This window comes from Symphalangus syndactylus, chromosome 13 (genome assembly GCF_028878055.3).
Source record: "Symphalangus syndactylus isolate Jambi chromosome 13, NHGRI_mSymSyn1-v2.1_pri, whole genome shotgun sequence".
In the NCBI taxonomy this organism is placed as follows: Eukaryota; Metazoa; Chordata; class Mammalia; order Primates; family Hylobatidae; genus Symphalangus; species Symphalangus syndactylus.
In genome coordinates this window covers 67,025,514-67,240,643 of record NC_072435.2, presented here as the reverse complement: position 1 = coordinate 67,240,643, position 215,130 = coordinate 67,025,514, and the positions used below count along the sequence as shown (strand labels likewise).

The following is a 215,130-nucleotide window of genomic DNA, read 5'->3' as shown; positions in this document are numbered from 1 at the left end:
ACATTATCTGTCTTGTGTTAGGTTTTGAATAAATGATACAAATGTTAAAACACATAATCTATTAATCTTCAACTATTTTTCTTGTTTCTGTAGTCACAGTCACATTTTTCATAGGACTGATTAAAAAACTGGTTAAGTAAAACATGATCTGAATGTTTTCATAATTCTAGTCATAATGATGAATCAGGAAATTGGAGCCTTTGCCCACGGAATTAGAGGGTAGTAACCTTCATGTGATGTCATTTTTATATATCATTTATCTACCAAAAGGAAGCTCTGTAATTCAGCACATATGTTCTTTGAAGAATTATATCCTTTCATTGCCTTCTGTACCTTGCCCAGATCCTAGGCATAATATTCTAGCACCATGATCTAGCTTGATAAACCCGTCTTGATGTGACTCATTGGGATAATCTCTAAGATAATATAACATGATTATGAAGCCTCAAAATGTTAAAACCTCTTTACCTATATTTTTGGCTATTTTAAGAAGAGGAAAAGACTTGCCATGGCTTTTGAAAGATTATCCTCAGTTTTATGCAGAGCAACATGTTCCTCTATTTTCACTGCTACATCTTATGAACTCCGAATATGAAGAAGAACAAGGCTCTTTTAGGTACAGTGTTTCATTTACTTGGGGTTTCCTCTTATTTACTAATAATATCCTTGAATGTGCCCTAAACATTAAAATTAATTAAGCAGGACATATTTTTCAGACTGTCCAAATTAATAGTATGAATGTCCTATTTCCAGAAAAGTTCTACTAAATAGCCATTGCAACAGAACATGAGCAGCAGTGGACCCAGGAAAACTCTGGAGTGGTTAGATTCAGAACAAATCAAAGATTCCAGACTAATTCAGATATAGAATATTAAGGGTTATGATTTCTGAGGCCTATTTCGACCCTGAGAGATCTTGATTAGTAAAATTTAAAAGTGGTAAGTCCAGAAGATCTGGTTTCTCAGATACAGAAACCTTGAATTTGCCATGCTCTCTCCCAACCCAGACTTTGTTTCACTTTTGTCAAATTCATCAATAACTTCCATATTGCCAAATTAAGTGGCCAATTCTCAATCCTCATGTTACTCAACCTATCAATAACATTTGATTCAATTGATTATTGCTTTCTCCTTGAAACACTGTCTTCTTTTGGCTTCCCAGAGCACCCCACTCTCCCATTTTTCTTCCCACCCAACTACGCATTCCTTTAGTATCTTCACCAGATGCATTCCTTTTCCCAATGTCCAAATGCTGGAGTTTCACAGTGAATCTCTAGTGCTCTTTTCTAACTACATTCCTTTCTAAGGGAATCTCATCTAGTCCTATGACTTGACTATCTGTACATTCTGAAATTTCCTAAGTGTACTGCATCTTATCAAATGTAAGAAGTCATTAGTCGTTAAATCTCACCATTACTTTACTTAAAACTAGGAAAGGAAAAAATGCTACCAATTAATAACTTAATGCCTTAATGATAATTCTGCATGATGAGTAAATCAGTTACACCACCCTTGTGTTTTGACATTTCCCTCATCTGCTCCAGGCAATTTGTTAATTTCTCCCACCTTCAGTTGTATGACTTGGCATGTGAAAGGCAATTGGGCACGTATCTCAGTGCACATATTTCAGTGCATAGCTTCATCCACTTGTGGGTATCTTGATCTCTGAGATCACTGTAAAGTCCCTAGTTGTTGCTTTGTGGAAAAATATGGAATTATGATTGATCCTCTAAGAGCAAATATCTATTCAATGATATTGATTTTTTGCTTAATTGATTTGTTTGAGCCTTTCTAAACAGCAAATGAATTTTAGTTTCACTGATAAATCATAGTGTACTTTTAAAAATCTACTTAGTGGCAATTAAAATCAACATGTGTAATACCAATAATATACACAATTCAGTTGAAATGATGACAAGATAGCAACTATGACCAATTTATAAATAGTCAGTGAAATTACATTACTATCTCAATGATGGTGATTTATAATCAGAAGATGCCTCCTAACTTCTAAGATCATATGTATGTCTTCGAACTGATGAAATAAGGTTTATTTCCAGAGCTAACATTCACTCACTCCATTGCTCAGGCCAAAAACCTTGTAGTCATCCTACATTTCTGTTTCTCTCATGTCCTAATCCTAATCCTTTAATCAGAAAATCTCATCTCTACTACCAAATATATTCGGAATCACCACTTCTATCACCACCATCCTAATCCAAGGCACCATAATCTCTCACCTGTACTACAGCTGTTGCTGCTTTGTTTTCAGGTTTGCCTACCTAAAGTCTATTTTCCACATATGGCCAGAGTGGTCCTTTTAAGATGTTTGACAAATATTGTAACGCCTTTGCTCAAAAATCTCCAAAGACTTCCCATTCTACTTAAATAAAGCCCTAAATTCTTACTATGGCCTTAAATGATCTCTCTCTCCAAATTCATCTCCTATCACTCTTCCTCTTATTTTCTGGTTGAAAACCACATTGTTCCTCAAATATGTCAAGTATGGTCCCAACTCTTGCCTTGAAACTTGCTGTTCCTTCTGCCTACAAGCCTCTTCCCTCAGATAGAATAGCTAATTCTCTTACTGTATTCAGGGGAAACTTTACCACTTGGAATTGCCTTTAATCTGGTTGATTTTTCTTCATACCGTTTATCTGACATGTTGTATTTCTATTTGCTCACAGTTTGTCACTTCATTGAGATTAAAGACTGCATATGGGCAGAGATCTTGTCTGTTCGTTTGTTTTCTGTAATTGCTGTGTCCCCAGCATCTAAATCGGTGCCTAGCAGACAGTAGTAAGCACAATAGATGATTTGAATGAATAGATATACAATTGAAATACACAAAACCAATGAGTCTGTATAACAGACTCTCACTAATTAAAAAGATAAACAATTTAACAGAAAAAAGTGGGAAAAATATAAATAGGCAATTCACAGGAGATCCAAATGGCCAATAAATGTATGAAAATACGTTCACACTCATTAGTAACTAGGCAAAAAAAACTTAAACCCAAAATTAGATGCCATTTGCATCCATCAAATAGGCAAAATTTTTAAATCTGACTAAAGCAAGGATGTAGAGAAGTGAATTATACTTCCGACTGAAGTGTTAGCAGTGGAAGGGAGCCAAGAGACCTCCAGTCACTGGTGCCATATACCTACCGGTCCATAGCAACTTCAGTCCTTGCCTCCTCAGAAGAAAGAATTCAACTGAAGGACATAAAACAGAAAAAGAGACCCAGGCAAGTTTCAGAGCAGGAGTGGAAGTTTACTTTAAAAGGCTTTAGAACAGGAAAGAAAGGAAAATTCTCTTAGGAGAGACCCACACGGGCACCTGAAGAGAAGGGCACACCTCTCCAAGAGAGAGGAGAAGACAGCAGGAAAGAAAGGGCCTGTAACTTTGATCCTAGGACTTTCTAGGCTTGTCCCTTCCCCAAAATTCTTCCCCTAGGGTGGGCTTCCCGCATGCTGTCGTTTCCTTACCCTTTGGAATTGAGCATGCCACAATGTATTTAGGGAGCTATACGCATGCCCATCTGAGGCTTTTTTCCTTTTTCAGGTGGTAGGTGCCCCTGGAACATCATACTTTACCATTTTGTCTCTTGACTTGCATGCCCAATAAGCTATTTCTTCCTGGGACCTGCATTCAATTAACAATTTTAACGTTAGCAGGTGTGGACCCTCAGAGGATTGTCTCTCCCTGGCTGTCAAATTATTATTTTTAGAGAGGCAATATGGTAATTGCCAAACCATCACCCAGCATTTCTAGTGGGTGGGGGGAAAGCCCTCTCCTGCCCTGCTCATGTCTATCTATCTACCTATAACAGAAGTATAAGTTGGTATAACAATTTTGAGGAACAAATTGGCAACATCAAGTAAAACAGAGGATGTGTATACTCTACAACCCAGAATTATCACTTCTACGTATATTCCCTAGTGAGTGTTCTATATCCATAAGGGTAATGTACAAGAATATCCACTGAAGCATTATTTGTAATAATAAATTCTTAAAAACAATCAGAATGACCATCAAGGAAAGAATGGAAATAAATAAGCTGCAGACTATTATATGGCCGTCAGATGAATGAACAAGAGCAATTTGTATGAGTATGAACAGATTTCAAAAATAAAGTTAACTTTAAAAATATTTTTGTAATATTTTGTTTCAAAATGTTTTCCGAAAATCCATGGCTTATGTTTATGCATTGCTAGAAAATTGAAATCTTTTTGTGTCTTTTTCATTTTTAAATGAATTCTCTTTACTGTCTTATCATCACCTTCTCTTTTCATTTGTTAAGAAATAATTCTATTGCTGTTGTAATAGGAAGAAAGAACAATACTTGTTTCCTGGCTTGTTACAAGATTATATTTCCATTCACAAATTCGTCATGGTATATTAAAACACAGATGAGGTAGCTATAATCAACGGCAGTGGAACTCTAAAATACAATTACAGTGTTTCACAATTTGACTGGAAATGACAGATTGTAATTTGGATTACGGCGTATTATAATTAATGCTAAATTGCCAGCAGCAAATACATTTAACCCTCCTTCACACTTGTAATCAGTCAAGCATGAGATAAAGCATATCAGGGAACATAAATCATTACAACATAAAACGTACAGGCACTTGCAAAAGAAATAATGCAACATCCATTTCTGTCAAAGTCAACTTGTGTTTAATGCTTTTGTTTTGGAATTTAAAAGGCAATTCTTGTGTAAACCATTTCATCAAATTTACTCACAAAAACCAGTTAATTTGAAGGAAAAAAAAATACTTCCAATCCCATGAAAATAGCCTTACTCTTTACAAAGAATTGGATTATAACATGTCCTTTTTATATGGAGAGTTTTTGCAATTGAAATGTATTCTTCATAAAGAGAATATTAACAAAACAAGGTGCCTGTGACCAAAATTATATAACCTTTGATTAACCACACTTATCTTCAAATGGGTCAAATGTGGCTAAGTTGTTAGCATGCCTGAGGTAGTGCCAGTAAAATATATTTATCCTGAGGCTATATTGAATCACAGAATATTGGAAATTTCCTTTAGGAATAATAATACTATACCATGAAACTCATATACTCTCTTTCCAAGATATTAAGTTTCACTTTATGAATTTTAAATTGCATTCCAAGAACAAATTTTTCTTTGCATTGAATTGTGCCTGTTATAAATGTTATCATTCTACATGCAATTATCCAGAATTACCCAATATCCAAGCTCAGAATAAGGATTAAGTTAGGCTCTTTGTGGTGAAAAACGAACAACAGGATACCTTTTAATAAGAAGAATTAATCTACAGTGGTACCACAATCTCCTAACAGAATTCATGCCCCTCTTCCTAATTTACTCTCAGAAAGTAATTTAAGGGTTGAAAGAACTGGTTGATAATTAACCTTTTAGAAAGCTTCAAGGAAGAATTTTTTTTTACTTTTTTAGTTGTTTTAGTGTCCCATAAACTAACCATTAAGTACTTGGTCTCGCTCTTATGTCCCCTCAAGTGTCTGGATCCAATTAGTGGTCACAACTACAAAATAACAATAACAGGGACTGTTTATGGTCCCGTATTACTAAAGAGGACCTTAAGCAATTGTTGGGGACAGTCTGCCTCTCTCACTGCATTTGCTTTCATTTTCCCTTGTGGCCTGCCCTATTCCTCAAGAATTACCTATTCCAGTGGTTCTCAACCCTGGTTGCACATTAGAATCATCCAAAGAGTTAAAAAATATATATATGTCTATGCTCAGCCCCTAGCCCTAAATAATATCGGGGGAGTGCAGTCCTGATATCAGTATAGAAACTCGCCTAAATGATTCTAATATGCACTCAGTATTGAGAACTATGCCTTCTGTTCTTTCTTTGTACTTCCTTCCTTCCCCTCTCTTTAATTTAAACCCATAATTTCAAACTTACTTTAGCATAGAATTAATTCAAAGAAATGTCAATAAATAACAGAATTTAAAGGGATAAACAGTTTTTTTAGGCAACTTAAATCACCATTGCTTGCAAAATCCTAATATCACCTCTTTGGAGATCTCAAAAGTAGAGTCGAATTTAAAAACTACTTTTTCAGGTCTTTGAGTATCATCCAGAAGCATTTACAAAAATGCTGGTACCAAGTGAAGTAACTCAGGAGTGAAAAGCCAAATACCATAGGTTCTCATTTGTAAGTGGGAGCTAAACTATGAGGATGCAAACACATGCAGAGTGATATGATGGACTTTGGGGACTCGAGGTGGGAGGTTGGAAGAGGGGTGAGGGATAAAAGACTACATACTGAGTACAGTGTACACTGCTCAGGTGACAGGTGCACTAAAATCTCAGAATTCACCACTAAAGAACTTATCCCTGCACCCAGAAATCACCTGTACCCCAAACACTATTGCAATAAAAAAAATACTTGTACCATAATGACTCCCCATGCACTCGTCACTGTCACATTCACCTGCAGCCAGGCACTGAGCCAACAGGACTAATAAAGAGATAAGAACAGCAGTTCCAGTCTTCAAAGAAGTTCCCACTCTAATTTAGAAGAAAACAGATCATCACAATTCAATATTTATTCAGCAAATATTTTGTGACAGTCTAGGATGTGCCAGGTATTATTCTAGATGCTAAGGATACGGCAGTGAACAACGTGGACAAAATCACTGTCCTGAAACAGGAGAGTTCCCTGACCCTCTTCGCAGGATGTGCACAGGGATGTGGCTTGTCCTGCTCAAACCCCTTGCAAGAAGGGGGAGAAGGTAGATGGGCAGGTGCAGGAGCCGATGAGAGTGCTTTTGGCTCGGGCCCCATGGTAGCATCTAGGGGTGAGTGCCTGCAATTCCCGAAGCCCCAGTGGGCGTGTTATGGTGCTCTTTTAGCTGTGCTCTCCACAGACAGCTTAAGTGTTAACCAGCTCAGTGCCCTCTTGATACCTGGGTTCTTGTCCAGCATCCAGGAAGAATCAGGTCATAGAGACAAATTGAAGGATGGTAAATGTACGGGACTTTATTGCCAGATAGAGGTAGCTCTCAGCAGGATAACTGGGGAGCTGGAAAGGGAATGGAGTGGCAAGATGACCTTTCCCTAGAGTTTGGCCATCCCGTCACCAATCTCTCCGACCGTCCCCAGCCGAACTCCTCTCAATGTTCAGACACTCCTCATCTCTCCTTTGCTGCACTGCTCTTCTGACTACTCTGTTCTTCTGCTCATGGAGCCCAGGCTTTAGGGTTTATTTGGGTACAGGAGAGGGGGGTGTGGCAGACCGAAAGACAACATTTGGGCCTGAAAACAGAAATGCATGTTCCCATTTAGGGCCATGGGTTTCCAGACTTCAGGGTGGGGTCTTTGCCAAGGAACCGCCCCCTTCTACCCAGTAGCTCCCTGCCTCCTGTACATATCACTTCCTGATTTTATCTTCCAACCAGGGAAAACAGACATAAAAGAATGACTAAAAAGTACACTATGTTAGAGGGAATAGGAAGTGTTGAAGAAATTATAATTTTAAGAAGGGTGAACAGGAAGTTATGGGGTTCAGTGGGATGACACAAGAGATCATGAAGAACGTTGTAATCGACCTAGGTAAAAGCAATTTAGTGGAGTTATGGGATCAAGTCAAAAATTGTGCTAGGTTGAGAAGAGAACAGGAGAACATGGAAACAACAGTGTGAACTTTCATAGGAAAGAAGAGAGGTTCACAAAGATGAATTTTGTGGAAGGAACTGATCATGTTTATAATTCTAGAGAAAGGGCCAGTAAAGAGACTGTTTGTTCAATATACTGTGGGGAAAATGGGATAATCTATAAAAAGACCACCAGGTAGAAAGCGGTGGGATACAGGTAGTGGAGAGTGTCAGCCCTGGAGGGAAAGAATGATATAAGCAAGATCATCTGCTAATAGCAACAGTTGCTAATATTTATTTGAAATTTACCATGTGTCAGAGTATTCTAAGCACTTTATATGTAATAACTAATTTATTATGAGAAACCTTATGAGGTACATTATTATCCCCATTTTATAAGTGAAGAAACTGAGACACAGAAAGTTAATTGTCCACATCACACAGAAAAATGTAAGTAATATTTCAAACCCAGGCATCTGGCCTTTAAGTCCATAGTCTCAATCCCTACTGTATATTGATAAGAGAGAAAGGTGAGGAAGAGGGAGTTCAAAGAGTTTAAGGACTGCCTTGAATTTTACATAGATGAAGGTAAGAATAGACAAAGGGTTAGGGATTTTCAGAGAATGTCAGACTGAATATATAGCCAGAATTTTGGAACAAAAAGGAACATCAAGTTTGCTCATTTTCCTGAGGCCCAGAAATGCCCACTAGACTAAAAGCTCTATTAAGACAGGGATCAGGTCCATTTGGTTTACCACTGTGAACACATGCAGCACCCAACACTCGACCTGATGATTAACAAGCACTTATTAAATATCTGTTGGCCAAATTAAGAAAGTTGAAGGTAAATATGTGCCTGAGGTATTGGGTTGAACCATATGAAATTGCCATTTAGGTTAATCTTGATTCTCCTGCAAAGCACCCGCTCATCTTTCCTTTTTATTTCCCTTACCAAGCCCAGTGACCCAGCTAAATTAATTTGCTAGTTAAAATTTGCTGTTTCCCATTTCTATGTCTTTGCATATATTCATCTCTTAAAATGTTACTCCTCTTAAAATGTTACCCTTGATCCATGTTTCTCTTCTTTCAAAGTCCATTGCAAATACCAAGTATTCTTAAATGATTAAATTTATCTTTGTTAATTCATTACTTTGTCATTTCCCTTATCCCATGTTTCTTGTTTTCTTTGCAAAAATACTGTTTTTTAGTATACACTGTTTACACCTAATCTTTGTTTAAGTTTTATTTTTATTTATTTATTTATATATGTATTTTATTTATTTATTTTTGTGGAATAGACAATATATTGCATGGCTTCTACTTAAAAAAAAAAATACAAACAGGGCCAGGCACAGTGGCTCATGCCTGTAATCCCAGCACTTTGGGAGGCCAAGATGGGCAGATCACGAGGTCAGGAGTTCGAGACCAGCCTGACCAACATGGTGAAACCCCATCTCTACTAAAAATACAAAAATTAGCCAGGCATGGTGGCAGGTGCCTGTAATCCCAGCTACTCAGGAGACTGAGGCAAGAGTATTGTTTGAATCTGAGAATTCAAGTGAGTTGCAGTGAACCGAGATTGCACCACTGCATTCCAGCCTGGGCGACAGAGTTAGACTCCATCCCTCCCCCCGCAAAAAAATACAAACAGGTATCCAGTTATTAATAGAAGTTTGCTTCCCACCCTTTCCCCTATCACACTCAATTTCTCACCACCATGGCTCAGATATGAGCCACCATGCCTGGCTTTTTTATTATTTTATAAAAATTAGCAAGCTGATTCTAAAATTCATATGAAAATGCAAAGAACCTACAATAATAATAAAAAACAGTTTGGAAAAGAACAAAGGTGGAGGGTTAGCACAATTTGATATTAAGACTATAAAGCTACAGTAATCAGCACAGTGTGGTGGTATTGGCATCAAAATAGACAAATCAGTGGAACAGAATAGTGTTCAAAATATAACCACTCAGAGACAAACAACTCATTTTTTTTAAAAGTGTAAAAGCAGGCTTGGCACAGTCATTCACACCCATAATGCCACTACTTTGGGAGGTTGAGGCAGGTGAATCACTTGAGCCCAGGAGTTTGGGACCAGCCTGGGCAACATAGAGAGACCTTATCTTTATAAAAAATAAAAAAATTAGCCAGGCATGGTGGTGCATGCTTGTAGTCCCAGCTACTTAGGAGGCTGAGGAGGGAGGATCACTTGAACCCAGGAGGCAGATGGAGGCTGCAGTGAGCCAAGATTGCACCACTGCATTCCAACCTGGGCGATAGAGCAAGACTCTGTCGCAAAAAAAAAAAAAAAAAAAAAAAAAAAAAAAAAAAAAAAGTGCAAAGCATTGCAATGGAGAAAGGATAGTCTTTTCAACAACTAGTGCTGGAACAGAAAAAATGGAGTGCAATTCTTACCTGGTACCATATGCAAAAAGTAATTCCAAATGAATCATAAACCTAAATGTAAAACCTAAAACGATAAAACTATTAGAATACATAGGAGAAAATCTTTGTGACCATGAGCTAAGCAGAAATTTCTTAGAAACACCACCAAAACACAATTCAGAAAGAAAAAGATTTAGTTGGACTTCAACTGAATTAAAAACTTTTGTTCTTCAAAAGACACTGGAAAGCCAGTTGCTGTGGCTCACGCCTGTAATCCCAACACTTCAGGAGGCCAAGGCGGGCGGATCATTTGAGCCCAGGAGTTCGAGACCAGCCTGGCCAATATGGTGAAACCCCATCTCTAGTAAAAATACATAAATTAGCCAGGTGTAGTGGCAGGTGCCTGTAATCTCAGCTACTCAGGAGGCTGAGGCAGGAGAATCGCTTGAACCCGGGAGGCGGAAATTCCAGTGAGCAGAGATAGTGGCCACTGCACTCCATGGGCAAAACTCTGTCTTACAAAAAGAAAGAAAGAAAGACACTGAGAGAATAAAAAGACAAACCAGACAAGAAAGAAATATTTGCAAATCATATATGTGATAAAGGATTTATACCTAAAATATATAAAGAACTCTCAAAATTAAATTTTAAAAAGCCTAATAAATGCACAAATATTTGAACAGACATGTCACTGAGAAGATATACAGAAGTCAAAGAAGCACATTTAAAAAAATGCTTAACGTAATATATCATTAGGAAAATGCCAATTAAAACCACAATGATAAATGCAACTATTAGAATGATTGTAATTGAAAAGACTGATCATATTAAGTGTTGACGAGAACGTGGAGGAACTGAAACACTCATATACTGCTGGTGGAAATGTAAAATGGTACAACTACTTTGGAAAACAGTCTGGCTGTTTGTCAAAAATTTAAACATATACCTACCAAATAATCCAGCCATTCACCTGATTAATAAAGAGAAGTAAAAGCATCTGTCTTTATAAAGATGTGGGCATGTAAAAGTTTACAGTAGCTTTATTTGTAATAGCCCCAAATGGGAAATAATACAAATGTCTATCAACAAGTGAATAAATACACAAAATGTAGTTAATCTATACAAAGGAATATTACTTGGCAATGAAAAGGAATGAACTATCGATACAAACAACAACATGGGTGAACCTTAATATAGTCATGCAGAATGAAAGAAGGCAGACTCAAAAGTATACCTGTTATATGATTTTATTTATATAAAATTATAGAAAATTCAAACTAATCTATAGTTTAAAGAAAGTAGGAATGGGAGGGAGAAGGGATTACAAGAAAGTGTAAGGAAATTTTGTGCAATGATGGATGTGTTAATTATCTTCACTGTGATGGTGGTTTCACAGATCGAACTTGTACACTTTATGTGCAATTAATTTTTTTTTTTTTGAGATGGAGTCTCACTCTGTTGCTGAGGCCGGAGTACAGCAGCATGATCTTGGCTCACTGCAACCTCCGCCTCCCGGGTTCAAGCAATTCTCCTGCCTCAGCCTCCCAAGTAGTTAGGATTATAGCTGCTTGCCACCACACCCAGCTAATTTTTATATTTTTAGTAGAGATGGGATTTCACTATATTTGTCAGGCTGGTCCTGAACTCCTGACCTCAAATGATCCGCCCATCTTGGCCTCCCAAAGTGCTGGGATTACAGGTGTGAACCACTGTGCCTGGCCTGTGCAATTAATTTTATCTTTACTATACGTCAATTAATTTTGTCTACTATACTTATTCAATTTTAAAATATACAGTATGCAGACTGTTCTGCCCTGGCTTTTTTAAAAAACTTAATATTCCTGTTGGTGGTTTCTTTTAAATATACAAAGCTTTCTCATTCTCTTTTTTATAGCTACCTAAAATTCTATTACATACGTGCATAATAATTGATTTTACTATTCCCCTACTGATGTCAATTTACAAACAATACTGCATTGAAAAATGTTGTACAAACTCATTTCCTTCATACATAAGCATATTCACAGGGTATTCCAAGAAGTGAAACTGCTAGGTCAAAAGAAAAGACGATTTTGATTGCTGTTGCCAAATTGCCCTCCAGATCAGTCAGTTTTCAATGCAGGAAACAGAAGCCATTATAGATATTTTAAACAGGAAGGCACTTTTTAAATGGAATTTGGTGCTTATAAAGTTACTGGAAGGGTTGAAGAAGCAGGGTTTAGGAATCTAGGTTGAGCCTGTGGGAATGAATCCCACAGTGACACAAACATGATTCACTGGGGGAACCACAACCTCTGGTCACCATGGAGCCCTGCTGGGAGCCAGATGCCAGCCACTACAACCTCTCACTCCTGGGAAGCTGGAGAAAGAAGATGTAACACCACAATCTAGGAGTTGGAATGTCAGATTAAGAAGCTGCTGCCACCACCACAGCCTCTCCATATTCAGGAAGCTGAACGATCGACACTTGATCACTACTGCATGGAAACGTTCTTCACTACCTTGTAACATTCAAGAACTTCAAAAACTTGGCCTTGGCCTCTGCCTCACTTTTGCCTTTCAAATCATGAGGAGAGAGCATATGGTTGAGAAAACTTAATTAACATTCAGACTGCCCCCCATCTGCATAAAAAGTTCTGGGTAATAGTTTAATAATTTCTCAGCCTCTACAACTTGAAGAGTATATTGGGTGAATAAATCCAGAATTCACTGTCATCCTTAGTGGTTGTTCCAGTTTACCCCTCTATCAGCAAAAATACTTGTTCCCTCCATTCTTACCAATAATATCTATATTACATATTACAATGTTTTATAAAACTAAAAAATCTTTCTTGATTAATAGGTTAAAAAACTGGTATCTCAGTATAGTTTTATCTTATACTTCTCTTAATAGTAAAGTTGAACTTTTTTTCCGTCTTGAATCATTTTATTCTTTCCTGTGAAAACTGTTTACAATTTTGCACCTTTTTCTTTTTGGATCGTTAGACTTTTTCATTTCTTGGTGTTCTTTATAAATTAAGCAATGCCTGATATGATTTGAAAATATTTTTTCCGAATTTGTCATTTTTCTTTAGACTATGCTTATGGTGGTTTTTTGCTGTGAGGAATTTATTTTATATGGTGATCTAATTTATTGTTATATGTTGGGCATGGTGCCTCACACCTATAATCCCAGCACTTTGGCAGGCCGAGGTGGGCAGATCACTTGAGGTCAGGAGTTTGAGACCAGCCTGGCCAACATTGTGAAACCCTGTCTCTACTAAAAATACAAAAATTAGCCAGGTGTGGTGCTGCACACCTGTAGTCCCAGCTACTTGGGAGGCTAAGGTAGGAATAATTGCTTGAACCCGGGAGGCAGAGGTTGCAGTGAGCCAAGATCGTGCCACTGCCCTCTAGCCTGGGCAATAGAGTGAGACTCCATCTCAAAAATGATAATAATAATAATAATTTATTGTTACAAATTTATAGTGAAAACATTATCGTCTCTTATTGTAAATTTTATTCCAAATTTTATATCAAATTCAGGAAAGCCTTTACCACACTAAAATCTTTAAAAATTCTCTGACAACCTCTCTGGGTACTTTAAATGTTTCAGTTTTCATATTTAAACTGGAATTCATTTTGGTATATGAGGTATGAATCCAGCTTTGCTCTCTATAGCTACCCAGGTGTCCTACTACCTTTAATTAATAAACCATATTTTCCCCACTGAGTTGAAATGTCAACTTTCTCCTCCACCAAATTCCCATATCTGGGTTCATTTTCCTTCTGTTTGAATGATCTGTCTCGTCATATGCCAGTTCCAAACTGTTTTAATTGTGGGGGCTCTCTTGTTTAAATATTTCATAAGGCCAGTATTTCCTCATTGTTTTTTCAGTTTTCCTGGCTAGTCTTGCTTTTTTTTTTTTTTTTTTTTTTTCAAAGAAACTTTGGAATCAGAGATCTAGTTTTTTTTTTTTTTTAATCCTTATATTTTTATTGGGATTGCATTCAATTTAGAGAACTGGAATGTGTATGTTGTCTTCTTATCCAAGAATATGATATGCATCTCCATGTGTTTGAATTTATTTTCAGGTGAAATACAAAGTTTTGGTTTTGTGGTCACGCATATAACTTGTTTATTCCTAGGTATCTTCTCTCCTCTGTCTTACTTTAAATGGGGCCTTTTCTTCTATTACATATTCTAACTGGCTGTTGTTTTTATAAATGAAAGCTCTTTATTTCTGGGATGAACTTTATACCCAGTGACTGTATTAGTTTTAAGAGACTTCCAGTTGGCTCTTTTAAGCTTTGCATTATCATCTACAAATACTAACTTTACCTTTTCCTCCATTTTTAATGGATCTAAATTCTCTCACCTCTGTTAAATAAATCTTCCCTAGGTTTTTAAGTTCCTTGAGGACATTAATTATAGCAGTACATTTTGTATACCTTTCAGAGCCCTTGTAAAATGCTCCACATAGAGTGGTTTATGACTAACCCCCATTATGAAAATGGAAACACGAAGTGTCTATCAAATTCTGAATCTGCTCAATTTATTTATTTCTACCACTTTTGTCAATACCACCTACAAATGAAACCAAAACTAATTTACTTCTAAAAAGAGATTAATCCATTCCATCCCATCTAATGCTTTTTTCCTCTCACAAATCTTTAAAATGTTATGTACTTTTTTTCCGAACAAAACAGGCCTTTTAGCTTACGAGTCTTTTTTCTTGGATTTACATATGAAATTGTAAGCCAAACTAAAGTTCTTAGTCAACAGGTTTGATTAAATGTTCTTGATGATACTCAACATTGTTTCTAGCAGTTTCCTTGAAATTATGTATGATTTCATTTAAAAACTACACACATATTAGGTATAATGTAAGGGGGACAAATGACAAGTAAAGCTTAAAATTAAATAGACCCAAACCAACCACTGAAATAGAAGATTAAATGCTACAAACTATACAAGATAATAAGTCTTACTTTATAGTCAGGGATCTTATGTTAACATATTTCCAAACGATACCAGTTTCCTAGATAGAAAGGATAAGCCAGTCACATGTCCATCTTAATATTACAGAAAATCAGAAGTTCCACTTTGATAAAGCATGTGTTTATTCCTCAGGCTATTTGCAAATGTAAGCATTCTAACCTCTAAGTTAATCTTTCATAAGATGAAGTAAAAGCTAGAAATAATATGAAAATTAAGGAAAGCACAGACAAAAAGTAGCTCTTAAAACTGCCCAGCAAAATGGATAAAATTTGTAGAGTTCCCTCACAGGGCCATGAGACACTATCCCAAGAGTGACTCTAAAGCTATTCCCAAATCTCATGATGAGGTTCTTTCTCTACTTCAATAACCAATTCTTCCTTGGACCTTATATTTCTTGGATTTTATATTGTCTGTGTGTATACCACACAGACTATTCTATACTTTGCCTCTTTTCCTGTCCATTTCCTGTTTAATTCTCAGAGTGCCCTATCAGGCATTTGCAGAGAGGCTCCTTGTAGCATTTCTTGGCGAGTATGTACATTACAATGTCATAAAATTTCATTTGAGGTTATATGGTAGTTTTAATGGTTTGCTTTGAATCTCCCATTAGATGTATTAAATTAAGTAACCGGCACATGCAATTTCTAGTTGCAAATAAATAAAAAGCAAAAACAGCAAAATTACCTTGAAAAACTGAGGAAGTGAAAAACTTCACATATACTTTAAAAAATTCCATCACAGGCCGGGCGCGGTGGCTCACGCTTGTAATCCCAGCACTTTGGGAGGCCGAGGCAGGCGGATCACGAGGTCAGGAGATCGAGACCACAGTGAAACCCCCTCTCTATTAAAAATACAAAAAATTAGCCAGCCGTAGTGGCGGGCGCCTGTAGTCCCAGCTACTTGGAGCGGCTGAGGCAGGAGAATGGCGTGAACCCGGGAGGGCGGAGCTTGCAGTGAGCCGAGATTGCGCCACTGCACTCCAGCCTGGGCGATAGAGCGAGACTCCATCTCAAAAAAAAAAAAAAAAAAAAAAAAAATCCCGTCACAGACTAAGGATTTTTGGACACGAAATTCTACTCAGTTTTCAACAGTGTAGCAAAAAATGGGGGTGAACACCTCCAGTTCTCTAGTTCCAGTGTTTCCAAGAGATGACAGGCATCATCCTCATGAGCTTCAAAAAACCAGAGCAGAGATGTCAGTGAATTCAAGGACAGCATTACTAAAAATTATGGCATATACAAAATTTAAAATTCTTCATGCAAATACCAGGTAGCTGGAAGCTTCTGTGTAATTTATAATTTACTGATCACAAATAAAACCTTTTTTTTTTTCTTTTGGCCAACTCTGAAAGAGGTATTAGTTAACCTTAAATTAGTTAAATTTGTGACTAGAGGTCATAGAAACAGTCTTAGTCTTCCCTAATGATGTTTAAGCTGACTTTAAATAATGTCAGTAGAAGGCATTATTATGCTAGGGACATTCCCAAATTTCTCCATTTTATTAAATATAAGGTTTTGTTCTGTTTTGGTTTGTTTTCAAGCAGTGCTTGGCTTAGAACAGCTGCTGCTGCTGCTTTTTTAAGCACCACTACAAATACCATGATGCTTTGACAATATTTTTTAAGGGGATATTTATGGATTCTTAACTTTTAATATTCTGAATCATAAATCTTGCCCATTTTTATTTCTCTAATGAAATCCATCCATATTCTTAGAATTTATTATCAATAGAAAAGGACAAATAAAAGTCACTTGCCAGATTAGTGGTCTCAATCAACATCGAACTCTTAAGCTTTAGCTCTTAGTTCCATATTTAAGAAAATTCCCCCCAATTTTTAATAATCTTATCCCTGTCAAACATTCCACAGATGAGAATTGCTTACACATGGTGATTACTATGCAAATAATTCGACATCCAGTTAACAACTTTTAACTTTTTTTTTGAGACAGAGTCTCACTCTGTCACTGAGGCTGGAGTCCAGTGGCACTACGTCCGCTCACTGCAACCTCCATCTCCTGGGTTCAAGCAATTCTCCTGCCTCAGCCTCCCAAGTAGCTGGTATTACAGGTGCTCACCACCATGCCTGGGTAATTTTATATATATATATAAATATATATATAAAATATATAAATATATATAAAAATATATATATATGTTTTGTTTTGTTTTTAGTAGAGATGGGGTTTCACTATGTTGGCCAGGCTGGTCTCGAACTCCTGACCTCAGGTGGTCCACCTGCCTCAGCCTCCCAAAGTGCTGGGATTACAGGCGTGAGCTGCCGTGCCTGGCCACAACTTTTAACTTTTTTTTTTTCTTTTTTTTTTTTTTTTGAGACAGGGCTTCACTGTCTTCCAGGCTGGAGTGCAGTGGTGCGACCTCAGCTCATTGCATCCTCTGACTCCCAGGCTCAAGCAATCCTCCCATCTCAGCCTCCTGAGTAGCTGAGACTACAGGCACACACCACCACACCTGGCTAATTTTTGTATATTTTTGGATAGAGATGGGGTTTCGCCATGTTGTCCACGCTGGTCTTGAATTCCTGGGTTTAAGGGATCCATCCACCCACCTCAGCCTCCCAAAGTGCTGGGATTACAGGCATGAGCCATGGCTCCTGGCCAGCTTTTAACATTTTTGACTGGAAAGGGCCAACTTTAGTCTTAGCAGAGCAGCAAATGTCAGCCTCAAGGCAACATACCAAAGATAAGTAGTAAATTATTAGCCTAGAACCTAGAACCCCAAATCTACCATCTCCTTCCTTTAACAATGCCCTGACCATCTTCAAGAAAGTTCACCCAAAATTATGTCTTTCACATAAATTAATTTCTTATGCCACTACTATTGGCTAAAATCTTTTGATGGGGAATTACTCCTCTCACGTCCTCTAGCTTTTCCTTTACAGGAGTTTTATGTTTTGAAGAACTCATTAAATCACTAAATTTACTCACCTTTTGTGAACTAGTAAGAATGCAAGTAAAGTTACTTGTTTATAACCAACTAATGGGATAGTTTTTTTGTGTGTGTGTGTGTGTGCATGTGTGTTTTTTCAACAGATGATTTCGCTCTATTTTCTGCCCAGAAGGGCCAGGAGGACTAGATGATTTATTATATTGTAATATCAAAAATATCCTTAAAAGACACTGAAAAGATGTTTAGAAAATTCATATTCATTAAACTATCTTTCTGACCTATATCTCCAATTTCAGATAGGAAAAAAGGGACCCACACTCTCAAACTGGACAGTGCATTTAGAATTACACAAACTATCCTACTATGACTCAGGAATGGATTGTGTTCTGGCTTACTGTGTGGTGACAAGGCCACATCTGTCAAAGGCAAAGAAAACAATATGATTGCTTTTTAAATTGTATTTTCTCTAGGTTAAAAAAAAAATCACCGCAAAACAAAACCAAATCAAACAAAAATGGCAGCTGTCTAAATAAGCAGAAGGCATCAGTTTATTCACTGCTACCACAAAATTTGGAAAAGCAATTTGGGTTACAGGATCACTTAATTACTCCCTTGAAGCTAGAAAGTAAGTTATTCAATTTTAATCTGGCTTGAAAATGTATTATTTGCAAAATTCAAAAACATTCTTTCCAGCTTTACCTCAAATTCACTGTCAGCTTCGACTACTGTCCTTCTAATTACCTCACTCCAAAAGTTTGGCAAGTACATACCTGATCAAATACAGGATGTGAACATGTGTGCACGGGTGACCTTATATCCCCAGATAAATTACTTATATCTTGGACTATGGGCAACAGGTATCAACTCCTCATCTCTAGGTTCCAACGATAAAGGAAGGCACTTTGGCTATCTGGTTCTCCCACGTACGTACACTGGGCACACAGCAGTTTGTGCACTGGGCATACAGAAGGCACTCAACAAATGAGTGAAACTAACCAAAGTCATAAAAAGCTGAATGTTTTAAAATTTTTTAAAAGACAACATAGAAACAATTATTAAACTCACATACATGCTTAACCTGCTTTCCGAATTTTCATTTAAAGTCAAACATGAATAAATGCGTTTGTTCTGGGGCACACGTTTAACCTTGTGTCATAGCACCCATATGCTAAGCTATAGTCCAGACAGTGCAGAGAAGCTCCAATAAATTGTTGGACACTGTAATGCTCCCCAAGGAGGAAAACACACCAAGAGGATGAGCCCAACCCAGAGTTACATGTGTATTAAGGAACTTGGATTTGTACATTGCTCTTTCCCAACACTATTTCCACAGAGGATAGCATTCAAGAGTTTGACTTGGCTTTCCCAGAATGCTACAAGTTTTTAAGCTTGATATATGATAAACTTACATCTTAAAAGTCCAGTAAGTAGTTAACTTTTAGTTCCAGAACTATTACTGCTGATTTAACTTGCTTTACAAAAGTATGATTCTAGGGTGGGCATGGTGGCTCATGACTGTTATCCTAGCACTTTGAGAGGCCAAGGCAGTAGGATCGTTTTGAAACTAGTTCAAAAGTCAGCCTGGGCAACAAAGCGAGAGCATCTCCACAAAAAACAAAACAATTAGCCAGGCGTGGGTGGTGGTGTTATGCACCTGTAATACCAGCTACTTCGAAGTCTGAGGTGGGAGGATTGCTTAAGCCCGGGAGTTTGAGGCTGCAGTGAGCTATGATCATGCTACTGCATTCTAGTCTGTGTGGCAAAGCAAGACCCTATCTCAAAAAAAATTCCAGAAAAAGAAGTATGATTCTAGTTTGCCTTGGTAAATTGGTCAGTTGACGGTGGAATTTGATATAGGGTAGAAGTTCCATTCAGGGAATGGAAAATTTACAAAGGCCAAATATAAATATAAAACTGCATAATAAAGACACAAACCAAACTGTTAACAATGGTTACCTCTAAAAAGGGATGTGGGATGATGAGAGAAGGGAGATCTAAAAAGGAACTTTTGTTTTTACTCTATATTGAAGGCACAGATCAAACACAAGTTTGAATTTTTGGTAGCACCATGTCTTGTGTTATGGGATTTGCTGTCAGAGTTGTATAAAGACTTGTTTTAGTTTACTTGTACTTTTCCCCATCAGTTATACCTTTCCTCTTTTTCCTTCTTCCCTCCAATAAAAACGTATTCTGAGAAAAGAATCTGCTAAACTACTAGATTTTATATACTAAGCAGTCAACCGTCAGCCAAAAGTAATGAACTTCAAATAAATTATAAGAGGCCTTCTAGTTTCCTGATTCACATGCTTAAAGCAGACCCTGATTCTAAGCATTGGCTTGCATTTAAATTCTATGATACTGACTGCGCATAGTGGCTCACATCTGTAATCTCAGTACTTTGGGAGGCTGAAGTGGGAGGACTGGTTGAGGCCAGGAGTTCAAGACCAGCCTGGGCAACACAGCAAGACCTCCCATCTCTACTAAAAATGAAAAATACAAAAATTAACCAGGCATGGTGGCTTACACATGTAGTCCCAGCTACTCAAAAAGCTGAGACAAGAGGATTGCCTGAGTCCATGATTTCAAGGATGCAGTGAACTATCATTGAGCCACTACACTCCAGCCTGGGTGACAGAGCGAGACTGTCTCAAAAAAATGAAATAAACAGATAAATCTGGATACTAATGAAATCCACCTAACAGACCAGATTCCTTTTCAGGTTTCATGGAGTCAGAGGCTATTTTAAAAAAAAAGAAAGAAAAGAAAAAGGCAAGACACATCCATAGAAATGTGGGAGGAAATAAGATGAAAAAGTCTGTATTTACCAAAGAGCTCCTAGACATGTTGGCAAGATTAAAGGCAAATGGCAAAACACATGGATAAGACACAATTTATGTGAAAATTTAAAATCTACAACACTATGTATTTCTATATGTAAACATATAGATATATTAATACATAGCAAAAAGATACTTGAGGAGTATATACTAGAGACCAATAGTTACTACCATTTGGGAGCACTACCAAAGGGCACTTTGACAGTATGTATTTTTTATTCTTTTCCTAGAACACTTTCTTACATAATTAAATACAAAATGAGGAACTTTTATATTTCTAGAAGTACTACATGATGATTTCCTTAAAATAGCTTGCTACTAAAGCTAGAGTTTAGCAGATACTTCTACTTTTCAACATTATACTTTATCCTTGCTATCCCTCACCTTTCTCTCATTGATCTACACATGTTCAATTGTAAAGAAATCACCTTAGCTTTTTCTTAAATATTTGATAGTGAAGAGATGATACAGTTGCCAGGAAGTATCAAAATCAAGAGTGAGAACTGGTATAGTGGGAATAAAGGCCATTGAAGTAGGCAACTCCACCTCCTCTTGACTTGTGGCTTTAATATGATGCATTTGAAAATATGTGCAGACTTCTAAAGAGAGTAAGATGCTTCAAGAATAAGAGTCCTAACTGGGTATGCTGTGTAACATTAACTCATCATGTTTACTCATATATCTACTGAAGAGAAAATGTTGCAGTAGAAAGGTTAACACGCCAAAGCAGTTTTCCAGAAAAGCAAAAATGTGTAAATCCTAGATAGCACAAGAACTGCTAAAGGTCTATCAATTAAGTGGTATTTATTTAGAAGAGAAGCATTTCTGCTTGAAATTGGAAACTCTCTTAGGAGTATTTCTAAATTTTTTCCATTACATGACACTATTAAAATATTACAACTAGGAAAATTTTGCTCAAAATTGCAACTGTTTTCTTGAAAAGGTAAAGGCCATCAAAGTCAGACATATGTATAGCACGAATTTTGGTCCAGAACACCAAATATATTACTCTGTTATAGTTGATTACAGATAACAGAACAGCAACATACTAAAATCAACGCATATTATGAAATCAAGTAGATGCAGTTCAATGAATCCCAGCTTTTAACTATTAAAGCCTAGGTAATGCATTTTATAATTTAGAGAAGAGTACTTAGGGATCTACTCAGTCTTTATATCTTTAGACATTATTGTGAGGCTCCTGCTGGTCACTACTACTATCTATATCCTTTTCCAGAAAACATCAGGATCTTAAATGGTCACAAATTATGTATTCCCTCTTTGCCACACTGAATCTACAGAGAAAACTGAAAACTCTACAATGGCAAACAAGTCAAAAGGTAGATTCTAAAAGTTAAAGGCACAGATCAAACTACTTTTAGAGATAACGTAACGGGTAATTATAAGAGCAAACATATTATCTGAATATGTAAGATCAACTATCTAGAATCCTGGTAGCACTTATAATACAGAAAATTGAAAACTATATAAGTAAAGAAATAAACAGTATCACAATCCATTTTTAAAATGTTCTTAATATTTGGCATAACGCATAGTTTGCCTTAATTAGAAACTCTTTGATAAAAGTAATGTACTTTTCAAAGTGACTTAAAAAACTGTTAGGTTGTAGTTTTTTATTTACTTGACTTCCATTCTACTCCTCCCTACACTCTTTCCCTATTTTTCCAATTTTATCTTTCATTACTAAAAATCTAAAAGTGAAGTACTACTCTTCTTCTTTACTCTAATGTCAAATATAAAGTACTCCACTAATAACATATGGCTACTATTAAAAAAAAAAGATTTCAATGCAGTAACAGCCATAGCTTTAGGGTATTCTTAGGCAACACCCCAAACAAAACAAATCTGAACACTTATATTTCATACAATAACATAATGCTTTTTTCTTTTCATATTACGGCTTTACCCCAAAAGCATGGCAATATACATTTTTAAAAACAATCTTCCCCTGTAATTACAATAAAACACAAGAAGCAGAATACCCATCATCATTACAGAAACAATGATTGTAACTTTTAACATAATATTCAGGTATTTTTAATCACTATCTTAAAACAATTTTTAATTATATAAGTTAGCTGTATATGCTTACTACTTGAAAAAATACTGGCTCAACCTACCTACTGCTTTTAATACACAACGTGGTAACTTGTGTCTTCCACCTAATAGCACAATTATCAGAAAAAGAATGCAAAAGATATATTAGAGAAATGAAGAAAGTATCAGAAAAATTTCCTCAGCCTTGGTTTATCATCTCTTTGTCTTTCCTTTGTATATATACTGAAGTTGACTGGTCCTCTTTCATTACTCTATTCCTACCCAAAGACCTTTTGGGTTTTAAAGTGACAGCAGCCATATCATGTTGTCTATTGTTGCTATTGAATTAGCCTGAATTACAGGCCCCCACTAAAAAGGATAAAGAAATACATGAGGTTAAGAAAGATAACACAGAAACCAAAGGAGAGAAAAGAAAAAAATATATGGAGAATAGTTATGACCCACCAATAATTATCTGGCAATTCTGGAGCAGAGGTTCCTATCTGGCTGTTTCATTAAAGCAGGATGAAAAGCTGAAGTATAGCTCTCCAATTATCAGGCTTTAGAATGTTTTTTAAAATAAAGCTCAATCTCATCTCTAAATAGTTTTTGTGTCTTTTAGAGATGGAGGTCTGTGTTACCTAGGCTGGATTTGAAATCCTGGCCTCAAGTGATCTCCTGTCTCACTCTCCCAAGTAGCTGGCCCTACAAATGCATGCCTCTGCGCCCAGCTCCTCTAGTTTTTAAAACATATTTCACTGCAATGAGAAAAGCTTATTTCCTATCTACTTCTACAACAGTAAGAATGGAAAAGCTTTCTTCACTCTGTCTGAAAGAGCCAGGAGGGCAAAAACAAAGTACCCTGTGATACCCATGATTCTTGCTGCCTTCCCCGACCCCCACATAAATACTAACTTCAAAGGAAACCAAGAGACTACAGAGTACAATTACCCCATAAAAGAAGACAATTTTGGCTTATCTCCCTGACGCTTCCCACCCCAACTTCCTCAAAAACACATACAGAAAGGTCTGTGTTGAGTTTAGCAAGGACAATAATTAAAGAAGGTAAAGTGAAGGCTCACAGAATGCCTCCTAGTTTAAGTTAAAATTCCAACATCGTAATATCAGGGTGTCAATTCATTCAACTTTTAACCCATTTGAGAAGGTTTAAGTTATTAACTTAAAAATATGGCAGTATTTCTTTTGTAACTACAATCTCTTTACAGCCTCTTAATTGCTCATGCTAACAGCTTTATTACATACTACTGCTTCTTATAAGAAGTAAATCCAGGGGCCATTCCATTTTATCTTAGACATAGTATTTACTAGTTTTCCAAGCATGACAGAAATGAAAAAATATATATATTAGAACAAGAACAATTTATGTTAATTTCTACAATCTGCGTTCCTTCTGTGAGCAGTGCCTGATTCTACTAAAATTAACATATTTAAGTTCAGTCATATGCTTAAGAAAAAAAAATCTAATGAGGGACTAATTTATAAAGTATACACAAATATAATTCTTTAATAAATCTTTCCAGTGTTCACTATATCTGCATTACATGTAATGTTTCCATCCACAGAAACTCAGGATAGTTCTTATAAAATGAAACGAACATTCTGTGTTCATCTCTGGCAAGCAATGAACAAATAGAACTTGCTCACAAAGGATCTAAAAGTGCTGCCTCAGGAACATAAACTACGTGCTATATGAATGAGTCTTGGTAACTGGCTACTATCTGGGATCTCTTCCTCTGCTCATACCACTGAATCCATCTCTTACAAAGCCTATGAGAAAACTAAAGCTATTGCAGAAGTGAAATTCAACATGAGCCACCCAAATTCTTCTAAGGTAACCATTCTAAAGCAAAATCAGCAGAAGTCATCTCTTCTATAACAACAAACAAAAAACCCAAAAGGCAAATGCTACTGCTCAGTCATGAGATGAACTCACAGAGGCAAAAATATGTGACAACGCAATAATTCAAGTAAAGTATGTATGAAAATTTAAACACGCCATGTTCAAGTTAAGACAGAAGTGAAGGGGAGCTATGATCTTTATATTAGTCAAAAAAGCTTAGGCATAATCACCAAATGTTAATTCACTTTACAGTCATCAATGAGACTATTGTATATATTTTTGCACCTTGCGCTTGTAAAAGCAGATAAAATATTTAATATGTAATTTACAATGCATTTTACCAGCTCAGCATACAGGATGTATACAGATTATATCAAAGTAGTAGACAGTTACGGGCCTGTGCAAACCCTGCAAAAATAGTACTTCAGATATCTGCTAATTAAAAACAAAAACAGAAACAAAAACAGTTTGCTGTTTAGAAGTGATACAATTCAAACTACCACAAAATACAAAGGGCTGCAAAAATGTAACCATTCCAACAACATATATAAGTTATTAAATAAAGATTTGATTTGAAAGAATATAAATGAAGCCTTTAAGTAGGTCTTTTCTACATGCATATTATTCCTCATTAAAGAAAAAAATATGTAAAAAGGCCATTGGTAATTGCTTTGTTAACATTTGTAGAAAATGCCAATTCTCTGGTCACAAACTCCACTAAGTTTAGCACTTAAGGTCTCTGCAGTGTTATAAACGTAATTTAAAATACTGTTAATTCTATAATTCCATTGGTAAAATAATGTGACTTGGAGTATGGCAGTCTTCATGTTGAGGGCAATGATCCACAGTTTTGTTCTGTCTTTTAATTTCTTAGGCGTGAACAGTTATCCAGAAGAACAGCACCCTCCACCACTGGTCTGGGCTTGAGGTTCATCATCAATAATCTGTACACCTCGCCTTGCAGTTCCCGGCTGACTAGAGCCATTGCCTTTTGCTCTCTCATCCACTTGTGCTGTTTCTATCATCCCTAAGACAGAGAGAAAGCAAACATTATTAGGACCACAATCTTTGCGTTTTCTCTTTCTAAAATTTCAGTGTAAATTTTAGCTATCACTATGATAGCTATTTCTGACTTTCGACCAACAAAGAAACTAAATATAATGAACATTGTGTCAGCTCGCTAAAACAGCTTCACCTGCATGTTTTAAAAAACTAGTATCAAGTAGTAAGCTTATTTATCCAGTGGTATAATGGCCACAGTGACACCAATAAAGAAAAAAATTTTTTTGCTCTGAACAATTGTCTGTGTACAGGGATAATCCTTAAGATTTTCCAAACACACTCAGAAATATGTCAAAGTTCAAACTATTCCAAGTAATATTTAGGGGGCAGGATTTATTCTTCAACTAGAAATGTAATACTTTTAAGTAAATGATTCTTTTTATTTTTAGTTTTGAGAGACAGGGTCTCGCTTTGATACCCAGGCTGGATGTGCAGTGGTGTGATCATCACTCACTCACTGCAGCCCTTAACTCCTGGGCTCAATTGATCCTCCTGCCTCAGTCTCCTGAGTAGCTATTACAGGTATGCAACACCATGCCTGGCTGATTTTTTTTTTTTTGTTAGAGATGGGGGTCTCACTATGTTGCCCAGGCTGGTCTCAAACTCCTGGGCTCAAGTGATCCTACGGCCTTGGCCTCATAAAGCACTGGAGTTATAGGTGTGAGCCACTGTCCCTGACCACAGCGATATTTGAAGAATAATGGAGTTTAAGATGAGGGAACTTCGAAGAACACAGCGGAAAGACTCACACTACCTGACTGCAAGAACTAGTATAAAGCTACACTAATCAAAACAGTGAGACGATGATAGGAGAAATAGATCAGTGGAACAAAAAAAACAGTCCAGAAATAGACCCCGTAGATATGATCTCTTGATTTTTGACATAGTTGCCAAGGTTATTCAATGAAGAAAGAACAATATTTTCAAGAAACAGTCCTATTAATAGAACTGGACATCTATTGTAAAAAAAAAAAAAAAATCAGCCTTAACCCATACCTTAACATCTTATGCAAAAAACAATGAAAAATGAATTATACACTTAAATGTAAAACATGAAACAAAATTTCCAGAAGAAAACACAGGAGAAAAATCTTCATAGGAGAAAATTTTTGTGACTTTGGCTTACACAAAGAGTTCTCATGTAAGACATAAAACATCAATCATAAAAGAAAAATAGATAAACTGGACCTCACTGAAACTTAAAACTGCACTTTAAGAGACACAGATAAGAAAAATGAGAATACACAACACAGACTGGGAGAAAGTATTTACAAAACACGTATTTGACAAGATGAAGGAAGAAAAGTGGGTGTCCTTAAAATAGAAAAGGGCTCTTAAACTAGAGACTGCTCTTGATTAATGGTTTACAAGTTGAGGTATGTGTGACAATCCAACAAGATGAAATAAGAAAACATTATAAATTCTATATCTACTTATTTTTAACTTTTCAAAATTTCTATTTTTTGGGTATGTTTTAAAATGTACATATTAGTACTTGTACATGTTATATAATTTCTAAATAAACATGTGGAGCATGCAAAAATTGTTTTGAAGATGTGATATTTATAACATTTGTAAGCCACTGACTTAGTGCATTGTTATTTAAAAGCATTATCACAAGGAAGGAAGGGAAGGAGGGAGGGAGGGAAGGAGGGAGGCAAGGAAGGAGGACATCCTGAGGGCTAGCATCACCACCACCTGGGTGCTTGTAGAAATGAGGACCTCAATCTATCCCACACCTATTAAATCAAAATTTGCATTTAATAAGATCCCCAAGTTGTTATGTACAGCATTGGCTCTTATATTTTAGTGTGCATTGGAATCATATGAAGCGTTTGTTAAAACACAGATTCTGGGCACCATCCCTAGAAATTCTGATTCGGCAGGCTTGGAGAGCCCAAGAATTTGCATTTCTGACATATTCTCAAGTGATATTGATGCTGCTGATCAGGGAACATCACTTACATAATCACTATTCTAGAAGAATTATGAATGACTTGAGGGTTTTATAGAACTAATTTATTCCAAAATGTGTGTGTGTGTGTGTGTGTGTACACACACACACACACACACACATATACATATCAATATTCTTTTCTAGAGAGAGAAACCATGATTTCATCAAATTCTCAAACAAGTCTAAAGTCCCTAAACTCAGATATGCATTTTATTGGTAATATAAGAAATGACTTTCAGAGTATATATAAATTTATTTTCCTTTTTCTTTAAAACTATAAACTTTTTAATATGGAAAATTTCAAACATAAAGTAGAAAATACAGCATAATGAAAATCCATCACCCAATTTCATCTATAACCCTAAGCATCCCTACCATTATTTTGAGTCAAATCTCAGACCCATAATTTTATTCCTAAATTATTTTAATGTCTTTAAAAGATAAGAACTCCTTTTATAAAGCATAAACACAATACCATAATCACACCTAAAAAATTAATAGTATCTTAATATCATCAAATATCTTGTTTCACAAACACTCTTTTTCACTAGTTTGACAAATTGGTGTCCAAATAAGGTCCATTCATTGCAGCAGGTTGTTACAGGTCTTAAATCTGTTTTAATATGTAAATTCCCCTTCCACTTTTAATACTTATGCATATATTATAATATACATTTAGCCCATACCATACTTATGATTTCATAACCATTAATTACTGCTTGAAACAGGGTTAAAGTAGGTATTTATGCGTTAAAAAAAATAGTTACAGCACTTCAGAAATATTACCAATAGTCAATAGTTTAAAAAGAACCAATTCTTTGAAAAGTAACACTGGTGTAAACTACATACTATTTTTTAAGAAATAAAAACCAAAAACCATTTCTAAACAAACTAAATCTGAATATACCTACTTTTACAAAGGTCAAGAAAGAGTTCCTCAATTCCTTTGTTCTGTTTGGCTGAAGTATGATAATGTTTTGCTCCCACAGATTCTGCATACCTTAAAAAAAAGTAACATCGGTGATTGATGTAAAATATTATTCATGATTTTGTCTTAACTGCTTTTTTATAGTAACAGTTTTAGTGACATATTAATTTACTCAAGTTTAGTGAAATTAAGTTTATATAGCTATTTAACTTCTCTATACATTAAATCAAATTTTAAATAACACAAATATAACAAGCCTCGAAATTTTTATAGATTAATTTGGGACTCAAATACTTCAAAAGTTTTTGTGGCTTACTGCCTATTTGATCATGATAGTTTTGTATCACTCATATTTTTTACTGAAGTCAAAAAGGGAAGTAAGGGCTTTATTGCCATAAGCCCAGAAATTACCGTGTAAACATGCTTCACTGAATCCAACACCTCAATTCACGTTAAGAGATTTGAGTGATATCTAAGTGGTAAAGCAAAATGTATAAAGAGGAAGATTTCTACTAGGGAGTGATGGGGAATGGGAGGGTCACAGTACTTACGACTCTGCTTCTTGAATGGAAACATGTCTCTCCTTTTCTAAGTCTATTTTATTACCTATTTTGAAAAAAGTAAATATCTTTATACTGATTTATTTTCATAACAAAATTAAGCCAATTCTAAATATAAAATTGCCATTTTAATTACCAGCAAAAATAATGCAAATCCCCACCAGACTTCTAAATGTCTTGAAATTATAAAGTTAAGCCTTGTGATCTGAGGGTTGTTCATGCCTCCTCCTCCTTCAAATGACTCAATTCATACCTTTCCTGAATCTACAGCCTCTGACAAAGAAAACAACTTTTCCAAAGAGACAGGCACTCTTTTTTGATTTTGGGGGATACCAGAGACCTAGAGATAAACCTATGATTCTTAGGCAAGTGTAAATGATCAAAAGTAAGAGCAAAATTTTCTACAGTTCCCATTAACTTAGAGCCGGTCAATAATCAAGTATGGCTACCTTAGTGTTTACTAAAATACATTAAGATAGCCTCTTGGATCCTATGAGTATTTTGGTTTCCTGGATGATATAAGCTCGTTAAAGTAAAAATTAAAGTGTACAGATTTTTAAGTACTCCACAGTCATAAGAGGAAAAACTGTATTCTTCTTTTTTTTTTTTTTTTTGAGATGGAGTCTCGCTCTGTCACCCAGGCTGGAGTGCAGTGGCGCTATCTCGGCTCACTGCAAGCTCCGCCTCCCGGGTTCACGCCATTCTCCTGCTTCAGCCTCCTGAGTAGCTGGGACTACAGGCATCCGCCACCACGCCTGGCTAATTTTTTGTATTTTTAGTAGAGACGGGGTTTCACCGTGTTAGCCAGGATGGTCTCGATCTCCTGACCTCGTGATCCGCCTGCCTCGGCCTCCCAAAGTGCTGAGATTACAGGCTTGAGCCACCGTGCCCGGCTGGAAAAACTGTATTCTTTGTTTAAAAAACAATTTTAGTGAGTTATTAAAACTTAATATATGTATATCATGCAGATTTAAATTATAAGGTTAGCTCTCCTTAAATAAAGGAACCCAGCTGAGATTATACTTTTAAAAAAAGCCACCAGAACAAAAATGAAGAAACTGCAAAATACTGATTCCTTGAACTTAAGATGAGTTGGTTGGACACACAGAGTGCTAAAGGTAATAAAAACAGTAGATAACGATAAGGAAAAATACCCTACGGAAGGACACTTAAACAAATATTTTTATTCTTCTATTATGGCTTTCAGGGAGAAAAAAGAGAAATCTTATAAATAAGGTTACTTTTTTTCTTGGAACCATATAGATTCTAGTAGACAATTTCAGATAAATTTCAGATAAGGCACTGAAATAAGCACCCAATAAAAGATAAAATGTTTAGCACTGAGGTGGACAAGTCCAAAGGTTCTATATATTGAGGACCTCGAACAATCTGAGAACCTAGTTCCTGGCAACTACAAGAAACTATCTGCCACCATAGCCTAAGAATCAGAGAGAGGGAAGTAGACAATACTAAAGCTCAGTGGATACCAACAAATTCAGTAACAAACTCTTCCTTCTTTGAACAGCTATCTACCACAGCAAGAAGTTTCATACTAGTTCTAACTTCCTACATTATATTTGTCATTGGAAATTTTAATTAGCTAAATATGACAATGTCTGACGGTAACCAGAGGAAAAACCATCGTGTTATTCTGTAAAGAATGCAAAAAGCACCACCTGGTGGCCAGTGGCTGCAACAAACAGGAACAAGATTCTGCCTCATAAAGGTAAAATAAGATAGTCTCCTACTAAAAGTAGCAATATTAATTTTGCTTCAATTACCTAAAACCCTATGGAATTTTTTTTCTAGGTATTTAATGGCTCATTTTCTAAATTCCATCAATATCATCAATACCTATAAAAAGAGTGAAGAGAGGAAAAGTAGGCAATCACCTTACTGCCTCAAATGAACATTTAGGAGAAATTATTCAGACACTGCTTTATTATTTAATAATATTTTAAATGACTAATTTTAATAAATCAGGCCATTAATAAATAGCTATCTATCTTAATAACCTATTATTTTAAACTTAAAACATTTTAAATCTAAATAACTATTATTTCTTTGAATAATCAGTGTTCACAATGGATTGACAGCACAGAATACATTGCAGAAACCTGACTGGCTAGTGACCGACCTCTTTACAAAGCTCAAAAACCCTTTTAGTTTCTATGTTTTTTCAAAAGCGAGACAGCTAAGGAGTAAGGCTTTGAGACTCATATCTGCTTCAATACTACTGTGCAGCTACATAGGGAACTTTCTGATAGGCTTAAAACACCTGAAAACAAGGACAATAACCAAAGTAAGCACCTACTTAAAAGTATAGTACTATAAAGAATTAAAAACATAAACAAATAGGCTGAGACTATTGGAAAGGGAGAGAAAAAGCTACCCTCTAAGTTAAGCAGATCTTCCTTAAAAATACGTATTTGAATTAAGAACATAGAAGGGGCATGTCCACTGCTAAGGGCAAACGGCCTAATAATGACACAGAACTAGAATCATATTATGCTTAGACTGGATGGTTGTGGGGCACAGTGGAAAGAAGCTTTCAAAAAGCTTTTAAATGTGATAAAACTTGTTTTTAAGTCCTTGCTTACTCCATAACTGTAATTTTTTTTGTTTTGCATTTTTTTGAGACAGGGTCTTGCTCTGTCACTCAGGTTGGAATGCAGTGGCGTGAACACGGCTCTCTGCAGCCTCCACCTCCCGGGCTCAAGCGATTCTCCTGCCTCAGCCCCCTGAGTCGCTGGGACTACAGGCACACGCCACCGCATCTGGCTAATTTTTGTATTTTTTTGTAGAGATGGGGTTTTGCCATGTTGCCCAGGCTGGTCTCAAACTCCTGGACTCAAGCAGTCTGCCCACCTTGGTCTCCCAAAATGCTCAGATTAAAGGCAAGAGTCACCACGCCTGGCCATAACTGTAATATTTTGGACAAATTAGTTAACATCTGTTAAGTCTCACTGTGTGCATGTGTCGCTAACAAACCTCGCAGGGTTGATGTGAAAATAAGATATATGTAAAAGGCCTAGCATATATTATATGCTCAATAAGAACAGTTATTAATATTAATGACATTCATCACAGTGAATGATCAAATGGAAAGTCAATATTGTTATAAGAGAATTAAAGTCCATGATAGGTAACACAAACTTACTCCCGACCTCAAATGATCCACCTGCCTCAGCCTCCCAAAGTGCTGGGATTACAGGGGTGAGCCACCGCACCTTGCAGGTAACACACTCTACCACCATCCTACTGGCTTCATCTAGCTAACTGAGTTTATCTAACACTTGGTCTAGGAAATTTTCCCTTATCTCCCCCTTGCACCCCAAATCTAGTTTGCTTGCTTTTGCGCTCTCAAAGCACTCCGTTCTGCATTTCCCTTCCATAGCATTTATTATAACATATAATAGTAGCTTGTTTTCCTCTTTTTTTTCCACACAAGAAACTCTGGGAGGACAAGAACCACATCTATTTTGTTTACTTATTCACTACATTATTCCCAAAGCCTGGCACATAGTAAGCAATGAAGTGTTCATTAAGGATATGGGCTTGAAGTGGCAGGCAGATCTGAGTTAAAATCTCAGGTCTACTTCTAACAAGCTATGTGACTTTGGGAAGTTGCAAGGTCTCTAAGCACATTTTTTCATCTGTAAAATGAAATGGTCTTCCCCTCAGCATTGTCAGGAGGCTTAAATGAAATAAAAAATGTGTAGTTCTTAAAACAGTGCCTGGCACTCAATAAATGGTGACTACGATTAATAATAAATATTTTTTCAAGAAACATACAAATATTAAGGATAGACTAGATGCAGAATACTATCAACCACAGCCAAGGGTGCCTATCAATGGATTAATGACAACCTACAGGAAAAACTCTCTGCTATTGAAACAGGTGGTTCTCTATTACTGGTTAGCACATGGATATCAGAGACTTAGATAAGGACCTAGGAGGTTAAGTATTCAATTTACACATGAAAATGCTACTAGACTGTATATCAAACATAAAGATTCAAACATGACAAACTGAAATTTCTACTTAGCTTAAATAGTTACATGAGAACAAGCTGGGAAACACCTGACTGAATAGCAATACTTATAAAAAAGGACTTGAGATTTTGGATAACTATAACCTACGTAAAAGAGACTAGCTGATATGTCTGCTAAAAATTTAAGCAGTCTCAGGCAATCCTGATAGAAGGCCAATGTGAGGAGAGAGACAGGGTCTGTAAGAACACACTAGCTCAACAACGTTTGGATTCTATGGTTTATTTCCAAGTATGGGAGACATACTGACACAATAAAATAAACCTAGGAGAGAAAATGATCAGGATGATCAGAATGTCTGGAAGGTAAGCTACATAAAAAAACAGCTGATCTAGAGAATTTAAGACTTAAAGTGAGCTGTTTAAGTAGTATTCAAAAGCTTGAAAGGTTATCTTATGTAAACAGAAAAGAATAAATTCTTGTCAAATGTTTACCTCTATGCCAAGTGTTTTTCAAATCATTATGTAATCTTCATCATAACCCTGAGAAGTAGTATTATTATTTCAAAGTTACTAATAAAACAGAAGAGAGAATAAACACTGAACTACAACAACAGAGAATAAAAATCAAGAAGTGGGAAAAACAATGCAAATGTCCCTCAATAGCAAAACGGATAAACTATGGGGTATTCATAGATTAAAGTATTAGACAGCAATCAGAATAAAATGAACTACAACTATATACAACACAGAGGAATCGTAGGCACATAATGTAAAGTCAAAAAAGCCAGACACAAAAAGAGTTAATATTATATGATTCCATTTATATAAAATTCAAAACAAAACTAATTCATGCAGTAAAAAGGATAGTGATGGGGGTGGGGAATGGTGAGGGGAAAACTGTAAGTGCTGGGATGAAAAAGCAACACAACTCAGGGTCCTTAGGTACTGCTTACACCGTGGGATTTTCATATCGTGAAAATTATGTTATTGAAGATTTGTACACTTTTCTGTACATACAATGAAAAACACACTTTAAAAATCAGTTAAGGATACAGGGAGTATGATTTCAGCTAAATGTGAAGAAAAATTCGTTTATTGCACTATGTCAGAAAAAATAAGTTGTTCTCCAACACCAGCGTGTATGTACACTAAATCAGAATTAACAGCACACAGTGCCTGGTACAAAGAAGCCACTCAAAAATACTTGTAGAAGGAAGAAAGGTGGGGTGAAAAGAGGGAATTAATTCTTAGTCCCATCCATAGAGATTTTGATTTAGTGTATCTGTAACGAGGCCCAAAAAACTTTTTTTTTAATCCTTTAAGTTACCCTAATAAGTTTGGGAAAAGTGGTAAATAAGCTCACAGAAGTTTTTTTTTTTTTTTTTTTAAACGGCAGACTGGAGTTTTATTATTACTCAAATCAGTCCCTGAGTTCTCAGAATTCTCCCAACTCTGAATTCCAAGTAAAATTCCATGTCACACTTGTCAAGAGAAGAAAGTGAGAGCTTTCTATACTTCACACTAATAATTAATAAACATAATAATATTAAATGGAGTATTTGACCCTACCTGAGGCAGTAGGCTACCAGATCCAATATTTCTAAAACTTCTTGTAATATGAACATTAAAAATATACACTTTATATATAAATATTTTTAAAGAAACCAATTCACTATCTGGCAACCACTCTCTCTGATGCTCCAGTGAAAGTATCTTCCCTGAGGTTCAATTTAATGCTATGCCTTCAACTTTTAGAGAGGGGCATCATAAAAGGTACTTCATTAAACATTAAAAAAACAAACAAACACACTTTAAACTATTCATGAGCTTATTTAACTTAGATGATTTTTTAAATGTTACTTTGTGACCTTGGTCAAGTAACAAGCTCTTGGGGTTTCCTTGACTTTATGTATATGTTAGTAATTTCTATCTTCAGAAAGATGATCAGAATCCCAAAATATTAAATCTTCAGTCATTCATCTACTATGGCCACTTCCACTCCTAGTAAGTCCATATACCACACAAAGTTACACAAAACTCAGTAATGATTAGCTGTAGCTTTGGTTCCAAACCTCCAAGTAGCCTACTACTTCAGTGTTCCAGTCTGAAACATTCCTGCCTAACCTAACATCTAGCATCTAGACCAAAACGCAGGGGAAATCATCTTGCTTTTTTCCCCCAAGACTTGCCCCTGATCTGAGACTATAAAGCTACCAGTGTAACGGTGGCAAGAGATAAGAAATATAAACTCAAGTTAAAAAAAATTCTTGGTCGGGTACAGTGGCTCACGCCTGTAATCCTAGCACTTTGGGAGGCTGAGGCGGGTGGATCATGAGGTCAGGAGTTTGAGAACAGCCTGGCCATATGGTGAAACCCTGTCTCTACTAAAAATACAAAAATTAGCTGGGCGTGGTGGTGCGTGCCTGTAGTCTCAGCTGCTCGGGAGGCTGAGGGAGGAGAATCCCTTGAACCCAGGAGGCAGAGGTTGCAGTGAGCTGAGATCATGCCACTGCATTCCAGCCTGGGTGACAAAGTGAGACTCCGTCTCAAGAAAAAAAAAATTCTTAAAGCTAAAAGCAGAATTTCCCCAAACTGACCATTCCATTCTTTCATTTCCCCAGATATTACCTTTGTCTTCCACTGAAATGATCCTACCCTGGCTTCTCCTGTATTGCTTTTAATATTATCAGGTATGTAGAAAGAAAGCGAGAAAACAGCATGAGGCTATACATTGTAAGGATTAGTAACGTAAGAGTCAGAATGACTTCATTTCAAATCCGATCTCTGAAAGCTACCTGACACTGGGCAAGTTATTATCTCCAGGACTCACCTTCCTCTATAAAACCCTCATAGGATTATGAGAACTACATGAGATAACATCTGTGAGTACACAGCACAGTGTCTAGTATACTTCTATTGCTCAATACTTGTGATATCATAGAAATAATAATCTAGAGAAAAAGGGAACCAAAGAAAAATTCTAGGAGTCCAAAAGTGAGTTGCAGAGTTCCTTTATACCCATTAGGAATATTCCTCCACCCTGGGATCATGATCTACTGGTATCCTTATGGTCAAATCTGACCATTACTCAAACATGTGTAGTTAAATATACAGAATAAGAACACAGGCCTAAGTCATTTCCTTAATTTTATTTTAAAGTAGTTATTAAACTTTTTTTCTAGGCAAAATCATACAGTGAAAAAGAAAGGTCAAATTGAAGCAAGGCTGGGAAACTTGAAGCCCCAACTGTTTAGTTTCCAATTTGCTCCCCAAGGCATTCCTCAGAGTTTGAATCTCCTGGAAAATCACTTCTAAATCCTAAATTATTCTTTTTTTTTTTTTTTAAGACAGGGTCTTGCTCTGTTGCCCAAGCTGGAGTGCAATGGTGCGATCTTGGCTCACTGCAACCTCCACCTCCTGGGTTCAAGCGATTCTCCTGCCTCTGCCTCCCAAGTAGCTGGGATTATAGGTACCCGCCACCACGCCCAGCTATTTTTGTATTTTTAGTAGAGCGGGGTTTCACCATGTTGGCCAGGCTGGTTTCAAACTCCTGACCTCAGATGATCTGCCTGCCTCAGCATCCCAAAGTGTTGGGATCACAGGCGTGAGCCACTGTGCCCAGCCTATTCTTTTTTTATTTTTTTGAGATGGAATCTCACTGTATCACCCAGGCTGGAGTGCAATGGTGTGACCTTGGCTCACTGCACCCTCTGCCTCCCGGATTCAAGCGATTCTCTCACTTCAGCTTCCCAAGTAGCTGGGACTACAGGCAAACGCCACCATGCCTGGCTTTTTTTTTTTTTTTTTTTTTTTGTATTTTTATAGAGACAGGGTTTTACCATGTTGACCAGGCTGGTCTTGAACTCCTGACCTCAGGTGATCCACCCACTTTGGCCTCCCAAGGCGCTGGAATTATAGGCGTGAGCCACCGCACCAGGCTAAATCCTAAATTATTCTAAAATATTTATATTAATATGCCATTCTTCCTTTCTCATATAACTTTAAAACAAAAATTACTTTTTATAACGTCTTCAATAACACATTAAGGAAACAGAGGACTTTTTTTTAAAAAAAAGTAATGATGCTTACCAACTATACATAAACAGATTTCATTTCCCAACATTTTCCGTAATTCTTTGACCCAGTTTTTTACCTGTATACACAAAACAGCACATATTAAAACGAATCCTGTTGGAATTACTACTATCACAACACCCAAAAAACTCAACACTGTCAAAATACCTCAGAATTTTAAGAGTCTATATTATTTAGTTATTACTAGAAATGATTCACTGAAGAATCATTTATTGCCAGGTTGTATTGCAAACTATATACATGTAAACATACAATGGAAAAATATACAGAAGCAACTCTAATTATAAATTTGCATCAGTCTTCTACAGATCCAAGCAAAGCTATTCACTAGAGCAAAAGCATATCAACGCCAGCTTCTGATAACAGGTGCTTTAACAATATAGATAACAGTATCACTTTGGACTTAGGAACACATGGGTTTAAAACAGTCTTTTATACCCTAATTGATTCCTAAATAGAGGGCAAAGGAGCTTTAGTGTCACACACTTAAAGACAAAAAAAAAAATGTATATAAGCACCAAAAAAAATTAGAGTGCTAAAATAATTCCATCATTTAGTGTATGACAGGGTTTTGCAACCTTGGCAATACTGACATTTTAGTACAGATAATTCTTTGTTGTGAGGCACTGTTCTGTGCAATGTATGATGTTTATTTTAGTAACATCACTGACTTCCTACCCACTAGATGCCAAGAGCATCCGCCAGTTGTGACAACCAAAGATGTCTCCAGGCATTGTCATCCCCGGTAGAGAACCAATGATATACAGTAACTCCAGTTATGAACTGATTCTCCAGTATGAATGAAGCATAGTAGTAGACACAGTTGGCAGTAAACTGGAATTAAGTAGATTAATCTTTTGAACTCATGATTTTAAATGTTGATTATAATAACAGAATAAAAGGCAAACTTGGACACCTGCCTTCATTCTTTGCAATGAAATTTAATCTGGATGTAATCAAATCACGCTGAACTTATATACCCTCCTGAAAAAATACACATCTATCTGTAAATTCCAAAAATTACATTAGCTATGTGACAACCACTTACTGTGCATCTGGTCTTATGGTGTACAAATGTAACACTTCCACATTCCTATTCTCTACAGAATGCAGAGAAACTATCTGTGGCAACCCAAAATCCTTACAAAAGCAAAGGTAGTTATCATCACCACATTATCTTTAAAACAGCACTGAATGACAGTTTTCTCAGTATAGCCCCGTCTTTTTGTTTCATTCACATATATGTATAAAGTTTTCAAAGCATTTAACTTCCACTTTATTGATTTCACATAAGAAAAATCTGACTTAAAATTTTATGCCAATACAATTGGCATAAAATATACATCTTCATCACCTCAAAAGAAACACAGCAGAATCCAATTATGTATTCCTCTCTTCCATGTGCATATAGTATCACAACCTACTAATCTCATCAATTTTTTTAAAAAAAGCTTGTTAGTCATTCCAAATTAGATACCCCTCCACAAGCACTCTATCTATTCTTTACAAACCCTATACATTTTTGGTGAGTTAGAGATGGTCACAAATTCTTTGCCAATCTTCCCATTAAGTGGTAGAGTCAGATTCCCCACCCTCTGAATTTGGGCTGCCCTTGTAACCTGCTTTGACAAGAGAATGTGGCAGAAGTAATGCTGTGCCAATCCCAGACTTAAGAAGGCCTGGTAGCTTCTACTCTTAACTCTTGGGATCCAGTTGTCATATACAAAGCTTAAGGTAGAATACAGAATAATGACAGAGCACATAGAGAGAGTACTGGACGATAAGACACCAGATATAGTGAGAGGCCAGATGGAGAACTAGGCCTTCTTGGATATTCCAGCCTCAGCCAAACTCCTAGTTCTGTGCAGCTCTATGAGTGACTTCAGTGACATCACAAAGAACAGTGGACCTGCCTGGTCAATCCACAGAATCATGACAAACAATAAATTATTGTTTTAAGTCAGAAATTTGGGGGGTTTTGTTACATAGCAGTAGAGAACTGGTCACTTTTCAACCTAAATGACTCGATCTTCTTTTTTTTTTTTGAGATGGAGTCTCGCTCTGTCACCCAGGCTGGAGTCCAGTGGCACGATGTAGGCTCACTGCAACCTCCGCTTCCCCAGTTTAAGCAATTCTCCTGCCTCAGCTTCCCAAGTAGCTAAGATTATAGGCATATGACACCACACCCAGCTAATTTTTTTGTACTTTTAGTAGAGATGGGATTTCACCATGTTGGCTGGGCTGGTTTCTAACTCCTGACCTCAAGTGACCCGCTGTCCTCAACCTCCCAAAGTGCTGAGATTACAGGCGTGAGCCACTGTGCCTGGCCTCAATCTTCTCTTAATAAAATACTTAAACTATGTCCTTTCATGCAAAAAGCCAGAGGGAGATAACAAACAGCAGCACCAAAATAACTTTTAAAAATCATTAAATCTACAAGGTACCTATCGTTTCATTTTCTACTTCTTGGATTAAGTTTTTCCATATATCATTAATAACCCAAGGGCTAACTTGTATATCTGCTCTATCAGATTTAACTGGGAAAAAAAAATTAAGAGAAAAAACAAAACAAACAAGGTAAGTAATTTTACCAAGAACAAGCCTGTAACTCAAGGCAAGAAAAGCTTCTTCCTTGGCATTACTACCTGTAGTTACATATTGTTGAAATATTCTAAGAACAGCTTTAGGAGGAAAGGTCAAATAAGTAACCCATCTGATTGTGATGAAAATTCAGAGGTAATTAAATGGTAACTCATTTTTGGTCCCAAACAACTTTAAGAGTCATTCATATGTGGTGTGTATTTGAAGGGAAAACTAATGAGATAACTTTAAGAATGTCCTTTTAAAACTTTTATTATATTTGGCAAGGAGAAAGCTTAAATGTGATTTTGTTCCTCCTTTTTTCTATTCACAATAAAGGAACCTGTCCAGCCACACCAAGTTTAAGAGCCCAATGCATATGGAATTAAGGAAATTTATGTGATTTTTTCCTTAAGAGGGAAAAACAAAAGCCCCCATATTTTTCTGAAGCTCAACTTCAAATATTTCCCTTCTCTAATATTTGAGAAAGCCATGTAATAAGCCATTAATTATTCTAATGTAAATTAATTCATATGAATTAAATATTTCATTAAACATATGAGTATACCTCCATGTTGTAGGTAAAAAGAAAAATAAAATGTAAGTGGTCACCAGTTATGCACAAATTATATACTTTATTTTTAAAAACAAAACTAATCACATTAGTGAACAAAGGTATATTAATGGAAATTTGAAAAATTACTATTGTTCTTCTAAGACATCTACCCATGAATAGAATACCTTCTGAAAAGAATCTTCATCTGTTATGTCATAAACTAAAATAGCTCCATTTGAATCTCTGTAGTAAATTGGACCCAATGCATGGAATCTCTCTTGACCTGCCGTATCCTAAAGAAAGCAACAAATGCTTATTAGATCAGAAGAAAAATACAAATCCGCGATTGCAACTACGGTGAACTTTTCGATTAATTGGAAAATATGGCATAAAGTCACAGACAACCACAAAACCCTACTAACAGAAACAAAACAGCAAAACAGGCCACACACAAAATTTTTAAGTTATGACCAATATGTAATATTTTAGTGATATACAAAAGTTACTTTTTCCCTCCCAACCTTCCTCCTCCTCAGCAACTTCCCCACCCCCATTAAAATACCAGTTTCAGTTGCCAGAGGGTCAAAACAGCCAACACAGTATTATAAGCCAGGAATACGCTCTGCCCTAAGTTTAAGTTCCCACACTGGGAGAGACAGAGAAACGGCACATGCATCAAGATCACCAGTCAACAAGTATCCGCTGCATTATCCTCACCCTACTCTCCACCAGCCATTCCCTTAGAAGGCTGGAATATGGAGACACAGGGTGGGGAAAAAAAGGCCAGGGAAGCTGTCCACCCACCCTGTCCTCTCTCTGAAGTGGAACCCTTCTGAGTTGACCCTTCTCCAGTTGAAAAGTTATGACAGCAATATTCAAATATACAATTATATTCCAGATATAATTCTCAACCAGATTTCAAGATTCTTTTTAATTAAAAAAAAAAAAAAGTGTTGGCTAAGCTCCAATTAACTTTAAAAAAAAGAAAAAAGGAAGAAGCCTCCATGCATAAGAGTTGAAAAAGTTCACTTACCCATATGGCAAGGTTTACTCTTTTCCCACCAATATTTAACTTCTTTGTTAAGAATGATGCCTAAAAAGACAAATGTACATTAAACAATGTTTCATATAAAATAAGGTTCTTTATCCTAGCAACTATAGATGAATGAATCATCTCAATGAAAAAGTTATCTGGGAGAAAAAGTAATCACCAAGTTTTAAATTAATGATCGAAATTGTTTCATTAAAGATAAGACATTATTTACAGTTTTATCTAAAAAAAATCTTGTTTTCTGAAAATAGGTTATACAAAACACACAGAAAATAAGTATTTTTTTCTTAATATTTTTCCTTATCTATATGGAACAAAATTTTCCCTAGAGCATTTAATTTGATGCTACCTTATCTACTCACAGAAAGAAAGAGTCTAAGAGGTTTCTAAGATAAAATAAATGTTTACTGGTGGTTTACTTAACGTACAAATATCAGTATTATTCAAAATGGTTCCACAATTACTTCATAACTCAATTGTTTAACATATATTCAATAATTATCCTAAGTATTAATGTCAGAGAAATGAAAGGACATGATTCTACCCTTTATACTCTATTAGAGAAATAGAAATAAAGAAAATTACGATTCCATGTGATCACTGCTAAAATGGAGGGTCTTGCCAAATACACTGTAAAGATAGTACTGAGAAAGGAAGTATAACAGTTGTCTGAATGAATCAAAGGCGGCTTCAGACAGAAGGTAATGATCTCCCCTTTAGGAGCAGTATGGATTGTTCCTGATAGATGAGTGAAGCCACTGAAGCCTCAAACACATGACCCCATCCCACAGGGAACTCCAAGTGGGTATGGTCAATACCAGAGATGAGAGTACATAGATGGACTTTACCTTGTGGGTCTCAATAAAACCTGTTCTAAGACACCAGACATGTATTTAGACACACACACACGTCAGGTATACTTTGGAAATGCTACTTATTGATTTTTATACACCAACAATGCACATTAACACATTAAGATGCTGCCAAAAGGAAGGCTAGCTGACTGTATTTATACAAGCATTTCCCAAACTCATTTGAACTCTTTTTCCCTGATTTTCTTCTGTATAGCACTGAATCTGTTTTTCCTGGAAAAATACCAACTTCATCCTAAAGAACAACTGTTTGAAGAAACAGGACTACTGACAAGGGAGAATCACTGAATGGTTTCAAGCAATGGGGAAACAGATCTATATTTTAAGAGAATGATCCTGGGATAGGAAGGGAGGTTGGACTAGAAAAGATAGGTAGAAAGAACACTATTACAAAATTGGAGAAAAATATAAAAAAGGAGATCTGAACTAAGACCATGAAGATAGGAAAGAAAGAAGAGAATCAAGAGTTACTGAAGACGAAATATATCCAGAATCCAGAGTCAGCTGACATGTTTAAAAAAAAGGAATAGAGAGCTGAGTTCAGACCTGTATAGAGATAGTCATATTTAGGTGTATTTAGATAGAGAAAGTACAAAGAAGGTGAAACAGATAAAAGGTCAGGATGGTGAATTACTGAAGGAAAGAAACAATTGAGGTTTCTTTTACCTCAATTTCAGGAAGGTCTTTTTGCTATGGGCACACCACAGAAAATTAGAACTAAGAAAAGGCCACTGGATGTAGTGATTAAGGAGTCTACAGATAAATATAAATGGCAGAGCTGGGTTCAAACCCATGTATGTCTGCCTTCAAGGCCCAAGCTATTCTCAAGATATTTTTGTAAATAAAATAAAAATTATACAGAAAAGAAGAAAAATAAATTAAATGTCAAAACAGCAAAGTAACCTGAAAAATGAGAAGACCAAATATATGTTATGACAATAAATGACTTCTCCCATTCATGCTAGCATAGGAGCTAAGAATATGAACTTTGGAGCAGAACCTGTGGATCTGAATCTCAGCTTTGCCACATACTAGCTGTGTAATTTACTTGAACTCAATCAGTTTCATGGTTTCAATATCAATGCCACATGGAAAAAAAAACAAAATCTGAATCCTATCTGAATATTTAATGGGTAGGTCAATTTAAGTCCCTCTTTTTCAAACACATGTAAGAAAGACTGAACCAATCTTCTCCTCAAAATTGGATTTTCGTTCTGATTTTTATCACATTCGCCTTCTCATTGAAGTTTAGTTTAGTATTTTGACCACATTCGCCTTCTCATTGAAGCTTAGAAACTTAGAAATATCTTCTTAAGCCCTTGTCAGTCTATATGCCTCCAAAATCTACCAAGCCTTGTCTTCACATTTCCTCTAGGGTCTATGACCACCAGTCTCTTATTATGTCATAACATAAATACCTCCGGTTCACCTCACACCCCGCTCTGCATGCCATATTATCTTCCCAAAGCTTCCCTGGTTAAAACAAAAACAAAAACAAGACAAACAAAAAAAAAACCACAATAACTACTTACAACTCATCGAAGGGTTCCCTAACAGGTTATCATTTTTAATAAGTATGCTTGAACATCCCTGCTGACAGCTAATATCATAACCTTTTGGTCATGAGTGTTGTGGAGATTTCTCAGAAGAAGGGAGTGCATCAGAGTTGGTAAAGCTGCCTCATTTCTTTTCTACCAACCCCTCTGAAATTTCCCACCGCTCTCCCATGGCAAATTTAAAGGACAGTATTAAGTCTCCCTTAAAGAACTACGGATACACAGAAACACTTGTACGGAAAGGGTACACATGACAACACTGATTATACAGAAAAACAAAAACAATGAAATTATCTGTGTTCAATAGGTAAGTAGTTAAAAATTCATAAAAATAGCCCATCCATGCAGTAAAAACACTACACAGTCATTTCTACTACTGCTGCTAATACTAGCTAACATTTATTAAATGTTTATTTTCTGTCAAGTACTGTACTACGCGCTTTTCACAAAATCATTCATAAGCTGCTTCTTTATAAAAGTTGGGGAGCCCACATATACAATTAAAAGTCTCAAAGCCTTATCTTTATATCCAAAGACTTCCACAATGTGTCCACATCTATCTTCTTAGGATAGCTTCCAATATTTCTTTACTTATTCTCCAACTTATATGGCTTTTTTGCATCCTCTTCAATACTTCTGTCCATAAAATTCCCCTCTAATTTGGGCCTATTCTCTGTTCTCTATCTGAATTCCACCTATCCAAACATGGCTCTTTTTCCTTGAAATTTCATGTTCTCTTATACTCATGCATGCAATGCACACTAAATTTTTCTATCCTGAAGAAGTTTAGGGAATTGACTCTGCATTTACTGCAGCTTATACTGTCATATACTATAAATTATCTTTTCATGGGTATAAGTATTCTGTTAACTAGACTACATATTTTTATTTAATGTTTCTACAGCACTTACAATGAAATGGGCAGTGTTCTAAGAGCTTCTCAAATAGTAATTCACTTAATTCTCAGGTGCCAATAACACCTTGTGAGTCAGAGATAATTGTTATCCATGTATTACAGATGTGGAAAATGAGGCATAAGGAGGGTAAATATCTTGCCCAAGGTCACACAGTAAGTGACACAGTGTCATCTGAAATCCCAGGCAGTTTGGCTCCAGATATTAATTATAACTACTATGCTACGATACTTCCCAGACTGAGATCTGAGCTAACACTTCCTGCCTTGTGGAAGAAGTGGGGGGAAGTCATAGTATCCTGTCCATAATTGACAATCAAATACTGTTATTATAGATATGCACATCTACAATATGCCCAGGTAAATCATTGCAGGTATAACTCAATTTAGTAGGAGATATGCTCCTAAGTTTCCTTCTTAATCAAATTATTTTAACTCATATATATGATCCACTAGTAAAGCATATTATCAAAGGATCCCTAGTAAATATTTTTTTCCTTCATAATGAAAAACTTAAGCCCCGCTCTATGGAAAGATTCTGTTTCATAAATCATCTCATTTGATATAAATCCTAAGTTTTTAACATTTTATAGACATTTTCTTCAAGGCAGAACTCTTTTTAAAAAACTTTAGAAAACTGTTTTTAAAAAATAAAATTATGAATATATTTAAGAAGAAAGCTGAAACATCAAGATAGCAGCAAACAGGTATAAAAATAGGCACGTAGACCAATGGAATAATAGAGAACCCAGAAATAAAGCCAAATACACCCACCTGATCCTCGACAGAGCATATAAAAACAGAAATTTGGGAAAAGACAGCCTATTTAACAAAAGGTGCTGGGAAAACTGGCAAGCCACATGTAGAAGAATGAAATTGGATCCTCATCTCTCACCTTATACAAAAATCAACTCAAGACGGATCAAAGACTTAAATCTAAGACCTGAAACCATAAAAATTCTAGAGAATAACACTGGAAAAACTCTTCTAGACATTGGCTTAGACAAAGAATTCATGACTAACACCCCAAAAGCAAATGCAACAAAAACAAAAATGAATAAATGGGACCTAAGTAAACTGAAACGCTTCTGCACAGCAAAATAAATAATCAGCAGAGTAAGCAGACAACCCAGAGTGGGAGAAAATGTCTGTAAACTAAGCATCCAAGAAAAGACTAATATCCAGAATCTACAAGGAACTCAAACATATCAGCAAGAAAAAAACAAATAATCCCATCAAAAAGTGGGCAAAGGACATGAAAAGACAATTCTCAAAAGAAGATATACAAACAGCCAACAAACGTTGAAAAAATGCTCAACATGACTAATTATCAGGGAAATGCAAATTAAAATCACAATAAGCTACCCCTTACTCCTGCAAGAATGACCGTAATTAGTCAAAATAACAATAGATGTTGGTGTGGATGTGATGAAAGGGGAACACTTTTACACTGCTGGTGGGAACGTAAACTAGAACAACCACTATAGAAAACAGTATGGAGATTACTTAAAGAACTAAAAGCATTATAGAACTATCATTTGATCCAGCAATCCCACTACTGAGTATCTACCCAAAGGAAAAGAAGTCGTCATATGAGAAAGACACATGCACACACGTTTACTGCAGCACAATTCACAACTGCAAAGATATGGAACCAACCTGAGTGTCCATCAACCAACAAGTGAATAAAGAAAATGTGGTATATATACACCATAGAATACTACTCAGCCATAAAAAGGAACGAAATAATGTCTTTTACAGAAACTTGGATGGAGCTGAAGGCCATTATTCTAAGTGAAGTAGCTCAAGAATGGAAAACCAAATTTGTATGTTCTCATTTATAAGTGAGAGCTAAGCTATGAGGATGCAAAGGTGTAAGAATGATATAATGCACTTAGGGCACTCAAGGAGGAAGGTTTGGAGGAGGGTATGGGATAAAAGACTACATACTGAATATGGTGTACACAGCTCAGGTGCACCAAAATCTCAGAAATCACCACTAAAGAACTTATGCATGTAACAAAAAAACACCTATACCCCAAAAACTATTGAAATAAAAATAAAAATTTATTTAAAAAGATAGCAGCAAACAATCAAAAGGCTGAAATTTGTCTTTTCTTTTTTAACCACCTCTACTATGCACACTTAATTTGGCCAGACTACTGAGATACCACTGTAGTTATAATAATTACTCTGGAGCAGTGGTTCTTAATTCTTACATGGTAGTGAGGGTGGGAGAAGTAATTACAAACTTCTTTAAGAATATGAAGAAAGCCATGAACCTACTCACTCCCCAAAACACCACTCATACGCACATACTAAAAACAATTCCCACGTACTTCCAATAGATTTATAAATGCCTGGCAACATCTCAGTAAAGAACTCCCAGTCTACAAACGGAAGGAGGGAGAGTGACATTAAACAGTAGCCAATTCAAAAGGTTCTAGGACTATAGGAAGAGGAGAAAATTCATACTATGTGCCAAGCACTGTGCTTGGGCTTTTTCATTTAATTTTCAACAACTCTGTGAAGTAGATATTTATTCTTACTTTACAGCTGTGAACTTGATATTTAAAAAAAAAAAATACAGTGACTCACAGAAGGTCCAGACAACTCAGCTGGGTGCTGCAGTGGGTGGAAGCCTGTCTGACTCCACAATGGTTTTTCCATTGCACAAAGCTAACTGTTCTAGAACATACACACATTTCTTAACCTGGCATTCCTCCACTTGGACAGTAAGTGTTCTTGGACCCTAACCTCCCCAAATATTCTCAGGGTAGGCACAAAGTATTACTAGCAAGGATCCACGTAAGTAATGGCACATTCTCCACCCTACCTCCTTCAAATCCTGAGTTATTACACCAGCCCATCTTCTAATCTCAATTATTTCATCTTCTATGCTTTAGTGATATTACAAAATTAACAATCTTATTAGCTCATGTTGTCATCCGTAACTTGTATTAATACCTGATTCTTGTTTACCCAACAGCTTACTGGAAATCATAGTGGAAGACAAAAAAGAAAATGCTATTTAAAAAAAAATTGACAGGTAATCACAGGGAGGAGGAAAAAAATTAAAAATTTTAAAACTTAAAAAAAGGATTATAAGAGAGAAATAATAGAGAAAAAATATATCTGCCAAATTAAAGTCTTTTCATAACTTGTTTAATCAATTTCTTGGTTCTCTGTTAACTGGACCATTTGCTGTGCTTGCTAACTACCGTTCTGTCAAAGCAAACCACCTAAAGTAGTATTTGTTAGTTATAGGGTATCTGTTGAAAGCAATATAGTAACTACATTGTGAACAAATACTTTCCTGGCTTTATCTAGTATCAACTAAATTCAACAGATTTCATTAATTGGGGGCCTGCCATTGGGGAGTGTATGAGTAAGATTGTGTGTGTGTGTGTATGTGTGCGTGTGTGCACGCGCGCAAAATAAATATTCTTGCTAGTTGCTAACACTGATGCAGACTTAAGTATTTAAAGAATATTGTACAATTATTTAATTTTTTAAATAAAATAAAAAAATAAATGAATAAAGCATTACCACTTCCAGACTTAAGAGATGACAGAATTCAGGCAGGTTAATTTACAAAATTAGCCCTCTCTAGCAAGGCAATAAAAATTAGCTACCAAAAAACTAAGCTAGGCTGGGCGCGGTGGCTCACGCCTGTAATCCCAACACTTTGGGAGGCTGAGGTGGGTGGATCACCTGAGGTCAGGAGTTCGAGACCAGCCTGACCAACAAGGTGAAACCCCATCTCTACTAAAAATACAAAATTAGCCAGGCGTGATGGTGGGCGCCTGTAATCTCAGCTACTCAGGAGGCTGAGGCAGGAGAATTGCTTGAACCCAGGGGGCAGAGGTTGCAGTGAACGGAGATCATGCCATTCCTCTCCAGCTTGGGCGAAAGGGCGATACTCCATCTCAGGAAAAAAAACAAAAACAAAAACAAAAAACCTAAACTAGGTGCTTGTATATTTCCACATTTCTTCTTAGTTTCTAAAAACAAGGACTATAATTAGTTTAGGAGTCCAAATAAAGACTTTCAAAAGGAAAGTCAAAGAATCATGTTTAAAGAGTAACTCAAAGCACAAAGCAGAAAATGGCAGTCAGATACAGAAATTTGTGGCCACATTCACAAAAACTCATTTCTTAAGTAAAATCACCCAAACTTCTATAAACTACTAAGCAGAAAAAGATTTTAAAAAGAACTTCAATTATTATACTGTATGAAGACATTATAATAAATCACTTAAATCAACAAGTAATTGGCTTTCAAGCATACTCAGAAGATACTTTGAACACTCAAAATATTCTTTATGCAAACAAAGAAACCAAGATTCCTAGACTAAGACTATGATGCAAAATGTAAAACCACTGCTACAACCTGAATGCCAAGTGTTGCTCAGGTTAAGGTGTGTTTAAAAAATAAATAAAAGCCGAGTGTCTCAAAAATCAAATAAAATAAATTTACTTTTAAGAAGTAGTAGACTAGGCCAAAAAAGGCACACCATTTCTATTTTTTAAATTTATTTATTTTTTATTTTTTTGAGATGGAGTCTTGCTCCATCACCCGGGCTGGAGCGCAATGGTGCAATTTTGGCTCACTGCAACCTCTGCCTCCCAGGTTCAAGTAATTCTCCTTCCTTAGCCTCCTGAGTAGCTGGGATTACAGGTACCCACCATCATGCCTGGCTCATTTTTGTTTTTGTTTTTGCTTTTTTGAGACGGAGTCTCGCTCTTTCGCCCAGGCCTGACTGCAGTGGCGCTATCTAGGCTCACTGCAAGCTCCGCCTCCCAGGTTCACGCCATTCTCCTGCCTCAGTCTCCCGAGTAGCTGGGACTACAGGCGCCCGCCACTGCACCCGGCTAATTTTTTGTATTTTTAGTAGAGACAGGGTTTCACCGTGTTAGCCAGGATGGTCTCAATCTCCTGACCTTGTGATCTGCCTGCCTCGGCCTCCCAAAGTGCTGGGATTACAGGAGTGAGCCACCGCATCCGGCCCCCATTTTTGTAGAGACAAGGTTTCACCATGTTGGCCAGGCTGGTCTTGAACTCCTGACCTCAGGTGATCCACCCACCTCAGCCTCCCAAAGTGCTAGGCTTCCAGATGTGAGACACCATGCCCGGCCCTTTTATTTTTATTTTTTAAAAACAGGGCCTCACTATGTTGCCCAGGTTGGTCTTAAACTCCTGGGCTCAAGCTATCCTCCTGCCTGCACTTCTCAAAGTGCTGGGATTACTGAGCCACTATGCCCAGCTGGCACACCATTTCTATTTGTGGGACCTTGGAAATTTAATTAAAGTCTTTTTTATTTTTTAAGAGACAGGGTCTCACTCTGTCACCCAGCTGAGTGCAGTGGCACAATCATAGCTCACTGCGGCCTCAATCTCTTAGGCTCAAGGGATCCACCAGCCTCAGCCTCCTGAGTACCCAGGAATATGAGTGTGCACCACCATGCCCAGCTATTTTTTTTTTTTAAACTAGAGATGGAGTCTTGCTACATTACCCATGCTGGTCTTGAACTTGTGTCCTCAAGCAATCCTCCCACCTCATCCTCCCAAAGCATAGGATTATAGGTGTGAGCCACTGCACCCAGCCGAATCCAAGTCTTAGTTTCCTCATTTGCCAAACTGTTAGGATACTACTGCCTAGCCAACCTTACAGCACTACTCTGTTAATCACCCAGGCACCTATCCTAGACTTCAGGAGGCAGGCAGAATTCTAAAGTTGGGACTCTAAAAAGAAAGGGGACTGCTGATCTTGATTAATCTTCAATAAGCACCTTCAATAAGAGAAAAAAAGGGGTACATAACCCAAGAGCACAGACATAAAGAGGGCACACCGAATTGAAGAAGTGGTTAAAACCAAAATGGCACAATCCTTTAAGAATAAAGTCAAGAAAAGTAACTGATAGTTAAAGTACCTTGCTCATCTTTATATTCCCCAGCTAATACAATGTTTGACATATACCAAGTATAAAATAAATGTTTCTTGAATTTAACTGCATAGATTCAACAGTATTGCCTTTGTAAATTCCAGAGAAACAGTAGTAACTCCCTCACTCCAATTGTCTTTCTTATTTTTGCCAAGTTTATCAAAGCCTCAAATCAGCGAGGAAATCACACGAGAGCTTGGGGACTCTACATAAGAGAGCTTACCTACAGGATTACTCCGTAACTATCAGTACTCTTTGGAGCAGCTCTGGAAAAAGAGAGCCACACTAAAACACCAAAGTATGGCAAATGTCACAATTAAAAAAAAAAAAAAAAAAAAAGAAAGTGAATTCCGGAAACCGGAAATGTAGATCTCAGTGAAAACACTAGAATGGATTTGCTTTATTTTAAAAATATTTAACCTATAAGCAATTTTAAAATGTAATGAACCCTCAGAGACAGCATGAGTTCTCAAAATAATTCACGTGAAAATAATCCCATTACCTTTTTTGGCTGAATTACCATGAAAGAAAAACATAAATCCAGCATCATTTATTCATTTAACAGCAAACAGCAAACATTTATTAAACATGTGCCAGGCTCTGTGCTAGTAGCTTTACATATGACGGCTGTCTATGTAATCCACATAAAGTCCTATGAGTAAGGTACTCCCATTTTACAGAAAAGGAGCTTGCTTACAGGAATTAGAATATCCTGTCAGGATCATGATGGCTATGAAGCGGGAGTAAGAATTCAAACCCCAGTATAACTTCAAAGTCCTTTCTCTTTTCACCACATTATATGGCCTCCTAATAGATGAGTACTGCAGAAACATAGCATATCTTGTCTTCTGCAAGAATTTGACAAAGCATCTCATGATAACCTTGTGGGCAAGACAGATGTGGCTTGGGCACAAAGGAGAACTGTAATGCTGGAGTAATTGTTTACATTTTATTAACGGATTTGTGTCCACTAGGTAGTAGCCCATAGCAGTCAGTCTTCCATTATCATTAATATGTACAGCACTCCATTAACAACTGTTTCTTACTCAAGGGAAGGAGGAGGGGATGGCCTGTGGCCCATGCATGGCCCGAAAAAGCCCCTAAGATTCTATGTCTACAGAAAATTGCACTTCTGGTCATGCATCACTGGACTACAGTAAAACTTGCTGCAGAGCTTTGTACTTGGCCCTCTCTCTCTGCTTTCTTTCAAAGTCTTTAGTAATGAACTGCTGAGAACATTAAAGGCATTCTTACCTAACTTTCAGATGACAAAGTTAAAAAGTAGCTAATCCAGACAGTAGATTCCATCTTATTCTTTGAATGTCCAGGACCCAACCTAGTGCCTGGCCCACAGGAGCCCAGTGAGTGTTTCGTGAATTACAGAATCCAAATTAAAGAGGACATTCACAGGCTTAACTACTGGAGCAAATCTACCAAAGCCAACCTTAATGTGTCAAGTATATTAGAAACAAAAGAAAACGCTTAATTACAATACCAAAGAAAAGAGAATTTGAGAGATACAAATAATGCCCTTTTTTTGAAGCAATTAAGACTAGGATGTTTCAGTTGACAGCAAATTCAATATTTATCAAAAAGAAATTCTGAGAGCTTCCCTAAAAGCTCAGAGAATCTTTTCTACTTCAGTGTTGGAAAAGGATTCTCAACAGGAGAGGTGATAGCCTGCACTTCTCTGTTCAGTTCAAACCACCACAACTGGAATTATTTCTATAGCTCAAGGCATCACACTTTAAGGAAAGAAGGACAATGATTAAATAGTGTCTAGAAGAGATATCAAAATAGTGAAAGGGCCAGGCACAGTGGCTCATACCTGTAATTTCAGCATTTCAGGAGGCCAAAGCAGGAGGATTGCTTCAGCTCAGAGTTCTAGAACAGCCTGGGCAACATAGCAAAACCTCAACTCTACCAAAAAAAAAAAAAAAATTTAGCCGGGCATGGTGGTGCACGCCTGTGGTCCCAGCTACTTGGAGGCTGAAGTGGAAGGATTACTTGAGCCCAGGAGTTGGAGACTGCAGGCAGCTATGATATCACCACTAGAGCAAGACTCTGCCTCCCCCCAAAAAAAAAAAAAAAAAAAAAAGTGAAAGGATTTAAAACGATGTCACTGTCACTGAAGATCCAGTTAAGGGAACTAGAGTTGTTTACCCAAGAGAAGACAAGACAGCTATCTTCAACTATCAGAAGGTATGTCATATGAGACACCAAGATTCAGAGGGGAGAATTAGGACTGAAGACTACAGGGAAACAGATTTTGGCTTTCTATACAGAAAAACTTATTAGAAATTAGACCTGTCTAAAAATAAAATGGGACCGGAAATGGTGGCTCACACCTATAATCCCAGCACTTTGGGAGGCCGAGGCAGGTGGATCACCTGAGGTCAGGAGTTCGAGACCAGCCTGGCCAACATGGCAAAACCCCATCTCTACTAAACATACAAAAATTAGCCGGGCATGGTGGCACGCGCCTGTAGTCCCAGCTACTCGGGAGGCTGAGGCAGGAGAACCACTTGAATCCAGGAGGCAGAGGTTGCAATGAGCCGAGATCGCACCCCTCCACTCCAGCCTGGGTGATAGAGTGAGACTACGTCTCAAAAAGAAAAAATTTAAAAATGAAATGGGACACCTTAGGACATAGTGAGCTTTCCACTTTCCATAATACCAGTTCATTTCACCTCCAAGATGTTAAAAAAAAAAGGGGGGGGGGGGGGACAATCACTTGACTAAACATTAGAAGACCAAAACAGTGACCCATACATAAACTGTCTTAAATTCCTGTCAATCCTGCAATTCTTTGAAATGTATGAGAATGTACTTTACAAAATACAAAATAGTTTACAGAGATAGGTACTCTGTTGACAAGAAAAAAGGTGAACTCTTCCTCTCATATCTTCTGACACGATTTCCTCTCCATTTGGAAATTAAAAGAATACAAAGTTGTGTCTTACAAGTCACATCAATCAAATTCCTCTGAAAAATTGTTAAGAAAGATGAGGTGAACTGATATCTCTGAAAGAGATTAGACACAGTGCTGTTTACATACATTGGTGTACAACAAAATCCTAAATTCTATAATATAATTCAGATATAATACTGGATATCTACTATAACTTTGTCCTCCCCTCTGTAGGAGTACAGTGGCTTTTCATATATTTAAAAACCTTTACTCTGCTTTTAGTTTCAAGAATGTTTTAGAAATTTAAAATGGAAGTGTAATTTTTAAGTTGAAAGGGTATGGCCAGGTGCAGTGGCTCACCCCTGTAATCCCAGCACTTTGGGAGGCCAAGACGGGCAAATCACCTGAGGTCAGGAGTTCAAGACCTGCCTAGCCAACAAGGTGAAACCCCGTTTCTACTAAAAATACAAAAAAATTAGCCAGGTGTGGTGGCGCATGCCTGTAATCCCAGCTACTTGGGAGGTTGATGCAGGAGAATCATTTGACCCAAGAGGTGAAGGTTGCAGTGAGTGGAAATTGCTGCACTTCAGCCTGGGCGACAGGGCAAGACTCAAGTTATCTTTTGAAAAAAATGTGAAGACCTCAATTACAATAGTTTTCTTTTATCTTAGATCTTTGCATAAAGGAAAACACTAGATGGGTTATTTACCAATATCCCGAGGTAATGTGATTTAATTGCTCAAAATCTGAAGTCAGACAGGGGTTCAAATTTGAGCTTGGACACTCCTGCACCACTGACTTGTGGTAATATTACTGCCAGCAAAATTACTCAACTAAACCTTTTTCCTCAGCTGTAGGGCTATCCACTAAACTATCCACTTCATAGAGTGTTATAAGAATTAAATGACAGAAAGCAAGCAAAATAATCAGCACAGTAAGAACTCACTAAATGTTAGCTATTGTTACTACTTTACCTAAGTAAATCTCTAAACTTCCAAACGATCCTAGGTATTTGTCCAGTGAATTTTCTTAATCTAAAACACGAGGCTCTCACTAATGACACTGAACAGTAACAATTCATTATTAAAATTTTGTCAGTGTTCTGGTACAAGGATTTTTTAAAAATGCAGTTTCCTGGCACCCACTTTTCCAGATATGCTTTACATACGAGTAAAATCAGAGGAGTAAAAATAGAACATGGAATCAGAGCCAGAGCGTCTTGTAAATTCTAGACTCAGTAGTTTAATAATAGCATCAAACATCCAATGTCACAACAATTAGGAGATTACGCATTCTATTAAGTAGTGTCGATGTTCTCACATGCTACACATTTACTAATTAAGACCTATTGTGCAAGATGGGGCAGTAATTAAAGACAGACAACTTACACTGGACCAGGTCATCAATGCTTTTTCTGTATATTTATCCTGACAACCCTATGAGCTAGATACTACTATTATGACCATTTTAACAGAAGAAACAGGCACAGACAGGTTAAGTAACTTACCCAGTATGACACAGCTAGTTAAATGGATGGAGGTGAGACATGAACCTGGACAATCAGGCTCCAAAGTCCACTAGACTTTACTGCCTTTGACCAAATTGGTAAGTCAAATTAGTAGGATAAATTTCTTCTAATACATCAAAACTGATTTCTCTGGGAGAGTTGGGGTGAGTACAACTCCCTCAAAGGCCTGGCTTCACTCTCAATCAATGATAACATTTTAACACCTTTCCAGTGTACCTGTAGAAGAAAGCCGGCCTTTTATTACAGGCAAAAGAAACTGAGTAACAGCAGCGGCTTTTAGTCTGGGGACCAATTGTTGGCCAGTATTCACTTGATGTTTCAACGTGGGTCAATCGACCTCGCAGACTATGAGTGACCCACAAGTCAGACCCAAGCTGGCTGCAATGAAACTGCGTAACACGCCTGGTCAAGCGGTCATTTCAAAAAACCTCCAGAGATGGCTCTTTTGCCATTCCTGTTACTCAGGACAAAATGGAACTTGCATAAACACTTAGTCATCGGTAAGTGCTGAAGTTACAAATCACCTAATTCGCAAAATCAAATGCGCAGCTAAGTTCCTAATTCTGAAAGAAAGAAAAGGAGCTAACATTTGGAGACTGCAACGTTGAAGACACCTGGGACCCAGGAAGTGCAGTAAATGGGAAAAAACGGCCCACGGACGGGGACCACAACGTGCGCAGCCACCACGGGGGACACTGGGGACTTTTCAGGGCCCTTCCACTTCCCTCCCAACAGCCTGTCCTCCCGTCTACAGGCTGCCCCGATCTGGTGATTCCCCAGAGCGAATTCGGAAAGGTAAACCGAAGGCAGAGATGACATGCCTGAGATTTGCCAGCCTAGAGGACCGGGGCGGCAAAGTTTCCCCAGCCCCGGAGTGGAAGGGGCCCTGAGGCGCCCCCTCCCGCTCCCCGAGGTCCGCACCTGCAGAGTGGTGATGTGCTTGTCGTTAAACTTGTTCTCGCAGTAGCGCAGCACCAGCGACGTCTTCCCCACGCAGCCTTCCCCCAGCAGCACCACCTTGAACGAGTAGGCTCGGCCCGCCGCCGCCGCCGCCCCGCCGCCGCCGCCGGCCGCAGCCATCCCGTCGCTTCCCGGCCGCCCGAGCCCGAGTGTCGCGCCGCCCTCCCGACAGCCGCGGCAGTGCCTTCACAGCCACAGCCGGCTCAGCCCCCACCACCCCGGCCCCGCCGACCCGGGCGCTGTCCCCACTCCCTCCTCGGGCGAGGCCTGGAAGGGCTGAGGGAAAGTCCAAGAATGAAGGGCCCCAGCCCACCACGTCAGGCACCGGAGGAAAGGCGAAGAACGATCCCTCTCTGCCTCCCTCTAATGGCGTCTCCTTCCTCCTACGTCACACCTCGGGTCACGTGAGCGCCGGGGCCTGGGCGGCCCCTGCGACTAGCCCCAGAAGAACGTGCCTGGACGTGGGCGGGGCTTCTGGGGCATCTCCCGGAGTGGAGCTGGATGTGAGTCGAGCGCCTACTGGCAATCTAGGGCAGAGCCCCGCCGCTTGCGAGCCACCTCTGCTCTTCAGTTGGTGGGAGCCTGCGGGAATAAGGAACCAGGAATTTGAGGCCAGCCCAGCTCTGGGGAAATGAAGTGCAGAACTTCATCGTTTTTGCCGAGGGGATGTTCACAAGGCTAATGATCTCTCACACCATAGGTCACTGTAAACCAAATCTGCCAAGGTGCCCTTCAATCTCTCTCTGTGGGATCCCGAATCATAGCGCCTCCCAGTTCCTCTGACCGCCTGGTCAACTACTCCATCGTCTTTCAAGTCTCAGCTTAAACCGCGTCCCTGACCACCCATTCCTTCCCCCATCCTTGCATTCCCCCACCCCGCAAAATTAGGTGTTTCTTAACACCAGTATACCTCCTTTACCAGGGCTGTACACACTCCATGGATATTATTAATACTTTGCTAAGTGTTTATTGACTCTCATCAGGCTATAGGTTCGTTGAGGGCAAGGTCTGTATAAGACCTGCCCACCTTTGAATTCCTAACCCCAAGTGCTCTTCAGTTTTTCTGTCTTTCATGAAGCCTCTGACATTCCATGGTACTCCACCTTGAGGTGGCTTGTTTGATGATTGGTTGTTTTTTCTCATCTGCATCCCCATTTTTGTTTGTTTGTTTTTATTGTTAGTTTTGAGATGGAGTCTCGCTGTGTCGCCCAGACTGGAGTGCAGTGGCGTGATCTCGGCTCACTGCAGTCTCTGCCTCCTGGTTCAGGTGATTCTCCTGCCTCAGCCTCCCGAGAAGCTGGGACCATAGGGGCCCACCACCGCGCCCTGCTACTTTTTGTATTTTTAGTGGAGACGGGGGTTTCACCATGTTGGCCAGGCTGGTTTTCAACTCTGACCTCAAGTGATCCACCTGCCTCGGCCTCCCAAAGTGCTGGGATTACAGGTGTGAGCCACCACGCCCGGCCTGCCTCCAAGAAACCATACTCCTCCAAGAAATCATACTAATATTTCTGAAAATTTGTTAGAAACCTGGTGTCAGGTAAACATTTTTTAAAAAATCAATCGTCTTTCATACTTCAAACCAGGTTAAAAAAAAAAAAAAAAGAGGCCGGGCACGGTGGCTCACGCCTGTAATCCCAGCACTTTGGGAGGCCGAGGCGGGCAGATCACAAGGTCAGGAGATTGAGACCATCCTGGCCAACATAGTGAAACCCCATCTCTACTAAAATACAAAAAATTAGCTGGGCATGGTGGCGCAAGCCTGTAATCCCAGCTACTCGGGAGGCTGAGGCGGGGGAAGCACTTGAACCCGGGAGGCAGAGGTGGCGGTGAGCCGAGATCGCGCCACTGTACTCTAGCCTGGCGACAGAGCAAGACTCTGTCTCAAAGAAAAAAAGAAAAAGAGTCGGTTAATTCATTCAACAAATATTTAAATGTGCCCACCATATGCCAGGCACTGTGCTTAACAAGATAAAATGTCTCTGTCCTCACAGAGCTTACATTTTATCAGGGAAGACAGACGTAGTCAATTATACAATAAATGCTTTCATCTTGATGAAACAGTTCAGAGTATCTTGCAAGCATATATGGGAACCCAACTGATTTAGCATGCTAGAGAAGCTTTCCCTGAAGAAAGTTATCTTTGGGTAAGAGTAACCTAGTCAGGAAGGACAGGAGAGCTTTGCAAACAGAGATAACAGCATGTTCAATGGCTTCAGATAGGAAGGAGCATCTAAAATTGAGCAACTGTAAATGTGACTAGAATTTAGGGAGAAAAAAAAACTCCAGAAGAGACCATGAGGAAGTTGGGGATCAATACTGAAAGGGTCTTTAAGCAAATGAAGGATTTTCATAAGATGACTGACATAATCAGATTTGACCACTCTGGCTATAATTTGAAAAGTGAATTGGAGAAGGATAATATTTTAGATTTGTTTAGAACCAACCATTAAAGAGACTCTATGTTTTATAAAATATCCTCATGATTGTATCTAAAGATATATTTTCTACCTCTCTCCTCCACATTCCTCCCCTTAGGGTCTTTGCACATTTATAGACACTTCCAGAACTAGGAAAGAACTTCATTTTGAGAGAGCACCTTCCATTGTTCTTTCTGAGCACTTCCTCATATTGGATTGAAATCTGCCTCTCTTCACCTGCAATTAATACTGTTTCTATTTATACATTATATATCGAATCCCTATTCCCTATAAACATATGAAGAAAGCTGTGTGTTCTTCCTTTAAGCCTTCTCCTTTCTTCTTCTTGATACAGCCAATCCTTTCAACCACTTTTCAAATTGTGTGCATTTGATCATTTAACAGCTTGGTCATCTTAGAAACTAAATGCATTACTTTGCATTTATCACTAAATCAAAGCAATTAAAATTTTTTATAGTAAAACAAAATAATTTTTTTGTGAGACAGGATCTCACTCTGCTGCGCAGGCTGGAGTGCAGTGCCACAATCACAGCTCACTGCAACCTCAACCTCCTGGGCTCCAGCAATCCTCCCACCTCAGCCTCCCAAGTAGCTGGGACTACAGGTGTGTGCCACCACACCTGGTTAATTTTTTAATTTTTTTTTATAGAGACGGTATCTTACGTGTCTTGCTATGTTGCCCAGGCTGGTCTTGAACTCCTGGGCTCAAGCAATCCTCCAGCCTCAGCTTCCCGAAGTGCTGGGATTACAGGTATAAGCCACGACACTCAACCAAAATAATTTTTGAAGTTAAAATAAGTTTTTACATTTAGCTTACGTTGACATTTAAGAAGGTAGTGCAAGTTTTCATGGGTTACAATAAGTAGGCTGGCATACTTTTGAGCACAGAGTGGGTAAATATAGATGTGAATTGTGATAGGCTGATAACGGCCCCTAAAGATATCAGCTCCTAGATTCTGGAGCCTGTAGATGTTACCTTATTTGGGAAACAGGTCTTTTTTATATAAGTTAAGGATCTTGAGATGGGGAGATTATCTGGGTGGGCCCTAACTGCAATCACAAGTATCCTTATAAGAGAGAGGCAGAAAGAGATGCTTCACACCCAGAAGAGGAGAAGGCAGTGTGACCACAGAGGCAGATTAAGGAGCAATGTAGCCATAAGCCAAGGAATGCTTACAGACACCAGAGCTGGAAAAGACAAGGAGCCCCTAGAGCCTCTGGAGGGGGTTCAGCCCTGCAGATATGCTAATTTTAGCCTAGTGAAACTAACTTTGATTCCTGACCTCCAGAACTAAAAGAGAATAAATGTGTGCTGTATTAAGCTACCAAGTTTGTGATCATTTGTTATAGCAGCCATGGGAAACATACTTAAGTATGTTGTGAGAAAACAAGTACAGTCGAAGCATTGAAAGAGATTCAGGCCAATTCTGGGATAGATTCTACGCTCTTAAGAATTTAGGCCAGGCCGGGCGGTGGCTCAAGCCTGTAATCCCAGCACGTTGGGAGGCCGAGGCGGGCGGATCACGAGGTCAGGAGATCGAGACCATTCTGGCTAACACGGTGAAACCCCGTCTCTACTAAAAATACAAAAAATTAGCCGGGCGAGGTGGCGGGCGCCTGTAGTCCCAGCTGCTCGAGAGGCTGAGGCAGGAGAACGGCGTGAACCCCGGGGGGTGGAGCCTGCAGTGAGCCGAGATCGCGCCACTGCACTCCAGCCTGGGTGAAAGAGCGAGACACCGTCTCAAAAAAAAAAAAAAAAAAAGAATTTAGGTCAGTCTTAGAGTCAACTATGATTGGTCTGTATAAACTTAACAGGGACTGCCACACAAAAAAACTAGAATTCCAGTTCCCCCTTAGAGAAGAGCTGCAAAAATGTGAGGACACTTCAGTGAGTGCATAACTCAAAACATATTCCTGAATGGTGAGGACTGAGGCATGATAGGGTGCAAATTCATGTAGCTCCTCTTCCCCCAATAAAAAACAGGAATAATTATACAGGTGAAATCAAGTTAACAATGAACATGTAGCACAATATCAAATGGGGAAAAATTGTTGCACAGAGGTAAAATGCAGCTTTATTTCTGTAGGAGGGAAAGAACAACCTCACCAGTTTTGTGGTGTTTATAAAGTTGAGTTTATGGACTATTTATAATGTATACGAGATCTAGTTTTTGGAATGACTCTTCCTTTCTCCCCCTGTTCTTGCACTACTTTTGTGAATTAAGACCAATGTCCTGGGCTGGGCATGGTGGCTCATGCCTGTAATCTCAGCACTTTGGGAGGCTGAGGCAAGAGGATCACTTGAAGCCAGGAGTTCGAGACCATCCTGGGCAACATAGCAAGATCCCGTCTCTACAATATTTTTTGTTTTGAGACAGAGTCTCACTCTGTTGCCGAGGCTGGAGTGCAGTGGCACAATCTTGGCTCACTGCAGCCTCGACCTCCAGTGCTTAAGTGATCCTCCCACCTCATCCTCCTGAGTAGCTAGTACTACAGGTACACACCAACATGCCTGGCTAATTTGTTTGTATTTGTAGAGATGGGGTTTCACTATGTTGCCCAGACAGGTCTTGAACTCCTGGGCTCAAGTGATCCGCCTGCCTCAGTCTCCCTAAATGCTGGAATTACAGGAGTGAGCCACTGTGCCTGGCCCTGCAATAAATTTTAGAAAATAAATTAAGTAGGCATAGTGACATGCACCTATAGTCCCAGCTATGTGGGAGGATTACTTGAGCCTAGAAATTCAAAACTACAGTGAGCTATGTTCATGTCACTGTACTCCAGCCTGGATGATAAAGCAAGACTCCATCTGCAAGGAAAAAAAAAAAAGACCAATATCATGAATCCCAATATGATCATATAACCATGTAGAGACCTCAATTGTTGAATTTTGATGAAATAGCTAGAGTCAAGGAGTCAGATAATTCTTATTTTTCATTTGGGATGGAGGATTGTCAATGGCCTTTGTATATCTCTGGTTCATTCATCCTTCACTCATTCATTTACAATTGAAAAAATGTATATTCAGGTACTACTATATGCCAGACACTGTACTACAAATGTAATTCAGTCAGACATGGCTTCTGTCTTCATGGAGCTTACAATCTAATGAGAGCCACGGGTAATTAAAACAGTTACAATAAAGTATGGTGGGTGATACTATAGAACATGCACATAGAACTATGGAACCACATAGCAGTAGCAACTAACCCAGCCATTCCAGGAGAAGATAAGTCAGATCAAGACATACTTCTTTGTCTTCATTTTCTTAACATTTCAGCAGATTTGACTCAGCCTGACCACTCTCTCTTTCATGGCACATGCTCCTCTATTTGCTTCCAGCTCATTGCTGTCTTCTTCTTTTCTCCTCCTTCATTGGGTAATTCTTTTCCATTTCTTTTCTGGGTCCTTTACCCATTCTTAACTTTTTTTTTTTTTTTTTTTTTGAGACGGAGTCTCGCTCTGTCACCCAGGCTGGAGTGCAGTGGCGCGATCTCGGCTCACTGCAAGCTCCGCCTCCCGGGTTCACGCCATTCTCCTGCCTCAGCCTCTCCGAGTAGCTGGGACTACAGGCGCCCGCCACCACGCCCGGCTAATTTTTTGTATTTTTAGTAGAGACGGGGTTTCACCGTGGTCTCGATCTCCTGACCTCGTGATCCGCCCGCCTCGGCCTCCCAAAGTGCTGGGATTACAAGCGTGAGCCACCGCGCCCGGCTACCCATTCTTAACTTTTAAATGTTAGTTTAAAAGATGCCAGACTTAGGTCTCTCCAGTAAAATTATCTCCCTGGGTGATCTCATCCAGTCCCATAACTTGAAATATCCTCTGTATATTAACAACTTTTAAATTTATTATCTTTCACCTCTAATCTGTCTCCTGAGTACCACATGTGTATAAGCAATTGCTCACTTACCATTTTCACTTAGGTGTCAAGTAGACATCTCAAATACAATATGCTTAAAATGGATCCTTCAAATTTCCTCCAAAAGCTGCTTCTCCCCTGGTTTTTCCCATCTAAGTAAACAGTCATGTCATTCATCTATTTGCTGAAGTTAAGACCCAGTCAACATCTTTTTATTTTCTCTTATTCCTTACATCTGATCCTATTACCATGTCCCCACATCCAGTCAATTCTACTTTCAAAATAGACCTTGAATCCATCAACTCTCCATTTCCACCACCACTCTAGTCCAAGCCACTGTCAGGATTTTCCTGGGCTACTGCAATAGCCTTCCAACTTATCTCCCTGCCTCCAATTTGTCCCACCACCTACTGCAATCTATTCTCCAAATAGTAGCCAGAGAAATTAGAAAAAACAAGTGAAAACAAAACTCAAATTATTTACCATGACCTAGGAATTCCCCACATAATCAAGATGTTGCCTGCTTTCCTGCTTCATTTCATACCACTCTTCCCTTTCGTCACTATGCTCCAGGCTTACATGCCTCCATTCTATTCCTCTTATGTGCCTCCTCTCATGTGGCTAGCTCAATCTCAATATTCTTCAGATATTACCTTGAATATCACTTCCTCAAGGAGATTGCCCTCAGCATACTTTCTAAAGTGATCTAGATTTCTTCATACTTTTTATCATACTCCTAATATTTATTTGTTTCCATGTTTATGAGCTCTATTAGATGCTTTGATGTCTTGTATGCTATTGTATCTTCAGGGCCTAGCACTGTGCCCAACATACAGTGGTCACTCAATAAACATTTGTTGTTGGCCAGGCATTGTGGCTTACACATGTAATCACAGTACTTTGGGAGGCTGAGGCAGGAGGATTGCTTGAGCCCAGGAGTTTGAGACCAGCCTGGGCAACACAGTGAAAACTTGTCCCTGCAAAACATTTTTAAAAACTTTGTTGCATGAATTGTGGTGGGACAATATTTTGATATTTTAACCTGTGAGTATTTGCCCCTAATATTTCTATGTACCATGAGGCATCCTATGTATCAAGGGAGATTGTGGCCAGGCATGGTGGCTCAAATCTGTAATCCTAGTGATTCAGGAGGCTGGGGTAGGAGGATTGCTTGAGCCCAGGAGTTTGAGGTTACAGTGAGCCATGATTGCACCAACTACACTCCAGCCTGGGCAACAGAATGAGACCCTGTCTCTAAATAAAAAGGAGAGGGGAAGATTCTGATAGGATATTAGCTGTTAGTTTTTGGATTTTGATTTTTCCAAAGCCCAAACCACCTGTTTTTTGTTTTTTTTTTAACAAAAAAACATAAAACATAAATACATAAGCCATCAGAGTCATCACTTGACTGACAAGTATTAGTGAAAGAGAATTATAGGAAAAGCAATAGAGTTAGACATCACTAATGTTCTTGTGGGAGGTACTGTATGTTGCTCAAACATTCCAAACTCTTCTGCCTTACCTTTCTCTACTATAGAAATAAAAAAAGAAATACTTGTGTTCATAACCTTGGAATTACAGCAGTTGTATTGCAACTATGAAATAAAAATCACACGCTAAGGACAGCAGAGCAGAAAGATAGTCTTGGGTTGACTTCTTAATCCTGCATTGCCTGTCTCTAGATTTTGTATTGGAGAAAACAAACCCGTAACTTATATAATAATTTACTATAGCAGGGTAGTCTATTATTTGCAGCCCAATATATTCATAATGATAGCATCTCAAGCAGTTTTGAGGAATCCAAGACCAAAGGAAACATATTTCTCCCTTCCTCAATGAAACCCAAGAAGGTAACAAGCTTTGTGAAGCTCACTTATGTCTAATATGGACCAGGAGGCATAGAGTAGAGAGGGCTTCATGGAATATCTAGACAGAAAGCCTGAAATAAGCTTACACAGTTTCCTCAATGCCAGCAGTACACAGAGTCTTCACATGTTTTTGAAAAGCTGAACATGACTTTCCTGATTTAAACATTGAATTTCCTGCATCCTGGGAAACCCTTCATTCATAGACAAACGAGGATGGTTGGTCACCCTATGTTAAAGGACTTCGCTGGTGGAACAAAAAGGATGCAGCAACACTTGAAGGCCAAGTGAGTAAGAGACTACGGATAGATGGTGGATGCCAGCATATTTGGATGGTGATAACTGAGATCCCACTGCCTAGCATCTTGAAACTTCATAGGTCATCTCAAACATAGATAAAACCTGGGCAAGATGTGGGGGAGATGGAATTTATTAAGATTACTCACATTGAGATGTGGTTTATATTACCCAGTAGAATAGTAACCAAACAATTAAGTTTAATTTTAGAAAAGTAAATTTTTTTTCTTAAAAAACCTCATCTGCCTGAATTTCTAGACTATTAGAATTAAAAAATGACCTAAACATTGAAGGAAGAGGAGGAATCAGACAAGCAAAGTGATAGGTTTTCAAATTTCAGGGCAGACAAGTACCAGGGGTGAGATGAGAGAACTAAAAGTAAGTGAGTCTGGAATATAGATTGCAAGTCAGAGGAGTGGTGAGAGATGAATGTAAAGAGGTAAATAAGATTCTATACAACCTTGAAAGTCATGCTTGGGCTTTACTATAGGAACAATGAGAAGTCTTTTAGGACAGTGTGACATAAAATGCAATCTTCAGGGCAACAGCAGCAGTTAGAAGCTTGTTAGAAATACAATTCTGCCATCCCCCACCCCCATTAAATCAGAATTTCTGAAACTGAATCCAAGAAGAACCTTTTCTTTCACAAGCCCTCCTTGTGATTCTTATTCATGGTAAAGTTTGTAAAGCACTGACTTGGAAGGTAGAGTTAACAAGACTTGGGGAACGATGGTTACGAAAAGAGAAAGAGACAGGGAGGAATCAAAAATGAATCCTGCAGTTTTGGTTTAGTCAACTGGTAAATCGTGATGACTTTCACTGGAATAGAAAATACAGGAGGAAAAAAACATGTTTTGATTGTACTTTCTTGGTTTTGTACATTTTGATTTTGAAGTGCCTGAGGTATTCTCAAGTATAAATATCTAGTAGGCAATTGGTTTTATGAACCAACAGCTTAGGAGAGAGATCTGGGCTTGAGAAAAGGACAAAGACATCATCAATGCACAGAGAGAAATAGCTTCCATAGGGGCAGAGGAGATCACCCAGGGAAAGTATATAAAGTGAGAGGGTCAGAGGGCCTAGGACAGAGCACTTGAGAACAATGACTTTTAAGAGATGGGTAGAGGAACAGGAGCTGCAAAGAAATACACAAAGAAATTAGAGGAAAACTGGGGAAGTTAATGTCAAGGAGAGAAGAGAACATTTTAAGAAAAAGGGAATCATGAAATGTTTTGGAGAGGTGAAGTTAAGTATGGACTGGCCTTTATGTGTCTTAAGTATCTACTGGTTTAGCTACAAGAGAGCAATTGGAAATTTTGATTTGAACGGTTTCAACTGAGTGGTAGGAGTTGAAATAAACTTGCTCAGGAACTTAACTAAAGATGGTTGATTTAGTCTACTAGTTCTTAACCAGGGGTAATTATGCTCCTCAGGGAACATTTGGTAATATCTGGTGATATTTTGCCTATGGCATTTAGTGGGAAGAGGCTAGAGATGCATTTAAACATTTGACAATGCACAAGACAGTGCCCCACAAGTGCCCCAGTCCAAAATGTCAATGTTGCCAAGGTCAAGAAACCCTACTTTAGCCTAATGAAGTGTGTATATTTTTACAGCCCATCATAATTATAAATCCACTGGTTATATTAAGTTATGGAGGCAAACAGAGAGTAGGGCTGAACAAGTAGTAAAAGAATAAGAAACTCAAAAGCTCAAAGAAACTGTTCCCAACTTTGCCAGTGTTATCTATGCATGTCTTTCACATAGTCATTTAAGTATTTTCTCAGCTTCATTTCTCCACATAGAATTATCTTGTATCCCCGAGGCATTTTTAATCCTCCATTGAACATTGGTTCCTTTTAGCAACTGTTACAGAAAATACATTCTTATTCTAATTAGATTTTTCCTCAGAGACAAAAGGAGAATTCAAAAACACTTTTATAACTACTTAGAGAAATTCTAGTACTTACAGATGCACTGTTTCTATATCACTTTTCTACAAGTACAAGAAATTTCAAGGAATTTGGGTTAATATACTATAATATGCATCATTTCAAAAAAGAGTAAGTTGAGTATTAGGAGCTAAAGTGTAGAAAAACAGGAGTACAACAGGAGAGATAAAGGAACCTGAAGAAAAACAAAACAAAACAGGATTCCTGCAGCTGCCAGAGTGGAGGGAGCTGAAATTGGGGGTTTGCCAGCAAGGCAGGGATTTTGTCTGATATGGGCTAGAACCGTGTCACATTTTCGTATCTCCAGTTCCTGGAATGTAGTGCTCAGTTAATATGTGTTAACTGAAACAAAGGGATGAATGGAGCTAAGCCTATAAAATACTGTGTATCGAAAATGAGGTTTGAGAAATATTCCTGGGCATATGGAGCATTGTTAAATAAAATTTACTCAAAGCAGCTAGGTGTGGTGGCTCATGTCTGTAATCCTAGCACTTTGGGAGGCCCAGGCAAGTGGATCACATGACGTCAGAAGTTTGAGACCAGCCTGGGCAACATGGTGAAACCCCATCTGTACTAAAAATACAAAAAATAGACAGGCGTGGTTGTGCGTGTCTGTAATCCCAGCTACTCGGAAGGCTGAGGCAGGAGAATCGCTTGAACCGGGAGGTAGAGGTTGCAGTGAGCCGAGGTCGCACTACTGCACTCCAGCTTGGGCGACAGAGCAAGACTCCATCTCAAAAAAAAAAAATTTTACTCAAAGCATTTTCCATTTTAAGCCTCTAATAAATAGCAGCTATCAACTAATGTGTAATTTCTATGAATGAATCCCATTTATTCCTTTATTGCTCAATCATTCAACAACGTTTGTTGTTGAGTGCCTGGCAAGATGTCTCTGCCGTCATGGATCTCATAGTCTAGTGTGGGAGGCAACACAGAAACAATTACAATAGTGTAGTGATCATATTCTAGTGTGGGAGGCAACACAGAAACAATACACAACAATATGTGTGGTGATCATGTTCTAGTGTGGGAGGCAACACAGCAACAATTACAATATGTGTAGTGATCATGTTTGATATCTACCCAGCATGCACACCCCTTTGTCCTTTCAATCAGAATCCAGTCCCTGCTTAGCTATCTACCCTCCCCAGTGTAGCCCAGGTCCCCACAGCTTTGGGTCAGTTCTAATCTCATTCCCCTAGGTTCTGTGCAGCTTTTTTTTTTTTTCTTATAAGAGATGGAGGTTTCACTGTGTTGTCCAGGCTGGTCTAGAACTCCTGGTCTCAAGTGATCCTCCTGCTTTGGCTTCCTGAGTAGCTGGAATTACAGGTGGATGCCACCATGCCTGGCCTCTGCAGCTTCCAAAGCCACTATTTGTACATCTGAAGCAATCTTTCAAATGCTTCTCACTGGCAATAAACTGAGCTGTAATTGTAGTCACTGGCCACAGAGAGGCACTAGCAGCTCAATAAAATTTACCAGGTTGGCCAGCATACATTTAAAGCTGCCAGCATAATTCAAAATTTAGGTGTCCTTCAACATTAAAAAGAAGGAAACCATGGGGAGATTTTCCTCTGAGTTGTAGAAAACAAGAATATTCCAAAATCCTATGGCTCTTGGGTGGAAAAAGGGAGAAGATACAGTTCATAAGCCATATTTCCCTAAGCTGTTAACTAAGTGTCCCAAGAAACTTTACATATGCTTGTCAAAGAAGGAATTTAAGTCCAACGTTCAGATTCTCAGATCTTTCCGCCAGTTTCTACTAAAAATATACAATCTCAAGAGTTAAAAAGGGAAGGCAAGTAAAGAAACCGAAAATGTTGTTTAGTCATAAATATGTAAAGTTGTTCCTCAGTATTCGTGGGGGATTTGTTCCAGGGTTCCTCATGGATACCAAAATCCATGAATGCTCAAGTCTGTTATATAAAATGGTGTAGTATTTGCATATAACCTATGCACATCCAAGTTTCACTCTTGTTGCCCAGGCTGGAGTGCAGTGGCGTGATCTCACCTCACTGTAACCTCCGCCTCCTGGGTTCGAGTGATTCTTCTGCCTCAGCCTCCCGAGTAGCTGGGATTACAGGCGCTCACCACCATGCCTGGCTAATTTTTGTATTTTTAGTAGAGATGGGGTTTCACCACATTGGCCAGGCTGGTATCAAACTCCTGACTTCAGGTGATCTACTCACCTCAGCCTTCCAACCTCCTGTATACTTTAAATCATCTGTAGATTACTTATAATACCTAATACATTGTAAATGCTATGTAAATAGTTGTTATACTACATCGTTTAGGGAATAATGACAAGGAAAAAAGTCTGTACATGTGGAGTACAGACATTTTCTTTCTTGAATATTTTCTATCCTCAGTTGGTTGAATCCACAGGTGCAGAACCCACAAATGGTGGGCCAATTGTATTTTATTTTGCCTTTAGAAATTGTATTTTGAAATATCCATGGCATGAAGCTTACCTAATTATATCAGATGGAAGTGTATGTTTGAGATGATTGGTAATAGGATGTATAACAGCAATTTTTTTTTTTTTTGAGATAGATTTTCACTCTTGTTGCCTGGGCTGGAGTACAATGGTGCAATCTCGGCTCACCGCAACCTCTGCCTCCCAAGTTCAAGCGATTCTCCTGCCTTAGCCTCCCAAGTAGCTGGGATTACAGGCATGTACCACCAAGCCTGGCTAACTTTGTATTTTTAGTAGAGATGGGATTTCTCCATGTTGGTCAGGCTGGTCTCGAACCCCCAACCTCAGGTGATCCGCCCACCTCGGCCTCCCAAAGTGAACAGCAATTTTTTAATTACTAAAAAGTTTCAGTTCAGAATGGTAACAGTCTCAATGAGTCAGTCTGCAGTATGTCGATTTTTAAAAACTAGATGCCACTAGTCATATGAAACTGGAAATTCTAGAGATATTTGTCTGTTGGAGATGGGCCTGAATGACTATACTTTCGCATCTTCTTCAGAAATCGGTCAGTGTAGAGAATTTTAAAAGCCTCTTTAATAAAGAAATTGCTTTGCCCTGGTGAAATAATTTGGCTGAGGATTCTTACAGATTTGTGATGTTGAGATTGGAGAGCTTTGGGATAGCTGTAGTCGGATGGGAAGTTTGTAAGTATCAATACTAGTGTATACTGAGAATTATAGCATTCAGTACTTATTTGAGTGTTTTCTCCTATTGGTTACTCATTCCTACTTGGAAAAGATTTTAATTAAAATCCAGCTGTTGTTAGGCCAGGCGCAGTAGCTTGCACTGTAATCCCAGCACTTTGGGAGGCCAAGGCAAGAGGATCACTTGAAGGCAGGAGTTTAAGACCAGCCTGGGCAACATAGTGAGACCCCTCCATCTCTACCAAAAATTAAAAAAAAAATAAAATCAGCTAGGCATGGTGGCGCGCATCTGTAGTCCCAACTAGCTGCAAGGCTTAGGTGGAAGGATCACTTGAGCTTAGGAGTTTGAGGCCACAGTGAGCTACGATCATGCCATTGCATTCCAGCCTGGGTGACAGAGCAAGACCTTATCTCTAAAACAAAACAAAACCTTATCATTCTCCTATACCCCTTTCTAAGTACTTCCTAGCATGTATTATTGAGTATTATAATTACTTATTTATCAGTACTAAAGCTGTAAGTTCCTGAACTAGTCGAGATCTGCCTGTTTTGCTTACCATTATATCCCATGTATAGAATAATGACTGAAACATAGTAGGTGCAAAATAAATGGCTAAAGGTATTATTCTTATGACTTCATTTTCACTTTCTTTTTTTTTTTTTTTTTTTGCTTTTGTACAAACTTCCATTTCCTTGAACTTCCAAGCGCAGCCTCCCTCCCCAGCTCATCCACCAGTCCTCTCTTGGTCTCTCTCCCTCTCCCTGACTTCTAGCTGCCTCATACTCCCATGCTGATCACAACCAGGTTCAGACTCCGCATTGAGTATCCAAACTCTTATCAGCACATTTCATTTTCATATATCCTTATATTTCCACTGCATCATCACAAAACACCAACCTTAAAGTGAAATTCTGGAACAATTTTCTAAGCCATCTGAATTTTGTGCATCAATACAAATTCATAGTTACTAACTTCATTCTCAGGGCTAACTATCGGTCCCTATATTCCTCTGGCTTCAGCTTCCCCTCTTATTCTCCTTTACCACTATTACAAACTTTCCTCAGTCTATTTCTGGTCCTAATTAGAGTTGTTCATAGCATATCCTTATTATCCTTTAGTGTCTGTGGGTCTGTAGAGATCTTCCCTCTTTTATTCTTGATATTGGTTATTAAGTATTCTCAGTTTCTTGGTCAGTCAAGTTAGAGATTTATCAATTTTAATTATTTTTCTAAGAGTCCACTTTGGTTTCATTGATTTTCTCCACTATTTTTCAATTCTCAATTCCATGGATTTCTGCTGTTTATTATTTCCTACTTCCTGCTTGCTTTGGGTTTAATTTGCTCTTCTTTCTCCAGTTTCTTAACATGGAAAATTAGATGACTGACTTGAGATCTTTATTCTTTCCTATTATAAGTACTTAATGCTATATATTTCTAAGCACTGTTTTAGGTGCATCCATAAATTTCAACACGGCATATTTTCATTTTCATTCAGTTAAAAATATATATATTTAGTCAGGTGTGGTGGCTCACGCCTGTAATCCCAGCACTTTGGGAGGCCGAGGTGGGCAGATCACCTGAGTTCTGGAGTTCAAGACCAGCCTAGCCAACATGGTCAAACCCCGTCTCTACTAAAAATACAAAAATTAGCCAGGCATAGTGGCACAGGCCTGTAGCCCCACATACTCAGGAGGCTGAGGCAGGAGAATTGCTTGAACCCAGGAAACAGAGGTTGCAGTGAGCTAAGAGTGTGTCACTGAACTCCAGCCTGGGTGACAAAATATATATATAATTTAATATATACATACATATATAATATATATAATTTAATATATACATACATATATTAAATTATATAGAAATATAAATATATGTTTATATATTATAAATATAATTCAACATTTAAAGACATATTTATTAATATATTTGTTAATGAATATATTTATTAATAAAATATTTACTAATAGATATAGTGATATATTTATTACTAGATATCTGTTGATATATTAATAGATGTATTTATTGATATAATATTTATTAATAGATATTTATTGATATAACATTTATTAATAGATGTATTTGTTGATATAATATTTATTAATAAATATATAATTTAATATATCAAACATACTATATATAATTTAATTTCCCTTGAGACTTTCACTCTGATGGTTGGGTTATTGTAGAAAGCAGAATAATGCCCTCCCCCTGCCCTGGCCACAAGATGTCTACATCCCAATTCCTGGAATCTGTGAATATGTTAAGTTATGTGGCAAAGCGGGGAATTAAGGTTGCAGATAGAATTAAAGTTGCTCATCATCTGACCCTAAAATAGTAAGAGTACCTTGGATTACCCAGGTGTTTCCAGTAATTACACGATTCTTTAAAGTGGAAGTGAGAGTTAGAGATGTGATTACAAAAGCAAAATCAGAGTGATGGGATCCACCATTGTGAGCTTTGAAGCTGTAGGAAAAGAACCTATGAACTAAGGAATGTGGGTGGCCTCTGGGAGCTGAAAAAGGCAAAGAAAATGACTCTTCCCCTATATCCTCCAGACAGGAATGCAGCCCTTCCTATACTTTAATTTAATTTTATTTCATTTATTTATTTTGATACAGTATCTCACTCCGTCGCCCAGGCTGGAGTGCAGTGGCGCGATCTCGGCTCACGGCAACCTCCATCTCTGGGGTTCAAGCAATTCTCATGCCTCAGCTTCCCAAGTAGCTAGGATTACAGGTGTGTGCCAACATGCCCCACTAATTTTTGTATTTTTAGTAGAGACAGGGTTTTTCCATGTTGGCCAGGCTGGTCTCAAACTCCTAATCTTAAGTGATTTGCCCGCTTCAGCCTCCCAAAGTGCTAGGATTACAGGGGTGAGCCACCGTGCCTAGCCCCTGTACCTTCATTTTAACCTAGTGAGACCCATGTTAGACTTCTTACCTACAGAACTGTAAGATAATAAATTTGTGTTTTTTTAAGCCACCAAAATCATGATAATTCCATTACAGCAGCAATAGAAAGCGATACAGTGATGTTAAAATGCGTCATTTAATTTCCAAATATTTGGAGATTTGCCATAACATCTTTTTCTGTTATTGATTTATAATTTTATTGTTATGGCTTGAGAACATACTTCATATGATTTTTATTCTTTGATTTGCAGTCTGACCTCTGTATCCACTGGTTCCATATTTGAGGATTCAACCAACCACAGACAAAAAATATTTTAAGAAATAAAAAGGTCAGGTATGGTGGCTCATGCCTGTTATCCCAGGACTTTAGCAGGCCAAGGCAGGAGGATTACTTGAGCCCAGGAGTTCAAGACCAGCCTGGGCAATGTAGTGAGACCTCATCTCTAAAAAAAGAAACAATAACAACAACAACCAGAAAAACAACTAGCCAAGGATGGTGGCATGCACCTGTAATCCCAGCTACTCAGGAGGCTGGGGTGGGAGGATTGGTTGAGCCTGGGAGGTTGAGGCTGCAATGAGCCGAGACTGTGCCCCTGTACTCTAGCCTGGGCAACAGAGCAATACATTGTCTCAAAAAAATTAAAATTACAAATTACAATACAACAATAAAAAGTAATACAAATAAAAACCAACACAGTATAACAATTATTTACATAGCATTCACATTGTAGTAGGTATTATGAACTCTCATTTGAAGTATATGGGAGGATGGGCATAGGTTAGACACAAACACTACTCAGATTTTGGTTTCCTCTCAGGTTCCTGGAACCAATCTCCTTTGTATACTGACAGATGACTGTAGTTTAAGTGTCTCATTGCCAAGACTTTGATCTATCTTGGTGAACGTTTTATGTGTATTTGAAAGGAATGTGCATTATGCTGTTGTTGAGTGAAGTTTTTTATAAATGTCACCTTGGTCAAGTTGATAAAGTTGTTCAGATCTTTTCTATTTTTATTGATTTTCTGTCTCCTCAAGTCTCCAACTTCAATTGTGGATTTGTCTATTTCTCCTTCCAGTTCTATTAGGTTTGTTTTTGTTTGTTTTGTTTATCTGTTTGTTTGTTTCTTTGAAGACAGGATCTGGCTCTGTCACCCAGACTAGAGTGCAGTGGTAGGATCTCAGCTCCCTGCAACAACCACTGCCTCCCAAGCTCAAGCTATCCTCCCACCTCAGCCTCCCAAGTAGCTGAGACCATAGGTATGCACCACCATGCCCAGCTAATTTTTGTATTTTTTATAGAGATGGGGGTCTCACTTTGTTGCCCAGACTGGTCTTGAACTCCTAAGCTCAAGTGATCCGCCTGCCTTGGCTTCCCAAACTGCTGGTATTTCAGGTGTGAGCCACCATGCCTGGCCAACAGTTCTGTTAGTTTTTGTTTCACGTATTTGAAACTCTATTTTTAGGTGCATCCATGTTTTGGATTTCTGTCTTCTTGGAAAATTAATCCCTCTATTATTATGTAATGTACCTATTTATTCTTGATATTATTCCTTGTTTCAAAGTCTACTGTGTTTGATATTAATATAGATATTATAGCATTCTTTTCATTGTTGTTTGCGGGGTATATTTTTTTCTATCCTTCTACTTCTGTTCATTTCTTTGTTTGAGATGGAGCCTCGCTCTGTCACCGGGCTGGAGTGCAACTGCACAATCTTGGCTCACTGCAACCTCCACCTCCCAGGTTCAAGGGATTCTCCTGCCTCAGCCTCCCGAGTAGCTGGGATTACAGCACGCGCCACCACACCCAGCTAATTTTTGTATTTTTAGTAGAGACAGGGTTTCACCATGTTGGCCAGGATGATCTCAATCTCTTGACCTCGTGATCTGCCCGCCTCAGCCTCCCAAAGTGCTGGGATTACAGGAGTGAGCCACCATGCCTAGCTATCCTTCTACTTTTAATCTATGTCTATGGATTTCTTATAAAAGCATATAGTTGAGCCTTGCTTTTTAATCTGGTCTGACAATCTCTGTCTTTTAATTGGTATTCCCAGTCCAAATTAAGCCCATTAACAGGTACTGTCAGTAGATGACTTTGCCTTCTTGATTACTAAAAACTAGATTGATAGATATGTTCTCCCTCAACTTTCAATTCTCCTATTTAATAACAATGGCAATGGTTGTAATTATTCAGAATTTTCTATGTACTAGACTTCTTTTTACATGTATTAACTAATTTAATCCTAATAACAATTTTATGAGCATTATTAGTATCATCCCAATTTACAGATTAAGAAAACCAAGTGACAGTTGGGTGCAGTGGCTCACGCCTATAATCCCAGCACTTTGGGAGGCGGAGGCAGGTGGATCAATGAGGTCAAGAGATCGAGACCATCCTGGCCAACATAGTGAAACCATCTCTACTAAAAATACAAAAATTAGCTGGGCATGGTGGTGCACACCTGTAGTCCCAGCTACTCAGAGGGAGGCTGAGGCAGGAGAGTCGCTTGAACCCGGGATGTGGAGGTCGCAGTGAGCTGAGATCACGCCACTGCACTCCAGTCTGGCAACAGACTGAGACTCCATCTAAAAAGAAAAATAAAAGAAAACCAAGTGACAGAGAGGTTTAAGTAACTGGATCAAGATCACACTAAGAAACATTAGAGCGGTTTCCAAATGCAAGCACTAGGGCTTCAGATATTAATGCTACACTATATTTCTTCACCACCTTTAAAGGGGTTTCTTCCATTTCTTCTTCTTCTTTTTTTTTTCTTTTTTTTTTAGATGGAGTCTCCGTTGCCTAGGCTGGAGTGCAGTGCAGTGGCACAATCTCAGCTCACTGCAACCTCTGCCTCCTAGGTTCAAGCGATTCTCCTGCCTCGGCCTCTGAGTAGCTGGGATAACAGGCACGCATCACCATGCCTGGCTAATTTTTATATTTTTAGTAGAGACGAGATTCACCATGTTGGCCAGGCTGGTCTCGAACTCCTGACCTCAAGTGATCTGCCTGCCTCAGCCTCCCGAAGTGCTACGATTACAGGCGTGAGCCACTGCGCCCGAACTCTTCTTCCATTTCTAATCCACATTTCAAGAAGGATGTCTTCCTGCATTGTCTCTACTTTTTTCACTTCTTAACCATGCCATCTGCTCCCCTAGTACTATTCTGATATAATTAACAATAATCTTCATATTGTCAAATCCAATAGACATTTCTTAGTTATTCCTCTGGCATTTTCTGCTGTATTTGACTTTACAAATTTCTCTCCTCTAAACTGCATAAGATATTTCTTCTCTGTGTTCCCATAATGCCCTATATACATTCTTATTTTTACAGTTATATAATGTATCATAATGAAATGTTCAGAAGTATTATGGTCTAAATGGGCCCCTTAAAATTCTTATGTTGAAAATTAATCACCAATGTGATACTAAAAGATGGAGTCCTGTAAGAAGTGATTAAGTCATGAAGGCAGAACCCTAATGGATGGGATAGGGCCTTTAGAAGAAGACTTGAGAAACTGGATTCACTCTTCTCACTTTTTCCACCATGTGAAAGGACATAGTGTTCATCCCCCTTTTGCCCTTCCATCCTTTCTGACATGTGATGACACCTAGATGATGCCATCTATGAGGAAAATGCCCTCACCAGACACAGAACCTTGATCTTGGACTTCCCAGCCACCAGAACTGTGGGAAATAATTTCAGCTCTTTATAAATTACCCAGTCTGTGTTATACTGTGATAGCAGCACAGGTGGACTAAGACAAGGAGCTGGACTGTTCACTGTGTCATAAGCTCCCTGACATCAGATGCTGTTTCTTATTTATATTTGTATGTCCAGTGCCTACTATAGTGCCTGGCACATTGTAGGCATTAAAAAATAGTTTGTTAAATCAATAAATAATTGAAAACCATTTATTAATAACGGGTATATTATTTGTTGTCACTTTTACAGCAGCAAACAAGAAAACCTCTCCAGGCACAGATTTTATGAGCTATATTATTATTATTATTATTATTATTTGAGACGGAGTCTCGTTCTGCTTCTCCAGCTGGAGTGCAGTGGCACAATCTCGGGTCACTAAAACCTCCACCTCCTGGGTTCAAGCAATTCTCCTGCTTCAGCCTCTCAAGTAGCTGAGATTACAGGCCCCCGCCATCACACCTGGGTAATTTTTGTATTTTTAGTAGAAACAGCGTTTCACCGTGTGGGCCAGGCTGGTCTCAAACTCCTGACCTCAAGTGATCCACCCGCTTTGGCCTCCCAAAGTGCTGGGATTATAGGCGTGATCTACTGCGCCAGGCCAGCTATATTGTTTTTTATGATTCAATAAGGAGATAAAGCTTGGCTGAAACTCAATGATTCTTCTCTTCCCCAATAGGACCCCTTATGATGCTCCGTGGAAAAAGGGAAATTAAATATGTTAATTTGTCAATTAACAAATAAATAAATAAATTGATATTATGGCCTTATAATAATATCCCCTAGCATGATTTTCATTAGAAAGACTATTGCCATGAACTATGGGCTTGACAGCATTAATATAGCATCTTACTGCCTCCATCTTCATGAGCTTTCTTTAATGTTCAAAAGCAAAGGAAATTTCTTTTTTTTTTTTTTTTGAGACAGAGCCTTGCTCTGTCACTCAGGCTGGAGTGCAGTGGCGCAATCTTGGCTCACTGCAAGCTCCGCCTCCCGGGTTCACGCCATTCTCCTGCCTCAGCCTCCCAAGTAGCTGGGACTACAGGCGTCCCCACCGCGCCCGGCTAATTTTTTGTATTTTTAGTAGAGACGGGGTTTCACCATGTTAGCCAGGATGGTCTCGATCTCCTGACCTCATGATCCGCCCGCCTCGGCCTCCCAAAGTGCTGGGATTACAGGCGTGAGCCACCGTGCCCAGCCTAAGCAAAAGAACTTTCATCAACCATTTTCAATCACTGATTCTGTAAGTTCAAGAATTTCAGGGACTGCTACAAAGAATCGGTTTGATTATTAAGTCAAAGCTAGAATTTGCTTTCATGCTTAAAGAAGTAACTACTCTGGGACTCCCCTCCCTCCTACTGTAGACAACAAGAAACAGGGTGGAGAGGGTGGAATTAAACAAATGGACAACAGGCAGCACAGGACTGTGATCTTTGAGTGAAGGGAAATAATCTAGGTGAGCATGGTAACTGCACTGGCTTTCTGTCTGGGGACAATTTCTAACCACAGTGTAGGAAGGTCTCATTAAGATGGGATGATAGTAATTGAAGTTCAGGGGTTCCAAAGCAGCTAAAATTTGTGGGACAGTAAATAGGAGAGAAAGGAGCTAGAAAAAGAACTCCAGAAATTTGCATAGGGTTTCCTCCCTTGAGTCTTTGAGACTAAATTCAAATCTGTGTGCCCGAAGGGTGAAACTCCATGAGGCTGGGCAAAGAACAAATGCTATGGAATGAACATTTACAGAGGTGCTGTAATGTAGAAAATTTCTAGAACTCCCAAAATCCTGGGGATCATTTTAGTGCCCATCAGAGAGAGTAGAGAGACCTCATTGAATAAATGGGCCATTGAGTAGAGATCCCAGAGGGTTTCAGCTTAATAGTGGAGCTAAACTAGTTCTATATTAAAGACTACCTCTACTTACCTTAAAACACGTAAAATCAAACCTTGAAAAGATGAAGTTGATCCAAAAGTCACTTAATTATCTGTCAGAATGAAGTTCAATACTCCATAGGAATACTACAATAACTTTAAAGGAATATTACAAAAAACTCGTGAAGACAGAAATCACAGTTCAGGGAGATTAGGCTGCTAGAATTGTGAGACAGAGAACTAGAGGGTAGGGCATTGAGTAGACAGAGACTTCTGGAGAACTGTACAGGGGCTTCATAAAATATTTGACTAAGTACTGATTTGCACATGACTGAAAGGAAATTTGGAAATAGACACTGGAAAGGAATGAGCAAAATAATTACCGGCATTCATACAGAGAATAATTTGTGTTCCCACCAGCTGGAATGGAGAGGCCTCATCATAGACAGGGCATTGGGTATAGCCCTCAGAAGAGTCAGGTCTTAGGAGTGTGGACAAACAGCCAAGTAAAGTCTTCTCTGGACCCACCATAACAAGCTTAATACAAAGCCTCAAATGGTTCAAACTGACGCTCAGGTGTATTAAAGTGAACATCAGAACAAAAATCAAAACTCTTTAAAAGGATACAAAAATTCAATACTTCACAATGTAAAGTTCACAATGTACAGCATCTAACAAAAAATGGCTCAGCCTGCAAAGAAGCAGAAAATATGATCCATAACTAGGACAAAAATTAGCCAATAGAAATGGGACAAGAAATGACAGTGTGATGAAATTGGCAAGCAAAAACATTAAAACAGCTACTATAAATTTAAAAAATACACTAATGAATTAAATGAAAATGTGAACATGAGGAGAGAAATGGACGACATAAAAAATGTTAATAAAATTTTTAGAGATAAAACTGTAATTTATTAAATGAAAAATACACCGGATGGGATTAAGAGCCCATTAAACATTGCAGAGGAAACAATCAGTGAACTTGGGTAAGAACAACAGAAACTATACAAAATGAAGTATACAGAAAAAAGATCAAATATAAGTGAATTGAGCCAAGGGGCAATATCAAGTGGTCTAATGTATATGTAAATGAAATCCTAGCAAAAGATAGGTGAGCAAAAATATTTGAAAGATGGTCAAGTACTTTCTAAATTTGATTAAAAACTGTCAGTCCAGAGTTCCAAAAAAGTCAACAGACCCAAAGTAGAAGCAGTATATAGAAAGCTCCATAAAAGGAAATCAGTTTCAAATTGTTGAAAACCAGTGAAAGAGAAAAGCAGCCAAAGGAACAAAGATTTTTAAAAAGTAACAATTTTCTCATGAGAAGTTATGCAGACCAGAAAACAATCAAATAGTATCTTTAAAGTGCTAAAAGAAAAAATATTGAACCAGTAACCATCTACCAGTGAAAATGTCTTTCAAAAATGAAGTCATGTCCAATCCTGGAAGCTAAGCATGGTTGGACCTAGTTAGTACTTGGATGAGAGTCTGTTGAGTGATGTAGGTTTATTAAAAAATAAATTTAAAAATTTAAAAATGAAGTTAAAGTAACTTTTCAGATCAATGAAAGCTGACAAAATTCATTGCAAGTAAATGTGCACTATAAGAAAACTCTCTAGGCAGAAGAAAAATTATGAAATGTGGATCTGTGCAAAGGAATGAAGAGTACCTGGAATGAGAAATCTTTGAGAAAGAAACATTAAATTTATTCCTCGTGTTTTAATCTCTTTAAAAGATAATTATTTGTAGCAAAGCAGACAAGTAGAGAAAACTCACAATGCTAAAAGTTCCCTCTTTGAAAATATTAAAACAACTGATAAGCCTGGCAAGAATAAGAAAGAAAACTCAAATTATTAATATGAGAAATAAAAGAGGGGCTATCATGACAGATTTTATGGATATAAAATCCATGAAAGAAAATCTCATGTGAATTAATGCCTGCATGAAATGGAAAAATTCCTTTAACTGACTCAAAAAATAGAAAATTTGAATAGCACTATAGCTATTAAATAAAATGAATTTATGATTCATAAATTTTAGGCAAAGAAAGTTTCAGAGCCAGATGACTTCACAGGTGAATTCTACCAAATATTTAATGGAAGAAATAATACCAATTCTACACATAGTTTTTCAGAGGATTAAGGACAAGGGAACATTTTCAATTCATTTTGTGTTATGTATTTTTATTTTTTATGTTTTTGAGTCGGAGTCTCACTCTGTCACCCAGGCTGCAGTGCAGTAGCATGATCGCATCTCACTGTAGTCTTGACCTCCTGGGCTCGTTTTCCTCTCACTTCAGCCTCCCAAGTAGCTGGGACTACAGGCATTTGCCACCACACCCAGCAAATTTTCTCTATTTTTTTGTTGAGATGGGATCTCCCTATCTTGCCCAGGCTGGTCTCAAACACTTGGGCTCCAGGGTTCCTCCCACCCTGGCCTCCCAAAGTGCTGGGGTTACAGGTGTGAGCCACCATGCCTGGCTGCAACTCATTTTATGATGCCAGCATTACCCTAAAAGCAAAATTAGGCAGAAATTACAAGAAAAAAAAAAACCCTGCTGGTCAATATCCCTCATAACTCTAGACAAAAGAATGATTTTTTAAACTGGCAAATTAAGTCCAGTAATATATAAAAGGATGATACACTGTGATTAAGTGGAGTTTATCCCAGTAATCCAGAATAGATTTAACAACAACAATAACAAAAATCAAAGAATGCAACTCACTATACTAACAGAATAAAGGAGGAAAACAATATGATTATTTCAATAGATTCAGAAAAAAACAAAATTCAACACACACTCATGATTAAAACTCTCAGCAAGCTATGAATAGAAGGGACTTTTTCAATCTGTTAAAGAACATCTGTGAAAAACTACAGCTAATATGATAATGGTCAAAGAGTGAACATTTTCCCTTTAAGATCAGGAACAAAGCAAGGCTGTCTGCTCTCACTGCTTCTATTCAACATTATACTGAAGGTCCTAGACATTTTAATACACCAATAAGAAGAAATAAAAGACAAAAAGATTGGAAAGAAGTAAAATTCTCTTTACTCATAGAAGATACGATAGTTAATGTAGGAAATCCTAAGGAATCTATAAAAAAGCTATTAGAACCACAAACTGAAGTTAGCAAGTCATGAAATATAAGTTTTGTTTTGTTTTGTTTTTTGAAACAGAGTCTGGTTCTCTTGCCCAGGCTGGATTGCAGTGGTGCGATCTCGGCTCACTGCAAGCTCCGCCTCCCAGGTTCATGCCATTCTTCTGCCTCAGCCTCCCGAGTAGCTGGGATAAAATATAAGATTTTTAATGTCAAAAAATAAGTTGTAGGCAGGGCATGGTGGCCCACGCCTGTAATCCTAGCACGTTGGGAGGCTGAGGCAGGCAGATTGCCTGAGCTCAGGAGTTCGAAACCAGCCTGGGCAACACGGTGAAACCCCAACTCTACTAAAAATATTTTTTAAAAAATTAGCCGGGCATGGCAACTTGCACCTGTAGTCCCAGTTACTTGGGAGGCTGAGGCAGAAGAATCGCTTGAACCTGGGAGGCAGAGGTTGTGGTGAGCTGAGATCGCGCCACTGCACTCCAGCCTGGGCGACAGAGCGAGATTCCGTCTCCAAAAAACAAAACGAAACAAAACAAAATCAGTTGTATTTCTTTATAATAGCAAAATTTGGAAATCAAAATTAGAAAACTCTGTCTCTCTCTTTTTTTTTTTTTTTGAAACAGGTCTCGCCCTGTCACCCAGGCTGGAGTGCAGTGACACGATCTCGGCTCACTGTAATCTCTGCCTCCCAGGCTCAAGTGATCCTCCTGCCTCAGCCCCCGAGTAGCTAGGGCTCCAGGTTCTCGCCAACATGCCAGACTAATTTTTGTACTTTTAGTAGAGACAGGGTTTCACCATGTTGTCCCGGCTGCTCTCGAACTCCTGGGCTCAAGTGATTCTCCCACCTCGGCCTCCCAAAGTGCTGAGATTATAGGCAAGAACCACTGCACCCAGGCTCTTTTTTGTTTTTTATTTTCTTTTTTTTTTGAGATAGGATCTCACTATGTTGCCCAGGCTGGAGTGCAGTGGCACAGTCATAACTCACTGCAGCCTCAACCTCCCAAACTCAAGTGACCTTCCCACCTCAGCCTCCCAAGTAGTTGGGACCACAAGTGCATCCCACCATGCCCAGCTAATTTATTTTTTGTAGCGGTGGAGTTTCCCTATGTTGTCCAGGCTGGTCTATGTTGTTCTGGGCTCAACTGATTCTCCCACTTTGGCCTCCCAAAGTTCTGAAATTACAGGTGTGAGCTGCTGGCACAGGCCTCTCTCTCTTTCTCTCTCTCCATCTTTTTTTTTTTTGGAGAGATGGGGTCTGTCTTGTTGCCCAGGCTGGTCTCAAATTCCTGGCCTCAAGCGATCCTCCTGCCTCATCCTCCCAAAGTGCTGGGATTACAGGTGTGAGCTAGTGTGTCTGCCCACAATCTCATTTATAATAGCATCCAAAAAAAATAAAATACGTAAGACACATTTAACAAAATATGAGCAAGATCTTTGTGGAGGCCAAAGCAACTCCATCTTGGATGCTAATCCACCATGTTGACTTCTGATTAACTCTTATTCTGGGAAGAGCTCTACGATTTCGAGTTTATCTATTGTTCCTTGTGTAAGAGCATGTACTTACTGTAAACCTTGCCCTTGGGTCAAAACAACCCTGATGTTGGAACGGAAAGGTTCCTTTGTCCACCCTCACAGGGTGTGCAATGGGGGTTTGGCTCACTTCTTCAGTGCCCCGCTGTTCAGACCTCTAGGGGAGCATACAGACGGGAAGGCTATGGGGTTCCAACCCCAAGGCAGTGTCTACCGGTGAATGTTCACAGCCAGAGCCCCTGTGGGCGTGTTTTACAGGGTGCTCTTTTAGTTTGCCATCTACAGGCAGCTTGTGTTAACCAGCTCAGTTATACCCTCTACTTTGTCGCAAAGACAGAGGGCTTTCCGTATCCTGGGTTCTTGCCTTGGTGCAGTGGAATAACAGGATCACACGTGAGCTTGGAGAATGAGTGCAAAGTTTTATTGAGTGGAAGTAGCTCTCCACCGATGGGGGAGCAAGAAGGGGGATGGTTTTCCCCTGGAGTTGGGCCGCTGAGTGGTCTGGCTCTTTGCCGAGTGCCTGGGCCAAACTCCACCTCGTCTCGTGGGTCAATGGCCTGCCGGCATGCCAGCCCTCATCCAGCTGCTTGTGTCTTCTTCCACAGATCTGCTCCTCTCCACCTCCAGCAGCTTGTGGGTGTGCCTGCTAGGGTCTCGGGTTTTTATAGCCACAGGATTGGAGGCATGGTGGGCCAAGATGGACTTGGGAAATGCAACATTTGGGCTCTAAGGCAGGGCTCCAAGCCCTGTCCTTAGCTAGGTCCATGGGGGTGGAGCCCTAGTCAGGGACCTTGCCCTACTCTACCCAGAACTTTCCTTCCTCCCTTCCTGCCTTCATCATTTAAAGTACCATGCTCTTCCCTTCCCAGCAATTCCATAACAATGTTATCATACTTCAGTTGTCCCACACATCCTTCTGAGTCATGCTTTTCCTATGGTATGTAAGTCCTGGGTCTTGAGAGTAATGGTGCCAGACACTGTTGTCTCCCTACCGCCCAAGACATGGACATGGCTTCTGTTCATAAGTCTTTATTAAATGTTTCTTTCTGAAAAACCGGATACATCAGCCTCTTTCTTTGGCCTCTTAGCTTCCTCTTGTTAGATATAAGTTCTAAATTTCTTTTCAAAGAATCAATATGTCAGTATGTTCAATTCTCTGCCTTCTACTTTTAAACGTAACTTCCTGATAAAGCAATATTTTTCAATTACCTGCTCCACCCTGACTCATTCCGATCACCTGCTCCACCCTGACTCATTCTGTCATAACCATTTTTCCCACCAAACCACTCACCCCGTCACTCTCTTTAAATTAGCCAATTGGAATTAGTTTAACCTGTGCGGTCTAACCCTAGCCAATAGGGGAACAACATAGCCGCAGGGGCCACGTGCGTCAGGGATAAGGAACCCTTCCCCTCCCTTGTCCAAGTGTGTGCTCACCATTCCTCCATCTGTAAGGGCGCACCCTGCTATAGAAGTACCTTGCCTTGCTGTGAATTACAAAGAAAATTTTACATTCGAGTGCGATTTCTTTTGTGGCACTGAAACTTTATTTATAACACTCTGACTTTGGGGATAGGTTTGCATAGACCTGTTCCACTTGGAACAACCTGTTCACTGAAAACTACTAGGTATTTCTGAGAGACAACAAAAACTTAAACAGTGAGACATACAATGTTTATGATTAAAAGACGAAATATTGTTAAGATGTCAATTATTTGAAAATTGCTACATAGATAAAACACAAAGTCAAAATTCCAGTAGATTTTGCCAACTGTATGTAGCATATTGTAGAAATTGGCCGATTTGGAATTTTGACTATTAAGGGGATTTTTTTGTTTTTTGTTTTTATTTTTGTCATCTATCATCTATCTATCTATAATCTGTCTGTCTGTCTATCTATCTATCTATCTATCTATCTATCTATCTATCTATCTATCTCTTTATTTGAGACAGAGTGTCACTCTGTCATCCAGGCTGGAGTGCATTGATGTGATCGCAGCTCACCAGTTTCAACCTCCTGAGCAAAAGCAATCTTCCCATGTCAGCCTCCCTAGTAGCTGGGACTACAGGCTGTGCCAGCATGCTCGGCTAATTTCTTATATATTTTTTTAGAGACTGAGTCTGTTGCCCAGGCTGGCCTCCCAAGGTGCTAGAATTACATGTGTGAGCCACCATCCCTGGCCTATTTTTGTTTCTTTAAATTCAAATATGTTTACCATTTCTTGCATGGTTTCAGAGTTTTCATTTGTAGTTAAGAAAGTCTCTCCCCTCCTAAATTGTAAATATGGTACTCTATTTTCTTGAAATATCTAGAAAAAAAAGTTCAGTCATATTCTATCTACAATTTATATTTGAATATGGTAAATAGCTGGTTTAAATTTATTTTCTTCCTGATGGGCAACCAGTTGTGCCATGCCATTTAAAAAATAATCCACCCTCTCTCCAGTTAAACTATCATCTTTTTAATATATTTTTATCATTTTTTTTGAGACAGAGTTTCGCTCTGTCACCCATGCTGGAGTTCAGTGGTGCCATCTCAGCTCACTGCAACCTCCGCCTCCCAGGTTCAAGTGATTCTTCCGCCTCAGGCTCCTGAGTAGCTGGGATTACAGGCGCATACCACCACACCTGGCTAATTTTTTTATTTTTAGTAGAGACAGCGTTTTGCCATGTTGGCCAGGCTGGTCTCGAACTCCTGACCTCAAGTGATCTGCCCACCTCAGGCTCCCAAAGTGCTGGGATTACAGGCGTGAGACACTGTGCCCAATCTTTTTTATATATTAAATTCATATATAGAGAGGGGGACATTCTCTGTATAGGTTATTGACTTTTCTTGTGTTTTCCTACTGTAATATCATATTGATTTGATATAGTATTTGTTTCAAATGTTTAAAATATAATAAGGCAAATTCCACTTAATTTTTTTTTTTTTTTGAGATGGAGTCTCACTCTGTTGCCCAGGCTGGAGTGCAGTGGCGCGATCTTAGCTCACTGCAACCTCCGCCTCCCAGGTTCAAACAATTTTCCTGCCTCAGCCTCCTGAGTAGCTGGGGCTGCAGGCACCTGCCACCACGCTGGCTAATTTTTTTGTATTTTTAGTAAAGACGGGGTTTCACCATGTTAGCCAGGATGGTCTGAGTCTCCTGACCTCATGATCTGCCCACCTCGGCCTCCCAAAGTGCTGGGATTACAGGCATGAGCCACTGTGCCCGGCCCTCATTGTTCTTATTTCTCATATTTTTTGGCTATTCTGTAGCATTTCACCTTTCATATAAATGTTACAGTTATTTTTATCCTTTTCTAAAATAAACATAACTGGATGACAACTATTAATATATTACTTTTGAAAAGACTGCCATTTTTGTTACGTTTTCTCATCGAAACATATAATTTATCATCCCCTTTCTCAGGTCTAATGTTCTTAAATTGTGGCTGTCAATAAAATTTTCTTTTTCTTTTCATAGTTTTTTTAAAAATTTATTCCGAAGCACTTTATATAGTTTTTCCATTATTATGAATGGAATATTTTTTCTCTAGAATATTTTATTTCTAGGTGCTTATTGCCAGAAAATTGAAAAACCTATTGAATTTAGTATATTGCTTTGATATGTAGCCACCTTACCAATTTATCTTGTTAACTCTACAAGTATTTTACTGGCTGTCTCAGGTTTTCTAGGTATATAATATCATCAGCAGAAGGAAATCATTTAAACTGTTTTTTTTAAATTTTTATGCCAGTTCTTTCATTTTCTCATCTTATTGTATTCATGAAAACTTCTAAGACGGTGTTAAATAAAGACGGTGCCAACATGATTCTATGCCTAGTTTCTAATTTGAACGTAAATTGTTTACTTGGCCTTCCATTCAAAAAACTATTTGCCACTGTAGTTTGCTAAATGGTCTTTGTTATATTTAGGTAGTTTCCTCCTATTTTTATTCACTTAGAATTTTTGTTAGAATGGTGATCTAGTTTGAATATATGTCCCCACCAAATCTCACGCTGAATTATAATCCCCCATGTTGGAGGTGGGGCCTGGGGGGAAATGTTTGGGTCATTGGGGGTGGTTATAATCCCCCATGTTGGAGGTGGGGCCTTGGGGGGAAATGTTTGGGTCACGGGGGCAGATCCCTCATGGCTTGGTGCTATCCTCGGGGATCGTGAGTTCTTGGGAGATCTGGTTGTTTGAGTGTGTGACACCTCCCCACCCACTCCCTCTCTTGCGCCTGTTTTCACCATGTGACATGCAAGCTCCTGCTTTGCCTTCTGCCATGAGTCAAAGCTTCCTGAAGCCTCCCCAGAAGCAAATGCCCGCACTATGTGTCCTGTACAGTCTTCAGAACTGTGAGCCAATTAAACCTGTTTTTTTTATAGATTTCCCAGTCTCAGGATTTCTTTATAGCAATGCAAGAATGGCTTAATACAGATAGCTAGTAATTTAGTCAAATAAATATTTTGGCATTTGTTGATCTCACCATATATTTTTCTCTCTTTTAATTGTTATAGTAACGGATTATGTTGGTAGATTTCCTGTTGTTCAAACACTATTGCATTCCTGAAACAAATCTTGCTTGAATGTTTTTTTTTTAATACCAGACTACAGTTTTTACTTTTATTTAGAAAATGGATTTTCAATTTATTCTGACATCCTAAAATAAATTGGGAAGTGTTACAATCTAAGTAATACCTTAAAAAAAAAATTATCTGTTCTTTAAAAGTTGTCAAAGGCTCTGGTACCAGATCCTTTTTCAAGTGGTAGATTTTTTTTTATCATCTTCACACTGGGCATGGTGGCTCATGCCTATAATCCCAGTACTTTGGAAGGCCAAGGTGGGAGGATTGCTTGAGCCCAGGAGTTCAAGACCATTATGTGCAATATAGGGAGACCATGTCTCTACAAAACAATTAAAAGTTATCTAGGGGTGGTGGTGTGCACCTCTAGTCCCAGCTACTCAGGAGGCTGAGGTGGGAGGATGGCTTGAGCCTGGGAGGTCAAGGCTGCAGTAAGCTGTGACCATGTCACTGCACTCCAGCCTGGGTGACAGTGAGACTCTATCTCCAAAATAATAATTTAGCCAGGCATGGTGGCATGTACCTGTAGTCCCAGCTACCTGGCAGGCTGAGGTGGCAGGATCACCTGAGCCCTGGCTTATAGATGGCCACCTTTTCACTGTGTCCTCACATAGTAGAGACAGACAGCTCTGGTGTCTCTTCTTTTAATAAGTCACAAGCCCTATTGGATTAGGTCTCTGCCCTTATTACCTCATTTAACCTTAATTACCTCCTTTTAGGCCCTGTCTCCAAATATAGTCACGTTAGGGGTTAGGGCTTCAACATACGGATTTTGGGGAAACAAATCAGTTCATAGCATTCCACCTCTAACCCCCAACATTCATTCTCTTGTTACATGCAGAATATGTTCAGTCCATTCCAACAGCTGCAAAGGTCTTAACTCACTCCAGCATGATTTCTAAAGTCTTAAAGTTCAGTCTCATCTAAACGTCATCTAAATCAGATATAGGTGAGATTTGAGGTATGATTCATTCTGAGGCAAAATTCCTTTCCCACTGTAAACTTGTGAAACCAGACAAGTTTCCAAAATGCAATGATAGGCCAGGCACAGGATAGACATTCCCATTCCAAAAGACAGAAATTGGAAAGTAAGAATGGTAATAGGTCTCAAACAAGTCCAAAACCTAGCAAGGCAAATTCCATTAGACCTTAAGGCTAAAGAATTATACTCTAAATAAAATGTGGTACATATATACCATGGAAAACTGTGGAACCATGCAACCATAAAAAAGAACGAAATTATGTCCTTTGCAGCAACATGGATACAGCTAGAGGTCATTTTTCTGAGCTAATTAATGCAGAAACAGAAAAACAAATGTTGCATGCTATCACTTATAAATGGAAACTAAATATTGAGTACTCATGGACATAAAGATGGCAACAATACACATGGAAAACTAGACAAAGGAGGGTAGGAGGGGACAAGGGTTGAAAAACTAACTGTTGGTTACTATGCTTACTACCTCAGTGATGGAAATAATCATATCCCCAAACTAAGCATCACACAATAAACCCATGTAACCTGCACATGTACCCCCCGAATCTAAAATAAAAGTTGAAATAATAAAAAAAAAGAATAATCCTCTTTTGTTTGATGCTCCATCTTCCAGATCCACTGAAGTGATGGTCCCATCTTCTGGACCCATGGGGTGACAGTGTCACCCCCATGGCTCTGTGGGGTGGTCATATCCCTTGGGGTCTCCCAGGGCCCTGCCCCTATGGCTTTCTGCCAGGGCCCCTTCCACGTGGCTCTCTGTAAGTACCCCACTTTCTGAAACCCAGTAGGAAACATCCTTCCCTCCTGGACCTGTGGTGGGAGTGGCAGCCCTGGTGATCACTGAAATCACCTTTGGGTTATTCTCCCATTTTCTTGAAGAAGAGCAAGCATTTGCAGCCAAATGGCGCTATGATCTTGTCCTGTAGAATTCCAAAAATTTGGCAGCCTTTATTTTATCCCATCTCCATTCCCTTCAGTTCCAATTGGCAATGTTTCTGCTAATAGAATCCCATAAACTCTTTATCAAGCCACATCTTTGATGTTCCCTTTAGAACAAAGTTTGATTTTTTTTTCAATATGGATGGTTGAGAATTTTTCAAATCTTTTTGTTTCTTTTGTTTAAAAATTCCCTTTGTAATTCATCTCTTTCCTCTCGCATTTTACTATAGTACTCAGGAGGAAACAAGCCACATCTTCAAGACTTTACTTAGAAATCTCCTCAGCTAAAGATTCCAGTTTCATTGCTGGCAAGTTTTTCTTCCACAAAACAGTAGAACATAGTTTGGCCAAGTTCTTTGGCACTTCATAACAAGAATCACCTTTCCCCAGTTTCCAATAACATGTTCCTCATTTTCATCTGAGATCTCAACCAGAATGGCCTTTAACACCATATTTCTGCCAATATTCTGCTCATGATTATTTATATTTTATCTGAGAAGATGGAAGCCTTCTCTCCAGCTCTCCTCTTTTCTTCTCTGGAAGAGAATCTCCTTTGATGTTCATATTTCTATTGTGAAGCAGGTTCACTAATAACCAATCCCAAAGGGGGACTCCCACTGCAGAAAGGACAACAAAGATCATCACTATGCCAGCCACTAAGAATAGGATTCTAAACACTTCACCCCACTGCATCCCAGGCTGCAGTGTTACCAATTACCTTAGGCCAATGAGACAGAACACACTAACATGCAACAAGTTACATGAAGCAGATTTATTACTTACGGATAGGCAGAGGAAGACAAAAGAAGCCTAGAATCCATTGTGTTAGGATTGCCAGCATAGTTGACCACTAGCAGGACAAGGGAGTCACTCCGGTCAGTGACAGAGTAAGGTCCAGGATGGCAAATCCAACACTATGTCATAGTGTCCCCAGCTTGGGAAAACCTCACAAAGGTCCCATGCTTCTAGGCCTCTGCTTCCATGATCCTATAGAAGGAACAAATTGACAGGTTAGTTCCCCTCTCTCCTTTCCTCAGCCTCAGATGTTCTCTGCCTATCAGACAGGGGTTGCACTGAGTTGGTGTAATGACTCAGTCTGTCTGTCCCTGTCCTGAGCCCACTACGTCTGCAGGCATCCATTGATTGACCTTGTTGTTTGACCCAGATCTTTCGGCCTCAGCCATCTAGTCCAGGAAAGTAAGTCACATTCTGTATAAACTTGACATTCTGATGTCACCCACCCCTGTGGGATCCCATAGAAGGGAGGATCCCAGGGAAAGCATTACTTCCCGATAAGAGTTAGAAAACTCTGTCTGGAGTACTATTGTGTGAACCATAAACCACCCCCAAGATGTGCACTTTAAAGGAAAAAAGAAAAATGAATGATCAGGAACACTAAGATTGGAATTTCACAGGTGCAGCCTAATTGGGCTGCTACCTGGTCCACCTCCACCCCAAACAGACTCAGTGTTTGCCAACATATGCTGCATTGCTGTGTTTCTCTTGTGATGGAGTGCAGTGTTTAGTGTCCATACTGCCCTAGTCAAATGGAAGTACCAACCCACTACAAGAGCTCCTTAATGCTCTTTCTTCAGTTGCTTTGTGAGTCAGCTGTTTCATTGTTGAACGGCTCCATTCATTTGCAGATGATGGGGTGCATGTAAAGTCCATCATATCCCACCAGAGTATATTCATTGTCATATTGCTGGGGGAATGAAGGATGTTCTTTGATCAGAAAGAAGTCCCGTAGGGTATCCAAAAACATGACATAGTTTCTTTTCACGAGCAGCTATCGTAGTCCCAGTATCTACACGAGTGACATACCTAACTAATGATGTTTTGAATTATGATTTTTCAACTTTACAATGGTGCAAAATAATACATATTCAGTAGAAACTATACTTTCAGTACTCATACAACCATTTTGTTTTTCACTTTCAGTAGAGTATTCAATAAATTTCACAAAATATTCAACATCTTATTATAACATGGTGAAACCCCGTCTCTACTAAAAATACAAAAAATTAGCTGGGCATGGTAGTGGGCATCTGTATTCCCAGCTACTCAGGAGTCCGAGGCAGGAGAATGGTCTGAACCCGGGAGGCAGAGCTCGCAGTGAGCCAAGATCGCGCCATTGCACTCCAGCCTGGGCGACAGAGTGAGACTCCGTCTCAAAATAAGAAATTAAATTAAATTTAAAATAAAATAAAATAAGCTTTATGTTAGATGATTTTGCCCAACTGCAGGCTAATGTAAGTGCTCTGAGCAGGCCAGGCTAAACTATGATATTCCATATGTTAGGGTGTGTTAAATGCATTTTCAACTTACAATGGGTTTATTGGGCCATAACCACATTGTAAGTGGAGGAGCATCTGTATATTTGTCCCTTCCAGGTAGAAGGCTGTTGCCATAGTTCTTGTCCCCTGACAGTGGGTTCTTTAATATCCAGTCATTCAATTGCCATTCTCCTGACCAGATGGCTAGGCTGTTAGCAACAGCCCATGAATCAGTGAAAATGTAGCAAGATATGATTGTAGGAGTGGCTTGCATGGCCATCACCACTGCACCTAGTGCAGACCATTGGCAGAATGTTCATGTTTAGTCTCAGTGAAAAGATGGCCATACATTGGCCAGATGGTAGCCTCGGCCCAGTGGACCCAATCTGCTTGTTGTTTTGCAGAGTCATCAGTAAACCATGTCATACTGTCAGTAGACATCCTCTGAGTCTTGGGCTTCAAGTGGCCACAGGAATAGTCAAAGAACACCTTAAACATTCCTTGGTCCTTTCTGGTAAGCTAGCCATTTGTTCATAGAGCCTACTGGTCCCTTGGGGTTCCAGTTGGTCTCAATCTTGACTGTACCATTTCCATTTGATAATGGAGCTTTGTTGAGCTGATCCAATTTTATTTTGGTGGTTTGTGAGCACCCTAGTAAGAATGGGAAGTTCAGGTTGGATTGTCACATGTGGCACCCCTGCCGTAAGTTGCTCAGTCTCCACCAGTGTCCAATAACAAGCAAGACATTGCCTTTCAAAAGATGTATATCTGGTGTCAGTCTCAGGTAACTTACATATCCAAAATCTCACAGGCTGGTACACCTCAGTGGCAGTTTTCTGTTGCCACAGACTCTAATCAACTTGCATGGAGGTTGCAAACATTTGTAATTTAATCAGGTTAGCAGGCTGTAAAGGTTTTCAAGGTAGTGCCTGAGCCATGGCTTGTTAAATGACTTCCAAGGTCTTCTGCTGCAAAGGACCCCATTCAGATTTAAGTTTGCTAGTCACTTTGACTAATGGAACCCAAAAAACACCCAAGTAGGGTACATGCTGTGTCTAGTGGTCAAAGTGGCCTACCAGCCATTGGGCTTCCTTTTTATGAGTGGGTACTGCCAATGTTAAACATTTTTCCCTGACCATATCTGGGATACTCTTTTTTTTTTTTTTTGTCTTCCTGTCCAAGTGGCCTTGGCATTCAGCATATGACAGTCCATTGTTAATCTTCATACCTGGAAGATATTTTTGACCAGCCAAATTGGGCTGTTACATTGTAACAGGATGGGTTGTAACATTTTTGTCTATAGTAAATTTTGAATTAACTCAATAATATCCTGTTCTCTACTTAGTATGCAGCACTACTTTTGTTGAATAACCCACTGGAACTTAAGTCACTTGAGTGGCAGGCAGGAGTGGATATGCCCCGCTGCCAAGGCTTGAATTCTTAGCTGTCAGGAGGCATAACTCCTTAGGTGGTGGTGATGCTGTGTGTCACAAGCAGCCAAAATGTCAATGCCTATAATGTACTCAGCGGTTGTAACCATGGTCACTAGCACTGGAAATGGCCCAAAGTACCCCACCTGTAAGGAGATAAACTCTACCAGCAGATAAGCACCATGGATTACCACATTCGCCCAAAACTTCTTGATATAATGGGTTTATTTTTTCTGCTTTTATCTTGACAGAAGTATAGGGCGACTGGCCTCCAATGGGCATGTGGAGACCTGGCTCCCATCCCTACTTGTGCCATTTTTTTCAGGAGAGCAAAATGTTCTGTTCTCCTTGAACAATTATCTAAGATAGCCAAGATAATATGTCCTTTCTTGTTTTTTTTCCCCATATCTGTCCCTTAGATCATAAGTTTCCCTTCCTGTGAAGGCACACGTTGCACTTGTTTGTTCCCTCTTAGATGCCTCAGGGACCATCTGAGGACTTCATTCTTGTTCCCTGTGTCTCAGGGTCCATCTGAGTACCCAATTCCTGAGCTCTCCAGCTCCAGGAATGAGTGATTACATAAATGCCCAACAGCCAGGGGACTGAGCACATGCTTCCCTGTTTCCACATTTCTTCCTGTTGCTTCAGTCCGTACAGCCAGCTCCCTCACATCTGTGAGGCAAGGGGCAGGAGTTATGTAATCTACATTCCACCTGTTATTCTTTCTTCCTCGTAAATCATCCAGTTGCATGCTTAGGCCCTATATCCCTAGGCTGACGTCTCTATCCAGGGCTGAGTACTAAGGCTTATCACTCTTCCTGTTTCTCCAATAAAGTCATGGTTCTGTCAGACTGGACCCTGCTCACTGCACCAATTTTGTCAAGCAGTCTTACTAATAACCAGTCTCAAGGGAGGACTCCCACTATGTGGAGGACAGCAAAGATCCTCCATTATACCAACCAACAGGAATAGGAGTCTGAATACTTCCACCCACTGCATGCTGGGCTGCAGGATTACCTGAGTCCATAAGACAAAACACACTAACATGCAACAGGTTATATGAAACAGATTTACTACTTACAGATAGGCAGCAAGGGGCAAAAGAAGCCTAGGATCCATCATGAGCTTTCCCCCAAGGCTCAAAAAAATCTGCCTGGGATGGATGGAGTCTCAACGACATGTGCCTCACTTGCACCACAGCTGAAGGACACAGAAAGGTGGCCAACACTGGGTCATATACTTTCAGAGAAAAATATATCACTGGGCAAAGCTTTAAAGGACACCCTGATTCCAGAGGAGAAGGGAATAAAGCTCGGGCTCTCCTGGTCAGTCTCTCCCTAATTCAAGATGTTATATTTACTCAGAGAGATAGAAACAAGGCGTGGGCTGTTTGGGGAAGGTCCTCCCTATCTTAGGATACTGCATTCCCATCACATTCTATCATTATTCTGAGAACTCCAGGTAACAAGAAAAAAAGGGAGAAACTGGGTTGGCCATGGCTATCTAGGAACCATTGAGCATCTACCAACAGTCTCTTCATGGCAATCCAGGCCTTTTCTATCATGCACCTCAAAGTTTCTCTAGCTTCTATCCATTACCCAGTTTCAAAGCCACTTCCACATTTTTAGATATTTGTACATCAGCACCCCACTTCTGCAACCAAAATCTGTCTTAGTCTGATTGGGCTATCATAACAAAATACTGCAGACTGGGTGGCTTGAACAACAAAAAGGTATTTCTCAGAGTTCTGGAGACTGGAAAGTACTAGATCAAAGTGCCAGTTGGTTCAATTCCTGGTGAGGACTCTTATGTAGATGACTGTCTTCTCACTGCGTCCTCACATGGCAGAAAGCAAGAGAGAGAGCTCTGGTGACTCTTCCTTTTCTTTTTTACCTTTGTCCTTTTTTTTTTTTTGAGATGGAGTCTCACTCTGTTGCCAGGCTGGAGTGCAGTGGTGCGATCTTGGCTCACTGCAACCTCTGCCTCCCGGGTTCAAGTGATTCTTCTGCCTCAGCCTCCCGAGTAGCTGGGATTACAGGGGTGCACCACTACGCCCAGCTAATTTTTGTAGTTTTAGTAGAGATAGGGTTTCACCATATTAGGCAGGATGGTCTGGATCTCTTGACCTTGTGATCCACCTGCCTCGGCCTCCTAAAGTGTTGGGATTACAGGCGTGAGCCACCGAGTCAAGCCCCCTTTTCTTATAAGGCATCAACCCTATCATATTAGGGTCCCACTCTTAATTCCCTTCTTATAGGCCCTATTTCCAAATATTGGGGATTAGGGCTTCAATATATGAATTTTCAGGGGACACAATTTAATCCATAGCACTATCTCTTTTACAAAGATTGCAATTTTTTATAGAGTACCAATTTTTGGTAACATAGTTTACTAAAAAATTATTCATTTGCTTAAGGCTTTCAAATTTGTTGCTGTAAAATTGCTGGTAGTAAGACTTCAAAAGATTCATAAAAAATGCATATTACAAAAAAAAAACTATGCACAAATTCCAAAATTTGTTTGCACCAAAGCAAACTTGTACTAACTTGTTATAACATGTCTGAACAGGATCTAATTTGAGGCACTAAGAAAGATACAACATCAGGTTGAAAAGAGCCCCAATCAAAGCAACATGAATTCTGCTAAAATTGAAGCAAGAACAAACATCAAATTTATGGAGAAGCTTGAGTGGAAGAATGGTGAAATCATTGATGCTTTCCAAAAAGTATATGAGGATAATGCCCCAAAGAAATCAGCAGTTTACAAATGGATAGCTTCTTTTAAGATGGGAAGAAATGATATTGAAGATGAAGTCTGCGGTGGAAGATCATCCAATTTTTGAGGAAAATACTAATCATGTTTGTGCCCTAACTGAACAGTACTGATGAATAACAGCACAAACAATAGCCATTACCATAGACATCTCAATTGGTTCAGTTTACGCAATTCTGACTGAAAAGTTGAGCAAACTTCCCATTTCATGGGTGCCAAAACTGTCGCACCAGGTCAGTTGCAAAAAAGAGCAGAGATGCAAAAAAGAGCAGAGGTGCAAAAAAGAGCAGAGCTTTCAATGAAAATTTTAAACAAGTGGGATCAAGATTCTGACCCATAAGGTAATGTGCACAACTCTTAATTGTATAGCTTGATGTATCTTCAGGAAGCTAACACATTCATTGAGACAGCCATTTAGCAAATCAAATTATAGAGTATTTCAAAGATCGCAAAAGCCTGCCTTGTAGGCCCTACCAATTTTCACTGTACCCAACCACTCTGTGGTAACGACTCTTCTCACTTCTGTTACCATAAAATAACTAAATCTGTTTTTGAAATTTTTATAGATGTAATAGCGCACTATGTTTTATGTCTAATTTCGTTTGCAGAATATTCTATTTATAAGATTTAGTACCATTGTTCCATGTAGTAGCCATTTGATCATTTTCATTTTATGTACTCTCACATTGCGTGACCACCACTAATGGTTTTATGACCACATCTAATTTACCCATTCCAAATTTGATGGAAATGTGAGATATTTTTGTTCATTAATAATTATTTTGCTTTGACTGTTTAATGGGTGAAGAGTTTTCTTTCGTGGTAATGAAATGCTTTTGAAGTAGATGGAAATGGTGATTATACAACATTAAGTATGTGTTGGATATCACTGAATTGCACCCTTTAATAAAAATAGTCAATTATATGCCATGTGATTTTGTCCTGAATAAAAACTATTGTGTTGCTTTGAAAAAAAAAATAGAATTTTTAAAACTAAAAACAGGAATGCAAAAGAGGTAATGAATTTTTTAAAATTTGAGTTTAAAAATGGAAAATTATACGGGATTAAGGTTTAGAAACAGAATTAAGGACTTGAAAAGTGAATAATAGTAAAACAATAAAAAAGGGAATGGAAGATTATTTTGAAACAATGAAAATAATATGTTAGAAAATTAGAAAAATGTGAAATAAAAAAGAAATTATACAAAATTAACATAAAAATAACATATTTGAAATGCTGTTAATAATAACCAACGTTTCTTGAGTGCTTTCTGTGGATGAATTAATGTTTCTATTTCTTCTTGTATATACTATAATTTCTACTCTCTGAATGTTGTTCTTAAGTAACCTTTGGCTTATTACCTTTATTGCTTCCTCACTTATAGAACAGGGATAATAATGGTATCTCCTCATATGGCTCTTGTAAGACTCGAATGAGTTAATTCCTATACAGAGCTTAGAACACTGAGCAGCCCAGATTCAAGAGGAGGGAAAATAGATTCTATCTCTTAATGGGGGAAGTGGCAAAGTCACATTGCAAAAGAGCAGGTGGGATGGCCATATTTGGAAACACAATCTGCCACAGCAAGAACATATAAGAAATGTATAGCAGTGGTTACCAGCAGGAGTGGGTGAACAGAGTGTGAGATGGGAAAGAGGAAGATAGAGGAAGAAATATGTAACTTTTTTTATACTTAAAAACATTTTTTTGAGCTAACCTAAAAAACCTGTTTTAAATAAGCCATTTTTTAAAAGTACAACAAATGCTGATTAAATGGGCACGTTTTTCCTTGAAAAAAAAAAAAAAGATTCCTTCTTCAAGGAATTGTAACTAGAGATGAAACATGGCTCTACCAGTACACTCCTGAAGACAAAGCACAATCAAAGCAATGGCTACCAAGAAGTGGAAGTGGTCCAGTCAATGCAAAAGTGGACTAGTCAAGAGCAGAGGTCATGGCATCAGTTTTTTGAAATACTCATGGAATTTTGCTTGTTGGCTTTCCGGAGTGCCAAAGAACAATAACATCTGCTTATAACGATAGTGTTTTGAGAAAGTTAGCTAAAGTTTTGGCAGAAAAAAACATCTGGAAAAGCTTTACCGAAGTCCTTCTCCACCACAATAATGCTCCTGCTCATTCCTTTCATCAAACAAGGGCAATTTTTGTGAAAGTTTTGATGGGAAATCATTAGGCATCCACCTTACAGTCCTGATGTGGCTCCTTCTTACTTATTTTTGTATCTTTATCTTAAAAAGTCTGTAAAGGACACTCATTTTCCTTAAGTAAATAATGTAAAAAAGACTGCATCAACATGGTTAAATTCCCAGGACCCTCAGAGTTCTTTAGGGATGGACTAAATAGCTGGTATTATTGCTTACAAAACTGTCTTGGACCTGATGGAACTCATGTTGAGAAATAAAGTTTGTAATTTTTATTTTTATCTTTCTTCTTTTTGTAGAGACAAGGTTTCTCTTTGTTGCCCAAGCTGATCTCAAACTCCTGGCCTCAAGTGAGCCTCCTGCTTATTTTTATCTTTTAATCCATTTTTTTCCATAAACTTTTTGAAGTCCCCTTGTAGCCTCATAATTATTTTCCTCTTTGCTGAATATGTAGTATGTCTTCTTTTTCATGCCTAATTGTGTCTATTTTTGCTGTATCCATTTTACTTTATCAGACTCGAGTTTATTTTGTTTTCAAAGAACCAGCTTATTTAATTATGCACACTTTCTATTCTTTTTGTTTGTTCTCTGTTTCACTGATCTTGGCTACTAGATTATTTTTTAAAATCCTCATGTCTCAGTATACTTTGTTAATTTTTAATTTTTAAGATAAAAAATTAGTTCCTTTTTGTTTTTCTTATTTAATAATAAATTTATTTAATGGCAAACATTTCATTCTGGATTCAGCTTTCAAATGTCCTATAAGTTTTGGTATGCAGTCTTCTTTTCACTGCTTCCAAAATAGCTTATAACTTATCTTTGGTTTTCCCCTAATTTTTATTGTGTTATTATCTGAGAAGGTAGTCACTAGTATCTCTGCTTTTTAAAATTTGTTATTTTTTTAAAAAATATTCTTCATGAGAAAATACATGGTATATGTAAATGTTCTAAGCACATACAAAAAAAAGAGAATATTGTCTGTTAGAGTAATATAAGATTCTAAATGTAGCTATTAAAGCAAGGTAATTGTGTAGTTCCCCTAGAATTGATCAATTCCAAGAGAAATATATTTATGTCTTCCACTAAATACTTCTCTATATTATGCATTTCTAATGTTTTTGCTTTACATAATTTACCAGCATGATGTTTGGTGTATAGAATTTAAAAATTCTACCTTTTTCAGGCCAGGTATGGTGGCTTATGTCTGTAATGCCAACACTTCAGGAGGCCAAGACAGGAGGATTGATTGAGGCCAGGAGTTCAAGACCAACCTGGTCAACATAGCAAGCTTCTGTCTCTACAAAGAAAAAAAAAAAATTAAAAATTAGCTGGGCATGGTGTCACATGCCTGTAGTCTTAGCTACTTGGGAGGCTGGGTCAGGAGGATCACGGGTTTAAGAGTTCAAGGTTGCAAGAGCTATGATGATGCCAGTGCACACCAGCATGGGTGACAGAGTGAGTCTCTAAAAAAATAAATAAATAAAATAAAATAAATAAAATAAGTACAATAAAATGATATCTTTTTCATAAATTGTACCTTTTATTTTTTATTTTATTTATTTATTTTTGAGACAGAGTCTCCCTCTGTCATCCAGGCTGGAGTGCATTGGTGCAATCTCGGCTCACTGTAACCTCTACCTCCTGGGTTCAAGCAATTCTCCTGCCTCAAGATCCTGAGTAGTTGGGATTAAAAGCACATGCCACAATGCCTGGCTAATTTTTGGATTTTTAGTAGAGACGGGATTTCACCATGTTGGCCAGGCTGGTCTTGAACTCCCAACCTCAAGTGATCTGCCTGCGTTGGCCTCCCAAAGTGCTGGGATTACAGGCATGAGCCACCGCGCCTGGCCATATTGTGCCTTTTAAAAAGTACATAATGTCAATCTTAATCCTGTTTAGTGCTTTTGATCTTAAATTCCACTTACTCTTATATTATTGGTGTCATTTCTGCTTTCTTGTTTGCATTTGCTTATTTTGCCTATTATCTTGTTAACTTTATCATTTTAATCTTTTGAACAGCTTTTATACTTACTTTTTTTTTTTTTTTTGAGACAGAATCTCGCCTTGTCACCCAGACCAGAGTGCAATGGCACCATCTCGGCTCACTGCAACCTCTGCCTCCTGGATTCAAGCGATTCTCCTGCCTCCCAAGTAGCTGGGATTATAGGTGCCCGTCACCACGCCTGGCTAATTTTTTTTGTATTTTTTAGTAAAGACAGGATTTCGGCAAGTTGGCCAGGCTAGTTTTGAACTCCTGACCTCAGGTGATCTGCCTGCCTTGGCCTCCCAAAGTGCAAGGATTACAGGTGTGAGCCACTGAGTCCGGCCTCAGGTAGTTCTTTATAGCAGTGTGAGAGTAGACTAACACACCCAGTATATTCTTATTCATTTACATATAACTATGCACATACATGGCAGGGTGTATTTTTGCTCATTGTTTTTTCTCTCTTCTCATATTTTGAGGTGCTTGTACACCTCAAAATAAATTGTTGTCTTTTCCTTAATATCTTTCTCAGATGAGTCATGTGAGTGACCCTCTGAATTATTGCACATTCTCAAAGACCTTTTTTTCCTTTGACAGATTAATTACATCTGTCAACATAAAAACCATGAGATCTATAAATCTGGAAAGGAGAACTTTATTTCTTGAGTAAGGCTGCAACCTGTAGGCTGGGAAGCAGAGCCTCCAGCTAAGACCAAAAGCAGACATTTTGAGGGAGGTAGGGTGGGACAGGAGTTTTATGCCAAATGGGTTGGCTAAACACATATTTAACAGGCTAAAGGAGAAACTGCAAATATTCATGAAGGGGGGTTGCGGTCATGCATGGTAAGCAAACATACATGTTACATATGTTTCATGTTCACTTTGGGGTGGAGACAGTGTTAAAATGCAGTAAAATTAGGCTCTATACATCAAAATGTGAAACTTAGGACACAGAGGTGCTGTGTGGATAGCCTCTGTAAACCGGCCAGAAACAGCCCATGGTCAGTGGTTATTTATCAGGAAGGAACACTTCGTGAAACTGGTAAGCTGCCATGTCTCAACTGCAAAAGGGAGGGGAGTCTGGCCATAGTGTCAGGTGGTGGTTGAAGCTGAAGTCAGTGGAAGGGTTTTCCATTCTTTGTTTGCCAAGGCTGCTTTCTGTTTAACTCTTAAGAAAAGATCCAGGGCCGGGCGTGGTGGCTTACGCCTATAATCCCAGCACTTTGGAACGCCAAGATGGGTGGATCATGAGGTCAAGAGATCAAGACCATCCTGGCCAACATGGTGAAACCCCATCTTTACTAAAAATACAAAAAAAAAAAAAAAAATTAGCTGGGCATGGTGGCGCACGTCTGTAGTCCCAGCTACCCAGCTACTTGGGAGGCTGAGGCAGGAGAATCACTTGAACCCGGGAGGCGGAGGTTGCAGTGAGCTGAGATCGCACCACTGTACTCCAGCATGGCGACAAAGTGAGACTCCATCTCAAAAAAAAAAAAAAAAAAGGAAGAAAGAAAAGATCTGGTAACAGTTAATGAACAAAGGGGTATACTGAGGTGTGACTGACTTCCTGTCTTGTCATGGCCTAGAAATTTAATTTTTAGTTTTTCTGGGTTCTCCTTGGTCAAGAGGGGTCCATTCAGTCAGTCAGGGGGCTTAGGATTTACTTCACATAGCATAGCTAGGTAGAGAATCTTGCCTTTTCTCTAAAGATGATATTCCACTGCTTTCAAGTTTCCAACAGAGTACAATGCAAGTCTGATTCTTTTTCTTTTTTGACAACTTTTTCTTTCTAAATGGTAGCAAATAATATTTGCTTTTCAAAGTTCAGGAATGTTACCTGATTTTATATGTATCATTTTTCATCAGTTTAGTCTACCTTGGATTTCTGGGAGCTCTTTTAATTTATAAAATTAGGTATTTAGCCCTCCTGCAATGTTTCTTTTGTGTATCTAGAATGCTATATTTTATATATTAGACCTCTCGACTTTTTCTTCCAGTTGCTTATCTTTTCTCTCCTTATTTCCATATCATTTTTTTTTGCTGTATGCCTTGGGAGAGTTCTTCTACTTTACCTTCTAGGCCACTACAGTGACCTACTTCTTTTTCAATTTACCTACAAATATATTTAATTGGGGATTAATATTTTTTACATTTCTAGTAATTTTTCTTTATAACACTTGAATTTCATTATGTGGTTTAAAAATATATAAATATAAAATTTCTTCCCTTTTGGTGGAGATTATTATTTTACGACTTTTTCCCGTTGGGCTTGGGTCTGGTTTTTGGAGGACCTGAATTACAAGAAGCAGTTCTCTTTCTCTGTGCTGGCAATGTAGAAAGCAGGCAGGTTGTCATCTTCATTTTGACTCCATAAATAGAGGTTTGGGAACAGTAGATGAAAAAGAGGACTTAGGAGCCATACTTCCTGCGTTCAAATGCCAGCTCTTCTGTTTATTAGTGATGAAGCCTTGGGCAAATTATTCAAATTCTGTATCTCAGTTTCCTTATCTATCCAATGGGGGAGAATAAGATTTAAAAAATTTAATTGTATGTAAGAAAATTCTTGAGGGGTTGTCATGACAATTTAAAAAGTCTACCTTTTTGAAGCACTATTTGCCAGCACTGTGTAAAATAGATCTCCAGTCATTGTCAAGCTTCCAGCCTGGCCAAAATGTTAACTGCATCCTCATGAGGGACTTCAAGCCAGAACCACCCAACAAAGCTGCTCCTGAATTCATGACCTACAGAAACTATGTTCATGAGAGATATGGGTCTGCAGTTTTTCTTTCTTACAATTAGGCAATTAACATATTGCCTATTGTTAAAACTTGTTTCTGAAAATGAATGCATACATGGTAGAATACAAATTATTAAAACTGTGAGCATTCTAGCTTCGCTGCTAATGGTTCTCAACCATGGCTCCACATATGAATCACTGAGAAGCATTTAGAAATCCTCCTACCTTATCTTAGACAAGTTAGATCAAGTCTCTAAAATTGGGGTTTCAAGGAAGTAGGAATTTTCAAAACTCCCCAGGTGATTCCACTTTGAGGCCAACATTGAGAACAACTGCTTTAATACCTGTGCCAAAAAAAAAAAAAAGAAATCAATGTTTGCCTGTTGATCTACTCGCATATTAGTCATTGCAGAATTTCCCCAGACAGATTTTTTGGCTTTGCAGAATGCAGATCTTAAAGAGAATGAGGACTTCAGAATGTGGCTACATCTCAGATTCAAGGAGATTTGTAAAAGCTGTCAGTGATTTCCCATTGCCGTAAGATAGAGTCCTAAATTTTGACAAGGCAATGCTCATTGGTCTAGTCTCTTTCTGCCTGATGCTCCCACCTCCTTGTCTCACTCCCACTGTGGCTCACCAGGGTCCAGACAAAAGAGTCACTTTTCCCTTACTTTAACATGCCAAGCTCTTTCCTGCCTCAGGGCTTTTCTGCTGGTTGTGTCCTGTTCCACCCTTGACCTGGCCGTTGCCCATTATTACATAGACACAATCTACTAAAACTCACACAAAAAGAGATAGTCTGAACAGGGCTTTCTATTTTAAAAATTGAATCAATAATTAATAACCTTCCAAACAGAAATTACTAGGCCTAGATGGTTTCATTGGTGAAGTCTACCAAAGATTTAAGGAACAAAAGATACCAGTTCTTTACAAACTGTTACAGAAAACAGAAGCAGAGGGAACACTTTCTAACTCACTACTTTATAAGGTCAGCATTTCCCTAATGCCTAATTGTAAGAAAGAAAAACTGCAGACCCATATCTCTCATGAACGTAGTTTCTGTAGGTCATGAATTCAGGAGCAGCTTTGTTGGGTGGTTCTGGCTTGAAGTCCCTCATGAGGATGCAGTTAACATTTTGGCCAGGCTGGAAGCTTGACAATGACTGGAGATCTATTTTACACAGTGCTGGTTGTTGGCAAGGGACCTCAGTTTCTCCCCATCTGGTCCTCTCTGCTGATTGCTTTAGTGTCCTCATGACATGGTGATTGGCCTTCCCCAAAATGAGCGATCCCAGGGAAAGCAGGTGGAAGCAGCAATGTCTTTTACGGCCTAGCCTCAGAGGTCACACACCGTCATTTCATCTATGTCCTATTGGTAACACAGACCAATATTTAGTCCCCTATTCATTATGGGAGGGGACTAAAAAGGAGGCATCCTGGAGGTTGTGGATGACATCATACAGTAGAATATGTTTCAGCAATGGGGAGCCATAAATTACTTATACATGCCACCATGCACAGAAAGCTTTGATATTATAGTGATAAAAGCCAGACACAACAGAGTACATCCTACATAATTCCATTTGTGTGTTGTTCTAGAACAGGCAAAACTATGGTCTTGCCTCTGAAAAGAGGAGGGATTGATAGGAAATGACACAACGGAATTTCTGGGATGATGGAAATGTTCTATATCTTGACAAGGGAGTGCTTCACATAGGCATATTATTTGTCAAAGTTGTACAGTTAAAAATATGTGTATATTTCAATGTAGAAACATTCACCTCAGAAAAATAGGGCCATAAAAAAAATCTAGCTGGGACTGGGAATGAGTGGTGGTCTAGATAAACAAGAACGGCAGCATGTCCATAATGGTTGAAGTTGGGTCATGGAATATATCAAGGTACATTATATTAATCTGTTTGTATGTGTTTAAACATTCCAAATGAAAAGTAAAAAAAACCCAAAACAAAACCTAAACTGTTTTGTGTAATAAGCTTCTTATTCTTTTGTGTAAGAGTGTATCTTCCCTTTTGTTTTACCATGCTAATTAAAAGAGCATTTATACCTTGTGAAGGTTGCATTATTAATTACACACCAACAGGGTCAAGTCACCTTAACAATCTTAATTATAATTGAGAAGCCAAAAGTGGCTTCTCAACCCACTTCTGATAGGTGGGTAGTGAAAAAACCCTCCAAAAGCCCAACCCTCCAAAATGTCATATTACTTATGTAAAAACTGGTGAAATCCATTCAGCTCTTAGGGAAAATGGGACAGCAATCATGGCACAAAGATGGCTCAGAGACCATGTGTCCTCTCAAGTCAGTTGACTTTTCCCCCTTTCTACCAGAGGGAAGCTGAGCAGGAAACACAGTGATCTAGACATTCAGAGAGGATGTCCTACTTTTTTGTAATACCTCCTGTTTCTTCCCTTAAGCGCTCTAGGGGCATTTGGAGGTCAGGGTGGAGGTGAAAATTAAATGAGAGGAAAGGAATTTGTAAATAATTGGCTCACAGGTTAGTTTACCATTCCTGAATCACTCCAGGATCTAATTCTAAATGCAGAAGTACATATACATTCTCACAGATGCCAGTGAACTTTCTGCCAGTACAGAACCAAGAGCCCTCTAAAAGGAATGTGCAGAACATTGTGGTGATATTAGAAAGCACAGAGTATATCCTGGAACTGGTAATAGTCCAGATGGCCTGAATACATGAGGCACGTTAGGAGAATAAACATTGAAAAGGCTAAAGAAGCATAGTGGGCCTTGTGCCTATTAGTATGCCTAATCTCATTAGCAGAAAAATGACCCCAAAAGTTTAAGAATGAGGTTTGGTTAATAAAGCTTGGTGTAAAAAAATTATCCTTCTTACTTTTTGCAAAATGAATTACACAAACACTTTATGCATATCAGATTGGGACTCATCTTTTTTCACAGAATAGTAACAACAATAAATATAAACGGAACAGAAGCACCTTGCAGTTGTATGACACTTTAGTCATGTTGAATAGTATAGTAATGGTAAAACATATTGGCTACTTAATGTCTACTAGAAACTGTACTAGGTACCTCAGGTGACTTAACTCCCTTGACCCTCCCAACTACTTTCATGAAGTACTATTAATAACCCCAATTATCATGGTCTCACGCCGGTAATCCCAGCACTTTGGGAGGCCAAGGTGGGTGGATCACCTGAGGTCAGGAATTCAAGACCAGCCTGACCAACACGGTGAAACCCTGTCTCTGCTAAAAATACAAAAATTAGCTGGGCATGCTGGCGGGCTCCTATAATCCCAGCTACTCGGGAGGCTGAGGCAGGAGAATTGCTTGAACCTGGGAGGCAGAGGTTGCAGTGAGCCGAGATTCAGCCACTGTACTCCAGCCTGGATGACAGAGTGAGACTCCGTCTCATAAAACAACAACAACAAAAAAAAACAGGCCGAACGCGGTGGCTCATGCCTGTAATCCCAGCACTTTGGGAGGCCAAGGTGGGCGGATCACAAGGTCAAGAGATCGAGAGCATCCTGGCCAACACGGTGAAACCCCATCTCTTCTAAAAATACAAAAATTAGCTGGGTGTGGTGGCTTGCACCTGTAATCCCAGCTACTCAGGAGGCTGAGGCAGGAGAATGGCTTGAATCCATGAGGCGGAGATTGCAGTGAGCCGAGATGGCACCACTGCACTCCAGCCTGGCGACAGAGTGAGACTCCATCACCGCCCCGCCCCCACTGAAAAAAAAAACAAAACAATTTATGGATGAGGAAACTGAGACACAGAGAGGTTAAGTAAACAGGTTCACAAAGCTAGAGAGTGGCAGAGCTAGCATTTGAACCCAAGCAGTTGAGCTCCAGAGCCTGTGCTTCATTACTCTGCCACTCAAAGCTGACATGGTGTATTAGTTTTCTGTGGCTGCTGTAACAAATTATCACAAATTTAGTGGCTGAAAACAACACAATTTTATTATCTTAGTGTTGTAGGTCAGAATTCCTAAAATCAAGGTGTTAGCAGCACTGTGATCCTTTCTGGAAGCTATAAGGAAGAACACATTTCTTGGCCTTTTCCAGCTTCAAGAGCCCACCCATGTACCTTGGTTCATAACCTCCTGCCTCAGTCTTCAAAACCAGCAACTCTCTGACTCCTCTGTTGTTGCATCACTTTCTTTGATCATAGTTAGGAAGAGTTCTCTTTTGTATTTACCTATTTTATTTGAATTGTGGTAAAAAACATAAAATTTACAATCTGAACCATTTTTAATTGTACAGTTCAATAGTGTTAAGTATATTCACATTCCTGTGAAATGGATCTCTAGAACTTTTTCACCCCTCAATCTGAAACTTTGTACCCATTAAACACCTGTTTTCCCCTTCCCCTTAATCTCCTGGTAACCACCATTGTACTTTCTGTTTCTATGAATTTTAGATACCTCATATAAGCAGAATCATATAGCATTTATCTTTTTGTGACTGGCTTATTTCATTAAGCATAATGTCCTCAATGAAGCTTCATCCGTGTTGTAGAATGTGACAGAATTTCCTTCCTTTTTAAGGCTGAATAATATTTCACTATATGCATATAACACATTTTACTTATTCATTCATCCATGGAGGGACATTTGGGTTGCTTCCATCTCTTGAGGGTAGTGAATAGCAATACCATGAGCATGGGATTGAGACCCTGCTATCTCTTTGGGACCCTGCTTTCAATTCTTTTGGATATATATCCAGAAGTGGAATCACTAGATCATATAGTAGTTCTATTTTTAATTTTTTGAGGAACCTCTAAACTGTTTTCTATAGTGGTCACACTGTTCCACATCCCAACACAGTGCACAGATTTCATTTCTCCACATACTTGACCACACTTGTTATTTTGTTTTTTGTTTTTTTTTGAGTTGTCATCCTAATGGGTGTGGGTGACATCTTTCTGTGGTTTTGATTTGCATTTCTCTAATAATTAGTGATGTTGAGTGTCTTTTCATATGCTTATTTGTATATCATCTTTGGAGAAACATCTATTCAAGTTCTGTGCCTGTATTTTAATTGGATTTTTTAATTTTTCAGTTGTTGAGTTGTAGTTCTTTATATTCTAAATATTAGCTCCTTATCAGAGATATGATTTGCAATTATTTTCCCCTTTCTATAGGGTGTCTTTCACTCTGATTGTATTCTTTGATGCACAACAATTTTTAAATTTAATGTAGTCTCATTTGTCTATTTTTGCTTTTCTTGCCTGTGCTTTTGTTGTCATATCCAAAACATCACTGCAAAGTCAAATGTCATGAAGCTTTCTCCTGTGTTTTCTTCTAGGAGTTTTAAAGTTTTAGATCTTATGTTAATGGGTTTTTTCTTTTTTTTTTTCAGATGGGGTCTTGCTGTGTCACCCAGGCTGGAGTGCAGCCGGTGGCACAATCTTGGCTCACTGCAACCTCTGTTCCCAGACTCAAGAGATCCTTCCACCTCAGTCTCCTGAGGAGCTGGGACCACAGGTGCACGCCATCATGTCCAGCTAATTTTTTGTACTTTTTGTAAAGACAGGGTTTTGTAATGTTTCCCAGGCTGGTCTCAAACTCCTGGACTCAAGCAATCCACCCTTCTTGGCCTCCCAAAGTGCTGGGATTACAGGAGTGAGCCACTGCACCCAGCCAAGATCTTATGTTAATGTCTTTAACCCACTTTGAGTTAATTTTTGTATATAGCGTAAGGTAAGGATTCAATTTCATTCTTTTACATGCAGATACCCAGTATTCCAGTATCATTTGTTGAAGAAACTAGCCTTTGGCATTGTCTATTATTGGTAACTTTGTTGAATGTCATTTGCCCATATATAAGATAATTTATTTCTGGGCTCTCTGTTCTATTCCACTGGTCTTTTTGTCTCTTTATGACAGAACACATCAGTTTGATTACTGTCTCATTGTAATAATTTTTGAAATAAGAAAATGTGAGTCATCCAATTTTGTTACTCTTTTTCAAAATTGTTTTAGCCATTTAGGGTCCCTTGAGATTCCATATGAATTTTAGGATGAATTTTTCTATTTTGCAACAAATGTCATTGGAATTTTTTTCCTTTTTTTGAGATAGGATCTTGATGTGTTGCCCCAGCTTGAGTGTAGTGGTGGAATCATGGCTCACTGCAGCCTCAACCTCCCAGGCTCAATAGATCCTCCCAGCTTAGTCTCTTGAATAGCTGGGGCTACAGGAGCATGCCACCACACCCAGCTAATTTTTGTATTTTTTTGTAGAAATGAGTTTCGCCATGTTGCCCATGTTGGTCTCAAACTCCCGGGCTCAAGTGATCTGCCCACTTTGGCCTTCCAAAGAGCTGGGGTTACAGGCATGAGGCACTGTTTCCGGCCCCCACTGGAATTCTGATAGGGAGTGTATTGAATCTGCAGATTGCTTTGGGCAGTATGAACATCTTAACAATATTGTCTTCCAATCCATGAACACAAGATGTCTTTTAATTTATTTGTGTCTTCTCTCATTTCTTTCAGCAATGTTTTATAATTTTCAGCATACAAGTGTTTTACCTCCTTGGTTAGGTTTATTCCTAAGTATTTTATTCTTTTTGATGCTATTGTAAATTGCATTTTTCTTAATTTCCTTTTCAGATTGTTTATTGATAGTGTACAGAAATGCAACTAATTTTTGTGTTGATTTTGTATCTTGCAACTTGGTGACTTCATTTATTAATTCTAATAGTTTTTTTTTGTGAAATCTTTATAGTTTTCTACATATAAGATCAAGTTAACTGCCAACAGAGGTAGTTTTACTTCTTTCTTTCCAATCTGGATACTTTTATTTATTTTTCTTGTCTAATGGCTCTGGCTAGAAATTCTAATACTATGTTGAATAGAAGTGGCCAGAGTGGGCATCTTGGCTTTCTTCCTGATTTCAGAGGAAAAGCTTTCAGTCTTTCACCATTGAGTATGATGTTAGCAGTAGACTTTGCATAAATTGCCTTTAATATGTTGAAGTAGTTTACTTCTATACCTGGTTTGTTGAGTGTTTTATTATAAAAGGGTGTTGAATCTTGTCAAATGTGTTTTCTACATCCATTGAAACGATCCTGTGGCTTTTGCTCTTCATTTTGTAAATGTGGCATACTACACTGACTGATTTTCACCAGCTGAACCATCCTTGCAGTCCAGGAATATATCTTATTTGGTCGTGCTGTATAATCTGTTTCATGTGCTATTGAATTCTGTTTGCTAGTATTTTGTGGAAGATTTTTGCATTACTATTCATCAGGGATATTGGTGTGTAGTTTTCTTTTCTTGTAGTGTCTTTCACTGTGGTATCAGGGTAATGACAGCCTCATAGATTAAGCTTAGAAGTGTTTCCTCCTCTTCAATTTTTTAGAAGAGTTTGAGGAAAATAAATGTTAATTAGTCTTTAAATGTTTGGTAGAATTCTCCAGTGAAGTCATCTGGTCCTGGACTTTTCTTTGTTGGGAGGTTTTTGATTATTGCCTCAATCTTCTTATTTGTTATTGGTCTGCTCAGATTTTCTATTTCTTCATGATTCAATTTTGGTGGGTTGTATATTTCTAGGAATTCATCCATTCCTTCTAGATTATCCAATTTGTTGCTGTACAATTGTTCATAGTATTCACTTATACTATTCTCTTTTTATCTCTTTGGCATTAATTGTACTGTCTCTTCTTTATGAATTTAGTTATTTCAGTCTTCTCTCTTTTTTTAAGTTAATCTAGCTAAAGGTTATCAATTTTATTGATCCTTTCAAAAAGCTACTCTTAGTTTTGTTGATTTTTTTCTACTGTTTTTCTGTTCTCTATTTAGTTTCTCTCTGCTTTAATATTTATTATTTTCTTCTGCTAGCTTTGGATTTACTTTGTTCATCTTTTTCTAGTTTCTTAAGATGTAAAGTTAGGTTGTTGATTTGAGATCTTTTTTAATGTACACATTTATAGCTATAAACTTCTCTTAGTACTGCTTTTGTTGCATCTCATAAGTTTTGAAATATTGTTTCCCTTCTAATTTGTCTCAAGGTATTTTCCAATTTTCTTTGTGACTTCTTTGACTTCTTCTTTGGTCAAGAGTAGTATGTTGTTTAATTTCTACATATTTATAGATTTTTCAGTATTCTTTGTGCTATTGCTTTCCAGTTTAATCCGTTGTGATGTCAATTTTCTTGAATTTGTTAAGACTTGTTTTGTGGTCTAACACGTGGTTTATCTGGAGAATGTTTTATGCACCCTAGAAAAAAATGTATATTCTACTGTTGTTAGGGTGGGGTGCTTTGTATATATCTTTTAGGTCCAACTGATCTATCGTGTTAATTTCTTTATTTCCTTATTGATCTTCTGCTGGTTGTTTTCTCCATTTTTTTTTAAAGTGAGGTATTGAAGTCTCCTACTATTACGTGGCTAATTCCATCTCCAATTCTGTCAAAGTTTACTTCTTATATTTACATGCTCTGAGGCTTGGTGCATAAATATTAATAATTGTTATATTTTCTTACAGCATTGACTTTTCCATCACTATATAATGTCCTTCTTTTCCTATCCCTTTTGCTGGTACTCCCTTTTTGGTTTTTGTTTTGTTTTGTTTTGAGATGGAGTCTCGCCCTGTTGCCTAGGCTGGGGTGCAGTGGCACGATCTTGGCTCACTGCAACCTCTGCCTCCCGGGTTCAAGCAATTCTCATGCCTCAGCCTCCCAAGTAGCTGGGACTACAGGTACCTGCCACCATGCTTGGCTAATTTTTTTGTATTTTTAGTAAAGACTGGGTTTTGCCATGTTGGCCAGGCTGGTCTCGAATTCCTGACTTCAGGTGATCCGCCCACCTTGTTCTCCCAATGTGCTGGGGTTATAGGCGTGAGACACTGCACCCAGCCTCCTTCTTAGTTTTACAGTAACTTTGGTGCTGTAGCTTCTCAACTGACTTTTAGCATCCCCACAGAGGTATTCTGGTCGGTATACTGCTATTAACTTGGTGACTCTGTGGGAGAAGGAGGGCCTGTAGCTTCTTAGTCCACTATCTTGCTGACTGGTCCTCTGCTTTGAAGGACTCATGATTAGGTTCGGTCCACTTGGATAATCCAGGTTAATCTCCCCACTCAAAAGTTCTTAACCTTAATCATGTCTGCAAGTCCTCTTTGCCACGGAAGGCAAATATTTACCATTTCTGAAGATTGGAACATGGACATTTTTGGGGGACACTTACTGTCTACTATACATGGTTTCTCCAAAGGATTTTCACATATATTAATTCATTTAATATCAACAATGTGGTGGAACAGAAATTACAGTACTTTTCCATACAGGAAGACTAATAGATTTGTTTTTTGCCCCAGGGTTATACTAGTATTAGGGCCTTTACAAATGGATCTCATCATACCTCTCTAGCTTCATTTCACACAACTCCCTCCACCTAATTTCTAGTCACAGTCACCCCTCACACGTCATGCCCCTTCACAATTCAGTCACCAAGCAGTCAGAGAGGTCTCACTGAACTTTGTCATATCCTCTATTATCATACATATACACTAGTGTATAGTGTTTTGTTACACATTAGCCACACATCATATGTGTACACTGCTAACAAATGGGGTTTCAGGATAGAAATGACTCTAATTGCCTAGTTTTGCTTGAGAAGTGGTATAATAGACAACAGGAAACTGAACTGAGGGTGAGATATACATCTCTCTATGTAGAACTTATAAAAAGAATGGTTTAGACACAAGTCTACAAGATGTTGCAGACTTACAGACTTACAGACTCCTTAGCCAGGTAAAGATCATAAAATGGAATCTGAGAGGAAAAAGCTTTTGTAAGAGTAGGGAGGAGTTTCTTTAGAGGGAGTGGTAGTCAGGCTGTAAATCTCCAACCTGGGGAGGAGTGGGAGATTGCCGTCTTCCAACATCAGGCCTAGTGAGGGGGCATTAAGCGTACCTTTGAAGAGTGTTTCCTTTAGTTGGAGAGAGAGATGACTGGTGCCTGACTCATGCCTGAGAAAATTAAACGGACTTTTTCCCTGGGGGCTGACTCATGGCCAGAGATTCCAGAAAACACAAAAATGCCTGCCTGTCTGATGGTGAACCAGAAAGGTGCTGCTACACTGAGATTGACTAGCACTCTCAGGGACTGTCAAAGCAAGGGATTTTTCCCATGGAGCATGTGGATGACCTGGTGAAACCCTATCATGAGATTGTCTTAAATCTTGGCCAAGATCACTGCTGGAGAGGTGAGACTGCCTAGCAGAAAGAGGGTAGATACCCAGGGGCTGAGAAAGCAACAACGTGATATAGTGTTAGAATAACAACCCCCAATGCATCACACCTCTCTGCCACATTTCCCCTCTGCATCTAATTTTGCTACTGCTTCCATCAAGAGATGGAATATATTTTCTTACACCTTGAGTCTTACTGGCCTTGTGGCTTTTATGATCAATAACTGCAGCAAAAATGACATTGTGAAAACTGAGGAAGAGAACTGGTATGGGTATTTCTTTTGAGAATATGCCCTCGGCATGAGATCAGTGGGTCAAAGTGTATGTGTTCAACTTTAGCAGATACTGCTAAACACTTTTACAAAGTGGTTGTACTAAACATATTCCTTGTAGCAGTACAAGAGTTCTATTTGAACTGCATCTCCTCCAACAATTTAGTATTTTCTATTGTTTTTCACCTTAGCTATTCTGGTAGGTGGGTATCCAGTGTGGTTTTAATTTGCATTTCCCTGATGACTAAAGATGTTAAGCACCTTTTCAGATGTTTATTGGCCATTTGGACATCCTCTTTTACGGAATGACTGTTTAAGTGTTTTGCTCATTTTTCTATTGAGTTGATGGGTCTTTTCTTACTAATTTGCAGGTGTTTGTTTTATACTCTGCATATGAATCCCTTGTTGGACATATATGCTGCAGATATCTTCTACTACTCTGGAAGTAACTTTTTCACTCTTAATAGAGCCTTGCTTTAGAAAAACAAAACTGGCTGGGCATAGTGGCTCACGCTTGTAATCCCAGCACTCTGGGAGGCCCAGGCAGGCGGATCACGAGGTCAGGAGATCGAGACCACGGTGAAACCCCATCTCTACTAAAAATATAAAAAATTAGCCAGGCGTGGTGGCGGGTGCCTGTAATCCCAGCTACTCGGAGAGCCTGAGGCAGGAGAATGGCGTGAACTCGGGAGGCGGAGCTTGCAGTGAGCTGAGATCGCGCCACTGCACTCCAGCACTCCAGCCTGGGTGACAGAGCAAGACTCCGTCTCAAAAAAAAAAAAAAAAAAAAAGAAAAAACAAAAACTGGCCGGGCGCGGTGGCTCACGCTTGTAATCCCAGCACTTTGGGAGGCCGAGGCAGGTGGATCACGAGGTCAGGAGATCGAGACCACGGTGAAACCCCATCTCTACTAAAAATACAAAAAATTAGCCGGGCGTGGTGGCGGGCGCCTGTAGTCTCAGCTACACGGAGAGGCTGAGGCAGGAGAATGGCGTGAACCCGGGAGGCGGAGCTTGCAGTGAGCCGAGATTGTGCCACTGCACTCCAGCCTGGGCGACAGAGCGAGACTCCGTCTCAAAAAAAAAAAAAAAAAAAAAAAAGGAAAAACAAAAACTTCAGTCAGAAGGCAATTAGAGGGGTTGCTGAATGGGAATAGTTCAATTATCTCAATTCTCTCAATTCTCCTGTTCCATTAGCACAATTACCTACTGGATTTTTTTTCTTCTTTTGTAAAACTCAGTGCTGGTTGAACAAGCTATAGCTTTGCTATTACAACACAAATAATAATTCCCTAACTGCTCAGTATTTTCTTCTATCTTTAGTTAATCTGAGTGTCTATCACCCATGCTTTCTTACTTAACCTTTTTGAGCTCAGTTTTGTTATTGGTACAAAAATGAATAATGTACCTACCTCATATGGTTGTTGTGAGAGAGAATTAAGTAAGTTAATGTACGAAAAGTGTTTAAAACAGTACCCGGCACAGAGTAAACTACTACTATTATTATTCCAAAATGCTTTTCCTTTGGAAGACTACATAGACTGTGTAGTTTTCTACGTCCTCCTTCAAGATTCATTGCTTATAAATTAAAAACAGGACACCATTTTTTAATCTAAATGGCAAAGATTAAGGAAGCAATAATATTCAGTGCTGCTGAAGCTGCAGTATGCTCATACACTGAGTTATTAGAAACTGCTGAAATCTTTCCAAAGAGCAATTAAGTAATGCTTAACAATAGCCTTTGATGCAGTAATTCCACAAGGTAGTCCAAGACTTTTCCATAAACCAGTCATCACTATGCTATTTATTATAACACATATAGAATAAAAAACTAAATGCCTTCAAATAACGAAAGTATGGTGATCTCTAAGCTGGATTGCCCAGCCATTAGAAATATGTTCAAATAATTTTTAATGGAAAGAGAAAATTCTTATACTCTGAGAAAGCTTCTCAGAGGATGTGTTATTGAGCTGGTTTTTGAAGGATCAATAAGGGAGTAGAAAAGAATTCCAGCCATAATGGATGGGTATATAAAGGACAGGAAGCATTCAAGAGTTGGATAAGATTATACTCACCCATATGAGACAGTATATGTATTTTTTAGCTTCAAGTCTGGGCAATGAGGTAAAAAGGTTCCTTAAGGTTCTTTATTCTAGAATTCTATGACAATGTGTTGAGAATCTTGTCATGCAATAAGGTGTTTGCCAAGTATTATTCCAAATGCAAATAGCTAAGCAAGATCAGAAGAATTTGAAAAATCTGCCAAAACCCCAGTCTCATACCAGATTCGCTACATGGGCAAGAAGATATGTGATACTTACATTAATTTCTACAAGAATCTGAAAGTGAAGGTGATACAAACAGGAAGCAGGGAAATACTAGGTAGAAAAGGGTGTGGTCCCTGGTGAGGGCTCCAACCTCAAGCCTGGACCCACGGCCCTAAATGAAAACTGCACATCCCCGTTTTCCCACCCAAATGTTGACTTTTCCAAAACCACCCTGGCCCGCCCCACCCCCTACCCTGTACCCATAAAACCCCCAAGCTCCACCGGCAGGAGAGCAGAGCGGAGCAGCAGAGGAGGAGAGAAGAGAAGAAGCAGTTGGAGAAAAGCAGCTTGACTTCAGAGGGATGGCTTGATGGCAGGACTTCAGAGAAGAGTTTGGCCAGGTATGGCCAAACTCCAGGGGAAGATTATCTGCTCACTCCATCCCTCTCCAGCTCCCCTTCCCACTGAAAGCCACTTCCATCGCTCAATAAAATTATCCGCATACAACACCCTTCAACTGGTTCGTGTGACCTGATTCTTCCTGGATGCCAGACAAGAACTTGAGTACTAAGAGGGAAGAGTATAAAAGGCTGTGACCCTCACCCTCCACTGAGGTGGTGAACACTTGGCCATCTGCGGACAGCAAACGTTAAAAGAGCACTGATTGTAACACATGCCCTCTGGGGCTCTGGGGGGTCACAGACACCCCCTCCCGGAAGGCAGAGCTAAAAGAGCATTGTAACACGCTTGGATGCTGCCGCGGGACCTGCTCAAAGCTTGATCCTACCAGAGAGGAGTGACGAGATGGTTCCAGCATTTGTTCGCCCCAGATCCTGCACCTGCTCACCTGTGTGCTCCCCCTTCTTGAGGGGTTGAGCTTTGGGCTGAGTAAACGAGCTACCCCTTCACAAGTCCTGTGAAGAGGTCAAGGGAAATATCCCATCTTAAAGGTATCAAAAAATTCCCTTGAGTATCCACTGTTACTTTTATGTTACACTAAAATTCTATTTTACTCTTTCAGTTCACTGTTAATAAAGTAGTTTATAAAGAGAAGAAATACTATTTGAAATAATGAGGAGGGGGTGGAAGGGAAAGAAGGGTAATTCCCAGAGATTATTTTGTTTACTTTGAGCACGTTTTTGATTCATAGAAAAAAAATTTGATTATAGACTTTATAAAAAAGTACTTAAAATTAGTTTTGTATGTGTATTTTTAATAGCATTAAATACATCTGTAATTATCTCAGATAACAAGAATATTTTGGTGTACATCCTTCTAATCTTTCTTCCTAGATTTTTATTTTATTTCTGAGACAGAGTCTCTCTGTTGCCCAGACTGGAGTATAGTGGTGCAATCTCAACTCACTGCAAACTTTGCCTCCTGGGTTCAAGTGATTCTCGTGCCTCAGCCACCTGAGTAGCTGGGACTACAGGCATGTACCACTACACTCGGCTACTTTTTGTATTTTTTAGTAGAGAAGGAGTTTCACCATGTTGGCCAGGCTGGTCTCGAACTCTTGACCTCAAGTGATCTGCCCGCCCTGGCCTTCCAAAGTGCTAGGATTACAGGCATGAACCACCATGCCCGGCCTTCTTCCTAGATTTTTCTAGGATGTAAGCACCTGACTTGAAGCAGCAAGAAGACAATACTAATTATAACAATTTCATTGAGTTTAAAATGTGTTAAAACACACTTAAACAAATTATGTACAAAATATTGCAAATTTATTTATTTTTATTTTTTAAAGATAGGGTCTCACTCTGCTGCCCAGATTGGAGTGCAGGGGTACAGTCATAGCTCACTGCTGCCTTGAACTCCTGGGCTTAAGCAATCCTCTTGCCTTAGCCTCCCGGCTAGCTGGGACTACAGGCGCACACCACTACACCTGGCTAATTTTTAAATTTTTTTGTAGCGATGGGGGTCTTACTATGTTGACCAGGCTGGTCTCAAACTACTGGCCTCATGCAATCCTCCTGCTTCAACCACCTAAAGTGCCGGAATTACAGGCATGAGCCACTGTGCCTGGCCCATATCCCAAATTTATATCAGTAATTCGCTTGGGGAAGATAGGAGGAGCTCAGAGTTGCTGAGGGGATAGTGGGGGCAAAAGAATACTGGGCGTGGTGGTGTGCGCCTGTAGTCCCAGCTACTCAGGAGGCTGAGGCAGGGGAATCACTTGAATCCAGGAGGCAGAGGTTGCGGTGAGCCGAAGTTGTACCACTGCACCCCAGCCAGGCCACAGAGCGAGATTCCTTCTAAAAAAAAAAAATTTTTAGCTTTATGTCTAATGTTGTAATTTTTATTTATTTTTATTATTACTTTTTAAACTGAGAGAGTTTCTGTCACCCAGGTTGGAGTGCAGTGGCACAATTATGGCTCCCTGTAGCCTCCAACTCCCATGCTCAAACAATCCTCCCACCTTAGCTTCCTGAGTGGCTGGGACTACAGGTGTACACCACCATATTTGGCGAATTTTTTATTTTTTGTAGAGACGGGGTCTTGCTATGTTGCCCAGGCTGGTCTCAAACTCCTGGCCTTAGGTGATTCTCCCACCTTGGCTTCCCAAAGTGCTGGGATCATAGGCATGAGCTACCACATCTGGCCTAATGTTGTAATTTTTAAAAAGGAATAGTCAGTGTATTATTTAATATTAATAAAAATTAAAAAATCCAAACTTAAAAAAAGAGTTGCCATATTTATAAAATAAATTTTTGGCTGGGTGTGGTGGCTTGCACCTGTAATCCCACACTTTGGGAGGCTGACGTGAGAAGACCACTTGAGCTCAGGAGTTCAAACCCATTATGGACAACATAGGACATAGTCTGGATTCATCTCTGCAAAAAATTAAACAACAACAACAAAAAGTAGCCGGGTATAGTAGTGCAAGTCTGTAGTTCCAGCTATTTGGTGGCTGAGGCGGGAGGATGACTTGAGCTGAGGAAGTTGAAGCTGCAGTGAGCTATGATCGTGCCACTGCACTCCAGCCTGGGCAATAGGGTAAGACCCTGTCTCAAAAAAATAAAAAATAAATAAAAATAAATCTTTTCTGGATTCACGATTAGATCTACAAAAAAAAAAATTTTTTTTTGAAGAGGGTAGTTATGATAAATGGAGAGTTAAGTCTTGTCAGGGAAAATAATTTCAAGCCTCGCCCTGCCACTCCTTCACTTCTTCAATAACTTCCTGACTCATTAGTTTCAAAACCATTAATATTGTTTTGCATGATTGAAAAATGCTGGAAACATTCCAGTTCTCAGAAATTCAGGTAGCCAAACTGATTTTTCATTTTGTATTTTCCTCCAGGAATATGGTGCTGATTATCACCTTCCAGTCTTTAGTTATACTTAGTGGGGATGTTCATAAATCACCACAAAAATAGGAGTATATTTGATAATGAGCTGCCATCCCAGACTTTTTTTTAGTAGTTTTGAGTGAAATATTTTATACAGATCCTATTAGTTCTTGAATATCTCAAAAATTTTGACTGCAAAACACAACTAGATCTAAGTTTTCAAATAAAGGATTGCAAAGCAGTATTTCCCCAAACTGTTAATGATACAGTGATTCTACTAAATTCAAAGATAGTCCCAATACATATTTTTGTCCCCTCGTATGTCATGAGGATAAATCTCCAGGGAAAAAAAAGGGCATGTCAGAACGATGTGCAGGCTGTGTGAAAACTGACACATGATTTTATAAGTGATGTAGCTGTAAGACACTGTGTCATTACCAGAAGTTATTCATCCATAAAAATAACATAGTGTGGTTGCTAATAGCTATCTCCCTAAAACTGAAAAGTCCCATTCTTTTCAAGTGCTTAGATGCAGTGCTTTAGGATATTCTTACTATGTAGTTCTAGTGCTTAGAATATTCTTTTTTTTTTTTTTTTTTTGAGATGGAGTCTCACTCTGTTGCTCAGGCTGGAGTACAGTGGTGTAATCTTGGCTCACTGCAACCTCCACCCCCCAGGTTCCAGCGATTCTCCCGCCTCAGCCTCCTGAGTGGCTGGGAATACAGGCATGCACCACCATGCCTGACTAATCTTTTGTATTTTTAGTAGAGATGGTGTTTCACCATGTTGGCCAGGCTGGTCTCGAACTCCTGACCTCAAGTGATCCGCCCGCCTCGGCCTTCCAAAGTGCTGGGATTACAGGCATGAGCCACTGCGCCCGGCCCAGGATATTCTTATTCAGTGCTTCTCAACTTGGTTAATTATTAGAATCTCCCAGAGAGCTTTCTAAAAATACCCATGCATAGGCCTCATTGTCCAACATTCTGACTGACTTGGTCTAGAAAGGGGCCCTGGCAACAATGTTTTAAAAACTCCTTACATGATGATTCAATGTACAGTCAGAGCTTTAAAAAGTCTCAATATCCAGGCTGTACCTTAGATCAGATAAATCAGAATTTTGCAGTGTGAAACCCAGACATCAGTACTTTTTTAAAAACATGCCCTGGTGGCTGGGCACAGTGGCTCACAACTGTAATAGCTCTTTGGGAGGCTGAGGTGGGCAGATCACTTGAGGTCAGAAGTTCGAGACCAGCCTGGCCAATGTGACGAAACCCTGTCTCTACTAAAAATACAAAAATTAGCCGGGTGTGATGGTGCATGCCTGTGATCCCAGCTACTTGGGAGGCTGAGGCATGAGAATCACGTGAACCCGGGAGGTGGAGCCAACATCATGCCACTGTGCTGGAGTCCAGCCTGGGCCACAGTGTGAGACTCTGTCTCAAAAAACAAACACATAAACAAAAAAAGCAACCATGCCCTGGTGCTTCCAATGCATACCCAAAGTTTAACCCAGTTGTTGCAACCCCCTGATCTGACTGGCTTAAAGATTAAGGGTGTGATTGTTTTTTCTTCTGTCCTGAAGTAAGTCAGTTCTAGAACATCACCATAGTAGGGCCACCAATAAAGAATTCTAAGCATTATCCACTCTGGTGGTGGTGTATTCATAAATCCTTCCCCAATTTCTTTAAAAAAGCAAAAGGGGCAGGAGGAAGAAGGTACAGAAATCACATGAGAAACATTTAAAAATACTTTAGGCCGGGCGCGGTGGCTCACGCTTGTAATCCCAGCACTTTGGGAGGCCGAGGCGGGCGGATCACAAGGTCAGGAGATCGAGACCACGGTGAAATCCCGTCTCTACTAACACAAAAAATTAGCCGGGCGTGGTGGCGGGCGCCTGTAGTCCCAGCTACTCAGAGAGGCTGAGGCAGGAGAATGGCGTGAACTCGGGAGGCGGAGCTTGCAGCGAGCCAAGATCGCGCCACTGCACTCCAGCCTGGGTGAGAGAGCGAGACTCCGTCTCAAAAAACAAAACAAAACAAAACATACTTTTAGTAAAATACTCTGTACCATGTCAAAACTCCTTTGGCACACAGTAAATCATAGTGAAGAACAAACATAGCAGAATTTGCCTTAGTTGAGGCTACAGTGTAAGAGAGAATACAACTTAGAAGGTAATAATAGAAAATCATAGCATTTTCCAGCAATTGACAGGATAGTAAATTTATAAAGAAATACAATAATTTCCCAGTGACTCTTAACTGTTCAGGATGCCAATGCTAAACTAGGTTGCCATACATAATTCAAAGAAAGCTAGAAAACACATTCCACATATTAAATTGAAGATAATTTTTGTTCAGAGAGCAACTGAAACATATAGTAAGGTATACATTTTTTAGATATAAGACAAAGTTCTTTTGCTTTTAGTTAAAATGATTTTTTTCATACATTCTAATGGACATATGAAAAAGATATTTACTTTTTTTCATCACTAACCCTGAGGAAGGAAGAACAAATGTGGAGTAGGCCACAAAACTCACTAGGAAGCAATCTCCTCACTTTTCCCAATTGTGAATAGCAATTAATGGGAGAAGTTCAGGATACTACACTTAGTTAGGCTCCCATACACATCAGCTTAAACTATTTAAAATAGACACAACATTTGGGCAACTAGCACAGTGGCATTTCTCTGCTTCAGCTGAGAACTATTTTAAATATCATCACTTTCATTTCCCACACTGGTTTAAACAAACAAAACAAAATAAGACAAAACATGACATTGATTATGTAAGAACTTTCAGTTCAATATATAGTAATATGTAGAGACAATATAGCTTCATTGCTCAAGACTTCCATTCAGCAGGAAAAAAAATGCATAAGTTCTAGGAATTCTTCTCTTTCACTAGAAAGATGCTAGCTGTTACAAGGTAGTTGATGAGAGGAAAATGTGAAATCCCATTACAATGGAATATAGGAGGAACTGGCATTTCTGCTTTGCCATTACAGTTATTATTCTTAGGATGAAAGTTGGAATTGCAAATTTAGCTGGACTCACCAGTTTCAACCTGTGGAAATGAAATAAAGTTCACCCCCTGGGCCAAAAACCCCAAGCAGCAGTTGGGAGCAAGAGGGCAATAAGAACAGAAGAAAACAGATTCACTGCGTTGTTATCAAGAATGGGTTTCCCTGCTATGTGCTTTGCCTCATTTGTTGGGCTGTTGACCACCATGCCAGTGCTTTCATCCAACCCTGGAATGGAAAAAGCAGCAAGTGAGATAGAAAACCCAAATGACTTGATTTTTTTTCTTTTCATTTTTTTTTTTTTTTAATTATACTTTAAGTTCTAGGGTACATGTACTTGATTTAAAAAAAAGAATAAAATAGGCTTTTTCCTCCAAAGGAGACAATCTTTGAAAGGTTCTAAGTGACTTGCTAAATGACTTTAATGGATCATTTATATGATGAGAGACATGGGACCCTTGATTACAAATGGCCTCTTTGAATAAATGGGTTCTCAGTAATTTTCTGTCAATACCTCTGGAATTGCTTCAGAAGCGGAAGAGAGAACATGAAAAGCAGAGAGGGCATGAAACTGGCAGGTTGGGCCTGCCTTCCTAGTGGTTCCCCTCCAAGACTGATCTATGAGGTCCTTAGGAGTAGGCATCATGTTTGTGGCCACAGTATTGTAAATGCAGGGTTGAGCATGGGGCTGGCACAAATGAGGCAAACGAAGATTTACAAAATCTCCCCTACTGCATGCATTTCTTTTCAACCCACTCAATGCAATCAGAAACTTCCCCAGTTAGAACCCAATTTAGAATAAAACCTACACTCTTTAAAAAACATGTTTACTGTCTGTGTGTGTGTAGAGTTATTGACCCTTTAGTGAGAATTAAGATCGGATAGCTTCGTCCTTAAAATCTAAATGAGACTAACAAAATGGAGAACAAATATTCTGACTGATGGGGAGAGGGGAGGAAGGGCACATAGATTTTCTGAGGCATGAAGAGTGCTGGGAGGACTGTACTGAGAGAACCCTTCTCTAGCCTTCCAACCTCTTCCTGATGTCAGTCAAAGGAGAAACATGGTTGATGAGAGTGTGGAGCAAATACACACCTAACGGAATATGTGAGTACACTGATAGGATGGGAGAGTCCTAGAAACAAAGCACAGAAAATTTTGAGAAAAATATACTCTACCACTCTATCATATATCTTTTTTTTTTTTTTTTTTGACATGGAGTCTTGCTCTGTTGCCCAGGCTATAGTGCAGTGGCATGATCTCAGCTCACTGCAATCTCCGCCTCCCAGGTTCATGCAATTCTCCTGCCTCAGCCTCCCAAGTAGCTGGGATTACAGGCAGGTGCCACTACACCAGACAATTTTTTTATTTTTAGTAGAGATGGGGTTTCACCATGTTGGCCAGGCTAGTCTCGAACTCCTGACCTCAAGTGATCCGCCCCCCTTGGCCTCCCAAAGTGCTGGGATTATAGATACGAGCCACCATGCCCAGACATCTACCATATATCTTGAGTGAAGCAAAAAACTCAGGGGCAAGAATAGCAAGCATGATACCACAGTAAGAAAGTAGGTCGCGTGCATAGTCAGATTAGTACAATTACTCCTTAAATGGAATAGGAAAATGAATGGAAGGAATTGTATTAAAATTATCTGATCCCAAATGTCTTGCTTTTCTGGGATTAGGTAATGGCCCACACAAATCGTCTGTTCTCTGCACTACTGTATCTTCCCCACACAGCTTCTAATCATTGCTGTGCGGGACTAATTCTCTTTCAATTAATTTAATACAAAAGAATAAGAAAACCAAAATTGTGAAAGAGACTTTGCCCTATCATTTCTAGTCCCTCAACACCCTGTGTCTTTGGATTTGTTTTCATTGTTGACATTTTTTCTTTCTTTTCCCTATTTCTTTAACACACCAATAAGTTGCAAGAATGAAGGAATGTTCTTACCAGTATACTGCATTGTAGCCCCTAAGTATGAGTCCACAATTGATCCTAGTAATCCAGCTAAACCACCAAATGCAATAATTGGCCACTGGGGGGCAGAAATGTCTAAATCATTCACAAAAATCAGCTGTGTGAGGAAGTATGCAATGCCCACAAAGCTACCACCAAGGAGACTGGAGACAAGGCCCACCACTGTAACTCCTCCATTGGTACCTGAAGAAGAAACATGCAGAAAATCATCTGGTTAATAATCAGCAAATACATAAAGGCAAGGACAGCAAGGTATCTGTCTAATCGAGACTAATTTAAAGAAAGTATTCTCTTTAATGCAATCTAAAGACTGTAGCTATTTAGAAAATAGTATTTTCTCCTCAGTAACTCTTGACATTTTAAGCAATGAAGCAGAATGGTTCAATGAAGCCAGACTGCCTGGTTTCAGCTTGGTTCTCCTTCTCTCTCTCTCTCTCTCTCTTTTCAGAGACAAGGTTTTGCTCTATCAACCAGGCTAGAGTACAATGGTGTGATCACAGCCTACTGCAGCCTCCAACTCCAGGCTCAAGTGATCTTCCCACCTCAGCCTCTCTAGTAGCTGGGATGACAGGCGTGAGCCACCTTGCCAGGCCCAATTCTGCTACTCTTAAGCCATGTGACTGTAGTTAATTTATCTAACTTCTTTGTGCTTTAGTTTCTTTATAAGATAGAAATAATAAAAGAACCAATTTATATGATTATTAGGAGTACTAAGTGGCAATCTGTGTAAAGCAGTTAGAATAGTGCTCTGTAGTAGTATCTAACATATGCTAGCTGTTATAATGATGATGAAGAAGAGGGGAAAAAAAAGGAGGAGAAGGTGATGATGGCGGATAGGATGGGGTAGAAAGAAAAGAAGTAGACAAAGAGGAAGAGAAGCATCAGAGGGCAAAAAGAAGAAGCAGTATAGGTTGAGTATTCTCTTTACCTGAATTGCTTGGGACCAGAAGTGTTTTGGATTTCAAATTTTTTCAGAGTTTGGAATATTTGCATTATATAGCCTTAACAGTTGAACATCCCAAATCTGAAAATCGTAAATCCGAAATGTTCCAATGAACATTTCCTGTGAGCATCATGTCAGTGTTCAAAAAATTTAAGATTTTGGAGCATTTTGGATTTTGGATTTTCAGATTTGAGATGCTCAACCTATGTAGTTGTTGATAATGTTGATAATGGAGAATTGAGATATATGTTAAAGCATGATATCATAACAGGCCCTCAATAAATATTCTATTGTACCCTTTCTTTTCCTTCCCTACTGATATGTTTGCAAATCAATCTTTATGTTCCTGTATTGCTTATCTAGGTCTTGCTAACATTTCCTGCAAATATTATTTATTATTACCAATTTAATAGTTGATAGAAATTTTCCAATTATTATTTAAAGAGACTAAATAAAGTTCTTAAAAGGCTCTAAAATACATTAAATCAAGAGGTTTTTTGGTTTTTTTAAAGACTCTCAAATCAAGACTCACCAACTGTGTCTACCAATAGGTCAAAAAGAAGAAAAAACTCACCAACTGGAACTTTCTCCCAGGTTGTTATCAGTCTCGGAGGACTTTTACTCAGAACTGGGCCAACTTCTGAAGCCCATGTGTCTCCAGCAGAGCAGGCCAGTGCAGCCAAGAGAGACAAACACATCCAGGAAGCGGAGTACTGCTTGGAAAAATCGACTGGGATTTCCCCGGGGCCATTTTCTATCATGTATAGCAGGGCCAGTTCTGTGGGTACAGCTCCATTACAGAACACCTGAACCCAATTCCTTTGCCCACCTGGAAACAAACAGATGAAAAGGACAAACAAATGCTTCCTCCTTAGAAGAAAAACCATGCAGTTATAGGTGTTTATGTTTTAAAGTTTAAGAAAAGAAAAACGACGAAAAAATATTTAAAAACAGTAAAAGTGTTATGGTACATTTGCCCAGATTCTATACCATTATTAACAAATCTGGAAAAATTATGATAGACTGTAGTGCTTCTAAAATTCTGCTGTTATTTCCTATTGTTGTGAAATAAATTATAAACTCAATTTGGCTACTAAAGGAATTCTCATATAAAATTGATGTGTTTTGACAGTCTAAACAAATTCTGATTAAAAGCTTACGTTGGCCGGGCGCAGTGGCTCATGCTTGTAATCCCAGCACTTTGGAAGGCTGAGGTGGGCGGATCACGAGGTCAGGAGATCGAGACTATCCTGGCTAATACGATGAAACCCCGTCTCTACTAAAAATACAAAAAAATTAGCCAGGCATGGTTGCAGGCGCCTGTAGTCCCAGCTACTCGGGAGGCTGAGCCGGGAGAATGGCGTGAACCCGGGAGGCGGAGCTTGCAGTGAGCCGAGATTGCGCCACTGCACTCCAGCCTGGGCGACAGAGCGAGACTGCGTCTCAAAAAAAAAAAAAAAAAAAGCTTATGTTGGGATTAAATGAAGTTTACTATTTGGAATAATATCAAACATAATTTTACCTTCCTTATATTCTGAATCTAGACGCTTCTTGATTTCTCCCTTCCATTTAGTGAGTTTCGAAGAAGACAAGAAAAACATCAGCAAAGAGGTAAAAAAGCTGAAATTTGCAATGGTTAGGATAAATCCAACCACTAGCCCTGAAAGAAACATATATAAACACAGAATTATATTCAATTCATACATCAATGCTGTGAAAAAAGAATGGATTTTTTCCATTATTTTTATATTATAACCTGAAATGTACATTTCTAACAATTTGCATTTTACCAATTAAGTTCTTAGCAAGCAGTAAACTGAATGCCATTTTGAGTACACATTTTTTACCATATTTTAATCTCCTTTCAAACAATGCCATATGAATGTAAGATAATATTTTAGATAATATTTTAAAAATTATCTTAATTTAAAAAAATTAGAAATAGAGATGGGGTCTCACTATATTGCCCAGGCTGGTCTCAAACTCCTGGGCTCAAGCAATCTGCCCAGCATTGGCCTCCTAAAGTTCTGGAATTGCAGGAGTGAGCCACAGCACCTGGCCTTCTTCTTCTATAATAACCCTTTCCATTGCTTAGCTCAAAGTTCAGATATCATAACCAATGAGATAGTTACTCATTGACTCTTCCAGAGATACTCAATTACTGGTATTTAACTTTGGTACCTTTTAATCGAGAGTACAAGAAACAGGGTAACTTGATATAAAGTATTAATAATAATAAAGTGCTTCAGCTCTGGAGTTGAACAGTCTAGAGTTCAAACTTTGGCTCCTTCACTTACCTCTTCAAGATTAGGATAAGTTACCTAACCTCCTTAAGTCTCAATTTTGCATTTGTGAAATGACAATAATCAGAATTCTGACTTCATCGGCTTGCTGTAAAAAGTCAGGGATAATTTTTGTAATATGCTTATTATATTATCCAGGATGTAAGAGGTCCTTAATAAGTGTTACCTAATGTCATGGATACTAATAACAGCAACAGTTACAGTGGCTAAAGCTCAACAATAATAATGATAAATATTTTAATATTGGTATCCAACCTTTAAGTTTTTTCAACTGATTTTTAAAACATTACAAAAGTTGTATGCAACTACTGAAGGGGTAAGTCAAAACACATGGAAGTATACAAACTGAAAGTCAAAGTGTCTCCCCTCCTCCTCTTCATGAATATTCACTGTTAACAATTTGTTCCACCGTCTCTAAACAAACCCAAAGTAGAACAGCCCTACACAACCTACACTGAGATGTTATAAATGGCATCTATATCCTTTTTACTTCAACCACCTTAAAATACCACATGAAGCAATCATGTTCATGTTGGTGACAGCTTCAGATTGAGGAAATGAACAAGACAAGCTTTGAGGGAATGGTTTCTTTCATGTAGTCTAAAGATAGCTTGGAACTTCTGGCAACTCCCACCTATGTCTACATTTTAGATTAGTAACTGCTATCTCCTGTTCATATCTCTTCCACCTCTCCATCCTGCAGATCTCTAAATATCATTGATAAGGGGTTCATATATATGACAATAGGGTACTCCCAAATAATTTGAAGACTTGAGGACTGTGGTTGCCTTCTGAGCCTAAAACAGGTAAATTCTGTACCTAACAGATAGCATCGGGGGAGTACAATGACACTGTCTACAAATTTCTGACAATGGGAGTAGAGTTATACCCCAAATTCCAACCAGGGTGACCTGGGTAATCTCCAGGAGGCATAAAAGAGAAAGGCAGGACTGGAATTTCACAGTAATTTAATAAACTCAAAGCTCACCTATTGCTTCATACATATTCTATAATAATTTACTTGGCTAGTCCAGAATGTAGAAAGTGAAGGCCAAAAGAACCAGAGGTTGGCGGACTTCTTGAACCATGTCCAAGGGAGGGGAACCTTTGATTTGTGGATTTGCATAACTGTTTCTCAGACTTTGTACTCACCAAAGCAGCCTTCTCATTATAATCTGACTTCTCAAGTGGCCTGACTACAAGAATAGGGCATGCCTGAACAGTGATGTTTGTGTTCTTCTGCCTGGTAGTTCTTCTATCTGATTAATAAAGTGGCATTCTGGCTCATATAGCAATCCTTTATAACAATGAGCAACATTCAACCAGTTTTCTAGGCTCTAATCAACTCTGGGTACATGACAGAGTGAGGTTTCTACTTCAGAAAGACTGAAACCAGACCCAAAGTATAGTGACCAAAAAGAGGTCAGGCCACCCTTGTGAAACCACACAGAGCACCACCAGTGGCCTTTCCTGACAACACCCCCTCTTGCTGTGCCCTTCCACAAACACTTTGCCACAAATCCCCCTCATGTGACCCTCTCCTTATTCTGGCAATGCTCACTCTCTCTCCAAAAGACCAGAGCCCTCCACTTCAGTGTGCAGCTTAGAGACTGAGTGTGACTGAACTCCTGCCCAATCCTCTCAACACTGAGGTATATGTTTCTGTCATGAATGGTTCTAAATACCCAGATCCTGAGGAAGTTCTGTAACTCTTACTTCTAAATCCTAGACACACTAAAGTCATGATGTAGCGAAGTAAAATTTCTTATAACTGTGTGTATTAGTCTGTTGTCACACTGCTAATAAAGACAAACCTGAAACTGGGTAATTTATAAAGAAAAGAGGTTCAACTGACTCACAGTTCCACATGGCTGGGGAGGCCTCACAATCATGGCCGAAGGCAAATGAGGAGCAAAGTCACATCTTACATAGCGGCAGGCAAGGGGTCTTGTGTAGAGGAACTCCCCTTTACAAAATCATCAGCTCTCATGAGACTTATTCACTATCATGAGAACAGCATGGGAAAGACCTGTCCCATGATTCAATTACCTCCTACCAGGTCCCTCCCTTGACATGTGGGAATTATGGGAGCTACAATTCAAGATGAGATTTGGGTAGAGGCATGGTCAAACTATATCACTGTGAATAGCAGTAGTGGAAGGAAAACAGTAATAATAACTAACATCTATAAAATATTTGTATGCCAAGTACTGTGCTAAGCATTTTACACGGATAACACTTCATGATAATTCATTGCTATCGATACCATTATTCCTTCACATTTTATAGACAGGACAAGTACAACACAGAGTTTAAGTGACTTGCAGTCATACTCTAGGATAATATTCCCAACTACTATGATATACTTTAAATCAGCATTAGATTTTTTTTATCCTTAAGGAAACAAAAAGTTCCAAACAGTAAGAAAAGCTGGGTGTGGCAGTGTGTGCCTGTAGTTGCTATTACCCAGGAGGCTGAGGCAGGCAGACTGCTTGAGCCCAGGAATTCAAGGCTGCACTAAGCTACAGTAGCATCACTGCACTACAGCCGGGGTGATAGAGCAAGACCCTGCCTCTAAAAAAAATTTTTTTTGGGGACAAGGTCTCACTCTGTCACCCAGGCTTGAGTGCAGCAGCATGATCTCAGCTCACTGCAGTCTCTGCCTCCTGGGTTCAAGCGATTCTCCTGCTTCAGCCTCCCAAGTACCTGGGATTACAGGCACCTGCCACCATGCCTGGCTAATTTTTGTATTTTTAGTAGAGACGAGGTTTCACCATGTTGCCTAGGCTGGTCTCAAACTCCTGGGCTCAAGTGATCTTCCTGCCTTGGACTCCCTAAGTGCTGCGATTACAGGTGTGAGCCACCATACCTGGCCATAATTTTTTTTTTTTAACTAAAAAAAAAGAAAAGATTAACATTTCATAGAATGAAATAATTAGGAAAAAAGCAAAGGTTTTTAAAAATCAGACTACATCTATTCCTAATCATCTATTATGTATCTAGCACTATTCAAAGAAACATGGGACACAGAAGCATAAGATACTCTTTGTCCTCAAGGAGTTTATAATCTAGCAGATTTCCTTTATGCTCAAGCAGATGAAGTGGCATGTTATAGCACTGGGATAATTTTTAGAAACATGCATATTATATTTTTGCTACCTGACTTTAGAACTATCAGTTACTACTGAAAGTAAGTTAACGACATGCTTCCATCTACTACTACATTTGATCATTTCCAACTCTAAGGGCTGGCAGCAAATGACTTTATTAGATTTGAATCCTATTCAATAAGAATACTTCACTAAGCACTAAGAAGCCTAGAACCAGAAATTTTCTAAGTGGGAATACTTCATTTAATTTTACTCTGCAAGTGTTAAGTTTCAGTTTTCTGCAGTTTTCATTGTTTTCTGCCCAGAACTGTCTCTTCATCCTTCAAACCTCTCTATATACTTCTCTATTAATGCAGATGATAATAATAATCAGCATATATAATGAGGTAGGAGAGAGGTCAGAGGGGGAGAAGTAACGTGAGCAGAGGTATGGAGAAAGAAAGAAATGTTTGTGGCAATGCCAATTTAATAGTCATTCACGTATAAAAATATGGTTGAAAGCACATAATCACTAACAATGAACATTTTTGTATAGTTTACAAAGATGTGTTGCCTCACCATGATACCCTGTTTGAGCTTTACCAATAAGCCCGTAAGATATTACTATTGGAGGTATTTCATAAGAGATTAAGAAAGTGAGTCTCCTAGGAGTTACGCAGCGTGCCCAAGTTTGCACTGATAACAGGTGGCAGTGTTAGGTTTCATATCTTTCAATTCTAATCAACATAGGAGAGGAGTAGATGCCCAAGGGCTACAAGGCAGCCCTTCTAGCAGCAGGAAGGAAACAACAGTAGAGATCATAAAAGTCAGAGAAGCAGGACAATATACAGCACAGAAGCCCAAGGAAGACAGAATTTCAAGAACGACTTGACCTTTTTTTCTATAAAAATAATAAATTCCAAGGCAAGAATGTCTGAGAGTTTTTTTTTTTTCTTTTTGACACAGGGTCTCACTGTGTTGCCCACGCTGACTGAAGTGGCACGATCAGCCTCCTGTGTAGTTGGGACTACAAGTGTGCACCACCACGCCAGGCTAATTTTTTGATTTTTTTTTTTTTTTGTAGAGGTGAAGTCTCATTATATTGTCCAGGCTGGTCTCAAACTCCTGGACTCAAGTGATCCTTCCGCCTTGGCTTCCCAAAGTGCTGGGATTACAGGTGTGAGCCACCGCGACCAGCCCAGAAAGAACTTTTTTTTAGCAAAGCATAACTCCATGTTATTATATTTAAGCAGGGATTGTTCAAATTATGTTATAAATGAGTTAATACTACCAAAGTGCTAACAGCAGTGCCTGGTACATAGAAAGTGTAACATAAGCATTTGTTAAACAGATAAAACATAACCATTCCTAATACTTATTGATTATATGATAAAATAAAATTCATATAAAAATATCAGTATGTCTAGTTAACTTTCTCAATTACCCCACAAAAGGAAAAGAAATCTCACAATATAACTTAAACAATATTTCTTAATTATGGAGAGAATTGGCATGATTTTGAAGAACTCTGCCTAATAATAATAGTTATAAGCACTGAATAAATGTTGGCTATGTGTCCAGGCAATGAGGTAAGGACTTTAAATTATCGCATTTAATTCTCTCTATGCCCTAAAAATGAAATAAGGGGGAGATCCAGGCCTTGTGGAGCCCAAAGCTTATATAATTTGGGGTTCCCTCTTTAAGAAAACGAGTACAAAAGTTTTGACCTTTGCAAAATTGACAAAACCATAGGACCATGACAGCCCATTGCTAGAGTTTATTTATTCAATTTTATGTCTCACTTCTTTTCCTATCGTTACTATTTTCTAGTCAAATGAACCTTATTATTCTTACTCTCAAATAAGCCTCTAAAATATCTGGACTTTTGCACTTGTTATTCTGTCAGCCTGGAACATGATTCTGTCAGATCTCATTGCTGGCTTCTTCAGATACCAGTGCAAAATGACCTCCTTAGAGAAAAGCACCTGACACCATTTACAGAAGAATGCACCACATCTTCCAACATACACACTTAACACTTAATTATCTTTTCATTTTTCTCATAAACTTCATCATTACCTGAACAGTTTTATATATTTTATTATCTATCTGCCCTGAAGAATGTAAGTTCCATGAGAACTGACACCATGTTCTTTTTGTTTACAAATATATCCCAAGTTTTTAGAACAGTAGTACATACTAGTAAGTGTTCAATAAAAATTTGCTAAAAGAGGGGTCGGGTATGGTGGCTCACACCTGTAATCCCAGCACTCTGGGAGGCCCAGGCAGGTGATCACTTGAGGCCAGGAGCTTGAGACCAGCCTGGTCAACATGGCGAAACCCTGTATCTAATAAAAATACCAGAAAAAATTAGCCGGGCATGGTGGCACACGTCTGTAGTCTCAACTACTCAGAGGCTGAGGCACAAGAATTGCTTGAATCCAGGAGGAGGAGGTTGCAGTGAGCCCATCATGCCACTGCACTCCAGCCTGGGCAACAGAGCAAGACTGTCTCGGGAAAAAAAAAAAAAAATTGCTAAAGAATGAATACATAGCCTGTTCTCAACTCAGTTTTGGAAAATTAATCCAGAACACTAAGTTTGGACTGTTCTGTTTGAGATTACTAACAGCAATTTCCAAAAGTTATTCTCTCCAAATGTTCTATTTTACATCTAGGAGGAGTGCTCCAGTGTTTCTGCTGGTAGAAGACTAATTAATCAAACTAAAGGAGCAGAATAGTCAAGGTTCATCTATCCTATTAATCTACTTTGTATCAATCACAGAGTTTAATTTGTATGTTACACTAAAAGTGTACATCAGTTTCTGAAATTTTGACAATAGGAATGCTGAGCAAGATGTAACTTTATCATTGTCTAAAATATATAACTATGATTTGTAGTCAGTCTCGTATTCAGAATTTAGAAAACATAAATTTAAATTATATAAGCAAGCACTTATTAGTTACTGTAAACATTCAAAATAAAAACATACCTCCTAGAGCCCCACTGTGATCTAGGCTTTTCTTTTTAAGGCCATTAGAGACAATCAGAACAGGAACAACAACAGAAAACAGCCAACGCCACGGAGAAATAGGCCGTAAGTTACCTGAAAAATTATAAAGGTGGAGCACAAATTGTGTGAAGTCTGCACAGGTTAGTTTTGGCAGTAAACTTCCGTTACTGCTTTTGGACTAAAATACTGTCATAAGTACAAACACCAAGATGAAGTCACCAAAGAAATATATAGTCATGCATCACTTAAAGATAGGGATATGTTCTGAGAAATGCATCCTTAGGTGATTTCACAGTTATGCAAACGTCAGACTGTACTTACATACACCTAGATGGTAGAGCCTACTACACACTTAAGCTATATGCTATAGCCTATTGGTCCTAGGCTACAAACCTGTACAGCATGTTACTGTACTGAATACTACAGGCAATTATAACAATGTATTTGTGTATCTAAACATAGAAAAAGTAGAGTAAAAATATGGTATTATAATCTTATGGGAACACATTGTATGTGTGGTCTGTCATTGACCAAAACAATGTTAGGTGGAGCACAACTGTATTTATGTTGAGACATGCATGCGTATTTTCAGAGAAGCAGTCTTACTGGAGAATGGCCAAATAGGTTATGTCCAAGTTTTGAAAACCTTTTACTGCTATTTATGATAATAATGGATATCTAGATATTTAAAATGAATCTCTGGTACATTTTTTTTAAGGGGGGCACATATTAAATTTCAAGGACTACCTAGAACGAACTCTTTTTGTAACAGGATCTTACTCCTCTCTGCCTTTCAGGGGACACCTCATTCAATGGTTAGAAATTGATTATTCCAGAGGCTGCATCCAGCTCACAGATGTTTGGCTAGCAGAATGTTTTCAAGTAATTTTAGTCAATATTTAAAGATTAGGAGATATCATATAAAAATCCAGATTCTTGGCTTCTGTTTTAAAATTGGGAAGTTCTGGCCAACATGGCAGAATTGACTGAAGGTAAAGAGAGGTGCTCTCCTTTAAATAGGCCATAGCTTTCCCCTTTAAAGTTCCCAGCACTCCTGATAGGCTCCCAAACGCCAAGGAGAAGTGATTTCCTTATGGTAAAGAAAACTGTGAACCACTGCTTGTATCTATGTTTCTATCAAAAATGAGAAAATGGGCCAGGCGCGGTGGCTCATGCCTGTAATCCCAGCACTTTGGGAGGCCAAGGCAGGAGGATCCCGAGGTCAGGAGTTCGAGACCAGCCTGGCCAACATGAGGAAACCCTGTCTCTACTACAAATACAAAAATTAGCCAGGCATGGTGGCAGGCACCTGTAATCCCAGCTACTTGGGAGGCTGAGGCAGGAGAAACCAGAAGGCAGAGGTTGCAGTGAGCTGAGATCGTGCCACAGTACTCTAGCCTGGGCAAAAAGAGCGAAACTCCGTCTCAGAAAAATAAAGGGGAAATGAAAGACAAAGAGGCCCCAAGCATTGAACAAAAGATGAGAAATATCCTATTTCTGGAAGTGAAAACTATTACCACAGGTCTAATACACAAAAACTTACACAGATTCATTTGCATTAGGTGACTGGCCCCAGAGGGATATTTCAGTTTACAAATCCTGATTTATTCTATTTAGTTCAAGTCATAGTAAATACTGTCACTAACAAGAATCTTCTCTTATACCCCTCCCCTAAAACTATGATGCCCCACTGTGAATCATTATGAATGAACAGCACTGAGAGCTTCTGTACCCTGGAGAACCCTTTCCAACTATTCACATGTCTTTGCAAAAAGCCTACAGTCTGAAATGGCAGTCCCTTACGATATAACCATTCTCATTCTCCTTTTCATTTTTTCCCTTGTTATAAACTGACTAGTACTTTGTTTTCATAGGAGAAGGAAGTTTGTGTAAATGGAGGCTTATGCTCTAAAGCACCTTTAAAACTCTAAAGATCTGAGTCTAGAGTACCTTATATTTAAGCAATGTAGCTTTAGGCTTTAAAACGAGTCTATTCTTTTGAAGCAACCAAATGGCAGATAAGTCCTTCAGCTCTCCAAATGTAAATAGTATGCCGTCTTTAATTCTTATTATTTTTACAGAACATGTGAAACTGATAAACTACATTACTTTTTTTTTTGAGACGGATTCTCGCTCTGTGGCCCAGGCTGGAATGCAGTGGCTCGATCTTGGTTCACTGCAACCTCTGCCTCCAGGGTTCAAGTGATTCTCCTGCCTCAATCTCCTGAGTAGCTGGGATTAAAGCTTTTTTCTAGTTTTAGTAGAGCTGGGGTTTCACCATGTTGGCCAGGCTGGTCTTGAACTCCCAACCTCAGGTAATTTGCCCGCCTCAGCCTCCCAAAGTGCTGGGATAACAGGCATGAGCCACCGTGCCTGGCCCATTACTAATATTCTTATTCAAAATTGAAAGCATCACTGTAATTGCTTCACAAAGCTATATTCACCTCACTTATCTTTCACCAAGACAGACAGAATAGTTACATAAAATATAAAGACATTTTGAAATAGGTATAACTAGGCCAGAAGTGGTGGCCTGTATTGTCAGCACTTTGGGAGACACAGGTGGGAGGGTCACTTGAGCCTAGGGGTTTGAGACCAGCCTAGCAACACAGAGTGACCCCTATCTTATAAAAAATAAAAATTAAAAAAAAAAAAGAAATAGGTATAACTCGAATTATCACAACAAGCATTTATTAAAGGCACTGTTTATACTATCATGTTAGTAAGTTAAATCAGGCTATGGAAGTTAAGTAAACACAACCATTCATAACCATTCAGAGGATATGAGTTTTGGATTTCACAATGGTATGGTTTTAAATTCCACTGACTAGATTACAGAGAAACAACTTAGAACACTCAGACTTACCATAATAGGTGCTTGCAGTCATTGACATAATCCAGAAAGCTAACGAAATGCAAATGATCAGGCTCAATATAACTATATTAGTTATCATCTTTATATATCTTTTGCATATACTGTCGTTAAGATCTATCATGGAAAATAAGGATATGAGCTCCTGCGGGAGAGAATATTTAGCGTTTCGGAGAGAAAGTCATTTACGATGTGAGCAAAACACTTGTTCAGAGGCAGACATAAATCCCAACATATTCCACCGACCAAACAAGCAAAAAAATCACAAAAATTCAAACTCCTTCCGGAAATTCCTGCTGGCGGAGAGCTCCAATTCACATGGGCGTGGTCAACGCCTCACCGCAAAAGCAAAGCGCAACCCGGCCGACGGTGTGGGCGGCCTCCCGGCTGCCGGCAGCTTCAGCGCCTCACGCCGGAGCTCACGGGGAAAAGAGGAAGCCGAGGCAGCCAATCCGCGGTCCCGGCGCTGGCGAGCTCCACTCACCTCCCGTCGCAACCTTCTCGCGCGCGGGCGGGGTAGGCCAGCGGTTGCAAAGGGGCAGCTAGGGCACCCGAACTTGGGCAAGTCTGGGAAGCACGCCCGACGCGGCTGAACGTAGTCACGTCCCGACAGCTGCGCAAGCCGCCCTAGGGTCAGGTCCAGCTGGCCAACGCCGAGAACCCAGGAGCAAAGCCCCGCGCCTCACGGCGCCCGCCCGCGCCTCTAACGCCTCCCCTGCTGTGGGCATGCGCCGCAGCCGCTTAAGAGGACGTCGCCTAGCTCACGTGGGCAGGCACTGCTGGCATCGTGGCCGGCTGTGTTTGCGCTGCTTCTCGGAAACCACATTATAGGTACTAAACAATGTTGTTTAGTACCTATAATGTGCTAGACTCCTGGCTGCTAGCGAGGTAAAGTTAAACATAGTTTCTATTACTGAGCTCTCGTAATTATTGTCATAACAGCACTTAGATTGTGGAAATATCTGTCCTCACACTCCTTATATTTAAAGTGTGTGCATTTATAAAGCCTTGTTAGCATTAAAAATCTGAATCGTGGCGGATTTCTTTTCTTTTTTTTTTTTTTTTTTTGTGGCAGTGCCTCTCTCTGTTGCCTAGGCTGGAGTGCAGTGGCACGATCTCTGCTCACTGCAACCACCGCCTCCCAGGTTCTAAGCGATTCTCCTGCTCCAGCCTCCGGAGTAGCTGGGATTACAGGCGCCACAACCACGCCCGGCTAATTTTTATATTTTTAGTAGAGACGGGGTTTTGCCATGTTGGCCCGGCTGGTCTCGAACTCCTGACCTCAGGGGATCCACCCACCTCGGCCTCCCAAAGTGCTGGGTTTAATGGCGTGAGCTACCGCGCCCGGCCTGATTTCATGTTTTATGTGAAATTAACTTGTTTGCCTGGGTTAACAGTAATTAACTGATAATTACATAATATTTATCAATTTTTTCAGTTAATTACTGACAGTGTAAGAAGAGGAGCCAAATCCATTTCAGACACCGTATGCAATTGTGTTTTAAGCCCCAAGAGTAGTTACTTAAAAAAAGCTCACATTATTTTAAATTTCAAAATACATGCCAAGACAGCTTGTAATTTTCTTTGGTAAGGCATCTAATTAAGTAGTTAACTAAGAATCAAATCTGTGAAGTAGGACTAAATAGTAGTGGGCTTCCTGTACTAGATAATATACATATATGGTCTTTATGCTGAAATTTATTATGTGCCTACTTTATTTTTGTCTTAGTCTGTTCTGCATAGGTAAATGTTTGGATTATCTTACCAACCTGACTGGCCAATATCAATGTTACCAGACTACTGGGTAAAATTATTAATAATAAAAGCTAATGTTTTGTGGTTTGCACAGTCGCATTGTTTTTGTCTCTGCTTAGACAAAATTATAAACTGGTCTTTTTTTTTTTTTTGCCTTGCTTCACCACAGTCACAGAGTGACCCTGTCTGATTAGTTGGTGTTAGGAAAATCATAGCCTAGTTGTGAATGTCAAGCTATCTCCCAACACTGGGGTGTAGCTGTGTCAGGTCAGTCCCTGGATGTCAGGGATGATTTTCTCATGACTATTAAATCTGGCTAAAAATGCATATTAAATAGTAGTGTCAGTGAACTGACCCTTCAGATGAATATTTTCCCTTCTATTTTTTTCAGTGACCAATTATTGATATTTTTCTCCATAAAAGTTATTCTAGCTTAAGACCAAAATAATTTAGAGGAGTTAATATAATTAAAATACAGTAGTTCTTTCTTATATGCAATAGGCAGTTTCAGTTACCAAGGGTTAAACATGATCTTGAGGCAGGAGAATAGGGTCTGGAGGCAGGGAACCTAAGGCCGATTCATGCTGGCTTCCTAGAGCTAAATCAAAAGGAAAACCCCAACTTCCCACACCTAAGTAACAAAAGGACCCGAAGCTACTCCCTTGGCAAACCCCTCTTTTTTTTCTGCGTGGCAGATAGAAAATTGAAAGTATCTCTGCTTGGTAGCTTTCTGCAACCAATCAGATATTTGTGTAGGAGTGTAACTTTGTAACTTCGCTTCAGCCTCTAATTGGGTGTTTTTCACAACCAATCAGACTGATTGTGGGCTAGTACTTCATTTACATAAGGTATACACCAAGTAACCAATGGGAAACCTCTAGAGGGTATTTAAACCCTAGAAAATCCTGTAAGGAGGCTCTTGAGCCCCTATGCTAAGGTGGTTCCCACCCTGTGGCATGTACTTTTGTTTTCAGTAAATCTCTGCTTTTGTTGCTTCATTCTTTCCTTGCTTTGTTTGTGTGTTTTGTCCAGTTCTTTGTTCAAAACACCAAGAACCTGGATACCTTCCACTGGTAACAATCTGAAAATATTAAAAAGAAAATTCCAGAAATATTCATAAGTTTTAAATTGCATGCCAAAGTAGCATGATGAAATCTCATGCCATCCAGCTCCATCCCACCTGGGATGTGACTCCTCCATTTATCTAGCATATCCATGCAATAGACATTACTCTCTTGTTAGTCACTTAGGAGCCATCACAGTTGTCAGATGGACTGTTGCAGTATCACAGTGCCCTTATTTTAGTTCTATTACAATATATTGTTATAATTGTTCTATTTTATTATTAGGTATTCCTCCTAATCTCTTACTGTGCCTAATTTATAACTTAAGCTTTATCATAGGTATATAGGAATTGGAAAATAATAGTATATATAGGATTTGGTATTTTCCAGGGTTTCAAGCATCCACTGAGGGTGTTGGAATGTATCTCCAAGGATAAAGGGAGTGGGGGGGGCTCTTGTATACTTTTAAAAAATCACGATTTTACTGTTAACAATTTTTATAGACTATCAATCTTAAAAATTTCAACAAAGTCTTTGTTTTTCTATTTACTTTAGAAGCCATTTTCTGGCAATGGAAAATTTCTGGTTAGGCATTTCCTAAACTATATTTTTTAACTTAATAGTAGTTATTCTTTGTTATTAGTAGGCATCTCTGCCACTCAAAAGATACCTGTGATCAAATTTAAGGTTGAGAAATGTTGTCTCTACATGGGATAGTTAGAGTGCATTATTAATGACTCTAAGAAGTTAAGAAAAAAACACATTTGTTTAAATGGTTCCAACAGTTAATTGTCTTCATCAGATTTATTTCCTGTAGAAAACATGCAATTTGAGACTTACTATAGCAATCATAGAATAAACTGAAAGTTCATTGTTGCGCTGATCTTTAAATTTCACAATATAAATACCCATTTATGGTTAAGTGCTCTTTGATATAAAGTTTGGATTTTTCTGTGATAGACATTTATATTCAATACCAATCACAAAAATTATCCTAATGTCAAAAAGCACTTACTGTGTGATAGGAAATTATCAGATTTTATTTACAATCCCTTTGAATTAGATTCAAAGGGATTGGTTTAGATTTTCTGAAATGTGTGAGTATTTCAGTGATTTGAGTGCCAACACACATACACCACATATGTATGTGTGGTGAAGGAGCATAACAGATGAAAATGGACATGTAGACAATTACATTATAAAAAGATGATGACTTTATCCAAGTCATATATAAACAGGACTCAAGGAGAAAAGCACTTATGTCACTTTGGTATGTTTAGGGATGGTGTCACACAAGAGAGGGGAGCATCCAAGGTAAGAATTGAAAGATGACAGTTTGCTCAGTGACTAAGCTAAACAAGGGCAATTTGTAAAGGTTTGTTTGGTGGTTAAAAAGAACATGAAAACGGGAAGTTCAAGAGAATGGAGAAGAGTTAGAAATAACACATTTTGGAGTGTTTGCTAAATAATTTATTAAACTGAAAATTCATCTGAGAAATAGACACCTCTTTTAAAAATTTTTTAATGTAAAAATAGAGGTGAGATCTCACTGTGTTGTCCAGACTGGTCCCAAACTCCTGGCTATAAGTGATCCTCTTGCCTTGACCTCCCAAAGTGTTGGGATTACAGGTGTGAGCCACTGCATCCAACCAATATGTGCCTTCTTGACATTAAACCCGAATATTTTGTTTTTTAAATGTAGTATAGATTTTAAAAGACTAGGGAGCAATTTGAAGATAGATGTGTTGTATTAGATTGAGCTCATTCTAAAAGGGCCTTAGGGAGAGAGTGGGGAGCAATGAGGGCAGGAATAAACAAATGGAATATTGTTTTCCAGTAACCTTGAGGACGGACACCATGTCTGTCTGGCACATCCTAGTTTGATCAGTGTCTCTTAGTGAGTGTTAAGATAGTATTTTTGGGGCCGGGTACGGTGGCTCACACTTGTAATCCCAGCACTTTGGGAGGGCAAGGCAGGCAGATCACCCGAGGTTGGGAGTTCCAGACCAGCCTGACCAACATGGAGAAACCATGTCTCTACTAAAAATACAAAATTAGCTGGGCATGGTAGCACATGCCTGTGATCCCAGCTACTCGGGAGGCTGAGGCAGGAGAATCACTTGAACCCAGGAGGTGGAGGTTATGGTGAGCCGAGATTGCACCATTGCACCCCAGCCTGGGCAACCAGAGTGAAAATCTATCTCAAAAAAAAAAAAAAAAAAAGATAGCATTTTTTGAATTACAGTATTCGAAACAATTTTTTTTTGTTGTTTTTTTAGACAGTCTCACACTATTGCCTGGGCTGGAGTGCAATGGCACAATCTTGGCTCACTGCAACCTCTGCCTCCCTGGTTCAAGCGATTCTCCTGCCTCAGCCTCCCGAGTAGTTGGGATTACAGGCACCCGCCACCACGCCTGGCTTATTTATTTATTTTTTTTTTAGCAGAGACGGAGTTTCACTATGTTGGCCAGGCTGGTCTGGAACTCTTGACCTTGTGATCTGCCCACCTCGACCTCCCAAAGTGCTGGGATTACAGGTGTGAGCCACCGCGCCCGGCCCAAAACAATATTTTAATCAGAAAAAATTAATAAAATATCACAATCTTTCCCTTTTGTTAGTAAGATAGTGCTTTGATAATGTCTGCTTTTTTTTTTTTTTTTTTTTTTTTTTTTTTTTAAAGAGACAAGGTTGCACTCTGTTGCCCAGGATGAAGTGCAGTGGTGCGATCATAGTTCACTGCAGCCTTGAACTCCTGGGCTCAAGCAGTCTTTCTGCCTCAGCCTCCTCAGTAGCTAGGGGACTACAGTTACATGCCTCTGTGCCTGGCTAATTTTTATTTCATTATTTTTGTAGAGATGGGTGGCTCGCTAAGTTGCCGAGGCTGGTCTTAAACTCCTGGCCTTAAGTGATCCACCCACCTTAGCCCCACAACATGCTGGGATTACAGGCATGAACCCCTGTACCTAGCCTGCAAATAAATTTTTGTGTGAGCCTCAAATTATGGTCAGGATAGAGATAGACTGTTACCATTTTCATGGCCCTTCATATATCTTGTCTAGATTGCCTATTATCTGAAACAGTGCAAATAAACTATAATGTATATTTAGATATAACGTGAGCAACAAAAATGAAAATAATTTCTCTTCAAGGCTTTACATTATCTTTGTTCTACCATTTGCTTCAGTTTAGGGAGAAGGACTTCACAGAAGTCTTTCAGGGGGTCAATGTAAAAGAACTTTCACAGAAATATTTATGTACATTTTTTAGAAATAACAGGCATGACAGTAATTTCCTTGGGGAAAAATGTTTAATATCACCATACTCAGAATACACTTTTTTGAATATGCAATTATTTAGTATACACTACAAAATCCTCAGTTTTAGAAAGTTTCCAACTGTCTAAATATCAGAAGAATCCAATATTTTGGTACAAAGATGAACCATTTCCTATATTATAGCAAAATTAAAATCTACCCGTATTCTAACATTGAGAAATGAGATAAAACACAATATTATGAAGTCTACTTAGAAAAGATCAAGTGACCCCAAAGACTTTACTATTTTCATATTTTAAGACACATGATTTATCCTATTTTAGCAACCTGGTTCATATGTTAAACAAAGGATAATGTGAACAGCAGAGAGGATTTGTTGGCAGAAGATGTATGTTCAATCTAGAACTATCTAGATCACAGACATTTCTATTCCTTGTGCAGGTTGGCACATAGTAAATGCCCAAATGAATAAATAAATTGCATTAACAAAGATGTCTTCATGTGTAAATCAGACATAATACCACCTACCACACAGAATGTAAGGGAAAAGAGAACAAATAAGTACCAAAGTGCTTTATACGATTCTGAGTTAAAAATCTGTGTTAATAGGTTTGTTATTTTACACAAAATATCAAATTTCAAATGAACTCCAGTACTGGATTTCAATGTAGTATTTTATTTATAGCTATGTTTTCCTTTTAACAAAGATACCATTAACAACACATTTGTTCAGTGTTCATTTTAAAGGGTAAAAATGTTGTCTTATAGCTCATTCAATAAAACACCATAATTCAGGTCAAATGCCAATGCCCTTGTACCTCCTTTGCTAAGTCAGTATAAGGAGGAATCTGTTTTGTTTCAAAACAAAAGCATTTGATTATAAAAAGGTCTACAGTTTATAGTTCTTACTGAATTCCAATTCAACAGCATTTACCAAAGGACTTTACAGCTATTTCTTTTGTAGCATTTATCATATTATATTATAAATATTACTTGTTTCTCTCAGGAGATAGAGCAACTTGAGGGCAAAAAATAATCATATTCCTTTTTATATCAAGTACCTAGCCTTTGGCTGGTTCTTTGTAGAGGTTGGTGCCCAGTAGACAGAGAACAAATGAACAGAAGATCTGTGTTGGACCAGGAGAGGAAAAAAAAAAACTATTATAATTTCAGTTAGTTTTATGGTCAGAGTGATAAAAAAAAAAACCTATCAAACTGAACGCAGCATTTTAATAGACTCCTTTTAGGTTTTTCTCTGTGAATAAAGCTAGTTTTAAGGTAGACAAATGTATGTTAATAAAACAATTTGATGCAAAGAGTTTGGAGCATGTTGTCAGGACAGTAAAATGAAAATGACAGAGAAAACACAGAAAAGTTTACTCTAAAATTATTGAGTAGTAGTTTAATACTGTCAAGTAATAATGAATGAAGATGAAGTAACCTTGTCAAAAAGTTGTTGTATTTTACAATATTTTATTTTTATGATTTTTAAAATTTATTAAGGTTTCAAGGTATTATTGTAGATGGGAACTGGGCTGCATAAATAAGTGTTTTGTATCTGGGGTGAAGGGTGAACCACATGAGAGTGGTTATATTTGGAAAAAATAGTTTTTATTAAAATGACTATTTGTCCAACTTATTTTGAGTTATAAAGTAGATATGGTCAGTGAATGTTTGATGATGATGATATGTTGGCGAAAAGTTATTTGAAACCATACTAGAAAAAAATAAATATGTAATGACAATTCCAAGGAACTACATCTAATACTTAAGATAAAGATAAAATAACTAGCAAGATTTATAACATTCACAAAAAGATTTTCATAAATACCTGTTTTAAATACCTCATGGGCATTCCAAGAGACTTTTCCTACCTTTGCATTTCCTTGGGAGGCATTCTTTAGTAAAGAGAGTGCTAATACTGTAAAAGAATTGTTACTGGGAGCCAAGCAAATGCAATCCTAAATAGCTAGCAAAAAAATGGAATTTTTTAAAAAATCATAAAGTAGCTATTACTTTACAGGAAAGATTTACAGCAATTTATGATTTGGTTTATGCTACCTTTGTATGTTAGTATCACAAGCTTGAATTAAATAAGTTGAGTTAAATAACTTGATTCTCTTAACAAATTTTTACATGATTTCAACAAAGCTGTTTGAAGCAAAGGGTTCCTATCAAACATTAGTGAAATAAAGCAAACCCTTTAATTGTTCACGTGGCAATGATAAGAATAGTTCTGAACTTTTATTTTGTAAAATAATTAGCATTTGCATACCACTATCACACACATACACATATTTCTTTTTTTTTTTTTTTTGAGACGGAGTCTCGCTCTGTCGCCCAGGCTGGAGTGCAGTGGCGCAATCTCGGCTCACTGCAAGCTCCGCCTCCCGGGTTCATGCCATTCTCCTGCCTCAGCCTCTCCGAGTAGCTGGGACTACAGGCGCCCGCCACCACGCCCGGCTAATTTTTTTTTTGTATTTTTTAGTAGAGACGGGGTTTCACCGTGGTCTCGATCTCCTGACCTTGTGATCCGCCCGCCTCGGCCTCCCAAAGTGCTGGGATTACAAGCGTGAGCCACCGCGCCCGGCCTACATACACATATTTCTATAGGGAACATTTAATTCCCCTTATGCACTATGGTTGCTTTATTTGTTCTTGTTGTTGCTGTTTTAGAGACAGGAGTCTCACTCCATCGCCCAGGCTGGAGTGCAGTGGTGCAATCACAGCTCACTGTAGCCTCAACCTCCTAAGTTCAATTGATCTTCCCACCTTAGCCTCCCAAGTAGCTGGGAACACAGGCATGCTGGTTGCTCTATTTCACTCACTAAAAAAGGAGATGAAAAGCAAGCTGATGTCTAAGATAAACTGATGCCATTTTAAGTTATTAATACAAAGTGTGAAGATACAAGTAGTTTCCTGTGATTAAATTTTACTGTGGGTTTATGAAGAGGAAAAAAAAAAGCCCACTATATTGATATACTATTTCTGAGGTATAGCATGCATTTGGAAAGTAGTTAAAAAGAAAACAAAAAACCTTAGGAGTTTTGGTTATCAACAAATATGGAAGCACCAATTTTGAAGTTGGAAATGTAAGATTTTTATTATGAGAAAAAGAGTAGTATACATTTATCTAAGCTAGGTCCTGAACTCTGAATTATTTTGCAACACTTACTTAGGTGAATATTATCAGCTACTAGATTTTACTAGTTTAAAGTACTTGAGGCCTTACCTAGTTTGGATGACTCAATGGTACTTCACATTCAAATATTTTCAAAATATTTTACAACCTATTTTAAAATCTAATATTCTTATGAGAGAGGCCATGATAAGCTCACTTTTACTGGTAAAACAAAATATAGAAAGTTTTAATTTAAAAACTCGCCCTGTACCTTTTTTTCTATAAATTTTTCAAATCACAGTGCCAATTATAATCTAATTAATACAAAACCCAGCAGTTTTAAGGTCATGTTAAATGTTGGTTAACTCTTATTTAGCATCTTATTTAGAATGCAATATGCCAACTTTGGTACAGGAAAAAATTCTTCTCTAATGTAAGTTAAACATATTACTTATCATAAGCTGTTCTTTTAACAGTAGTTTAAAAAGACAAAAACAAAAAACACCTTTCAAACATACAATTTATTAGCAAAATTTTTAAGTTCATAATTCTAATGTAAGGCACTTCCTCATTTTCAAATAAAATTTCCATAGAAAGTTTTTTATTCTTTTGTAATCAAGTCTTCACAAATTATGCAGTAATGTTACTTCAAGTAAAACTTTATTAAATAATGAATTTTGGCATAAGTGCCATAATTATCTTTACTTCTGAAAAGAATGAAGGATAGGCATCAAGCTCTGCGCAAGCTAAATTTAAATGAAGGTACTGTTGGTCTGTTTTAGATTTAGACTTGGCATTGTTTTATCTTGTTGATCTTGTTCAAGGATCTTAAAATCTTCCAAAGGAAGACTGCTTAAGGCAGTTGGTAACATGTGTTCTGATGTACCTTTAGGTAACACACTATTCGCTTCTAAATTCTTTACCAAACACGTGGCTTTGATCCATCTTCGAGTTGCTCTGCGTTCCTTTTGTAGGCAAGTTTTCATTTTTCTTCTTAAGCTTGCTATTTCTTTTTCCAGTTTAATGATCCTCTTTTTTGCCTCCATAGGATTCCTAAAGGCATAGCTGTGTTCAAGTAGTACTTGCTGACTACTAATGTTTGATTTTAAATTAGATGGTCCAGCTGGGGAACAACTGTTGTTTTTCTTCAAAAGATTCCTTGACTTGAGTTTCTGAGCCAAATAAAATTAGAGGGTTGAACATAAATTATGAAATATCACAAATAAGCACATGGTGTCCAGTTTTGGATAACAGAGTATTTAAACTGCTCTTTTAAAAGTCAATTTTAAAACTTTAATAGGAAACAGCAGCAGCCATCTCATGTAATCCAAGATTAAGTTTTTTAACTGGTTGAATTAACTCTAGTCACCTATTTCTTTTTGTCCCATACCCAGAGAGATTCAAACACTGATTTGGAAATAGACAATGGATGTCCAAGGTTTCTTCCAAATTATTGACTATCATTCTATAGAGACTTTAAAGATCCTTTGCAATTTACTAAGGTCAATTTAGAATATGTGTAGATATTATTTATGATATTAATTTGATCCCCTTTTAATTAAATACCCTTTTCTCAATTTGATGAATATTTTAGACCCAGGGTCCTACTAAATGAAAACTGAAGGATCTGTAGAAATATATTCTTAAGTCCCAAGCTTCTAAACAGATTTACGTATTAATTTTTGATGGTTACATCTTCAAGGATTTAAAATCTGGCTAGGAACATTTGTCAAAATCAGGAGACTTTTTTTGCTTTTATCTCTTTCATTCAAGTCCTATTAATTCTACCCACTAAATATTCCTACCATGAATCCTCTCCTCTCCATCATTTCTTTTTTTTTCCTTTCTCTGTTCCACAATAAGGCTGAACACTGTCATTCTTAATGTCACTACTTACACTGGGCCCGTATCATATCTGTTCTGACTATATTATTCTTTATTGATCTCTCCACTTCATTTTGATCCTCATTAATCCACATTCTGCCATGAGAATAATTTTTCTAGAATATTTGACTTTTCTATTCTGGCCAAATTCTTTGCCTATCTATTATCTAAAGGAAAAATAAATCTTTACATGGCATACTATACAATTTAGGATCTCATCCCATTCTGCAGTTTACCACCTTGATTTATACTCCAGCGATACTAGGCCACTGAGAATTTCCAGATTATACAATATCCTCGTAAGTCTGTGTCCTTAATTCATTAAACATTTATTGAAACACATACTGTGCATTCCTGGGGACACAACACTGAACAAATAAGACAATATGGTTCCTATCCTCACGAAACCTACAGTTAGTCCCTCTGCCTAGGGAATTGACAGGCACTCTTTTTTGATCTTTATATCTCTAGCACTGAGCTTAGATTCTGGCATAATGGAAAGTTTGGTTGTATTTATTAAATAAATAAATAAATAATCAAAATGTCAAAAATAAGTTACATTTCAAATTCTGTAACTATTTGAGTATATACTATGTCCCAGGCACTGTTTGAGGTGCTGAGGATTCACCTGTGAAAAAGACTAAGTTCTTGTCCTCCTGGAGCTTTCCTAACATCAGTGGTAATTAGCTTACCACGACCTTGTCTCCCATTCAGATAATAACTCATATACATTTAAAAGGTTAACTGTTACAAACAAGGGAAAACAGTTTTTCCTCAGAGGAAAACGTTTGTCCTCCCTTTCAAAGCTAAACTATTTGTGTTCATTTTGCCCTTTCTTACTCTTGGTGACCCTGTCTTTCCCAGCTAGGTTTTCCTCTCTGGTCAGATCTTCCCTAACTAGATAAAACATTGCTTTAAATCATTCATGTTATACCTTAATTCTTTCGTTTTTTTTTATTTTACTTTTTTTGCTTCATTTTTTCTTCATTCTTTCCTTTTAAATATCACTTGCTAACATTTCCTACTCACCCCTCAACCCACTTGTTTTTGTTCTCATTATGCAACTGTAATTATTCTGTGCAAAGCCAAGATCCCTTTCCTCTATTTTAAACTCCCAAGGCTTCAAAAGCCCACCCTGAATGCCCAAGCTCTCTGAAGATTTCTGTCATGCCTGCCTCCCTCTGAACTTACATTCTTGGGTGTAATTCTGGCTGTGTGCTCTTAAAGTACTTTGCACATGTTATTTGTATGTCATTTTAAAATCAGAGCACAGTGATGCTGGAGGTTTCATTACTCATATGATTTTTCAGTTTTACTAATGGTGCAATTATTAATAATAATTGGTAATAATGTAAAATTCCAATATAGTAAAACAGTTTGGATTGGGGAAAGAATATTGGAGTCAGGAGACCCAAACTCTGATTCTAGCGTGTACCTTTACTGTACAAGAGAAAGGTATGCAACTTTTTTGAGGCATATCACTATAAATGAATTTCAGTTAATAACTGCATAAACAAAAAGGAATGGGTTCTAAAAATGGTTTTAACAAAAGGAGAGTAACATTACCTACCACAGACTTTATATGGGTACAAAAATCAAAAATGGTTGGAACAGCATCCATTTTAAGTCGTCGAGTTTGTCCTGTTAGGTCAAAACAGGAGGCTTCAAAGTGCTTTGAACAAAGAAAAGTGTGTTTTCCTGGCACAAAATTTTTGCGCCTAACCAGGCGAACCCATTCTTTTCTTCTTTTAGGATCCAAAGGAAACCTTAAAAAAAAAAAAATGCAACTCAAATTCCAACTATCATAATTCTGGCTGCACCTAAATGATTAAAAGAAATTTCAAAGATGATTAAAAGTGTGTCCCATTTACATAAAAAATTTTAAACTCACAATATCCAGACACTGGAACAGAAACCAATTCATGGTAATGTTTTATAAGTTTGTAAAACTTAGTAAAAAACTGACTTGAGTCGTCTTATTTTTCAGGGCTTTTAGAAAGAGACATTTCTTCCCAATTAGCCCTTAATCTGGGCATAAATAAAACATGACTAAACTGATTTAGATCAAGTTTAAGTAGAAGCATTATAAGCGGGAGTAATTTCACCACGCTTTTAATCTGCTGCTGATATATGTAGTCAAGAAAAATCAGATATCTAAAGATTAAATTTTGTCAAGGAAAGCCTAGGCAGATTCTGGTACTCCTTCCTCTATGTCCCATCATTATGACACTTACCACATTGTTTTGTAATTTTTCCATTTTAATTTCCAGTGACATAAAGGTTATAAATTTCTTGAGGACAGGGATCATTATATCTTGTCATGTATTTATCTTTGACACTTAGCACAATGCTTTGCAAACAGTAGAGATTCAACAAAATTTGCTAAATTAATACAAATACAGAGTAATAATATACTGTATGTAGTTAAACAGCAAATATTTTTAAAAAGTCAACTCTTTAATTAGTGCAGCAGAAAGTAAACTTACAAAAAGGTAAAATGCTTTGTAGCAATGTTTTTCCTTTCATATTTCAAATATAAAATACAGTTGACTCTTTAACAACATAGGTTTGAACTACACAGGTCCAATTATATGTGTATTTTTTTCAATAAATATATTTGAATTTGAAACAATTGGAAAAAACTTGCAGACAAACCATGTAGCCTGGAAACATTGAAAAAATTAAGAAAAAGGTATGTCATTAATACATAAAATATATGTAGGTACCAGTCTATTTTATCATTTACTACCATGAAATATACACATACTAGTCTATTTTGTCATTTACTACTGTGAAATTTACACAGATTTTTAAAAGTTAAAATTATCAAAATTTACAGAGACTGTACATGGCATCATTCAGTCCAGAAAAATGTAAACAAATGCAAAGATGCAGTATAAAATAATAACTGCATAAAACCAACTATAGTACATACTGTACTACTGTAATGATTTCATAGCCATCTTCTATTGTGGTGAGCTCAGTAAGTGCTGTGAGTACCCACCTACAGTGCTATGTGATGCTAATTATCTCTGTCTAAGCAATTTGTCTCTCCAGTAAGTTGTGTATCATGGCAGAAAGTGATCTCTCGCAGTTCTTGCATATTTTTCATTGTATTTAGTGCAATACCATAAACCTTAAATAATACCATGATACCCATATGAAGTGCCATTAGTGATGATGGATGTGCTCTAAGAAGCAGTCATGACAATACAAGAAAAAGTTGAATTGTTTGAGATATATATATATGCCCCATAGAGTTAGGTCTGCAGCTTTTTGCCTGCCATTTCAAAATAAATAAATCCAGGACCATTGTAAAAAAAACAAAAAAAAATCATCAAGCTGTTGCTACAGCTGTGCCAGCAGGTACAAAAACCTTGCACTTTTTGTGAAATATCTTTCTATTCTGTATTGGAAATGCAGCTTTTATGTGAGTACACAATTGCTGTAAGAAAGCCATACCTATATTCCAGGACTAGAGGTAGTTTTTTTTTAAAAAGAAAATTTTTTTAGAAAAATCATATTAGAGTTTATATAAAACTCTGGAGAAAAAGTGAGGTTGTTATATGATAAAACAAAAGGAAGGTGAATGATCTGAAGCTGCAAATTTAATGCCATCAGAGGATGTTTGATAATTTTAGAAAGAGGTTTGGCTTAAAAAATATCAAGATAACAGAGAAAAAGCTTCTGCTGACCAAGAGGCTGCAGATGTTCCCAGATGCCATTAAGATCATTCAAGAGAAAGGCTATCTGTCTGAACAGGTTTTTGATGCAGGCAAAAGTGCCCTTTCTTGAAAAGAATGCCACAAAGGATATGTATTAGTAAGGAAGAGAAGCAAACATCAGGACTTAAGGCAAGAAGGGATAGGCTAACACTGTTTTGTACAAATGCAGTTGGGTTTCTATCAGTTCTGCCCTTATCTACAAACCTGCTAAACCCTGAACATTGAAAAGGAAAGATAAACACCAGCTGCCAGTCTTTTTGTTGTAAAATGAGAAGGCTGGGACAATGAGAACCCTTTTTCTGGATTGGTTCCGTTGAATTTAGGAAGTATGCTGCCAGTAAGGTACTGCCTTTCAAAGTTCTTTCCATTTTGGACAATGCCCCTGGCCACCTAGATCCAGTCCAACACAGAAGGTGTCAAAGTGGTCTATTTGTCCTCAATGTCTTTAATTCAACTTCTAGATCAGAGGGTCACAAGTTTTAAGGATCATTACACATGGTACTCTATAGAAAGGATTGCCAATGCTATGGAAGAAAACCCCAACAAAGATAGAAAACATCATGAAAGTATACAAGGACTGCACCATTGAAAATTGTTACAGAAAAAGTGGTGAAAGACACCAAGCCCAGGCCGGGCGCGGTGGCTCAAGCCTGTAATCCCAGCACTTTGGGAGGCCGAGGCGGGCGGATCACGAGGTCAGGAGATCGAGACCATCCTGGCTAACACGGTGAAACCCCGTCTCTACTAAAAATACAAAAAATTAGTCGGGTGTGTTGGCAGGCGCCTGTAGTCCCAGCTACTCGGGAGGCTGAGGCAGGAGAATGGCGTGAACCCGGGAGCCGGAGCTTGCAGTGAGCCGAGATCGCGCCACTGCACTCCAGCCTGGGCAACAGAGCGAGACTCCGTCTCAAAAAAAAAAAAAAAAAAAAAAAAAAGAAAGACACCAAGCCCAAAACAATAAATTCCTTCTAAAGAAAAGTGTGTGTGTATGTTGTCCTTGACCTCACAGTCTTTATGACAGAGCTGATAAGGGAAATCATGAAAGAGATTGTTGATATGGCAAAAAAAGGTGGGCAGTGACAGGTTTCAAGATACGGATCTTAAAGAAATTCAAGAGCTGATTTAAGACACCACACCAGAGGAATTAACAGAAGACAGCTTGATGGAGTTGAGTGCTTCTGAACCACTGCCAGATGATGAGGAAGAAGTTGTAGAAGCAGCAATGCCAGAAAAATTGACATTAGAAAATCTGGCAGAAGGGTTCTGATTATTCAAGACTGCTTTTGACTTCTTTTATGACATGGACCCTTCTATAGTAGGGTCACTGAAACTAAAGCAAACAGGGAGGAAGGATTGGTACAATATAGAGCCATTTTTAGAGAAATGAAAAAGGGTAAGACAGAAATTATGATGTATTTCCATAAAGTTAGACCGAACGTGCCTGCCTTTCCTGCCTCCCCTTCCACCTCTTTCACCTTTGCCATGCCTGAGGCAGCAAAACCAACCCCCTTCTTCCTCCTCCTCAGCCTACTCAATGTGAAGATGACAAGGATGAAGACTTTTATAGTGATCCACTTCCACTTAATCAATAGTAAATATATTTTCTCTTAATTTTTTTTTTTTTTTTGAGACAGTTTTGCTCTTGTTGCCCAGGCTGGAGTGAATGGTGCCATCTCGGCTCCCTGCAACCTCCACCTCCCAGGTTCAAGTGATTCTCCTGCCTCGGCCTCTTGAGTAGCTGGGATTACAGGCGCCTGCCACCATGTCCGCTTAATTTTTGTATTTTTAATAGAGATGGGGTTTCACCATGTTGGCCAGGCTGGTCTTGAACTCCTGACCTCAGGTGACTCACCTGCTTCGGCCTCCCAAAATGTTGGGATTACAGGGATGAGCCACCATGCCCGGCAGGATTTTCTTAATAACATTTTATTTTCTCTGGCTTACTTTATTGTAAGAATACTGTATAGAACACATACAACATAAAAAATATGTGTTGATTGTTTATGTTATTGGTTAAGGCTATTAGTTCAATTTTTGGGGAATCAAAAGTCATACACCGATTTTCGACTGTGTGGTGAGGGAGCTTCTGCACCCCTAAACCCTGCCTTGTTCAAGGGTCAACTGTATACTGATATGCATCCAGTGTGTACCTATTAAGGAAAAGACAAATATAAGGAGCTGTCTCTAAAAATTCTACTGGTAACTTGGAAATATAAGAATCAACATTCACATGTAGTAAGTTTGTGTAAAACTCTTTGACTACATTATCCTTTAAATATTAATTATGAAATGACTAGTGTTTAAAAAGAACCACGAAATCCAAGTTAGAAGATCATGTGGTTCAGAAGCCCCAAATGCAGCCTCATTAGGTAACAGCTTTGGGTATGTCACATATACTAGGTTTGCTAACACTACCAGCAATGAGGGGCACAAAGAAATGAATGTCTGGATTTACAGTCAACACTCTCCCATGTTTTGTCTGTCCCCATCCCCCTCAACCCTATACGTACCCTGATCTGAAGATACTAACATCTGTATATCACTCCACAATTCACATATGCATTTTTTCTATTTTACAAGAAAATAGAGTTTTGTGGGTTTTTTTGTTTGTTTTTGTTTTTTGAGATGGAGTTTTGCTCTTGTTGCTGAGGCTGGAGTGCAGTGGCAGGATCTCGGCTCACTGCGACCTCTGCCTCCCAGGTTCAAGCGATTCTCCTGCCTCAGCCTCCCAAGTAGCTAGGATTACAGGCACCCGCCACACCTAATTTTTTTTCTGTTATTTTTAGTAGAGATGGTGTTTCCCATGTTGGCCAGGCTGGTCTCGAACTCTTGACCTCAGGTGATCCACCTGCCTCGGCCTCCCGAAGTGCTAGGATTACAGGCATGAGCCACTGCACCTGGCTGAATAATTTTCTGATAACTTATTTACTCTGCCTAGCCTCACCTCTTAATGACAATCTAGTCTCATTTCAAAGATCTCTGTCCCAGTATTTGACGGTTTGGAAATATTTACTAAAGGCTAAGCTAACAATCAGGCTTTAAACACATTTCTTCTTGTCAGGGCCTCGATAAAGACTCAGAATAAATAAGTACTATCATTGTATTATTATTTGTATAAGACTCTTCCACTATAAGACTGTCTTTCAGATATTATTTTTCAGTTCCTTAATTCTCTTTTAAAGCTCTTTTTAAAACTAGCTCTTTAATTAGGAAATCAATGTCTTGAATCAAATCTTAAGTTGACCAAATTCTACTTAAGACTGTTTAGGAATCCTATCTTATTAAGGAAGTTTTCCATGATCAGAGGACTGGGTTAGATGTTGCTATAGCACTGATATCACAGTTTTTTGTTTACTTTTCTATCTTTCCCACTGGACTGTAAGTTTCTGTAGGGTGGGAGCTATATTTTTCACTGCTTTGTCCCCGGGTCTGGCATAGTATCTAGCATAGTACCTGTTAAGCACTCAATGAACTTTTCTGAATCAATGAATGAATGAACTAATGGGGTTAATTTGGCACTACTAGTCTTTAGATTTTCTGTGCTGAAACAATATGAATAATCAATGATTTTATATTTAATTTTGGTGTAATGTTTTTGTACAGCACTAACCTTGATCATATTTTGGATGTGTTGTTTGGATTTTTCTCAGCACAAAGGGTGGGAGATATAGCCCATAAGCTAAATTTAAGTTCACCTTAATTTAATAATAAATCTTCACATAAATACAATAAAATTAATACGATGGTAACAGGATATATTCTTATCTAGACAGTAATAGAACCAGGCTCTTATAAATATTTGATGTTTTGGAAAATCACTCAGTAGTTTAAACAGTGCTATTCTGTGTGCATCTTCAATAATTAGTTGAATGCCTCATACATTCCAAGCACTGTCCTAGGCACTGAAGACACAGTAGGAAACAAAATAGACATAGGACTTTCCTCCATGAGTGTATACTATAATGGGGAATGTAGGGAATCAAATAGCTGGATGCAATAGAATAGAGTGGCCACTGTCTCTGGACTCAAACCAGGGCACCAATCCTGGCTCCTTTGCATAATATCTGGGTGACTTTAGGCAAGTTAACCTTTTTAGGTCTCCTTTTTATCATATATAAAGTGGGGATAAGAATGGCACCTAGTGTGGTCATAAGGATTAAATGAAAAAATGTCAGTAAATGCTTAGCCCAGTGCACAGTACATGCTAAATACTAAATAAATGGTATTTATTATTATAATAAAAGTAACTATAAGTGTCGATGAATCTTATAAAAGGGTAAGTATAGGGTTGTATGGAATCATAAAACAGGAAGAGCTAGTCTAGTCAGGAGGCCTTAAAAATTACAGGAATCAGCTAGAGAAGTTAGGGTGGGACAGTAGATTGTTAAGAATATCTTGGGGACAGAGAATAGTGCTATGAAACAATGCTGGAGGGCCTTCTAAGTCAAAGAGTAATTTTGAACCTTATCCACCTTATCCAAAATGGCAATGGTAAGCCATTAAAAGGCTGAATTGTGAGAGCTGATTGTTAACAGAAAATCTGTGAGCTAGTAGTTAAACACAGCCATTATTAAAATTAAATTAATATAAAGTTGCAATAAATTAAAATGAAAGGTAATAAATACCAAAACCCCCAAATTTCCTGGTGATTTTACTGTTACCTTTACTTTTAAGGTTGTCTGTTGTATCTGTTTGGTGGAAATACTATAGAATAGTGTGAGACTGCACATCTCTTCCCACCTCCATGATCAGTGATGTCATATTGATAGCTTGAAACTAGACTTGGTAGTATTATTTACACCATAGAAGATGGGGAAACACTACAAATCAGGGCTTTTCCCCCTCCCTAGAGAACATTTATTAAATATTTAGCAACATACTATTGATTATAGAAGAGTGGCTAGGAGTGCATGGATGGAAGCAGTGAGCCAGTTAAGAACCTACTGTAATAATCTAATCAAAGGGTAATAGTGAGAAGTCAAGGGAGGAAGACTTCCAAGTTTCCAGATGGGTAGTATCTTCATTTACTGAGAAACAGAGTACAAGAAGTGGGGGTAAGTTTGGGGAAGGGCAGTTTGTCAATATAGATAATGAATCTGGGTAACTAAAAGGAGACCAGAGAAATACTGAGTAGACACTTGGCCTATAGGTCTGGAACTCATTAGACAGAGATGGACTGGAGATACTGATTTGGGAGGCATCAACAAGTAGATGCTGAGACCACAGAACAGCTGAAATTATTCTGATATGAATGTGAAGACCTGGCTTAAGGAGTAGAGAGAAGAGTAGCAACAGATTGAAGACAGGCCAAAAAAGTCAGAAGATAATCATAAAATTAGTGTCAATTAATTCAAAAGTAGTATTTCAAGGAGGAAATGATCACACACCATGAAAAATGAATGTAGACGGACATAAAGGTCATGTTAGCAAGAGCAATTTCAGAAGATTACTGGGGAGACTTAAGACTAGAGTTGGCTAAGAGGTAAGAAAGAGACAGTAAATTTAGGCAAAATAACTTGCACACAGAGATACAGAAATCTACTAATGGCCAGGCGCTGTGGCTTATGCCTGTAATCCCAACACTTTGGGAGGCCGACGCAGGTGGATCACAAGGTTAGGAGTTCGAGACCAGCCTGGCCAATATGGTGAAACCCCATCTCTTCTAAAAAATATAAAAATTAGCCAGGCATGTGGGCATGCCTGTATTCCCAGCTATTGGGAGGCTGAGGCAGGAGAATTGCTGGAACCCGTGAGGTGGAGGTTGCAGTGAGCCAAGATCGCACCATTGCACTCCAGCCTGGGTGACAGAATGAGAATCTGTCTCAAAAAGAAAAAGAAAAAGAAAAAAAAAGTCTACTAATGTCCCAGTAGAAAAGGAGTGAATCAATTAAACCTGGCTTAATTGATTTGTACTTACAAACCTGGTTTGTATTTACAAAATAGGAATGTATTTTTATTATAATGAATACTATTTTAAGACCTAAATTTCTGAGGTTACACATGAAAATGTTAAATTCACAGTAGGCAAATTTTATGCATGTTATTGTACCACCATCTATCTCTTTTGTTTTGTTTTGTTTTTTCTTGAGACAGGGTCTCACTGTATTGCCCAGGCTGGAGTACAGTGGCATGATCACGGCTCAGTGCAGCCTTAACTTCCCCAGTTCAGGTAGTCCTCCCACCTCAGCCTCCGGAGTAGCTGGGACTACAGGCATGCATCACCACGGCCAGCTAATTTTTTGTATTTTTTTGTAGAGACGAGGTTTCACCATGTTGCCTAGGCTGGTCTCAAACTCCTGGGCTCAAGTGATCAGCCTGCCCTGGCCTCTTGAAGTGCTGGGATTACAGGTGTGAGCCACCACACTGGGTTAAACATTGTTATTGGTGTCTGGACTCCCCTCTCTCATCTATCCAATCAAATTACTAAATTCAGTAGTTTCTCCTTGAACATTTCTCAAATCTGTCCCCTCCTCTCATTTCTACTCTAATATCACCCTAGTCTAGAAAATTGGGTGGACTTTCCTTGTTTTATTTACTACAGCTAACTAGTTTTTCTCTGTCAGCTCACACATTTCCCTAATCCAGTGCTGATTGTGCCAGCAACTGAGTAAAGGGTTTAGTTTAGTTGACATTGTAGCAAGATTTCCCTGTGAAGGAAAAAAATAGGTAAATTAATATTCTGTAATAAGTTCCTTTCTCATCAAGTTCATTCCCGATGATGCTTGACCAGCACTTTCAGTAACACTACGATTCTCTACACTGCAGCCAGAGGACTTTTTAATATGCAAATCTAATCGTGCCATTCTTTTTTAAACCCTCCATGGCTTCTCAAGTACTCTTAGGATAAAATAGAAAATACTTAAGTAGCATACAGGACCCAATCTGTCATCCTTTGGTCTCATTTGAAATGTCACATCCTTTGAAAAAGTGTTCTTTGACTTTCCAAGACTAAGTTAGGTCTCTGAATGTTTCTTCTGTGGCACTTAATTATTTATGTCTTTCTCCACCATTAAATTCTAAACTCCAGGAGGGTTAGAACTTTCTGGATCCTTAGCGCAATGTTAGGTAATTAGGAACTCCGTATATATTTGATGGATGAATGAACAAAGCACTACATATGCATGAACTAGTTTAAAAACAGAAACATCACAAGATTTTTTTAAAGTGGCAGCTTTTAATAAAAGTACAGTTCATAATAGTGAGGTAGGGAGAAAGGTCAAGGATATAATTTCTACATACTAACATCACATACGTTGTTAGGTATGTAAAATATATAAAATCAGGACTGGTGTCACTTAACTTTTTAATGTGTCTTTTCTTCGGGCACGTGGCAGGCACTTGCAGAGAAGGTAAACATTTACAGAGTACCTGTTATTTTCCAGGCATTGTTCAAAGTGCTTTCAAGAGTTCTGGTTTGACAGAACTAAAGAATTTTGATTTTTCTTCCAGCAAACAAAAGAAAACCTAGGTTCTTTTTATTACTCTATTCTAGTAAGAACAGAAAGGTTATCTTTTGCACTTTAATTAACATTGCTTAATTCCATGGCTATCAAAGATGACTCAATTCCTCCGCAGAATTACTATGTGACTATTAGAAATCTAAATGCCTCCCATGTCAATTCATCTAGTGAGAATTTCCTAATTTTAACGGGAACACAGCAGGCTTTTACGGTGATTGCTGATTGAATGGGAAGATCTCTTTCTCCCTTACGGCGTCATTCATGTCAAGACCCGGTCTAACAGAGGAATAAAACAGTAGAAAATTAAGATATCCTCCTGTTACTTTTTTTACTAAAGGGTAATGACCAAACAGTACTTGGATTTCTTTTAGAAAATGAGTAAAGCTTCCCCGAAAGCAGGGTAAAATTGGGCAGATTTGAGAAACACAATGGACATATGATGCTTCCCTGCTACCAGCTGGGAAAGTTATTAGAATTAGCAGAATCCTCCTGTTCCTTCCACACAAGCGATAGCCAGAATAGGAACTCCAGTTTCCGTCATCCCCACTCCCTGCCCAGGTTACCTGTGGAAGCTGATGTTAATGTGCTTGTTGTAGGTAGTGGCACAGCCCGCCGCGGCGCAATTGGTCGGCATTTCCCTTTCCCACTCATTCAGCGCCCTTAGGTCTCTACTGAGGCGCTGGCTGCTAAGCTTTCTTCTGGCAGAGGCTGGACAATCGAGGCAGGCGTGCCTTAATCGTGAGAGCTTAGTCGTGAGAGCGGAGTGGGAAGAAGGGGTGTGTATGTGGGGGCGGAGGCGAGGGACGGTCAGCCTTCCCTTTCTCTTTATTAATATGGCCGACTAGAGCCCACAGAACTGGCCCTCCTGGAGCTCTAGTCGCCTTCGCTTGACTTCACCAACATGGCGGACACAACCCGTTCTTTCTCCCCGCCCCCAAGAGGGAGCGGATCTACTGCGTTTCTTTGGCAGGAGTCCTCAGAGCAATTAAAAGGAAGAGGTGTTTTCCCTCCGATTACTGTAAATTACAAGAGTTTTACAATAAAACTCTCTCAAGGCTGCAACTAACAGCAGCTCCGCCTACTTCTGCATGCACCCAGCTGTGCCAAGCCAGATCCTGCGGTGGGTGTGACGCTAGGCCGGAAGAGTAAACCCGAAGAAAGACGAAAGACTACAAATCCTAGTGAGTATCGAGTTGGTCTTATTATCGCGTGAACTAGGAGCCTTTGTTTCCTGCGTGTCGCAGGAAGTGACGTCTCGGGTACAGCCGCTACCAGAGTCCCTTTCTCGCGAGGCGGAAGAACCCCGATCGCTGAGGAGCAAGGGGGCGCTAGGAAAGGGAACTGGGTTGCGACGGTCCGGCGAGAGAGAGCTGGGGTGCGGGGAAGTTGGGGAGCAGAGGCCGCTAGGTGTCCGAGTAGGGTAAGACCGCACCGACCCGGTCCGTTAGGAAAGAAGGGAAACGAGGCAATTGTCGGGCGGATCCCCGGACGGAGGGCTAAGGTTGTGTGGAAGGCGCTGCTCCCCGGATGGCGACCGCAGATACTCCGGCCCCGGCCTCCAGTGGCCTCTCGCCGAAGGAAGAAGGGGAGCTTGAAGATGGGGAAATCAGTGACGACGATAACAACAGCCAGATACGGAGCCGGAGCAGCAGCAGCAGTAGCGGCGGCGGGCTGTTACCCTATCCGCGGCGACGGCCTCCTCACTCGGCCCGGGGCGGTGGATCTGGCGGAGGCGGTGGCTCTTCCTCGTCATCTTCCTCTTCACAGCAGCAGCTGAGGAATTTCTCACGCTCGCGGCACGCGTCTGAAAGGGGCCACCTCAGGGGACCCAGCAGCTACCGACCCAAAGAACCGTTCCGGTCTCATCCGCCCTCTGTACGGATGCCTTCGAGCTCACTGTCAGAAAGCAGTCCCCGGCCGTCTTTCTGGGAGCGGAGCCACCTCGCCTTGGACCGTTTCCGCTTTCGGGGCAGGCCTTACCGGGGTGGGAGTCGCTGGAGTCGGGGGCGAGGAGTGGGTGAGCGAGGAGGCAAGCCGGGGTGCAGACCTCCTCTGGGAGGAGGAGCAGGATCCGGGTTCAGCAGCAGTCAGAGCTGGCGAGAGCCCTCTCCACCTCGGAAGAGCTGTATCCTTAACGTGGCGGTCGGCGCTGGGTGTGTCACTAAAGTTCCATTTAGCGTCATTACTAGGTTTGTGAGACGAGTGTAACTTTGAACCATCAGAACCGCTTATTTCTTCCTGTGTCAGTATACTTAAAGTAAGTTGTTCTTTAGTAATTCCCCATGTGTCACACTATAGCGTTATTCTTAAGACTGCTTTATTGGGTATATTAACGTGCTATGGATTGGGTTAAACTTATGAAATCTAAGACAGTTAAGTCTGATTTGTAATAATACCTTAGAAGCCCAAGTTTCATTAGCATTTGTATTTTTGCTGGTACAGAAACTTTGTATTTTATGTGAAGTTGATTTAGATTGTTAGATAGAGAAAAAATATTCATAAACAGTTTAGGTAATACTGTTGCTTTATCATATTGCAGTTTGACATTGAAATTGTAAAGTTTCAGTCTGCACAGTCCTGCACTATTTTTGTGATTCTGTTTTTATCTTGATTTATTCCGGTTGCTGCCTTTTAAAGTGGGGGGGGGGGTGGTAAAAAAAAAACTCTGGTGTCTTTACCAAGTCTGTTTCAGAGCTTTTTGATTCATTTGATCTTTTTGGAACACTTTATCTCTTTTACGTTTCTGTGTTCACTTTTGCACATTGTGTAACTTCGTGCTGACTAAATGAGGGCCAGAGAGAGAAAGATAAACTTATCAGCATTTTTATTTTAATACGTTAGAGTGGAGGAATGTGTATGCGAGGGTGGAGATTACGGATAAATTGAGAAAGGAAATAGTAACATTCCAGATTTTTGCTACTTCTAACCTTATTCTCAGTTTTAAACATTACTGAGTTTACTCAGCATTTATACAGAGGAATCAATCATCCGAAGGTTTCCTGTTTTATAATGGGTTTGTAAAACACTATCTTGACTTATTCTGTGATCATTGCAAAAATTGTTTGAAGACTTTCATTACTGGTTGTAATTCCCATAGTGTGATGATTTTTAATTTCGTCATTATATATGAAACTTAAAAGTAATGACAGTTATTTGGAAGACAATTACTTTTATAGAACACTTAGGTCTAGAATAGGTCTTTCTCAAACGTCATGATGTAAAAGGGGCAAGGAATGTATATGTAGGTGAGAAACAGCAGCTTCTGATGCTAATCCCCTGAAAAAACTTACTTCTGCAACCAAAAGTTGGGTTAGGAGCATTTCAGGATTGTTTCGGAGAAAATCATGTAGGCGCTTGGCGTGGTGGCTCACGCCTGTAATCCCAACACTTTGAGAGGCCGAGGCGGCGGATCACTTGAGATCAGGAGTTCCAGACCAGCCTGGCCAACATGGTGAAACCTTTGTCTCTACTAAAAATAAAAAAGTTAGCCAGGCGTGGTGTTGGGTGCCTGTATTTCCAGCTACCCGGGAGGCTGAGGCAGGAGAATCGCTTGAGCTCGGGAGGCAGAGTTGTAGTGAGCAGAGATTGCACCACTGCACTCCATCCTGGGCGGTAAAGCGAGACTCCATTTCAAAAAAAAAAAAAAAAGGAAAATTATATAGATATTTAACTTTTTAAAAGCCAGCAAATGGTTCTTCCAAGAAGGTTAGAAAACCTCTGCCCACGGTGTTTCTTAATCCATGGATTTGTGGTCTATTTTGAATCCAAAAGCCAGAAAGGCTATTTAAGCATACATATATGTATGGTTTGTATTTATTTATTTATTTATTTATTTTTGAGACGGAGTCTCACTCTGTCGCCCAGGCTGGAGTGCAGTGGTGTGATCTCGGCTCACTGCAAGCTCTGCCTCTTGGGTTGATCTCGGCTCACTGCAAGCTCCGCCTCCTGGGTTCACGCCATTCTCCTGCCTCAGCCTCCTGAGTAGCTGGGACTACAGGCGCCCGCCACCATGCCCGGCTAATTTTTTGTATTTTTAGTAGAGACAAGGTTTCATCATGTTAGCCAGAATGGTCTGGATCTCCTGACTCCGTGATCCGCCCGCCTCGGCCTCCCAAAGTGCTGGGATTACAGGCATGAGTCACCGTGCCTGGCCAATGTGGATGGTTTTTAAATTTTTTTAATTAAATAAAATTTTTATTAAATTTATTTAAAAATTTTTTTTTCTGGAGAGACAAGGTCTTGCTATGTTGCCCAGGCTGATCTTGAACTTGTAGCTTCAAGAGATCCTCCTTCCTTAGACTCCCAAAGTGCTGGGATTTATAGACGAGAGCCACCAGTTTATATGTGTTTTTTAAAGGTACAAAGATGAAACCTGTAGTTTGTATTAGGGAAACAAATGAAAATAAGTAGTTGCAGTTTAGTATAAAAAGTTGAAACTGAAGTATGTATATAAAAAAGTACTATGGGAGCTCAAAGGTTTTTCTTAAAAACTTTGTATTAGAAAACCTTTGTATTCTGTATTAGAAAAGGGGGAGGTGAGTGGGCTTTCTGCTTTTGTCCTCTTTCTGCGTGTTTATTCAATACTCTTTTGGGCCTCTACCATAGACCTTTATTAATTGGTAAGCTTGTATGTTTTTATTAGTAAACTGGCATATGATGTTGCAAAAAAAAAAAGTACCAGAAAATATCCAGTCTGCTTGTGTGACTTTGATTTCCGTAGTAACTTGTCATAAATAAGTTATCTTGCTGTTTTTCTTTTTACAGATGCTGCACTTAAAAGGATGCTTGTTTTGATCCTCTGCTCATTGTTTTCCTCATGAAGTATCAGTAATCCATCCTAGAGGTGGTGTTCTTTTTAAGAATTTGAGAAGGAAAACGTAGTTCCCAGCTACTTTTATATAATGTGAGCAAACAAAATATTTGTTACAACACTTCATTCATATTTATTTAATATCAAGGTTGTACTCAGTTTAGTTCATATTTCCACTGTGTGATTATAATACCTTTTTTATTTTACAAATACTGTATAAAGAAAGAATGCAGGTTACTCTGCGGCATATTTCTGCAATTTAGAAGTCAAGTAGCCTGAGTATAGGGTTTATTTATTTCTATTTTTGCTGTAACTCCTTTCACTGTAATAACTAAAGTATGCTAGTTGCAACTTTAAAGAAATAGAATAAACTAGATTCAATCGCAGTTCTTATTTTCACCCTTAATTTTTCTTAATGATAGACATTTTGTCAGTACATCTTAGCATGTCTCCCTTGAATGACTACTCTTTTCAACTTTCAAATCTGAGGAGAGCTAACATAATTAGGCCAGTGTCTCTCATCAGTAAAAAGTCATTCCATTTTCAGCTGCAGCTGAAAAGGTTGAATAGCACTTCTTTTTGTTTAAACCAAGGTTCAGTTAGAAATTGTATCTTGACAAGCTTAAAACTAAGTGTGATATGTGTTGGTTTGATCTTAGCTATTCTGTATAGATAGGGATAGATTTTCTTTAGCCTCAAAGGAGATTAGTCAGTTATAGTTGTAACTCAATTGCTTTTCCTTGTTTTTCTATTTAGCATTTTTGTTAGTATATTTAATCATTTCCCTCTTTTTTTTTTAACTGCAGTTGTGCCTTTAAATGGCTTCAGTGAAAAGTAAGATGTAAATGCAGATAATTACAGAACTTACATACAAAGAGTGCATAAGAGGAGAAGGGGGAGTGAGAAACTCGGGCTTCACAGAGGTGACACTTGAATTGGGGTTAAGTTGAAGAACAGACAAACTTAGACACAAAGCTATGCAAAAATTGTGATGAACAAGGAAAAAGTAAGTTTGGAAAGGAAAGCACAGGTCAGATTATATTTATTCTCAGGATTTTGGCCTTTTTTATTAAGGAAATTTAAACAAGGGGAATGATCTTGTATTTGTATTCTAGAAAGATTACTGTGGCAGCAGCAGTATGAAGGATGGCTTGTAGGAGATAGAGAAATATCTTACCACCAGGGTAAACTCTCCTGTGGTAGGTAAAACTGTGGAGGTGCATTAGAATGCCCAAAATAAAAAGAGAAAGAGGCTAAGTAGTGCTCCCTGAAGAGCACCATTATTTCACAAGTTGGAGAGAAAAGACTCAATGGAGACTTAAAAGAAAAACACAAATAGGGAAACAGGGAGATGGGGAGTTATGGAAGCCAAGAGAGAAGTGGTTTATGGTGTCAGATTCTCAGAGGGGTCAGGTAAAAAAAAAATAAGGTTTGAAAACATTGATAGGGAAACTTAGCCACAGCAGTCTCTCTAGATTAATGGGACAGAAACCAGATTCCATTTGGTAAGAAGGGTACAGAGAAACTAGTTTTCTTTCAAGAAACTTGGCTTTGAAGAGATCAGAGAACCAGAGATTTACTAGAACAGTTTTGCTGTAGAACTGTTAAGATTATCAGATGCACTTATTGCTTATTTTTGTTTCTCAGATGATGGTAATTCTCATTTTTAGAACTGGTCATCAGGAGAGTTTAAAAACCTTTTCTGCTGCTTGTCCTGTGAGGAATTTAAACAGAAGAACCATATTTGGGGTACTGTATTTTACATCCTAGCCAACTGAAAATAATCTATAGGCTGGGTGCAGTGGCTCACACCTGTAATCCCGACACTTTGGGAGGCCAAGGCGGGCGGATCACCTGAGGTCAGGAGTTTGAGACCAGCCTTGCCAACATGGTGAAACTCCGTCTCTACTAAAAATACAAAAATTAGCCGGGCATGGTGGCACGCACCTGTAATCCAAGCTACTCAGGAGGCTGAGACAGGCGAATTGCTTGAGCCTGGGAGACGGAGGTTGCAGTGAGCCGAGATCGCACCACTGCACTCCAGCCTGGCTGACAGGGCGAGACTCTGTCTCAAAAAAAAAAAAAAAATTTATAAATGATATATTAAAACCACAGTAGGTACTATCTTTTCTCTTGCAAATATCTGGTCTGGAAAAATGAGGTATAACAATTCTCGTGTATGAATTGTTTAGAATAAAAATTATAGTTTGAAATTTTGTAGCTGTTTCTAAGGAAGAAGTTACCTTTCGTGTATCACTGTTTTAGAGAAGAAAGTAAGAACAGTTGCTTCAGATTATTTTCATAACATTTTCCCTTGTCTGTAGGACAAAAATAGATATATTTTGAGTACTATTTTAAAGTGTGTTTTTTTTTTCTTTTTTTTTGAAATGAAGTCTCCCTCTGTTGCCCAGGCTGGAGTGCAGTGGTGTGATCTCGGCTCCCTGCGACCTCTGCCTCCTAAGTTCAAGCAATTCTCTTGCCTCAGCGTCTGAAGTACCTGGGACTACAGGCCTGTACCACCATGCCTGGCTAATTTTTTTATTTTTAGTAGAGGTGGGGTTTCACCATGTTGGCCAGGCTGGTCTTGAACTTCTGACCTCAAGTGATGCTCCTGCCTCAGCCTCCCAAAGTGCTGGGATTACAGGTGTGAGCCACCGCGCCTGGCCCCCTGAAATGTAAATTATCCACATCTGTGACAAAGCATTCAGTTACTCCCCTCTTCCTTCAGAAAATAATCTCTAACGTAAAGCTGATTATGGACTTTCCTGGCACTTACAGAAGGAAGGATGCTATAACCTAACTAGGTGGACTGTCTGTGGATACTACTGGTAATTATGACACTAGTGATTTTTAAGTGGACTATTTATATGGTACTTATTAAATTCAAATATGGGCACATAATGAAAGTGGGCATTAGCTGCACATACATTAAATGGAATTTAGTAATTTAAAAATATCGATTCATTTTCTTGAAAAATTAAAAAGGGAGAAAATTCATCTATAATCTATGTTTTTTTGTTAAATTTAACTGGAAAATTTTTGGAAACTGGTTTCCTTAATATGCTGTTCAGCCAAAAGTTTTGGAAGGTCTCCATCAAGAAAACAAAATTATTCATCAAAAAATGAAAACTGTGTGGAAGAAACTTTTGAAGATTTGCTTTTAAAGTATAAGCAAATACAGTTGGAACTAGAATGCATCAATAAGGATGAAAAACTAGCGTTGAGTAGCAAAGAAGAGAATGTGCAGGAAGATCCTAAAACATTGAACTTTGAGGACCAAACTAGCACTGATAATGTCAGTATTACAAAGGATTCAAGTAAAGAAGTAGCTCCTGAGGAGAAAACACAAGTCAAAACTTTTCAGGCATTTGAATTAAAACCACTCAGGCAAAAATTGACTTTACCAGGAGATAAGAACCGTTTGAAAAAAGTTAAAGATGGAGCAAAACCACTTTCCCTGAAATCCGACACTACTGATTCTAGTCAAGGTAATGGAATTAAATATTTCAGTTAGTAATGACTCTTCTTCCTCTAAAGGAGTAACTACATGTTTTGGCAGTGTACTTCATTGAAATGATTTTAATTATCTGTAAATTCTTTTGTATTTTGTATGTAGACATTCATATCATTGAATAATTATTAATTTTGTTTACTTTTAGTCTTTATTTCTTGATTTTTTTTTTTTTTGCCTGACATGCTGGCCTCTATAATAGAATGTTATACATAAGTGATAATAGTGGACACCTTTGTTTCCTAATTTAAAGAAAATGGTTTTGACATTTACCATTAAATATGATGTTAATTTTTTTGTAGGTATCCCTTATTGAGTAAAGGAGGGTTTTACTCCTATTCCTGGTTTGAAATTTTCAGCGTGAATGGATGTTGAAGTTTACAAAATCTTTTTTCTTCATTATTGGGATGAGCATCTAATTTATTTTAATTTGTTAGTGTAATGACTTATATGATTTATTTCTAGTATTAAACCACTTGTATGCTTGCGTTTAATACAGTTTATGATATACCATTTTTAAATCATGGATTTGGCTTGTTTTTTCTTTTCCTCTTTAAGATATAATTTATATACAGTAAAATTTACCTTTTAGCATTATAAATGTATAAGTGTGTAGTTCTTCAGGTTTTGACAAATGTAGACAGTGGGTAACCATCACCAGCCACCATTAAGATACAGAATTCTTTCATCAACCTCAGTTTCTCCAAGTGTCTTTGTAGTTATCCCCTCCCTCAGCCCTTAATTCACTTGGTAACCACTGATCTGTCCCTATAGTTTTGCCTTTTCCAGAATGTCACACTAATGGAATCATATAGTATATTGCCTTTGATTATAGCTTCTTTCATTGAGCATAATGTGTTTGAAATTCATTTATGTAATTGTATATGTCAGTTGTTTGTATCCCATCATACTGTAGTTTATCCATTTCCCAATTATGTTTGGGTTTTTCCAACTTTCGGCAATTACAAATGAAGGTTTGCTAGTGTTTTGTTTAGAATTTTTAATGTGTTCAGAGCCTGTAATTTCCCCCCCCTCTTTTTCCTTGACAGTTTTTAGTGTAACGTTATGATACTCAAATTAGTTGCGGCTGTTTTCATCTTTATTCTCTGTAATAGTTTAAGTTTGGAAACATTCTGAGATACTTGGTAGATCTTGCTGATAAAAGTGTCTGGGCCTGAGTGGAGTTTTTTTCTGAGAAAGTTTTAATCTGACTTTGTGTTTTCTATTTCTGTTAAGGCAGTTTATGTAAACCATATATTTTTCGTAATGTGTCTATTTCTTATAAGTTATAGAAGTTATAAAAATTGTTCTTAAGAATCCTTTACTTTTTTATCTGTAGTATTTATAAGTTGTATCTTTTTTTTCCCTGCTCTCTTCTTTAATTTCCCCTGAAATAAGTACATAGGTTTTTAAACTCAGTTTTCAGCCTCTCTCCTATTAAGATCATTTTAGGCCATAAAATTTGACTTCAGTTCTGTCTCAAGTTGGGTTATTTAACTTTTTTCATTCATTCTGAATATTTTCTAATTTTTATTTTTCATTGACTTGTAGGCTGCTTGGAAGTACGTTTCTTCTAAACATGTAGGTTGTCTAGCAGTATTTTTTATTGATATCTAAGTCAATCATACTGTCAGAAAATAAGATTGCTATGATAACCAATCTTTTGAAATACTTGGAGACTTCTTTATTGTCTAGTATGTAATCAATTTTTTGTAAGAGTTCTACGTATGTTTGAAATGAATTTATAGATTACTTGAGCTTTTTGTGTTGTTTACTTTTTTGTTTTTTGATATGCTTGATCAGTTACTAAGAGGAGTTTGTTAAATTTTGCCAGTATGATGATGGATTTGTGATTTTTACTTTGTGCTTTAAATACTTTGAAGCTGGGTAATTGAGTCATTATGTAGCGACTTTATCTCTGATGTTTTTGCCTAAAAGACGATTTTGTCTTATATTAATAGCCACATCACCTTTCTCTTTATATAATTTCCCACTCTTTCAGTCTTTCTGTATCCTCATGTCTCAGATATTACTTGTACATAGTATAGAGCTGGTTTTAATTTATAATTCACTGTGACAATATTTGTCCTTTAGCTTGAACATATAGTCTACTCACATTTTTTATGATTATTGACATTTGGTTTTATTTCTTCTTTTTTTTTTCTTTTTAGGCTCTTATTTTTCTTCACACAATTTTTTTTTATTTGCTAGTTTGGGAGTTGAATACTAAATTTCTGGTCTTATATTCTGACCAGTGTTTAAAGTTAATCAAGAACCTTACTCTTTCCCTGAAATACAAAGAATGATGTTTGCTTAGCCTTGCCTATATATTTAGCACTTTCTTGGCTCACTCTTTGTGTCATGTCTGGAATTATATATGTATAAATATATTCTCTGTGTGTGTGTGTTGTAGATAAGATCTCACTGTGTTGCCCAGGCTGGAGTGCAGGAGTGTGATCATGACTCAGTGCAGCCTTGACCTCCTGGGCTCAGGTGATCCTCCCACCTCAGCCTCCTGAGTTGCTGGGACCACAGGCATGTACTACCATGCTTGGCTATGCTTTAAAAATTTCTGTAGAGACGGGGTCTCAGTATGTTGTCTAGGCTGGTCTCAAACTCCTGGGCTCGAGTGATCCTCTTGCCTTGGCCTCCTAAAATGCTGGGATTACAGGTATAAGCCACCATGGTCTGTGCTTAAATACATTCTTTAGACTTTTTTTTTTTTAATGTGTTTTTGCTGGGTGGAAAACGATTTCTGTTTACTCTTTTTAAAAGATATTTTCCCGGGTTTAGAATTCTACGTTGTTTAATTATATGCTTTTTGTTTGTTTGTTTTTGAGACAAAGTCTTGCCCTATCATCCGGGCTGGAGTGCAGTAGCACTATCTTGGCTCACTGCAACCTCTGCCTCCTGGGTTCAAGTGATTCTCATGCCTCAGCTTCCTGAGTAGCTGGGACTATGGTACATGCCATTGTGCCTGGCTAATTTTTGTATTTAGTAGAGATGGGGTTTTGCCATGTTGGCCAGTCTGGTTTCAAACTCCTGGCCTGAAGTGATCTGCCCACCTTGGCCTTCCAAAGTGCTGGGATTACAGGCATGAGCCACCACGCCCAGCCCCTAATTATATTCTTACTGACAATATTTTCTGGCTTTCATTGTTGATTTTCAAAACTCATCTATCCATCTTAATGGTTTCCAATTTGAAGATAATCTTTTTTCTTTGGTTGTTTTAAAGATCCTTTTTGTCTTTGATATTCTGTAGTTGAACTGCGTGATGTGCTGATTGTAGATTTCTTTTTATGTATCCAGCTTGGAATTTGTTGTTTCTTGAATCTGGATTGGATCTTGCATTGGTTCTGAAAAAATGATCATTATCTCTTAGAATATTATCCCATTCCCTCTCTGTTTTGGAACTCTGTATAGATGTATGTTATGTTAAGTCATTATACTTTATCTTTCATGTCTCTCATGTTTCTGTCACTTTATAATTGACAAATTCTGGAAAATTTCCTCTGCTACATCTTTCATTTTACTGATTCTCTCTTCAGCTGTATTCGATTTGCCTTAAGCCCACTTACTGAGTTCTAAATTTCAATTACAGTTTTTATTTTACTATTTCATTTTTGTTTTGTTTTCAAATCACTTTGATCATTCTTTCCACTTTTCTTCTCCCTGCTTATGTTTTCAGCTTTATCTTTGTTTCTTTAAACAAATTAACCATAGGTCTGTTTTGTTTTATCTCCTATCCCTGCTAATTTTCAGTATCTCAGGTCTTTGGGGGTTTGATTTCTGATGTTTGTTTTGTTATTACTCATTTTTGGTACTTTCTTTTCTTGAACATTTAGTGATTTTGTTTTGTTTTGTTGTGTTTTAATATGAGGTGGTCATTTTTTTTTTTTGAATTTTAGTGGTGGGAAGTTTTTGAGACCTGGGACAAAGATGCATTCCCCAGAGAGAATTTGCTAGACTTCATCCTTGGAATCAGTTCAGCCCTCACTGGCTGTCCATATGGTGTGAATTTGGTTGCAAACCTAAGTGACGATTATTTTGGATTGCACATTCTCAGGGAGATGCCTTTCTTTCCCCTCTTCAATTTAGTACTATGATTCTACACAAGCAGTTTTGAGAAGTATAACACAGAGGGATAGAAAAGACACAAATTTCTATCATGGAGTATAATATGAGTTATGTGTGAAAGCCTGGAGTAACACAGGAAGGATTAAATATCCTCACCTGGATTTAGAAAGGTTTCATAGAGATGTAAATGTTTGATATACATCTGGAAAAATCAATCTTTTCCACTGGGGAAGTCAGAAGGAACCAAATGAGTAGACAGGCACAGAGGGCTTTTTACGGGCATTGAGATTAATCAAATATGTATGCAGTGTGAGAGATAACGGTATTTTTTTGGTGAGTGGTTGGACATAAAATTATAAAAGGACAGGTTAGTGTTGGATTGGGAAGGCCTTTAATATTTTGCTAAAGAATTTGAATTTTGTCCTTTAAACATTGGGGGGGCTGTTAAAATATTTTTAAGCAAGAAAATGATGTGATCAGATGTGTGTTTTAGAAAAATAACTGGCATCAGTATGGAAGAGTGATTGGAGGAAAATCAAAGAAGCTAAAATGTCATCTGAATCAGTAAATGATATATATGTTTCTATATGTATATTTCCCCACCAATCCTCAGCAAGACTCTACTATCAAACTTACGTTATCGGTGAGCCTTTTTTCCATATCTCTTGACAACTCTTCTATACCTTCATAATTTTTTCAGGCCTTTTACTCAACCTTTGTTATTGTCAGTATACAAGCTTGCCTCTTATTGGAGGTGATCACACTCAATTCCAGCTTTTCACTTCCTGACCATAAACTTGTTTGTAATCCATATCAATTTTCGCTTCAGTTCTTTCACCGTGAGGGTAATGACTGTCTTGTTCATGGCCATTTTGTTTTAACTTGTTTTCCTGGCTCTAACTTCTGCCTTCTCTGGGACCTTGTTTTATTTATTCTGCTTTATCTTGAACCATTGTCTCCTTAGGGTGTTCTTAATATATTTGACTTTTCCATCCAAAAATGGAAATCCTCTTCCACCTCATCCTACATTCTCTCTTAAATTATGTCAAGTATTCTTCCTCTTTTCGATAAGACTTCTGAGACGTCTAGTCTGTACCAGCTTTTCACTTTACTTCTCATTTCCTTATTAGCCCAATACAGTTTGCTTTTATACCCCCATCACAATACTGAAACTACTCATGGTAGTTTTCTGTGACCTAATTGCAAATTTTAGTGGATGTTTTTTATTTCATTCTTCCATTCATTCAAAAATTAGTTGAGCACTTTATTCCAGGCTCTTGGAAATAAATTGGTGAACAAAATAGTCACTTATGTTTTCATGGGCTTGCATTTTAGAAGGTGAAACAGTAAACATGATGAGTAAATTAACTGTTGTGAAAGAGAAAAAGTATAGCAGGGTAAGTAGGAAAGGGATATTGAGGACACAGGTTGCAGCACTAATAGAGTGGTCAGCATGGTGTCTATTTGAAGGTGAGATTTAAAGAAAGACTTTGAAGACAGTAAAGGAATAGCCAAATGGATATCTGGTGGAAGAGGCTTCTATGCAAAAGGAATAACTAGAGCAGTGATTTTCAAAGTGTGGTTCCTGGGGACTGCATTATCTGGGAGCTTGATAGAACACAAATTCTCAGTCTCTACCTTAGATCTATTGAACTGGGAGCTCTGCAAATGGGGCCTAGCAATCTGTATTTAACCAGCCCTTCTGTTGATTCTGCTACATGCTGAAGTTTGGGCATCGCTGAACTAGAGAAATGACCATATACAGAAGGATGCCTGACATGTTTGGGGAAGAACAAGGAGTCCTGTGCTAATACAGAAGAGAGAGTGAGGGGAATGCATAATGGGAGAGAAGGGATTGGAGATGGCAGGAGGGGGCAGATCTCATAGACAGAGCCTTGTAAGAACTTTGTTTTTTTATTCCTAATGAAATGGGGAGCTCTTACAGGGTTTTGAGCAAAGGACTTACATAATCTGTTTTATATTTTTAAGGTATCACTCTGGCTGCATTGCTGAGAATATTCTATTGGGGGTAGACATCTCTGCTATATTCAGTGATATTTTTCTTCCCTTGAAATTTTGGGATTTCTGCAATGGATTTTAAAAATAACTTTCTGATTTTCATTTTCTGTCTTTTGTTTGTTTTAAATAATTACTTTTCCTGTGTAATTTCTTAATTTGTCATGTCCTCAGTGTCCCATTTTCTAGGGATATTCTCATTATTATGGTTTTAACTACTGCCTATGTGCTGGTGACTTTAGCTCACATTAGACTTTCAGTTGGTAATATTTTAAATACTGTGTGACAAGAACAGTGTCCATTTTAGAGGTTTTGAGTAAAACTTGAGATAATTTTATTGTACAGACCTATGACAGTGGTAGAACAATGTCTAGCTACCGATTTGATCAGTTTAAACCTGCATTTATAATCTTTATGTAAAGTTATATTTATTGTCTGAAATTTGTATTTATTGAATTTATTGTATTTATTAATTTTTTTTTTTGAGACAGACTCGCTCTGTTGCCCAGGCTGGAGTGCAGTGGTGTGATCTCAGCTCACTGCAAGCTCCACCTCCCAGGTTCACACCATTCTCCTGACTCTCGCTCTGTTGCCCAGGCTGGAGTGCAGTGGCCTGATCTCGGCTCACGGCAGGCTCCACCTCCCAGGTTCACACCATTCTCCTGCCTCGGCCTCAAGAGTAGCTGGGACTACAGGTGCCTGCCACCACGCCCGGCTAATTTTTTGTATTTTTAGTAGAGACGGGATTTCACCATGTTAGCCAGGATGGTCTTGATCTCCTGACCTCGTGATCTGCCCGCCTTGGCCTCCCAAAGTGCTGGGATTACAGGCATGAACCACCACACCCAGCCTATTGTATTTATTTTTAAGGTAGCAATGTAGTCATAAGGTACCTGCTATGTTAATAGATACTTGCCTCTATGCTACATTAAAGGGAGGTGTTGCCATTTTGTATAGACAAGTGAGATCCTAATCAACCAGTAGATTTCTCATGACCTAATGAAACTCATAAGTTTCTCATGTAGGAGAATAATTTAGTGTTTAATGTTTCCCTGTTTATTTTTGTCTAATAGTTATTACTAAATTACCACACTGCAAAATTATGCAATAAAAACAATAGGGTGTGTGGAGAAAATGGGGTTAGAGGAACAACACTCAAAAACTTTGTCCGTGGCATATAAAAAAAAGATAGGAATAAATGAAAAATGATAGCACAGCTTTGCATGTGAAATGGAGAAAAAAAGTGTGAAATATTAAAGTAAACATGTCAGCATTCCATAAAATAGACCTGAAGTACACCTGTGGAAATGGAATATTTGCTACTTATGAGTTATTATGAAGTAAAACAAGTGTTACCTGAAATCAGACAGTAAATTGTAACACCAGATGTGGATGGATGTGGCTTATAACACACGCAATGAACTTGGGTATTTGATAGATGTTTGAAGTATATGTTGTTTGTGTATTCCTACATGGCTCAGATCACTTGGGTGCAGTTTTCTGCATTCTTAGTGTTTCTCTGAGACAAATCACACGTAAGTAAATATAAATTTGTGTTATGCTCAAATTCTTTTCTTTTCTTTTCTTTTCTTTTTTTTTTGAGACAGAGTCTTGCTCTGTTGCCCAGGATGGAGTACAGTGGTACTATCTCGGCTCACTGCAACCTCCACCTCCCGGGTCCAAGCGATTCTCCTGCCTCAGCCTTCCGAGTAGCTGGGACTACAGGCGTGCACCACCATGCCTGGCTAATTTTTTGTATTTTCAGTAGAGACGGAGTTTTGCCATGTTGCCCAGGGTGGTCTTGAACTCCTGACCTCAGGTGATCCACCCGCCTCTGCGTCCCAAAGCACTGGGATTACAGGCATAAGCCACTGTGCCTGGCTGCTCAAATTATTTTCAAATGTATCAGTCATGTTGCAACAAATTCACATTTATAGACTAAGCCTTTCAACAGAACTCATTTGTCTTGAAATTTGGTCATTGCCTTCTATTTACATTGATTGAGGTGCTAGATTAGTCATTTCTTTATTTATTGAATAAGTCGCACATTCTTTGGTTCACTTGAGCAGTCAAATTAGGATGTTTGGAACATTGACAGGTGTGGTGTTATGGTAAAAACACTAGGCCTAAAATTAAGATCTAGTTTAAATCCTAGCTTTGCAACTTCAGTTTTGTCATCTTAAGGAAAGATTTCTGAATTTTTAACATAATCTGTTTTAGCTACAAAAGTATCTCAACAGGATTGTAGATATTCTGTAACTTTATTATGTAATGTTTAAAGCTGTTGCAGATTAGGTAATATATAAATGTAAGATTTTATACATTGTTTCATCAGTCATCTGGGCCCAAGGCTAGATATCTGGAAAAAATGTATGGATGGACTTAATTTTATTGATACTTAAGCTGCCTCTACTGATGCTTTTCTAGGTAAATAAAAGACCAATTCTCTAATGCACAAATCCAATACAGTCTGTAAACATTGCATTCATTCCAATTTAGAGGACTGGATTTAGTCATCATTATATTCTATCAGTGTAGATAATCCACTTGGTAATTAAGTGTTGCTGCTTGTTTCTATGCTTTATAAATTCTGTTCTTATTTGAAATGACTATTTCTAGTTCAGAAGTCATTTTATTAAAAGTGTGGTTTTATTTTAATATTTTGAATCATTTTGCCTTATAACTTTTGGGAATGAGGCTGATAAGAGTTTGTTCAGATTTTCATTCTCTTTAATGATATTTCCTTTTGGTTGAGAGATTGAGAAAATGAGACCCTTTAATGATATCTTTTAAAATAATTACCAGATATTATATAGGATTATTTTATTTTAGATTGTGGCTATCTTTTGGATTATTCAAAAGATATTATTTTATTTTAAAGGATTACAAGATAAAGAACAAAATTTAACAAGAAGAATTAGTACCTCAGATATTCTGTCTGAAAAGGTAAGATACTGCTTTGTGAGACTGTATCATCTCTGTAAGACCCATTTTTGCATTGCTTTATTTTGTTCTTTTGTAAGGGAAATTCTGTCTTACTTTCACTCATTTTCTTTCATCATTCCTATAACTCCATTTGGACATAAGCCTTAAAGAAATTCTGGAACAACATCTTGCAGTCTCTTTTCCCTGGGTTCTGCAAATTATGTTTAATTAAAGTGTTATATATATTCTTACAGGATCTTTTTTTAATCATTTGTTTTTTGAAACCTTTAATTTTGATCCAGATATTTTCTCCATTTTTTGTGGGTTATCTTGTGTGGGTAAGCTTTTGGAGTAGGGTAGACCTTCACCTGGTATCAAATTCTACCTCCACTTCTTGTTAGCTGAGTGACTTTGTATAAACTATTTAGCCCTTGCTTGCTTCTATATTCTTTTCTACAAACTGAACTTAATGTATTCTGTTATCTGGGTTGTTGTGAGGCTTCAGTAGAATGAAATACAGAAGCATCAAGCACTGTGTTTGATGTATAACAGGCACTCAATAACCCAAGACTTTTCAATTTGTTGAATTAGAGATCTGAAATATCTGTAGTTTTTTTCTTTTGAGATTTCAGTTTGTTTTTTTGCATAAATTGAAATGATTTAAATAGTCTAGGAGCTTTAGGAAAAAGATGGCCCTGAATTTAGAAATGATAATATAACATACACATACACATTTTTTAATACCCTCATAGTAACCCTATGAATCAAGTTGACATTATATACATTTCGTAGATGAAGTAAGAGTCATTTGAGTAGATTAAGTGATTTGCCTAAAGTTACATAGGAATTAAGTGTCAGAGCAAGTAATTTAATGAGCTTGTCTGACTAATGGGAACTAACGAGCTTAGCTCTGTGCTCTTGCTGTTCAAGTAGCTACCTCACGTAGCATATAGGTGGGTGACAGAATCAGTGGTTTCTTTAATTCCAAAGAGAGTAGTTGCAAAAAGTAATCAAAAGTCTCACTGGGCATGGTGGCTTATGCCTGTAATCCCAGCACTCTGGAAGGCTGAGGTGGTGGATTGATCACTTTAGCTCAGGAGTTTGAGACCAGCCTGGGCAACATAGTGAGATCCCAACTTGAAAAAAGTTAAATAATTTAAAACGGAAGAAAACAAAAAGACTTTGTCTCAATGGAACAGTGAGGATAGCTTTATTTTAGTTAAACTTTCGACATGCGTACTCTTTAATAGAATTTTCTACAATAATGGAAATGTTTTATAGCTGAATTCTCCAATATGGTAGCTGTTAGCTACATGTGGCTATGAAGAACTTGAAAAGTGATTAGTGTGGCTTAGGTACAAATTTTTAAATTCAGTTTTGGTTGATTTAAATTCAGATAGCCACATGTGGCTCATTGCTACCATATTGAACAGCACAGCTCTAGAATTTCAGTACTAGGCAATAGAATTTGACACATTTAAGTGATGTAGAATTTAAAAAAGAACCATAATAATTTAAAAATTATTGCTTACATGTACTTACCAACAGTGGAAAGGGTAACTGTCCTGGTTTGGTTAAACTGAAGTACTGAAGTATATGACAGTAGTTTAGGACTTATAGTAGTTCATATTCAGGTGAAATCATTAGTTAGTATCCACTATTTTCTTTAACAATAGAAAGAATTTAATTGGATTTTAGGAGAAAATATAATTACAATTTACCTATAAGAAAAAGTTATTAGATAAGGGGGCCTTAATATTATGGAATCTTTTTTGACTCTTCCTTTCCCTTCCATGCACATACATAAAGAAAAAACAGAGTTTGTGGTTAACTTCAGGGGTGGGGAAGCCAAACCTATCCTCCCACCCCTTATTAAAATCCATGGACTCTAATTAAGAACCTCTAGGGAGCCTGACATTTTTCAGTTCTATTTTTGCTATAATGGGGAGAGTAGATTAATTTTTTAAACTATTTCGACAGTGAAATACAAAAGTTATTTCAATTGGAAAAAAGTTCTCAGACATCTGCTTTGAACATTATTGTCCTGTTTTAGCTTTCCTGAAGAAGTCTTGTGGGTTCAAAATATATAAAATATTCAGATAATGTTTCGTTATGTGTTATGTGTTCAGCCTTAGAACACATAACAGTCAGCTGTAAGCAAATCTCTATAGATTTTTCCCTTCAATAGTAATTTAAAGAATTAAAAAGTATACACATAAAAGAAAATTTCTAAGTTTGAATCTTGACATTCAGTGTGTCTGTTGTTCTCTATTACTGGTGAGGCCAGCAAATCACGTGATCAGGGAACCACTTCCTTCTTCTTTCCTTACCTCTCCTGAGTCTTGATTTCTTCATTGCATTTGCTGCCATCAGACTTTTACTCTTTCCGGTTTGGGAAGCCCTTTTAAATGTTAGCTACTAACTCTTTTCTTTTTTGCATTATCCTGTTCTATCAGTTGTACCGCCTCACCAACCCTACATTACATATATACACATACCTTCTGCAGACTCATCTTCTATTCGTATTTTAGGAATTACATTAGAGTCTCAGGCTGTGGGAAGTAAATTAGTTTACTTATTTTATCTGTATTTGCCTTGTCATATTTGCCTTCAAACTTTAAATTTTTATCTTATAAAGGATTTGACTTGATGAAATGTAGAAGCTAAATAATAGAATTAAAAAATTTTAGCTCTTTTTTTTTTGCTTTAAAGAAACTTGGTGAAGATGAAGAGGAACTATCTGAATTACAGCTTCGCCTTTTGGCTCTTCAGTCAGCCAGTAAAAAATGGCAACAAAAAGAACAACAGGTGATGAAAGAAAGCAAAGAAAAGTTGACTAAGACGAAAACTGTACAGCAAAAAGTTAAAACAAGTACAAAAACACATTCGGCGAAAAAAGTTAGCACTACAGGTGATCATTTTTATTAAATTCTTGTGTTTTTGTTTTGTTTTCTTTTCTTTTGTTTTTTAAGATGGAATTTTGCTCTTGTCACACCACTGGAGTACAGTGGCATGATCTCTGCTCACTGCAACCTCCACCTCCCAGGTTCAGGCGATTCTCCTGCCTCAGCCTCCCAAGTAGCTGGGATTACAGGTGCCCACCACCACACCCGGCTAATTTTTTGTATTTTTAGTAGAAATGGGGTTTCGCCATGTTGGGCAAGCTGGTCTCAAACTCCTGACCTCAGGTGATCCACTCGCCTCAGCCTCCCAAAATGCTGGGATTACAGGCGTGAGCCACTGCCTGTTAAATTCTTTTAGTTGAATTCATGTATAAGTATAGTTTTGAGATTTTAATTCAGAGTTTTGAGTTTGGGGAATTATAGGGCCCTAAAATGGAAGACAATCTTATATAAACAACTTAAGAGGAGCATCATCATTGATTAATCGATAATGAAAATATTTTTTAAGACTCTTATTTTTCTTTTATCTCCTAGCAGATGCTAATGTTTATGTATTTTTTATTTAAAGCTAAACAAGCATTGAGGAAGCAGCAAACAAAGGCATGGAAGAAACTACAACAACAAAAAGAACAGGAAAGACAGAAAGAAGAGGATCAGCGGAAACAAGCTGAAGAAGAAGAGAGAAGGAAAAGAGAGGAAGAAATCAGAAAAATTCGAGATCTCTCAAATCAGGAAGAACAGTACAATCGATTCATGAAATTGGTTGGTGGCAAGAGGAGATCGAGAAGTAAAGTAAGAAATGCAAAAATATAAAATCAAAACGTTACTCTAAGTTTCCTTAAAGTCTTATTTCATAGATTCTGTCAAATAAAAAAGTTTATTTTATAAATAACTCTTGGAAAAAAGGAAGGTAGGTTATAATTGGGAAAGCATCTTTTATAGTTGTAGGTATGGGAAGAAGAAATGAAGGCTAAAATTATTATTAGCAGAGACTGCTTTTAGGTTTTTTACGATTTTGTTTAGATGAAAGTAGGATTACTAAATTGTGGTGAAAACTTATTCTGAAAATGGCTGTTTCTTAAGTACAGGGGTAGAATTTCATTAGTTTTTCATTGTTTAGTAATGTAGTTTGAGAAGTGTGTCATGACTAGTATGGACTATTTTAATAAATGTTAAATCATGATATAGTAATAATCTTAGTGCATGTGGCTATTTTGTATTTAGTGGTCAAACATTTGTTGAACATTTACTATGTATATGAATATACTTGTCGTGTTCTCTTTTTCTCTCTCCTTCCCTTCTTTTACCCTCTCCACCCAAAAAGAAGAAAAAAGCCCAAAAAGAGTACACTTGAGAATGTATTAATGATGAGTAGAGGGATATTAAAGAGTAAATTCATTTATTGGAGTTAGGTTTGCTTAAGCAAGGAATATTGTAAATATTTATACTTTGAACTTTTTTTTTTTTGAGACCGAGTCTTACTCTTGTTGCCCAGGCTGGAGTGCAATGGCATGTTTCGGCTCACTGCAACCTCCACCTCCCAGGTTCAAGCAATTCTCCTGCCCCAGCCTCCCGAGTAGCTGGGATTACCGGCGCCCGCCACCATGCCTGGCTAATTTTTTTGTATTTTTAGTAGAGACAGGGTTTCACCATGTTGGCCAGGCTGGTCTTGAACTCCCGACCGCATGAGCCACTGCGCCAGGCCAATAGAATCTTTTTCTAGAGATAAATATGGTATTATTTGCACATTATTCTTTACCTCCTTCTCGAGAGGTTTTGCGAGTTTTTGGTTTATTATAAACTGTCTCTGAGTGAAACATTGTAAGAAGTAGACAAGAAAACAACATACAATAGATAAACACATTTACCCAGAATTTATAGCTTTTAGGTATCATTAATTTATTCATAATTAAAATGTTTTTGAGTTTTTGGGGAAATATTCTCTATGTAGTCATGATGACATAAAACTTGCTTGTATTCCTCTAGTTTCTTAATCATACAGAAGTCATAAGTGTACAAGAGTTCGGTGTCATTTTGTACAGGAAGAGCTAATTATTTAGTGGCTCAGCTAACAATGGGGGATTTCGTCTGTATAGCTAGTACTTTGGAAATTCCATTTGCTATCTGATTATACAGTTATAAAATGTCAACCGGTGTAGCTATCATTTAAATTGAATTTCCCAAAGATGTGATAGGCACATCTAACTGAATCACTATGATTTTTGATACTCTTCCCTAGAAGATAACTATCAGTTCTTTTGTGATTTGTAACCCAAGACAAAATGCTTTGAAACTAAAAAAAGTGTTGTATACTTAGTCTTCAGATCCTGACCTGAGGCGATCTTTAGATAAGCAACCTACTGATAGTGGAGGAGGCATTTATCAGTATGATAACTATGAAGAAGTTGCTATGGATACAGATAGTGAAACCAGTTCTCCAGGTATGAGCCAAAACTTGAAACCTTTGTGTATTTACATGTGTTAAATAGAGAATAGTCATTATGGTACTCAAAACCTTGAAAGAAATGTGTAATGAAAGTGAGATTTGCTGATGAACTGTATGACGATAGACATTATTTGTTGTTGTAAATACTTAGCAAACCTCAAATAAGTAATATTAACCTTTATTTCCGAGTGTTTCTAGATAGCCTTTAAATTAAAAAATAAATAAATAAGGCATTGTTTAAACTCTGTTAACTGTTTGCTCTAGAAAGTGAAGATTGGGCCCGGTGCAGTGGCTCACGCTTGTAATCCCAGTACTTTGGGATAACGAGGCGGGCAGATTGCTTGAGGCCAGGAGTTGGAGACCAGCCTGGCTGATGTGGCGAAACTCCATCTCTACTAAAAATACAAAAATTCGCTGGGTGTGGTGGCATGTGCCTTTAATCCCAGCTTCTTGGGAGGCTAAGGCATGAGAATTGCTTGAACCTGGAAGGTGGAGGTTGCAGTGAGCTGACGTCATACCACTGCACTCCCGCCTGAGTGACAGAGCAAGATTCTGTCTCAAAAAATAAAAAGTGAAGAATGGGAAAGATGAGAACACTACTCTTTAAAAAAACAAACTCTTGATCTTTATATCCAAGATTCTTTCTGCTTTAAAGAACAAAATTCCTTTTTTGCTATTTGGCTTCCTGTCTCTTTCTAGTATGATAATTTATAGAAATTTTGAGACGGAAAGTGATACTAGTGGCATCTCAGGAAAGGCTGGTTAGAACTGGTCAGGGCTGTGACTCTCCTTTAGGTTGCATAGTCTAGAATCTGACTTATCTTTGAGGGCCAGAGACTTGATTTTGTTGATGTTCAGGGGTGATTGGCTGTGAGAGACCTATTCCTTCACAAATAATTTAAAACACATAAGACTGAGGCAGATAACAGAATGCAATTGGCATCCCAGGAACTGGAGAATTTGGAAGAACACACGATCAGTGTATTTCTCCCTGTAGTCACATGGTGAGACCAAATCAAAACTGGAATCCTACTTTGGTGTATCTAGACTAGAGACAAAACAAAATATGTATTATTTGGCTAGTGTTTACCAAAATGCTCATTTTTCAGGTTGTTATTTTAAGCTGGTGTTTGATAGTCTTACATTATATTATGTTTTGATAACATAATTTAACTTGCTTTGGTCAATCTTTAATTTTCTTATTTTCAGATTCTTGGAGATGATTCATTATAATTCCCAAGTATTGACAATATTATTAATACTTTATTTCTATAAAATAACTTTATGATCTATGCTTTTTAAACGATTTTGTGAAACATATAGAGAACATACACTCTACGCAGCTTTGTCAAATTTTAATTTTTTGCCACATTAACTGTGGATATTTATATATATGTATTTTCTTCCATTCAAGATCAAATTTTTTCTCAAATTTTGCCAACACAGACATATTATATTTGAAGAAATGTGCATTAAAAACATCTTTTGATTCACTTTATCTTGTATTAAAAAAGAATGTTTTCCATATAGAGTTTTTCCCTTGGCGGGGGGGAAAAAACCAAGATAATTCAAATACAGTAAAAAACTAGTTTAGGATCTGAGGTTTCAGGCAGTTCAAAAATTGCCAGAAGGTTATTATTATTATTTTTTTTTACTAGGATACCACAATGGCAGAACAACTTAGAAATCAGAATACTAAAATGATGGGGTGGTCCTGGCAGCTGCCCCTGGCCAGCTGGAGCACACAGTGCCACCAAGGTAGAGAGGCCAGGGCCAGAGGCAGTGGGCATCCCAATGCCAGCCTGTCCATTCCCTGTAATGAAAGTGGAGCAGGAACTGCAGCTGCATGGCCTTGGGGGTGGGTGGACTTGTGGACAGCCAAGCTCTGAGGCTGCAAATACCTTGAGCAACACTGGTGGTCCCAGAGCAGGTGGAGCCTGTATCTGCATCTGTGTTCCAACCAGCCTCCTGGCACAGGGCAAGGCCCACATCCTGGCGTCTGCATCTTGATCGGGGCTGGGGCTGGTCCACCTGGTCTTTCTGGCCAGTGCTCACACTGTAAGCCAATCACAAGTTATGTCTACTTCTTTCCTGTGTTAAAAAACAAGAATGGCTGGGCACAGTGGCTCACACCTGTAATCCCAGAACTTTTGGGAGGCTGAGGCGGGAGGATCACCTGAGGTCAACAGTTCGAAACCAGCCTGGCCAACATGGTGAAACCTTGCCGCTACTAAAAATACAAAAATCAGCCAGTAGTGGTGGCTCGCCCCTGTAGTCCCAGCTGCTCAGGAGCCTGAGGCAGGAGAATCACTGGAACCTGGGAGGTGGAGGTTGTAGTGAGCTGAGATCATGCCACTGCACTCTAGCCTGGGCACTGAGCGATACTCTGTCTCAAAAATAAATATGTAAATAACAGGAAAGCTTGACACAGAATCAAGAGCACAATAAAACTGCACTCTAGCCTGGGCACTGAGTGAGACTCTGTCTCAAATAACAAGAAAGCTTGACACAGAATCAAGAGCGTAGTAAAAGTGGCTACTGTTAATACTATTAACTGAATCAAACACCAGCAAACACTTTCCTAGTTCTTTGTCCTCCTGGATGATCCTGACATGGTGGGTAGCATGAACCAGCACATAATGGACTTCATCTTTCCTACCACTCGTTTCTAAAATTCATGAATGAAGGCTACCCTTGCTGAGGGCACCCTCTACCTTCCCACTGTCCTTTCAGACCCCCTAGTGGCCGGCCCAACACAAAGGTCAGAAAGTCCTCAGAAGCCTCTCCTGGCACCTGGCAGTGAGTCAGGGCTGGTTAAATCTGGATGAGGACAGTGCAGCCTGGAGGGCTTTCCTCGGAGATCACTGCACTCACTAGGTCCACCCTCTCTCCCAGATACTAGGAAGGGAAAACGTGCCAAGTCCATAAAACAAGAGCACCATCAAGTGTCAGACTATTAAACATTCAAATGTTCATGGGGCAGAACACTGAGCATAGACATAGCCTTTCTTCTCTCTGCCACCTAGTAACACAAATGTGACACAGCAGCCACATCTGCAGTGCTATGTAAAATGTTCCAAAGATTAGTGTATGTTCAGATTATCTCATTTGGGACTCAAGTCAACCCCATATAAGGCATGTGGATAATAATATATTGACTTGTGAGACAACTGGGATAAAGAAGAAATGTTAGATTTTCTCTGATTATATAGTTAGTGGGTAGGATAGTAAGAGTAGTAGTCTTTGAAACTGCTATATTTCAGTGAGCCTAACAAATCATTGAAGATAAAATACACAATTATTTTTATCTGCTACCAAGGAAGAAAAATGCTGAGATGCATCAATTGTAATTATTTCAAAATTAAAATGTGAAAAAATGTGCACCTTATTGACTAAATACACTAAGTAATTCTTCTCATTCCTAGTTTTATTTGCTTTCAGCACAGCTTATATAGTCCATGTCCTCAACTTTCTTTTGTTCCACAAGAAGGGAATAATGAAGTCACCACATCATTGTTTTCCGTTGGCTAGGGCACTTTGGCAGGATTCAAGGGAATTTTTTGTTTCATTATTTCTTAAAAGGTATGCTTGTGTTTTTTTTGTTTATTTGTTTTTTTAAAGTATGTTTCTATCCTTTCCTGCTCTATTCCCTGCTCTCATCATTAGGTTAAAAGTGGAACAAAGTGAGAGTTTTGAGGGACTAATTATTAGTTTGAAGAGAATGGCTGACTTTGTGATGATATGACAATTTTAAATGGCTGGAGATGGACTCATGAGGGGGTTAAAGATTTTATCAGATGTTGATAAAATCTAATTTACACTCCACCTAGATGTATTTCTTCAAACATAACATAAACTTAATATATTCCTGATGAAGTATTTCTGTTACTAAACTCTTAACAAAAAATTTTTTTACAGCTCCTTCACCAGTGCAACCGCCATTTTTCTCTGAATGTTCATTGGGGTATTTTTCTCCAGCACCATCTCTTTCTTTGCCTCCACCACCTCAGGTTTCTGTAAGTCAGAATTGATTTCTAAGAAAATTATTTTGTCTTGTCTTTTCTAATTTGTTTTTAAAAACAAATGAATGGTTAGGTTTGAAAAGGGCTTAAAAAATCATGCTTACCAGAATTAATAGCAATGAAATATGTAGAATAAACAGTTGATTATACCAGCAAGCTATCCATTTGGTAGATTTTTTTCATAGCTAATTTTTAATTTCATGTTGACTTTTCGGTACCTATCATATTTCCTTCTTCTCTTAACTCCCAGATAGTAGCTACTCAGAAAATTTATTCAAAAACAGAAGTTATCTACTGTTTTGGACTGTCTCTTTTTTAGGGAATTGGAATTTAGTGCATTAGGATGCTTCTAAAAATTCTCTCCTTTCTCCTCTTTTCATAAAAATGGTTATTTTTAACTTGAAAATCCAGCAAAAGAAAAGCATTTTCTATGAAGTTAATTTCTTTTCCCCCCATCTCCAGTCCTCCCACTAAAAATAAAAAAACTAAAACAATAAAAGGAAAAGGAAAGAAAGGAATTAGAAGAATCACACATTAAAAGTTTTGACATTATTTTTAGATTGAGAGGGCCTAGAGATCAAATTGAGTATCTCTCAGTAGGTGTAAGAGGGAACCTTTCCGTTTCAGGAAAGACATCTAGTGTCTTTCTAGAACATATATGGCGAGGGGAATATTAGAGCCAATAGTGAGAGAGAAAACAGCAGTTTCTTCGTTGTAATGTTTTCTTTTTGGGAATGAATAAATGAACTAAATGCCGAGAGAAATACTGGAAGATCTTTTTTTTTTTTTTTTTTATTTATGTATATCTACTTTTATTATACTTTAGGGTTTTAGGGTACATGTGCACAATGTGCAGGTTTGTTACATATGTATCCATGTGCCATGTTGATTTCCTGCACCCATTAACTCGTCATTTAGCATTAGGTGTATCTCCTAATGCTGTCCCTCCCCCCTCCCCCCACCCCACAACAGTCCCCGGAGCATGATGTTCCCCTTCCTGTGTCAATACTGGAAGATCTTTGATGCAAATACATACCCAAATTCAGGGATTTGTGTAAAATTAGTTTCCTTTATAGATATTCTCTAAGAAGCCATTTTAAGAGAGTAGTGGTGATTCTTGATAATTAATTATTAAAGTACTCTGGACTATTATTCACAGAATCCCTTGGTTTCTAATTTTTATTTTTTACTGAAATATTATGTCTTGGGTTTCAGTATCTCTACTTGCTTTCAGGTAGTCATCTAGAAGAAAGGAACCTGTATAGTTTGATATCTGTATCTTCTAGAATGCTAAATGGATATAAGAATGGGATCAGAGAAGTTTCCATAATTTTCCTTGAAGTTAATAAATGTTTCAAATATTGTTGATTTTTTTTAAAATTGTAAAAATAACTCTTTCGTGGTTGGCTATTGATTTCTGGGTTTGTTTTGAGGTTAACATATACTTAGCTTACTATATTTACAGCTAAAATAATAATATAAAGTTTATTTTTTTCTAGTTTAATATTGCTGCAGAGATAAGCATTTGAGTTGATAAAATTTGCATTGTAATTCTTTCTTTTTTAAAAAAATAGTCTCTGCCACCTTTGAGCCAGCCTTATGTGGAAGGCTTGTGTGTTTCTCTTGAACCTCTACCTCCTCTACCACCATTACCACCTCTCCCACCTGAAGATCCAGAACAGCCTCCAAAACCACCTTTTGCAGATGAGGAAGAGGAGGAAGAAATGCTGCTTCGAGAAGAACTACTTAAATCTCTAGCAAATAAAAGAGCTTTTAAGACAGAGGTAATTTAGGTACCTGAACCTCTAGGTGGTGCTCTTGAGCTTAGCTTTACGGTAGTCCTACTTTTTTCTGGTTACTTGGGCTTCATTGGGCTTTTCAGCAAAGTGGGGATAATTCTAACATGCTCAAGATTTTTAAAGGTGGCAGAAATTTATTTTTACTTAGGAATGTTTCATATCTCTCTCTTCCTTATATAGGAAACATCCAGTAATAGTGACCCACCTTCACCTCCAGTTCTGAACAATTCACATCCTGTGCCAAGAAGCAATCTATCAATAGTCAGTATTAACACAGTGTCTCAGCCTAGGATACAGAATCCAAAGTTTCACAGAGGACCCCGTCTTCCACGAACTGTGATCTCGGTAAAAACAAAAATTTAATGCTACTTTTATTCAAACAGTTGTGAGAAATTTCTATGAAGTTTAGCTGTCCTGTTTTCTGCCCCTTGGTTTATTTATATACACACATATATTCACATATAAATACAAATTTTTAAAATTTATTTTTAATTTATTAGTGATAAAATGAGAGCAACACCTTTGCTTGAAAACTGGTAGAGCTTGGTGATAGTGTGTTGGGGGAGGTATTGTTTTCATCAGAGTGGTGTACTTTCCTCTGTTGTTTCTTCAGCTTTTTGTCTATAGAAATTGGCTCATTCAGATTTTCTATCTTTTTGGAGTCAAAATTTTAGCAAATTGCATGTTTTTTATTTCTCCCATCTCTTTGTATACTTTGCGTATGTTTTCCAACCAATGACTACACTATGATGGAAGAAATTATTTATGATGTTTATTAAGGAGGTTGAAATGATAGTTTGTTTCTACCTTGTTTTCTACCTTGTAAAATAAATAGAACAAAGACAGGTTGAAATCTTGCCTCTGTTAGGTAAGCCTCTATATGTAACCACAAAGTACAGAATTTTGATAATTATTATGTAAAATTAACAAAATAATTTTTCTTTGGTTTTAAAAGAGTTAATTTAAATTACATTGTGGTTCTTTATAATAGAAAGTTAGCAAAAATAAAATTTTAATGAGAGTAATTATAGTATAGAAAGACTTAAAGAATATACAACATTTTATGTCTCAGGCATATAACCAGTATTGGTTGACACAGTGGATTATGTAATACAACCCTGGAAGCAGCCATAGACTGTCTACTTGGAGCCCATTATTTTTGTGGATTGAAATTGAACGAGGTTAAATGACATCCTTTTGTTATCACGAGTAATATATTGTCTTTGCAGCTTCCAAAGCATAAATCGGTGGTTGTAACACTAAATGATTCAGATGATAGTGAATCTGATGGAGAAGCTTCCAAGTCAACAAATAGTGTTTTTGGTGGATTAGAGTCCATGATTAAAGAAGCAAGACGAACTGCTGAGGTAAGTGCAATAATTAAAGGTGGAAAGAAAGATGACCTTTTGACAATCAGTAAAGTTTATTTTTTCCTGAAAATTAAACCATAAAGTTATAGATTTTTAATAACATTGATTTGTGGAAATATTTTAAGTATTTGTGCTATTAGGACTTTATATAATGAAGCATGTATCAATGTAGATTGATTTTACTATTAAAAGTTTCGATTATTTGTGTTTCCTATTAAGTATTTCCTTTTTCAAAATAGTAAAATTGGTTGGATAATTGTTCTGTGTAGTAAGGAGACTGTTGTTTTAGAGTTGTGTTGTGTTACCAGAAAACAGTTTTTATTAAAATGTATTCTCTAAGTACAACTTTTATTCTTTTTTCCCTATTTCAGTAGTTGTTTAGCTGTGATTTAATTCAATGATTTTCAGACTGTAGATCTTCACTACTTGGTGGCATATACAATTTAGTAGTTATCAACCAACATTGTTTTAGAAAAAAAATAGAAAATGATGAAGACATTCAGGTATTTCTAAATAAATTCAGTGTACACTGGGTTGCAATGTAAAATATAAATCTTAGTATGGAATTTTGGAAAGCTGATAATCTAGTTGACTTCAAATTTTTTTTTTTTTTTTTTAGCAAGCTTCAAAACCGAAAGTACCTCCAAAATCTGAAAAAGAAAATGATCCTTTGCGAACACCGGAGGCTTTGCCTGAAGAAAAGAAGATTGAGTATAGATTGTTAAAGGAAGAGATTGCCAAGTAAGTGTAATTTTATGTAATTAACATTAAAAGTATATGATGTTTTCAAAACTTCTCTTACAGAGTTTATTGGCACTGGGAAATGAGTGATGATAGTTTTATTCAAGATACAGAGTTAATGTTTTATAACTCACACAGAAGAGGGTGCTGGATGGTCATACATACACTTGAATAGAGTGACGTGCTAAGACATAACCAGCTTAGAAAAAAGATGAAAACACTCAAAGAGAAGGACTCCACTATCAACTTTGAATGCTAACTTGGGTCATGCATATTGGTCATCATCTTTATTGTTAGTCGGTGTGATTAATATTGTTACTGCATGAAATAGAATACATTTTAAAAACAGTTTAAGTTTATTCTTGGGTGTAATGCATATATCCTGTTTGATAATTGTAGCCGTGAGAAACAGCGTTTGATTAAATCAGATCAGCTGAAGACAAGTTCATCATCCCCAGCGAACTCTGATGTGGAAATTGATGGTATTGGCAGGATAGCAATGGTTACTAAGCAGGTTACAGATGCAGAATCAAAACTGAAAAAACATAGGTGAGCCTTGTTATCTTCATATATGTAATTGTTCCTGTGGTAGAGAAATACATTTTTGTGGTGTATGTTATTAATAAGCATACTGTAGGATTATACATTTTCTCACTTAAACTTTGTAGAATGTAGAAGTCTATCATTTTGTTGAATGATACTACATTTACATAAAGTAATGAAATTAATGTTTAAATAAAAATACTGGACAGGCGCGGTGGCTCACGCCTATAATCATAGCACTTTGGGAGACCGAGGCGGGTGGATCACTTGAGATCAGGAGTTTGAGACCAGCCTGGCCAACATGGTGAAACCCTGTCTCTACTAAAAATACAAAAATATTAGCTGGGCATGGTGCTGCATGCCTGTAATCCCAGCTACTTGGGAGGCTGAGGCGGGAGAATTGCTTGAACTGAGGAAATGCATTCCCACTGCGCCTGGCCCAACATTGAATATTTACTATAAGTTTTCAACAGTAATTCACGTTACCTCAGGCTTAAATTTTTTTTTTTTAAAAGATCAGTCTCATAGTTACTATTATCAGTGTAGCATTGTTAATTTAAATACCTGTGTGATGAATATAAAAATATTCATCCGTTTAAATTTTTATCTGTGTCTCGTAGATGCATTTTTAAAAATTGTGTTACTACTTTGAAAATTTTTTTATTCTGACAGTCTGCTCTCATAGGGAAACATTAACAAGAATTTTGTTATTTCTCATTTAGGATTCTCTTGATGAAAGATGAATCTGTTTTAAAGAATTTAGTGCAGCAAGAAGCTAAGAAGAAAGAATCTGTTAGAAATGCTGAAGCAAAGGTTACAAAACTTACAGAACAGCTTCAAGCAACTGAAAAAATTCTTAATGTTAACAGAATGTTTTTGAAGAAGCTTCAGGAACAAGTAATTATTTTGAAATACTGTAGTCTCCCGTTACTACACATTTTTATAGGCCAAATTTTCTGTAAGACAAACCACCGTATACTAAAGCCAGCAAAATATGCGTAACCTATAGTTTCTCGTTGAGAAATAATATTGGAATATTTTTATTTTCAGTTGAATGCTCTAAAGCTGCAGTGTTTGAGAAGAAGAAATTTCCTGTTTTAAGGTTTTCATTTACATTTTCAGGATTATTCTATATTTTTCAGATTCACAGAGTTCAACAGCGTGTTACAATTAAGAAAGCTTTGACTCTAAAATATGGAGAAGAGCTTGCTCGGGCAAAGGCAGTGGCTAGTAAAGAAATAGGAAAACGTAAACTGGAACAAGATCGCTTTGGGGTGAGGTTTTTATAGAAATATTTTACTTTTGGAAAGCAGAAAGTTTTTATGATAGTTTTAAGGGTAAGATGTATATATAAAGTAACTCTTTGCTGTAAATTCCAAGAGATTAAGATTAAAGCTTTGTTTTTAAATGACATCCACATTTTTGGATGCCTACTTATTATTTTGTCTTGACTTTGTTCTTTTCGTAAGTCATAGATTAACTAGCAAAACTTTTGGCTACTTACATTGAACTCTGTTTTATTCTCCATATTGATTTAGTTTTATAATGTTGGCATTGTATGGTGGGGATAGCACAATTATCTTACCAAAAATTGTTTATAAAATCACAGTAATGTAAAATATGTGTATTGTTTTTCTCCCTTAGCCAAACAAAATGATGAGACTGGACAGTTCTCCAGTATCAAGTCCAAGAAAGCATTCAGCAGAACTAATTGCTATGGAGAAAAGACGGTTACAAAAGCTGGAATATGAATATGCCCTGAAAATTCAAAAATTAAAAGAAGCCCGTGCCCTTAAAGCAAAGGAACAACAAAATATCTCTCCAGTTGTGGAAGAGGAACCCGAATTTTCTTTACCTCAACCCTCACTTCATGATCTGACACAAGATAAATTAACCCTGGACACTGAAGAAAATGATGTTGATGATGAAATTTTGTCTGGTTCAAGCAGAGAGCGAAGAAGATCTTTTTTAGAATCCAATTATTTTACTAAACCTAACCTTAAGCACACTGATACCGCTAACAAAGAATGCATAAACAAACTTAATAAAAATGCTGTAGAAAAACCAGAACTTTTTCTAGGGTTAAAAATTGGTGAATTGCAAAAATTATATTCAAAAGCTGACAGCCTAAAACAGCTGATTTTAAAAACCACCACAGGCATTTCAGAGAAGGTTTTGCATGGTCAGGTAGTTGAACATTTCATATTTTCTCTAAAATCTGGAATTCACCCCAGCCTTATTTGCCTTACAGAATTATTATTTTCTTTTGCAGGAGATTTCTGTAGATGTGGATTTTGTCACAGCACAAAGTAAAACAATGGAAGTGAAGCCATGTCCTTTTAGACCCTACCATAGTCCTCTTCTAGTTTTTAAGTCCTACAGGTATAAAAGAAAGATTCAATAAGCTTGAATTTCAGGATTTCTGTTTGGTTTTTAATATTTTATCTTGAATATTTGATGATAATGAAAAAGCAATTGAATCATTGCTATCGATAACTAGACTTACCCTTTTAAAGAACATAAAAATTAAAGTGTCCTGCCATTGGGCTCAAACCACACTCTTGGATTTATCAGTTCATATCAAATTCCAGTTTCTGGCTATTGGTAGAAATGTGGAGAATTTTGGATTTCTGTTTGTTAGGGATTTTAGGAAAAATAATTGGAATCTTAGAGGTTTTTTTTAATTTTTGGTTTTTAATTTTATTATTATTCAGTCTAAGAAGTGCATTGGCCAGCCTTCATAAAATTTATTTAGACATTTTCATATGATTAACTTTGTGGGTCCCCCAAAGTTTTTAGACTTTTAAAAGTTTTGAGAATGTTAAAGGGTTGCATGTTTTTCTCTTAAAATTGTAAAGCACCTTCCAGGTAGTATAGACTTTTTCCAGATTTTCTTGTCTTGGCTGGTAATGTGTGTAAGAAATAACAGTATTATATAGTATTTTATCACGTGGTGAGAAACTACTTTTAGAATACAAGGTTTTTTTTCTAATTTCAACTATTTTATGTTCTTGGTATAAAAGTGGCTTGTTTCTATCACTTGATATTCTGGGTATTTTCTCAAATTAATTTTGGCATTAATTTAATTAGATAAATAGCTCATAAATAGTAAGTATGGAAATTTTAACTTGAGAAAGAAAAACTAAAGTTTTCTTAGTTTTCTGAGGGGTGTTTGTTGGGCATAATATGCCTGTTCACTCTTTCGCCTTAGATTTAGTCCATACTATCGAACCAAGGAAAAACTTCCCCTGAGCTCAGTATCATACAGTAATATGATTGAACCGGATCAGTGTTTCTGCCGTTTTGATTTAACAGGAACATGTAATGATGATGATTGTCAATGGTGAGTAGTTTTTGTGAACATTTTGTAATTTGAAAAATGGTCTTGTTTGCTTAACTTTGATATGCACATGCTTATCTTTTCTGTGTTTTTGTTTTTATCTTAGGCAGCATATACAAGACTATACGCTTAGCCGAAAACAATTATTCCAGGACATTCTGTCATATAATCTGTCTTTGATTGGTTGTGCAGAGACAAGTACTAATGAAGAAATTACTGCTTCAGCAGGTTTTTAAAGACTTCTTATTCTCTCCAAAATGAAAATTGAATTTAGGCAACTTAAAAATTCTATATTAGTTGTTGACATTGTAAAATACTTACTATAATTCAGTATATTTACCCATAATACTTTATCTAGATTTGCTGTATCCAGTATAATTAAGGTAAATATTTACTTCCTCTGTTACACTTGCCACATTTCAAGTACCCGATGGCCACATGTGGCAAGTGCATGCCAGTAGGACAGCACAGATTTAAGACATTTCCAACATTTCAGAAAGTTCTTTGGACAGAGCTCATTTAAATATATAGTTCCATTTATTTAAAAGAAAATATTAAGCTATTTATATAGAAACTTTACTATTGCTTTTAACATAGGACCCTATTGTTACTTATTGTTTTCAAAAAATACAGGAAGGCTGGAAATTACGATGGCTGTTGTTTCCAATTCTATAATGAAATAAGACTTCATACACTTGTGAGCAAATATTATTAAGCTTTTTCTCAGATTTGGTGCCAAGCGATAAACCTTAAGCTACAAATCTTTTGGAAGTAAAGAAAATAATAATTACTAAATTTGGTGTTATCACAGCCCAGAGTGACTGTAATGTCACTGAATCTATATTATCGCTCCCAATTTGGGACTTTAACTTAATTACTTAGTTCATTTTAGGAACTACTTTTTTTTTTTTTTTTAATCCGAAATCGGGTATATTATGTGGTAGGATTTGCCATAGTAGTTAAGATAATACAGGCTTTGCCCTTTCAAATGCCATAGGTGTTATTGACTAGTACCATATAATCGCCTTTAATTCTTAAACTAGTTCGCATCATACATTTTAATTATCCTAGTCTCTGTAATTGATATTTATCATGAAGATTGCATTGCTTTTATTTCAGAAAAATATGTTGAGAAACTTTTTGGAGTAAACAAAGATCGAATGTCAATGGACCAGATGGCTGTTCTCCTTGTTAGCAATATCAATGAAAGTAAAGGTCATAGTAAGTACATATGTGTGTGTGTGTGTGTGTGTGTGTGTGTGTGTGTGTGTATGTACATGTACTGTATCTCTTTCTGAAAAGGACTTTTTAGTTTCTGTATGACAGAAATTTTGTTGGTATTATGTTCTTAATATAAAATACATATCATTTCAGGCTGGGTGTGGTGGCTCACACCTGTAATCCCAGCACTTTGGGAGGCTGAGGTGGGCTGATCACTTGAGGTTAGGAGTTCAAGACCAGCCTGGCCAGCATGGCGAAACCCCGTCTCTACTAAAAATAAAAACATTAGCCAGGTGGTGGTGGCGTGTGCCTGCAGCCTCAGCTACTTGGAGGCTGAGGCAGGAGAATCACTTGAACCCGAGAGGTGGAGGTTGCAGTGAGCTGAGATCGTGCCACTGCACTCCACTGCACTCCAGCCTGGGTGACAGAGTGAGACTTCCGTCTCAAAAAAAAAAAAAAAAAAATACATATCATTTCTAAGATGGAGTGAATGTAGTTCTTTTCAAATATTGTTTGAGTATCCTTCAAAATGTTAAAAAAAAAACACTGATTATATCAATTAACAATCTTCTCCTATCTACTTTAGCTCCTCCATTTACAACCTACAAAGATAAAAGAAAGTGGAAGCCAAAGTTTTGGAGAAAACCTATTTCAGATAATAGCTTCAGTAGTGATGAGGAACAGTCTACAGGACCAATTAAGTATGGTAAGAAGTTATGTAATTTAAGATCCAGAATGGTGTTCCATCTTTATTTAACACTTTGCTAATCGTTTGGTGTATCAGCCTGCCTGGTTAAAAAAAAATTTTTTTTTTAAACCGATGCCATTGGGTTTTTAGACAATACAGTTAATTCACTGTGCAGGATTGCCTCTGAAATTGCGGGATATTTGTGTTCATGGCTCCCCTCCAGTAAATGCAAGGAGCACTGCTTAGTTAATAATTATGACTGTTTCATATATTTCCAAACATACGTTAGTTGGCGGGGAAGGTAGTTCCCGTTTGAGAACCACTGCCTAGCCTGTGTCCTCCTTAAGGGCAGGTGTTCTGTTTTACTTCATCTTTGAATATGTTTTCTGACATGCAGAAGGCTCAAAAAATGAGAATGAACAAATGATGAGTGAACTAATGAACAAAATAATGTATGAATGAGTGCCTGTAAGGCACAGTTTACTTTCTAATTTCAAGTTTGCATTATTTGTGAATTAGCAAGTATCCAAGAGATGTATACTATTATGTACTTATTTACACTAATGTAACACTGTTTTTCTAGTTTAGATATAGTAGAATAATTTTTATAAATTATGACTTTTAATTTCTTAATTATAAATTGCAGTTTAACAAATGTGAATTCATTTGATAATAATGAAAAAGCAGTTGAATCATAGTTACTGATAAGTGGACTGAAAAGGTAATGTCACTTAGCCTTAAAATAGCGGAGTCCTCATTACTCCTTGTCTTCTGGTGTAATTTTTAGTAGCACCTCTTTCCACTCAGAAGGGTCCTGGTTTGGGTGATAAATTATGTCATAGCTCTACCTTAAAGCTATGAGCTAGTACATATCATTAGAATCTTTAGGTTTTTAAGTTATTTTAAAGATGAGACCAGTTGTTTTCTTTTTCTTGCATCTGTGGACTAAAGAAAATGTGAAGCTAATAATACTTTTTTTCAAATAGCTTTCCAGCCAGAGAACCAAATAAATGTTCCAGCTCTGGATACAGTTGTCACTCCAGATGATGTCAGATACTTTACAAATGAGACTGATGACATCGCTAATTTAGAAGCAAGTGTGCTTGAAAATCCTTCTCATGTACAACTTTGGCTCAAGCTTGCGTACAAGTACTTGAATCAAAATGAGGGGTAGGTCAGTTTCAAATCTTTGTGTAAACAGTTGCACATTTATGTTTTTATGTTTGAGGTTTTTTTACCTATGGTAATCAGTCAGGTTTCTTTCCTAGTATCAATGGAGTCTTTGTTTTTTGACAAAGCCAAAAGCATTTTATTGTTTAAAAGCTATTAGACAAGTTTAAGATTAGATCTTGAGTTTGTGTGCATGGCTCAGTGTATGGGTAATAAATTATACTAAAGTTTTTTACTCCAGTAGGCTCTTATTTCAAAGTAGGATTAGTTAAAACAGTAAATTCTGGCCAGTGGAATGACTAATTATTGTTTTTTAAAAAAATCATAGTAGTCATAGTTTGTTAATAAAATTATAATAAAATAATGGTGGAACAGGTTAAATTTTGTTAATTTGTAATGGATATTTAAAGCTTATCTGAGAACCTCCAAATTAATGGTGAATTTTCTTTTTGTCTCTGTGTCATATTAAATTATATGTATTTAAATAAGGTAAATAGTAATAACTTATACAACCAATAGTTTGTATTGCAAATGGCATCTTCTAACTTCTTGGTAGTAGAAATAAGCCAAGAATAATCTTTTCATAATTATGACTTTATAGTTACAATAATTCAAGGGTTTTTTTTTTTTTTTTTTTACACATTTCTTTGAAATATTTGACTATCTTAAAAGCTTTTAAATAAGACAGTGCTGCAGAGTGCTAATAAACCCACACATGCCTGGATGTGTTGCTTATTTAACTTTCCTGTGTGTCATTTCCATGTTAATGGGATAAGTTACAGTGTTTTCTTTTCTGACTCATTTACTGAGTGAAGGCCAAAAGAACCGTACATTATTTTATGAATAGGATCATGAGAAAGAATTATCTTCTCCAAGAGATAGCAAGCCCTTGACCGTTGAAAAGAACTATTACACTGAAAGCTTTGATATTTTGTACTTGCAGTAGCTGGCCTTGAGAGAGAGTTGTTTAACTTTTCGCATTCCCGAACAGTGTAAATCATAAAAGGTATTGTTGAATATGGACATAAAGCACATTTGAAGTTGATAATCTTAGTGGTTTTATAACACTGTACTTTTATCTGTGGTAAATGCTTACTGAACATTCACTTAAAAAAATGGTTGGGTCTGTGGAAAATCAGAAACTTTTAGGTATGTGATTTAAAATCTTAATCTAGTACCCCTTTTCATAAGTGATCCTGACTTCTTGGTAAATTCTAATAGAAAATGGAATTTTAAAATTGACTCATTGGATTAGCCCCATTTAAATTTTCAAGCAGGTTCTAAAAAGCACTTCCACCTTTTCTTTTATATACACAGGGAGTGCTCAGAATCCTTGGATTCTGCTTTAAATGTTCTGGCGCGAGCATTGGAAAATAACAAAGACAATCCAGAAATTTGGTGCCATTACCTCAGATTGTTCTCAAAAAGAGGAACCAAGGACGAAGTGCAGGAAATGTGTGAAACAGCTGTTGAATATGCTCCAGATTATCAAAGCTTTTGGACTGTGAGTAGAAAAGATAACGTACGTGTGTGTGTGTGTGTGTGTTTGTGTGTGTGTGTGTGTATAATCATTTGGATCATCTTAAATATTGATATGTAGCTTAATAGAGCATATGCCTTATCTGAATATAGACATAATAACCTTACTTTCAGTTTCTAGTAACTGCAAAGCCACTTCTGAATCAGAATTTAGACTAAGCAAGAAGAAAATATTTAGTGAAGAGGTGATTTTTTTGTTGTTGTTGTTAACTTTATTGGTAAAGAAAAAATGTAAAATTATTAAACATTTCACACTTAACCTATTTCTACACAGTTTTAGTTTGGGCAAAGTTAAGTGTAGCTTTTGCAAAACACCTGAAAAAATTGTTTCTTTTAAATTTATCTTAAATTGCCTCTATAAAATTATAATGACTGCCAGGAAAATTTTTGTCTTTTTATTATCTGTTTCCATTTCTTATAGAAATAATCCCAATCTGTAATTCACACTAATATCTAAACTTGCTAAGCTAAAAACATTTGTTTGAGAAAAAATGGCCTCTTCCTCTTTCTCCAAGAGAATGAGATGGTTTTTTTGGCTGTCAGTTTTTGAGACAGGATCTCACTATGTCACCCATGCTGGAGTGCAGTAGTGCAGTCATGACTCACTGCAGCCTCCACCTCCAGGACCCAAGTCCTCCTGGACTCAGCCTCCTGAATAGCTGGGGCCACACATGTGTGCTACCATGCCTGGATAGTTTTTAGATTTTTTATAGAGATGGGTTTTTGCTCTGTTGCCCAGGCTGGTCTTGAACTCTTGGGCTCATGCAATCCTCCTGCCTGGGCCTCCCAAAGTGCTGGGACTGTAGATGTGAGCCACCATGCCCAGCCAAGAATGGGATGTTTTTTACCCAGACTTAAAATTATAATTGATCCACTTGAGAAATAAAATAAATATTCACCTAAACTTTTATCACCTGAACTTGGGAGCCATTAGTTTCAGATACATTTTTATATAAATCTATTGCTGTCAGATCTGTCATTTACTTACCAACTGAAGTTGTGAATCTATTTGTGAACCAAATAGATTTGGATAACATGATACCCCTTGATAAACTTGCTACTCTATTTCTTAATCTTTGAACTCAGGTAGTGAACAGATTTGGATAGTAAAGGATGCTTGATTTTTTTTTTTTTTTTTAACCTAGAGCATTGTACCAAAGTGAATGCAGTTATCACTACAAGATTTTATAGGGTGTGGAATATTCAAAAGATGTAATATTTTTCTTTGAAGTTGTTTGGTCTTTAATGTGTTTTGTCATGCATTTCCTTTCTTTTTTTTTTTAATCTTTTTTGAGACGGAGTCTCGCTCTGTCACCCAGGCTGGAGTGCAATGGTGCGATGTTGGCTCACTGCAACCTCCGTCTCCCGGGTTGAAGTGGTCCTACTGCCTCAGCCTCCCAAGTAGCTGGGACTACAGGCATGCACCACCGTGCCCGGCTAAGTTTTGTATTTTTAGTACAGATGGGGTTTCACCATATTGGCCAGGCTGGTCTCAAACTCACGTGATCCACCCACCTTGGCCTCCCTAAGTGCTGGGATTACAGGCATGAGCCACTGCGTCCAGCACATTTCTAATATAAATCTATTCTCAAAACTTTTATACAGTCACACACCTAAGCAACACAAATTGTGTGTAATAATAAATGTGTACTTTTGGATATTTATCATGATCTGGCTGCGATTTACCTTTTAAATCAGGGAAAAGAGAAATATAATTGCTTCAGTGATGTCTCTAAGAGTATATCTGTATTGTTTTAGTTTTCATCTGATTCCACTTTTCTATATGTGATAAAAGAGGGAGTCTAGGTTGTAGTACTAGAAGATGGATTTATACATTTTTACAATTATCCTTTTTGCAGAAGTTGAAGATTTACTATGAGATGGTTTCTTAATGAAATGTGAAAAGTCTGTAGTTTTGGTTTATTCCTGAAAGGCAAGATTAATAATATAAAGGCCCTTTGGGCAGTTTCTACACCTAGAAAGCACCTTTGAAGAAAAGGATTACGTATGTGAGAGAATGTTGGAGTTCCTGATGGGAGCAGCCAAGCAGGAAACATCCAATATTTTGTCCTTTCAGCTTTTAGAGGCTCTTTTGTTTAGAGTTCAGCTGCACATATTTACTGGAAGATGCCAAAGTGCACTGGCAATTTTACAGGTAAGCACTTATTACAGCATTTAATTGCATTTTGTAGAAAGAGTTTAAAAGGTCTACACCGTTATCCATAGCATTATTTAATGGTTGAAAGCACAAGATTTGGATTTGAATCCTTGTTTTTCCACTTACTAGTAAGTCATGTGACATTGGGTAAGTTTATGACTTTATTTCCTCATTTGCCTGATGGGTGTAATATCTTTAGAGTTTTTATAAGGTTTCAATGAAAATATTTTATGTTAAGTATCCACAGATAAACTTCAAGATTCAAGCCATAAGGGAAAATAGTCTGATGAAAATAATCTATATGGGTGTGGTTTAAAAAATTTTTTCTTTTTACTGTTTCGTCTTTGTCTTATTAGATTTTAAGTATCAGGACACTTAAAATGTACGAATAAATGTGACCTTTTTATTATTTCATAAACTTTAGCATAGTAAAAATTATGTTAATCTGGTATTGACATCTCTAGATAATTTTTTTATCAAAAAATTTTAAATTTTACCTAGAATGCATTGAAATCTGCTAATGATGGAATAGTAGCTGAATACCTTAAAACCAGTGATCGATGTTTGGCATGGTTGGCCTACATACATCTTATTGAATTCAACATTCTCCCTTCAAAATTTTATGATCCATCTAATGATAATCCTTCAAGAATTGTTAACACTGAATCATTTGTAATGCCATGGCAAGCAGTTCAAGATGTAAAGACTAATCCTGACATGTTGTTAGCAGTTTTTGAAGGTAAGTATAAAGTTTATAAATTGTAATACCAACTGTTACAACATCAGTGTTTAGAACATTAACTGCCCATTATTGTGATTCTCCATAATTAAGTGGAACAAATTTATATCTCTATATTGCAAGTTTTAGTTTCACAATTTATTAGGCAAATTAAGTATTGAATCAGAGAAGATGGACACTGACATCTTTGAAAACCAATAGCTGCACGATATTACATTGTTTATCTTTCTGATTGTGGCAAAGGATATCTGTTAAATGCGTAGAGAAAATAAATCATGTAAGTTTGATGAATTGATTAAATCAGAGAACTAGGTAGTTTTTCTTTTTAGCAGTCCATTAAGGTGGAAGTTTAAAGATTTATATCTTTTCAACCAATTAATATTTTCTCCATCAGTCAGTGAGTTTGGTTGCTTCTCTATATTAAATGATACGACTATTGTGGAACACATTACAAGATATAAAGCCTCTTCCTAAAAGAAGTATATAGCCTAGTCAGAAGGTAAAATCTATACCTTTGTCATAATTATTAAACATACAAGGCCATATAACTGTGTGTTAGTATATAGTCTAAATTGTATGCTACGTAAAAGAGACTAGGGCCGGGCACAGTGGCTCACGCCTGTAATCCCAGCCAAGGAGGCCAAGGTGGGCGTATCACCTGAGGTCAGGAGTTCGAGACCAGTCTGGCCAACATGATGAATCCCCATCTCTACTAAAAATACAAAATTTAGCCGGGCGTGGTGATTCACACCTGTATTCCCAGCTACTCGGGAGGCTGAGGCTTGAGAATCGCTTGAACCCGGGAGGCGAAGGTTGCAGTGAGCTGAGATCACGCCATTGTACTCCAGCCTGGATAACAGAGTGAGACTTAGTCTCAAAAAAAGGAAAAAAGAGACTAGGATCTGTGATTTATAGAATTATTTGATACAGGCCATGAACCCAAAGGGAAGAGATTATTAGAGATTGGCATGATCAAGGAAGTCTTCATAGAAGAATGGGGACCTGGAGCTAGATGTTGAAGCATGGCTGTCAATATGACAAAGTGGGTCTCGTCAGAGATGGGGGTGGACCCTTGTCTTATTTATCATTTTACTCCTAAGGGCCTGTAAGGATGTCTGGCAAATTATTAAGTGCTTATTATATATCCAGTGAAGGAAGGAAAGAAAAGAAAGGACATTACTGTTAGGGGAGTTGAATAAACAAAAAGCAACAGGTAGAAGGGAATTTATGCAATGGATTTGAAGTGTGATTGAGAAAAGGGTTAGGTCTTACCAGACTGAGAATTCTATGCTGGACAATAGTAGTGATTAAGCTTGATAAGTAGAATGATACTTGATTTTCAAGAATCTTGAAAATGTGGTAGACTTGATGGCAGTAGAGGTTCTTTAAGAAAGAGAATGTGCTTGAAGAGAAGTTATACAATGGTAGGAAAACCAACCAGAAGCTGATGGCAGTAACTGAAGTACAAGAAAAGTATTCTGAGAAGCAGGGTATTAGAGATATTTTAAGTTATCACATAGAAATACGTGGGGGTGAGGCAGGGGGTTGCAGATTAAATGTCAGCGAAGAGGAGAAGGAGTAAACAAAGATTTCAGGGTTTTGAGACTGGGAAAAGGAAAGTGTCATTAATAGAAAACTGGTAAGTTGGGAAGACTGATTTTGATGGTAGGAGTAGTATTTGTGATTGTAATTGGTCATTCAAGTGGAAATGATTGTTGGCGGTAGGAAATAACGAAGTGGACCTTGGCCGTGCACGGTGCCTCACATCTGTAATCCCAGCACTTGATAATCTGCTGAGGCAGGTGGATCACTTGAGGTCAGGAGTTTGAGACCAGCCTGGCCAACATGGTGAAACCCCGTCCCTACTAAAAATACAAAAACTAGTTGGGCATGGTGGTGTGTGCCTGTAATCCCAACTAGTCGGGAGGCTGAGGCAGGATAATTGCCTGAACCCAGGAGGTAGAGGTTGCAGTGAGCCGAGATCGTGCCACTGTACTCCAGCCTGGGCAACAGAGCAAGACTCCGTTTCAAAAAAAAAAAAAAAAAAAGGAAGTGGACCTTAATTGGACAATTATCAATCAATACATAAGTGGATTTGAGTGTTATTCACTTATTCACATAGAAGTTACTGTGTTACAGGGTGCTTTACAGTTTTTCTAATGTGTTTTGAAGTAAATTATTCAGTAGTTGAAGCTATGAGATATTTTTTCTGAGGAAATGAGATTTAAGAGCATAACAGTAAGTAAAAGGGAGAGTAGAGTCATTAAAATGGGACTAAGAGGAAATTTAAACAATCTATTGGAAGCAGAGGCAAGAAGAAATTAAAAAGAAGGGGAAGAACACTGTCAAATGTTAAAATGAAGGTAGAGATGAGCTTTTATGTTTGGTAAGATTTGAGTCCTTATGAGTTAACTTCAAGAGCACAGTTTCAAAGTGATTGCATTCACTTTTGAACTCCACAGATCTGGGAAGTTGTGGTACCATTGGGTAAGGAGGAAATGGTCACAGCCGTGCAAAGTAAAACATTGTACCATTTAATAAGTAGCAACAAGCCGGGCGCGGTGGCTCACGCCTGTAATCCCAGCACTTTGGGAGGCCGAGGCGGGCGGATCACGAGGTCAGGAGATTGAGACCATCCTGGCTAACACGGTGAAACCCCGTCTCTACTAAAAATACAAAAAAAAAAAATTAGCCGGGCGAGGTGGCGGGCGCCTGTAGTCCCAGCTACGCAGGAGGCTGAGGCAGGAGAATGGCGTGAACCCCGGGGGGCAGAGCCTGCAGTGAGCCGAGATCGCGCCACTGCACTCCCGCCTGGGTGAAAGAGCGAGACTCCGTCTCAAAAAAAAAAAAAAAAAAGTAGCAACAAGATCAAGAAAGAACTCTTTACAAGGGTAAAAGTGTGTTTTGATGGAGTAAGGAAAGGATCTAGTTTGGAGAGACATTCAAATGGCTGTGGGGCAGCAGAGCAAGACCTCCTTTGCAGTGGTCAGGGAAAGATGAAAAGATAATTTATTCTGTAATTTTTTTTTTTTTTGAGATGGGTTTTAAAGAATTTAGGATAATTGCAGAGATACTTGTTTAAATGAAAACACTGATAGATGCAAAAGCTCATATGGGATGGCTTTATTCTTACCAGGAAAGTTGAGGGTAAGGAATTGAATTTTAGGATTTTGGAGATTACTTGAATTACTTCCTTTGAGTAAAAGCCAGAAGCTCAGTAAAGGTGAATAAGATGATGGATGGATAATCAAAGGGAGGGGTCATCTTTTCCCATTGGTCTCTCAGAATTCAAGTAACGCAGTCAAATATTTCATTTTTTGATTGACGTGATTCGTGTTGTTGTGATGTTTTTGGGTAGATGCGGTGAAAGCTTGCACAGATGAGAGCCTTACTGTTGAGGAAAGAATAGAGGCCTGCCTTCCACTTTACACAAACATGATTGCTCTGCACCAACTCCTGGAGAGGTACAACTTAATTGCCAAGCAGCTAACCTTATATTAAAAAGTGATCTTTTCATGTCTTTAGCCTTTTTTTTTCTTTTTTGTTAAGGTATGAGGCTGCAATGGAGCTTTGTAAATCTTTATTGGAGTCATGTCCCATTAACTGCCAGTTGCTGGAAGCCCTCGTTGCATTATATTTGCAAACAAATCAGCATGACAAAGCCAGAGCAGTGTGGCTTACTGCATTTGAAAAAAATCCTCAGAATGCAGAGGTTTTTTATCATATGTGCAAATTCTTCATCTTACAGGTAAAAAAATGATGCATAATTCTTAAATATGATGCTTTTATGTTTCAAATTTCGCTATTGGCCTCACCAGGAAGTGTTTCTGTTCCTTTTACCCTTTGCAAGCTGTGTTAGGTGTTCCTTCTCTCTCTGCCATAGCACTTACTACAGTGCTTTGTAATTTTATTCCTAGCTGCTTTAATATATACTATACTAAACTTCTTGAAGGCAAGGAACATGTTTACTCATATTTGCAGCCCAACGCCTACCACAGTGCTAGATGGCTAATACATAATTGGTGGATGAAATGTGAGCCTGTGGTAATACTAGATGTTAAGCTGTTTAATCGTTAGTTGAACTTAATTCAGAGAGTAAAATATAATAAAAGTTTTCTGAGTATGTCTCAAACTTATCCCCTGCGCCCCTTACCCACCCAAGAAACTTAATCTAATGAGCACTTTTTTAAGGCTTTTTTTCTCCCTTGTGACATTTTAATTAAACATTGTAAGCCTGATATATATCCCCCTCCCTCTTTTTAAAATAGAATCGAGGCGATAATCTTCTTCCATTTTTGCGGAAATTTATTGCATCCTTCTTTAAACCGGGGTTTGAGAAGTATAATAACTTGGATCTGTTTCGGTAAGTTGTAGAATTCTTAGTTTGTAGAGGAATGAAAGACAGCACAGTTCAGTAGAAAGATTACAGTTTTTTCCTTATATGATTACATTTTAGACTGACTTTTTAGTACTTGAATACCCACTTAACAGAATACTCGAAACAGAATAAATAGAACAATAAAAATGGAGGCAAAATGGAAAATTCTTTAACACTCTTTGGATTAAACACACTATACAAAGTAAGGCATATATTAACACCATAGTAACTCATTCTTTTACTTTATCATTATTGTTGTTAATTTTAGTACTTAATATTATAGCACTTAATTATCCCAAGGCAATCTCGGTGATTTTTTACAAAATATATTTTCATTTATTTGATAGGTCATCAAAGTGAATATAAATAATACGCCTTTTTCTTTTTTTAATTCTGAAGAGAACTGCTCTAGCCTCTGAAATGTTATGGAGTAAGAAGTTTCAGAGGATTCTTTTCTCAACCATTAATTTCTTAATAGCTCATATAGAGCTGTGGTTACTGTCTTTCCTGAGAGTTCCTATTCCAACAATAAGAGTTCATGGCAGATTTTGAATAATGATTTTTTGGGGGGAGGCTCTTAAAATTATCTTTCCTTTGTCCTCCTCGTCTCTTTATGGGATTAGCAAACTTTTTTCTTAAGAGCCAGAAAGTAAATATTTTAGGTTAGCAGGCCATGTAGTCTATTACCACTACTCTACTATGTTGCTTTATTGAGAAGCCAGCCATAGATGAAATATAAATGAATGGTTATGACTGTGTTCCAGTACAACTGTTTACAAAAATAGGTATGGTTTGCCGATCCTAAGTAAAACAGCATCAAAAGGAAAATATTTTATCATGACATACTCTATTATTTTGTATTAGGAAGAACAAGAGAAGAAAGACCTAAGCTGAATATCTCCCCAAAAAATTTCTTGTAGAAAATACAGAGTGAAAATAGAATCTTAAAGCCCCAATTTTGTTAAGTAAGTGATCTATCCAACCTAGAATTTGTTTTTTGTTTTGTTTTGTTTTTTTTTTTAGATTTTATTTTAAGAGACGGAATCTCGCTCTGTCTCCCAGGCTGGAGTGCGGTGGTGCGGTCTTGCCTCATTGCAACCTCCGTCTCCCAGGTTCAAGCAATTCTCCTGCCTCAGCCTCCCGAGTAGCTGGGATTACAGGCGCACACCCCCACGCCCGGCTAATTTTTTATATTTTAGTAGAGACAGGTTTCACCGTGTTACCCAGGATGGTCTCAAACTCCTGAGCTCAGGCAATCCGCCTGCCTTGGCCTCCCAAAGTGCTAGGATTACAGATGTGAGCCACTGCGCCCGGCCCACCCTAGAACTTGTTGTGAACGTGGCAGTTTTATTTAAGATCTGGGGACACTATTCCCTCCCAGACTTGAGTCTTTATATATGTCCTCTTATGGTAGCCAGTTTATTGCCATAGCGATTTTAGTGCCCTTCCCAAAGGGCCCTTCTTTCTGCTCTGTTACATCCAGATTAATATTTGCAAATAATTACAAATGAAATAATTTTAAATGCAAATTAATAGAAAATAATTAAACTTCCATAAGGGATTTAGAGATTTTTCAGCTTCTCCATACTCAGTTTCTTCCTCATTTAAATTAGTTTGCTTTAACATCTCAAGCTCAGGCAAAGGACTAATTCAAGACTGAACCAAACTCTTTAGAGACTTCTGGTTCTGGTCTTCCGTTGGGCACAGAGATAATTGGTTTAGTTTAAAAGAAAATGCTACCAATTTCTGCCTTGGTAACTAATCAAAGATCTTCAGATCTTCTTGATGCCAGCTTAATTAGGCAGAATAAGTAAGCATCAGTAAAAATTTGAAAATGAGTTGTCTCCAAATATATTCTAAGTTATCTTTATTAAATTCTTTTGTGGAAATAGTCATAATTCACTGAGAATTAAGAGAAAAAGGTATCCTGTTTATAGCTTATTTAGACAATAGTGAAACCCTTGGTTACACAAAGATTGTGCATTTCTGTTAATTTAGAAAGTCTTTTTCATCAGATATTAGGAGAATGACGATAGATGAGACAATTTTTGGCATTGCCATACTTATTGTATATTGATAATAAGTTTTTTAAATTCATAAATTGTCAATGTTTATTAATAGGAGAAATCTGCTCTTAATTGGTTCAAAATACTTTTAAAATTTCATGAGTAGAAATTGTTAAGCAAAATACTTAGCACTATAATTTTTACCTGGAGTTGAATTCTGTCAACTCTGTATGTGACATTTAGTATAAAGATGGCAGGCAGAAAGAACTAGATAGGATAATTTTCATATGTTTCAAGTCAATTTGAAGATTAAGTAGATAGCCAGAAAAATTAATTTGGGGATTTCATTTACTTTACTAAAGTTAAACTAGGGATTATAGTCTTAAGTAGATTAGATATGAAGTCATCTCTTCTGACCATCTCAGTTTTCAGTGAGGAAGTTAAGGGATTAACTCATGGTATTGTAGCTTGTCTTGGCAAAGTCAGGATGATAACTTAACTTCTAGATGTTCTATTTCTTCTGTTTCTTGTGTTTGCCCGCCATACAGCCCGTCTAATTCATTAAGACTTGTTCCCTTGCAGTTATTTAAAAATTTAAGACAAATAGTTATACTAGATTGTCATTTTTGCGATCAATGTATTTCCTTTAAAAACATTGTTCTTAAAGGTGGTGGTAAGTATCATACAGATTAAAATACATTAGAGGGAAAATGGACTTAGTCAAGTAGAATTCTTTACTGATTGACTTCTTAGAGTCACTGGGATTGACTTACAATCCTAGTAAGTATTGTGGCTTTTCAAGAAGGGGCTATAATTTATAGTATTTCCCAACCTTATTTGATCATAGATCTTTTGACAGGTACCTTACGGGCTAATGTGTTATAGAATACACTTTGATATCATGTCTAAAATTAAACTTAAATGGGCTGTATGTGTGTATGGCTATGTGTGAGAGAGATTACTTTCAGATATAAGGTTTAGTAAATCTTTTTTTTAAAGAAAGGATCTCACTTTATAACATGGGCTGGAGCACAGTAGTGTGATCTCAGCTCACTGCAACCTCTGCCTCCTGAGTTCAAGCTATTCTCCCACCTCAGCCCAGGAGTAGCTGGGACTACAGGTGTGCATCACCATGCCTGACTAATTTTTTTATGTTTTTGTAGAGATCGTGGGGTTTCACCCAAGTTGTTAGCCAGGCTGATCTTGAACTCCTGACCTTAAGTGAACCACCCGCCTCAGCCTCCCAAAGTGCTGGGATTACAGGTGTGAGCCACAGCCCCAGGCCTTGTAAATCTTTTTTTTAACAAGAAAGTACAGATTTCATTGGAAAATTTCAGATACTTGGTAGACTCATTTGTTCTTTTTAAACTGGGTTTAATTAGAGGATTATGGTGTTTTTTTTTTTTTTTTTTTTGAGACAGAGTCTCGCTCCGTCACCCAGACTGGAGTGCAGTGGCGCAGTCTCGGCTCACTGCAAACTCCGCCTCCCGGGTTCACGCCATTCTCCTGCCTCAGCCTCTCCGAGTAGCTGGGACTACAGGCGCCCGCCAACACGCCCGGCTAATTTTTTGTATTTTTAGTAGAGACGGGGTTTCACCATGGTCTCGATCTCCTGACCTCGTGATCCGCCCGCCTCGGCCTCCCAAAGTGCTGGGATTACAAGCGTGAGCCACCGCGCCCGGCCAGGTGTTTTGTTTAATCTTGGGGATAGAATAAAAAATTCATTTTAGGAGGAGAGTTTTTCACATAGGTATAAAATAATAAAATTGTGGCCAGGTGCAGCGGCTCATGCCTGTAATCCCAGCACTTTGGGAGGTTGAGGAAGGAGAATTACTTGAGTCCAGGAGTTCAAGACCAGCCTGGCCAACATGGTGAAACACCATCTCTATTACAAATACAAAAATTAGCTGGGCGTGGTGGTGCATGCCTGTAGTTCCAGCTACTCGGGAAGCTGAGACATGAGAATCACTTGAACCTGGGAGGTGGAGGTTGCAATGAGCTGAGATCATGCCACTGCACTCCATCCTGGATGACAGAGCAAGACTCTGTCTCAAAAACAAACAAAGCATTTTGAGTAATGTGTAATCCTAGAGATGTGACCAAAGAGGTGTGGTATGCATATAAAAAGAAAGTCTCGTTGCTTTCTAAAAAATATTTCAATGAAATTTAAGTGAAACTAACGATTTTAAAAAATGTGTGTAATTCGTGTGTGTAGGTATAATTTAAACCAATATTTGGATTTTTTTTTTTTTTTCAGGTATCTCTTAAATATTCCAGGACCAATTGACATTCCATCTCGTTTATGTAAAGGAAATTTTGATGATGATGTGTTTAACCACCAAGTTCCTTATTTGTGGCTGATTTACTGGTGAGACATCCACTGTGGAGAGATATTGCATACTAGGCCTGCATTTGCTATTTATTACTGAATTACACTGTGTTTGTTATAATTAACTTGATGTTAAAGTCATTGAAAGCACAATTGAAGAGATGCTAAGGTTTGATATATACTAGAGAAGAAAGGATTCTGTTGTAATAACATCCGTAATGTTTAAAATACTTTGTTGTTCCTTGACCTGATGGAATTGAATGATAGGCATATGTTTTCCTTCATTTTTTAAACAGCCTTTGTCATCCTCTTCAATCAAGTATTAAAGAGACAGTGGAGGCATATGAGGCAGCATTAGGGGTGGCCATGAGATGTGATATAGTACAGAAGATATGGATGGAGTAAGTTTAGTTTTTCTTGATAAGAATGGGATTTGGGGATAAAGGGGTATGATTGGGAAAGGGGTGGCCAGCTTTCTTGGTGAGAGAACTACTGTCTTAGTTATTCTAAATTATAATATTTGTCTTTTGGCAGTTATCTTGTCTTTGCGAATAATAGAGCTGCTGGATCCAGAAACAAAGTTCAAGAATTCAAATTTTTTACTGATTTAGTGAATAGATGTTTGGTTACAGTCCCTGCCCGATACCCCATTCCTTTTAGCAGTGCTGATTACTGGTCCAACTATGAATTTCATAATAGGGTAAGAACTCAAAACTTTTTTCTTCAGTTGTTTGTGTAAAACAAAGAGACTTTAATAATGATAGCAAAACTCCTATTTTATATCAAGAGAGCTTTTCCTAGGACTACTTTCTTAACATTCACTATTATTCTTGACTATGTTTCTTATTTATCTATTCAGAGTCTAGTAATAGAGCCCTTTAAGGCTCAACTAAAATGTGCATTAATTATTATGTTATGGTTATGAAAATTTAACATTTGAAGCAAAATTGAAGGGATATTAAGGTATAATACATATTAATGAAAAAACACATCAAATGAAAGATTCTATTGTAATACCTGTAATGTTTTGCTTGAGTAGTTGAAAATTCTACTGAATGAAAAATTTAGTAACTTCAAAATAAATAAGAATGGACTTATACATTGTAGCTGCTCTTTTCGTTAATATTTTGTGAAGCAAATATAGCTATACACAAGGCATAAGAAAGCTTAAAATTAGGAGCTGCTTCTAATTCTAAAAGAATCTAATTAATGATATAGTTATATGATTATCATTTTAAAAAATTTTTTTCAGACACCACTTTTATTCGGTGCATTATAGGCTAAAAAGCTCCTTGCTAAAGCTCATTGTAGACTAAAACATATATATGTTTTATTTATTTATTTTTGGTGGGGTGGTTTTGTTGCTAATCAGGATAACCAATTATTATGCTTTGTACTTCTATGCCATTCTTTATCCCAGGATCTCAAACCACTTTATGGACATTAAGTCATTTACACACGGGCATTCCATGAGCAAGATGTGGCAGGTATTATTAGCCCTATGACTTGCCGAGCTATACAGCAAGTAAAGGTAGACTCAGGAATGAAAACCCGGACTCCTGGCTTCTTGTCAGTGTTCTGCCCATGGCTTTCATCACTAGACCATATTTCCTAATTCATATTTGGAAAGTCACTAATAAAATTAATGGTAGGAACTGTAACTCACAACATCATACATTATTATAATTTATACATTCATATCTTAAAGACCATTTTGGTTTTCATGTTAAAACACATAGGTAATTGGATTTCACATTTTGGTTGCATTCATTTTTCACCCCCCTCAACCTTTACAGGTTATTTTCTTTTATTTGAGCTGTGTTCCAAAGACCCAGCATTCCAAAACCTTGGAACGGTTTTGTTCAATTATGCCAGCTAATTCTGGACTTGCATTGAGGTAAGAAAAAGTAACATTGTTTTAGTCCTCTACCTAATGGAATAGGCTCTTTATATAAGATTATTCTTGAAAACTTGATAAAAATAGTCTGTTGTTCCACTATGTCCTCATGAATATATACTACTTAATTTCAGAGTTGTTAAGCCAATATTTAGCTGTTCATTCAAAAGTCAGTGTAAAAATTCTGGTTGCTTCAAAAAACTTCAGGTTACAAAGGGGCAAATAATTCCATTCAAGTAAAGTTCATCTGTGTTCCCTAAATACACACCATCTGTCCTTAGCATGTGCATTATAAGCAATAAGATTGTTTTCCGTGGGAAGGGAATATTATTTAAGAGGTTTTCATATTTTCATCTAGGTCGGTTGCTCTCAAATATTGGCAAACATTAGAATCTCCTGGGATGCTCATTTAAAATGTAGATTCCTGACCTTGAGCCCTCACACCACATATTTGAAGCACTGATTAGGGATTTCATATATTCAATCAGAACGAGATTTCTCAGCCTTTCTTTGTAGTTTCTCTGCTCTGATACAGCAAACCCACTTTCATCCACAAGAATTATGCTTTTTAATTCAAAAAGGTACCCTGCATGCTAATGCATTGGCTTCCACTTGTGCAGTCATTCCCACTGCATCAGTTGTATCTTAACGTTTTATGGATCATAAGATGCCTAAAATATTTATGAAATGTTCCTTTATGTTTTAAAGGATTTACATTTCATTTAGCATGTATGTGGGGAAAATCGTATAAAAGTTTAAAAACTGAAGTTGAGACAAACATAATGGTAGTATTTTACAGTTTTCTTAGCAAGCCTGCCAATCTGTAGAAGCTCATTGCAGAAATGTTAATTATGAAACACCTTTGATAAAACGTGAAATAGAAAATGTGGTCATATTTTGACATAATTTTCTATTGTGATAGGCATTTTAGAATATAGGTAGTTTACTTGTTTATTTTGTTGGTAAATCCCTACCTCTGTGTTTTGATACTTATTTCCTCTGGTCATCCCTGTTCTTTTTTTCCAGGAGAATAGAGAACTTTAATAGTTACTATACCTGCATTTTAGTTCAAGAAACATTCAAGATTGATCATACTCTAAGAAAGAAAAATACCAGGAAATTGCATTAGTATCAAGCCATTACTTTAAAAAAAAATTGGGGTGGGAAACAGGGACCGTTATTTGGAGGGAATGCTTTCATGTCCTATAGAAATACATGGACCTTAGTGTAGTTTGGTAAGATGAGCATAGATCTTGACTTGACCTCTTCGTAGTTTGCACATTCCTGTCCCAGGGTAATTTTTTAAGAGGCATTCTAAAATATTTGCTGGGTAGTCTTGATGGAATTTAACTAATCAAAATTTATACTTCATCATTGTGCTCATAGAGCACATTTGGGGTTCGCTACCCTTGCAATGCTTTGTTCATTTTCCTGAATGTACTTTACAGGTTACTTCAACATGAATGGGAAGAAAGCAATGTTCAGATTCTGAAACTTCAAGCCAAGATGTTTACATATAATATCCCAACATGCCTGGCCACCTGGAAAATGTAATGCAACAATCATGTACATGTTTTTATAGCTATTGCTTTTATTTATAAGGTTTGCTCCAGACAGGTAAATCTGAAATGACATCTATATATATATATATATATATATATTTTTTTTTTTTTTCTTTTTTTCCCGGACAGATTGCTACTCTTAATTTAGATTTGTTTTTAGCATTTACTGAGGTTTAATGAGAGTGAGTACTCATTAAGAATTGCCTCTAAAAGCAAAAAGCGTAGACTTTTAATTTTCTTTGAAGGAGAACATTTAGGTAACAGTACTGTTATCAAACAAATCTGCTACAGACATTTTAAGACCGCCTCTTTTGAAATGGTGGTGTGTCTACCCTGTTGTAGTCTGATTTCTTCTTTCTTTTAAAGGTGTTAGTGCTAGGTATTTTTGACTAGTAATTATGAGGTGTTTTTTGTTGTTGTTGTTGTTTTTTTTTTCTCCCGTGAATGTTATTTATGTTCAAAACACTGGTCTGCTTTTTTCTTGTAAAGTTGATAAAAATTGTTGAATTTTTCTTTTCACTATAGGTTTTCCTTGGAAGTTTAGCCTGTTAACTTTCAGGAAGTTTTGTACTCAGGTTCCCACAGTCAGTGTTCTGCCAGTGGTGGTGTTTCATTTTGTTCAAAGATATATAAATTTTTCTTTTCTTTTTTCTATATTCCTTTTTTTTTTTTTTTTTTCTCTTAGAGCCATTGCTGCTGAGATTGTTCTAAAGGGACAAAGAGAGGTAAGCCATGGTTGAATCTCAGATGGGTCACTTTTAAAAAGTTTTTCTGCCCCTTTTGTTGACTTCTCAATTTAAAAGAATTAAAGCACAGAAGTTAACATTTCATGCACACTAAGAACCAGGTGGGGAAACAAAAGTAGTTAACATTTTAAGAGCACCAAATATTCGGAAACTCCAAAACTCAGCATAACCATTTTGTCTCATGTTATTGTGAATTACCATTCTTTAAACAGATGGAATTATGAAGGTGTTTTTCATTATATTTTCTGATGGAATTGTGTGTATATCTATCTTACAGGTCCACCGTTTATATCAGAGAGCCTTACAGAAGTTACCTCTTTGTGCATCACTGTGGAAAGATGTAATGCTTTTTTATCTTTTATTTTATCTCGATGTTTTCCTGTAAATTTTCTGCATGTGCCATATCCATTGATGTGGTAATGCTCAAACTCTAGCTAAGTCTTACTTCTATGCTTCCCTGTCTTTTACAGCAACTCTTGTTTGAAGCATCAGAAGGAGGTAAAACTGATAACCTGAGAAAACTAGTTTCCAAGTGCCAAGAGATTGGAGTCAGCCTAAATGAGCTCTTAAATTTAAACAGTAACAAAACAGAAAGCAAGAATCACTGAACACTGGGTGCAGTCAGTTCTAAGTCCTTATAATAATTGCCAAAATTATTTGAATGATTCTTCAAGATTAGGCTGATCCCTGGCTAAGGTCTGTGTAAGGCAGACAAGCATTATTGATTATATCAAGTTCCCTACAATATCCTGTCCTCAAAACCGGAAGCAATGAACATGATCCTCTTCGGTTGGATAAATGAACTTCCTGTTTGGCCTGCTTCTAGGCCCTGCCAGATTCTCATAACATCATATACGTAAGTATAGTTCCTCAAAGTGACTGACATTTATTTTAATTTTGCTTTGTTTTTTTTATTTTCTCCCCCATTCTTTTATTTTGTGTTATTCCTGATTCACTTGACACTCTCTGATGCCTGAGAGATTCCTGTTTGGGATTTAATATCCAGGGCTGTGTTTACAGTAAAAAAGCAGGCAGTCCCTTTTAGTTTTTCCTTTTTAAATTTTTTTGAGATTCTTCATTTCAGGATTTAAAACTATAGCAGTCCATCTTAAGGAAAGTGTAACTGCCATGGCCACAAGTCTGCTAGTTGCACTTGAATGCTCTATCAGGGTTGTTTATTACCCTTTCTACGTTCTGGACTCCTTGCCGAGACTGTTTAACTTGAAGATTAAAGAAACTATTGCAAATGCCAGTGCATCAGAACCTAAGAGTGGTCAAATATTATGTGCAATTTTTTTGTAAAGAAATTTTAATTTATAATAAAGTTTAACAGTTTAAAGAACAGTTAATATTTGAACTGCTTTGTACTGAAATACTACTTTGTAGTATTAAAATTGTTTATATACTTTTTTAATATAAGTTAACTTTCTAAAAACTCTTGCTGTCTTTATTCACTTTTCACACTGGTGGGAAAGGGTTGAAGTCGGAGATACAGATATTCACCGTAACTTATAGCAATACTTTTTTATCTTAAAACTGCTTTCCCATTAAAAAAAAAAATTTAAAGACTTTTTAATTCAGGAGAAGATGGATACTGTTGTGAGGACAGTAAACAGAGAGTTTTGCACTACCATTAAATTCCTTGTTCTCAAATTCTCAGTGTTTAGAAAGTGCCTCCCAACTGTAGTTTGAATGATTTGCCTAGTGACATGCCATCTTATGTTGAATATCAGTGTGATTGAATGCAAAGGAGACCTTGCTTTTTATTTTGTTTTCAGTTTATATTTGGTTGTTTTAACCTTGGCAGGAAAAATGTTAATGACACATGCACACTGCCACAAATCTGGTCTTACATCTACATGTGTTTGAACTGTTAGAGGCAGAGCAGCAACCTCATAAAATACTAGGAAACTTGTACATGTTTACATTTGTATAATGCTCACTAAAAATAGAACCATATTTTGAGTCCCTATTCTGTACCTACCAGACAGGGCGATTTGGCTGTAAGTGCTGTTTGATGGGGTCAAGAATGGA

At 38.0% G+C, this 215,130-nt stretch overlaps 4 protein-coding genes, 1 long non-coding RNA gene and 1 other non-coding gene across 27 annotated transcripts; 2 read left to right on the top strand and 4 right to left on the bottom strand.

Moving 5' to 3' along the window:
* Positions 1 to 24,943: 24,943 nt before the first annotated feature.
* RAB21 (RAB21, member RAS oncogene family) lies at positions 24,944 to 56,514 on the bottom strand. The gene is made up of 7 exons (XM_055235651.2): positions 56,082 to 56,514; positions 41,418 to 41,477; positions 40,570 to 40,677; positions 37,243 to 37,306; positions 29,150 to 29,204; positions 28,582 to 28,670; positions 24,944 to 25,678 (listed from the first exon to the last, which is right to left on the bottom strand). The coding sequence occupies exons 1-7, from the start codon at positions 56,238 to 56,240 to the stop codon at positions 25,536 to 25,538; spliced, it is 678 nt and encodes a 225-aa protein (XP_055091626.1). The 5' UTR covers positions 56,241 to 56,514; the 3' UTR covers positions 24,944 to 25,535.
* Positions 56,515 to 80,339: 23,825 nt separating this feature from the next.
* Positions 80,340 to 138,814, bottom strand: TMEM19 (transmembrane protein 19). Of its 21 annotated transcripts, XR_010115084.1 has the most exons (10): positions 135,870 to 138,814; positions 132,983 to 133,096; positions 126,123 to 126,260; positions 125,175 to 125,429; positions 123,631 to 123,840; positions 121,714 to 121,907; positions 102,865 to 102,983; positions 99,093 to 99,215; positions 90,844 to 90,987; positions 90,040 to 90,269 (listed from the first exon to the last, which is right to left on the bottom strand). XR_010115084.1 is itself a non-coding variant. In XM_063615079.1 (7 exons), exons 1-6 carry the CDS (start codon positions 135,997 to 135,999, stop codon positions 121,744 to 121,746), a joined length of 1,011 nt encoding a protein of 336 aa, XP_063471149.1. In that variant the 5' UTR covers positions 136,000 to 138,814; the 3' UTR covers positions 90,040 to 90,269; positions 121,714 to 121,743. The 21 variants fall into 21 exon arrangements, 4 of the variants coding, with proteins under 4 accessions (XP_063471149.1, XP_063471150.1, XP_055091624.1 ...); XR_010115086.1 differs by lacking the exons at positions 90,844 to 90,987; positions 99,093 to 99,215 and adding an exon at positions 80,340 to 81,425 and having other exon boundaries at positions 90,066 to 90,269; XR_010115087.1 differs by lacking the exons at positions 90,844 to 90,987; positions 99,093 to 99,215 and adding an exon at positions 88,670 to 89,899 and having other exon boundaries at positions 90,066 to 90,269.
* LOC134732193 (uncharacterized) lies at positions 109,224 to 115,886 on the top strand. 2 transcript variants are annotated; one of them, XR_010115098.1, is made up of 2 exons: positions 109,224 to 115,453; positions 115,646 to 115,886. It is a non-coding gene; the product is annotated as an uncharacterized lncRNA (long non-coding RNA). The 2 variants fall into 2 exon arrangements; XR_010115097.1 differs by having other exon boundaries at positions 109,224 to 115,484.
* Positions 138,815 to 144,882: 6,068 nt separating the features above from the next.
* Positions 144,883 to 160,109, bottom strand: THAP2 (THAP domain containing 2). The gene is made up of 3 exons (XM_055235762.2): positions 158,724 to 160,109; positions 148,546 to 148,741; positions 144,883 to 146,263 (listed from the first exon to the last, which is right to left on the bottom strand). Exons 1-3 carry the CDS (start codon positions 158,792 to 158,794, stop codon positions 145,844 to 145,846), a joined length of 687 nt encoding a protein of 228 aa, XP_055091737.1. The 5' UTR covers positions 158,795 to 160,109; the 3' UTR covers positions 144,883 to 145,843.
* On the top strand, positions 159,431 to 214,440 carry ZFC3H1 (zinc finger C3H1-type containing). Its single transcript, XM_055235761.2, has 35 exons — positions 159,431 to 160,285; positions 166,042 to 166,458; positions 175,456 to 175,520; positions 178,212 to 178,410; positions 178,971 to 179,194; positions 180,720 to 180,843; positions 184,767 to 184,864; positions 186,445 to 186,654; positions 186,850 to 187,014; positions 187,899 to 188,036; positions 188,659 to 188,780; positions 189,180 to 189,329; positions 190,046 to 190,220; positions 190,466 to 190,597; positions 190,968 to 191,510; positions 191,596 to 191,705; positions 192,535 to 192,666; positions 192,770 to 192,891; positions 193,783 to 193,884; positions 194,471 to 194,590; positions 195,559 to 195,742; positions 197,060 to 197,246; positions 199,248 to 199,436; positions 199,941 to 200,178; positions 203,537 to 203,642; positions 203,728 to 203,926; positions 204,447 to 204,541; positions 208,820 to 208,930; positions 209,188 to 209,292; positions 209,426 to 209,591; positions 210,688 to 210,788; positions 212,237 to 212,338; positions 213,036 to 213,075; positions 213,374 to 213,436; positions 213,567 to 214,440. Exons 1-35 carry the CDS (start codon positions 159,688 to 159,690, stop codon positions 213,702 to 213,704), a joined length of 5,970 nt encoding a protein of 1,989 aa, XP_055091736.1. The 5' UTR covers positions 159,431 to 159,687; the 3' UTR covers positions 213,705 to 214,440.
* LOC129461345 (small nucleolar RNA SNORA17) lies at positions 183,793 to 183,921 on the bottom strand. The gene has a single exon (XR_008650497.1). It is a non-coding gene; the product is annotated as a small nucleolar RNA SNORA17 (small nucleolar RNA).
* Positions 214,441 to 215,130: the final 690 nt, after the last annotated feature.

Bases quoted from the DNA above. Each gene is read 5' to 3' on its own strand.
- RAB21 (XM_055235651.2), bottom strand. From the start codon at position 56,240: ATGGCTGCGGCCGGCGGCGGCGGCGGGGCGGCGGCGGCGGCGGGCCGA. The intron at 41,478-56,081 runs GTGCGGACCTCG...TTGTCTTTTTAG, and splicing joins AGCACATCACCACTCTGCAG to GCATCATTCTTAACAAAGAA. The intron at 28,671-29,149 runs GTAAGTACTGTG...CTTTTTTTTAAG, and splicing joins TCCATTCAAGAAGCAGAGTC to GTATGCAGAATCTGTGGGAG.
- ZFC3H1 (XM_055235761.2), top strand. From the start codon at position 159,688: ATGGCGACCGCAGATACTCCGGCCCCGGCCTCCAGTGGCCTCTCGCCG. The intron at 184,865-186,444 runs GTAAGTCAGAAT...TTAAAAAAATAG, and splicing joins CTCCACCACCTCAGGTTTCT to TCTCTGCCACCTTTGAGCCA. The intron at 204,542-208,819 runs GTAAGTTGTAGA...TTTTTTTTTCAG, and splicing joins AATAACTTGGATCTGTTTCG to GTATCTCTTAAATATTCCAG.
- TMEM19 (XM_063615079.1), bottom strand. From the start codon at position 135,999: ATGATAGATCTTAACGACAGTATATGCAAAAGATATATAAAGATGATA. The intron at 133,097-135,869 runs GTAAGTCTGAGT...ATAATTTTTCAG, and splicing joins GACTGCAAGCACCTATTATG to GTAACTTACGGCCTATTTCT. The intron at 123,841-125,174 runs GTGAGTTTTTTC...TTTCTTCTTCAG, and splicing joins CTGGGAGAAAGTTCCAGTTG to GTACCAATGGAGGAGTTACA.
- THAP2 (XM_055235762.2), bottom strand. From the start codon at position 158,794: ATGCCGACCAATTGCGCCGCGGCGGGCTGTGCCACTACCTACAACAAG. The intron at 148,742-158,723 runs GTAACCTGGGCA...TTTTTTTTTAAG, and splicing joins ATTAACATCAGCTTCCACAG to GTTTCCTTTGGATCCTAAAA. The intron at 146,264-148,545 runs GTAGGTAATGTT...TATTTGGCTCAG, and splicing joins GTACCCATATAAAGTCTGTG to AAACTCAAGTCAAGGAATCT.